The sequence below is a fragment of the Thermobia domestica genome, chromosome 8 (assembly GCF_964235325.1).
Source record: "Thermobia domestica chromosome 8, izTheDome1.hap1.1, whole genome shotgun sequence".
NCBI classification, from domain to species: domain Eukaryota; kingdom Metazoa; phylum Arthropoda; class Insecta; order Zygentoma; family Lepismatidae; genus Thermobia; species Thermobia domestica.
Window position 1 is genome coordinate 162152892 of NC_137461.1, and position 288358 is coordinate 162441249.

Genomic DNA, 288358 nt, shown 5'->3' on the forward strand with positions numbered 1-288358 from the left:
AGTTATTTACAGAAGTCATAGTATAGAATTCATTCAGAATCTGTAGGTTATTTACAGAATTAGAACACACACAATACAATTAAATATAATATCTAAAAACACCAAAACAGTTGATTAAAAAAACAGCTGATACAAAAGAGGTACCGGTATATGAATTGCAAATGTCAATATACATAAATCAACAAATACAGGTGCGTAAAAGAAAAAAAACTACATTCCAAATCATCAGTCGTGGTTGTTAAGCAATGCACGATGAACACAATATACTTCCACATGAGCTGAAACAATGCTTATCAGTGTCATACGTTCTGCAAAGCAATCTTTGAAACTCGCCAGATGTAGGATCAACAAGCATTAACAGAAGTCAAAATCAAAGAACATCAAAACAAACGCATTGCCAGTTTTACACCCAGAATTGTTTCCTGGGAGAGGTCCAAAGTATTTGAGGGGGTCAATACGTCTATGTAATATCGAACCTGTCTTATTCTGTACCCGAAAAGACGATAAGTAATTCTTAATTACTTTCACCTATATTTTAGGTAAAAATAATAGAACGATTATTTTTATAAGAAAAGAAATATTACATGATGAGGCGTGAAATAAAATATTTAGCCTACATCAATAATTTCTCTGTTAAACAAGTATAGTTCGTTAGGAAAGTCTACAAATGTTAGTCGAGTTTCGAAATTTTTGGGAGGTCCGGAGCCAATAGTGTAAACATTCTCGATCTGGAACATAGTAGACCATACTAGGCCAATCCAGGTCCCGCCTGACAGCAAATACTCAATATTCCACTCTCGCATGACACGTGATGCCACACGTATCGTACAGCTATTGAAAATCGAACACCCCGAAAACTCGTTCTCTTTTACAACCCCTTTTTTAGGGTGCATTCATTCCCTTTTATGACCCCTATTTTAACATAGCAGACTACATAACATAGCAGAGCTAATAAAAGACAATAAACAGGTTTTCCAACCCCTACGAACACACAATTATGTAACATAGCAGAAATTACATAAGACTATGTAACATAGCAGAGCTAATAAAAGAGTATGACTTATTTTCCAACCCTTATATAACATAACAGAATACATAAGACTATGAACACGTAGCAGAGAATAATGCGGGTGTATTCGTTCCCTTTTGTGAGCACTTTTATCAACCCTTATATAACATAACAGAGATTACACGAGAAACGCTACAAGCATTTTTCACATAGCAGAGCTAATAAAAGAGCTTGACTTATTTTCCTACCCCTATATAACATAGCAGAAAATACATAAGACTATAAACACATAGAGAGAATAATGGGGGTGTATTCGTTCTCTTTTGTAATCACTATTTTAACATAGCAGAGCTAATAAAAGACTATGAACGTATTTACAAGCCCCTATGTAACATAGCAGAAATTACATAACACTACGAGCACGTAGCAGAGCTAATAAAAGAGTTTGTCTCATTTTCCACCACTATTTTAACGTAGCAAAAATTACGTAAGACAATGAACACACAGACTTCGAACGCATGTTTTAACAGCACAACTATAGAACATAGCAAAGACTATAAACACATTTATGTCATACTGCAATCCTTATATAACATAGTAGATATAACACAAAAAAGACTGCATAGCATTAGACTATGAGCACATTTTCCAACCCTATTTAACATAGCAGAGATTTGACCAGGTATAGTAAACTGTTTTTATGACAAATTTTTAGGGTCGTTCTCTTTTATGACCACTTTTTGAACCCCTATTTTAACTTAGCAGAAATTACTTAACACAATGAACATATTTTTTTTACAACCCCTATGTAAAACAGCAGAGATTATACAAGAAAGGCTACAACTATTTTTAACATAGCAGAGCTGATAAAAGAGTACGGCCTATTTTTAAACACTATTTAACATAGTACAGATTACATAAGGCTAAGAACATATTACACACCCCTATTTAATACAGCAGAGAATATGTGTATTCGTTCCCTTTTATCAACTCCTAACATAGCAAAAATTACACAAGCATTCATCAACTACTACATGTCCGGAAAGTACTAACCATCAAGATCAAAGGTCAAATATTTAAACCTGAATAACTCTTAAACGAAGCCACATATTGAGGTGCTCTTTCCACATTTAGTAACAGGTCAACTACTACACGTTCAAAAAAGTACTGACCATCGAGGTCAAAGGTCAAATATTTAAACCAGAATAACTCGAAAACGGAGCCATATATTGACGTGCTGTTTCCACACTTAAAGATAGGTCATCAACTACTACATGTTCCAAAATACTGACCATCGAGGTCAAAGTTTAAATATTTAAACCCGAATAACTCTTTAGCGGAGCAACGTATTGAGGCGCTGTTTCCACACTTAACAATAGGTCATCAAATGCTACATGTTCCAAAAGTACTGCCCATCGAGGTCAAAGGTCAAATATTTAAACCCGAATAACTAGTAAACGTAACCACATATTGAGGTGCTAGGATTTAGGATTTAGATTTCTGCGCTTTCAGCATCTAAGATCATTTAGCCCGTCACGATTGGAGGGGTGACGTCCCTCGGCGAGCACACAATCCGGGAAAGGGAAGGAAGAGGCCTAGAACCTAAAAATTAGGTACCACCCCGGCATTTGCCTGGTGTGAATGAGGAAAACCCAGAAAAAGCCTCAGGGTGGCTGGCCTGAAAAAGTTTTTTACACTTTTTCGACCAAGTGACCCCACCGGGAATGGAACCCGGCACCGCTCGCACCGAAGGCGAGAGCGTTAGCGACTACGATACACGGGGCTACATATTGAGGTGCTGTTTCCACATTTACCAATAGGCCATATATTACTACATGTCCCAAAAGTACTGACCATCGAGGTCAAAAATCAAATATTTAAGCCTTAATAACTTTTAAACAGAGCGTCGGATAAATTTGTGTGACCTATTCAATTTTGTATCAAGCAGAAAAAACGGAGAATTAATAAATTTGAGTGGCTTATTTACTTTTGTATTAACCAGAAAAAGCAAAGATATACCATTTTAAGTAGCTGAGAATTTTATATCATTTTGTACTGTTTAAGCAAATGAAGGGATATATTTGAGTGACCTATTCAATTTTGTACCAACGAGAAATGCCATTTTAACTAACTCAGAATTTATATAATTTTGTACTACCCAAATAAACGAAGGAATAAATTTGTACTAACCAGAAACAGCGAAGAAGTTCCTTTTAATAACCCAGAATTTTATATCATTTTCTACTACTCAAATAAAGGAAAGAATAAATTTATACTAACCGGAAAAAGCGAAGAAGGACTATTTTAACTAACTCAACGTTTTATACCATTTTGTACTACTACAATAAACGAAGGAATAAATTTGAATGAAGTATTAGGTTTGTACCAACCAGGAAAAAAAGATCGAAGAAGGACCATTTTAACTAGCTGAGTATTTTATACCATTCTGCACTATTTAAATAAACAAAGGAATAAATTTGTACCACCGAGAAAAAGTAAAGACATACAATTTTAACTAAGAATTTTGTACCTTTTTATGCCATTCAAATAAACGAAGGAATAAATTTGGATAGAGTATTTACTTTTGCACCAACCAGAAAAACGAAGTGAAGAATGAATAAAATTTGGGTGTACTATTTTCTTTTGTACCAACTGGAAAAAGTGAAGAAGAGACACTTTAACTAGCTTAGAATTTTATATTATTACGTACTGTTTAAACAAACAAAAAAGGGCCATTTTGACTAGCTCAGAATTTATGTATCTTTTGTACTACTCAAATAAACAAAAGAACAAATTTGAATGTTCTGTTTTTTGTATCAACCAGAAAAAACTGAAGAAGGACCATTTTAAATAGTTCAGTATTTCTGTACCTTTTCGTGCTATTCAAATGAACGAAAGAAATAATTTGGATGTTCTACTTTTTATACCAACGAGAAAAAATAAACGCCTAATTTAACTAGCTGAGAATTTTATATCATCTTGTACTATTTAAAGATGCGAAGGAATAAATTTGAGTGACCTATTCAATTTTGTACCAACGAGAAATGCAATTTTTAACTGGCTCAGAATTTTATACCTTTTGTACTATTTAAAGAAACGAAGGGATAAATTTGAGTTCTGGTTGGTACAAATCTAAATACTCCAACCAATTTTATTTCTTCGTTTGTTTGAATGGCACAAAAAGATACAGAAATTCTGAATTAGTTAAAATGACATTTCTCGTTGGTACAAAAAGAAGGACACCTAAACAAAATGTATATAAATTCTGAGCTAGTTAAATGGTCCTTTTTCGCTTTCTCTGATTTGTACAAATTTATTTCTTTGTTTATTTAAATAGTACAAAATGGTATAAAATACTCAGCTAGCTAAAATGGTCCTTCTTCGGTTTTTTCGTTTATTTGAATACTACAAAATGGTTTAGAAATACTGAGCTAGTTAAAATGGACGTTCATTTTTCTCGTTATACAAAAGTAAATAAGCCACTCAAATTTATTACTTCGTTTATTTAAATAGTACGAGATGATGTAAAATTCTCAGCTAGTTAAAAAGGTCATTTTTGCTTTTTCTGGTTAGTACAAAAGTAGACCACTCAAATCTATCCTTTTGTTTGTTTAAATAGTACAAAAGGTATAAAATACTCAGCTAGTTAAAATGATCCTTCTTTGGGTTTTCTCTGGTTGTTACAAAATTAAATAGCTCACTCAAATTTATTCCTTCGTTTACTTGACTAGTTGAAAATGATATAAAATTCTGAGCCAGTTAAAATGGTTCTTATGCTTTTTCTGATTAGTACAAATTTATTCCTTTGTTTATTTAAATAGTACAAAATGGTATAAAATACTCAGCTAGTTCAGATGATCCTTTTTCGGTTTTTTCTCTGGTTGCTAAAAAATAAATAGCTCATTGAAATGTATTCCTTCGTTTATTTGGGTAGTTCAAAATGATATAAAATTCTGAGTAAGTTAAAAATATTCTTTTTATGTTTGACACAAAAAATAGGCCAGTCAAATTTATTCCTTCGTTTATTTGAATACCCTAAAATGGTACAATATTCTTAGTTTGTTAAAATGGTTTTTCTTTGCTTTTTCTCGGTGGTACAAAACTAAATATTCCATCCAAATTTATTCTTTCGCTTAGTTGTGTAGTAGAAAATGATATAAAATACTCAGCTAGTTAAAATAGTCCTTTTTCGCCTTTTTAAGGTTAATACAAAATTAAATATTCCTTCGTTTATTGAAGTAGTACAAAATGGTATAAAAGTTTGAGTTAGTTAAATGGTGCTTCGCCTTTTCTGGTTGGTACAAAATTATTCCTTTGTTTATTTGAGTAGTACAAAATGATACAAAATTCTGAGTTAGTTAAAATGCCATTTCTGATTGGTACAAAAGTGAATAGCTCATTCAAATTTATCTCTTCATTTGTTCAAACAGTACAAGATGATATAAAATTCTCAGCTAGTTAAAATAGCATATCTTTACTTTTTTCTGCTTGGTACAAAACTTAATAGGTCACACAAATTTATCCAACGCTCTGTTTAAAAGTTAAGGCTTAAATATTTGGTTTTTTACCTCGATGGTAAGTACTTTTGGGACATGTAGTAATTGATTACCTATTGCTAAATGTGGGAACAGCACATTATGTAGCTATGTTTACAAGCTATTCGAGTTTAAATATTTGACCTTTGACCTCGATGATCAATACATTTGGAACATATTGTAGTTGATGACCTATTGTTAAGTGTGGAAACAGCATCTCAATATGTGTCTCCGTTTACGAGTCATTCGGTTTTAAATATTTGAACTTTGACCTCGATGGTCAGTACTTTCGAGTAGCTATATGTCCTAACGTCACGAAAACAAGATGGCGGACGTTTAATTAAACTGATATCACGCTGTATTACGGGGTTTTAGCGACGCGGTGTTGCCAAATTAGGCTCTAAAAGGGTTGAAATTCCCTATATTTTGCATATTTATAGTGTAAATCAGGCAACATTGTAAGATATAATTTAATTAAATTTTGATATCAATTTAATTAACCCTTTAATCAAACTCCTATCAAAATGATTAACCCTTTAATCAAACTCCTATCAAAATGATTACCCCTTTAATCAAATTGCTATTAATTTATTCAATTAAAGATGATTTCGTAGAATTAATGTAATCGCGTATGATGATATACGTACCGTTATTACCTTATAGTACTATTTAATTATATCAAATTAACCCTTTAATTATTTTTATTGACTGAAATAAATAATATAATATTTACTTACCGCTGACGTCACTATATCCATTGGAGATTTGCGATTACAGCGCCATGAAATTAGTAGCGGGAAAATTGGGCAGCATTTCCTGCATGCTGTTTTGAAAATGAAGGAATGAATGACGGGCATTCCTGGATTTTTTTTTTTTTTTTTTTTGAGGGAGACAGGATTGATTGAAATCTTTATTGTCGCATAACATTTGGAAATATGATAAACTGCCACTAGAGGGTTTCGCCCTCTCTCTTGGCCTGGGATGTGAAAGCATCAATTAACTTTTATTACATTTGTTGCTGGGCAATGTGCTGTTAAAGAAACTATTGGTAACTAACAATTACTAAAACGCAAGATTTGCAAACACATATATGCATATCAATAAAAAAAAAACTTGAAACAAAAACAAAATGTAAACATTAACAGTAACTAATAGGATAATAGAATAATAAGTGCATTTAGATAAATAATAGTAAAGAGGTGCAGTGAAAGCATCAAATAAATGAATATTCAATACATGAAAAACGTGCTAGCGAAATATAGGCATATTGTAATGGACGACATTCATGCTCATGATAATGAATGCAGTGCACATCACATCACAACACAATGAAACATGTTAGTGAGACGAATGCTGGTTAGTCTTCTGTCTTGGGGCGGCTCAAGACTGATGAAAAACGTTGGGAAGCCCTTATTAGTGTTGTGGGATACAGTGCTATGATGGTAAAAGATGAGGAATATCATGATGAATGAGCTGTCGTCGGAAAAATCTTGCATGATGATGATCGTCTGGATGTGATCGAGCATAAATGGAAATGAGGATGCTGAGTGGTGTATAGTAGTAGCGGAACTGGGAGTCTTGTTCCAAGTCTATGAATATGGTCTCGAGAAATATATCTTTATATGAATGGAGACAGTTAGCTATATATTTTTTCCGTAAGAGAGCAATATGTTCGACAAGTGGAGGAAAATCGATCTTATTATAAAGATCATCATTGGGGTATGGTAGTCTTATGCGAAATGCGAGTCTGATAGCATGACGTTCGAGAATTTCTAATCTATTGTAAAATTTCTGCGGAGCAGAGCACCAGGCTATATGACCGAAAGTGAGGACACTACGCATAAAGGCTTTATAAGTATTTAATAATAACTTAGAGTTTAACCCCCAATTTTGACCCACGAGTCGGCGTAAAAGCTGTAATCGATTTTTTGCTTTCCCAACAAGTTTCTGGAGTTGGGCTGCCCACCGCAATTTATCATCGAAAACAATACCTAAATAGGTAACAGTTTTAGTCGGCTGTAGAAGATGATCACCAACACGTATGCGTAGCAAATTTGGATTACGGTGAACCTTACTGCGGCGGTTGGGCGGTAAAATTACTAGCGTCTGTGTCTTATCTTCGTTAACGGTGAGTCTCCATTTATCACACCATTGAAGAAATGCAGTAATCGTAGCCTGTAAGTGGACATTAATTTGCTGAATTGTTTTACCTAGCGTGAGGAAAGCAGTATCATCCGCATATTGGAATAAATATGTATTAGGTGCTGGAGATGGTAAATCCGATGCATAGAGGATGTAAAGAAGTGGCGATAAGCTTGAACCCTGCGGTACGCCGGTCAGTGGGAATATCGGATGTGATAATGTGCCATTGATATTCACATAGGCAATACGATTCAGTATAAACGAATATATAACTCGAAGGTACGTAAGAGGAATTCCGAGTTTATTCCTGGATCTTTTTTTTTTTTTTTTTTTTTTTTTGCTAGTCGTGGACGACTAGCTCCCGCCCAAAGGGTACCGCCCTTTATATCGGGAAGTGGAGTAAAGGAATGATGGGATTAGGGAATTGTGGATGGGTACTAGTAGATTTATTAAACTTTATTTCAACATTTTATTTTACATCATCATATATATATTAATGCATTTACTGATCAACACAGTAATATATCATATATTATCAGAAGGGTTGGACATTATGGCCGTTAACCATAATCATATTGGAAGGGGGATGGGAATGAATGGTAATGAGGTGCACAAGACGTCACAGCAACGGGTTTTGTTAGCAAGACAGATGTGTGTTATCTTCTGATCCGGGGGCAACTCCGGATCTGATGGAGACAGGGGAAGCCCAGTTAGACAAGAGGACTACTGTGCATAAGATGGAATAATGCAAGGTGATGCCGTGTCAGTGATGTAGTCTGTAATGAAAAGATGGTCAGGACTGTCAGGTGGTAAGGAGAAGTGGTACAGGGTAAAGAGGAGTGAAAGAGGGGTATGACGGAGAAGGACATCGGTCGGGTGTAAAGCAAAGTGATGCATCGTGTCTAGAAGTAAGGGGTGATGAGTTTGAAAGCGAGTTGAAATGTAGCGGAGGCGTAAGGTTTCAAGGTGATAGAGTATGTGGGGAAATGGGGTACGATCGTAGAGTTCATGCGTTGGGCTGGGAAGGCGGATACGGAAAGCTAAACGGAGTGCGTGCCGTTCAAGAATTTGAAGTCTGGTATAAAAGGAGGGAGCTGCGGCAATCCAGGCGGTAAACCCGAAAGTGAGAACTGGACGGAGAAAAACTTTGTAGGTGGTTAAGAGAGTGTGGGTGTTCAATCCCCAGGTAGTACCAGTGATACGGCGGAGAAGGTTGAGACGATTGTAGGTTTTGCTGCAGATAGACTTGAGATGGGCAGTCCATTTAAGATGTCTGTCAAAAACTATCCCTAAATAAGTGACGGTGTTTTGAGGCTGAAGAGGAACGTTGTCAACATGAACATGGAAATTAGCAGGGTTGCGATACACGCGAGAGCGTTTGTTCGGAGGAAGAAAGATGATGGTTTGCGTTTTAGCAGCATTTAAGGTCAGTCTCCAGTGTGTGCACCAGGCGAGAAATGTGTCAATAGCAAGCTGTAGAGTTCGGTTTATCTCTTGGATAGTGTTGGCTATGGCGAGAAAGGCTGTGTCATCTGCAAATTGATATAAACTGATATTTCCAGGCAAAGGAGGAAAGTCGGCCACATATAACAGATATAATAACGGAGATAGTGAGGACCCTTGAGGGACACCAGAATGAAGAAATATAGGGTGTGAGAGGTGGTTGTTGATAGTTATATAACTAATTCGACAAGAAAGAAAGTGGAAGATAAAACGAATGTAACACAGGGGAAGGCGGTAAGAGAAGAGTTTGTAAACAAGACCAAGGTGCCACACCTTATCAAAAGCTTTTTCTAAATCGAATAAGACCAGGCAGGAAGGTTTGGATGTGTTGAACTGCATTGTGATATTGGTGGTAAGGCGCATAAGCTGATCATTGATACTATAAGAGGGTCGAAAGCCTGCTTGCGGAAGAGGAAGGAGATTATGATCGGAAAGATGACGATGTAGACGTGTGACGAGGATGCGTTCCAGAATTTTGCTGAATACAAGAGTCAGCTGAATAGGCCGATAAGAGGAGACAGCATGTGAAGGTTTGTTTGGTTTGGGAAACATTAGAGTGATCGATGATTTCCAGTGAGTCGGGATGAAGGATGTGCGCAAAATGAATGTGTAAATAGCTGCAAGTAAATGGAGAAGAACGTAGGGAGCCTCTTTGATATGTCGGTAAGAAATACGATCGGCGCCTGGAGCTGACTGACGTTTTCGCGCGACTGTACTGTGGATATCTTCGACCGTAATAGGAGCAGTGAGATAACTATTTGCAGGTAGGTGGTGGTTGGAGTTGGGTTGAAGATCGGGTGAAGAAAGATTGATATTTTCTGCTGGATGACGGCGTATGGATGGATCAGATGCAAGAGGAGTGAAAATACCTTGAAGATAATCAGCAAAGGCGTTCGCTTTAGCAGTATCGTCAGCGAGAGGGTCGTCTCCGTCTAAGAGAGGGTACGGTGTACGAGAGGATCGTCCAGTGAGTTGGTGGAATCGTTTCCAGTATCTGGTAGGATGGGTGATGGTGGAAAGATCATTGCAAGTAGTGATCCAACGACGACGTTTATAAGCAACAAGGTAGTTGTGAACAGTGCGTTGATACTGGCGGTGGAGACGGAGAGACTCAAGGTTACCAGTGTGAGTGAAGTCTCGATAATGTGCCCGGGAACGTTTGATAAGTGTAAGATACTGAGGAGGAAGAGCTGGTTTGTAAGCATGAGTGGTGCGAAGCGGAATATTTTGGGCAGAGGCAGTGTGGATGGAAGCTGTGATAGTATCTAATGCGACATAAAGGTCATCTTCTGTTTGTGGTTCCGGGACATTTTCTAAGTGATGTTGGAGAAATGTGCGGTAACCGTTCCAGTTGGCTTTGTCGAACATAGGAAAAGAGCATGGTGGTGAAGGAGTAGTGCGAGAAGCAGAACTTGGGGTTGTAATGGTCAGAAGAATTGGCACATGATCACTGCCGAGAGGATCCAGGACATCTAGCTTGCACCGAGTCTGTAGGTTGAGAGAAGTGATAACAATATCTGGTGTTGTATTACTACAAGGTCTTGTAGGCTTAGGTAACGGATGAAAGTGACCGGAAGTATGCGTTATAAGGTAGTTACGGAAATTCTGTTGCTGTCGAGGCGTACGACTGTGGAAATTCAGATCCGCTAGAATGATGTAAGTACGATAGGTATCTGAAATGTACTGAATAAACGAATATGGAAGAGGATGTCCAGGACGGATGTAGATGGTCGCAACAGTGATGTTGAGCTGTTTGAAATATAAAGTAGTAACTAGATGTTCGGGCAGTGGATGTATGGGAAGAGTAGTGCGACGAAAAGGAAGAGATGGTGAAAATCCTATGGCGACACCGCCATTTGCCCTCCTCGCTGGTATCGGGTTATCGTGCCGAAGCATAGTATAATTTGGTAGGTGTACGTGGGTGCGGGCCTTAAGATGTGTCTCGTTCAAAACAAAACACGCAATATGTTTTTCAAAAAGGAGCTGTTCAAATAAGGGTTTATGTTGAGGTAAGGAACGAATGTTCAGAAAGAGAAAAGTAATGTCCATAATGATGGTAAGAAACAAGATGTTGTCGAGGAGAGTCTTAAACGTCGGTTTGCAGCGGATCGGAATGAAAATAAACAGTTTGGCCGGAGTAGGTAGCTGTGAAGTTGATGTTAAGTATGGCTTTGGCAGTTTGTTGAACCTGACAAAGAATATGGTTGCGCAGGAGCGGATGAATATTTTGGAGAGTAACAGTAAGAAAGGACAAGAATTGGGTGATTGTGATGGGCTGACAGATATCCTGAGGAATAGAAGCTGTTTGAGTGATATGCGGTTTTAATGGTACTGTTAATTCAGGCTTAAATGGATCTGCAGTAGGTTTAGCCTTGCATTTATAACTGTAAGTAGGATGTCCAGTTTCATTACAGGTCGAACATTTAGGAGTGTCCTTCAGGTTAGAACAATTGCGGGTGCTATGAGGGCCAGTGCAGAACCCACATTTAAGTTGGTTTGGGCATGCGATGGTGGGATGATCATTATATACCTGGCACTTTTCACATCGCATTGGAAGTGGAGCAGGAGAACGAGAAGGCTCGACTCGATGGCGTTTACGATAGATGAAGGCTCCATTTGAGAGAAGAGAGTCTATGGTGTCATGTGAATTGGTTAAAACACGAACCATATAGGTGTTTCCTTGTGTGTTTTTGATACGGATACATTTGATGATAGCATGTCCCTCAAGCTGGAGTTCCTGACTGATCTCTTCGTCCGTAAAGGACGGGTCAACACCGCGGATGACAACTGACAAAGCAGGTTGTTTGCGTGGTGGCGGTGGTTGCTTGGCCGATGGAGTGTTGAGTTTAGTGATAGAAGCGTTTTTACCAAAGATTTCGAAGGAATAAGTATTGCGAAGTGTGGATGCAAATTTATCGTCTGGCGTTTTAATAATGATGCCTTTCTGGGTGTAGATGATTTGGGTGATACTCGTCCGTGGGATGTATTTGGTGATGCGATGATACAGTTTCTTGAGATCGAGATATTGAGGGTCATAATTCGTGAGTAGAAATGAATGAACAGGTGGTTTTAAAGATGTGAATGAAGAAGTTTCAGCGTCCATGCGATGGGATGAGTCTGATGCAGTAGAAGATTCGCTGAGAGTATGATGACGCTTTGGGTGAGGTGACTGAGGCTGATTCTGATTAACTTCGTTAGATGAGGTGCGTTTAGAGCTCTCCCTTCGCTTGTCGGCAGATGCTGACGGAGCGGAGGGGCCCAAGGAAATATTAGTAGAAGCGTGCGTAGCCATGATAAGCAGTACAAATAAACAAATAACAGCTAATTAGGTATGGTGAACAGGTTGAAGCCACCCATTCGGATAGTGGCTTAGGTAAGGAAATGCCCCAGTCTATACGTGTCGCAACAAGCTACCCTTGGCTGAGATAAGTCTGATAGCTGTTGCTCAGCGAATATCTGACGAGCAAGTCCCAGGATAGTGGACAGGATTTCAAAAAGCAGCCGTGCTGACGTCTGGTACGTCCCAGCTGGTGTGGTCGATATCACTATCGACCTGAGAGATGATGACCTTCCTGGATCCTTGAAGCTTCTATTACTAGGCTATTGCCAAATATAAAAACTTTGAGAAATTGATTTTAGTGTTTGTTTTTGTGTAAAGTATGTATGCTTTATATATACCCTTTGACGCTTGTGATTGTATTATTATTATATGCTTATGGATAACAGAAAATTATATAGAATTGATAAAGAACTTGAATTATTCTGTGCAGAATATAAGTGATTGGTGCTGCCATCTGTTGTACATTTTTACATTTTGAGGAGGATAAGAGAAATTTGTGTATGAAGCGGGTGAGATTTGATATGATTGGAATGAAATGCGCTAAGAAAGAAAATGAAGAGACATATTTACAGTTATGTTAAATCTTATTGATTCAAAATTGTGCAGGAGATATAATATCCATTTTTATCTTTGGTTGTTGAATTATATAGAAAGGCATGTGTGACTGTGCTATTGCACATTTTGGCATTTTAAATTTTGATATTATTTAATACTGGTCCAAGGAGATTGATATTTGCGATTTAATGAGTAGAAGTATTTACATATTATTTAGATATAGACATACCGGTAACTTTTTACTTTTTGTTTTAACTTGTTGGATTGTAAGAGGAATACACAGCGCGGATTATCTTACTTACGAGACTTAATGTTGACGGTATTGGCATTATTGTGAAGACAAGAAATGATTGAGGAAATATATATTTGGGAGTAAGCTAGTTGTTATTTTGTTTTATTGTGAAATATCATGGAAAACCTACCTTATGTGCACACAAATTTTTACAAAGTTGGATTTAGCTTTTTCGGTGATACATACTGTTAACGCATACCGGAAATGGAATACGGATTAAGATTGATTTTAAGATAGAGTGTGCTGATGACAGAATTGTTTGCAGAATGAACATTTTATGCTTGGAACAGAATGTGCTGTACGTTATATATTTGATTAAACTTAGTATTTTAGGAATAATATTACCTTTAGGAATACGTTACTAACCATATTTAAGAAAAGTGCCATGATACATTATTGATCTTGTGAATTAGCTTTCACTTTGTATGATGCATTGAGTTACTGAACGCTAGGCATTTGATTTAGTTTTTTGTTGATGCTGTTGGCATTGAATAATACTATAGGAATATCATTTTTTGACTCGCTTTGCTATGTTATTTTAATATGCATGTATAATTGTTTATTTTTATAACTACATCTTAGAAATTTTGTTGTACTTATGTAAGAAAATTGCGTTGTATTTTTATGTACGAGGTTTACATTTAGTTACACGAATAAAATAGATGATACGATTAATAATTTAAAATGATTTGTTTGAAATACTATTTGGGTTTGGACATTTATGCCCATGTTATTTTGTGACGTATGAGGGATGACCCCCCTTCCCTTTTGCTGAATAGATTATTTGATGAAAGAAGGGGAAAGGATAGGAGATGGAAGGAACTAGCTTGGAATTTGTATATTAGGTATTATTTTGGCATTTACGTGGTATGAATGAGGAAACTCCAGGAAAAATTACACAGGCAGGTTGTTCGATTTTTTTGAGAGGCAATGAACATGGGACCATTTGTATTGAAGTCGAGAGCGCTTGTGACATTGCTATGTGTGGACACAATTTTTTTATTTGTGAACGTATTTTTATAACTTATATGCATTTGTTTGGATAGCTTGTATTGTATGAGATGACGCTCCTGGTGAGCAGAATATTTGATGAAAGGGAAGGGAAAAGAAAAGGATAGGAGAACGAAGGAAGTGGCTTGAAATTTGTATATTAGGTATTATTTTGGCATTTACTCAGTGTGAATGAGGAAACTCCAGGGAAAAATTACTTAGGCAGGGTGTTAGACTTTTGAGCGGCAACGAACATGGGACCATTTGTACTGAAGGTGAGAGCGCTTGCGAGAATGATTTTGGGGACACATTTTTTATTTGTGAAGCTATGTGTTTATGATTTTATGTATTTGTTTGAATAGTTTGTAGTGTATGAAGGATGACGACCCTTGCCGAGCAGATTATTTGATGAAAGGAAGGAAAAGGATAGGAGAAGGAAGGAAGTAACGCGGAACTTGTATACTATATATTATTTAGGCATTTATCCGGTATGAATGAGGAAACCGCAGGAAAAAATTACTTAGGATGGCTGTTTGACTTTTGAGCGGCAACGAACACGGGACTACTTGCACTGAAGGCGAGAGCGTTTGCGACAATGCTACACGAGGAACAAAATTGATTTGTGAACGTACGTGATTATAATTTTATGTATTTGTTTAGAATGTGAGGAGAGGAACTTTTATTTTCTACTATTAATATATAAGATTTGTAGAAATTATGGATGAAGGATGTAGTGTGTATTGTGAAATATTTGAAACTATTGAAGGGAATGTTAGGGGGATATGAAAAGTCGATATAGTGACTTTAATATTTTGACTATAATTATTTAGGAATATATGTAGGAAGATGAAATATTTTAGTTTTATATTTGGAGGTGAGCAGAACAGAGACCAGAGCATAGCGTTTGGTGCCGTGATTTTTTACTGAATTAACTATTTGTCAGTTTAGTGCCATTGATTTTGTTTGTTATGCTTTGTCTTGGCTTTGTAATGAATTTGTGGTAGGAGTAGATATAACTGGTTGCAGAGCGACGATACAGAAAACATATAGAAATGAAATTATGTGCGTATATTTGTAGGATTTGATTTTGGCATATAGCAGGCATAAAACTTAGCCGTTTAAAATTTACAGTTGTAAGGATCTTTTTATTCACTTTATGAGCTACAGCATAAACAGTATTATTGCTTGAAATAAAGACAGTTACACTGACATTTGATGGTAGAAAAACATAATACATGATATAAAAATGTAGAAATACTTATTTGATATTATTATTATTTTCATGTAAAATAAGGCTATGCGTTTTGGAGAACAAGGAACAAATTTGATTATGAAATTATATTTTAATTAATGAACGTGCACACGAACTATAGGCATTGGAAAACATAATTTAACCTATTTAAATAAAGCGAGATTTGTTGTGGAAAGAACACTTTGTAACCAAACTTGTATAATATTTATAATTTTGTTTACTGTATATGGTTTGTCATGGAAATATATTTATGTAGACTTTGTATGATAGGTTTAATTATTGTGGATGCGGGAGGAAACGGAAGAATTCCTTGAAATTTATATGTCTATTGTTATATATCGTAAGTTTAAAGCTTCCCTGAACTAAGTCAGTTTGCTTTAGAATTGAGGCATAGAGAATGATTTGATTGATAAATATTGGTAGATACGTAACGACTAGCTTTTAGTGTCACGCCTGGACGTGATTTTTTTTAGTTTAGCTTTTATTATTTATATCTTTAAGTATTGAACAGCAGTATTTTATATTATTTATTATATTTAAAGAAGGAAACATGAGCAGAAGAATGAAAAAGTTATGAATATATGGATTAACGATGTTATTAAATGACGAAAGTTGATTGTATACTTGGTGAAACGCACATTGGATACTATTCAATGAAGATTAAGTTAGGACTGTAATATCCATGATTTACTAGTTTTTATTTTAGGTATTATTTTATGCAGTTCTGAAAGAAATTTACTATAAATCTGACTTGCTTTATGTTTGAGAATGGAATTTTGATCAGAGAAATAATATAGATATCTATATAAACTCTAGGGATTTGATTTTCCGGTGGGAACTCATGTGGTTTGAATTTCACGTTAATTAGTAGGTCCACGTTTCGTATAGCCTTGCTGCTGAACGGGACGCTACCCCAAAATCAACTCAACTTAACCTTTGGATTTGACCAGTTAAAATTTGGAATATTACAACCTATATATATTTTAATATAGTGTTTCTCAACATGTGGCATGAATATTTTTGGTGTTAGAGGTGATTTTTTTTGTGATAATACGCTTGACTTATGTTGATACTAGTAATTATTATGTTGATGTTATGTTGTGGAAGGATTGAGAAGTTACGACTTGCCATATATGGAAACGACTTGCTCTATTAAAATTTTGAATTACAGAAGTATTGAACGTGAGCTATTTTCAATTTGTTCTTTGCAGTTTTAGGGATATACTTGAAAGGATTTATTTACGTCATATGGTTGTTGGAGAATATTTGTACAATACTCTGATTTGTGCTTAGCATACTGTTGAACCTTTATTGATGAGTGAAACAATCTTTACTAATAGAACTATCGTACAGATTGTTTATTATAACTTTGGAAATTTTTACTAATTAACTAGCGTGAGGTCATTTGGATTCCAAGGGTTCACAAATATTTTCTAATGACTTTGGTTTGCAGCTAGCAGTTGTATTTGATTATTTTACTTTGTATTTTTTATTTGTAGGAGAATTATTTTAACATTGTTCAATGAATTACTTATAGGTCTTTCTAGTGGTTGATTTTCGATTTGATTTTTTCAGTTAGGGCTTTGAAAATCGTTTTACTTATTGCCATTTTTGGATACATGAGTTGATTACCTTACCTCCGTACATACGATGGCTTTATTAATGTTTTGGTTAACGTAATACATTATTTATGTGATTGCTGTCATTTTTATTACCGTTTTAGAGTTTGAATGTATGGCTTTGATTTTCGTTAAAATATCTTTACTGTATTTTTGAAAGTAACCGAGTACGTTTTTTTTTTTCATTCATACATTACAGAAACCATAAGTATTGTTTATATTTAAGCTCTTGCGTTCTTTGATAAAATTTGTGCCGCCAAAATATTTTATTGCGTTTCAATAACCATTTATTTGGTATGATTTGATATTATTGATTCTAGATATTTGGAAGTATTTACTTTAACGAAATTATTACTGCATATTTTCGTGTATTGATATTTTGCAGTACTACGAATGCAACATACTTTTATGTATTTAGTTTTCTTGGCATATACGTCAAAACTCATATTACTGTAAGCGTACAGTAAGACTTTTGTATTTCTTTCTATTATTTTTCTATTAGATTTATGTCATTAGCATATGCCATAACATGTTGAATATCATATAGCTCTAGATTTTGTCTTTGATTTCCTTATAGATTACTGTAGATCAAACTTGAATAATATTTTGAAAATGCATTTTTATGTTTTAGGTCATTTTGGGCACGAAAGTTTGTGAACAAGACTTTTTTAAAAAATTGAACTTTATCACGGAACTCACTTTAAAATATTTTAAACAATTTAACTAGTTTTGGTATTCAAACTTGTAAGAATATTATATAATATGTTTTTCTGTTTGAAAAACTTTAAAGCTTCTATGTTTAACGTCCTACAGCTAGACATCGAGGGTAGGAAAGACGACTATTGTTACGAAATAGTTGATAATTATGGATTAAAGAAAGTGGGAGGAAATGGAAGAATTCTGAGAAAACCTGGTAATTGAGATGTTTCTAAATTAAGATATATTTGACGCATTAGAATTTTGCATTTTTATTTTTTTTTTGGATATTTGTGGTATAGTAAAATTTTACACGATTTTACATAAACTTTATTGATATTCCCGTTAAAATTTGGAGTGCAGGATTATTTTTAATATCCCAATGGGTGAGAGGACTTATAAAATACTGACAGAAGAGAAATACAGACTTAACTATTGCTACTGCTTTCTTGTTTATCAACAGAAAGAACGAGGTTTTGATTTTGTACTACCACTTTTTTGTTAGAAATAATGAAACTGATTTTATGTATTTTGTTTACATTTTATTCCAAATAGCATTAAGTCAGTTATAAAATACATTTATGTTTGAAAGCAACTGTTTCTTTAACTTTTTTATACTGGCCTTTTTAAAATAAATAATTAGCCTATGACTGATATCATTTAAATTTATTGGCGATTTTATACACATGATAAAGGATTTTCCTTAGTATTATCCGCAACTTTATTAACTTTTGATATCAAAATTGTATTTTTGCTCTAAATATTGAAAGTTAAATGTTTGATAACAAGGAATTTTATGTAGATATTCCATGTTTATGTATAACTTAAGACTTTTTCGTTTGTATGTGCCAAGAGTTGTTGGTATGAATGTTTGCATATTTATTTTGCTTGTTACTGTCTAAATTTTAACTTTATTATTTGTATTATTAACTAACGAAAGTTATAGTGCGCTATATAATGTTACTCACAGACTGTGATGTTTAGTATAGGAAATTTTGATTTGGCTTAGCTGCGGTATTTAAGTAAATAGTCTTATTGATTATAAGCGACAACTAGAGACCAATTTCTGGACAATTTTACTAAGTACAAGAATTGTAAGAAATACAATACCTGATATACCAAATGAATTAGAATATGACATATCATTTTCGTAAGCAGGATATATAATAGAGTCAACTTAATTATTTACTGAATACTTGAAACTGCTAAATTTATAACCGTATAGAGGGTAATAATCAGATTTAAACGCTGTTGAATTATCAGAATTGTAACACATATGACCTTATGTTATATACTTTAGGAGGGGGTTGCAGCTATTTTTTAGTTTTGATTGACTTGTCACTTTTGTTTGATATTATCCTTTTAGTATTATGAAATTTAACGATAGACTAATGATACAACACATGCTTTTGCGTAACTGGGGGACAGAAAACTTACTGTATGGTCAAATAAGTTTGTGAAGAACGACGTTGTTGGTTCTTACATTTTTTTTTATCATCTTACGGATTTATTTTACCTATGATGTTCCTTAAGAGTAATACAATGAACATAATATAATCGGGAATTGTTAAATGCAAATGATTTCAAAAGACTTTGCAACAAGCCAGCATAGATAAAAGCTTAATATAGGTTCAATGGTTAAATCTATTCCGATGATACATAAGTTTGATTAGATAATTTTGTGAATGAGTAAGAACGTTTTACTTTACATATTCCTTTGTATTACTTTTATTATTTTAAAAGCTTGATTATTAAAATATAATCAAAATTTCGTGAGCATTCGAGTTGAGCGGAATCGTGTGCACATTGATTGGTTTTCCTGGACTACTATATTTGAAGATAGTTTAGAAATACCCAGGTAAAGTTTTATAGTTAGAAGCTCTACAATTATGTGAGTTGTGGAAGGCAGAGAGGATATATTGACATTACTATTATGATTATAAATGTTAATTATTAATAATGTATATTATATATATGAAATATCTTTTCTACTTAGCATATGTTATTATTAGAAAATAGAGCTGTTAGAATTATTTCTTTTGGTGTGTGTCTGAACTGAGGAGACAAGGCTGCAATTTAGGAACATTTTTACGGGGGGTTGTTTAGGAATGGAATTGTAGGTAGCTCATACAGCTTTTATAAAAGATGTTTTGGAGTAATTTTATAAGACAGACACAACGCATTATCATTTAATTAGCTTACAACCTAACTTAGCACATATATATTATGATCTCTTTAATTTCAGTTACTATTTTTTGGAAATATTAACTATAACAGTGTGATATTGTATTTGGACCTGTGTACTGGATAGAGAGAATGTTTTTTTAGTGTTGTAGGTATATTATTTATTTATAACTTACTGATGAATTTAATTTAATGTAATATATTTATGACGCCTTGCAAATGTATGTGTAAATTAAGTTCTATCATATGTACATGATTGCCCACAGATTGAAGACCATTTATATTATATCGTATGAGGGAACCCCTCTTTTTGAAGTATATTATCCAAGAAACGGAAGGAACCAAACAACATGGAATCTATAAGTTTAGATATCGCATCATTTAAAACACAATGAATCATTGGTAGTGTACTTACTTATGGCCCGTGGGGCCGCTAGTTTGATTCCACCTGTTGCCGTGCGATCACCATGATCATGGGTTTTGGGGGGTTTTCCCACATTTTTTTATTTTGCCATTTTATGCATTTTTATTACCGTTTCCTTTAGCTTAACCTCTATATTCGTAAAACGTAAAATTTAAGGTTTTGTTACATTTTTATTTTTTATTAATCCATTTGTTTAGTTAGTATGAGGAAAACTCATGAAATACGTATTTAGAATTATAGACCTGAAAGAATTATACTGTTAAGCAAATGTTCATTAGGAATTGAGCCTGGGCGTGCCTACATTGAAGGCGAGAACGTTAGTAGCTATGCTATGTGGGTGACATTTTATAATATAGAATTATTTTGTGGAACTCTAGACATGATTTAAACACTAATAGCGTTGATAATTTTATACTTTGCAGAACTTAAGTCATTACGAAAGATTTTCTTTTTAAGATTTAACTTTTATTGTATGTTTACATACTTCGCCATATTTTAAGTCATTCATGTAATACTGTTGGAAGATATTTGTTTTATATGAATTAATATCATTAGTTTGAGGAGGCAAATTTTGTAAAAAGCATCTTTTGCCTTTTAATCATGAAGCAAGTGAGTGGATAGATATATTTATGCACGTAGCGGAGACCATTAATTATTATTTAGATAAGATAGGTATTGTTGGTGTAGGATATTTAGATTTGATTTTCATTGGAGAGCACATTAGGTTTTGATTTTATGGAAAATTACTAGATTCACTACTCATAAACCTGATGATGAATGGAACATTAAACTTAAAATCAACACAATTCATGCAACGATGAATGAAGGTAGCGGTATTAATCTTCATTTTATGGAAAATATTTACATCGGTAAATTTGAGGTATGATTTTATCATATTTGTAGAATGGAATGTAGGAGTTATATTTATTTGTTTCAAAGCATTATGGAATTTTAATCTAAAGGCGTATTATTATGAATATGTATATGATAAATTGAACAGTTTGATACTGTTTATACGGCGTTGAAAAACATTTATTACCTTTTCGTGTTCATTACTTTGTCAGGATTGCTTGATCTACATATTTTTAAACAATTTGTGTGTTGATGGTCTTGATAGATCGCTAATAAATACACATATCGATGAAGATTGAAGGTTACGCATAGTGTGTTATTTAGTTTTCTTGTGATTTTTTTTAATACAGGAAAGACATTACAAAACCATTTTGAATATTTTTTGTGTATTATCACTACTTTGTACAATATAATATTTGTGCGGTATATATAGGATTATACAATGCAATGTGTCTGTAAATCAGCATTTTAAATATAAATATCTTATTATGGTAGACTGAAAATTGTTGACACTAGAGCTCATGGCTTTGATTCTGAAAGATGCACGATTTGTCAGATATATTATCACCTAGTTTCATTTTATGTCGACCCAAAAAATTCTAATCTAACTTTTAAGACTTTTAACAATGTTTGTGCAGTTCATTTTATTTATGACGCAATGAGGATTGCATATCTTTTAGGGGTATCAGCCTTTTGTTTTCTCATTTACACCAACTAGTACTACGACTATTAAATCATGATCGAAATACTATACAGAGTTAGCAACGCTTTGATGAAATAGAAGATCTTCAATCAAACATAAGACAAAATACTTGAAAATCGTGTATTTGATACACTTTTTCGCTAGAAATTTGAAGAACGAATTATACTGTTTTTAGTTTTGGCAAGACACCTGAACCAAAGTATTTCATATTCACAACTTAGGTGATTTCGAGAAATGAAGATTGTTATTCTTTTAAAAAATTTTAGCAATAACTTTGAAATTTTATGGAATCTGAACCTGAGTTTTTTTTTTTGGAAGGGTCATAGTTGTCCAAGGATACAAGATACCTGTGGTATAAATATCACATCAATACATGTAGGAACACTTTTCAATGGGGCCTACCACGTATTGATGTGATATTTATACCACAGGTATCTTGTATCCTTGGACAACTATGACCCTTCCAAAAAAAAAAAAACTCAGGTTCAGATTCCATCAAATTTCAAAGTTATTGCTAAAATTTTTTAAAAGAATAACAATCTTCATTTCTCGAAATCACCTAAGTTGTGAATATGAAATACTTTGGTTCAGGTGTCTTGCCAAAACTAAAAACAGTATAATTCGTTCTTCAAATTTCTAGCGAAAAAGTGTATCAAATACACGATTTTCAAGTATTTTGTCTTATGTTTGATTGAAGATCTTCTATTTCATCAAAGCGTTGCTAACTCTGTATAGTATTTCGATCATGATTTAATAGTCGTAGTACTAGTTGGTGTAAATGAGAAAACAAAAGGCTGATACCCCTAAAAGATATGCAATCCTCATTGCGTCATAAATAAAATGAACTGCACAAACATTGTTAAAAGTCTTAAAAGTTAGATTAGAATTTTTTGGGTCGACATAAAATGAAACTAGGTGATAATATATCTGACAAATCGTGCATCTTTCAGAATCAAAGCCATGAGCTCTAGTGTCAACAATTTTCAGTCTACCATAATAAGATATTTATATTTAAAATGCTGATTTACAGACACATTGCATTGTATAATCCTATATATACCGCACAAATATTATATTGTACAAAGTAGTGATAATACATAAAAAATATTCAAAATGGTTTTGTAATGTCTTTCCTGTATTAAAAAAAAATCACAAGAAAACTAAATAACACACTATGCGTAACCTTCAATCTTCATCGATATGTGTATTTATTAGCGATCTATCAAGACCATCAACACACAAATTGTTTAAAAATATGTAGATCAAGCAATCCTGACAAAGTAATGAACACGAAAAGGTAATAAATGTTTTTCAACGCCGTATAAACAGTATCAAACTGTTCAATTTATCATATACATATTCATAATAATACGCCTTTAGATTAAAATTCCATAATGCTTTGAAACAAATAAATATAACACCTACATTCCATTCTACAAATATGATAAAATCACCTCAAATTTACCGATGTAAATATTTTCCATAAAATGAAGATTAATACCGCTACCTTCATTCATCGTTGCATGAATTGTGTTGATTTTAAGTTTAATGTTCCATTCATCATCAGGTTTATGAGTAGTGAATCTAGTAATTTTCCATAAAATCAAAACCTAATGTGCTCTCCAATGAAAATCAAATCTAAATATCCTACACCAACAATACCTATCTTATCTAAATAATAATTAATGGTCTCCGCTACGTGCATAAATATATCTATCCACTCACTTGCTTCATGATTAAAAGGCAAAAGATGCTTTTTACAAAATTTGCCTCCTCAAACTAATGATATTAATTCATATAAAACAAATATCTTCCAACAGTATTACATGAATGACTTAAAATATGGCGAAGTATGTAAACATACAATAAAAGTTAAATCTTAAAAAGAAAATCTTTCGTAATGACTTAAGTTCTGCAAAGTATAAAATTATCAACGCTATTAGTGTTTAAATCATGTCTAGAGTTCCACAAAATAATTCTATATTATAAAATGTCACCCACATAGCATAGCTACTAACGTTCTCGCCTTCAATGTAGGCACGCCCAGGCTCAATTCCTAATGAACATTTGCTTAACAGTATAATTCTTTCAGGTCTATAATTCTAAATACGTATTTCATGAGTTTTCCTCATACTAACTAAACAAATGGATTAATAAAAAATAAAAATGTAACAAAACCTTAAATTTTACGTTTTACGAATATAGAGGTTAAGCTAAAGGAAACGGTAATAAAAATGCATAAAATGGCAAAATAAAAAAATGTGGGAAAACCCCCCAAAACCCATGATCATGGTGATCGCACGGAAACAGGTGGAATCAAACTAGCGGCCCCACGGGCCATAAGTAAGTACACTACCAATGATTCATTGTGTTTTAAATGATGCGATATCTAAACTTATAGATTCCATGTTGTTTGGTTCCTTCCGTTTCTTGGATAATATACTTCAAAAAGAGGGGTTCCCTCATACGATATAATATAAATGGTCTTCAATCTGTGGGCAATCATGTACATATGATAGAACTTAATTTACACATACATTTGCAAGGCGTCATAAATATATTACATTAAATTAAATTCATCAGTAAGTTATAAATAAATAATATACCTACAACACTAAAAAAACATTCTCTCTATCCAGTACACAGGTCCAAATACAATATCACACTGTTATAGTTAATATTTCCAAAAAATAGTAACTGAAATTAAAGAGATCATAATATATATGTGCTAAGTTAGGTTGTAAGCTAATTAAATGATAATGCGTTGTGTCTGTCTTATAAAATTACTCCAAAACATCTTTTATAAAAGCTGTATGAGCTACCTACAATTCCATTCCTAAACAACCCCCCGTAAAAATGTTCCTAAATTGCAGCCTTGTCTCCTCAGTTCAGACACACACCAAAAGAAATAATTCTAACAGCTCTATTTTCTAATAATAACATATGCTAAGTAGAAAAGATATTTCATATATATAATATACATTATTAATAATTAACATTTATAATCATAATAGTAATGTCAATATATCCTCTCTGCCTTCCACAACTCACATAATTGTAGAGCTTCTAACTATAAAACTTTACCTGGGTATTTCTAAACTATCTTCAAATATAGTAGTCCAGGAAAACCAATCAATGTGCACACGATTCCGCTCAACTCGAATGCTCACGAAATTTTGATTATATTTTAATAATCAAGCTTTTAAAATAATAAAAGTAATACAAAGGAATATGTAAAGTAAAACGTTCTTACTCATTCACAAAATTATCTAATCAAACTTATGTATCATCGGAATAGATTTAACCATTGAACCTATATTAAGCTTTTATCTATGCTGGCTTGTTGCAAAGTCTTTTGAAATCATTTGCATTTAACAATTCCCGATTATATTATGTTCATTGTATTACTCTTAAGGAACATCATAGGTAAAATAAATCCGTAAGATGATAAAAAAAAAATGTAAGAACCAACAACGTCGTTCTTCACAAACTTATTTGACCATACAGTAAGTTTTCTGTCCCCCAGTTACGCAAAAGCATGTGTTGTATCATTAGTCTATCGTTAAATTTCATAATACTAAAAGGATAATATCAAACAAAAGTGACAAGTCAATCAAAACTAAAAAATAGCTGCAACCCCCTCCTAAAGTATATAACATAAGGTCATATGTGTTACAATTCTGATAATTCAACAGCGTTTAAATCTGATTATTACCCTCTATACGGTTATAAATTTAGCAGTTTCAAGTATTCAGTAAATAATTAAGTTGACTCTATTATATATCCTGCTTACGAAAATGATATGTCATATTCTAATTCATTTGGTATATCAGGTATTGTATTTCTTACAATTCTTGTACTTAGTAAAATTGTCCAAAAATTGGTCTCTAGTTGTCGCTTATAATCAATAAGACTATTTACTTAAATACCGCAGCTAAGCCAAATCAAAATTTCCTATACTAAACATCACAGTCTGTGAGTAACATTATATAGCGCACTATAACTTTCGTTAGTTAATAATACAAATAATAAAGTTAAAATTTAGACAGTAACAAGCAAAATAAATATGCAAACATTCATACCAACAACTCTTGGCACATACAAACGAAAAAGTCTTAAGTTATACATAAACATGGAATATCTACATAAAATTCCTTGTTATCAAACATTTAACTTTCAATATTTAGAGCAAAAATACAATTTTGATATCAAAAGTTAATAAAGTTGCGGATAATACTAAGGAAAATCCTTTATCATGTGTATAAAATCGCCAATAAATTTAAATGATATCAGTCATAGGCTAATTATTTATTTTAAAAAGGCCAGTATAAAAAAGTTAAAGAAACAGTTGCTTTCAAACATAAATGTATTTTATAACTGACTTAATGCTATTTGGAATAAAATGTAAACAAAATACATAAAATCAGTTTCATTATTTCTAACAAAAAAGTGGTAGTACAAAATCAAAACCTCGTTCTTTCTGTTGATAAACAAGAAAGCAGTAGCAATAGTTAAGTCTGTATTTCTCTTCTGTCAGTATTTTATAAGTCCTCTCACCCATTGGGATATTAAAAATAATCCTGCACTCCAAATTTTAACGGGAATATCAATAAAGTTTATGTAAAATCGTGTAAAATTTTACTATACCACAAATATCCAAAAAAAAAATAAAAATGCAAAATTCTAATGCGTCAAATATATCTTAATTTAGAAACATCTCAATTACCAGGTTTTCTCAGAATTCTTCCATTTCCTCCCACTTTCTTTAATCCATAATTATCAACTATTTCGTAACAATAGTCGTCTTTCCTACCCTCGATGTCTAGCTGTAGGACGTTAAACATAGAAGCTTTAAAGTTTTTCAAACAGAAAAACATATTATATAATATTCTTACAAGTTTGAATACCAAAACTAGTTAAATTGTTTAAAATATTTTAAAGTGAGTTCCGTGATAAAGTTCAATTTTTTAAAAAAGTCTTGTTCACAAACTTTCGTGCCCAAAATGACCTAAAACATAAAAATGCATTTTCAAAATATTATTCAAGTTTGATCTACAGTAATCTATAAGGAAATCAAAGACAAAATCTAGAGCTATATGATATTCAACATGTTATGGCATATGCTAATGACATAAATCTAATAGAAAAATAATAGAAAGAAATACAAAAGTCTTACTGTACGCTTACAGTAATATGAGTTTTGACGTATATGCCAAGAAAACTAAATACATAAAAGTATGTTGCATTCGTAGTACTGCAAAATATCAATACACGAAAATATGCAGTAATAATTTCGTTAAAGTAAATACTTCCAAATATCTAGAATCAATAATATCAAATCATACCAAATAAATGGTTATTGAAACGCAATAAAATATTTTGGCGGCACAAATTTTATCAAAGAACGCAAGAGCTTAAATATAAACAATACTTATGGTTTCTGTAATGTATGAATGAAAAAAAAAACGTACTCGGTTACTTTCAAAAATACAGTAAAGATATTTTAACGAAAATCAAAGCCATACATTCAAACTCTAAAACGGTAATAAAAATGACAGCAATCACATAAATAATGTATTACGTTAACCAAAACATTAATAAAGCCATCGTATGTACGGAGGTAAGGTAATCAACTCATGTATCCAAAAATGGCAATAAGTAAAACGATTTTCAAAGCCCTAACTGAAAAAATCAAATCGAAAATCAACCACTAGAAAGACCTATAAGTAATTCATTGAACAATGTTAAAATAATTCTCCTACAAATAAAAAATACAAAGTAAAATAATCAAATACAACTGCTAGCTGCAAACCAAAGTCATTAGAAAATATTTGTGAACCCTTGGAATCCAAATGACCTCACGCTAGTTAATTAGTAAAAATTTCCAAAGTTATAATAAACAATCTGTACGATAGTTCTATTAGTAAAGATTGTTTCACTCATCAATAAAGGTTCAACAGTATGCTAAGCACAAATCAGAGTATTGTACAAATATTCTCCAACAACCATATGACGTAAATAAATCCTTTCAAGTATATCCCTAAAACTGCAAAGAACAAATTGAAAATAGCTCACGTTCAATACTTCTGTAATTCAAAATTTTAATAGAGCAAGTCGTTTCCATATATGGCAAGTCGTAACTTCTCAATCCTTCCACAACATAACATCAACATAATAATTACTAGTATCAACATAAGTCAAGCGTATTATCACAAAAAAAAATCACCTCTAACACCAAAAATATTCATGCCACATGTTGAGAAACACTATATTAAAATATATATAGGTTGTAATATTCCAAATTTTAACTGGTCAAATCCAAAGGTTAAGTTGAGTTGATTTTGGGGTAGCGTCCCGTTCAGCAGCAAGGCTATACGAAACGTGGACCTACTAATTAACGTGAAATTCAAACCACATGAGTTCCCACCGGAAAATCAAATCCCTAGAGTTTATATAGATATCTATATTATTTCTCTGATCAAAATTCCATTCTCAAACATAAAGCAAGTCAGATTTATAGTAAATTTCTTTCAGAACTGCATAAAATAATACCTAAAATAAAAACTAGTAAATCATGGATATTACAGTCCTAACTTAATCTTCATTGAATAGTATCCAATGTGCGTTTCACCAAGTATACAATCAACTTTCGTCATTTAATAACATCGTTAATCCATATATTCATAACTTTTTCATTCTTCTGCTCATGTTTCCTTCTTTAAATATAATAAATAATATAAAATACTGCTGTTCAATACTTAAAGATATAAATAATAAAAGCTAAACTAAAAAAAATCACGTCCAGGCGTGACACTAAAAGCTAGTCGTTACGTATCTACCAATATTTATCAATCAAATCATTCTCTATGCCTCAATTCTAAAGCAAACTGACTTAGTTCAGGGAAGCTTTAAACTTACGATATATAACAATAGACATATAAATTTCAAGGAATTCTTCCGTTTCCTCCCGCATCCACAATAATTAAACCTATCATACAAAGTCTACATAAATATATTTCCATGACAAACCATATACAGTAAACAAAATTATAAATATTATACAAGTTTGGTTACAAAGTGTTCTTTCCACAACAAATCTCGCTTTATTTAAATAGGTTAAATTATGTTTTCCAATGCCTATAGTTCGTGTGCACGTTCATTAATTAAAATATAATTTCATAATCAAATTTGTTCCTTGTTCTCCAAAACGCATAGCCTTATTTTACATGAAAATAATAATAATATCAAATAAGTATTTCTACATTTTTATATCATGTATTATGTTTTTCTACCATCAAATGTCAGTGTAACTGTCTTTATTTCAAGCAATAATACTGTTTATGCTGTAGCTCATAAAGTGAATAAAAAGATCCTTACAACTGTAAATTTTAAACGGCTAAGTTTTATGCCTGCTATATGCCAAAATCAAATCCTACAAATATACGCACATAATTTCATTTCTATATGTTTTCTGTATCGTCGCTCTGCAACCAGTTATATCTACTCCTACCACAAATTCATTACAAAGCCAAGACAAAGCATAACAAACAAAATCAATGGCACTAAACTGACAAATAGTTAATTCAGTAAAAAATCACGGCACCAAACGCTATGCTCTGGTCTCTGTTCTGCTCACCTCCAAATATAAAACTAAAATATTTCATCTTCCTACATATATTCCTAAATAATTATAGTCAAAATATTAAAGTCACTATATCGACTTTTCATATCCCCCTAACATTCCCTTCAATAGTTTCAAATATTTCACAATACACACTACATCCTTCATCCATAATTTCTACAAATCTTATATATTAATAGTAGAAAATAAAAGTTCCTCTCCTCACATTCTAAACAAATACATAAAATTATAATCACGTACGTTCACAAATCAATTTTGTTCCTCGTGTAGCATTGTCGCAAACGCTCTCGCCTTCAGTGCAAGTAGTCCCGTGTTCGTTGCCGCTCAAAAGTCAAACAGCCATCCTAAGTAATTTTTTCCTGCGGTTTCCTCATTCATACCGGATAAATGCCTAAATAATATATAGTATACAAGTTCCGCGTTACTTCCTTCCTTCTCCTATCCTTTTCCTTCCTTTCATCAAATAATCTGCTCGGCAAGGGTCGTCATCCTTCATACACTACAAACTATTCAAACAAATACATAAAATCATAAACACATAGCTTCACAAATAAAAAATGTGTCCCCAAAATCATTCTCGCAAGCGCTCTCACCTTCAGTACAAATGGTCCCATGTTCGTTGCCGCTCAAAAGTCTAACAACCTGCCTAAGTAATTTTTCCCTGGAGTTTCCTCATTCACACTGAGTAAATGCCAAAATAATACCTAATATACAAATTTCAAGCCACTTCCTTCGTTCTCCTATCCTTTTCTTTTCCCTTCCCTTTCATCAAATATTCTGCTCACCAGGAGCGTCATCTCATACAATACAAGCTATCCAAACAAATGCATATAAGTTATAAAAATACGTTCACAAATAAAAAAATTGTGTCCACACATAGCAATGTCACAAGCGCTCTCGACTTCAATACAAATGGTCCCATGTTCATTGCCTCTCAAAAAAATCGAACAACCTGCCTGTGTAATTTTTCCTGGAGTTTCCTCATTCATACCACGTAAATGCCAAAATAATACCTAATATACAAATTCCAAGCTAGTTCCTTCCATCTCCTATCCTTTCCCCTTCTTTCATCAAATAATCTATTCAGCAAAAGGGAAGGGGGGTCATCCCTCATACGTCACAAAATAACATGGGCATAAATGTCCAAACCCAAATAGTATTTCAAACAAATCATTTTAAATTATTAATCGTATCATCTATTTTATTCGTGTAACTAAATGTAAACCTCGTACATAAAAATACAACGCAATTTTCTTACATAAGTACAACAAAATTTCTAAGATGTAGTTATAAAAATAAACAATTATACATGCATATTAAAATAACATAGCAAAGCGAGTCAAAAAATGATATTCCTATAGTATTATTCAATGCCAACAGCATCAACAAAAAACTAAATCAAATGCCTAGCGTTCAGTAACTCAATGCATCATACAAAGTGAAAGCTAATTCACAAGATCAATAATGTATCATGGCACTTTTCTTAAATATGGTTAGTAACGTATTCCTAAAGGTAATATTATTCCTAAAATACTAAGTTTAATCAAATATATAACGTACAGCACATTCTGTTCCAAGCATAAAATGTTCATTCTGCAAACAATTCTGTCATCAGCACACTCTATCTTAAAATCAATCTTAATCCGTATTCCATTTCCGGTATGCGTTAACAGTATGTATCACCGAAAAAGCTAAATCCAACTTTGTAAAAATTTGTGTGCACATAAGGTAGGTTTTCCATGATATTTCACAATAAAACAAAATAACAACTAGCTTACTCCCAAATATATATTTCCTCAATCATTTCTTGTCTTCACAATAATGCCAATACCGTCAACATTAAGTCTCGTAAGTAAGATAATCCGCGCTGTGTATTCCTCTTACAATCCAACAAGTTAAAACAAAAAGTAAAAAGTTACCGGTATGTCTATATCTAAATAATATGTAAATACTTCTACTCATTAAATCGCAAATATCAATCTCCTTGGACCAGTATTAAATAATATCAAAATTTAAAATGCCAAAATGTGCAATAGCACAGTCACACATGCCTTTCTATATAATTCAACAATCAAAGATAAAAATGGATATTATATCTCCTGCACAATTTTGAATCAATAAGATTTAACATAACTGTAAATATGTCTCTTCATTTTCTTTCTTAGCGCATTTCATTCCAATCATATCAAATCTCACCCGCTTCATACACAAATTTCTCTTATCCTCCTCAAAATGTAAAAATGTACAACAGATGGCAGCACCAATCACTTATATTCTGCACAGAATAATTCAAGTTCTTTATCAATTCTATATAATTTTCTGTTATCCATAAGCATATAATAATAATACAATCACAAGCGTCAAAGGGTATATATAAAGCATACATACTTTACACAAAAACAAACACTAAAATCAATTTCTCAAAGTTTTTATATTTGGCAATAGCCTAGTAATAGAAGCTTCAAGGATCCAGGAATGCCCGTCATTCATTCCTTCATTTTCAAAACAGCATGCAGGAAATGCTGCCCAATTTTCCCGCTACTAATTTCATGGCGCTGTAATCGCAAATCTCCAATGGATATAGTGACGTCAGCGGTAAGTAAATATTATATTATTTATTTCAGTCAATAAAAATAATTAAAGGGTTAATTTGATATAATTAAATAGTACTATAAGGTAATAACGGTACGTATATCATCATACGCGATTACATTAATTCTACGAAATCATCTTTAATTGAATAAATTAATAGCAATTTGATTAAAGGGGTAATCATTTTGATAGGAGTTTGATTAAAGGGTTAATCATTTTGATAGGAGTTTGATTAAAGGGTTAATTAAATTGATATCAAAATTTAATTAAATTATATCTTACAATGTTGCCTGATTTACACTATAAATATGCAAAATATAGGGAATTTCAACCCTTTTAGAGCCTAATTTGGCAACACCGCGTCGCTAAAACCCCGTAATACAGCGTGATATCAGTTTAATTAAACGTCCGCCATCTTGTTTTCGTGACGTTAGGACATATAGCTACTCTTTCGGAACATGTAGTTGATGACCTATTGTTAAGTGTGGAAACAGCATCTCAATATGTGGCTCCGTTTACGAGTTATTCTGGATTAAATATTTGACCTTAGACCTCGATGGTCAGTACTTTTGAACATGTAGTAGTTGATGAAATACTGTTAGATGTGGAAACAGCACCTCAATATGTGGCTCCGTTTAAGAGTTATTCGGGTTTAAGTATTTGACTTTTGACCTCGATGTTCGCTACTTTTGGGACATGTAGTACTAGATGAATGCTTGTGTAATTTTCGCTATGGTCCATAGGGGTTAAAGAATATGTTATACTCTTTTATACATAGGAGCTGCTAAAATAGATGTTAGTAGTCTTCTATGTAATATAGGGGTTGAAAAATAAGCTAAACTCTTTTATTAGCTCTGCTATGTTATGTAGTCTGCTTGTTAAAAATACTTCTAACCTTTCGGGTATGTTATGTAATTTTTGCTATGTTAAAAAAGTGCTCATAAAAGAGAACGAATACACCCCCAAAAGTGCTCATAAGAGGTAACGAATACACCCTTAAAAAGACGTCGTAAAAGAGAACGAGTTTTGGCGTTTTCGATTTTCCATGATTGGATGGTACATGGCATATCGTGCGACACTGGAATATTGAGTACTTGCTATCAGACGGGACCTGGATTGGCCTAACATGGTCCCTAATATGTTCCAGATCGGGAATTTTTACAATACTGGAGCCTGTGGACCGCTCGTGGCTGCGCCCCTGAGCATTTTCAAATTCAATGTGGTGTTTCCCATCAAACAGTTTTATGTGGAAAGTTATCAAGATTAGTAGATAATACACTTAATTTATAAAAGAAATAAGTATGTACTAAAATACTATCCACAGAGGGGGTATTCTATATATTGACTTATTAATTTTTGGTTCACAAATTACTGTACAAGAAGCCTTCATTATCTATATAACCTAAGAATTAACTTGTAAATGCGGATCTACTCTCATTTATTTGCTGCTCTATTACGTATTTTCATTCTTATTTTGTAATTCTGCAATCATTTTTTTTAATATTCATGATAGTAGTTTCCTTCAGTATAGTCCCGTAATTTGAAAATATGAATGCGTAAAAACAAATTCCATTTGTTAATTGGTAGTGAAACAAAATTCACAAATCATATTTAGCGCGAAAAATTTTCTCGTTCACTGGAAACCATACTGTGTTGCAGAAGCACTGCAACGACCAAAGCCTCTAGCTTCTGAGATAGAGGAAAGGAGACTTTACATTCGCTACGGAGGGTTACAGAAGTAAAAAATATGTTAATTAAGGTATATATGGGAGTATTATAAAGTATTCCCTGTTCTTTACTACTACTGCTAATAATATTTTTTTCTTCAAATATTTTGGTCGTTGCGCAACGCTGTAACACTAACATTAGTCGCCACTGCTTTAATGTCTGTTTACCATCCAATACACAACACATTCATTCACTCTGTTTATTTCATTAGTCCAGTAACAGTAGCCTTCTTACTAGCTTAAAATTATTTCATAGTGACAACTTCGATTTATAATGTGGTCAAAGTGTACAAAAGTGTAGTGCTCTCTTTATCCATAGCAGCATCGGCGCAAATCTGTCTTCAACATTGGGGGGGGGGGGGATGGGCAAGACCGTTCCCATGTTATATATATACGCGATGTTCAAAATATTTATGAAGTTGAAAAACAATGCTGTAAAGAATCAGGGAAGCAGAATTGTCTCCAGTGGTGTATTTAGGAGGCTATCGGGCTCAAGCCTCTCCCCTTCCGAAATAAATTTGTTAGTTTTTCGCATTCCACGTACAATTGTGGAACAAGATACACAAACTCATTCTCCTTATCTGGAACAAGGAAGAATTGCGACAAGAGTGGAAAGAATCAATCATTGTTTCAATCCACAAGAAAGGCTACAAAACTGACTGTAATAATTATCGAGGCATCCCTCTTCTGTCAACATCCTATAAAATCCTTTCAAATATTCTATTAGGAAGATTGACCCCATACGCAGATGAAATTATTGGAGATTATCAGTCTGGATTTAGAAGAAATCGATCAACTATCGACCAAATATTTACCATTCGCCAAATACTCGAAAAGAAGTGGGAATACAGTAGCCCGGTACATCAACTATTTATTGATTTTAGAAAGGCTTGCGAATCGTGTAGGAGAGAAACATTGTACAACGTTCTTACAGAATTAGGAATACCGAAAAAGCTAATTAGATCAATTAAGGCATGTTTAAATGAATCCCAAATAAAGTCCGGGTAGGAAAATTTTCGTCCACGAGCTTTCACGTCGAGAATGACCTGAAACAAGGAGATGCGTTGTCGCCATTATTATTTAACTTTGTGCTGGAACACGCTATAAGGAAAATCAAATATAGTAACCAGGGTCTAGAGTTGAATGGTATTTACCAGATTATGGGATATGCTGATGATGTAAATTTAATAGGGGATGATAGGAGAACAAAAGGTCTTATTAAACGCTTGCAGGGACAAGGGTTTAGAAGTAAATGTAGAGAAAACTAAATATATGGAAGTGCGTCGGGACCGTAATACGGCAAATTATGAATGCGTTAAAATATTAAATAATAATTTTGATGAAGTGGATACTTTAAAATATCTAGGATCAATATTATCAAATGAAAATCATATTCACGAAGAAATTAAATGTCAACTAAAAACAGGGAATTCGTGTTATTATTCATTCACTTCAAAATCTCTTGTCGTCGCGAATTCTGTCGAGGAATTTGAAGCTTAAAATATATAAAACGATAATCATACCTGTTGTTCTACATGGTTTCGAAACATGGTCGCTTACTCTGAGGGAAGAACATAGACTGAAAGTATTTGAGAACAAGATGCTCAGACAAATATTCGGACCCAAGAGGAACGGGAATGAGGAATGGCGGAAACTTCATAACGAGGAACTACGTAAATTATACGGCTTATCAAACATTGTTAGGGTCATCAAGTCTAGGAGGCTTAGGTGGGCAGGACATATAGCCAGGATGGAAGAAAGTAGGAACGCTTTCAAAGTGTTGGCGGTAAGACCAATCGGAAAATGGCCATTAGGAAGACCTAGGCGCAGATGGGAAGACAATATTAAGATGGATCTCGCAAAAATAGGAATACAAAGTAGAAACTGGATCCATTTGGCTGGAGAGCTCTTGTGAACGTGGCACTGAACCTCCGGGTTTCATTGGCTATAGAGTTAGTTAGCTTACGAAGCATGAGTAGATGCCTAGGTTGGTAATGCAAATAGATTAAATGCTCATTTACTGAAAAGGTGGGTTCTACTGACATTGGATAGTCTCTATATTCTTCGTGTGCTAGGGCCTAGGGAAGAGGAGGAGATAAGATTTCATATCAGGTTACATCATGCACAGTCGCACGCCTTCACTTTCATTAAAAATGCAAAACCCAAGAGAAACAAATTTCATCTCACTTTCTTTGTGGCAGTCGGACACAAATCATCACACTTATCGGCAAAAAGCACTTTTCAAATCGGATTATTGGGAGAGCCTCCAGTTCCAATGTTGGGGGGGACATGCCTCCCCATTTCCCCGGAATTTTTGCCCGTACCTACAGCTGAGACAACTTTCCAGCATGAGGAGAGAGACATATCCTCCTCCGGCATTTATTGCAATTTGTGCCCAAGTAGCGGAAGTGGAATTAATACATATTGATGAGACTACTAAACGCACTACAGCACGAAGTTCAGTTTGAAATACTACAGAATACGATCCTTTTTTAAAAATGGAAAAGCGAAGAGAAATCAATTTCATCTTACATTCCTTTGTGGCAGTCGGACACAAATCATCACATTTATCCCAAAAAGCACTTTTTAAGTCAGATTATTGGGGGAGACAGTCCCCCCAGGTCAAAGATTGGGGTACATGTCCCCCCGGGATTTGCGCTAGTGCATAGCAGCATGTGGTATATAGTGTATCTGTCATAGTTAGTCCACCTGAAGTGATTGGTTGTATTGTGCGTTCTCATTTCGTACTCTGAATAATCCTTGACGATACTTCTTGAAATATATAGATCCTCATTTTTCCTATCATATTGCTCAGTAGATATCTGCTTGGAGCATCAACACATTGAGAAAACTTGAGATGGAGATTGGATCGCAAGACGAAGAAGAAGAAGCCAAAGATGGCTGGTGCGGTAGTAAGGTGGTATCCTTTATTAAGAGGTCAATTTGGTAAGTTTATTTGCACCTGTATTTTGCTTTTGTTACTAACTAAAAGTTTTTTGGAACGCAGAACATATAAATTACAAAATATAATGCAGAGTATGAAGAGAGTTGGTAATATATATAATGCTTGTAAATGCACCGACTTTCATTAAAATAAAATCTTGATCTTTCTAGTCTTTAATATATTGAAGAGTCCGATTTTTGCTATCAACACCTGCACACAGAAGGTATTATGATTTCAGTAATGGTAATTACATGTGATGCCATTAGATAATGACTATAAATGCAGTTTATCTAAACCCATTGAAGTATGGGATACGGAACAAGCTTATGCATACGAAGAGTCCGGAGTTTGAATGTCAAATCAGTGGGGTGGGGTGGGGAGACGGGGATACAGTACTACATTCATAGTACAGTTCATCTACGAAAATCAGTTTTGGAGTGCACATTGTGTGCAGTATTACTCACGAAGGTTTACGTTGTAATGTTTACGTTTTTGTATATCATATCTACGTTATTTCTTAGCCTTCTCTCTAGTGGTTAACGCATGTCTCTTTAGTACACTGGTTCCGGATACGATTCCGAGTGGGAAAGCACAGATAACCTAATTTCATAATAAATTCATTTCGGGAAGGTTTTCTTCAGTTATTTCACTCAATGAATCGTTTAATGAACCGATTCGTAAGGAACTAGTTCCTCGGAACAGTTTGTTAAGTATCCTCAGGAACCAGTTCCTCACGAGTCGAGTCAGTTAGAAAACATAGTGGTTCCGACTGTAATGATTCTATAATTTTAGAAGATTGCATCGGTTAAAAGCGAGTTAGCGTGGCCCCTTATTTTTCAACTTTTTGGGGTTTAGGCATTAGTGCTGTATCACCAGACAAATTTCAAAATCGAAAAAAGGTACCAAAATGTACTGCATTCGGTTATATTTGGCTGCATTACGTTAGATTACGTTACATTAGGCGTACAGTTTTACTATACGGATCCATAGTATAAGTAGGAGTAATAACAGTAGTAAGAACGGGTTACAAGCCCCGCAGGGTTTGGGTGGGTTCTGTTCTCGACATGAAATGGGCAGATTAAAGACGCCCAAATTTTTGTGTACATTTTACAATATGTGGCACAGCCTTGACATACACGAGCCATTTCGACACTGTCTTTCGCGCCACTGTATCATAACAAGTGTACCTCTTCGCGAAATAGTCCATCCGCCTCCACATAAAGTGCTGCTTACATCATCAAAAACAACCACTTTCTTAACTTTTACTATTTTCCTTACCTGACTTTTACTCATTCTTCGTCACAGACTTAAATAAATTTACTCGGTAAATTTCCTAAAATTAGTCCGGCGATACAGCACTTAACCCGAGGTTTAAAATGCAGATTTCTATGAGCCATGTTCAATGGCACCACTTTTGATTTCTGGAACCGACTGCTTCAAGGCCAAATTAGGGGTCAAAAAATAAGTGGTTTCATTTGTGTAATGTGGACCAGTAACCGACTGCGTCGGAATGGGTGTCATTCAATTCGTATTTACACGTATATGAATAAATAATATGCTATTTTCCCGAAAATTAACGAAAATCCGGAATTTTGAGCAATGCAGGCCAGTGACCAACTGGGACGAAATTACTGTCATTCGATTCGCATCCACATGTATTTTTACATGAATAATTGATATGCCATTTACCCGCAAATTCTATTTTGACCCCGAAAATTAAAGGAAATCCTGGATTTTGAGCAATGCGAACCAGTGACCGATTGGAATAAAATGGGTGTCATTCGGTTCTTATTCACACGTACATGAATAATTGATATGCCTTTTTCCCGAGCATTGTGGACCAGTGACCGACGGGGACGAAATGGGTGTCATTAGATTCGTATCCACGCGTACATGAATAATTCATATGCCAAATGGCATATCAATTATTCATGTATGTGTAAATACGAATCGAATTACACTCATTTCATCCCAGTCGATCACTGGTCCGCAGTGTCAAACGGTCCCACTTTTTACTATTTGACCCTTAATTTGACTTTGAAGCGGTGTGTTCTAGAAATCAGAAGTGGTGCCATTGGACACAGCTCATCGAAATCTACATTTTAAACCCAAAAAAGTTGAAAAATACAGTTGTAACTCCCTTTTAACCCATTGCATCTTTCAGATGTTGATAGATTTAGAATAAGGCCAACTTCCTATCATAACAGTTCTATAAAAACTTGAAATATATTACGTAGGCTATGAAATAACATATAAAACTACAGCAAGAACCACCATATTTTTAGACTGCTGCAAAGTAAACCAAACTATATATGCATGAGGGGACAAGGCCCCTAACCCCCTGTTACAGTAAAAAAGCTGAAAACTAGTGCAAACTACACACAACTGTATATTTAAAAGGAGACAAGCCTCCGAACCAAACCAATTATTTATATATATCGTACAACTACGGAAAAAATAATTAGAAATAAATACATCAGCTTTTAATTTGGTGAATGTGATAAAATGTATTTTCTTCGATGCTATAACCAGAACAAAATTTCCTATTCCATAAATAATAGCCGAATTGCAGCATAATTCCTTCTGAGCCATGTGTACAGATCCAAATGGCCAAACGTTCTCAATATCTATGTATATGACCCATTAACAGGATCGAAGAAAATAGAGGAGTGGTTCACAGTTAAATGCTTACATTGAGCAGTATCTAAGGGCGAGTAACCTTTCCAACAATCCTTAATAATGGCTGAGTCTTATTAACATGTTTCGAAATTATGTCTTAAGTTTTTTGCATTTCTCAGATTACCTGGACACTCACGAATATATAAACCGACACTAAAACAGAACCAGAATCTGTAAGTATTTACATCACTGTCACATATTAATGTTGATAAGTGATATAAATTTAAATTTTTTATTTGTTCATAATAAAAAAGAAACATCCACCCCATTACACGTGTGCCCCCATAACACGGTAGAAATCAACACGCGAGCATTGCACCCATGAACAAACCACACGAAGAATTGGACACCATGACGTCATATTTTCATACTTCCCCGCTCAAAGAAAAAAGCCTCAACTGGAGGACACTACGTCCCATATGACTCGATACCAGTAATGAACATAGTGGAACAAAACCGAACTCAGAAGAGCAAATCACTGAGTCGAAGAATCTCATAAAATGAATAAATGACCAAAATAAAAACTTGCCTTCATTTTCATTAGTCATCCCTCTCCTTTAGCCTAAAGGGATAATAGTTGGATGTTAAGGTTAAAAAAAATAATTTTATTTTTACATTGTCGCTTAAAAATGTGTTGTTATTTGTATTACTTCTATTACTATTACAGGGTGTCTAGCAGTCGGGAAAATCGGGAAAGTCGGGAATTTGTCTTAAATTTAAAAAATGGTCGGGAATTCGGGGATTTGTCTGGAATTTGCGAAAAAAAGTCGGGAAAAATGGAATTAAATTCCACATGTTGGAAATGATGCTGACGCTTGTCGGAGCGACTCCGATAAACCTCGCGTTCCTAAATGCATCGCGATGTAGTACGTTTACATCGTATTTTTTTTTTAAAGTGTTCCTAAATACATCGCGATCCATCTCAACCGTTTTTCTATTTTCTACGTAGAAGCGGTCACGTGGTACGCGTTGCATCTCGTACACCATCAAAACCTTGCAGCGACTCGACAGAAGACTTTCGCAATGACATATCATTTCCCAACAAAGCCTAAAGAAATTTAAGATGTTCCTGCGTCTTCATTAAATGTAGATCAACCTGGCACCAGCACTAGCCCTGTTCCATGCTCATCCAGCGAAACATACTCTCCCACTCGTAGGTCTACTTCGACCCTGGACAAATATAAACTAAAACTAGAGTCACACAGGCGGAGATTTTGTGGTGTATAAACGAGGTGATGAATCACAACTCTTTACGCAGTGCTGAAAGTAGTGTTCTTTTCACTAGGATGTTTCCAGACAGTGCAATTGCTAGCGAGATGAAATTGCACAAGGATAAAGTGTGACTTGATGACTTCTGGATGAATGTGTTACCACCAAATGATGTATATCTGTGCAAAATAGTAAAGATATGTCTAAGTCTTTCCCACGGTAATGCAGCATTGGAAAGGGGTTTTTCGGTAAACAGAGAAATAGTAGTTGAAAATTTGTCAGAGGATTGTTTAGTGGCGCAGCGTGTAGTGTATGATGCTGTCAATGAGGCTGGTGGCATACAAGCCCTTCCTATCCCAAAGCAGATGATTCTATCAATGAGAAACGCATACGCGAGATTCAAGGAAGCCGAAGAACACCGCAGAAAAGTGATGTCGGAAAAAGATCGCAGGGCCGCTGAAAAAAGAGCAGAACAGAGACGAAAGGAACCTGAAGCAAAGAAACAGAAAATCGTAAATCAGTTGCTACTATAGAAGAGGAGATAAAAAATTGCATGATTAGATTATTTCATTGCATATATTAAGAAGGAGACATTCTATGATCGGGTAAGAACTTGTACACTTTTTCATTACATTCAACCTTTCCTAATTTTACGAAAACATTTTTTTTTTTTTTAGAATGAGTCGGGAAAAATTTGGAAATGGTCGGGAAAAGTCTGGAAAAAGTCGGGAAATTGCTGAGAGAAATTTGCTAGACACCATGTATTAGTTTTGAGATTTCTCCGTCCTCCAACGTATCGATATCAATATCCATATTAATATGCATATATGCATATCCATATCAATATCCATATTAATAGACTTTTGTTAATAATATCCATAGTTTATAGAAAATTATGTTTAGGTTGACAGTGCTCCCGGATGCAAAAGTCTGCATAAACAGCTTTGAGCGGCTTCCTATTCTTATTAAGTAGCCTATAATTGCACCAGATGATCTATTTAGTAACCTACTGAGGAGTGTAATACCTTGAGCGAGCAAAAGCATTTGAATAATAGGGGTTGTTTGAAGTTATTGGAACGTAGAATACCTTGAGAAATTGCGTATAAGATGTTAAAATGTGCAGTGCTTCCTTTATGAATGATTCCATTTCTGTCCTAATTAGGCTACTTTGTGTTATTTTTAACCGGTTATAGGGAACAAAGGTCTCCATAAGTAAAATAATGACCAGGGTTGGCTGATTTAAACCAAGGTGGTTTAAAACAGCTGTTTTTTTTTTTTTTTTTTTTAAAAAAGTTTAAACCAAACAAAAAAAGAACGAAAAATGCTTTAAATCGTGTGAACTTCATGGTGACGTCTCCACATATGAAACCATCTGCATTACCTTTATGTACTTTTCATCTTTTAATCAAGGGGTTCCGTATTCAATTCTCGGTCGAACCACAACCCATCTTTCAAGTGTAAACCAAGTAGCGATTCGAGGTGTCCCTTTAAGCGAAACTCTTCTCCGTGGTAACCTTGGTATTTCATAAGGATGTTAAGCGTAAACATACGAAACGAAACCAAATTATATATTTCTACTTGCCTGAATGCCTGTTGTTTTATAAAGAAGCCAACGTTGCTTAAATATATTTACAGAGATTGGCAAAATTTATCAACTGCCTACGCAGCTTCCAACAGCAGCTTGGATTTGACTGTTTTAATTTTATTGCATGATACCAAATTTGTAATTTAATACCTCAGTTTTAGCGTAGTGATTATGATACGTTGACCTTAAAATTTTATATGCAAATACATTTAAAGTAATAACAGCATTTTCCCAATGGCTAAGGCGGGAGTTTCCCGATTTATATATAATTGTATAATCTTTTTGCTTGTGTAACTGCTTATCTTTTTGTCCTTCTGAAATGACTCTTGACAATTATATTAACAACTAGATCTATGTAAAGATCAGTACAACGTATTTTTATCAGGAGTCCTTCGCGAGTGGGTCAGCAATCGCATTTGTGACCAATTAGTCCCGGTTTCGTGTCGAAATGGACAATTTTCTTGGATGAAGCCGAGAAACGATTTGGATTCCGCTTTAAGCTTATGTCACCCCTTCCAGCATAACCTTGTTGTTGCATAATAACACAAGGCGAAACATTTTCGTTATCTGAAACAAGGAAGAATTGCCACAAGAGTGGAAAGAATCAATCGTTGTTCCAATTCACAAGAAGGCGACAAAACTGACTGTAATAATTATCGAGGCATTTCTCTTCTGTCAACATCCTATAAAATCCTTTCAAATATTCTATTAGCAAGATTGACCCCATACGCAGATGAAATTATTGGAGATTATCAGTGCGGATTTAGACGAAATCGATCAACTATCGACCAAATATTTACCATTCGCCAAATACTTGAAAAAAAAGTGGGAGTACAATACCCCGGTACATCAACTATTTATTGATTTTAGAAAGGGTACGACTCGGTTAGGAGAGAAACATTATACAACGTTCTTACAGAACGTGGAATACCGAAAAGGCTAATTAGATTAATTAAGATATGTTTAAATGAATCCGAAAGTAAAGTCCGGGTAGCAAAATTTTTGTCCACAAGCTTTCACGTCGAAAATTTCCTGAAACAAGATGCGTTGTCGCCATTATTATTTAACTTTGTGCTGGAACACGCTATAAGGAAAATCAAATATAATAACCAGGGTCTAGAGTTGAATGGTATTTACCAGATTATGGGATATGCTGATGATGTAAATTTAATAGGAGATGATAGGAGAACAATAGAAAAAAAATCCAGAGATCTTATTAAACGGTTGCAGAGACATGGGTTTAGAAGTAAATGCAGAGAAAACTAAATACATGGAAATGCGTCGGGACCGTAATACGACAAATTATGGATGCTTTAAAATATTAAATAATACTTTTGATAAAGTGGATACTTTCAAATATCTAGGATCAATATTAACAAATGAAAATCATATTCACGAAGAAATTAAATGTCAACTAAAAACAGGGAATGCGTGTTACTATTCGGTTCAAAATCTCTTGTCGTCAAGGAATTTGAAGCTTAAAATATATAAAATGATAATCATGCCTGTTGTTCTGTATGGTTGCGAAACATGGTCGCTTACTCTGAGGGAAGAATATAGATTGAAAGTATTTGAGAACAAGATCCTGAGACGAATATTCAAACCCAAGAGGAACGGGAATGGGAATGACAGAAACTTCATAACGAGGAACTACATAATTTATACGGTTTACCGAACATTGTTAGGGTCAAGTCTAGGAGGCTTAGGTGGGCAGGTCATGTAGCTAGAATGGAAGAAAGTAAAAACTCTTTCAAAGTCTTGAGTGGAAGACCAATCGGAAAACGACCATTAGGAAGACCTAGGCGTAGATGGGAAGACAATATTAAGATGGATCTCGCAGAGATAAGAATAGAAAGTAGAAACTGGATCCAGTTGGCTAAGGATAAAAGTCAGTGGAGAGCTTTTGTGAACGCAGCATTGAACCTTTGGGTTTCATAGGCCATAGAGTTAGTTAGTTATTTGTGTTATTTCTATCGTACTATTGAAGTTACATATGTACCTCCTGCATAAAGAACGACAAGTCTTAAGGCTATTTATTTAATAAATCAAGTCCTTAGAAATCACATCGGTTAAAAATTATGGTTGTCCTTGTTATGATTATTTTCATCATTAATATGGTAAGATTTTGATGCTTATCTGATACACAGATATGTTGGCTATATAAATATGGAAAATTGTAGTACTTTACTATATGCTTATTGGAATTCTTTTTATGCCGATAATTTCAATGTCTTGTGCTTATCTGCTGGCATTTTTTTTTCTATGTCCACAGTACCGTAAGTTGCCTAACCGAATTGCTTCATTTCACATATTTTATCTTCTACTTTCTTCCAAATGTTTATAAACTTGACGATGTTTCTTCTGTATCGCTGGACCATTCGAAAATCGAAAACAAGTACCAAAATGTAGTAAATTAGATTAGATTAGGTGAGGTCGCTCGTTAATTCGACAAAACTAAACATGATGTATTACAAATACGCGCCATTTCCACACTACCTTTTCCGCCACTAAATCATAACAAGTATACCTCTTCACCAAATAGCTCGTTCCGTCTCCACATACAGTGCCGCTTAGAACATCAAAAACAACCAACAAAACAATCATCATCTTAACTATTTACCTGACCTGACTTTCACTCACTCTCCATTACAAACCAAAATAAATTCTCCAATTCACCGTGGAAATATCCTAAAATTGATCCAGTGATACAGCAGTTAACTCACTTAACTTCTTCCAAAAACACTCAACTTTCAAATTTGTCCAATCACTAAAATTCACTGCTTAAAATTTATGAAAAATTGCATAACAATACAGAAACAGGTTTATAATAATAACAGTCCTTTATAAGTTTCACAGGTGTATGATTTTCGTAAATCTTTAAATAGTGAAATTTAGTGATTGTACAGATTTGGCAGAAGTTAAGTTTATGAGCTTTAGATATCAAGTAGTTTTACTTCAGTGCGGCTGAATAAAAGAATATTTCATTCAGTTAAACTGTACGGCTTGCCTGACTTCAAATTTTGAGAATTCATTCCTTTAGCTCGTATTAAGATTTTTTCACTCCGTGCTTGAGTTCCATAGATGTGGTGCAGCCTATCTGATTCAAGGCATAAGAAACTGCCGTCAAGAGTGACAATGTCTGGCTGGTTGGTTGGTAAGCCGGAGATTCAGGTTCGTCCGCGGCGAAGTCGCGTACTGCGATGCTCCTTTAGTGTTATTTTTTGTTTTAACAACCAACCTATAGGAAAGACGGGCATGATATACTTGTTTCATGTAGGAGGAAAGTAGTTTGCTTGTTCAATATGTCAAAATAACTAAAAAAACATACTGGTTTTCAGGGTATCTGAGTCCTCAAGCTGTAGGAGCAATTCAGTTGCGGCATAATACTACAGAAGCTCCAACAAAGGTATGATAATAGTTAAGTTTCTTTTTTTGTTAGCGAAGTCGTTGTAATAAACTAAAGTATTAACACAAACAGTGTGTATAATGAGATGACTAAATGGTAATGGAAACAAATGCAGGAAGTGGATTTCTTTGACTCCAAACATTCGTTTGAGTCCAAACATTCATAATCTGAATTTAATTTTGAAGTTTTTTTCATTCATAGAAATTAACTGGAAATTACTTATCTTTTTTAAGAATGTTTTCTTGAATCAGACTTTCGTAAGATTTTTGTTATTTTATTTTGTTATTTATATTATTAGTATTTGACAGATGTCAGATCGCACTTTCTAAAGCCTAAGGTCGTTTGTGCGAACAGTTGCATTAATGGGGATATTCGAGAACAAGAGTAGTAGAAGCATGTTTGAATTGTGTCAATGGGTCGGCAGAACTGTAGAAGACGGCGCGAGGTTAAATGTTGCGGTGATCGTCGCATTCAGCGACTGGTATGGGAACGATAGAACATCTGACTACACACTATAACCATAGTTAATTCTAAGACATATCCAGTATTAGCACGATGAACGCTTGCATGTGTGAGCTACACCACAACACACTTTAGGAACCTTACCGTATGAAATACTTGAGTAATCGCGTATGATGTTAATGGTGCAGTCTGGTGACGGCGGGTGTTTGGTTTCTGGTATGTTTGAGTGGCAAAAATGAGATTCCGTGGCAGTCGTATACGAACGCAGAACTACTGTTCAGTATCGCAATCTCCTGGCAGGCTGCGAATATCCTGCCGTATTAGTTTTTGTGTGTTTTGTTGCTATGGTATCTTCCAAGACGATAACATACGTAGTCTGCGTACCTCCCATGTAGAAATAGTTCAGAAACCACAGTTGAACTTCCTGTATCTTGTACATTTCCCAAACTACCTAATCTATATCCCAGTGAGCAGCTGTGGGACACTTGACACGACGTATTTTGTCCCTTGAGACCCCTACTTTTCTTTTGTTTTGAAGGCTGCATTAAACGCATGCATTAAGATCACGTGCGAGATGTCAATTAATCAAATGATGCCACAGTTACGAAGAGTTATCCACTTCCTATATGCCACTAGGAAGCGCAAGAAACCAAATCTGCTCTTCCTTTGAATATAAAACGACCCATAGCTGTTGACATTCAAGAAGAAAAGTTTATTTTGTTTGGGTGCAGACTATTTATAACGAATTGCTTACCACAATCTAATGAAACATTGACACACAACACTTAAGAAAATCCTTTTCAGACTAGGCAAATTGCGGGATCGTATCTAACATAACCGTTCCAGGACACTTTTTTCCTTTCCTTCCTCGTACAGTGTGGTCGCCGAGGTACGTTATTCCTCGTACTTGATGGGCTTAAAAAATGCTGAATGTCCAGAAGTATAATTCCTAATCCTAATCAGCTGTAAGCCCTTTCACTAATGCTTTATCAGAAAGAAAAGCGAAGAATTAAGAAGAAAAGGAAAAATTAAAGTAGGGTGACATGGGGCAGTTATGGCAAAGGCCTATAAAGCATTAGTGAAAAAAATTCTATGTATTTCAGTTTTATAGCCAAATTCAGTATAGTATGTGTCATAACACCTACACAAGGCAAGCATAGTTATTTAACAAACAAACAAACAAACAAACAAAAAAAAAAAACTGTAGTAGCTGATTTAAACAATAATAAAGAGACGGCTTCAATCTGCCGCACGGAGATTTCATAACACTTTGCCTAACGTTAGTTCTTGAGCTAGCATTTTTTCAAACTTCTAAATTGTCCTGTGCTTAAGTGTCAAAAGTTTTATAGAACGGCTATGTCTGTCTGTCGAGAGCTGTCATAACAAAAGCGATAAGAGATATCGAGAAGCAGCTTTTGCAGTCGATTCATCGTTCAAAGAATAGGTTTCTCATCCGTTGACTCTGTATTCGAACCAGAATTTGTAGAAATTATCAATTTCCTGTTTCAACATTTACCGCCATAGAACAAAAACGATTACAGATATCGACAAGCGGTTCTTTTTGCGATCGATTCAGTGTCTCAAGAGAACATGTCACTACCACCCACAACACGATATTAAAATGGGAACTGGAGGCCAAGTGTAAAACTGAAAAAAAAGGGGGAGGGGCCGTTGCCATAGAAACAAACGTTTCCATAACAACGAATCCTGTCACTGCTTGTCAATCTAAAACTGTTTGAAGAAAAGAATAAGTCGTAAGTGGGAACCCTTCACCCCTGGTGGGGGTGTTCATGAAGCTATCAGCTCATGTCTAATTACGTTGGAATATATTAGCCGTTTCTTAATTTTGAACATACTAGATTCGATCGAAACGAGAAAACTTTTTATCGGACTTCTAAAGAAAATAAAATCAAATAAATACATGACCGTGTTTATTACATATAGAATTCCCAGTCACGACCCCCCTTTTCAGTTTTATTAAAAAATAAAAATATAGAAGAAGAAGATGAAAAAAAAAAGGAAAAGGAAAATAGAAGAGGAAAGAGGTAAAGTAAGAAGGTAATAAAAAGGAAACTGTTACTGCATATTTTGAAAAATATGGTAAAGAAAGTGAATAATTATCGAATTCCAATAGCTATTGGGTTAATATTTGGTATTCAGGTGATTAAGGGTAGACACATGTTAACCCATACATCCCCGATCTAGATCCATTTAACCCCAACTACCAAATTATCCCGATCTAGATCTGAGATAGACGAGAAAGTTTAAGTTTACAGTTTATTCAATATTTCCAGAAGTTCTAGACTAATATCCAATACTTGAAAAATAGAGGACGAAGTTGATGGCATGTTAGAAACGACCACAGAAAGAAAAAAAAAAAAATCAGAGTATCACATATGTGTCGAAGATTTTGACTTTCACAGTTCTCTCATGATGATCATTCGTTCAGGCTACTTCAGTCCTTTTTACTTCCTTCATAGAGCCAACTTAAGTTAGTATTAACATTCAATGAGTTCAATTGATAACTACCAATAATTATAATAAATTACACATGTATGACAAGATAATTGGTGCACTTAATACTAAACCTACATTTCACTCACACACGCATTCATATAGGACAATGTATACTTTGGGTTGTATTTAGTTAAATTAAACTAACCTAACTACATTACTATATACATTTATTACATTTCAATAAAAGAAAAATTAGTTGGACATAACATGGAAAAATTTAATACATGGAAAGAATGTTTCATTAACATGCATAGAAATTCGCTAATTTTATCAAGACCAAATAACACATTTATCTTCCTATATATATATATATATTAAAAGTTGCATTACATAAAAGAGAATTTGACAAAAAAAAATGAAAAAAAAAAAACAAAAATAAGGAGATTCACAGATCAATACATTTAGGATTCATTGTAATGAATATATATATATCATTGCGGAAAACGAAAGAAAAAAAAAATAAATTAAAAAAAAATATATATATATATAATTGGTTAATCATTCTAAAAAAAAAATACTTTAATAGCATTTTATTAGGTCTCTGTCCCAAGAGGAGACATTTCGACGATTTTATGAGTCTTTGTTCTCACATCGATAATAGCTCCTTTTTCCAACTCTCTTTTGCACTGTGGTTTGTGTCCATGAGAGTGTTTAATTGTTTTTGTTTTAGCTATAGACAAATAGTCGCTTCATATCACATATATATTTATATTTCTCATTTTGTCACTCGACGCACTCAATATAAAATTTCAAAGTTTATCAAGGTTAAAAAATTTTGAATCCAGTCACAGACATTGAGAACATATTTCCATATTCCGGTATTCATATTAACTTATTAAACAGATTTCAGTTCGTTGAATTTAAGATCACTAATTTTTTCCTAGTATAGATCTTGTAGTCAAAAAATTCTAGATACTGAATAGTTTGGTTTCCGATCGTAGGGGAAGGATTTGTTTCATGGTTTACTGATGGAAAAAGTCGTTGGAGGGGCGCACTGTTTCGTAGGTTGCTAATTTCACTCGCAAAGTAAATTTGGGTAAGGATTAGGGTTATTCTTATTTATCTTACGACCCGCTACTTGTTTTATTCACATGCAGTATTTAACATTATATTCCACTTTAATAGTTACAGAAATTAATAACAACTCAACAAAAAGTAATTTATGACAATTTACGCGGTAATACTATATATCACAAATAGTTGGTTAATACCGGGTGTCAAAAATCTATGGCAACCTAACAAGACCAGGGTAAATATCGAGCCCATTACATACATACTCGCATATATATATATATATATGTATTCATATTAATCAATACAATAAATTTCACTTTAATATCCATCGTAGTATTTCGTCGACGTTTAAATTCTACATAACCGTTCATATTCGACAAGTATTCATATTTTATAAATATTTATATTTTATTGGCTCAAAGACAAAAACAAAAACCCCGACTATCAAAAATTCACTTTTTTTCCTCATAAGGTTGCAACATTGTAATTTATATGTATAAACCCGGTAATCAATAATCATTTTCAACTTACTAAAGATCCGCGTAGATATATAAAAAATAGTTGGTGTTATTTAATGACATAAGAGGTGGAAATGCAACAAAATGAGCAGGCACGTAACTTTTAAAACTATGTAAGCACATATATAGATGTATATAAAAAAATCAATGTTATTGGAAACTAGTGGGCCCAGACTACTAATACATACACACTATATGACCAATCAATAGAAATAAAAACCAGTAATCAGTAATCAATTGATATAAGTTGTATGATCAATGAATAACGAAGGTTTCTAGGAATCTGAAAGCATAGTGTACCTTCCCGTCAATTTCTCCCGTGGTGGATTGAATATCGCGAAAATGGTCCCGAGATGGGCTGCAATACCTCCACGAATTGCATCCCTCGATGTCTCAGTTAGTACATACGATCGAAATAGGTGATATGAAATATTGTACGTTTTCATGAGTTTCAGAAACCGGGGGGGGGGGGGGCAAGGTTGAAAAATTTGAAAAAAAAATCTCTAAGTAATGAAGACAGAGAGAGATAGAGAAGAAGGAAGACGAAGAAATAGTGGCGCCAAAGACTTAAGTGGGAAATAACTAACGCTACAAAGACAGAAATCGAATTTCGCTCTCAACAAAATCCATAGCCAAAATATTCTTAACATGCCAAAAGGGTGGTCTACTCAAATACGTAGACTCAAGGAACGCCCTGCTGCCAAGGATGCAAGTTCTGTGTCCATCAGATCCCAATCCCACAAGTATTTGGTTGTAAGATTGAAATCCGATCCCCGTATCCGGCCCAAACCAGCAGGTTCCCGGAAATCGTCCGGAAGGTTAGAGAAGGCGCTAATTTAGAATTTCAAGAAAAAAAAAATCATCCGACCTCTTGGAAACTAGAAGATTCCAGAATAGGGATGAAATTAGAGTAATAGCTAAGATATCCCTAATGAGAATTTGCCAAAATAAAAAAAATTAAATAAATAAACTGAATTTTGGATCGGTGATTTCAATTACCGAAACATCACCGATGGCTACCCAGCGCAGACATGCCACCGTCTGGGACGTCGTTAATTTCCCTCATCTAATTAAACTAAGAAAAGACATGAAAAATACTTAAGGGGACTAGGGGTCGACGTCCGGGTACGCTATCCATGAATATTAATTTAGTAGCAGTTAATTTAATCGGATAGTCCGAACTGAGTTATATGAACACTGCACAATAAATAAATAAGGTAAGCAACAAAAAAAAAAAAAAATCTCGGAGAGGCAATGAATGCTAAAGGTACAAACGACCGAAACCTGTACTTTTCGATGATCACAGGATATAGCAGTTGGTTTTCTTAATTATCATTTCTGTCAACCTTTAGAAGTAATTCCCACATGATGCTACTCTATCTATTGAAAGGCTTAAGATCTGGGGCTGTTGTTAGGAGGTACATAAATGCAAAGTAACACACAATTCCCAACTATAATTTACTATCCAAGTAGCAAACTCGGTTGGATGAATGCACTGGTGTGGAAGTCAAAACGCGAGAGATTTTTTTTTTTCTTTCTTTCTTCGTAAACATATTCATATTTTCACTATATAAAATTCACTAGGCCTATCCATTTAAATATAGGGGTCATCATTTCATTCATATTATATATCATATTATTAACATATCATTACATTCATTCATTATCTACTAATTTTCGCACGAAGTAATATTTTATAAACACCCTATTTCGTACATTTTACACGCAGGCCATACACATATTTACATTACGCAGTAATAAATATATATATATATAACTATCACAATCTATCACGCTCAAACCACCACACGATCACATTCATCGAACCACGTACTCTTTATTTCGAAGCACCCAAATTGTATTTACCTTGCAGGTTTAAAAAAAAAATCATACATGGATTTACGGAAAGTTAAATTGTCAACGATTAATCTATTTCTGATTTGTTGATAAAACTGAAGCAACAATGGAATTTTCTACAGCCACGGGAAAAGAGAATTTAATATTACATTTTTAAACGAACAGTAACAGCATATGGACTTTACTCCTATTAAGAAAATAGGTGTTCTTTATTTCAGCGGATTATTCATTAACTACTGGACCTAGCAAGCTGAAATTTTCAGTACAGTAAGATCTCATGCTATTTTATACGAAGGTATACTCATCCGAACCGAAAACCATGTCCACGGGAAGTAATTTGAGAATAACTGTCCAAAATCAAACAATCTAAATCACTAAGTCATGCGATGTCGTACTGTCAACAAACAATTGACTACCGAAAACTGACGCTATAGCGCTGTAGTGGAGGCATAATTTACCGTGTACTGAAATGTATACTTGTACTCATTAATCAGAAATTTAATATTTACTCTGGTTTATTTATGTTAGCAAAATGGTACTAAATTAAAGCATATTTATACACTGTCCAAATCGAAAATTCACACACTCACACAAAACTACTAACTACATACACCACTGTTAGTACTATACATAAAGACAACTAACTAAAATAAACATGCACCATTTAGTTACATGCATGTTGACGAAAATAACCTAACACATTAGATTTAAAATACATTACTCCCTCGTCGATATATACAGTCGGCTCTATTTAATTTAAAGGGGGTCAAAAATGAGAAAGGTAACACTAGGTCTAATTGACCTGACCAATTGTTTACATAATGATTGCCAAAAATTGATGCCCTGGGGGCACCTTAACGAGGTTTATGGAGGGACCCTTCCCCTGAAAGGGGAAAAGGCCCTAAAACGAACAATAACTAACCCATTCCCCCGCTAGAACTGGTTCAATTTGGAAAAGGGGATAGGAGCCCTTTTGAACTAACTTAAGCTGCCATTATGATTACTTACAGTACTATCAAACCTACTACATACATGCAATTACGAAATAAATAATGATAAATCACATTTACTGTATACACGACCAACATGCACTAATCAGGTCGTAATGTCCCTAATCCCTACTTGAGTTTGAAATAAAAAAAAAGTAAAGTCACTCTTTCACTGTTGTCTATTCTCGATAGGCAGCAAACATGGCTTCCTAGTAAACAGAACTGGAATTTGTTATTTCACTGAATTGTTTCTTTACGGAAAATGTAGCTTTTTTCACTGTTTTGGGGGCTCCTACACAGCCTTCAGTGTTCAATTATGAAATTAAATCATATTTTTACCTGAATTCTATTAAAATCCTAGTTCTTTTAACGCAGATAGGTAGGCGAAAATATAAGCTGCGTCTCGTAAGGTGTCTTCTATTATTCTAATAACATTGCGCCGAAAAAGCCAGAGGTAGGAGAATTCCTCCAATCAGAAAGAAAATTTTAGCCGCGGAAATTACAAAGCGAATGGAAATTTGGTAAATCCAGATATAACCGGATCTGAAAGTGACTATGGACTACTGAGAGGGGGTGAGGGAAAAATTAGGTACCTGACTAAATTCTACATTGGTCTGAAATTAAGAAAATTTATATCCAATGACAGAACTATGTTTCGGTATGACGTCAGAATGGTAAACCTGGAAACTTTTCAACTTATATATCCGGAAATGGGATTTACACTTAATCAAAATATAAATAAATATATTATACAGTGGGAATATGGTTACTAACGAAACCTTTGGGTTCATTATATTTAATTCGAAGTAGAGAGAGTAAATAAATTGTGTAACTAAACCGAAATTGAATTAAAAAAAAAATTACTAGGTACAGGGTGCGTAAAAAAAATTGCCATTACTTTCAACTGTAATGGTATATTACAAGTGGCTCAGTGATAGAGCTCTTACCTCTGGTGCGTCGGGTCCCTAGTTCGATCCCCTATCAAGTAAGTTCTGGTGGACAACACTGTGTCCATGGGTTTTTTTTACGGGTTACTTTCATTTAATCCCACATTCTCATTCCAACAATTCCATCATTCACTTGCCTAATCATCCGTCTCCCTTAGTCTAACGAGGATGATCGTAGGACGTTAAACAAATATTTCACTTCGTTTTCAAAATGAAAAGTGGTTCAAATTTACTAGTATTTCCGGTTTCAATACTAATTTACATAGAGTAAAAACGACAAAAAATATCGAGAAGCGTTTTTTTTTTTTTTTTTTGCAATGGATTTAGCTTTCCAAGAATAGGTTCATCTCATTCGTTAACTCTAAACCGAAAGTTGTAGAAGTTAAAAATTCCCGGTTTCAACGTTTGTCACCATAGAATAAAAGCAGTAACAAATAGCGGCAAGCGATGTTTTGCAATCGATTCATCGTATAAAGAAAAATTACTTTCTACACCCACATTTTCCACTAAAACCTGAGGTAGTAGAAATTTACTATTTCCGGTTTCAATACTTCTTTCCATAGAAGAGATAATGATAATGACAAACACTAAGAGATAATGATAAGCAGTATCTTACAATCGATTCAGCGTCTCAATGTAGCACCACTCACGACACACTTCTAAAACCGGGGTGCTTGAAATTTACTACTACTTCTGGTTTCAGTACTGATTTCTATATAGGAAAAACAGTAGATATCGAAAAACGGTTTGACTCAGATTTAGCGTCCCAAGAATTAAATTTTTCTCGCATTTTAGCTATCTGTTCCAACTGGAAGTGGTGAGAGTGTACGATTTTCAATTCACAGCACTGATCGCATAATGGATAAAACGAAAACAGATAGCAACAAGCAGTTTTTTGATATGAATTCATTATCATAATAATATGTTTCATCTCTGTGTTTAATCCTCTATTGCAAGCGGAAGTGATAGATACATCAATTAGTACGTCAGGTTTCAGTATTAATCTTTATGGAGCAAAAGCCGTAAGAGATAACGAATAGTCTCTCTTTTATATATATGGATATGGATTCAGTGTTCGAGAAACAGATTCTATATTTTATTTTAGTCCCCTATTTCAACCGGAAGTTATGAATGTACTATTCAAGTTTGAGTATTGAATTCGTGTAATTTGAAAATCTACTGTAAGTTTCATACTGTGACTAAACTTGTTTTCTAAATGTTTTTAATAATTAGGTGGTTTTGTCATGTTCCAAAGCATTATACAAAATAGTCATATTAGTTATTTAAATAAATGATATGTTTAATTTGAGATATTGCAATTGTCCCATTTTGTAATGTTATGGGGTAACTAAAGGAGCATTTTCTTTTAGCAAGAATATAAGATTTTAAGATTAAAATATATCAGAACAGTGCTTATTGGTACTCTGTTTAAAGGCTGCTGAATATGAATGACTTTGTAACCACCTGTGGCTCTGTGACCAGTACTAACATCACAACTGAAGAAATTATTCTTTGATGTAGTGAAATGGATTTTTTTTTTTGGCCCTCTTATTATAAATGAACACGAACCATTTATAGTAGAAGACAGTGAAATAGCAGGAAAAATGTAGAATATTTTTATGATTTAATAGGTATAAAGATGAATTTTTCACAATAGATCTGGACTCAGATTTTGACTGAGAAATTGGTAGTTATGGTGTGTATTTGGCAAATCTCTTAATGTAACTGACAATATAGGCTATTTACATTTTCCAAAATGTGTAGGAATGTGTAAACGTTTTAAATTAATTGTAGCCTAAGAGTTTTAAAGTCTATTTATAAGTTTTCATAGTTAAATTGTTCATGTTTGTTTCTGTAGAATCTAATCTTCTAATATAAATAAAATAAAGAATTTGTGTGTTTGTCTGTCTGTCTGTGTGCGGCGTGGGGACCAGACGAGTGGACCGAGAGTTACCAAATTTGGTCACGGGTACCTTGGTCCAGGCTCCAAATCAAGACGAAGCGATTTTTTCAAATTTCGAACCAGGGGGGTCTCAAAAAGGAGGAGGGCGTTTACCGGGACCGACCTGGAAATTAGACAAGTTGACCGAGAGTTACCAAATTTTGGTCACGGATACCTTGGTCCAGGCCCCAGACCAAGGCAAAGTGCTTTTCTCAAAATTCGAACCAGGGGGGCGTTTACCGGGACATGTACAAGTAGTAGAAAATAACCGATATTAGTGTCGAATTCATAGTTTTCGCGGTCGCTGAGATCAATGGTGAAACTCGGATCGCATTAACTTTCAAATTCACCCTATTCGGTCGAGGTACCCAGTGGGAGGGGGGGGGGACTGAGATATGTAAAAGTAATCCAAAATGACCGGTATTAGTGTCAAATTCATAGTTTCGCGGTCGCTGAGATCAATGGTGACACTTCCATCAGCGATGACCTTCAAATTCAGCTACCATTGTATGCGGGCCGGGAGTCAGCGAGGAGGGGGGGGGGGGGGACAGAGACATGTAAAACTAGCCCAAAATGACCGATATTAGTATCAAATCCATAGTTTTCACGGTCGCTGAAATGAATGATGATACTCCCACAGGCGTTGACTTCCAAATACAGCCCCCATGCGAAGAATTGGTATGTTCAGCTAGTAGATAATATATATGTGTAACAGTCGTTTGTACAGTCTGGTGTTTTTATTCATAACTTTCTTAGAGATAGAAAATATTTACTGACACCATTTGAAATTGTCAGTGGTAGAGCGTTCACCTCTGGTGCTTGGGGTCCCGGGTTCGATCCCAGCACCCGCCAAGTGAACTTTGTGGTGGAGAAACCGTGTGCGTGGGTTTTCTCGGGGTTCTCCCGTTTCCTCCCACTTTCTTCATTCCACCATTTCATTCATTATTCATCATCACCGTTTCCTTTAGCCTAACCGGCATAATCGTGGAACGTAAAACTCAAAGTTTTCATTTTTTTACCATTTGAAATTGCCAAAACAGGCCCATGACTTGGTAACTCAAAAGTCAATGTAATGTAAATACAATAGAAACAAGGAAACTTTGGCATAATTTCCTCAGGGTTTGGGCAGTTGTGACAATTGAGAGTTCAAAAAACAAGTCTGAAATATATCTTACCTGGGTTTGAGATTTTTCGTAATTCGTGCAAATAATATAGAATTATTATGGTATTTGTCAAAATTTAAAATGGCAATATTTATTTTGAGATACGTACAATTAAGGTTTACATTTACAGCCCATAATTGCCCCACGCCACCATATAGAATTATGACTGTGTAGCGTCTATGTAAGTCATAGTACTAAAAAAGTGAAATATAATAGAAAATTGAACGAAAACCTTCAGAAACGCTTACTTATATATATATATATATATATATATATATATATATATATATATATATATATATATATATATTTATTTATTTATTTATTGTAGACAAAATTTGGGCCTCTGAAAGATGAAGATCGCATCTTCACGAATCTTTACGGGCGACATGACTGGAGATTGAAGGGTGCGCTAAAGAGAGGTGACTGGTACAAGACAAAAGAAATCATTTTAAAAGGACCGGAATGGATTATCAGTAAGTCCATGTTTTTTATTAATTAATTAGTTAATTTGTGAGAAACTTGAAGAAAATAATGAAGTAAAAGGAACTCAATAGTAAAATGAATAACATGATTATTTAAAAAGGATAAAAAAGAATAGATTAGCAATATTACACAAAATTAAGTGAAAGAAAGGATTGAATTTCAAGTCTTTATATTTTTATTATTGTTATTCCTATCAGAATTTCTGTAGGATCTATTCGTGTACATTGTATACATTGGATATATTGTATACATTGTATACATTGGGTATGTAGTGTACATTGTGTATATATATATATATATATATATATATATGAGTTGGAAGAGAGAAAATAAAAAAAAAAAAAAAAAAGAGCAAGAATTAGCTGCTCGCGCAGTGTGGTGGGCCCGCGGAGCGAGGCGTCTTATCCTCACTGGGGGTGTCACGGGAGGTCCACAATAGATCATCTCTCGATATTGCAATTTATTCACTCTTTCTTTCTTTTGTTGTATGCAGAGAGAGAAGTACATGGGAGAGATATGAAAAGGAGGGAAGGATTGGAATATTTGTCGGCTAAGTGAAAAAAAAAAGAAGAGACATTCGAAGAAGAGGAAGAGAAATTACAATTGATGTATCAGAACCTTTTTTTTTTTCAAAAGTTTCTTCTAGTTGCCATCCCGTTCCAAAATGCCCTTTCTTTAATAAGGACAAATAGAAGTGATCCTCATCCTCAAAATGTAGCCTACTTCGCTCTCTCCCTCTCTTACTTGAGAATTCTGTTGGGAGCATGTCTAAGAATGTCTGTGTAAGGAATCCCTTGCATACACATTACGCATTTTTGGATGACATATGTGTGACTTAATTCACTGATATGGACCATCACGCCACAGTTTCTCGTGTTCGTAATATCACGTGTTACAATGTAGCTTTTCCGCATTTTTGCACAGCCCTACTTGTGAAACTTAGCACCTTTCTTCATAAGTCCATGTAATTTTTTTTTATTACCTTGGTGATTGAAATCACTTCACAAACGTCGGTTTTGTTTTAAAATACCTTATATATACAGAGTAACTTAATGTAACAAACGTCGGGAGGCATCGAGACAAGCAAACAAGGTCCTATGAACATGTAGCATAGTGGCAAAGTTAGCGATGGACTAAAGCATGGGAACAGGAAGTTCGAAGCGGTAGATATTGAAAACCAATAAACTTACAGATGGCGCTGTAAGTCTAGATCAGAAAGTCTAGATTTGGCGCTGCTGTTCAATACGTAATTGCTCGATTCACACACACAGGAAGCGTTTGTGTTCATGACGCTGCAGTACAGGAGTGCGATCATTGTTCTGCGAGTGTTGAATAGGGTAAGTGGCAGTGCTTGACTAAAACATAGTGCATTATTCAAACTGCGAACAGGCCGACATGCTATTTATTTACGGTCATACAGATGACAATGGACGTGAAGCAACACGATTTTATCAGGAGCGTTTTCCTAACAGACACCAACATTGTGTTTGCAGCAATTTATCTGCACGTGTGTGAAACAGGGACTGTAATACCTGCCCATGTGGATGCAGATCGATTTCGTCGTGTACGAACACCTGTTATGGATGAACGTGTGTTAGACGCTGTAGACAATGAGCCAGGTATGAGTACGAGGGAACTTAGCCGTGAAATGCATATTAATTACATGACTGCGTTGCGTGCGTTACATAAAAATGCCTTGTACCTATACCACCTGCAAAGGGTACAAAGACTGACAGAAGCGGGTTTCCAACCACGTTTGGAGGAGATGGTGTCGGGGCTCATAGCGAATCACTTTTTTAACTAAAAGTTACTTTTTTGGGAGGTAAAGTGACTTTTTCGTGTGATTTATGTTCTGCATTGGCAGTTTTCTAAGAAAAATATAAAAATAAATGGAAAAGGCAGAAACTTGTTACTCATTACTCTTCCGAAAGCTTCAGTACTTGCTGCCACATGTGACAATCAGCTTTATTCTCACTTCAGCTTTTATTCTTTCTAAAGCACAGTGGATGGTTGGTGGATGCTTAAGCTCTCAAGGTGAGGTTAAGAACCTTTCTGTGTCTGTTCTTTCTTCTATCATAATAGTCTTTTAGTTTTCTCTTGAATTGTTAACGCTCCGCTCGTTGTGTGTGTTTTTGTGTGGTTCATTATGTCCGTCTTGTGTTATGCTTCTTGTATGTTCTTCTTAAGAGTAGGTGATGAATTGGAATATTTCATGGCTTTGAGAACTCTCAACTACGTTAAATATAATGTCTGGGATGAAGAAATTCGGAAATAGGCCAGAATTGGTTCCACTTACTCAGAAGCTTCTTACATCTGCTAAGTCTGCTTAACGTAACTACAAAGCATACTTAGAAAACCTAAGAAAGGAGGAAGCTCAAACAGAGAGGTGATAGAGAAATTGACAAAGGAAAAAAGGGGCATGATGAGGTTTTGGTCACGTTTTGATAACTTTTTCGTGTGCTTTTGGTCACTTTTCAACTATTTATTTGAGACCAGACCACTATGAGCCCTGATAACATATACACGTGGGCAGGTGCACATCCCCATGGTACGGTTGTTACTCATGATTAATATCAATTTGACTCAATGTGTGATGTGATATTGTCCATAATCAACTAATCAGCCTATACATGCTACCCCGAAGACTGAATGAAGCACTGTATTTGACCTTCCTCCAGGATACACTGCCCCAATTACTGGAACAGATTTCCCTAACGATTCGCCACAGCATATACATGCGCACTTTAGTATGAATGTCCGCCGGCGGTTGAACAAGAGGTTGGATCGAGCGTGTCTGGTCTTTGAACCTGACTGAATCAATTGGATTTTTGTCTGTGGGGACACATTAAAAGTGTGGTGTATGGTACTCCTGCCAGCGACTTTGAACAGCGTATCCATAACGCCTGTGCAGCTGTTCGCCATGACCCAGATATTTTCGAACGCGTTCGCAAATCCGTGATCCGACGTTGTCATGCATGCATTGCTGTCCGTTGTGGACACTTTGAGCATCTCATGTGATGTGCCCGATGAACGTACATTTGTGTCCTTTTGCAGTAGATATCTGTTGTTTCGAACTTACTGTTCCCACGCTTTCGGCCTCAATAACTGCCAATATGCACAATATGATACGATAGAACTTTTTTTTTCTTATCCCGGTGTCAGAATTCACCTCCCGACGTTTGTTACATTAATTAAATTACACCCTGTATATTTTACTGCTCATGGAACTGATGGCAAGAATAGTAATATGTTATGGTGGAGTATTTCTTTGCTATATATGCTTTGTCTTGCTCATTCATTATGACATGGCTTAACCTAAATTTTCATTCTCGGTATACAGATGAAATAAAAACTTCAGGCCTTCGTGGAAGAGGAGGAGCAGGCTTTCCGTCTGGTTTAAAATGGAGTTTCATGAATAAGCCTTCAGATGGAAGGTAAGGATTTTTGATATATAAAGTTAAAAGTAAACAAATAAAATAAATTATCTTTTCCTATAAAAATAATATTCTTATTGAATCTCAAGAATTACTATGTTCTTGACACATGACTAAATGTGATAAAAAATATTTAAGTTCATATGTAAACAAAGGGATTTGACCATGGATATAAACTTATTTGCTGTTAAAAGCGATTGAAGGTGATCATGCCCGTATTCATGTATTTTGTGCCTCCTTTCTCTTGTTATTTGTTCGTATTCGTCCGTCTCCCTTAGCCGAAACTGCATAAACGTGGGACGTTAAACTGAAAGATTTCATTTCATTTCAGTTTTGTTTGTATTCAGTGTAAATCTAAACAATACGGGCGTGTCCGTTTACGTTGAACCATCAGCAACGGGACGGAGTGCAGAACAAAATGCCCGAATTACGTTTGCAGCCAATTTGCAATAGCGCAGTCACAACTCTTGAGGGAAGTCACATCAGTAAAAATTTAAATGTTGCCGCTACAAGCTGAGTCAGGAAAGCTTATCTAATGTACTAATTCTAGAATAGAACTATTTGAAACTTATCAAGCTTTCTGCTCTTAGGTTGTAGCGATGAAATTTCAATTTTTACCGTGTGACTTCCCTCAAAAGTTGCCACTGCAAAACCTCAATTTCTTCTATCGTCAGTAGCGTCGTAATGAGAAAACTCAGTCGCGCTGTGGTACCAGTATTGTTCGTAAACATAGGCCTGGAGGTGATAATGTCAGTTCGTTTGTTAATAATATGTCGTGGAACAATTTCGAACATTATAGATGCGTATCTGTGGGTACACAGCATATCCACAGTTCTTATATAATTTTAATAAAGTTCACTACTGTAAAATAATTGCTAATATCATACACAACAATTTGAAAAAACTCAGGTTATTTCTCTGTTATATACAGAATGATGTATATTTTGAGTCTGAAGGTGTTCCGGGAACTTTCTTTTTTTTCCGTGTTTGATAGTGTTTCGTATATTCCTGGCAATTAATTGTAATTCAAAATAATGATGTAAATCTCATTAAAAGAAAATTTAGTACGAATACAGTAGAGATAGTCAATCGGAAACTTCAAGATAAGTAAAAAGACTGAAATATTTTTCTTTTCTGCTAGGAAGAAGGGTGAGGGAGAGACTGTCATAGGAAGAGTTTCACAGATAATTTCATAATATCGACAGCCTAGCAAATTATTGCAGAAATGATGTTCTAGTTTCTAATTGTAAGTGAGAACAGATATGCTTGCCTTAAAAAAAAAAAAAAAAAAGTTTCATCTTAAGCACTTTGATAGCCGGGATCGATGGCATGCTCCTGCAATTCAGCTTTCTCGGAGGCGAGATAGTTTTGTGGGAAACCGCCTATGCTATGAGCGTTTATCTTACATGATGGTTTGCGCGCTCGCACTGCACCTGATTTAATCTCTGGTCAGGGCAAAACCCCAAACAGTTTGAGTTACTCAGTACAGGGTTTGAAAAGATCCATTTTAAAAAGTTACGATTTTCGGGTTTCGTTGTTTTTGGATTATTTTAAGTTTCTGGGGGGAAAAAGTTTTTAATTTGATTTATATATATATGAAGATAGCATCACTGGCATGATTTACAGCAATTTTCTGTTCAATAATACTTGAAGACTTCTTGACGATTTTCCATTTAATTTTTTTTTAAAAATATTATTCTAGTGGTTGATTTCCTTGCTTCTCTGGTGTTCCTGTAGCATAAGGCGGAATCCATCGCAATGCGTTCTAATTTCAGTGTGCTCCCACCGGGACTCGAACTAGGGACCACGTACATTAAAGGCGCGCGCCAGCCACTTCTTCAGAGGGGGAGGGAGGCTATACTGTACATGGGGAAATCCTATATTGGTTTGTAAATATATATATATATATATATATATATATATATATATATATATATATATATAATAAATTTAGTCCGTAGCTTGTTACCTGCGTCAAACTCCGTACACTTAATCTTTCCACGGCTGAAAAGCAAACTGTTCAAGAATACTAAAGTAAAGTTGTATTCGTTTGATAATATAATGAAACCCATCTATGTTGGTAACCATGTTAACCATCGGTTCCACTGAAAAATGGCCTATTTACAGAAAATAAGAATTTTTTAAAAAATTAACAATTATAGATCATAACATATGCATGTCTAATATAATAACAACTTTTACTACTATCGGATCAGTTTGTATTTTATAAATAATAAATACGAGAGCTTACTTGTGGCTATATGCAACATCGGCGTGGGAGACCCGAGTTCAGTTTCCGGTGAAAACTCATGTGATTTGATTGGACATTATGTTGTGACTGCACGTTTCATACAGCCTAGGTGCAGAAAGGAATATTAAGCTCCGAACAAATAAAACAACATATGGTAAAAATTAGTTCTGCAATATAAAAACTATATGTACCAACATCTTAGTTTGCTATTCGTGCTTCATAATTTAAATCTTGTAATTTCAATCTGCTAATTAATTTTATTAAAAATGAAACACTTTTTTCTAACTTCCGAGCTCCCTCATGGCTAAGCGGTTAGCGTACGCGCCTTTGGCGTGGGAGACCCTGGTTCGGTTCCCGGCGGGAACTCATATAGTTCGAATCCCATGTTAAGCTGTAGGTTCATGTTTCATATAGGTTCGGTGCTGAAAAAGACGCTGAAATCAAAATCAAGTCTTTTCTATCTTCCACCTATGAGAATAGATGTATATAAACTCGTCAGTTGCAGAAAAACAAGAACATCCATACTGTTTCACGTCTACAGGTTATTACGGTAGTTCTGGATTTATAAACATATTTATCTTGCTACTAAGCTTTGACCACCAGGGAGGGGGTCAAAGTGTAGGTTTTTTTTTTTCCTTTCTTTCTTTTTTACGCTTTGTAGCACGAATTCAGTCGTCATTTGTCATAAATTTCTTAAACGTTTCTCAGAAGGAAGGCTTCGAACAAGTGACTAAATGAAAACAAGTAACAAACCAGTTTTATGTGATGATGCTGAATTTGAATTTCTTTCAACCCTTTTGACTCCTACGCTAACATGAACATACAGTATATGCCCATGAACTTTAAGGTGAAAGGTCTACTTTTATACATACTAAAAATTCAAAATCGACTGAACAGTGTTTGCATGATACTGTTGAATTTGAATCTTAAGCTTGATAGCTCGTGTTACTCTTTGTTTCCCGCGCCAAAATAAATACTTATATCATCATTTGAATTTTGCTACACATACACTACCCTTCGTGATCTCTCTTCCACGCCAAAATAAATATAAGCCCATGTAAAATTTCCAAGATCGAAGAACTAACTTTGTGACAAAAATGCCTCAAAGTCGTCAGTTCCTTTTTTGGATGATGCTACCTATAAGTTTAAATTTCAGATCCCTTTGGTTACTTATCGCCATTTGTTCACCACGCTAAACATACATACATAAAAGAAACCTCCCCTTGCCTATCCATATGCCATAGTTGGCCCAAATCGATAATTCCTACCTTTTAGGCCCCTGTATTCTCGAAATTGTATTATTTATTGCCTTATCCTTTTACAGATTTTTAAAAAATGTAAAATTGCGTGTGTTATGTTTACTTCCTTATATATAAAATAATGTATATGTCTGTGCGTGTGTATGTCTGTGGACTGAATTTCACCTAGAAAGTAGCCACTTGGAGCCGCCAAATTTGGTACACAGATATATCTTTACCAGATCTAATTGTGTAGGAAGCCGCCTTTTCGATTTTTGCCTCGAGGGAAGGGGTCGGAAGGTCAAAATCTATTAATGTTTCTTATCTGGTTATTTCTGAGAACGGTGGTCCCGCATAGCGTAGTCGGTAACATTCCCTCGCCTTTGGTACGAGCAGTCTCAGGTTTGATTCCAGGTGGGGACACTGAGCCAGATAGGTATAAAAGCCTTTTCAAGTCTGCCATCCTGAATGAGGTTTCTCCTGGGGTATCTCTTAGTGCGCACTAGACAAATAGCGGGATGGTACGTAACAGAAGGGTCCCAGGTATCTTCCTTCCACACCTCCCTGGATAGTGGAATCGCCGAGGGACGTCACCTCTCAGTGTGTATTATGATCATAGATACCAAAAACCGAGAAATATAATACCTAATCCTAATTGCTAAGGACGCCTTAGCTATATACAGCCCATATTACGTCATTATTCTGGTAACTTAACATTAACAGAATAAGTATCCGAGCAATGGAATAAAGACATTCGTCTTCTTTCCTTTTTATCCAGGTTCTAAATTAAGATTGGGTAACAATGGGAATTTACTCTTTTTGCAGGTGGGTCTAACCCCTCCCAATTATTATTTTTTTTACGTCCTCCAAAAATAGATTGTTTAGCGTTCCTTTAAGTATTTGGGAGGCCATGGTAGTACTGATTGCACTGATGGCCCCTGTCTTGTAAGATAGATTCGAACCACCCTTAAGTCTAGGTGTTTTCCAAGGTTGCAGGGCACATCTGCTATAGGAATCCTCTTGTATCCCATTTTATACATCACTGAAGGAACACTGACACGTCACGACCCACGTGAGCAGCACAACCTTCCAATCTCTTGCAGCCCACTATACGGCCACACTTAAAGTCACATAATTCCACAATATGCGTTCACTTTTGTCACTGGCATTGCAGAGACTATGATCACCTGCAATATTCACACACGAAATTATTATTCATTCCATCTAACGTGATAAGCAGTCAAAATGAACTTGCCAATAACAAATATAACCAATGATAAAGTTGAGAATTGAAAGGGTCCTTAGTGTGTTCATGCGATAGTTTCATTTTAATATCAATCGAAAAGCAAATAAAATAGTGTATGGGTAGAGCATCAGAATGTTAACATGATAACGACGGAACTTCAAATGATTAGAAAAACAACATGCCTCGTCCAGGTCTGTAATTTACTGGTATTCTGATATTAAACTTTTAAAAAGGAAGTATACTGGTACATAATAGTAATAATGTTTGAGAAGTAGAGGGAAGTTCATTATTGTTCATAACTACAAGATGTTATCTAAATTGGGAGCTCATTTCGAAAAAAGAGCTTGTACACCTTGATCGAATTCCTGATTTCGAGAACGTCGTACTTTCCTAGGAAGAAAGTCAAGTATGAGCCTCTTTAATAGATTTTTTGTAAATTCGCCCTTTCACCTAATTCTATAAACAGTTCCTTTCCTGTGGCAGTTTGTTTCCCCATTTCTTTGTCAGTCAGCTCTTTAAGGTGTTGTTCACTCAAAGAATTGAAAACATTCAAACTGCAATGCTTCTCACTACTAGGCAAAACTTATTCGGGCATATGTTTTATTACAAAACTGCTAGGTTTTATGAATTCTCGCGTCAGTAAGCACTAAATATGCAATATGCTACAAATGAATATATAGTACAATTTGATGAAATATCATCATAGGTATTCTGCCTTTATTGGCAGGTCACTTGCCGCAGCTGAGAAGCTTCCATGCTCCACGGTCCTCCGCTAACTTCTTCGTCTTCGCGTATGATCTTTCTATTTTTATATCATCCATTAATTGTAGTCTCCTTCGCCCCCTCCCTCTCTTTCCCGCCACCATACCCTCTAGACGTCCCTCATGATACAATCTCTTCTTAGGCAATGTCCCAACCAGTTTCTCTTCCTCTTCCTAATAATATCTAAAAGTGTTCTTTTCTCACCCACCATTTCTAACACACTCTCATTCGTTTTCCGCTCGACCCAACTAATTCTTTACATTCTTCTCCACACATCAAATATATATACACAGAATATTATACATAAGTTCATATACTTATTACTACACAGTATAATTTGTATGTACGATATTTTGTACACGTAATTTCTTCGTGCACTCGGTTAGCCAATCGTATAGAATACTACCTTCTTTGAAATTTGAAATAAAGATGGAATTTCGACAGGATTGGGTTGCCTCAAGCTCATCCATCTCTTAAATATAAGAATAATTGAGATTTATTAACGAATGCGATCTTATTTGTAGTAATTCAATTTAATAATTGCCATTGAAATGAAGCTTTTAAAACAAATAAACGTGTAATAATTTATATTAACATAATAAAATGGAAGCTTACCAGGAAAGCGTTTTGATTTATTAATATCAAAATAGTTTCAGTGAATATCATCACCTTCCTATATTGGATCTTAGTAAGTGAAGACGCTGTTTTGATAGGTTTCCATTTTTAAAATAATTTATTTTAACATGCATCAAATACATTCTCCGACTTAGTTTGTTAGTAGCGGGAATTTATAATGGCTAAAAGAAACAGCCTTCTAAACGACAAATGTTAGCGAATTGGGGTGGAAATTTAATTTTACATTACACTGTATCTTAAAAAAGGAAGTTTCTCTCCTTGACTTCCTTTCCCTTTTTAGAATGACAGAGAGAGAAGGGAAATTAGTTTTGATTGCGTATCAGCGTGGATGGCTACTAGCAATATGCCTGCTACCGACATTACGATAATCTGTCTTCGATAATGGCTGATGTGCTGGGATCTTCAAAACTAAAATTAGCATACCGTAGACAGACAGACATATATTCTGTGGTTCAAATTCGATTCGAATCGGACAACGTGTACCGAGTGATCTTAATTGTATTTCTATCAGGTTAGAGCTCCTTCGATGCTATGCGGATAGCGTACGTGCCTTTTGCGTGGAAGACCTGGGTTGGATTCTCGGCGAGAGCTCATGTTCGGATCTCACGTTAAGCTCCTGCTGAAAGAGACGTTAAACTTAACCTAAATCCAATCATACGGTATATGATTGTTGTTTTGACTTGAAATAGCTAACTTAAATAAGGAATTAGATGTATAATGTTCCAATTACAGTTATCAATTATCAATAATTACAATTTTTGTATTTTACACGTTGGTACTAAATACTTTAACACTAATACTAAGGAAGTTCTTGTTTTATCGCATTTAACCAAAATATTATTAGTAATTTTTCTGTTTATAACGCAGACCGAAGTATTTGTGTGTAAATGCTGACGAAGGTGAGCCTGGTACGTGCAAAGACAGAGAAATAATGAGACACGATCCTCATAAGTTAGTAGAAGGATGTCTAATAGCAGGACGCGCCATGGGTGCTAGAGCAGCTTATATTTATATTCGAGGAGAATTTTACAATGAATGCTCAAACATGCAAGTTGCTATTAGTGAGGTAAGTTATTATTTCTTGTGTTGTTAATTCTCTTAAATTCAGAATGTTTGAAACCAATCGAGTACAGGTTTGAGTCTTTAAAAGATTGAAAATGAAATATCAATTAATTAACTAAATAAGTATCAAATAAATGTATATTTAATAAAATTGAATATTAAAATTCGTTGAGATACGAACAATATCCTACATAATAGTATATAAAAATTCGGATCTCAAGTAAGTTGTAGGTCCAGTTTTCATTTAGTATTAGTGCAGAACAGAACGTTGAACTCAACCAATCACCAATCTGCATTTGATAACTTTTTTAGTTAAATACTGGCTACTGGATATCAAAGCGTAATCCTGTTTTTACACTAACATCGTATATGATCGCGTAATGTCCGCACTTTTTTTTTTTACAAACATTGCGACGCCAAAAAACAGGCGCAAACTTACGCGGGTTGTTCAGAAACCGCACATTTTTCAGTCATTAATTTTAGATTTTAATTTGGATTTTAAACTATCTTTGTAATACCGGCAAGTAATTGAATGAAATGATAAATTAGTAAAACCAAATTTCTGGTACTTTAAAATCAATCTGTAAAACAATTTGTAAAATCTTGCTTTTATTATCTGCGTGCAAACTAATTCCAGTCGCTTCAACACACACTGTAAACTCACACACAAACACAACACACATTAAAGATTAAAATTCAAACTGTAAACTGTTATTTTTTCTCTGAATGGTAGGTTTCTTTTCTTTTTTACGCATATAAAACCATCCTTCATCAAGAGCATCCTAAAGAGGAACAGAAGTGGTGTTATATAACAAGAATAAAAGTATTTATTTATTTATTTTTTAAGAAAGTTTGCCTCTAAAATCCAGGTGTGGACAGTACGTGAGTGCGGACATTAAGTGAGCATATACAGTATGTTATTATAATTTTAAAAATCATCTTGTGTAATTTGTGTAAGAAATATTAAGTAGATCGTACATACATTTTTTTTCTGTATTGTTACAGGCGTATCAAGCTGGACTTATTGGAAAGAATGCCTGTGGATCAGGCTATGATTTTGATGTATTTATGCATCGAGGGGCCGGAGCATACATTTGTGGTGAGGAAACCGCCTTGATTGAGTCTCTTGAAGGAAAACAAGGGAAGCCTCGTCTGAAGCCACCATTTCCAGCGGACGTTGGAGTCTTTGGTTGTCCAACTACTGTCACGAATGTTGAAACAGTAGCTGTATCTCCAGTGAGTTTCTTTCCATTTTTCTTTATCTGTAATATTACTTGCACAAATTATACGACATAGTAGAAAAGTATGAAGATGATACGAAATGAACAACCAGTTAATAGGGGATAAATACTTTTACTTTAATTCGCTAGAGCGGTATGTAATTAACTATAGCTTGGCTCACGAATCTCTGCCGCGGTTGACGGCAAAAAAGAGTTGAAATCGCGGCAGAAATTCGTGAGCTAAGCTCTTTTAGAAAAGTTTTTCTTACCACTGCAAAGTTTTATGGTTCCAAATTTCGAACTTTGGCGGTGTCCTTTATTGAACTTTACAAGAGAGAATAATTGAAAGGATGCAACGACAAAAGATATGCAGATATTATGTGAAGTTATCTATTAAAAGGTCAGGGTGTGTCTAACATTGAGATGATTATTAAAACTTTCGATTATGTAGAAGGCTGATGGGAATACAAGCGAACAATTTTCGCATACTGAAATTGCGCATGTGTGAGCTGCAGTTCGGCGCATTAGTCTAGCAAATTCCAAAATGATGTTCATGCAACAGTGAAATGATGCTTAACTGATATTAGGAAGGTTAACTGTTACCATGCATGAAAGCTAGAAAGTCGGCTATCAAAGGACTGTAAAACAGTTTCGGGACGACGGGTTCATTGTTGGAAAGACGTGTATGCATGCCATTGTAACCTGTTATACACCAAAGGTCAGTATGTAAATATTCTTACAGAAGAACGTGGGATGTCATCAAAATGACAAATTTATCCTGCTTGTTGGATGGCTGACCATGGAAACTCATCAAGGAGGGTCGATCTGGATGTCATTCGTGAATGATTTTCAAGGATGAGCATCGCCTGGTGGCTGACAAGTGCAGTTTGTGGTAATATTGGATGAGGCATACATTCGGTTATCAAACTATTGCAAAGCATTTCATTGTTGTATATCAATGCTGTAATAAATTATGTTTAAAAAAGAAGTGTCAATAATCTCAATTACGATGAATTGATAGGTTATAAAGTTTAGCATGTGACAGTAATCCTTGTTATATCGTTTCAAACGTACCGGTGAATAACCCTGAATCTAATCGAATAGATTTTTATTCTTTGGACTCTTGTTAAACAACGCCTGAAACATTGCCGCGTGTGAACTGTACGGTCGCTGGTAAGGTTGCATAGAGAAATGGGAGATAATTCCCATTTCCAACGTCTCTTATGATGGTAAATGCGCTTAACAATACTAGTCCAGTATTAGAACACGATGTTGAATCATGGTATTTCTTAAAGTGGGTGCTATTTCATCTTCTTTGCCTATGCATCATTCTATTAATTATCAGTGCTTAGGTATTATTGATATCTTAGCATTATGAGGCTCATTAATGTGTTGATTTTTCTTTTTCTGTGTAGACTATTTGTCGTCGTGGTGGTGCTTGGTTTGCAGGTTTTGGACGTCCTCGAAATTCAGGCACAAAACTTTTCAATATCTCAGGACATGTGAATAAGCCGTGTACGGTGGAAGAAGAAATGTCTATCCCATTGAAAGAGCTAATCGAACGTCATGCTGGTGGTGTTATAGGAGGCTGGGATAATTTATTAGCAGTTATTCCTGGAGGATCTTCAACTCCTTTACTCCCCAAAAAGTAAGTTTTCAGTTTTAGTTATAGTTGTGTAGCAATTATAGCATGTGACCTTTAGTTGCAGTTGGTGCAAAATATATGAATGGAAGCATATATGTATTTCGTCTCTCTTCCCCCTTTTCCTTTGCAATTTTGTACAACTGTTCTCCTTGGACCCTAGGCGTAGGATAAGACTATGTTTTACGAAATACAGCACTTAGAAAGGCTTGAATGTTAGTTCTCGACATTCGATAGATCTCCGAAATTCTTGGTCGTCCGCACTTAAAATTCTGTACAAATGTTCTTTATTTCTAGGCTGAGGGCATTAAACCTCTATCAGCATAAAAGGGAGTTTTGAAGCTTTCTTATCAGTGTTTGCCAGATCTTTGACTCTGTTGGGCATTGGCTCCCGCCAAGTGAACTTTGTGGTGGACAAACACCGTGTGCGTGGGTTTTCTCGCGGTTCTCCCGTTTCCTCCCACTTTCTTCATTCCACCATTTCATTCATTACTCATCATCACCGTCTCCTTTAGCCTAGCCGGCATAACCGTGGGACGTAAAACTCAAAAATTTCATTTCATTTCATTTTTCTGTTGGGCATTGAAACATGAAATTTTGTTTAAGTGTGCTGATTAAACCCTAGGTTAGGAATAAGGCGAAGTTTCCTAGGGGATGGAGGGAAATTATTTTTCCCATTCGAAACTGTTAGAGGAAGCAAGTTTAAATTTTGTATAGTATTTTCTTCAACTTTAGGGTGAGTATAAGACGGAGTATTACAAAATATAATCCCTAAGGGATCAAGAAGACTTGAATTTTTTTTTTATCGCTCTTGAAATCTCCAAAACCATTTTGCGTAGAAAATTGATTTTTGTATAAATGTTCTTTCCAAACTCTAATGCTGCAAGTGAAACGGAATTAATTATTTTTACTAAGAGGATGGAAAGAAGGATTTTTTGGTCTAGAAAATTGATATACTTGTGACCACAAAATCCGAGATTGCCTTCCCGAGTCTAAGTCCAAAAAGCTGCACCTACGTCCTCACATCCCTTGGATGTGCTTACAAGAGAGGTCTATTTTCCCTCCATTTTGTTAGAGAGCGAGATGCGTTTGCCTTCAAGTAAATATTCAAGTGGTATGTAGAAAAGATACATGAAATATGAAAAAAAAAAAAAAAAAAAAAAGAAAGAAAAAGAAAGAAAGAAAGAAAAGTAAAACACTGGCATACGACATGTTACCAGATTCAAGTCTGTGGACAGTGCACCATCAACAGAGCAGTAGGAAAAACAAACGAAGGAGGCTATTAGCCATGCCTTCTTGGTTTAATGTATAACTTAACAATTTCACATATCAGTATTCATTTAACATCGGTTCGAATCGTATCCACATAGTTTTTTTTTTAAATTAATAATCTGCGTTTTACGATCATGTTCGAATGTAAGAAATTTATAAATACATCATAGTTATGCGATATGGTACATTAGAACATGACAGATAAACAAACTCACAGCTTCTTCTCTTGGCTCTAAGGTTTTCTCCGGCACGGTAGATCCATGTTCGATTTCCGGCGGGATCTCATGTAACTCGGTGTTGAAAAGCGCACTAAACTCAGTACAGTACAGTCTAGTGTTTACTCCTAAACGAAAAGTAATATGGAAAGATGTTTATCCTAGAAACTAATTCTTTAGTATTTCGCACGCGGAAGGAAGGGATTATGTAAGAAACACAAATGGTCGGTAAATAATATCAATATTAACTAAATTGTCCACCCTGCATACGGGAGGAATAAAGTGTAACAAATATAAAACTGAAAATTTGATTATTGTAGAAAGTGTTCTTTTTCCCATTCAGAGTTGGAATTTTTGAAAATGCTAACCTAATTCTAATATTGGGTACTTTCTGAATAAAGAAAGAAAGAATTGAATATTTTAGATATTACCCCTTTTCTTCCTTAGTAGTGGAGTTTCCAAAAACTGAAACATTTATTCCCTTACTTTTAAATGAGAGTTTGTGTACTGAATTTCATACTTTCAACTTTAGCATCCATATATTGTTAATTTTTTGAATCAAGAAAGGAAATTTGGATATTATAAAAATGATCTTTCCATCTTTAGGGACGAAATTTTTAGAAACCCTCATACAAGTATTTCTTTATTTTTAATTAAGAGTTTATTTACCGAATTTCACACCTCCACCTCTTAAACGAATTCTTATATTCGGCATTTTCAAAATAAAGAAAGAAAAAAAAAGGGAAATTTGATATAAAAATGGCCTCTTAGGAGGTTTTTTTGAAACGCTGAAACATATTTCCTTACTTTCAATAAAGAGCCTACATGCCGATTTACACACCTCTAACTTAAGCGAATCTTTACATTGGACACTTTCTGAATAAAGAAAGGGGAATTTGAGTGTATAGAAACGACACCTTTCCCCCTTTGGAGCGAATTTTCACAAATACTGAAACAGATATTTCCTTGTTTTTAATGAAAAGTCTATATGCTGAGTACATATCTCAAATGCAGGGATTCATGAGACATTCAATTCTTGACAGAAAATTTACCCCCGCCTTTAAGCCCACGTAGAAAGATGTTTTCATAAAATCTTTCTTATGATAGCTCTTGATTCTGTCCAAATTTCAGCCCACACAACACGAAACTCAGTGGCAGTCATCCAATGGATGTTTCCCCAGCACGCTGTATGAAGACGGTGAATAACTTTCATGCTCGCCTGATTTATTACCATGCATTTTTTTTTTCTGTGGAGGTATTTGAAGAATATGATCTACACCCACCGACCTCATACTATAACGAAATGGCGGCGTTTTTAAGGTCATTTGTTAAAGTTTCCTGCAAAGTTCACTTCGCCTATTCAAATCATCGCAGCAAGGAAGGCGTTGTTGCTCTATTTGAATTTTAAAGTGATGGAACTTTAAATCCTTATATAAGATGCGTTAAAAAGTTCTAGGGGTTACTTGTAAGGCGGTTGAATGGCTACGAGCAGAATGATGAAGACGATGCTAGAAGTCTTGTAGCACTCTGCGTATACATCGAACTGGGATTTTTATCATCTCACTTTAATTAAAATGCGTATCTTTAGGGGGAAGAAAGGGGTTCAAAATATATGTCAAAATAGATGATCTCATTAGCTCTCATGTCAGAGAGTTGAAACTCAAAATAGAAACTCGGTATTGGAAGTGAGGGGACGTGCCCAGCGTTTCCGAAAACTCCACATCTACGGGGGAGGAGAGAAAGGGGCAATTCCTATATTTTTCTCCATATATAAAAATATCTACGTTGTCTCTCTCATTGTTGCTGAAAACGTTTGAACTATTTCAGATGGATTTTGGAAAGTATAATAGTTAACATTAGGTCGAGCTGGGTTTTTGTAATTTCATTCAATTCAAATACGCTCCTAAGGGGAAGAAAAGGGTTCAGTTATACTCTTCAAATATTTTGCATAAATCTATTAGTCTTTTTATATTGCTTTCTGGTCAAGGGCATACTTTAGAGAGAGTTTCAATTTTGTTCAGAATATATGTATGCTCAAAAGTACTACATTTCATAGTCGTGATGTGTTTTATAATTTATATTAACTTTTGTTGCATTACGAAGAATTTCCTAGATAAAACAATCTTTCAGGCGACTGACAAATATATCAGTGAAAAAATAGATATTTATATCTAAGTATCAGGTAACCAAGAAAGTTCGTGCGGTTTTTGAAAACAGTTACATTTGTCACGTTAGTGTGGTCAAATTGAGTCTGATGACGTCATATGTTCACATTCCTTTACACCTATTCAGTAGAGAATTGTTCAGTGCATCGTATGTTTCGCTGTCTGTTTTGTAGGAAGCGCAGTCTTCGAAAGAACATAGACCTATTTTGCTTTACGAGTACAAATTGGGAAACAAAGCTGCAGAGGCCGCTAGAGGAATATACTTCGCGTTTGGAGAGATGCCAGTGAGTGAACGAACTGCTCAAAAGTGGTTTAGCTGCTTTTCTTCCGAAGACGAGAGCCTTGAAAACAAGCCTCATGTTGGTTGTCCACCTACCCTCGACCGACTCCAGTTGGAGAAGGAAATCAAGCAGAATCCTCATCAAACCTGCCAGGAGCTTGTTCACAGGTTTGGAGTATTTGACGAAACCATCGACCACCTCGTCATATCCTTATTGTGACATGGAAGCTAAGCAAATGAGTTCATGTCCTGTCCCAGGGAAACTAGCTCTAACGATTGAACATCTGTTTGTTGTTGCTGCCGTGCCATGATAAAGCCTCATTCCTGGACCAAATCTTGATATAACGAAAAATGGATCATGTATGATAACCGGAAGAGGTAACATTGATAGACTTCTGGTTCGGTCTCATTAGCCGCTAAACCGTACGTTTACCAAATGAATGTAATGCTGTGTGTTTGGTGGATCAGCGCTGGGATAATCCACTATGAATATTGGAAAAAATGTTTCAGGCGAAGTCTACTCTTCACAATTACAAAGAGTTTCAGCTGCACGGTTCCAGAAGCAGCCAGCACTGGTCACCAGAAGAGGAGCTTTCCTCCTCCGCCATCTTACCAGACCTCATACGACAAAAGCGACCAAAGTAGTGATCAAAACATTGGGCTGGGAAGTTCTGCCTCATGTACCCTGTTCCCCGGACGTCGACCCATCGAACTGTTACCTGGTTTTGGCTATGGATAACCACCTACGAGAACAGCATTTCCAAAAGCGCAAAGATGTCACAAAGGCTGTATCAATTTTTAAACTCCAGAAAACAAAAAGGGCATTTATAAGCTTGTGTCTCGTTGGGAACATGTCAGTGAAGCCAATGGTGATTATTTCGAAGAATAAAATGGGTATTTAAGAGTTTTGTGGGCCGTGTTGGATGAGAGCCGAAAACCGCACGAACTTTCTTGGTTACCTGATAGCTTCTTTGTTGCAGTGATAACAAAGTGAACATTTTTCTGGCAATTTAGCGTTTATTTATTTCATTATTTTGTAAATTTATTATGCGTTTGCTTCACATTTTTTATAGTCTTTTACAATTTGCGTTTATTATTTCTTTTTTACTGTTTTTCGTTATTTATTTTGTTGATGATAATGAATTTCAATCTCCTCTCTAAACATAGCCAGGTGATTAATCTTTTTGCTCGTTAGAATTTTGTCAGTGCAAATATACCACACAAAATTATAAATAAATGAAGTATTTTGAAAAAAGGTTACTCGTTAGTGGAAATAAAAAATGCACTCCACCAGGTAATGCTGTAGCACGAGGAAGACTGAGCTATTCGACAGATTTGTACCACCATATTCAATAATAGCAGTGGATTGGTCACCAATCGAATGACTGCGATGCCCTATGGTTTATGAATGCATGGCCTGTAGACTATGCGAATAGGCATTCGTGGCGAATCGTTGTTAACAGTTTCCCCTCGTGGCATATACGTGTAATACCTATGCTACTGGGATAAAGAAAAAGTGGAAATATAAAACACATTTTAAAAGCGCTAAAAAGAAAAAAATATTTTAAAAGTGCCAGAAAGAAGAGAATAATTTTAAAAGACGCTAAAACATTATTATTAATACAAACATTTTAAATCTGTGCAAGGCAAACAAATTAATCCTTAATAAAATTACTGTCCAAAGTATAATTTTATATTAGGCATTAATTTGTTTGTCTTGGCGCATCGCCTTTTAAAATTATTTCTCTTTCTAGCGTTTTTAATATTATTTTCTGTTTTATTAGCACTTTTTGAAATCTGTTAATATTTTTTATAAAAAGATTTTATTGCAGATGAAAACTTGATTATAATTTAAATGTAGTACGTATTTAGTTCGAGAAAGAAAAAAATGAAACGAAATCTTTTAGTTTAACGTTCCATGATTATACCCTTTAGCTAAGGGAAACGGATGATTAAGAAAGCTGAATGATCATGGAAAAATTGGTAGTGAGATTGTGGGAGGGAACGGAAGAACCCCGAGAAACCTCACGGACACGATGTTGTCCACCACAAACTTACTTAGGCGGGATTGAATTAACCCATGTACCAGAGGAAAGCGCTCTACCACTCATCCACCGTGCCTCATCGAGTATTAAACACAATGGAAACTAAACTGTCCACATAACAAATAACTTAACTCTAATAAACAAACATCAAATAACTAAATTGGGTTGATCATAGTTGTTTGTGAACTGTAACGGTAGAGAACTTCATTTATTCTTCATTTTTTATTTTTATTTTATTTTTTATTTTTATTTATTTATTTATTTAATATAATTATTTACTCAAACACAATTTATATTTAATACAAACTATATAACTGTGAAATAAAATGTTTATCAACGTAAATTTCTCTTTTGTGTATGCGTCCCTTTACCCATTAACTGAAGGACTTTTGCCCCCTATATGGGGTAAAAGTCACACACTGAGTTTGTTACTTTATCACCGTCTAGAACACACATTATGAAATCCAGTTGTCATCTACCCAGTCCAGTTGTTTTATCGGCAAAAGAATAAGGTTTGTTAACTGGTATGGATCATCTCAATATTGTTTTTGGTACAGCAGCAATAGCATGCTGAACATTAAGTGCAGCCCTTTGCCCCGCTTTACTCTACTAGAGAAGAAATGTCTCCTCCAGTTCCCTTCCAGGCGGCAACGTACCAAGAACTGACGAAACGTTGCCACGTTAGACCGCAATGGATATACGTTGTATTAAGAAGGATGCTGAACGAACATCTCCAGAAACGATAGATATGCGTCTGCCTACCTCTCTGATAAAATCAAGGCTTCTAGAACTCCATGCCCCACTGGTCTCGATGGCTATTGGAGCAAAAATAAATTTGTCGAGGAGATTGTTGTATTTCCCTTTCTTTTCTGCCTCTCTACGTCTAGCAACTTCTCCAGCATTCATAAGTCAATGGGAGGCTTGAATGGGTAAATGTGTCTGAACATGTAAAATCCCATACTAGTGATTTGCCTCTCACCCAAGATATTAATGTCATGCCTTCAGGTCGTTTACCATCAAAACGACAACAGCCTGACGGTTCACGAATGAAAGGAATTCCTGCCGTTGTGAGGGCTCGCAAAATGATGTTATTAAAAGATGAATGTCTGATGTTCCTGCCAATGCTCTTCATGCATGAGAGGCCATGCAGGCCGCGTTGGGTAACTTGATCACCACAAGCTGGACAACGATGTGGCTCACAAACATCTGAACCTAGTCTTAAGGCTACTGCGATTCGAAAGGTTTCATTAGACGTGAAGACCTAATTAGGGGGAAGGTAACGCATTTAATAATGCCCCAGCATGGAGGATGACGCAGCAAGAAGTCTAGCTTTATCCTTTGGAACAGCAATGGATTGTAAAAGAACTTGATGAAAATGTGCTACTCTTGGTGTGTACCAAGATGCCTAAAAACCTCTTTTGCTGCTTTCTGGAAAGTCCGTATCTGTTATACTTATCCATTTACTTGAGCCTTCTTGAACTATTTCATCTGGGTCCAGGTGATAACCTTGTGGAAGGGGAGCCTCGATTAAACGAAGAGACCCATGGTAGGACGCTAAAAAGGTAGGAATCGCCATATCAACGGTTCGTCGAATACCAAGACGACCTAATCCAATAGGTAAGGATGCTTGTCTCCAAGAGTCGTCACTCAAGGAGCAATTTAAGGATAAGATCATATTTTTCCAGTAGTGGAGTCTCATTCCAAGATGGAAAGCATCTTAAGAAGTAGTTTAAACGAGGGATCGACAAAGAGGCACGTAGAAGAAAGAAAGCTGCATGGACAGAAATCGAGGCGAGACGAGACAAAAAATATTCTAACTTCGATATTTTGCTTAACAGGACATTGGTAAATGCTTCCTTTGTGAGAGCGGCGCCTAGAAGACAAGCATTATGGTTAGTTAGAAGACGTATTCCTGGGGCAGCTTCGTCAATTTTTTTAAATAATAGGTCGAACTTGGCTTCATCTGACCCAAGAAATCCAATTTTACACTTTGAAAAATTCAAATGTAGACCAAGTGCAGACGCCTTCTCATTTATTTGTGCTAGAGTTGAAAGAACTACATCAGGTTCATCAGCGATAGTCCCATCATCCAAGTACCAAATGTTTAATTCAGTGTTGATTGATTTCATTAAGGAATGAATGGTTATAGCAAAGAATGCTGGGCCCAGGGGATCGCCTTGTTGTACTCCTCTCTGGGATGAAATAGTGTGTTCACCTAAGAATAGATCACTGGGTTGAGCGTAACATTGGTAAACATATGCAGGGTGTCTACTGACCTGGAAAACCTTGAAAACCTGGAATTAGCCTGGAATTTACTTTTGGACCTGGAAAACCTGGAAATAACCTGAAATTGGACGAAGAACCTGGAAGTTTTAAAATTGTTTTTAAAATATTGTTTTTGGGATTGGTATGGAATAAGTATATTTTTGTAAAATGCAAGAAAGTTATATACTACAGCTTAAGTTAAAAGGCAATAATATCTTATTCAGTGGAGACGTAGTTGAGAAAGACAGACAGACGTGAGAGGAGTGCAGGCGGTGAATGTTTTTGGAAAGTATGTTGTGGGTACAAGAAGAGACTGAATAAGATTTTATTTGTTTAGCATGGTCGTTGTGAATAACAGTGACTACAAAAAGAGCTAAATTAGTCCCCGATGATGAGACTAACTGTAAGGTAATTGAAAAAGTTAAATTTCATGATCTATTAAGTTTGTGTCTTACACTGAGGGGATACAGGCATACAAGCCAGAAGCTTTCTCTGTAGTTGCTGCTTATTTGCATAGTATGAATCAAGCTTATTTGCTGCTTTGTGAAGACATTGGTTTACATGTTTCTGTAGCAAGAGTAGTAGACAGGTCTGGAACAACATTCCGCTTATACTCTTGTGCCGAAGCTTTTTAACAGGAGTCCAAGCCCGCGGATGTCGCAGTGAACACCATTCCCGGTGGCCGAAAGGTGTATTACCGGAAAAAAGTAAAATTGCCCACATCTTAACGGAATTACTTTTTGTATTTAGGTTAACATTTTACTAGTCTTGCAATAAATCCTGTTACACAGAAACAATTAACATTTTATTTCTCAGCCATTAAAATGGGGAAAAATAAAACTAAATTCCAGGACTCGTGGAAAGAAAAGTGGAAATGGGTTATTAGGTCCAACGATCCATTTAAAGCAGGCTGTAAACTCTGCAGAACTGATTTTGACATTTCAAATATGGGAGCTGGATCATTGAAATCTCATGAAAAAGGAAAGAAATATCAAATAGCTGTTAAAGCTCTTAATGCACAATGTTCGATCGTAAAGTTCTCAAGCAATGTTAACAAGGAGCCTTCCTGTTCAAAAAATTCTACAGCGTCTTCCAGTTCAGTGACTGGCACATCATCTACTCCAGTTGTTCAGGAGAAAAATGAAAACCCAGCAAAAACTAGTAGTGTAATAAAGAGTTATCTTATCAAAGATCAAGTGACGAAAGCAGAAATAATCTGGACATTACACAAAATTACAAGTTATGCATCGGCTAGAAGCCAAGCGAGTGCAACGGATTTGTTTCCTTTAATGTTTTCTGAGTGTGACGTCTCTAAAAATATGCAGTTACACAAAGACAAAAATAGGTTATGTCATCACTTTTGGATTGGGTTCATATTTCCAACAGAAGTTACTTCGTGAACTACAAAATTGTGAAATTTTTTGCAGTATAGTTCGACGAGAGCATAAACACTATCTCACAGAAAAATCAAATGGACTTAGTAGTTCGTTTCTGGCACAGTGACGAAAATAAAGTTTTAACACGTTATTTAACATCAGTATTCCTCGGACATGCTACTGCGCAGGATTTAAGTGCATTTATAAATACTTTCAAGGACAAGGGTCTCGATTTTTGTAAGTTACTTCAGGTTTCTCTTGATGGCCCCAACGTTAATTTGAAATTTCTGAGTGATTTGAAGGCCTATCTGAGTGAAGAAAATGGTGAAGGTCCACAGCTTTTGGAGACAGGAACGTGCTCTTTACATATTGTTAATGGGGCTTTTAAGACTGCGATACCAAAGCTGGTTGGATACCAAAGCTGGTTTGAGAGCGTTGTACTATTTATTCAAGGACTTCCCTTCAAGAAGAGCAGATTTCACAGCAGCATCTGGAACAGCAGTTTTCCCTCTCAAATTTTGTTCTATTAGGTGGGTGGAGAATTCTAAAGTTATCAACCATGCCATAACTGTGATTCCTGCCCTAAAAGTGTATGTTGATGTAGTGAAAACAAAACCTCCTGAAACATCAAACTTCTCTAAAGTAAAAGCCCATATCTCTGATGTAGTGTTGCCTGCTAGATTAGGGTTCCTTCAGTCCGTATCTGTAGAACTAGAAGAATTCCTCACTAAGTACCAGACAGACAGTCCATTACTACCGTTTCTATGGGATGACCTAAACACGTTGATTTGTAGTTTAAGCCGCTTCGTGAAAGATGTCGTCTTAAAAGTAGCTTAAAAAAAAAAAAAAAAAAAAAAAAAAAAAAAAAAAAAAAAAAAAAAAAAAAACCCTCAATAGATGTTTTTGATAAGGACATCTTAAAACCACTTAATCTAGTTGATGTTGGATTTTCTGTGGTTACATCGCTTAAAGGAGTGAAGGATGTTGATATATTGAACTTTAAGAAAGAATGCAGAAGATTCTTGCAAAAACTGTGTACAAAAACTTATTCTAAAATGTCCTTTAAAATACAGTGTAACAAGAGCCGCAAATTGCTTGTCTCCAGAAACTATGACCATTGAAACCCTTCGTGAATCACGTATCACACTCGCCCTGGAGACATTTGTCGAGAAGGAACAAATAACACCAGTAAATGCTGATATGGTGAAACGGGAATATTTAAAATTTTGTTCGGTCCAAGACACAGCACGAAAACTGTCAAATTTCAGATCTAAAAATGACAGATTAGACGTTTTTCTCCATAATCTGTTAAGTAAAGAAGGTGTCTCCAATGCGTTTAAAACATTCATGCATAAGATATGTGTACTTTTCCATAGCAACGCATCAGTGGAAAGGAGTTTCTCCATTAACAAAGAGTGCATTGTTGAAAATCTCCAAGAGGAGTGCTTGATTGCCCAGAGAAGTGTGTTGGATACTGTGCGTGTTGCTGGTGACATACATAATATGAATATCACAAAGAGTATGATCCAGTATGTGAGGAATGCATCCAGCAGAATAAATGAATATCTAAAAGACCGCGGTGAAAAAGAAGACAGAGCAGCTCGAGAAAAGAAAATAAAAGAGTTGGAATTAAAGAAGAAAAGAATACTAACTGACGCCGAAGCAGAAGTAGATGCGTTGGAAGAACAGGCGAAAAGGTTAAAAGGGATGTTGAACTCTAGAAGTTAAATGTCAAAAACTGTTCACTGTGAAAGTTGTTTTGTATGTTCATATAATGTGCGTGGTTCTATAACATTTTCAGTTTTTTAAACTCATGTTACAATACATTTTTAAATAAAATAAAACTGATGGACAGTCCCCATCCAAGAAGAATGTGCAGTAACGTTTTATAATATGGACTACTTTGCGTTAAGAATTTGTATTATATATGATAATTTTCGTTTTACTTTTGAACTAATACTAGTTTGACAAAAATGACGGGAAAATAGCTTACTCACCGCTAAGTCCTATTAGTACTTAGCATAAAATACCACAAGAGTACTTTAAAGGGGAGTGCTTGTAGTAAAAAAAAAACTCTTGTGATATTTTATCCCATAACTTAGAGCGATGAGTAAGCTATTTTCCCGCCATTTTTGTCATTGTTCATCAACACTCACGTGCTACTACTATAATATGAGTTTATTTGAAGTAATGTTTTTGACGGAAATTTAGTATTATACAGGGTGAACTTTAACTAAACCGATAAACTTCGGGAGGTGATTCCCGAGCCCGAAACAAGAAAAAAAATTCCTCTTAACTTTTCTCCACGGTACATAGTTTTGGAGCTACAAGGTGCCGAAAGTGTGGAAAAATGAACTTCCGAGGCCTATATTTCCAAACCTATCCAACGTAGAGAGTGCAGCTTAATATCTCTTTAAGGAAGTCTTATCTGTTCTGAACATATGATTTCCTTTGTGAGATTTTAAGCAGCACTCTCTACTTTGGATAATTTTGGAAATATAGGCGTCGGAAGTTCATTTGTCCACACTCTGGGCACCTTTTAGCTCGGAAACTATGCGCCCTGGAGAAGAGTTAGATGATTTTTTTTTTTCTTCTTGTTTGGGTGCCGAGAATCATTTCCCAAAGTTTGTCGGTTTAATTAAGGTTCACCCCTGTATAGTATTCCTACATTAGGATATTTAAAGCTACTGCACATTTTTCTCAACCGGGCTTCTGGTAGGGGATATTTTAATTAAACATTTTCTTGTGTAAAATGTTTTGAGAACCTACATTTCAGTCAGTTTTTTCTTTTCATCTTGTCACTTAAAGAAACTATCACTTGCCATATGCATTCTCTAATTATAACCAGTTTTTGTTAAGAACTATATAAAATTGCATTAACTTATACGTGCTACAATAAATTTCACTGTACTGAATAGACCTGTAAAAAAAAGGGAAAATAAACCTTGAAAATCTTGATAAAACCTGGAATTTGAAAATGAACATTTAGTAGACACCCTGATATGGATAGATTGAAGGAAATTCATTCAACACTGTAGTGAGCATGGAGTCCCAGCGAAGCTCGTTAAATGCGTTGCGAAAATCCAGCTTCAAGATAGCTTTAGGAGCATTGTGAATGGAGGAAAAATAAACTCGGGTTGCATGTACAGCTGCTTCGGCTCCGTTGGGAATACAAACACCAAGTTGGTGGGGAGACAAAAAGTTCTTAAAATATTCCCGTGTTCTGAAGCATATCATTTTGGCTGATGTTCTGCGCCAGACATTACCAACTGCGATAGGTCTAATTCCACCACATTTCTTTTTAAGAGCAGTAAGTTTGGCTCCGAAAAACAATGGCTGAACTTCCAAGGGGACTTTTCCTGAAATAATTAAATTGAACAGATCGCATAATGATTTTACGAGCTTTTCCTTCGATTCAAGTACTTGATAGGATAGGAGATCTTTGAGAATCGAAGGGCGAAGACCATCGAGACCTCCCGCGCTACCAGATGGACCTTAACTTCATTAATCGAAATTCCTTGACATCTCTTTGGGTCATCAGAAGATTCGGTAAAATAAATTCACCAGGGTGGCCTGGATGCTTCTCCAATAGCGTCTTAAACAGATATGTCGGGGGTTGCAACAGTATCATCTGACATTAGTAGACGGACTGCTCCACGGATGTCACCACCTGCAAGTTTGTTTTTCTACAATCTTAAGATTGGAAGCATTCTGTTTTGGAAGAGATTTCCTGATCTTTGTTGGATGCCAGGTTAAGGCGTCAATACCTACATCACACCAAAGACGAACTCTTTGTTTTACCCAGGAGGTAAGATTTTTTACATTTTCTGATTTTTTGGGAGCAGTTAGTGCAACTAATGGAAATAGAAACAAGTTGATCCAATCTTTTTCGTCGTTTGAAATAGTCGCTTGAAGTAACACATCGGCAAGTGCATCAGCAACTGCAGTTCGAGCACCTCGAGGGACACGCCTTAAAATATGTGTTGAGGACTTTAACGATATTAACATTTTGCCCAGGATAGACAACGTCAATTTCTGTGTGCGTTTATTGCGGTTAGAGATGTTAGTACTTGTAGTTTTATAATCAGGATAGCTATTATTATCGATATGACAACAGTCTTCGTCCCCATTTATAACCTGATGCTTTTTACCTATGTGTATAGCTAATCCTCTGGAATTCGCATAATGTTTTCCACAGTGAGGACATGGTAACACATTCGTAGATTTAGTAGTAGTAGATGAATGGCCATTACTAGGCCAGCTAATGTTGGTAACTGAATCATTCCTAGTGGTATTAGATTTATCTGATTCGGTTGATTCAAACAATGAAACACTTGAACCGTCACTTGATGATTCCATTAGTTCGTATTGTATTTTTATATTCAATTTAGGTGTGTATTAGAAATAAAGTTAATTTTAAATTTTAAATAACAATGAATGGATGACATCTTTGCCATTGTTGATGTCAACCGAAATACCGAAATTGATGGTCAGTTATTAAAATTAATGCAATCAAGAATATTATTGATAGTCTCTCGACTGCGGAATTCAAAATGCTGTCATCAACATCTTAGAACAAGATCAAAAAGTCACTCACAAATAAAAATAAAAAGAGAAATGTAACACAATGAGATCCTTTCACTTCAGTCAGCATCAAGGATGATCATCTTGGCCAATTATATACGTTTATTTAAATATTGAACTATTGCTCATTGTTTGAAGATTTCGAACTTACAATCTACACCAACCGTCATTTCTGTTTTTCACTTGTAATACTGTTATCACAGAACCGATTTAAAAACGGTTTTCACTAAAATCGTCTTCAAAACATTGTGAACAGTTTTGTATCAAATCCACTCTCCAAGAGGAAACACTCTACCCGAAAAGATAACTCTCACAGGAAATAACATTTTCATGTATCGATATTTGACAACAATCTATTTATTTTATTTATTTATTTATTTTTTTGTTTTGGATCGGGTATACTGGAAATGTTTGAATCTTAAAAGAAGCTGGGTTGGAATGGAAGGATTGAAGGCTCATAATAATAATAATAATAATAATAATAATAATAATAAACTGACTAGATGAAATGACAAAGGGATGTGCAGTTAGAAGGGGAGTTCCACAGGGATGTTGTCTCTTGCCAACGTTATTTAATATCGAGGTGAAAAAAAGGCCTGCATAATGAAAATTGTACTTCGATAAGAAGTAGAATGATTGTATACCGAAAAGAACAGTAATAAAGTGTTAGAAAACTTAAAGAAAAGGTGCGAAAATTATAGGATGAAAAAGATAAGAAAGACAAAAACAATGGTGATCGGATTGAAGCGATAGGTATCAAATATAGAAGTGGACACCAAATAGAGCAAGTGACTAGTTTTCGGCACCTCGATAGTATTTTCTGTGAAGACATTAAGTGCGAACGTGATTTGATATGAAGTCATATTCAAAGCAAAGTCATTTTGAAGATAATGAAAATAATGATGTATAGTTTAAGGTGTTCCCGAAGAAAGCTGGAGTTCATGAAACCTTTTGCTGAACATTAAAGTTAAAATATTGTCCAGAAAACAGAAGCGAGTACGAGAGCTACTCCATGTTTTGCTATACGAAAAAGTTTGCTTTCTCGTTTTTTCTCCTTATAAAACTGCAGACAAGAAAAATCCAGCCATAATGCCATTAATTGTAGACAAGTTAGTCATCTGTGATGCAAAGTGCAGATAGTTTCTGTATTAGAATGGGATTGTGACGAGAATCATTTCCATACGAAGTTTTCGACGAATCCTTATTGGTTCGAGTGTCAAAAACTGCCATGAGCGGTTGAAGTTAGTATTGGGATGACTATGTCGTATTCGACAATTTTAAGATGACAGAAGAAATTTCATGAGAATTTAACAGCATAGAAGAGGTTACTGTTGAGAAAAAACATGCTTTGCCACAATACCGGCCGTGTGTCTACTGTGCAAGACATTGTTTCGAAAGGTCCAAGATGTACCTAGACAATGATAGAAAAAGCCTTATATATTGGATCATAAATGTCACAATTTACACGAAGAACTAAAATTGAACAAGGTTTTTTCGACGGGTACCCTATCAGTTATACCGTATGTAGGGGTATACCACATAATTACATAAGATAAGTAATTATTCGACAAATAGATATTCACTTTCATACGCCAATTAATATTCCAAAAATCAGTATCAAAATTGCTCGTGAAATTTAAGTATGCTGAGCAGATGAACATAAGGTTATTTCGAAGATGATTACTGGTGATGAGACCTATAAATCATTATGATCACCTAGTTCTTCAGCAAAGCCATGTAAGTGCAGCTGTGTAAAGAGCAGCAAGCAATGAAGAAAGTCATGCAAGCCATGATCTTCCTCAGCTGCTAGGCTACAAGAGCACAAAACTGTTACAGCCAACTGGTGCTCAACAGTATGTTTATCAAAAGTTCTTGGTTTTGTGAAAATTTTAAATTTATTCTCCCATCACGATAATAACTTCTCACACCATGGCAAACAGCAGAGTTTGTACAAGCGTCAAAACAGTTGATTATTACCCAATACTCACCTGACTGGCTATGTGTGTCCTTTGATTGTCTTTTTAACTACGTATAAAACAACGTATGAAATACGATACGATATTGAAACTGCAATAATATATTTTTCTACTATATTTCCAGACAAAAGTGATGCCGGTCTTTTGATTTGTTGAAAAAAGCTATTTGAGAGCATTGTTGCTGAAGGCAGTAAGTAACTGCGGACATTTATACGAGAAGCTTCCCCGAAGGACTCAGTTTGTTGAATTTCAAAACTTTTGGAGAATGACCTTCGTATTGAATGTTCTCTGTTTATCAAATTTTGAAAGCATAATTGCATCTATAGTGTTGAGCCGAATCATATAAGGGGAAAAGGTGTTTATTATTTGTCAGTAATAGTACCCAGCACAATCTCTTAACAACAATTAAATACAAATACACCTTTAGCTATTCAACGTTGAAACATATAGATTGTCCTGTCTTGTATGGTTATTCTACCTGAATAAGGGTTCTATTTCACTTATCTAGGTTAGCTACTAAGTGAATAGAGCAATGATAGAATGACCAATTTCTTTCCTCTGTGGTTCAACAAGATGTACGGTAAACCGCGAGTTAAGAAAGTAGAGTGGAGGAATATATTGAAAATTAGGGTTAGTGATATACCCAAGATAATGTACACAATAATTGATTAATTAGAAAGATGCACATATATCCATTTGCATACGTATTTACCACCTGGCACGAGAGCTGCTGGAAAAGTTTCTGCAAAGTGCTACTTACAATGCTGTTCGAGTTCCGATATAAAATCGGAAGAATAGATATTTCTGTATTTCAATTATCCTTGATTGTTTGTTTAAGCCAGTTCGTTCATTTTTAACAGCAGTTTGAAGTAGTTTTATGTGAGAAATGGAAATTTCTCGTGAACATTTTCAGGCAATGATATTTATGATTATAAATGTAGTTTAACACCGAAACACCGCATCGTGTGACTTCATTTCCCTTTTGGGGATGGAGCATCATCTAATGGAACTTATATAATTGGTTTTCCATTTTGTTGTACATTTCTCAGTGATGAATTTAGTGAAGTTCGTCCATCCGTGTCTGTTGTTCCCAGTAATGATGATGCTGCGCGTGGAATGATTGAGAGATCGCCCGCCATGTGACATACCTTGAGATTCGACATCCTTGCACATTGACATGAAAGCAATACATCAATTGTGCATTGTCACCTGTACGTACGGACACTTTCAAGCCGTTGGATCTCGCTCAACTTAACCGAAGTGAGTCACATTTGGTGTACTACATTGTTACAAGGAACGAAACTTGGATCTGTTTATACGAACGCGAAACTAAACAGCAGTCTGATTGAGTGTTTCAGAGTGAGCCGAAATAACAGAAGTTGTTTGTTCGAGGAGAGCTACCAAGCAAGCTTGTTTCCTCCATTACACGACATGTGACAATCATAGCTTTCGAAGATCGAAGAACTGTAAGTGCTGAGTGATAAACACTGTTTGCCTGAGGTCGTTAATGAATTGCATAAAACAAACCCAAATCGTCATATTATTCTTTACAATCACAACACCAGTTTCATTCAGTACACCAAACCGTTGATTTTCTTTCTAGTAAAAATGTCAAATTAATGACTCATTGTCTGTACTTAGTGATTTAACATCTAATGACTTTTTTTTTTTTTTTCATTCATACATGAAAGATAAAATGCATGGTGAGTAATTTCTTCGTCTGAAGTAGCTGTTGACATTCTGAACAACAGTTTTTGAGATACTTCTTCAAACTGTTGTGAAAAATGAATTATTAGGCCTAAACAAGCAATCGAAGGTAATTCAAACAGAAAGTTCTTTTTTTCTTTCTTCGGATTTCGTAATATCGGAACACTAACTTCATTGTAAGTAGTAGTTTGCAGAAGTTTTTCCAGCATTCCTCATAATGTTAAGAAGCCAGATCAAAATGTAGATAAAAACGGCAATAAAAATAGTTTTAAAAGTTTAATGTGATTGATGAATACTAAAATAAAATTGCATTTGCAGAGTCTGTGATGATGTAATGATGGATTTCGATGCGTTGGTGGCTGCACAGAGCGCTCTCGGAACCGCTGCAGTTATAGTAATGAACACACAAACTGATATAGTCCGAGCAATTGCCAGATTGATGCAATTCTACAAACATGAAACGTGTGGACAATGTACTCCATGCCGAGAAGGGGTTCCATGGATGAGTAAAATAATTCATCGATTTAGTAAGTATATAATAAGGTAAAAGTGGCTTAGTATTTCTAATATTGAAAAAGTTCTAGTTTATCATATAGTGTATTTCGTTTATAGATATGCCAGAAGCGATCGCAGTAACTTAGTTGTAAACCAATAGAATGTGTGTGGATTTTCATCGGGTACTTATTTTCTCTATTTTCATTGTCTCTCATCATTGCCTCATATAGTTTCCGGAGTAGCGTAGAACAATATACAATTTTCAGTAATTTATTCAAGAACAATAAATTCTCAACGAACGTATATGACTTCTTTAAAACATAAACAACTATAGCAACAATAACAAGGTTCCCACAGGCCTGGAAAATCTGGAATTTGATTTTTGTCAGGGAAAATGAGAGTGAGTATTGAAAAAGTTCTTTAATGTTAGGGAAATTATTGAAAAGTTCTTTAATGTCAGAGAAATTATTGAAAAAGTTCTTTAATGTCAGCGAAATTATAGAAAAGTTCTTTAATATCAAAGGAGCAAAGTAGTCGTTCTCGATACTGAAGGTAATTTTAAAGTAACAAGGTTGTTTGGGATTTATAGATCAGTCAATACAACAACATACGTGTAAAGTAATAGGTTACAGATTCATTAAGTTATATCGAGGTGTGTTGCGTGTGATTTGTAATTAGGTTCTTAACCCTGAAATCTGTAGAGCTACATCATCTTGAATCCTTTAATATGGCGTCTCTAATCGTCTCAAATATATGCAGCGATTTTATTTTTTTCTTTGGATTCACCGGGAAAGTATTCTTTTCCGGTGATTCCACCTAAATTTTATAAGGATTTTAACAATAATCTTCGGATCTAGACCATGAAACTTTTCAATGGCTCAATGTTCGTACCGTAATTGTGTGTATGACCACGCAAAATTTCGACATAAGTGCACCAATTTTGTTTGAAAAAGTATGCTCTGGCGGTGCTCATATAAATTTCATTACGATCGGATGATAATCATCGGAGCTAGACCATGAAGTTTCTCAACATTTGATAGTGTTAATATCGTAATTAAACCGACTTCACTGTGTGCATGCTCACGCATAACTTCAACACAGATGTACCAATTTTGAATATTCTGTTTTAATTTCGAAGAGTATACTTTCTTGCAGGTTCCATATAAATTTTATCAGAATTCAATGATAGTCTTTGGAGTTGGACCGTGAAACTCCTCAACAGCTGATAGTTCTAATAACATTCATGTATATATTCACATATAATTCTGTAACGTGTAGACTGATTAATATATATATATAAATAATATGTTCCACATGTTTCCTAGGCTGACGCATTTTATAGGAACTTAGTGTTCTACCTTAAGTTAGGTATCTAACTAAACTAATAGGATTACGAAAAAGTTGAAAAATTAAAGAAACTTTTGTCAGAGAAATAGATAAACCTTTGTCAGAGAAAATGAGGGAAAGTCAGGTAAAACAGTTTACAAAAATCTGTGGAAACCTTGAATAGGTTCAGTACTATGAGAGCTTGCGTTCACAAAACCTAGGGTTGGTTCTTGATGGTAAACATTCTGAAAGATTTTTCCATTTATAGTAGAGATAGTATTTTTACTGAGTTATTCATATACCAGGGAAAATTAACTATAGGTTGGAATGAACCAAAGTCAATGAAGGTATACGACCATAAAAACGTTAACAAGTTATAATTTCTTTGGTGGTACAGATTTCGCTAACACGAAATTTTTGTCATCGAGAAATCATATTGTACTCTAGATTTCCAAATATTTTTGTACTCGGAAAAGGTTGTGAACCCAACTCCTATGTATGCACCGCAAGCCAAGGCTGCGACGAATGATGTGACAGACAATGAACTGCGTCAGATTTAATCTTTATGCCATTTCACTTAGAATGGTGGCTTCTTCTATCATGATACATTTACTGATAATTTCGAACAGGTCCATTTTGTTGGCGAATGTTTAGCATGGGCACCATATGTAGTTGCCTGGCCATAGTATTTTTAGTTGTGATCACTCCGACGATTACACCATTTTTCTGACTCTGTTTAATTATTCAGTTGTACTACAGTATATACATTTGTGGTACTTTGCCCACTAATACACGCAGTGCCACGCGATGATTATTGCATTTTGTAATATTTACATTTACAGTGAACTCCTTTACATGACCGTCTACGTTGCTTCCCTTGTAAATGCATCATACCCAATGTCAGTGATTGTCTGCATTTATTCTTTCTGCTTTCATACTGCAGAATGTTGTCCACCTGTACAATATGATATTGAGAGCAGCTGTGCAAGAACTTATAATTAAATGGGCCATTTTAAACGCTTCCCACACAAATAGCTATCTTGTAGAAACGTTGTTTTTCCATGATATTTTCAATGACGAATCAGATGACGTACCTTGCCAATTAACACTCGAGTGCTTAAGATTTTCAACAAGCGTAGATACGAGTAGACTGTTTGTCCTCAGTAACTTTTCATATTCTTATCGTTACGTAAAACATTGAGGATAGGTCATAATTGATATTTGTGATGCCTATTTTCTCACTCTCTCAACATGCTGGCGAAGCGGTGTTGTAAATTTAGGGGGCTCGGAGCCTCACAGTAAGAGGATTTTGTATATTCCTGTATTTATTTAACTAAATTTCGATAAGTGTTACGTGAGTTTTTCTTTCATTCCAAATTTGCAAACCAAATTACTATACGAATAGCAAGATTTTTCTTTATAATCGTTTTGGCATCTCTTACAATTTGCGCTTTCAAGCTTACTGCCCTGTGGTAGTATGTGGTATGCGTTCTTCATGTAATCAACATGGAGGTCCTCTGTCAGTTTCTCAATAAACGTTTTTCCTCTGTTCAACCCTATTACAGATGCTAGAAGATACTTGTATTGCCACCATCGACTATTGTCTGTTTTTGAGACAATGAATCAGGAAAATGGTCAGAGGGTTTTATTCGGAAAGTGCTGTTCATCAATGATTATGAACTGTCCTAGTTTGAAAACTGTTTGACAGATTTCAGTGTAATTATCATAAATCTCTGTAAATAACACGAACCTGTCATTCTGTAGATGTTGGTTGCAGGTCGTTTGTACATCAAATTTGAGAACTATTATCTCGATAAAACAGTTACAAGCCATTGTTGTGTTACAGAATTGTATACCCCAAATTTCAGATAATCTATGAATATCCGTATTTTTACAGTAAAACACACCATGTACATACCGTATTGTAATAAACGTTTTGACTTCACTTATTACGATTGACCACTCTTAGTTCTTTAGTATACGAAGAGCCAGTTTCTTTTCACTATTTTGTACACATTACATTGTTATCAATCAATAACAGTTCTCATACAGTTACAATACTCTTGACTGTGATACAGTATTACGCTCTGCTTGCAGGGTTGGGCTCATTTTCTCTTTTAGAAAAATGGAAAATTCCATTTAATATGTATATTCATTATATAGATACTTCACCCTATTCTATTTATTATTTCACATCATCATCATCATTTTTCAAACGGCATGTTTTAATATACTAAGCGATTCCGTATTCAGAACCAGACACTAACAGTAGTTCTTTTATCCTTTCGCAAATCGAAATGGCCTTTCATGTCTGACGCCAGTTTTCACATTCTTGTCATCTACGCATGAATTGCTTGTACTTTTCACTTAAATTCTCGATGTAGTAATTTGCTTTAATAAGATGTCTTTGTTTTCTGAGTCTCCGAAATTCAGTTTCTCGCATCAGACTCTTTGCCTCATAATTTGAAGTTGTGCCAGCATCTCATGGTGTAAACAGACCTTGTGGTTAAAAAGAAACGGTGTAAACAACGAACAAGAATACTATGCTCTTCACGAACATAGGGTAGTGCTACGTTGGTGGTATCTACAATGAACAGAACTATGGGAATGGAAGGAACTATTAGAGATACCTTCGGAATTGTCAACTTTAATATGAATAGTATCGATATGTTGCTTATTTATCCATAAATTTTATAGATATAATCGTATAATAGTTCGTGGTAAGTAATAAGGTTTCATTACTTGTGTGAATGTATTTTTGTTATTATGAAAGTATATATCATTATTGGATTACAATAAACGACCAACATATAATAAAAATTAGAGTAGAAATTACTTATTACAGCATTTAGTCAGAACTTCTTTATGGTTGGTGAACAGATTGTCCAGTGTTGGGCATGTGAGGTAAATTGTTGTAATTCTAGAAAGTATAGAGGAATACTAATATAGTTTTGTGAAACTATTTTTTAGTTCAAATAATAAAAAGTCGCGAAAGGAATGCAAACCTAAAATCAAAATTAACGGTCTGGTGAAAAAGAAATTAAGAGAACAAGTTGTCCGTTGGGCGTTCTAGTTAAACATTGGATGAACTCTGACATTTTCTTATCGCACTTTTTGTTTAATCCTTTTATCTCCATCTTTTGTTTCATCTTTTATCAGTCGTTTGTGATCTTTAATAAGCACTGGACGTTTTATTTGAGACAACTTGTGAACATTTTATTTTAGTCTCATTCGTGTGGTGCAAATAATAGAAGCACTTTTCTTGTAGCTTCTTGTGCAATCCTAGAACAAGCAGGATTCTTGCTGTAAGCAAAGCAGTGTGGAGAACTTGACGTTTGTGAGGATAAAATTTCGTTTAATATTTTATTAGATTACAAACACGTGTTTGGTTATGGACCGCGGTGGCGTAGTGGTAAAGCGCTCACCTCTGGTGCGTTGGGTACTTGGTTCAGTCCCAGCTTGCACCAAGCGAGCTTTGTGGTAGACAGACAGTGTGTGTATGAGATTTCTCGGGGTTCTCCAATTTCCTTAATTCTTCCATTTCGTTCAGTATCATTATCACAGTCTATCTTAGCCTCGAAACATAATCGTGGGACGTTAATAACTATATATATATATATATATATATATATATATATATATATATATATATATATATTTCAGTGTATATTAATTGAATGATATTTCATATATTAAACGTTGTAGAACTGTATCCACTAGAAGAATGTTCAGTATACTTGATTATTCTGCTGTAACATCAGTTTTACGCACAGCATTATTTGTTCGTTTACTGTTTTCACTTGAGTCGTTGACAAAGTGTATTATTCCATTGTAGAATTTTGAAAATAATAACTTCTAGTATAAAAGATATTTTCTTATAAAAGTTCAAACTTTTCTTTCAGTTGAAGGAAATGGAACTCCTGATGAAATTGATATGCTGTGGGAATTGAGTAAGCAGATAGAAGGTCATACTATCTGTGCTTTGGCTGATGGTGCTGCATGGCCTATACAGGTAATCTCACTTCAATATATTCTTTATAGTAGGTATGAATCATTAAGTGGCAGTTACAGTGAATGTAAAAGTTTAGCCACCCCTTCAGATTCATTCTTTGGGTCATATACACTAACAATAGAAGGGGGGCCGAACTGGAGTTCCAGTATGTCGAGAGTTATGACGTCATCAATATAGCCACCCGTGAAATTTCCAATAGAATTTTTAAACGCGTATAATTTCCCTCAGAATAGAGCTAAAACCGTCGTTTTTGTCCCAAACTGAAGCAAATTGACTGCAAATTATACACAACTAGTTGAAGTATCTGTATATAGTGCCATGTTTGAGATTTATTGAAGCACATTTGAAAAAAAAAGCAGTTTTTTGACACTCGATTTTAATTTTAGATCTGAATAACTCCGTAATTATCAAGAATTCTAAAAATATTGTAGAAACAAACAATGTAGATCTTATTATGATCTGTAAAACAGTACCAATACAGGGGGTAGACAAAAAAATTCAAAAACACTTCATACAGGACACATAAGTTTGGCCCTCCACTGTACAACACGTGTTGCGGTTGTCGATCGTTTTTTGTTTCAGTGTGTCATGTGGACCTTCCTTTTCCGTCAGCAGTAACTAGTTCACTTGTGAGTGTCGTGGTGTGAAAGTGGTGCGGTAAAATGGGCGACTTGACAGACTTCCAAAGAGGCATGCTCGTTGGTGCTCGTCTGGTTGGAGCTTCAGTGGCAACAGTGGCGAATATTGTGGGGGTATCGAAAGGCACTGTGTCCAATGTCACGAGGGCATACACAATTCATGGGCAAACGACGTCTGCAAAGCACAACAGTGGTCGAAAGACAATCCTGTCAGTTAGGAACCGCAGGACATTAAAACGGATTGTAGCAGCTAAAAAGAAGACCACTGCAATGAAAATTACGTCTGAACTCAGTTCCGACATACAGAACCCGGTTTCATCGAAAACAGTGCGACGGGAACTTCATAAAATGAAAATTCATGGTAGGGCCGCTATCGCCAAACCCCTGGTCACAGCAGTAAATGCGAAGAGACATATCCAGTGGTGCAAGAACCACAAGGAGTGGACTCATGAGCAGTGGAAACACGTAATGTGGTCCGATGAATCGACCTTCACCTTGTTTCCAACAAGCGGTCGTGTTTACGTATAGAGAATACCGTCGTAGGCCTATGATACAGACTGTCTGCTTCCAACTGTAAAGCATGGGGATGGTTCTGTTACAGTATGGGCAGTGATATCGTGGTTTTCTCCAAGTCCCATCATAGCCCTGCATGGAATGATGAATGCTAAGGCGTATGAGGCCATTTTGAGGGACCAGATTCTACCCATGGCCCAAATATTGTTCCCTGATGGTGATGCCATCTACCAAGATGATTTGGTACTCTGTCACACTGCAAAAACGGTGAAATCATGGTTTGAGGAGCATGACCAGGAACTATCACACCTCCTCTGGTTCCCACAATCACCAGATCTGAACATCATTGAGCCATTGTGATTTGAGTTAGAAAGGTGTGTTCGGTATCATTACCCTCCACCAACATCCCTTAAGGAACTGGAGCATGTTTTGGAGGAACAATGGTACAAAATTCCACACACCACGATTCAGGAGCTGTATAGTCCATTCCACGTCGGATCCAAGCTGTTTTGCACGCAAAAGGAGGCCCCACACCATGCTAGGTATGATTTCCCCACTTTCGCAAACGTTTTAGATTTTTTTGTCCAGCCCCTGTATATTTTCTGTATCATTTCACATAAGGTAGTTATGTGATTTTATAGAAGACATAGTGTGGTGACTTCGTAGCTGTAATTTATAGGTATGTTATACTTGTATGATTAAATAAGAGTTACAGATGCTCCATCACTGCATATTTAGTGTTTAGATCACCTAGTTAATAACATAGAGTGGCAGAAGTGACATTCTAATACACCGAAACTTATGACGTCATCAATATGACCGCCCGTAAATATTCTAGTAAAATATTTAAAACGGTATAACTTTCCACAGAAAGAAGATAGAATCGTATTCTTTGCCTCAAAGTAAAGCAAGTTAATTGCATTTATACAAGATGAATTTGTAATGTCCAGAATCCCGTTATATACTGTTATCTGTAAATTTTGGATACAATTTTCAGAGTTAAAAATTATATAAGAAATGCGAGTGTTGTTAACATTTTATTTTTACAGAATGAAGTTTCATAATATTTGAGTTAGCAATACTGTTTTGCATTGTAATCATTTGTATCTAAAATTTCTGACAAACTATGGAAACATTATTTTTCATTTTGGGAGGTGCTAAGTTTAGTTTTACGTTCCCGTTACAACGTTAACAAACTACCATAATAGTAATATAAGTAATAACTGTTACATTTTATAAGGCCAATCATTTATATTCATATAAACACTTGCAAAGCGTAGTACAATTTAATAATTTCTTCGTGTAGCTGCATGATTTTGAACACTTCTTGCATCCACGCTTGACCATCTTCTGACAGGTATTAGCAGCAATTGAGGCTGTGTTGAACCATATTGGTAGGAGTCTACTTTTTTCTTCCATATTTGCAAGGATCTGGAAGTGTAATTTCGGCCATGTTTGCAGAAGCCCAAATACTTGCTTGGTAAATAGAAAGCCTGCAATGATACAGAAGAGCATTCTGTGTAAGAAGCTTTTTTTCTGGATTTTCAGGGAAAATATTGTTTTCCTTAAATCGTTGATGTCTGTTTCTTGACTTCCATATAGATTAATAATAAAAAAAAAAAAAAAAGCAGTTCAATAGATTTGATTTCGGATGCATCAAAATCCAGGACAGTGAAATGATTATCCATCATGTTTACCAGTGCTTCAGTTAGTGACTTAGGACTCCTCTTCCGTGCTGTAAATGCCATACTTTTCGACTTTCCTCTTAGTGAAGAAGTTGAGTCATATCCAGTAAGAGCATACCATAGTGGCAGAGCACTACTCCTTAGTAGTCCGAGGGTGCTGTGATCTCTACGTCAATTATTCTTGTCTTATTTCCTGTTCCGAAATGTATCAACAGTTGACAGTCTTCTGCACCCATTAAAATGACAACAATATTGGAATTCAAGGTTCGTTGTAGTATTGCCCTTGCTCCTTCTTTTAATGAGTGCAACACATGTAATACAAATCTGATGTCAGCTTCATAGTTGCATCTTTTAGTCATGTTGTTTCCAGGCCCAACATGGCAAACGATATTGTCTGCAGTTATGTAGAAATCACTTCGTACATCTTTAAGATTTGAAACGGATTCGTCACTTAGATATTTAAATAATTACTGTTTCTTTTGCGAGTGACGCAAAAACATTGACCAATCTTTGGGTATCCTCACATTTGGGCCTACCTTCTGTCTCATTCCATGTCCTCGATCTTCACGCGTCTCGCTTTTTATGAAAGTTTCAATATAAGTGTCCTAGACAACATGTACTGCTAATGTTTTCGTCATTTCAATTTTAATCTGCCTCAAGAAACGCATATAAAAGCAGTCTTCAAATGTTATAGAACCGACCTTAAAAGTAAGAAAATGAACGAAGGGTCCACCATGTCAAATAATAGCATGATAATTTAAAGGCTCGGCTGAAATGACATCGGTTGCTTCATTGGCCTGAACCTCATTCTGGAGGCATACAATGGTACATTTTTTCAACTACTTGCAATTGAAGGAAGGCAGGGTTAGCACAAACCATGGTTTTTATTGAAAAAAACAGGTTTTTTGGTTTAAACCAGGTTTTTTTTTTTGTTTAAACCATGTTTTTTTTTTTTTTGGTTTAAACCAGTTTTTTTTTTTGGTTTAAATAATTTACTCTATGTATTTATATTAAATATGGACAGAAATTAGTTTGTTTCCCCTTGGTGTTATTATGCAACAACAAGGTTGTGCTGGAAAGGGTCACATAAGCTTAAAGCGGAATCCAAACCGCGTCTCGGCTTACATCCAAGAGAAATTGTCCATTTGGACACGAAACCGGGACTAATTGATCACAAATGCGATTGCCGACTCACTCACGAAGGACTTCTGATAAAAATACGTTGTACTGATCTTTACATAGGCCTACTTGTTAATATAATTATCAAGAGTTATTTCAGAAGGACAAAATGATAAACAGTTACACAAGTAAAAACATTATACAGAATTATATATGAATCGGGAAACTCCCGCCTTAACCATTGGGAAATTCCTGTTATTACTTTAAATGCATTTGTATGTAAAATTTTAAGGTCAACGTACCATAATCACTACGCTAAAGCTGAGGTATTAAATTACAAATTTGGTATGTAGATATCATTCAATAAAATTAAAACCAAGTCAAATCCAAGCTGATGTTGGAAGCTACGTAGGCAGTTGATAAATTTGGCAATTTATATCAATATATTTAAGCAACCTTGGCTTCTTTATAAAACAACAGGCATTCACTCAAGTAGAAATATATAATTTGGTTTCAATTCGTATGTTTAGGCTTAACATCCTTATGAAATACCAAGGTTATCACGGAGAAGACTTTAGCTTAGAGGGACACCTCGAATCGCTACTTGGTTTACACTTCAAAGATGGGTTGTGGTTCGACCGAGAATTAAACACGGGACCCCTTGATTAAAAGGTGAAAAGTAGATAAATGCAATGCGGATGGTTTGATATGTGGAAACGTCACCATGAAGTTCACACGATTTAAAGGGTTTTTTTTTTTTTTTTTTTTTTTTTTTTTTTTTTTTTTTTTATTTACCAGCTGGTTTAATCCACCTTGGTTTAAACCAGCCAACCCTGAAGGAGGGTATTTTTAAAATTCATGAGCAAAGATTTCGTTCATATTACCTTTTCTTGATTGTGTAGCTATGCACATTTGGCCCAGAAAAGAAACACTTCTCTCAAGATGAAAAATAATGTTCTCCTAATTAGTTTGTCAGAAATTTTAGATACAAATGATTACAATGCAAAACAGTATTGCTAACTCAAATATTATGAAACTTCATTATATTAAAATTAAAATGTTGTCAACACTCGCATTTCTTATATAATTTTTAACTCTGAAAATGGTATCCAAAATTTATAGATAACAGTATATAACGGGATTCTGGACATTACAAATTCATCTCGTATAAATGCAATTAACTTGCTTTACTTTGAGGCAAAGAATACGATTCTATCTTCTTTCTGTGGGAAGTTATACCGTTTTAAATATTTTACTAGAATATTTACGGGCGGTCATATTGATGACGTCATAAGTTTCGGTGTATTAGAATGTCACTTCTGCCACTCTATGTTATTAACTAGGTGATCTAAACACTAAATATGCAGTGATGGAGCATCTGTAACTCTTATTTAATCATACAAGTATAACATACCTATAAATTACAGCTACGAAGCCACCACACTATGTCTTCTATAAAATCACATAACTACCTTATGTGAAATGATACAGAAAATATATTGGTACCGTTTTATAGATCATAATAAGATCTACATTGTTTGTTACTACAATATTTTTAGAATTTTTGATAATTACGGAGTTATTCAGATCTAAAATTAAAATCGAGTGTCAAAAAAATACTTTTTTTCAAGTTTGCTTTAATAAATCTCAAACATGACACCATATACAGATACTACAACTAGTTGTGTATAATTTGCTTCAGTTTGGGACAAAAACGACGGTTTTAGCTCTATTCTGAGGGAAATTATACGCGTTTAAAAATTTCATTGGAAATTTCACGGGCGGCCATATTGATGACGTCATAACTCAACATATTGGAACTCCAGTTCGGCCCCCCTTCTATTGTTAGTGTATATGACCCAAAGAATGAATCTGTAGGGGTGGCCAAACTTCTACATTCACCGTAACTCCCAGTTCAATTTAGTATAGGGATTCATACCTACTATCAGGTACTTTTTAGGAAGTTTCCGTGTTTTGTGTATTTAACATTTGCAAGGGAAGTTACATGGTAGCTTTTGAATAACAATGTTCAACACACATATACAAAATTGAATTGTTCTGTTACAGTAAATGTAGGTGTGCAGACTCTGATCTTTTCCTTTAGGTAAGAATTAATACCTTTCAAACAAATAAGCCAATAGGAAAACAGTTTTCAATAATATACAGAAAATCATGTTTTTTCTACTTAAAAATAAAACTGACTGGCTTACTCGTTCTGAAGTTACCGACAGAGTATATAGGGTATGTATACGCATTTTGTTTAGCCGTTTTGGTTGTTCATAATATGAAAGTATATCAAAATGTTTCAAGACAGGATCTGTGGACTAGAATTCACGTAATTACTTTTAAGTTAGAGCTATATGTAAGTAATGGTATAGCTGTATTGTGCAGCGATATATGGGAACTCCCAATTTTGCGTCCCACTGCTGAAACGCGTATTGGAAGTCATGTTGTCAAAGCAGTAACCCAAGCTACAGTTACATCTTCGAGGAGAGAATAAAGTCATAAAAGACCAAATGTAGTGGATACGTGAGTAGGACGGATGCGGAAGTGTGAAAATGCTATTGTGGGCAAGATCTACAGGTTACAACAAGAGTCCGTAAGAGACTACATTGTCATCATGGAGCACCCAGTTGCCTGTGCGCCATAGGTCAGATTGTTTTTGCTGAATGTAGTTTTTCTACCCAAAGACTACCGATTTCTCTGGATTGTACCCGTAGATTCAACTCCCTGTTGATGCCCCTTGACATCCAGGCCACGCTGACAAGTCTTTTGATAGACTGGAGCACAGTGCAGCTCCTGTTCAAGAGTCATAGGCGTGGGCATAGCAGCAAGGCGGTGCATGCTCAAATCAAACGCGATGGAGCCTTCGCTGTTCCTTTTGAAATATTGACGGTTGCAGCTATGCCTTTAATAGTTCTCTGACGATCCTCATGCACCAGCCACCGCATCGTTTTCTTATTTTCAGATGGTGAGCACTGGAAGATTGCCCTGACTTCGCCCTTAATTGATGGTCTATCTATCTGGAAGCGCTCTGCCACTTTTGAAACACCTCGGGCGACGTATAACCTTGTTTCCATATGCACGTCGTACTGTCAAAAATCGCCCTTCAGATTTGCCAAGATACACGGAAAATTTGGTGTTTGCTCTTTGTTAATGTTTGTCCGTGCTGAAATCGCAAATAGAAAAGCGCACGTGGCTACGAACAACTACTATTAGTCAATATAATATGCAATTATATACTATTTGGTCTAGGAATTAATTCGTGCGGGTGGACAAGAGATGGCGCAACGAACGGAGCGTCCCACAGTTCCGTGTATCCACACATGTGTTGCAAACCCCTGTCATCGCGTATCGTTCGTAGTATAGGGCAGTGGATTAAAGCGTCAACAACACTAGTTTGTAGTTAAGTGAACATGGCGCAATTTGTGCCTGATAAAGTGTTTTTGCGGGGTGTCCTGCTGCATTACTTTAACATGCAGAAAAGTGCGACTGAAAGTCATCGTATTTTGGTGGAAGTGTATGGTGACCATGCTCTAGCTGAGCGAACGTGTCAGAAGTGGTTTGCACGGTTTAGAAGTGGTGATTTCGGCTTGGCAGACCAAGAGCGAGCTGGACAGCCAAAAAAAATTCAAGACGAAGAATTGACAGCATTGCTCGAGCAGGATTCGTGTCAAACGCAGGAACAACTTGCAGCAGCATTAGGCGTTGATCAAACAACAGTCTCCAAACGCTTGAAAGCCATGGGAATGATTCAAAAGATGTCACATTGGGTTCCACATGAATTGAAAGACAGAGACGTTGAAAGACGAAAAACCATTTGCGAATTGCTGCTTCAACGACAGAGCAGAAAGGGGTTTCTGCATCGAATTATTACGGGTGATGAGAAGTGGATCCATTACGAGAACCCTAAACGAAAAAAGGCCTGGGTGAAACCAGGTGAACCAGGTCCATCACAACCAAAACGAGATATTCACTGTGCAAAGGTTATGCTGTGCATATGGTGGGATATGAAAGGTGTGGTGTACTATGAGCTGCTGCAACCGGGTGAAACTATGAATGGAGAACGTTATCGACGACAATTAATGCGTTTGAAGCAAGCTCTGGCCAGAACACGACCAGAATGGGAGAACAGAGATGATAAACTTATTGTTCAACATGATAACGCTCGCCCACATGTCGCAAAACCGGTCAAAACCTATTTAGAAAATGTCGGATGGGAAGTTTTACCCCACCCGCCGTATTCACCAGACGTTGCTCCTTCGGACTACTACTTGTTCGATTGCATGAACAGAGATTTGATTGGACAGCGGTTTACTTCTTCAGAAGATATCGAAACATGGGTCTCTGACTGGATCGCTTCCAAGGATGAGGACTTCTTTCGCCACGGAATCCGTACATTGCCTGACAGATGAGCGAAAGTGGTGGCTAGCGATGGACAATATTTTTCTTAAGGTATTTATGTATTTTGTGTTTGTACTACAGCTTCAATGTGTGCGTACCAACCGCACGAATTAATTCCTAGACCAAATATAATATGCAATACTACTATAACTACTATAATATGCAATTAACATGAAAATTATGTAGCCAATCATCTCCTTGAAGTGAAACATTAAGCATATAAGTGAAATTTTAACAGGTGTTTCCTTATTGTATTATAAATCCCAAAACAACGCTAGATATTTGTTAACGATAAATACTTTACATCAAAATGTGGCTGAACTCAGAAAATGGCTAGAAATTGCTAAAAGCAAAAAGCACAGCTAGAAAAGCTACTAGTGGGTTTTTTGAAAATTTGTGGCTAGGCAGGTTCTCAAAATGGCCAGATCTATCCACAAAGTGGTTGAATTGGCAACCCTATGCAGTGTTAACAAAATATACACTTTTAACCATGATTGGTCACCATAAACCAGATTGTTGTCGGATTTACACTCACAGACACAAAAGCACATTATACCTTATTTTGTTTTAGGTGTCACACAAAACACACCTCCTTTCAAGCCAAACAAATAAGTACAAAGTTTAAACATTGGCCTCAACAGAGTTTCCAAAACACTAGATCAAAAAAGCCAATTCCCACTTTGGTCGCGTCAAAATAGTAACAATATTGAATCAAAAAAGGTCAGTGTTCACTCTGGCCCTAATACACATTCTTTTTAGTAGATTGAAGAAAGGCCAATATATACTTTGGCATTTTTTAAACATAGAATTACTTCATCCTCGGCAAGGGCCTATAACATTACTTGGAAAATTATTCTAAAACTATTCCATGTTGAAACTTGCCCTTCTTACACAAGAAAATACACATTTACAGACATTCAAATTGCTGAAAATCTCATTTTCGCCAAAAAGTGACGTTGGCCCTTTTAGACCCAAGCCATAGATATATACATAATTATATCTCTAATGTCTTTTTAAAATCTTTAAATATACCGAATTTTATGAAAATATGCCATGAGCTTTCTTTGAAGCTTCCCAATGAGTCATTATAGTTGGCATTGAAATATTGAAGTCAGGAGCAATAGGCTGAATTCACTTCCACCAAAGGAATAAAATTCCTAAATCTAGCTGATTTTCATGAAATATAGGTATACTTTCTTTGAGGTTTCTGAACGGGACCTATTACTTAAAGCCAAAGTAAAAAGTGCTTTCACCCTTAACTTTGTAATAAACTGTTTAATGGTAAATTTCATCTTTAAAAAATCGTCATGAAAACAAGATGTATTTTCTGTGATGGCTTATGAATTACTCCTATTTTTGGGGTTGGAATTGGGATAGACTCCAGTAAGAAGGTCAGTGCGGCAAAGGTAGGAAGTGGGATATGAGGTACTCAAACTATGAGACCGATCTATGTCTGGACATGCTTAAGTAACAGGTATTCCTGTGACTGCTAAACCTCAGAGGTGATTTCCCAGCTTTCTAACCCTAACAGAACGGCGTGCTCCCTATTTCGCTTTGTATCATACGTTGGTTGGACGAGTTATTCTTGGTTCCGTTGATCCGTGGATAGGTCTCACAGTTTTGAAGTAAGGCATTTTAAAAATTGAATCTGCGTCTACCTGAAAGCCATGGTTTATCAGAATAAAACCACTATTATACAATATCTCCAAAAACGGATCATGCAAGCATATCCGTCTGTGGACTCGGCGGTGTTGCATGTCTTACGGATTGACAGAAACTTTTTGCGTTACGTGATGTTTAATGCCGGTCAACATACAGAGCACATCCGTAGGATGCCATATGTGAATTTAGCTAAAGGTGAAACTAACTTCAAAAAGATAGCTAATTTTTCTTTCATTGGAGCTTCACTTCAGTAATAGTCGTTAGCAAAAACAAAAACATTTTTAAAAATAAATCCACATTCTTTTCTTACTCAAAAATGAATTTAAATTATTGGAGTTATTCGTTAGATATGGATAGTCTTACGATAACGAAAATAATATTTCAGGAATAAATATGGCACTAAGGAAGCACATGTAACAACTTGTCTTGTTAATCTCTGTTCATGATTTGATTAGAAAAAGTTATTTTATATGTATTTACTAAAATTGTATACAATAAGATTGTCGTATAAATTCTTATATTATTCTTAAATTCTTTCCAGGGCCTAATCCGCCACTTTAGACCGGAGATAGAAAACAGAATGAAGAAGTTTAATGCAATCCAAGCCAAAGGACAGTCATGTTAAAAATTGACATTGGTATTTGTATAGTGTATAGTCTATCTAAGTATTGTTGTTTTGGTATTAAAATCACAACCGATTGTTTCGTTCTAGGAATGAAAAAAGAAAACTGTACATAAGAATCAATAAAGAAACTGTCTATGTATGTATGTATGATGTCTTGTTTATTTATTAAATAACAAAAGTGACGACACGATTGTAATATTAACCGTGAAGAAAACGTGAAGACCACGGTAGTATTGAAAGTTAAACCTTACCGAAAAGGAAAATTCCTGAAACCAAATGTGTAGGTAGGGCTATTTCTCAACTCGTTCCCATTTAGCTATGAACAGTTTCCCCAGCGCTTATACACTGGTCTGATCCGGATCTCTGAAACTTTTCAAGATTGTCAAAGAAGTCATCCACAGTACTAATGTAATAATCACAGGCGAAACCTCTGCAGTCAATAGGGGTACGTACGAGACAAGAGTTGATATTTCGTCTTGTGCGCAACTCCACCAGCTAACAAGATATTCTGTGATAGCACAGTTTGCTGCTCCCTTCTTAGTAACAATACTCAGAGAACAAGCAGCAGACAGGAAACCTTGTGTTGAGAAAGAACAATGGTGACAATCAAGATGCAGTGTCTATTAGTATGGAAAATCTTAAAAAAAAGAATTTTTCCTATATTCTGGAAATTTAAATGTGAGATTAAATATATATATATATATATATATATATATATATATATATATATATATGGGTGATTCCACGAAAAGGGGAAATTTTCACTTGGAAAATTTTTGTTCCGTTGATGGTCGCCTATTTCGATAAAAATATCACATGCACTTACTACTACTAAGTACATGTTAATTAGGTGTTCAGCAGTGCTGAATCGTTATTGGTGTAGTAAATAAAAAATAATAAACTTTTCAGCACCCACGGAGTTGAGACCATAGGTCACGGAGTTGAGATTAGTTAACACGGAGTTGAAAATTACTGTGGAGTTGAGGAACGTGATACATCTGGGTGATAAGTTTTGGTTTATAAGTGATTAAGCTTATAATTTACATAAAAATTGAAATAATTTTCCAATAGTTTTTGTAAGTTAGAATTATTCTCCTTATGTTGAATAAAATTCTAACAAATTAGATGACACGTAATTTGTTATACAAAAATACTCCAGAAAATACTGCAAACATATGAAAATATATCTAATGAAGGTTCCAACATTGAGTACATATTTTATATATATATATATATATATATATATATATATATATATATATATATATATATATAATATGAATATGTGACGTAAATAAGAAAAAAAGAAATACACATGCACTTATCGAATATTGAAAAATTATTGCGCTTTCAATATGTTGACTATCATATGGAGAGGACAAACTTTTCACATAAGCTTACGAAACAGACGAAGTAGTCACTAAACCTGTCTATTGTCTACTTCATTTGTTTTCTGAGCTTATGTAAACCGTCTGTCTTCTCTGTGTGATCAAGTCAACACGTCGAAAGTGCAATACTTTTTCAACATTTGGTAAGTGTATTTGTATATTTGGTATATATACAAACAGGTGTTTCAAAACAATACACACATTGTTTGGGAGCTGATTCCTGACACCAAAATAAGACGAAAAGTATAGACAACTGTGTGCACAAATGCTTCCTTTCGGAGTTATAGGCTGCCGAAAACATGAAAAAAATGAACTTTAAAGGTCCATAAGCTCCAAAACTATGAGACCTACCGTAGTCGGGTCACGACTTCACTTAGGAACTCATATGTGCACTATCCAAAAATATGTTTCAGAATCCTGAGGTACTCACGAAGCAATTTTTATAGAGGGAGTTTGGCTACGGGCGTATAATCTGAAGTACTCACCAACTACTTCTATAAAAGTTGTTGTGGAAGTACCGCAAGATTCTGAAACATGGATATTTGGATAGCGCACATACTAATTCCAAGTGAAGTCTGACCCGACTACGGTAGGTCCCATAGTTTTATGCTATGGACCTTTAAAGTTCATTTTTTTTCATGTTTTCGGCAGCCTATAACTGCGAAAGGAAGCATTTGTGTACCCAGATTGGTCTATATTTTTTATCTTATCTTGGTGTTAGGAATGACCTCCCAAACGTTGTCGGTATTGTTTTGAAACGTGCACACTAAATGACAGTGTAAGTCACTCATCTTTTTTTTTTTTTTTTTTTTTTTTTTTTTGATAATTCGATGTTCTGTTAAGTAGCCCTCATTTTCCACTCCAATGAAGGAAATGTCTTGAGGAAACAGGGAAGGGTTGTTCTAGTCTACACAGAATGAGAACTGCCAACGCTTTTTAAACGTCAGGTTTAGTAGGCCAGGAGAAATTCCTCCCGATCCGCGTCATAAAATTGACTGTCCGTATATTGCCCTCCGACTCTTCGACAATCCCTGAAAAGAAAACAATTAGTTGATCATAAGATTGAGCCTTCAATAGGTTAAAAACAGATCTTGACTTGACTGAAGTTTTACCTCCGGCTACCTGACAGCCCCAAATCTGAACTTCCGCAAAACACTCCTTAAATGGGCTAGAACCAACCAGCCGGCCTTTGAGCGTGAATGACATGTGGTCAGCGTGTCGGCTCCTACGACCGTTGCGATGGTCTGCGCGATCAGGTTTCAGTACATGTCTACTCAAATGAGTTTTTCAATTGCCTCACTGTGCAAAGTAAACACCATTAATTTTTGAGCTTCCACCGGGAAACATACCCAGAACTATGCACGAAAGGCGAGCATACTAGTCACTAGACCATAAACAAGCTTTATTTCTATCAATATATTGATAGAACATATATTTGGAAGAGCATGAGCATAACAAACACTGTAGAATTATCAACTCCGTGAACTTGTCTCAACACCGTGGATTCCTTAGTTTTCAGATGGACATGGAGTTGAGAAAATCGAATATAATTTATCTTTACCGGCCCACTTTTTAACCAGTACATGTGAGTAATTGTGTACGAATTTTCTACGTTAAGGCGTAGGTTCCTCAAGGGAAAGAAGGTATATACCATACAAATACATTCAGTAATAAATACCATGGTGTTGAGTATCAATTAATATACGCACCTGCTTTCCACACACAAAAATATTTTTCCTATAGCTTTTAACACATGCACACAACTTTTTCTGTTCTTCAGTCAAACATGTCTGCCTTGTCTTCTTGTGGGTGTTGCCAATGTGGACGACCATGCTATCTGTTGAGAGCAATGATAATTTTTTCTATTGCCATGGAGTTGAGACGAAATAGAGGTGACAGAAACGAAGCATAGTCAAGCTTTCGAAAATAATCGTTATAAAGGTTTACTTTCCACAAAATCGAAACACTGAAGTGTTCTCTTCCATTTAATTACCATTAAATGATGTTTGATTTGCGACTTCACTTGTAATTTATTGATTAAAATCAGTCAACTGTAGTCTGTGACAGCCCACGGTGTTGAGAAATTGGGTAATAATTATTTTTTTACGTATGTTTCGTGTTATATTTGCAAACTGTTATACATGGCATACCTACTTTGTGACGGTTACTACCAAACAAAATAAAAATGAGGTGATTCTTTCTAGTAGTAGTTTGAAGAAATGCCCGTGACAGAAAATTTCCCTTTTTCGTGGAATCACCCATATATATATATATATATATATATATATATATATATTGCAAAATACTAAGAACAAAAGCAGTTCTTGGAGCGATCGCCGTACTTTTCAGTCTCATTTTGCTAAAGGAATTTGTCTTGTTTTCAGCGTAAGTCTATAAACCATCTTTATTTTTTTTTTAAGGAAGAGTTTTTAAGGTGTCAGTCTCTAATTTCAAGTAAACAATTATCTTGGAATAAAAGTGCGCAGAACGAATTTTATAAAGAACGTGTTCGTTTTTAAATGCGCTCGAAAACCTAGATTTACTATAAAGAAAAACTCATTTCGCATGTGGCGGATGATTCTGAAACATGGACAGAAATTATGCCAGTTTTGATAATTTCACGTTGATACATGTCAATAGTTTTCAGGTAAGGCGAGGGCGTTTTAAAAACTGATTTTTCGCATTTTCTAAAGAATGTAATTGTAACTACGTATGGTTGGATAAAGAAATTCATCCTGAGTGGTCAAAGGACTCCGAGAAGTGTCAGACAACAAATTTTCAGCTTAAGATGACTAAAGTCTCGACTGTTGCCAGTAGATGGCAGCATGTTATCCCTATCTGTCCAGCGTATTTTGTATAGAGCGACATTGTTGAAATTAATCAAGTTCGAAAGACCAACATTCAAACTGCCCAAAGTCAAATGGAATCATTATTCACAGGATAATTCGTGCATGTTTTATTCATTGTAGAGTGCCTTTAATTTCCCTCTCCAGAAAAATGCTCACAACAGTGTCTCTCTCTCAACAAACAACATAAAGTATCAAAAACCTTTACAGATTATTCCCCAAGTAATGATTCATTGCATTTTGGGGCGAAGTTTGAGTATTGGTTTCTTGCATTTGAACTATTTTGAATATTATCGCTCGAAACAAAATATATTAAGACAGAGAAAACATGCTGCCGCTTATTAGTTATTAGCGCTCCTTTAAACTCGCTTTAACTGCGTTTAGTGAAAACAAAAGTTTTCTTTAAGTAATGAAGGAAAAGAAAATTTTCTCTCATAGGAATAAAACTATCTGATACAGAAAAGAAAAGAAATACAAGGTTTGTCCGTAAAGTAATGAGACGGGCCGCCGCGCAGTGCTCCCTGGTGGGAGGAAGCTAAGCAACGCACCGGGCGGCAGTCGCGTCCGAGCTCTGAGCAGTGAGGATCACGTGTGGCGCAAAAGCTGTTTTTGAATTTTTGTCACGGCAGATTTTCAGAAATAATTTTGTGAACTATTGTTTTGCACATGTTGAGATCTTCGGCGATTAATCTTACACTCAAACGACGATCGAATTCCAGATTTTTTTTTACTTTGGACACATTTTTGTCCAAACAACTCGTTGAAGGGCGTTGAGATCGCTCCATGTCTTCAACGGTCTCCCGTCTGTTCTTGCAATTACTGAAACACTGTAAAACCTGGCCCCTTGAAAGGGCGTCGTCTTTGTAAGTCTCCTCGACCAAGACAAGCATCTCGAAACCGATTTTGCTCAGGTGAAAGCAAAATTTAATGCAAAAGCTCCATTTGTCATCAACTCGGACGCAACTGTCGCCTGGTGCGTTGCTTAGCTTAGACCCCGCTAGGAGCTAATCTAATTACGGACAAACCCTGTATTTCGGTTTCAATAGACGGATAAAGATGTTCGGAAATCAGAAAGAATTTGGACTTAGAGATTTACAGATACTGCTTCTCAGAAGACTTCTACAGAAAAAATCACCAGAGTGATAATAGGATTAAACTATGCACAAATGTATTTGCGAAGACCTGGTTACACATGCGGAAATTTTGTGGTTGCATTTAGTATAATCCACCCGTGCTTAATTATAATACAACATGTAAATTATTCATTGTAGCTTTGGAAAATTCAAGATTACTAATAAAACTCCAACTGACCAAAGCAGTATATATATATATATATATACTGCTTTGGTCAGTTGGAGTTTTTTTTAGTAATAATACAGTACTAGATAAGCAGCTATGCTACAGGTAAGTGCCAAAACTCAAGGAATAATGGTAGGGAACTAATTGACGTCGCAGGAACAACAGAAAATTGATCGAACAGCGCGAAGAATTTCAGTGCTGTCAGATGAACTTTACAGTGAAACGTCAAGTACTGTGGTGAGGCAAGCTGATGGGAATTATTACTATTCGAGCGCGGGATGGTAGATGCTATGAGACAAATGAGGCATTCAATTTCGGAAGTTGTCCGGACATTGAACTTTTCTTTATAGTGTCAAGGGTGCCGAGAGTACTGCATTGGGAGCATTACGACCTATCAAGGACAACGCAGTGGCTGTCCACTTGTGATGAATGACCGCAACAGACGATGTCTCAGCAGACTCGTCAAGGCAGATAAGCAACAGTGCATGAACTGAAAGTGAGAATCAATGCAGGATGTTCCAGCAAGGCTTCTCAGGTCAGTGCAGCGCTATTTGGTCTCCATTGGGCATCGCTGCCGCAAACTGACATGAGTGCTGCTCATAACCGCTGACCATCGCATGGCTCGGTCTCTCATGGGTTTGGAAAAACGTGGATTGGGTCTTAAACATCTAGCAACATGTAACACCGTCAGATAAGTTGGTACATGGATGGTAGGGTCCGTGTGTGGCGCAGAGCCAATGGACCCAGCTTGTGAACAAGGTACTCTTGAAGCAGGTGGTGGCTCCGTAATGGTTTTGGGCATGTTTACAGAGCATGGTTTGGATTCTCTGGTCCGCATGAACCGGACATTTATCCATCATCGCTATGTTCAGCTGTTTGGTAACCATCTTCCGGTTTTTATGGACTTCGTGTACTCTACCAAAAATGGAATCTTCAACGATGACAATTTACCTTATCACGGCGCCGCAGTGGTGCGCGACTAGTTTGAGGAATATTCTGGCCACCATGCATGACTTGGGCCTCCTAGATTTCCAGATATAAATTTTATCGAGCACATGTGGGATATTTTCGATCGAGCCATTCGTGCCAAGGATCCTCCACCTGCGTCAACCGATGAATTGTGAATGGCACATCGCGCTACATTGCTGCACATCCCTCCACCAGACTATCAGTGACTTGAGTTGCTGGACTTCTTCATGCTCAAGCTAGTCCTACACGTTATTAGGAAGGTATCCCAAAATCGACCTATATATATATATATATATATATATATATATATATATATATATATATATATATATATATATATATGGTATGTGTATATATGTATATATTTGTATGTATTAACGCAAAACATGTGTTAAAAATTGTTAATGGTGTCTATGAAAAAACTGCAAAGGATAATTAATTCCAAAACAATATTTGCGTCATTGACGTGATACCGCTAAATCAGTATGTGATATCGAATATCGTAAACTCAAGTTTTGCGTTGCATTGATGCAAACCGATAGGAAATGAGGCCTGAATCCATAATTCTCGGGGTCACTGAGATAAACAGTAACACTTCCGAAACCATTAAAATCCAATTCCGCCCCGCAACTTGGGGGAGGGGGCGCTACATAAAAATGATCGTAAATGGCCGATTTTACTGTCGAATTCATATTTTTCGGGGTCGCTAAAACGAACAGTGACATTACCGATGCGGATTAAATCCGAATTCACCATCCATTACCCTTTATGTTCAAAATGAAACGCATTCTCCCCGTGCGAAGAGCGGGCAATTTGCTTATACTAAATACAAGTAATAAATGGACATCTTAATTTGGTCTTGGGACACAAACGAAAATAAACTGGTCACCAGTTTTCCAAAGACATACAACAGCTGACGACTTGCTCATACCATTTGAAGGAAATGCGAAGAGCATAAAATAAATCAGGGTGTGTATCGGTCACGAAAGTCGCGAAAGTGTCACGAAATCACAAAACGTTCATTAAAGTCAAGAAAAAGTCACGAAGTTTAGCCCTTAGGTCACGATTTTTTTTTCATTTGTACAAATATAAGCAGAGACTGGAAAATTATGTTTTGTAAAACGCCAAAATTCACCGCCAAAAAATGGTAGCCTTAGATGCTACCAAATCGCTACAAAGCACACTTCTATTCCATACATGGAAATTCGGCCTAATTCGCACCCAAACTGAAACGAGCGATCGAGATGCCTTTTGTGAAGAAATATGTCAATCAAGTATCTTCAGAACCTCCGGACACGCAAAATTTCCACGTTCCACAGATTTTTTTTTTTTTTTTTTTTTTAGCGGACGACGTGCTACAAGCGAAACTTCCATTCCTGCAATCAGTAGCATTGGAACTAGTACACTATCTGACAGATTTTCAATCTGATAAGCCTCTTTTACCAGTCATGTTTGACGAACTGTATTCTGTGGTCCGCAGTATTGATAATCGCTTCTAGAAAAGAGTGTAATGTCTTTTGTTAAAACAGCAAGCAACTGATAGCGATGGATGTGACAAACACAGAGACTCTTCTGGATGTTAGATCAGTAGATATTGGGTTTGGTTCAACAGCAGATGCAAAGGAACACAAGAACTTGGAATTCTCTCTTTTAGTAAAGATTACAAAAATTTTCTCGTTCCTTTGTTTACATCATTAGTTAATCAGAAATCACCATTGCGCAAGGTACGGTGAGATCATCATAGCTTTCTCCGTATGTGATGACAAACAGTTCTTCGAGAAAATCTGTATTAGTAATGCTTTACTGGATCTGACCTCGAAAAGCCACATTACGTCGAAGTAGATGAAATTAAGAAAAGTTATTTATCGCTGTGTAAAAAACATACTCAAGAAATATGTAAATCATTTAATTGGAATAAAGACAGGTTAGCTATATTTCTTATGAAAATTTTCACTGAAAATGATGAAAAACTTGTAGGATTTTCTAAAAGTATACTTACAATGTTTCATGGAAATAGTACTGTAGAAAGAGGATTTTCTATTAAAACCTGTTTAGTGAAGAACCTCTCTGAACACTGTTTGATTTCCCAACGTTCCGTGTATTGTGTCGTACTATCCATTGGAGGTTAACATAAGATATCAGTAATAAAGTCTATGATCCTGGCTGTGAGAAATGCCTCGTTGAAACGAATGGAAACTCTAAAACAAAAACGAGATGAGGAACACGGAAGTCACAACAAAATCAAGATGGAACAGAATACCTTAAAGAGTTGAAGGAGAAGAAAAGGAGATTGTTACAACAGACTGAAGAAGTTGCTTCAGAAGGAGATCGACAAAGCTCAAAAAAGGGTAAAACAATATTAGCCAACTTAAAAAAGAGAGAGAGAGAGAGAGAGAATCCATCAGCACAACTGTTTACAATCAGTGTGATACTTTTGAAAGACTGCTAAGGATTTGTCAATATATGTATACCATGTGTATTTAGATACGTAATTTTAAGATTAGTGGATTTGTGAGTGTTTGCTGTTGGTTAGTTACCGAACAAAACTGATTATACAATATACAGTGAATATAATGAAGGTGGTGTCAGAAAACATCAAGTTTTTATTACTCCAGGGAACAGCCTTTGGAGGTAGAGATGTGTGCTACAGAATATAGGTACTACTGTTAGTTTTTGAATGTTACGAAATTTTGTGGTTTGGTAAAGAAAAGGTCACGAGAAAGTAACGAAATTTCATTTTGAAATTTTAGTCGACATCCTGTAAATAATAAAAATCATTCAGATATCCAGGGACGGAAAGAATTGGAATTCTTTAATAAATAAAAGGATATTCATTAAGCTATGATTCGGGGGTTATGCATACCTAGTTATATCATAAATACTGTCACAAAGTTTGGAGTGGCGCTGTAGGCATCCGGAGTGGCACAGTGCTGCCATCTGTGTATAAAGCGGAAGATGCATGTAGTGTGTGTGTGACTGTTCATGACATACGTTGACACTGTACTGAGTTCTGATGGAGTGGGGCAATTACGAAAATCGTGTAGCAGTAATTGCACTACACAAGGTCGGGAAGACAGCAGGTGAGATTTTCAACCTCCTGAAACCCCTACAAATCAGCAAGAGATTCGTGTATCGCGCCATACAGCGATACACCGAGACTGGAACGGCAGCTGACCGCGCAAGGAGTGGCAGACCACGAATGGTACGAACCCCGCAACTCCAGAAAGCAGTCACAGCAAGAATTCGAAGAAATCCTGTTCGAACACAAAGTGTGATGGCTGCTGAGATGAACATCAGCAGAAATTCCATGTGTCATGTGCTCAGGAGTGACCTACATCTACGGGAGTATAAGAGGCGGACTGGTCAATTTCTGACCCAAACATTAATGTCGCAGAGGGTCTTTAAATCAAAGAGACTATTGCGGCGTCACGCCAACAATCTGCACAGAAAGATTCTGTTCACTGACGAAAGGGTGTTCACAATTGAGCAGGCCTACAACGCCCAAAATGACCGTGTGTATGCCACGTCATCTACTGCAAGGCTGCTCCAAGGGTTCATAGGGCACATCATCCTGCCTCAGTGATCGTTTGAATGGGAGTGAGCTACTCAGACACAACCCAGCTGCATTTTTGCGAACAAGGTGTTGAAACATCTGCCAAGGTGTGCCAGGACACAGTGCTAACACCTATAGTGAAACCACTGTCTGTTACCATGTTCCCTGGAGAAAGGTGGACCTTCCAGCAGGATTCCGCTCCAGGCCACAAAGCGAAAACAACCCAGGACTGGCTGGCACGGAACGTCTCCGACTTCATTTCTATCGCTGATTGGCCTTCTAGCAGCCCGTTGGACTACAAACTTTGGGCAGTCCTTCAGGCAAAGGTCTGCCATAAACGGCATCCATCTGTCGACAGTCTGAAACAATCCTTGACCCGAGCACTGATCTATTTTCCCATGGACGTGGTGCGTAATACCACTGACCAGTGGCCGGACAGACTTCGTGCCTGCATCAAGGCCAAGGGGGAACATTTCGAAAAATGATACGTGCGTCAGGTGTACAACATATCGATGTAAAACATGACCCAAATAAATTGCCTTGGTGTTAATACTCTCTGTGTTATTCACATTCAAACTTGTGACAGTATTTATGATATAATTAGGTACAACAACCGGAAAAGAAAACTTATGTATACAATAACCTTAAAGAGGAATTTTCGCAAATCTGGTGATCTGTTACAGACCCATGCAAACCCATTTCACGAAGACAAAACCGAAAATATAAAAACTACCAAATTTCCAGAAAATAAGTACATACGTATTTCAATAACTCATATGATTATTTGGTTGACTGGGAATAGTTGACACAAAATACAGCGAGGAAACGAAAACAAGTTTAGTGACCTGAATCAGACGCATTGATGCTATAGTCATTAATATGCAAGTAAGAGTCATCAATATATTTTTATAAAAATACACAGTTCAACACTTTTGAGACAAAACCACCCTTTTCTTCTGCAAATTTATTTTTATACGGAAGTTTCACATTGTTTCCACAATAGTTATTTGCGGTTCCTAACAAAATTCATTATCTTTTAATTATTGTTTACACAAAGTTGTGCTATATTTAGAGAATAGGAAACAAGCATTCATTTATTTTTTAATGTTCAATTCCTTGTTGAGCGGTCATTTTGTATTGACGCATAAGCTAATTTTGCACTTCAGAAAAGTTTGCGGTAAACGCTGTAACTCAGTTATTTCTAAAGATATTGATTTCAAAGAAAAGTCAATTGAAAGAGAATGTACAACCTTATATATGCAGTGCATAGTTAAGCCTACTACACTATAGATATCTGAAAAAAACTTGTAGTCCGTTTACAAAACATAAATTGTCACTTTAGAGATCATTAAAAAAAAAAAAAAAATACTATTATTATTTTTTTCTAGATACAGACTTCGTGGTATACTACTTTCTAGAGAAGTTTTATACATAAGAGTCTCATCTTTTCTCTGTTATGTGTCTTCAAACAAATTGCAATTTTTTGAAAATCAAACTGCAATTTTTTGAAAGTCAAAAACAAACTGCAATTTTTTGAAAATCAGTTATACTCAACCTGAAATAATGATAAAAGGGACAAATGGAAAAAATCTCAATCTTCAGAACACAATCGTTATTTGCGTAGTAACAAGCAGTTAAAATATTACTGACACTTGACTAGTTGCGCAAATATGATAAAAACTGTTTCAAATCGCAATAATATTGTATCTAACTCTATCCTAGTATACTTGCTTTATTTATAGTTCATACTTTAAGCAAAGAAAGAAACAACTGTTAATCTTTCTCTTTTTATTTTCTTAAAATGTCTGTGAAAAACTGTTCACTGATTTCTGTTCATGTTTTTTCGCTGATATTGAAAGCTTCAACTTGTAGCAGTTGTAAACTTAATTGATAAGAATTTCGTTAGGAACTTACTAATTGAAACCCGCACTTTGCGATCTTTAGAGATATTGAAAGAAGTTCTGGTGCCATGTGGGTGAAAAAATGAATAAAAATATGGTTATTTTCCTCACTTGTTTCTTTAATTTTCCCGATCCACCAGTTCTTGTCGTAAATACAAACTACAGTATCTTATATTTTCAATGATAACACACTTTTTCGTGGAACTGCTGTTGTTACAATCAGTAAATTCTTTCATATGCGAGTATGGATAACATCTGGTGTTTGTTTGATATAGAGATACAAACCTATGAAATGGCATGTCTGTGGAATTTACTTACAAGAGTAAATCTCCTCTGTAATGGATTGCACTCCATGTGATGGTACATAAATAAAAAGAATGATGGAGAGTCCTTTCATGAATTGCATAAGCAGGGCTGGCCTTAAGCTGATTGCTCCCAATCGGGCCCCGCGCTAGTGCCGTCTACTTTACTCTCCAGTGCCGTTTCATCAGCATATTAGACCTCAGAGCAAACAAGTGTGTTGTAGTCCCTATTACTAAATTTTGCTTCTAATACATGCCATTTTGCTCGCGGGGTCCCCCGACCAAGTGGCTATGGAACCGTTAATATGGCTATGCTATTCTTGGTTGTCAAGTACACACAACATATTGCAATATAGATACATCCATGGACTCCACAAGGGAGGGTATGGCCTCTACCTAAAAAATAAACGAATAGTTTGTATTAAGTTTCCGGGCTTAAGTAAATATTTTCTGAATTTAATGCTGAAGTAATTTCTTTGTTTTGATACGTTTACAACTTCTGTTGTAAAAATAGATATGTCCAGGTCTGCACACCCCCCACAACCCCAATACTCCCCAAATTTCCTTACACACACCCCTGGGCATAAAAATATTGTATTTGTGTAAAGATGTATATCATTATTCTGTGTTGCACATCCTCTTTTATTTTGAACACCGCACTAAGTAACGTTCCTGGCGTTCTTACTGATTATGTCACGTGATATTACCGTGAATACCGAGATGATATCAAATAAATCAGCCCCAGTGCGACTTCTTTTCATATCCTTTCTCTTATTATAGATATATTAAAAACACAAAACCTGCTGAGGACAAACTTTGCCCTCTCCTGCCAAAAATCCCCTGGATATATAAAGGTAACCTAGAAAGTTATGTCGCTTTTTGTGGAGGTCTGTGTTCAATTGGCTCTCACATCGTAAGTTGAATGCGAATGGAAAAAAGGCGAGGGTCAGTTGTTGGTGTAGGTATATCCAACATACTACCTGGTTGTGGCAGTTCAGTTACACCGTGAACTTGCGTAAGGACAGTGAACATGGAACCTCCGCAGATAGTCTTAAGGGTGTGTATGCTGTTCGAGTTCAAACTGGGGTCAAACGCTGCTGCAGCGGAACAGAAGAAATGTCAGGCCTTTGGTGAGGGTGTCATGACTACGCGGACAGTGCAGCGGTGGTTTAACAAGTTTAAAGACGGTGATGAACCGGAAGGCCAACCGGAAAACGACCATTAGGAAGACCTAGGCGCAGTAGAGAGGACAATATTAAGATGGATCTCGCAGAAATAGGAATACAAAGTAGAAACTGGATCCAGCTGGCTAAGGATAGAAGTCAGTGGAGAGCTTTTGTGAACGCGGCGTTGAACCTCCGGGTTCCATAGGCCATCGAGTTAGTTAGTTAGTTAAGAACGGTGACGAAATACTCGAAGACGCACCACGTCCCGGAAGACCAACACATGTACAAAATGAAGATCTTGAGGCAGCAATTGAGACAAACAGTGGTCAGACATGTGAGTGGAAAAACCATTCAGCAGCACCTCCATTAACTTGGATTGATGGGTCTCACATGATTTGACTCCGGGCCAGAAGGTAACGCGAGCAGACACCTGTGTTTCTTTGCTGTCTCGTCTGAGGAAGGAGCTAATTCTGGACATGATGTTGACATGTAATGAGAAATGGGTCCTGTACAAGCTCCACGGCGCCGTCATCATAGGTTAGCATCCCACGAACCGGTACCAAAACAGCCGAAACCAGCATTGCACCAGCAGAACGTCCTCCTGGAATGTTCGCTGCATCGTGTATCGGGAACTGCTACCAGCTGATCAGAGCATCAATGCAACTTTGTACTGTAAGCAGTTGAGCCGTGTTCAAAAAAAGTCAAAACTCTGGAGCCAGCATATCTGAATCGCAAAGGAGTCTTCCTGTTACAGGATAACGCTGCTAAGCCCCACGTGGCTAGGATGACCCGGGACATCATTCTGCGCCTTGAATGGGAAATACTATTGCATCTGCCATCCGGACATTGCACCGTCCGATTATCACCTGTTCCATTACTAGGACAATCACCTTAGAGGACGCCAGTTTAAATCCCTAGTACAGGTGCAAAATGCACTTGACGCTTCACGGCCTACCAAGTTCTACCGCAATGGAGTCCATGATCTTCCAGAACGTTGGCAGAAGGTCGTCGATACTGATGGGGACTATTTTTGATCTTCCAGATACGTCTTAGGTGACATATCGATATCCGAAGGTGGTGGGTGAAAAAACGACAGAACTTTCTGGTTACATTTATATATATGAAAAAAATCATGTCAGAAAAACGGGATGTATATGTGTCATCCATTTTCCTTAAGGTTTGTGATCGTCTCATCATCATTTCATTTTGTCTGCAGTCGCTAACGATTTCCAGCTGATTACACCTTTCATAAGTAGCTATCTACGATGTTCTCAGTAGTGTACATTAGGTTTTCCTGACGAATTCTTTTCAAAAAGATAGAGCTGTTAAGAAATCTTTGAACCAACGAATTCATATCAATGTGCATTTCATTATAACTTGCAAATATAAACTTATGGAAACATGGACTTCACAACTGTATTTCTCGTAAAATTCTAACCGAATTTGATTATGTTACATGGCCCTTTCCTATTTAAAAATGTCAAGTGAGATTCAAGATGGCCGACTTCAAGATGGCGGCATGATAAGCATACCCTCAAAGAGATGTCTACTTCCTCCCAATGTTGGCTAATGTGTTTTTGTTTTTCATTCCTTTACCCGTTTTACAAATAAAATGAAATTTTCAAACTTGAAACACATTATTATGGCTTATTCTGATCAATCAGGCTTTTGGCCACTGCGGCTATCTTTATAGACGGAAGCATTTTAAATTTTACTTACATTCGTTTCTTGATATTTCACACTTCTCTGCTAACTTTGGTCAAGAAACTAGAGACTAGAACTTTTGATATCGATGGGTTTACTTGTAAGAGAAGAAAACTATGAAATACTGGTACTGAACCTTCTTGAAAAATTGCGAGGCACAGGGGTAAAATATGTATTTTAAAATCATTCACCATCTTGATTTCCATTTGAGTTATTTCTCTGAAAAATTAGCTGCTATGAGCAATGAACAGGGTGAGTCTATTCACTAGAACATTTTGCAGATGGAAAAACGTTATAAAAGGAAATGGGTATAACGATAGACCAGGAGGGAGAGGGCAATATATATATATATATATATATATTCTACAGACCTTGGTGTAAAATAGTTGTAAAACCTGAAACCCCGCACCACCTAAGGCCGGCCCTGTGCATAAGCTCTAAACTAAGTAAGAAGCGTTAATATTTTAGAATAATTATTTCCTTCAAAATATGATTAAAATTAGTTTGTCCAGCAAAATAAACCGAATTTATTCGCAACATTAAAAAAATCGCTATTCATAAATTAGTCAGGTCTTAGTGACCGAATTTTAACTACGTGTTACAACGCAAATAGCGAAAGTTTTGTGAAAATTTGAAAATTTTCCAGTGTATTCTTTTTATATATATATTTCAAGCTGAACATAGTCCATTTTCCAAAATTCACTAACAAAGGGTAGACGCTCAAGTATAAAATTTTTTTTGAAGGAAGTAGTACATCACGAAGCCTATATGTAGTAAATAAATAAATAAATAAAAAAAAAGAGTATTATTTTTTACTTTAAAATTTTTAACTTCAAAACGAGAATTTGCGTTTTTCAAACTAACATTCAGCGAGCTTTTTTTTTTTTCAGTAGTCTCAAATATATATTGGATATAAAATGTACATTTTAATTTTCTCTCAAATAGTTTGTCAGCAATCAATATCTTCAAAAATAACGGAGATACAGTGTTAACAGTATATATTTGAGAAGTCCAAAATTGGCTTACGCGTCAATACAAAATCGGCAGCTCAAAAAAGAACTGAGCATCTAAAAAAATGAATGATTGCTTGTTTTCTGTTCTCTAAATATAGTACAAAAATTAAAAAAATAAATTTTGTCAGCGACCACCACTGGTTGATTTCAATATGAAATGAAATGAAATGAAATTTCTGAGTTTTACGTCCGACAATTATGCCGGTTAGGCTAAAGGAGACGGTGATGATGAGATGAATTAAATGGTGGAATGAAGGAAGTGGGAGGAAACAGGAGAACCCCGAGAAAACCCACGCACTTGATTTCAATATGGATTTACCCCAATACAATAAGGAGTGAATATCAAGTTCTGTGCGCGCTCAAGAAAAACTTAAACTGAAACATGTGAGATGCCGAAAAACGTTTATGGAGTCAACTGCTTTTCTTGTTGCAGTGTTTTAAAATGGCACAAGAGATTCAGTGTTGATAAGGTATCCATGGAAAAAGATGAGCAGCCAGGTCCAAGCAGGAGTAACTGAAATGATTGACAACGTTCGGGATATCATTTTGAATGACCAAAGTGTAAACCTCTGGGTAATAGCGACCCTAGTGGGGAGTGAATTACCAGACTGCTCGCCAAATAACGGAGGATTTAACGAAACGGAAGTTGTGTGCACAGTTTGTGTCTCCGTCCTTAACAGAGAAGTAGAAACTGGAAAAGTGCATCATTACCAAAAACTCATGACTTACTGGATCACGCAAAGCTGTTTGTGGACAAAGGAGATTCTTACTTTGAATAAACCGAAGTAAGTTAACTCTACTTATTATCGCCAGATTCAGTTTTATTGCGTAATTGTCGCATTGTACATTATAGTATTGTTTCAACAACCAAAAGCTCATATTTACAACAGTCTTATACGAGTTTCATAGCACGATCTTTCTATTAAAGAAGGTTCTTAGCGGCCATTTCTTTAAACAATTTTTATCAAGGGATTGGAAATCACAACGTTCACATTAATCTTCAATTCAAATTAACGGTTAACACAATTAGGATCACAATCCTAATGTAAGGGTACCTAACCATGTTTGTTTGACTGTTGCAGATACATCAAAGTTTCAGAATAGAGTTGCCTACAATTTGTAAAATTTTGTGAACGAATTCGACGTAGGCAGCGAACAGTATATAAGTATATTTGTTGGTTTGAAACTCAAGAATCAGTCAGGTATTTAATCAGAAAAAAAGTAAACAAAATGAAATACGTAAATAAGTAAACAAATAAATCGAATACGGATAATCAGAAAAAAGGATTACAGGAGTAAAGGCATTACATACTAGTGGATTATAATAGTTAAATTTGAAAAACTCATATATAAAAATATTTTCATCTATTCTGTAATTGGTTACCACCAATTCTAGTCATATACAAGAAACATTGATCATAATTCATCATTACACTAACACTCACTGCAAACACGTTTCATTAAGTTATATATATTACATCTATTGCTTTTTACATTCAATAAAAAATGTGGAGACTTAAACATTGTCGTTTCAGCATCACTTTTTCTCCAGTATCTCATTTGTATGATTCTTTGTTTCTTTAAATTATTAAAAATGTCATTTCCTTCTTCATTACAATTCATCTTCGTGGCACTTTCTCCGGTGGTGGCATCAAATCACGATCTACCTGCGTCTTTTGGTATCGATGGTGATCAATGAAGTCCAATAATCTTTCTGCCGTAACCGGATCACGAATACTGTTGCACACAGCTGTAAAGAAAAGGATAATACAATGATTATAACTTGCCAACGAAAAATTATATATCATTGGACTCTTGTTTGCTTTTAAATTCCTATGTAATTATGACGGGTGTTTTCCGGTAGTGGTTCAAACTTCACTCCAAGCAGTAGCTCTGTTTCCTACAGCCTAGATGCTGATAATGGACATTAAATTGCAATCAATCAATTAATCAAGCTCTGACCCATTTTGGTTATGCCTCGCCACACTTTTTCCTACTATTGTCACATACGTTTCTCAACTTCTTTAGCTCATAAAGCATAACCTTATGGGTGTGAAACTCAGTAAAGCGAACAATAAAGATAATGGACAATCACATTATTTCATTTCAGACAAGTCTTTTATAAGGTCTGAAGTTTGGCTATGAGTATTATGCCTTCTCTCCTTTTCATAAGTAGATAGCTTATGACGTTCCCATTCGTCAAAGCCCATATTTCTTTTCCTTCTCTGCCTACAAATGGACAATATCTGTTTAAAGGTGCATTTAATGGCCGAGCATGCGCAGGGAAAGGAGAATATAAGGTATAACTCGACTATGGAAACTGAAACGTTTTCTCTGACTTTTCCTCCATTAGCTAACGTTGTTTCGTATTTGCTATTGTTCAAGTATATTTTCCACCGAGCGGGAACTGGCAACAGTGAAAGGACGTAAAAAGAAGAAAAAGAAAAAAGTGAAATAGATGGTGACAAGTAAAGTAGAAGTAGTGACCGCTTGCAAAAGTATTTATAAATTATATATAGAATAGACTTTTAGTATTCTACTAAAGAATAAATTCATCTTTACAAAAATTCAAACGAAAGTTCCATAAGAAGGTCAATAAGGCCTACTTATTGAAAACAAACGGAAAAAAGTGTTATTTGTGGTTTATTGAGAAGAAAAGTCTTAGTGTGTGAAATTTCATATAATATTTAGTCCTATTACTCATCAGTATATATATATTTCATTATTAGTTTGTTGAAATCTTGCATGACGTTCAATTATTAAGCAAAATTGAAAGAAGTGATTACTAAACGTATCAGTGCAAATATCTGAATATTCTCATAACATTATAGTAAAGGGTACGCCTGTGAGATACATATTATATTGATAGTACCAAAGTATAAGTTTATGCATACCAATCATTTGATATTTTTCAGTGAAAAAAAAAAAAAAAAAAAGGTTTACTCAATATCCTGTAATGTATGGAATTCTTCGCGGTATATAAAGAATAATCTGATTGCCATTGAATATTTAATTTATCAATTCCTCATATTTTGACAGACATATTAAGCCTTAGAGAGCAAAAGGCACGAGTGCTGTTCATATGCTATTATTAGTTATACAAAAGAGTGTTGTTCTATATATGTATTAATACGTTATCTTCAGAAGTAGTCAACGAGGTTGTCCGGAAGTAATATTCTATTGAGAGGGAATTATAGTACATTTGACGGTTTTTACTTCAGGATAAGTTCGAAATACTTCTAAGCAAAATTCAGGTAACTGAAATTTTTCAGATCATTTCAAGGTATACAGGGTTCAATGTCAGATATTAATCAAATACTTTATTGAACCCTTCTGGCTGCTATAAATACACAGGAATATAATACGTTTATAGACTTAATTGTTTTCTAGCAGCTACAGAATGGCTTTCCCTCAAGGGACCACACTACGACCGTTACATAAAGTATCGTGCTCAGTGTGCCGTTAGAAAGTATTATTCAGATATATAAACAAAGTATACCCCTGTGTTCGGTATTAAGTAGTACTATGTGCACAGTAGTAAACAACTAGTATTGAAGAAAAGTATATTAACAGTGTTCTTACTTGTATACTTCTAGTAGTCAAAATGAGTGAACTTAAGGAAATGTCTTTGGAGATACTGATGCGAGCTATTGAAAATTTAGGTAACAAAGTAGAAAGTAACAATAAAAAATTTCAAACCCAAGTAGTAACGTTAGATAATACCTTTGAAAAAACGTTAATGCAACACAGTGAAAAATTGTCTGAAGAAATCGGAGATAGAGTGAATAAATCTTATGAAAAAATTAAGCAAGAGGTGAAAGCAGTTAAGTTAGCTTGTGAAAAGAAATATGAGGAAATGACATCACAATTTCAATCGCATATAGACGACCACGAAAAGAAATTGGTACAGGTTAACCAAACAGTAAATCAACTACAATCAGACACGCTTTCCTTAAATAGTAATTACGACCATGTTTTAGGGAAGTTAGGTGAAGTTATCCAAACTCAAAAAAGTTTGCAGGATACATTAGATCAGGTTACGCCTAAACTAGAAATACTGGAAAATGATCTGTTACCAGTACAAAAGCAATGTGCTTTACAAGAAAAGCAATTTTGTCAGTTGGAGGGTAAAATCACAGAAATTCAAAAAATGAGGAGAACTGCTCGTGAAAACGCCTTTCAAGCACAGAAGTCAGTAGAGCTTCTGTAAGCAGCTCAGCATGTAAGCAGTCATGACATCGCTAATGACCTAACATTCATTACCAAAAATGGTTAAACCATCTGGAAAAAGCTGGCTACAAAGAACTCAATGTTTGGGTGTACATGATCTGACTCAAAAATATATACTTCAAAACAACGCCAGACCACATATATTTTTAACTACCAGTCAGAAATTGAGAGAATTAGAATGGGAGGTTTTAACGCAACAACCGTATAGCCCAGTCCTGGCAGTCACACTATAATTTGTTTCGGTCTCTGAAGAATTCTCTGAATGGTGTATTCAGTTAGTTTCAAACGAGCCGTGAAAATTGTGCGTCCCAATTCTATGACTAGAAACAACATAAGTTTTACAGCGACAGTGTTATAGTGTTGCCGGAAAAATGATAGATCATCGAACAAAATGGTGCATATGTGCTTCATAATGTTATTTTCAAATCACAATAAATGTATTTTCAATTTTGATCTAAAACAGCTCAATACTTTTAGACAACCTGATATGTTTTTATCGCCCATTTGGGACTTTACAGAATGCGTTTCCATACCACGAAATATTATGCCGATCAAATGAAGCACGATCAGAAGAATGATAGTACAATATTTCTTGCTTTCTTGATATAGTTCGTTATTACTAAGATTTACAGAATCCAAATATTATTACGAAAAATGCAATATTCAATATAACAAATACGAAATTTCATACGAAAGAAGAGAATTTACACGAATCAGAAAAAGGACAAATCTGTATGGCTCTGTATGCCATCCTAAAATAGGCCCACGCGCGCGGAGCAGCGACCCCCTCTCTACCCTCAACTCTCGAGAACTGAGTTGCCACCACCTGTCTCCTGGGTTTTGTTATCCCAGGATCCAGGTGGCGCGCCCCGATTGGTTGAGGGCAGTAAGAGGATCGCGCCCACGGCGCGTGAGGCTTCATCAGCTTTATTATTTTCAGAATTTACAAATGTAAGTACATAGTTATGTAAATTATAAACAATATGTGCTACAGGAAGAAGATACCACACTCTTTGCGAAAAACTGTTTGCCATCACAGGGTGGCCACTCATTTGGAATTTCAAAATTCCCTGACTTTTCCCTGACTTTCCCAGAAATTTTCCCGGTTTTCCAGAAAATTTCTAGAGATATCTAAAATTGGTATATATAGGAACCTTGGGCAACTCAGGGACACGAACCCCTAAATTCCAGTAAAATTATTGCTTTTAATTATTCTTTTGTGATTCCAGGCCCCCGGGCATTTGTCCCCTATTCCCCCTCCCCTGTCGCCGGCCCTGCAAACCCGTAAACCATTATTAAACACAAATCATGTGAGTTATACGGCAAAGAAGTCCATGTATTAAGAAAAAGAATTACTCGAAAACATGGTATTTTGATCCAGGCCCATAACTAGGAAATGGCCAATGGAGGTGGAGCCCGCACCCTGCGACAATCCTCAACTCCCTTGACTGAAATTTTCATTTCTTTTTTAAACAAATATATGTTTAAAAAATAAGTAGTCAATAATTCTTAAATTTATTTCCTTGGAAAAACACCATTACAGAATTTACATAAAATCGGTTTAAAATTGCAAAATTCAAATCAAGAAACTGTTCTACTCATTATCTACTTATTATTCGTTAATTTGCAATCAAATATTTCTCCGGATTTAACAACAAATATACAATACCTTCACCAGGTATGCTTATTAGCAACCACTGTCATATTGCAGTACAAGGTTATGCTATCGTTCTTTGACGTCACAAATGAATGGAGAGGACAATTATGGAGCTACCTGTATTAAGAAGTAGCGGACTTCGGTCTAGAAAGCCGGCAATAACAACTTTAGGTAGGCCCGGGTCCCAAAGGTTTTGTCGTGCCAGCAGTGGCGTGCGGTGGTTATGCAACCGGGGAACAAGTCAACATAGATGGGAAATATTGTGTAACAAAACAACGGAACTGAAGTAAATGAGCACTATTAAAATGTGCTTTTAAGAAATCAGAAAAATTTGTTTGAAGCTGATTTTTTTTTTTAGAACAATAGTACATGCAGTAGCGGAATTGGGTGTAAAAACTAGGGGGAGGGGAATGCCATTACTTCAAATTGGTGGTCAAAAGGTCAAATATCTGTAAAAAAGCATAGCCAATTAATCGTGTGGCGCAAAAAGTACTGCCGCCACTGAGTACAAATGCATGTGGAATCCACACAGTTTTTGATTCCACATAGAAATACACGCATTAACCAAAATTCCACACATTTTGTGGAATTCGACACACATTCGGAACTCTTCCGGCAGAAATACTCAACTATCGTTCAGCCTTTATATTAATCACGTGACCACCAAAACGGGATGCAAAGGCGCAGCCCCGAGCGAATTCTGGAAATCAAGCAGCCATCGATCTAAACAAGTGTGTTAATTACAAAATGGTCCCGATTTCGCTCCAGCTCAATTCATGGGCAGCACTAAATGACAAAAGAATATGAAGAAAGTATGCGCAGCCCAAACCAGCAGAGCAAGATAAACGAAACCTGGAAGGAAGGAGAAATCTGGGGGCGAAGCCCCCAGCGACCAAAGCTATTTTGTATATAAATAAACCGGCTAAATGGCTAGGAATACAGCAGAACGTAAATTTTCTCCCGAGTAAAAATTCCATGTTCTTCATTAAAATTCCCTGACTTTTCCAGAATTAAAAAATTCCCTGACTTTTCCCGGTTTTCCAGGTTTTCCAGGTGAGTGGCCACCCTGCATCAGTATTACATATTATCGAATTTTCTACACTTTATAAATTTACAAATAAATTAAAAATAAATGGACTATGAAATTAATCTAGAAAAGTACAAATGTATAACCTTCACTTTGAAAGACATAAATTAAACATAAGCATAACTTCTTCGCTCCTCTCCGACTTTTGATTGAAAGTATAAGAACACAGTTAAGGGACAATACCTTCAAAATATAGGTGGGTGGCCATGATTATTGGATATAACTGTACAATTTAAAATTTTGAAAAGTTCTTCCAACTCTTTATTTAACTTACTTTTATAACTCTCTATTCAACTTGTAAATAATTTTTAAATCAACTTACCTTGTGCTGTGGATAAACTATTTGGGAATGATTTGTCTGTACGTTCTCTCATGAACACCCACTGATTATCCTCAAATTTACATTCGATGATTTTATTGTTCAAATCTTTAATGGCTTTTGTTACTTTCATTTGAGCAAAGGGATGTTCGTAACCACCAACAAATAGCTGCCCAATTTTTCTAGGAACAATTCTGAAAATATATACATTTAATTAGGCTAAAGCTACTGCACATTTTTCTATACAGGTCTTGGAATAAAATATTATCAAATTATTTATAACATTTTTGTATATATGACTTCACTACAGTGTTTTGTCCTGAATTGTCATACCTTGTATATAAGCTAGCTGCTTCTATTTTTTCCTTTAGTAAAAGGGCTTTCTATTTGTCACTGATGCTTTTCTTTCTGTATTTTTTATACCATTAATAGAAAATTTACTTGATTATATATTGGTTCAATATTACGTGTTATCAGGTACAGTGTTCGAAGTGGAAAAAAAGCAGAGGTGGTATGTTTTATTACGATTTTGACTCGACATACTGGCTATTTAAATGTTGAAATAAATGAGGGTATGTTGCCTAAAAGATTGCATTTCTATTTACACAATGACTGCAAACCGCTGAAGAGATCCTGTTAGTTACAGAGGGGCAAGGAGAGACTTTGATCCCTCTCCAACAACTTTGAAAAAAAAAAAAAAAATCCTCTTATGTTGTATTATGGAGAATTAGATACGAAAATGCTCAAAAATCGAGTTTTTATATTAACAATTTCCTACGGAAAAACTCCCGGACTCCTCACTTGACTGAGAGGTATTCCAAACTCCTGGAAGAATCGCTTACACATCGGATGACCCCTAAATCTGCTCATGCTTAAAACACAATATTTACATGAAGACACTCACACATATCCATACGAAATAAACAATTCAATACGGCACATCAAAATAGAAACTAAATGAACTTCTTTAAAGACACCTCATTTTAAAAGAAAAGATAGGAAAAAGATAACAAAAATGTCATTGTTGTCAACTTAGAAATTATTTCTACATAAGAAATAAAATCTTTTTACGTGAAAAGCTATTCGTCAATTACTACTGTGTATAAAAATGGATTTATTAAAGGTATTTAGCATCTACTCTCTTGTGACTGTATATCTTGATCACTTAGAAACCAGACGCGGTATGCCTTCATCACTGAAAAAACAGAGGCGGTATGGCATACCAATGCATACCGTCTCACTTCGATCACTGATCAGGTATGTTAATAGACTACATGTGAATGAGTACGAGATTCTTTTTTAAATGAAATCTTTCAGTTTAACGTCTCACGATTATGCCCTTTATGCTAAGGGAGATAAATGATTAAGGCAAGTGAATGATTATGAAACAATTGGTGGAATGAGAATGTGATAGAAGGGAGCACCCGGGAAAATCCACGGACACGATTGTCCACAACAAACTTGCAGGGGATCGAATTGAGTTAAGTTGAGTTGATTTTTAGTTTAGCGTCCCTTTTAGCAGCGAGGCTATGAGACGTGGACCTACTGATTAACGTGGAATCCGAACCACATGAGCTCCCGCCGGGAATCGAACCCGGGTCTCCCACGCCAAAGGCGCGTGCGCTAACCGCTTAGCCACGAAGGAGCTCAGTTGCAGGGGATCGAATCATGGACCCCACGAACCAGAGGTAAGCGCTCTACTACTGAGTCACCCCCTTTTTTTTAAATCTACAGAAGGTTGGTCCACATTTATGGAAATGATTTTGTCCCCCCTACGCTAGGGCGTAAAGCCATATTTCCACCAGTGGTTGTGCTCGATATGATGACCCTGACTATAAACTATATCCCGACACCGAAGTTTCCACTGGTGTAGGCTTCTGTTAAGAGAAATCTGATCAAGTTTGGACCACTCCTCCTTGCAAACTTTCCACAAGCCAGCCAATGTGAGTGGGCGACGTAAGGAAATCGCTCGCTTCAAACACCCGAAAGCACAAAAGTCCATTGGTGCAGCGTCGGGAAACTTGAGAGGGATGTCTGAATATGAAATAGCATGGATTCAAGTTTCACGCGCTTTGCGGGTCATATATGCCACAGTTGTTCGAGCCATATGGCTGGCTGCTTTGTCTTGATGAATGAAGACTTTCGACACCTCAGCACCGTACAACGATGGAATATGTTGCCGATATAATGGCTCCAGAACGCGTTGTTTATAGTATGCAACCACCATTAAACTACGGGGAAAACTTTCGCTGCACGTGCGGACCCAATTGGCATGGTCCTTGGCATCCTTTGGATGATAGTAAATGGCTCGAACCCACTTGGAGTTTGATAAATAGATCCAGGCCTCGTCTAACGCGACCACATATTTCCATTTGTCACCCGCTAAATACCGTTCATAGGGCCGTTTGCAATGGACCCTGCGTTTCCGGATGTGTTTGGCTATGAGTATGTGAACACGTGGCTTATGCTTCACTTGTAGGCGTAAATCCTGGCTGATTATCCTCTGCACAGTTGATTTGGATCTAACACTCCTGGCAATGTCTCTTTGTGGCGGCGGATTCTCCTGGATCAACCAACTTATGCACTTGTCGAACTACATCCACTGTAGTTTAGGACGGGGGTGTTGTTTTCGTGCCACTGTGCGCACACCTGCCTCCTCTGGCTGTGCATTTTTGTTGCGTTTGAGTTTGGTAATATCCTTCTTGGAAATGTTGAAACCCTTGGACGAACAATGTTTCACAATTGCACTGTAGCTAGCTGTATCCGATGTCGGAAAGAGCGGTGATGTATCCCTCCCACTTTGGGGTCACTTTTGGAGGCATTTTACACTCGGAATACTTCACTTCCGGCTACCGAATTCTCCACACAACTGGTTTCTGATTGCTCTGCTGTGCTTACTGTCTGTCCGATTCTAGCGCCCCTGGCGGACGTTTCACTTTGTTTCCATAAATGTGGACTGACCTTCTGTAGAAATTAATATTTTTGTTTCAAGAAGTTGTGTCTGATAGCGGAATATATAAATGAACCATTGTTTTCAGCCTACATCTTTTTTTCCATTCCAATGCTTTGGTTGTAATGAAGTTTATAAGGTTACTATAATTACAAAATTATCTGTACAGATAATTCGGCTTCTTCGGACTGAAAACAAATAATACCACACAATTTTATTTAGAATCCACCTAAATTCGATTTTATTTATAATCCATCTTATTGATATCTGTATCAGTGATCTCAAGCTTGCATTTTTCTGCATTGTGTCGTTTGTAAGCCAAACAATACGAAATCTCAACAAACATGCTTTCTTGATATCTTGTTTCGCCTTGTTTGCATACTGTTTGTAAACACTATCTTCTCATTTTCTTTCCATAATATGCAACACCTTGCAGCACTACACTGCTTCCACTTTTAGAATTGACGTTCTCAATACTAAGAATCTAGCGGAATCATAAAATTAACGACAATGGTCTCTTACATAATTTTCAATTTCATTCAGTCACCACAACCGGTGTTGATATATTTGTTCAACTATAGTGCTTTGTTCAGTTTCCTTTACCTGAATAAACACTCACATAATGCTAAAATATGATTTTTCAACAATAATCAGACGAGTTCGGGTATTTTGAATTACATGTACCCATAATAAGAGACAGTTCACACATATAAAATTTCAGAGACAACACTAGATATATAAGTTTTTGTCTAGGTATTTGCGCTTAAGCATTGTTGTAGTAAGAGTGAAAACAACTGAATTAAGAAACCGAAGGGATTTCGACAGGATTTGCATTTTGTGCTTTCCGCATATCTAAATAACAAGTAAACTATGATTTTATACGACAGATTTAGATTATATAAAACATATACACACCCTTCACCTTCCTCTGTTACAATCTTTAGCTTAAAATCTACGGAATTGAGACTCAGCGGTTTCCATTTCAATACTTCAAAACAACGGCCTGGTTTATATGGCTGGAAAGAAAGAAAACATATCCTAGATAATAAATGAATTTTATTTTTCTTTCACATCATAGAGCTCAATGAATATCGTTGCATGAGAACCAGAGGAACGTAACTCCATTTTTATAGGTTTACAGGCGAGAGGACAAAAATATTATTTTCTTAGAAAAATGTGTTTGTAATAAGATGGTAATTGAGCTACATTACAAGAAATGATCGACAAGGAGAACAGATGGCGTTACGTTCCATTTACACCAAGCGGAGTTTTCAAAATTGTGACCAAACACGAAGAAAACGAAAACAGCATTTTTGGAGTTACGTTCTCATGTGACGATATAATAACGGCATTTGTTCATGGTACTGTATCATTTTATCTATTCCCTACATTATCAAAACAACGTGAATTTATCAGGCTTTTACAATTTGAGACTCAATAATTATCAATTCTAGAAACCTTGATTTATAGTACCTTAATTATGATTTGACTTACTTGAAATTTATAATTGTGTTTATTTTTCAGGCTGCAAATATATTTTAAAATTAAACAGAGAAGATTACAACGAGAATGGTTCTATTTCCCACAATATTTCTTAGTTTTATATGTTTAATGAGTACCTAAAAAAGAATTATAGAATTTTCTCATTACACTAAACAAGTAACAGCGGTTTCATAAAAATCAGTACTGTTATTTAAGTACCTAAAATGAAAACTTCAGTAAATGAATACTCATAGTATGAACACCAACCATACTTAAAATACAAGGCGACATCCTTTGAATTTATAAAGTCCCTTATAAATATCAATATTTTACTTCAATGTCCGACCGCTTCGTGAACAGCAGTTTCTAATTAAATCTTAAACGGAATTTTTATTTCGGTACAACTGTCAAGCCATCAACACAAGTAAACATTTTAGCGAGACTTCACGATCATTTGAATCCATCTAAATATATAGAGAAAACAGCACGTAATAAAATTCATCCCAATTTTTCATTTTACTCAAAGAGATTTGTATTTGAGAGTGAGAAGTTTTTAACGGGAATTGAGGCACAAAGATGTGAAACTCTTTCATATGATATATTTTTGGGAAATAAAAATGTTAAATCCATTGAAAATGTATTAATTCCTATTTGGAAATGACAAGTCTTTGATATGACGATAAATTCCATCATAATATTTTTATTTAAAATATTAATAATATAAGTGACTTTAGAGAGGAGGATTATGATGTAGAACAAGTAATTAGTAACGAAATACCAGCGCAAATAGTTCAGGCAAATAATCATTCAGGATCGCGGATAAAGTATTAGAAGAATTCAAAATGACTTTAAATACAATCTGCCAGGAAGAAATAGATAACGGTAACATACAAATAATATTACTTACAGTTGAGTTCATAACAGAATAAATAGATGAGAAAAAAGCAGCGAAAGATAAATTAAAAAGATTAAAACACAATAGTAGACAATACATAATAAAGTTTCAAAAAAAATTATATATCGAGTACTCTGAAATCCTTATGCAAGTAGCAAGTAAACTGTATGAAAATGCTTATGAATATGCTACAGAAAGATGAAAAGAACCATAGCGACTAACAGAAGAACAGGCTAAAGCTAAATATGCAATAGAGATATGCTAAATTAAGCATATTTCTAAATATGCATTTTGAGTTATCGTATCATCAAATATTCATTTTCAATATATTAGAGTCTCAACACTTTTTAGAGACATTTACTTCCCTAAAGAGTTAATACATATTACATGATGATTACGTCTGGATTATTCTGCCCCTTCCCTCCCATAGTGTTCAGTGCAATGTATATTGTGCAAGTTAATGTCAATGATATATGTGTGTGAGAAAACAGAAAGAAGTAAATAAAAAAAAAAAAAAAAAATGTGTGTGAGACAACAGAAAGAAGTAAATCAAAAAACAAAGTGTTTTATCAAAATATTGGTGTTTGATCTGAAGAGTTCAGTTTTATTCTTATTTTTATTTTTTTATTTAGTTTTCTGCTAATTGAAATGTTTTGTGTGTTCATGTATATGTATTTGAATGCGTGTGAGGTGCAATAAATAGATAAAAACAGGTAACTTTTTTAAATTTATTTTTTATACAGTTCCTTGCATGTAATTAGCAATGTGTGAGATCTGCTAGCTGTGGATATGGATGGTTTCACTGATCTAACATTTTACCGAGAAATAATCATAATTTCATAGCCTTTCAATAGTACTGTATAACGCCAATCATAATAAGTTTTCACAACCTAAATTCCATCGAAACCACTCGTTCAATTCATATATATTAAAGTAAAGAAGCAAGAGACCATGGATCAATATCTAGCCAATTACAAAATAATAGCATCTTCATAAAGATTTAAACCAATAATGCTTAAAATGTCTAGCAGCTTATCCAAAACTCCAACTTAGTATCAGGTATTGGTTACAATTTTTTAAATGGAAATGTCAAGGACATTTGTTTTTGATTTTCTTTTCCGTATTCTATTGCGACGATCTTTACACGAACCTTAATATTTTCAACTTTTTTGAGTAATGTTTCGTATTATGTATGATTTCTGCTTTCGGTTTTTCTAAAGAAAAAATCTGTTATAGTTCTCTCGTTATTCGTAACATGCTTATCGTAATATGGAAAATCGTAATACGTGTTGATTTTCAATGAATGCGACTGGTTTTACGATTAAAATTTTGTAAACGAGAAGAAACAAAAACAAGATGATAATGACGTCAATGAACATATACTGTAATTATTCGTCTGAGTTATAACTTAACTTTATCACAACAAACTTAAAATTCACCAAACCCTAATCCATTCCTAGCTATAAACAAGGAAGATGGTGGCAACAAGAGGCAATCGATTTTTTAAAAATAAGCGTAGAATATGTATATTATGGTTTATTTATGAATGCTTGGATGACCCGTAAGGACGAAAGAAACTGTGGTGCAGTCCATGTGGTCTGAGCAGAAGTGGAGTTTGGGGGTGGCCAATGAGGCAACCGCCCCAGGTCCAGCGCTTAGAGGGGAAGGGGGGGTTAAGCATGTTTTGTCCAAGAAGTAGATACAAAAGCACTTTTCCATCTAGTCGGCACTCGGCGATTTTTACCAGTACTCTGGCCCAGCGCGCACCCAACGCCTCTCTGGGTCTGTGCTGAGTACCACCTTCAAGAATGACAGTGTGTGGCTATTCAGGAAGCGGATAGGATAGCATGATGGTCAACGCAGTGCCACGGTAAGGTCGAATCTCGGTTCAGTTGTGCACTTTTTTCACTCTTTTTACATGTTTAGTTAGCACCTATAGAACAGTCGGTGTTGTATATAATTGTGATAATTTCTCCATTTATTATCCATAAGTTAATTCAGAAAATGTTCAACTTTACAAAGAGAACTAAAACTGCCTCTATGAACTTCATTTTAAAACAAAAAATTCGTTTTCTGGAGCATTCGCTTATTAGTACACATAATTATATTACAAAATTATAAAAAGTAATGACTCACATCAATAGCTGGTTGAAATATTAGCCCATCTGGTTCATGCGACAACATTTTGCTGAATTTATCTCCTAACAAACTCCTTGCTTGTGTCACATCCCAAAACTGTTTCAAACGAACACTAAAGGGTTCTGCAGTTTTCTCAATTCTTCCATCCTTCATTGCTTGATGCCTTGAAGTTACAATTTCTTTCTACAACATAAATATAATTAATATACAAACTGAGCCCAATATGTGTATGCTTTTACAAGTACATGTGATTTAGATCATCATATCTTTTGCTCGTATAAGCACAGTTGGAAATTTATTTTCCTATATAATATAAAAACACTCCCAGAAAACTTCCAACGATCAATAAAGGATAATACTAAAATTACAACATGCTAAATAATTACGATTTTCAAACTTAAAAAAGAATGGCACCAAAACATTTGCCATCTGCATTCGTATCTGAAAACTAGTAGGACTTACGGTGAATAAGATCAGTGTTTGAAGAAGGTTGAATTAAAGAATACACTACATGTTTGTAGTACACGAAATTCCGTAAAATCAGTCACAACTAGCTCTGCTATCAGATAAGCTCTTAAAAATATCACAGAATCTGACCAGCAGCGAACTGTTTGCACAGTAGCCTAGAATAGGATATACATTAGATAGTTGTTTTGGCATTTAAAAACCTTAGGTAGGCGAAAACAGTTTAACGCTGATGTTGCGTAAATTGAACCTAGCCAAAAAGAATTGTGGAAATCTCTCATTCTCAGTGAGGAAAACGAAGAGTTTGTGCATCGATTTGTTGTGCGTGATTGAAAATAAATAGATCATCACACGATTGGATCTTGATAGAAGAAGAACTTCTGTACATTTATCTATCTATCTATCTATTTGTCCATTTATCTACCACGCATTGCAATTTGTGTGGTAATTCATGGTTGAGCAATTCATTATATCTTCAACTGGTGCGGATTGTGATAATTACTGAGAATCGTTCTTGCACTAAACAAGAGAAATAAACCAGTGGTTAGAATCGACCATTAATCATTAAATATAACCACGATAGCGTTAATCCGAAATCAGGAAAATGTGTACTCTTACTTAAATCCAATATGAAATTATTCTACAGTCTCCTTATTTTCCACTGATTTCTTTTCCACTATCTGAATTACTTTCTAACGCTAAAGAAATTCAGCTGATGACAAAGAGATCCAATTCATCTATTGGCTTCTTCTCATTACAGCAAACTGAATTTTGTGGCCACGAAAGGCAGGCCATCAGTGTAAAGACAAGTGTGGATATGTAGTATGTACTACTACTAAAACAAGAACTTTATACGTAAGGCTTTTCATTTGGACGTTTTCGTTTTCATTTTCATTAAAGCGTTTTCGTCTCAAATTACATTTAATAGCTTGTGCAACTAAATTTCTGTACAGCTTAGTACTGAAGTAATGTAGTTATGATTACTTCGTAAGTAGCTCATAACCTATGCAAATTATTTCGTAAGTTTTTCTTTTTTTTTCTGTATTAGAATATTTATTCCATGCAAACCGTAACCGCATAGATCAACTAAATTTACAGCATGAATCTCCTGTTAGCAGTAAAACTAGTTATCTATATAAATAAAAGAAAATTACTCTTGTATTAACAATGTTTTTGTGATATGCATTTATTTGTAAAAAATGCATATCACATTCACCATTTTTACAAATAAATGCATAAAAATGCATTTATTTGTAAAAATGGTGAAGAAATCTTTCATATCTAATTCGATCTTATTTATTCAAAGAACATACTGGGTCTGGCAGAAGAACTTAATTGAGGAAGATACAGAAGAACTTTCGTATGTTGTACATTGTGCTAGTCAATATACGCAATGTATATACATGTAGTAGATACTTCCACTAGGTAAGTACTAAGTCATTCTGTTTCAATTCAACCAATCACGAAAAATTCTAGTTAATTAGTAATTTATTACGCAATTAGCTTCAAGGTCACGATCCCAAAACAGCTGATTTTGGGTTTTATTGCTTATTTCAATAACTATAAGAGCTATGAAGCTAAAAATTTGCATCCTTGAAGCTGATTGCGTAATTAATTACTAATTAACTATGCGGGCTGGAAAATTTTTAATTTGGGAAACAAGTATTTGTAAACATGTCTTTCAACGTACAAAAAATTGCCAAAATCTGAGGCCATGATTTTTAAAAATCCTTTTACTTTGGTCTATTTGAGATACAATGGTCCTACTATTTCCATTTTCTCAGCAGAAAAAAACTCGATCATAAGACCTTGCAACGAATGAATTTATAAAATATTAACTTGATTTACTTCGTACTTAGTAATTTCCATTTTCTCAGCAGAAAAAAAAACTCATTTATAAGACTCTGTAACGAATGAATTTAATAATTTCGCACTTCTCCAAAACATATTCGCGTGCGTGAATTTTTCTAAATTCCTTAAAATCGAGTTTGGCAACAACGCATTAGGAGTAATAGGAGGGGAAGTAATGAAGAAGAAGCCAAAACTTACGAACACACCTCACAGTTTGCTGTTTGAAATTCTCAATTCTTCTTTTGTTACTTCATATAATGATACTTTTAGAACAAAACAGTACCTTAGCAAATGTAGAAATCTTTATTAAAGAAAAAACATACTCTTCTCGACCGTGATAGTGAAAAAAAAAGTTAAAAAATGGTTGTTAATAAGTTCGTTACCTATCAATACAACAGAAGTAGCGTTCAGCAATTGTTACGATAGACATGCGTGATAAGTAGTCTTCTTTTGTGGAGATGCAATAGTTTTGAACCTGGTTTGAATCCCACTAGCTGCTTTTATTTATTTATTTATTTATTTTTTAACTTTTCTGCTATTCTTGTCGTAAGTTTTGTTCTATGTTTTGTATGTTTTATACGGGAGTGATTGACAACTTTCTACCTTAGCCAAGTCGTACAAACGTGAAGCCTTATCTATATTTTCCAATGAAAAAAAAAAAAAAAAAAAAAAAAAAAAAAAAAAAAAAAAAAAAACCACTACAAGAAGTCACTTTTTACAGCGTTCCATAAGATTTTCGTAAACCTGAAAAAAAAAAAAAATGGAGTTTTGTTTCTAGTGTTCATGAAAATTATTATTATCAGCCATAATGTCTTCATCAATACTATCATCAATACTTTATTATTGTCAAAATATAACATCCTCACTTTCATTCCTCTACTCAAACTTAACGGGTAAAACATTGGTTTTTCTACACTGATTGCCATGAAGAAACACGACGATAGATAGCTAAAAACTTCTTGGATGAAAAATTGCAATATATAGAGAGAATGCTGTCATGTGGATTCAGCATCTGAAGGACAAATTCCACCTTCGACCTTATCCCTCTATTGCAGCCGGAAGTTACAGATCTATTGCTTTCGGTTTTAATACCAAAACCCATAATCTGAAAATCTACTGCTGTTTCACAATACGGAACACAGATCATTTGTTCATTGAAGGAGTAAAGGTTGAACTAAATAATAGTTTAAGTTCTCAGTTAATAACACTGATAGGATTAGAAAATATTAAACTCTGTAACGGATTTCTAAGAAATCGACTAACTATTACCATCACCACTACTACTGTTTCTATTCTTGCCTTATACTGTCTATTTAACCCGTAGTTGTCGTCGTCTTCTTTTTAATAAATCCTACATCAATTCATATTTATAAGTCTCTTTGTTATTTCATTTGGAAAAAAATTAGTCATCCTATTTAAGTGTTTTTTTCGTGGATGCTCGTAGATATTATTATTATTATTATTATACACGTCTTTGACGTGGGAGACCCCGGTTCAATTCACGGCGGGAGCTTATGTGGTTCGGAGCCCAGGTTAAGCTGTAGGTCCACGTCTTATATAGCCTCGCTGCTGAAAGGAACGCTAAACTTTAAATCAAATCAAATCAAATTATTACTATTAAGTAGGAACAGTAAAAATGATCTGAGGGTACTAAAATTGGGGAGACATTTTATTTCTTCGCAATTCGTTGTTACACCTATGAACTTTATGCTGCCTCGGTACATCAGAATAATTTTAAACTGGTTTTTGCGGCGATTTCACATTTTTTTTTTTTTTTTCATTTAAACGCCTTAATAGTTCTTAAAAGTATGCTCCAGTCACGTATCACCCTTTGATAGAAAGTCTATCTTAAGAATGCCCTCAGAGTTCAATAAAGCCCTGGCCACCACCTTACCCTGAACAATCACATATGACTATTTTGGGAGCGGAGATTAGGTATGTTTTCTACTGCCTTGAAACCTCTTTTGTTTCAGGTTCAAAGTGGTGAATGTAAGTAATATTTTTAATTACGAATTTTACTAAAACCTGCTTGTATCCTCTTTATGAAGATCGATTATGTGATTGCAAGCGAGCACTCGCTTACATTTTCCTATGGAAAAGTTTGTCCGGGTAGAAATAAAAATGAGTCGGGCCATATTTTGACACTATTTGATATACCTTAGCTCCTGCTTAGGGTGATGTTTCGACTCTGAGGGGAGATGGGAAGAGTTGAGTTGATTTTGAGTTTAACATCCTTTTAGCAGCGAGGCTATATGAGACGGGACTTACTGATTAACGTGGAATCCGAACCACATGTGCTCCCGCCGGGAATCGAACCCGGGTCTTCCACGCCAAAGGCGCGCACGCTAACCGCTTAGCCACGGAGGGACTTTGGGAGATGGGAAGAAGTATATTTGGAAAGAACACTGAACTCGCTGCAGATTGTGTTCAGCATTTAGATTTTTGAACCTGTCTTGTCAATATTTTCCTCTGCTCTGCTCAATTTGTATCTTCAACACTTCATCAGAGGGTGTTGTAATCTCTTTTGCGAAGTGCCTATAAGTTCTATAACACACCATATGTTTGATTCTGCAGTACTATGTTATGGATGGCGCCAGTGTTTTTGGGGTCAGTAGTGTTGAAGGTGCTGTGTTCGTCATCAACGAGCGTCTGATACTTTTGGAAATCTGCAACTCAATTCATCACAGTAGCAGTAGAAGTTACACAGTTCCTCAACGATTGACATACGTATACCAAGATGGATTTTTGGGGTCATATCCTAATACAGGTACTCAGTAACAGCTCGGTTTTTTGTCCCCTGTTCCTTAGGCATGTCTATTTACAGGGTCATTCTATCAATTTACGGGGCTTGAAGCAAACGTAAATTGTAGGGCCAATGATGTAAGTGAGAATTCTGCATCCATCATGTATATTTGTTTTTGTGCTAGCTTGAACTATTACAAGTATTTCGCTAAATATTTAACTAAAACGGACAGTATAATAACTCAAACGCCCACTTAATAACATATTTTGCTACCTTTTATATGGCATCAGATCAATTTCTAATTATAACAAAATTGATATAGGGACTCAGTATGGTAGGAATACGTCCTATTTCCGTCTTTATAGGAAAACTGGAAGTTTTATAAAGCTATATGACTTCCGATTTCACTTTTGTTCCTCTTGGATCATAAACTGTAATAGACTGAGAAGATTCTTCCGGGTGGATTCAAAGTGTGAAGAATAGGTTCAACCTTCGACCTTATCTCTCTATTGCAAATGCTACCACTTCCGTTTCTAATATTAAAAGTAAAACCCACAGCTTTCAAATCTATTGTTATTTCCCAATATGCAACGCAATCCACTTGTTCCTTTAAAAAATGAACAGAACAATAATTGAAGTTGTCAGTTAATAGTACTAGTAGGACTTGAGAATATTTAATTTTACACGTATAACTGATTTCTAAAGAAAATCATTTAATTATTTTCATTATCTCTAGTACTGCTTTTATAATCAACTGAATTGTTTATTTGCCCCAAGAGAGCCTAACCTTAAAATAAAGGAATTTCTCGCCATAGTTGTCGTAGTCTTATTTTTAAATAAATGGTACACTAATTCATATTTGTGGATTTCTTTGTTATTTCACTTGAGTTAATTCAAGCGTTGTTGCTTTTTGTATGTTGTTAGGTATTTATAATAAGTATTATTTGTTTTAAAAACTGCGTCCCCCAGACGTAGCAGTGATATAGATGGTGAGGAGAATGCGATAGTTACATGATATTAAGATCTGTACCCAGTATGGGTGCCGGAAGAAAATTTTCTAGGGAGGTCCATCTCCATGTTTGTTATATTACGTCTGGTGTTCAATATACGTGGTTTGCTATATCACGTGTACATTTTCGTGAGCTAGGGGTACTCATGGTAATCAGTATTGTAGCATTTGGTTCGACAATGATTGGAGCAGTAGCTCCAGTCTTAGCTTAACATAATAAGTTATCGGTGAAGTCATTTGTGGAACCTTTGATATATGCAATGTTTTGTTTTATTGAATATAGGACACCTAGATTTACAGCTCAATAGTCTAGAAAATCTCACATGAAGTTTCTACGGCGGGAGCTCATGTGTTTTGGATTCCACGTTAATCAGTAGGTCCACGTCTCATATGGCCTCGCTGCTGAACGGGCCGTTAAACTCAAAATCAACTCACTCATGAAGTTTCTAACAAATTTTTGCAATGTTAAAGTTTAAATTTGAAATGCATCACAATTGTCTTTAACGTAGCCTATGCTAACTTTATGAGCCCGTTTCGCAACATTAATGGTAAAACTTCAAAAAGTGCCGGCGTCGGACGAATATAGAGCGGAATCTGGGGTAAATGCTTCCCTTGGTCCACCCACGAGACAGCTCTGTCTAGTCAAATTAGTCTTTCAGAACCTGATAAACACTATCCACAGATGCAACTTATTTAATACTTGACACCAGAGATCGGAAAAAAAATCCGTGAAGGATTGCAAACGATTTCGTTTGCTGGCAACCTAGAAATAAAATAGGTTCTTTTTTAGTATATTAGATATTTCTGCAGAATCCTTGGTTAGCGTATCAAAACGTTAACATACGCGTCCTTGGCAAATACGCTAAGATTCTACCACTGCGCGAAAGTCAGAACATAGGTCTACTGAGTATACAGTATGGATTGGTTTGGTTTTCATTTTAAAAATAAGGGAACAGTAGCTATAATTAACAACTTCTTTGTGTCAAAAATATTATTAGTTTATAATTACTTAATTAAATTATTCGCGGAAACTTATTGGCACGTATTACCAGGGAATACAGGTACAAAGTTCATGATCTACTGATTTAAACTGTATCAGAGCAACAGCAATGATTGTGGGACTGAAACGTGAAAACGAACGGAGAAAGATTAAGAACTAACTGGAAGTTCAACTGTTTGGCATAATTTTGGAGTACTTATAAACGAAGGAGAATCAGTGTGGGGATTGAATATTTTCCCCAGGGAGGATGATTTCATCCATATACGCCCAGTCATAAAATATGCTTTTACAAACCACCCCTTCTCGTGGTGTACACGTGTAACTACTACTTTATAACGTATGGTTGTACTGAGTTTGACGGGCAAGCATACACCTATGTATAGTGACACGTGTAACCATATGAAGAAGTGGTTTGTGCGTCTTGATATTTTCTCAATTAATATTGAAACCAAACGTGGTAGTAGATTTCTACCACTCCAATTGTAGTAAAGAGATTAGACTGAAGATGGAACATATTCTTGGGACGCTTCACTGATTGCAGAAAATAACTTCTTGGTATCTATGACTGCTTTTACTCTATATAGCGATGACTCTTAAAACTGAAAGTGGACAATTTTCTGCCACAGGAAACCGCATTTTGCTATCTATTACGGGTTTTAATTCTATAGCGAACAACATTGAATCCAAAAGTGATTTATATCTGAAACTTCCGATTTCAATGAGGTTAAGACAGAAGATATTTCCTGTGCTTAGAACGCTAGCTCAATTTCTAAATAAAACGCTTGTCGCTATCTTATCATTTTTGGTCTGTGTAGATCAATACTGAAACAGGAAGTTGTAGTGGACTTTTACTGCTTCCGGTTTTAGTACAGAGCAAAGAATATAGATGAAATATACTCTTGGGATGGTTAATCGATAGCAGCAAACCGCTTCTCCATACGCATATGTTACCGCTTTTGGCCTATAGTGATCAACGTAAGAACCGGTAATTATTCATTTTTATTACCGGTTTGATTATTGCCTAACTAATCGAACTCGATTCCTACCTTTTCACTTACTACTTACTAAACAAATTTGGTGGTAATGTATCAAGTAATACTTAAGATGGTTTCATCTTGTGGACAGACGGAGATACGGACTATGTAAATAGGCCTATGTTACGAAGTTTTGATAAACCAATCTTCTGAACAGGATTGTTCTTAATTCTAATACTTTCGCCTACAAAATAAAAGTTGGTTGTTCCTTGTTTCTCTCCTCCTGAAGATTCAAAAGCATTCTAGGAGGTGGAAAGTTATCCGTGCCAGGGATGAAAAGTTTCTTCTTCAATTGAGCAGACATTTTTGTCAGTGTGAAATCTACCATCCTTCGTCAATACGCATATTTGTAAAAATAAACGCTTCAATACTTTAGTAACAATTTAGTAGCATCTATGAAATTTAGAAAAGAAGAAAAAATGCTCAGATTATTCATTTCCTTGGTGTTTAGGAAATCCTCGGATACAAACGGTAATCAGTTGGCGAGTTTCTAAAGTACGACTTCTGAAGAAATTAGAAGGAAATTAATACTAAAATCACAAACTGTATTTGGTCTAGGAATTAATTCGTGCGGTTGGTACGCACACATTGAAGCTGTAGTACAAACAAAAAATACATAAATACCTTAAGAAAAATATTGTCCATCGCTAGCCACCACTTTCGCCCATCTGTCAGGCAATGTACGGATTCCGTGGCAAAAGAAGTCCTCATCCTTGGAAGCGATCCAGTCAGAGACCCATGTTTCGATATCTTCTGAAGAAGTAAACCGCTGTCCAATCAAATCGTTGTTCATGCAATCGAACAAGTAGTAGTCCGAAGGAGCAACGTCTGGTGAATACGGCGGGTGGGGTAAAACTTCCCATCCGACATTTTCTAAATAGGTTTTGACCGGTTTTGCGACATGTGGGCGAGCGTTATCATGTTGAACAATAAGTTTATCATGTCTGTTCTCCCATTCTGGTCGTGTTCTGGCCAGAGCTTGCTTCAAACGCATTAATTGTCGTCGATAACGTTCTCCATTCATAGTTTCACCCGGTTGCAGCAGCTCATAGTACACCACACCTTTCATATCCCACCATATGCACAGCATAACCTTTGCACAGTGAATATCTCGTTTTGGTTGTGATGGACCTGGTTCACCTGGTTTCACCCAGGCCTTTTTTCGTTTAGGGTTCTCGTAATGGATCCACTTCTCATCACCCGTAATAATTCGATGCAGAAACCCCTTTCTGCTCTGTCGTTGAAGCAGCAATTCGCAAATGGTTTTTCGTCTTTCAACGTCTCTGTCTTTCAATTCATGTGGAACCCAATGTGACATCTTTTGAATCATTCCCATGGCTTTCAAGCGTTTGGAGACTGTTGTTTGATCAACGCCTAATGCTGCTGCAAGTTGTTCCTGCGTTTGACACGAATCCTGCTCGAGCAATGCTGTCAATTCTTCGTCTTGAATTTTTTTTGGCTGTCCAGCTCGCTCTTGGTCTGCCAAGCCGAAATCACCACTTCTAAACCGTGCAAACCACTTCTGACACGTTCGCTCAGCTAGAGCATGGTCACCATACACTTCCACCAAAATACGATGACTTTCAGTCGCACTTTTCTGCATGTTAAAGTAATGCAGCAGGACACCCCGCAAAAACACTTTATCAGGCACAAATTGCGCCATGTTCACTTAACTACAAACTGGTGTTGTTGACGCTTTAATCCACTGCCCTATACTACGAACGATACGCGATGACAGGGGTTTGCAACACATGTGTGGATACACGGAACTGTGGGACGCTCCGTTCGTTGCGCCATCTCTTGTCCACCCGCACGAATTAATTCCTAGACCAAATAAATTAAGAAGGGAAAAAAAGTATAAACAAATCGAACCAGGTTCAATAGTTTTGAGTTCTGATAGAAAGAAATAACTAAACACGCATGACTACCGAAACACACACTAAAAATATCGTTCCGTTGTATTGATAGACATGAAACTCCTTAAAATATTATTTGTTTCTTCACGATTTTCTTTTGGTCAAAAGCTTGGTTTGACACAATGGCGTTTTCTGCATTTGCCAAGGTATAATTTTGTTCTGAAACTTACTTAACATCAAGTAATGAAAAAGAATCTCAACATTTCAAACTGCAAACAAGAAGGTGTGTTGGGAAGGCTTCGCTACTCTTTCTTTCTTGTTACTTCCCCTCCTACAACTTCCAGTGCGCTGTTGCCCAACTCACAATTTTAAGCGACTTAGAAAAATTCACGCACGCAAATATACATTGGAGAAGTGTACATACAATTGTAAATATTAATTATAAAATATTAACTTGTTTTACTTGGTATTTAGTAATTTGAAATACTAATATTGCAAATAGCTTACACAGTCAGCAGGAAAAATGGCTCTTCATGTTCTTTTGTCAAAAACTTTCGAAGTTTTATCGTACTAAAGAACTAACGAAAGCTACCGATTATTATATTAATAAACTGAAACTTGTCCAGATTAGCCAGAAAATATTGTCATAGTGTCTGATGAAACCAATTGGTTAGTTGGCGAAGTGTCACAACTAACTGTTTTATAATATTGAGTTGGTTTGCTTTGATCAGCGATTAGTTTATTTTTAATTATAGTATATAATAGTCAAAGCTAGTATAATTAAGAATATTAACTTACCTCAATACACGTCAGTCTTGTTGTAAATGGTGTTTTACCAACATCTATGTTTTCGAATCTCACTATATCATAAGCCAGATAACGAGGAATAGCTTTACCATCGACTCGGTCGATCACCATTTCCTAAATGAATGAATAAACATATGTTATTAGCATAAAAAGCAAAGTGTCTCATTGCTGACGCTCCATTAAATCAGTCAATCAAGCTACATTAAAAAAAGAAATTGTACCGGCAAAGTATTAATAACTCACTGATTACTTTTAACACTTCATCATTATTTGCTACATAGATCTTTTTATTTCAATTGGTTCAAATCTTAAATCAATGAACGGAAATTTATACATTAACTGCTTTAGGGTATCAGTTAGTCGAAACATCAAGATTATTCATGTTTTCTTATCTAAAAATGAAAGCTATATTTGTCAAGAATGTCAGAATTTTTGGCTGTTTGGGTTAATGACTGATTTGATGATAAGTGCTTGAATATTTGAACATACACTCAAAAGAAGAAATAGACGACAATTTGTACACATATTATTGTTGATTCTGTTCCATTGCGTTTGGCACTGCACTAGTTTGGTTAAGTTTCAAATACATTTATGTTTGTATGTAATTGGTCACAGACTCAATCATGAATTTCATTAGTTATGCTTCATAGCCTAATAGCAGGGTTGAAAAAATCACGATTTAAAAAAAAAATGTTGATTTTTTAATTTTAAATCGATTTTTTAATTTAAATCACTAGTAGTTGATTTTTAAAAAAAAAAAAAAAAAAACAAATATAATTGTTCATTTTTGTTATTTTGTTTTTGATAAGTTACGGAGGTTTCCCAGTTTCTTTTAGTTAGACTGAAAAGCAAAATTGGGGGTTTCACGATATTTGGGTGTGTTTTCCGAAAGGTGTTTCTCATATGTGACAATTAGTCAGGAGCAGTGGATCACTGTTCTCTTAACCTGTAATAGTGGGTGGTCACGTTGATCTCGTGAGTTCAAATCTGAATGATTGAACGAAAGAAAGACAACGTATAGGTTTTCTTTTCTTTTCTTTTTTTTCTTAAATCCGAATTCTAACTGCAAACGAGAAAGGATTTCATGCAAAATGGTATGTGGCTCAGAAATGCAAGATCTTGTTATCCAGCTGAAGAAACATTTAGAAATGTGCAAAGCAGAAAAACTAGTGGAAGATTCTGGGGGTGACGAGAGTGACATTAAAAATTGGCCAGTTTTGTTTAATGTATGTGAAGAATCGATCAAAAATAGATAAAACGATACAACAGAAAGCGAAAAATATAAATATTAAAAGAAATGTAGGACACGTGGTCCAAACTATCAAACCGATCTCTGTTGCATTGGACAGAATTCAAAGAAATAAAACAATAATATCTGACGCTGTAGGAATATGGAAGTGTCTAAAAGACGCACTCCAAAACGAGGAAATAGAAAATAAATATGAAAATAGGTATACGGAAGCATTAACGCCTCCCTATTTCTTGGCCTATCTTCTCGATCCGAAACAGCAAAAATTCAAATTAACTGCCGAAGGAAACGATTTAGCTTTGAAATTTGCAGAAGAAGCTTATGGTGGTACTTCTCTACTAGCCATGGTAATTCAATTTCAAGCGAAGTCTCATTTCTCTAGCGTGATTTTCACCGACTAAGTTCTACAAGGTGTAGCAGCCATTGAATGGTGGAAATCAAAAGCAATTATGCTTGACTTGGAAATATGAAGCCAATTATGGATGTGTTTACAGCTTCCGTTTCATCTGCAGGGGTTGAAAGGGTGTCCACTAAAATTTCAAAATGAAATTTCGTGACTTTTTTCTTTACCAAACCATAAAATTTCGTAACATTCTCAAGAGCGAATTAGGCCGAATTTTCATGCAAGTCATAGAAGCGTGCTTTGCTTGGGATTTGGTAGCGTCTAAGGCCGACCATAGACATTTTTGGTTGTGAATTTTGACGTTTTATTAAAAAAAAAAAAAAAAAAAAAAAAAATTCAGTCTGTACTTATATTTGACCCAAAAGCACGATTTCTTGACTTTCGTGACCGTTTTCTGATTTCGTTATCGATAGACACAATATGAAAGAATTTTTCTTCTTTTGATTTTGTACAATCTAAAATACGAAATCGTTTAGGCACTGATAAAGCCTCTAAGTTAGTTTTCTTTTTAAGCAACTTAATCAGAAAAGAATTTAAATATGCTCATGTAGAAAAATTTGCATTGCACTGCAGAGTGAGTACAGTGCTGGAAATTGGTATAAAGGCAGAGGGACATTTGATAATAGAAGGAGGCAAGAATGCCGAGGATGGATAAAGATGATATATTTACAAAGTAACATTGTAGACTCTACAAAATCAAAAGCATATCGTTTGCTAATATGTCACTGACATGCATAGTTTACACAAAAAGCGAAATGAGACGATTGTCGGGTGAAAATTGGTATAAAAGCACCCACGGTTACTTGTTGTTTGGCGCCCTCTACACGTTCCGCATTATTCCTGATGCCACTTTGAGAATCAGCTGACATAGTGCAATAAGAGAAGTGCGGGTGCGAACGTCTTTGAGCTGTTGTGTGGGCCATGCCTCGTGGAAAATTGTTGTCGAGTGAGGAACAAGTATGTGTCTGTGCGTACGAGGACATGGGCCTGTCAAATCGGCAAATTGCAAAACAGCTAAATCGTTTAAGTTGTGTAATTGATAATTACGTTCGATTGGGCTCACAATACGGAAAGAACGGGAAGTATGGTAGAAGAAGAAAACTTTCGGAGGCTGCGAAACGATTAATTGTGCGCAAGGCAAGGGCCGGAAATATGTCATCTTCCCAAATTGTTGCTGCTTGCAATTTACCTATCACATCCAGAAGAGTGCGTCAAATTTTGAATCAAGATCCACATCTTATATTCAAGAAACGGAAATGTAAACCCTCCCCCCCCCCTCCTTAGTGCGACGCACAAGCAGGCGCGACTCCAGTTTGCGGAAACACATATGTCGTGGACATCCGAATGGAATCGCGTTGTGTTTAGTGATAAGAAGTTCAATTTAGATGGTCCGGATGATTTTCAATACTATTGGCATGACCTTAGGAAAGAGGAGCAAGTGCAAACGAGCAGAAATTTTTGCGGAGGAAGTGTTATGATTTGGGTAGCGTTTTGTCTTAAAGGTACATCCAACACTGCATGGCTCAACACCAAAATGAATTCATCTACGTACATAGAGATGTTAGAAATAGAATTGGTGAGGATGTATGATGAGACAGACGATCAGAACCTGATTTTCCAGCAAGACAACGCTGCTATTCACAGGGCAGCAGCAACCAGACTGTGGTTTGAAGGTACGGGCATCAAGGTTATGGAGTGGCCAGCGAGAAGCCCGGATCTTAATCCGATAGAAAACCTCTGGGAAATCCTTGCGCGCAATGTTTATCGCAATGGTCGGCAATTTGGGACGGTTGCTGAGTTGAAAAACGAGATACAAGAAGAGTGGTCAGCTATTCCACTGCAACAACTAACATATCTCATAAACACAATGCCGAAGCGTATATTCCAACTCATTCAGAAGAAAGGAGGGTCAATCAAGTACTGAACATCTATTTTCCTTTCTGTACCGTACACTGTATTTTTATTTTTTGCCCAAGACAATGGGTGCCTTTATACTAATTTCCACCCGAAAATGGTCTAATTTATATTTTTGTATAAACTACGCGTGCCAGTGACGTATTAGCAAACGATATGCCTTTGATTTTGTGCAGTCTACAATGTTAGTTTGTAAATATATCATCTTTATCCATCCTCGGCATTCTTGCCTTCTTCTATTTTCAAATATCCCTCTGCCTTTATACCAATTTCCAGCACTGTATATAGCCTATTTTATATTTTTGTTTATAAAATGAATAATTTTATACACTCTTCTATTTTTACTATATCGTAATATCAGTATCTTTTTATATATTGTTAATCAGTGTTGTTTTATATAATGCCATGTGTTCATATTTCTTGTACGCACTTACATTTACCTATGGAAGAGGAATAATCACTAGATGTATTGCATAGGCAAATATTTAATTTTATTTTGTTACACATCACTATCTTTCGCTTAAAAACTGTAAATGTATTCAAGGTAAACTTGTATATCAAGTTATCTACACTGAGTATGACCAACATAATACAACATTATGTAAGATGGTTTAGTAGTTAGTAGAAAGTAGTTTAGCACAGGACGTAGACACTGCCATAAACGAACAGCTTGTAGTTTCTAATCAAAAATGCCATTTCTTAAAAATATATTTTTCAATGTTCTTATTAATAATTTTGCAGTTATGGTAAAAAAAGTGATATATATATATATATATATATATATATATATATATATATATATATATATATATATATATATATTAGCAAACATTGTATGTAAAATTCTGAACTGAAAATTGTGAATATTGAATTCTAAATTATTCATTGTCATTGACAATGAATTCTACATTGTCAAAATTCTTGGCTCAAGAATTTTAATCTAAAAAAGTATTTTGTTTAAACTGCATCCTACTTGATCTGATCTTAAAATATACGAGCTACGAACTAATAAACGGAACAGCAATGACGAGGTTGGCTAATTTTAGATTCCTTATATGGTATCGTCTGACAACTATCTACTAATAAGGAAACAAACAAACACGTTTAGTGATTATAATTCGTCACATTATTTAATGATCAATAATATGCCATTCCAAGAAGTACGGAAATATGATCTTAATAGCTCAGTATGTATCATCCTAAATCATAAACTAACTTCCATCACTATATATAAACCAAGTAATCTATTAAGAACATTCCTTCTGATTATCCTATTAACTGGCTTCACTGCCGCTACACAGTACGGATTAAGATACGAATTTTAGATTTAAATTGGATTAGAGTTTCAGAATGCTCAAAAGTACTGCATTTTGTTTCAGTTAAGGAAAAATAAATTTGATTTAAATCTGATTTTTTTTTCTTTCAAAAATCATTTTAAATCGCGATTTAAATCAAACAACCCTGCCTAATAGTATCATGAGTTTTCAACTTGTGACAATTGGCGATGAAAATTACAGACTTAGTAACAAGACTGACACTTTAATATCTCTGGTTTTGAAGATACACTTGGTATCGATCGGAACTAGAAATGAGAGATGCGAGGATTCGGACGTTAGAAATGGTTCGAATGTAATGTGCTAAAAAATCATACTATTTGGCGAATAAATGAAAAATGAAGAAAACTGCAGTTTCACAAGTAGTTAAGACTCAATAACCAATCAACATGTTATTTCAGCCTCTCAAGCTTCAAATCAGTCACTGCATTTGGATGTGTCAAACAGCACGAATATTTCTGTTTTTTGATTGAAATAAATTACAATTTGTAATGTCGGATGGTAATTAGAGTATTCCAGAAAGTTACAGAAAAAGAAAATGTGGTACTACTCGAGAACCACGAGACAAGGATGAATCGAAATTGGTAATGAATCTACAATAGTGCTGTAGAAGCAAGATACTTGATAGCTGAAACCATTGGGAAAACTTAGCAACAGAGAGATACGTATTTTGGGAGAAGAAAATAAAGCGGTAGTAATACTGGTTAGAACGAAGAATTTGTATAATATACGATTTATTTATTTGAGCACAGGTCCAAAGTTAAGATCTTGATTCAGCCTTGCTGCTAGAAACAAACAAAAAACAGAACAATTAACCTACATTCGCTTGCTAGAATTATGGAGAAAGCCCTAAGAATGGTCGATATCCCATTCCAACATTTTTCTATAATTTATATATAGAAAAAAAATCAACAACATACTTGCATATTATATTAGAATAGTAATATAAATTAATACATATTTCAAAGCTAAATGAAAAGCTGTACGTACTCCATCGAGAAGTGTATCACTTAAATGTTTGTTGGGATCCTTCCTGTGAGGAAACTTCATACCAGATACTTGAAACACAGAATTATCTCTATCAATGAAATAAACTTCATTTTCCTTATGAATAAGCATCATGTACCTACAAACAGAAATGTAAAGGTTTTAGTTACGTTTATTAAATAGAACAATTGTATATACATATATATATATGTGATTACAGAACTGACTTAGGAAATCAAATTACACCTCACTTTGTGAATTTGATTGAACTGAAAATCAATCTTGGGCAAATTTCAATTGAATTAACAATTAATCTGTAAATTTAATTGTTAATTGCAATTAACAATTGAAGTAAGTAATGGTCAATTTTTAATTGCAGTTGGCCATTAATAAAGGAGGAATCAATTGCAATTAATCAATCGATTGAAAGTAATTGCAACTGAATTCAGTCATTTAATTGCAATTGAAATTAATTGGCAATTAATTCAATTGCAATTGATTTCCACAGCAATTACTTTCAATTGATTGATCAATTGCAATTGATTTTCACTGATTAATTTTCAACACTGTAGTTCAGAGAGGGCGTGGGGCAATGAAAACTTTAGCCACGACCAACTGACTTAACACCCATCATGACCCACTCTGACCCACCACTCACCATGAACCACTCACCCACCAAACCCATTATCATCAACTCTGACCCATGATTCACGCCCTCTTCTCTACTGACTAAAGAAGTTTAAACTTGTAATAAAACAAGGTTATGAAACTATCCCTCATTGGAGTTCGAATTTCTACGATCAATCGCTCAAGCACCGCTCTATTACAATAACGGTGGATCTGGCCATTCTAATATAAATAAAATAGAGTTTGTTTGTGTTTCTGTCTGTGTGCGGCCTGTGGATCAGACGAGTGGACGGAAAAATTTCAAAATTTTGTCACGGATAGCTTGGTTTAGGCCTCAGATCAAGACGAGGAGTTTTTTCAAATTTCGAACTAGGGGGGCCTCAAGGGAACGTTTACCGGGACCGGCCTGGGGACCAGACAAGTTGACCGAGAGTAACCAAATTTTGGTCACGGATACCTTGGTCCAGGCCCCAGACCAAGGCGAAGCGTTTTTGACAAAATTCGAACCAGGGGGTCTCAGGGAGTTTACCGGGACATGTAAAAGTAGTAGAAAATGACCGATATTAGTGTCGATTTCATAGTTTTCGCGGTCACTGAGATCAATGGTGAAACTCCGATCGCATTAACTTCCAAATTCACCCTATTCGGCTGCGGGCCGGGGTTCATCGGGGGGAGGGATACCGAAACGTAAAAGTAATCCAAAATGACCGACATTAATGTCAAATCCATAGTTTTTGGGATCGCTGAACTCAATGGTGAAACAAGACCGCGTTTACTTTCACATTTAGCCCCCATCAGCTAAAGAACGGGGGCATTATAAAGGATATCACGAGACATGTACAAATAATTCACAATGATCGATATTAGTGTCAAATCCATAGTTTTCGCGGTCGCTGAGGTCAATGGGGATACTTTCATTAGCAATGATTTTCAAATTCAGCCACCATTGTATGCGGGACGGGAATCACCGGCGGTGGAGAATTGCGAGACATGTGAAAATAATGGAAAATGACCGATATTAGTGTCAAATCCATAGGTTTCGCTGTCGGTAAGATGGATGGTAATACTCCCACAGACGTTGACTTCCAAATACAACCCCCATCGGCTGGGGGCCTGAATCGTTGTTTTATCAAAGTTGGAACCAGAGGATCACAGGGGCGTTTACCGGGATATGTAAAAGTAGTAGAAAATGACAGATGTTAGTGTTTCATTCATAGTTTTCGCGGTGTCGGCTGAGGGCCAGAGGCGATTTTTTCACAATTCTAACCAAGGAGGTCTCAGGGGGCGTTTACTGAGACATGTAAAAGTAGTAGAATATTACCAATATTGTGTCGAATCCATATTGATCGGGTTGCTCAAATGTATAGTGACACTCCTGATAGTGTTTACGTTCAAATTCAGCCAACATCGGCCTTTTCAATGAAATCACATGTACGTTGTTGGATATATATTCACACAAAATATATATATCTAATTTTAGAAATGTTTTTTAATTGTTTTTCCGTTGTTCAGTTTGTTTACATTAATATTTTATCTGATTCGTGCGAAGAACGGGCATAATACCTAGTACGAAATGGTAAAAGTGTTTGTCATGGACCAAATTACAATGAATTCAATTATATGGATAATTATTATAATTATCATTGATAATTACACTAGTCGACAAAAAATACTTTTTCTCTGGCACACAAAAGAAAATACCTGATTCTAATAGGACTTTTCACGTAGAATTCGAATCTGCAATCAGTTTTTCTCTATCACCCTCTGTTTTCCCGTGACAGAGGGATTTTCGGGAAATTTCCCCTCAAATTTCCATTTTTTTAAACCATTTTCATACCTGCAGCTCGGGTACCCTTAGATATATAAACACACAAATTATATTGTATGTTAGCTTGATTTATACTTAATAAGCCCTCTAAGTTTCATAAGAATCGCATTATTCTTTCTACAGAAATAAACATATTTATATAAAAATATGCTATGTGTACTGTTCATTTTACCATATTCATTAGTGCAGATGAAATCACATGTAACTTCCACGAAAATTACAATATAAGCACGGTTTATACCTCATTGGATTTGAAATAAAACATATTTTCAATGATGTATACACCGTGTCACCATTTTTTGTATGAAGGAATTTCTAGAGGGATTTTGTGGGAAATTCCCTCCAAAAAGTAGTTTATAAGATTTTTTTCTTAACTTCTATTTGTATATAGTGATACAGAAACAGGAACTGAACTAAAACATAATTTTATGTCTACTTAATAAATAATACAAAAGAAGTGAGTGATATCTTCTTAATAAATAAACACTTACTTATCTTAAAATGTTTTGGTTGTCGACTTTCTTCTGTGTTTGGCTTCTGGAACATCTCTTTTGAGTGTCCAACAGTAATCAGCTAGCATTTGTGAACTCCACTGTCCCTGGTATCTCTTCTCCATAGAGGAAATGTCCTGATGAAAACGTTCCTCATGCTCATCACTAACAGCTCCCAGATTTTCAGGAAAGAAATCCAGGTGGGAGTCTAGAAAGTGAACTTTAAGGGACATGTTGCAACCCATTTCTTTGAATGATTACAGGAAATCACTCACAATTTCACGGTAATTTGGGACTTTCTGGTTTCCTAAAAAGAATTCTCTGTTACACATTTAAATGCACACCAAGTTGCTTTCTCAACCGGAGTTAAAGGGATCATCAAATTTTTGGTCACGAATCAATCATCTTATTTGGGGGGTTCTACAAAAATCCCCTCCTTGATTTTAGCGTCACTAACCCGAGGAAATTTTTCCTTGAGATAACAAAATCCTGCATTAGTTTTGTACATTGCCTTAACCAAGTTTTTGAAGAGCCTCAACTTTATGTGAAGAGGAGGTAGAATTATCTAATCAGAGCTCACCAGTGAGGAATAAACAACATTCTTCTGCCCAGGAGTTAATACACGCTTTGGCCATTCCTTTTTGATGTAATGTTCCGCTTTGTTTCTTCTGTCCCATTCGCAGAGGAAACAACAATATTTCGTATAACCAAGCTGCAAACCCATTAACAAAGATATACCTTTTAAATCACAGCAAACGGTCCACTTGTATTTCTCATACTGAATTCTTTCTAACATTATTTTGATGTTTTCATAAGTTTCCTTCATATTAGTTGCATAAGCCAAAGGTACTGAAGGAAATTTGTTGCCATTGCGCAAAAGGACAGCCTTTGGAAGAGTCAATAAACAATTTCTACTCTGTACTTATATGTGCATGTTCGAGTGTATCCATCACAACATAGACATTATTACAATACACCAAATCATTTTCTTGAGAATAGTAGTTTTGAAACTCTGTATGACGGTTTCGAAAAATACACACTTTAGTGTCACGATGGAACAGATTCCAGCCTTTAAGTCTAGAAGTAAGAAGTTCTGCCTGTATCTTGGAGAGTTTTAAATCACGTACGAGGTCATTTAGTTCACCCTGATTTATCAGATGGGGATCCAATGTAGATGTGCTTCCTACATAAGTAGGATCATCATCTTCATTTGGAACTTCAGTAGTTGCCTCTAGTACGTAATCCTCACTTACCGTAAGATGAGCAGGAGGTACTGGTACAGGTAAAATTGCACTGTGTGGAACTGGCCTAATTGCTGGTGGCAAATTAGGGTACTGTACTGTGTGCTTAGATTTACCGGTTATTTCCTTTTATCTGTGTCATACAAAAGTAGCAGTCTGAAGAATGATCTTTTAGTTCCCTCCAGATCATCGGTACTGCGAAGTGCATGTTTCGTTCACCATTTGCCCACCCAGTCAGACGTTTCACGCAAGTACAACAGATGTAGTGAGGAGCCCAATTTTTATCTTGGTCTCCTACACAGCAACCAAAATATAACTGATAACACCTCCTCACAAGTGGAATAAAACATCGATGTTGCAATTTAAATGTCAGCTCCCCACATACATAACAGAAATTGTCCAGATGATTTACACACTTCCTCGGCCTGTAAGGTATCACACACATACATACACACACGAATCTACACTCCATCAATCATGAAGCAGCACAAACGTAATCTAACTCAGTGCATCACCACACAACACAATCTATTCGAACTCCACAATGCACAAACACTTCAACACGCGGTCACATCTAAAATAGTCCAGCTTGGACCGTCACTCAACGCTACTAACAGTCATCAGGCGACGTGAGTCATCAATTTTTTTATGCATTGTTGACAGATCAAAATATTAAAAAGTGACTCCACAGAAAGCATGCGTGTATTTGCGCTTGTATATATACCGACAATAATACGTCAACGTTAGGTTTTTGTGTTTAGTAAAAGTCTTGCATAGTATATTCTTTATTAGCTATAAATAGACACAATAGTTTATACCTCTTGACAGAATAATGTGATTCACATGAAATTAACATTCTTTATTAAGTAGACATAAAACTATGTTTTAGTGCAGTTCCTGTTTCTGTATCACTATATACAAATAGCAAGTTGAGACAAAAAAATCTTATAACTACTTTTTGGAGGGAGTTTCCCACAAAATCCCTCTAGAAATTCCCTCATACAAAAATGGCGACATGGTGTACCCATCATTGAAAATATGTTTTATTTCAAATCCAATGAGGTATAAACCGTGCTTATATTGTAATTTTCGTGGAAGTTATATGTGATTTTATCTGCATTAATGAATATGGTAAAATGAACAGTACACATAGCATATGTTTATATAAATATGTTTATTTCTGTAGAAAGAATAATGCGATTCTTATGAAACTTAGAGGGCTTACTAAGTATAAATCAAGCTAACATACAATACAATTTGTGTGTTTATATACCTAAGGGTACCCGAGCTACAGGTACAAAAATTGTAAAAAAAACCGAAAATCCCTCTGTCACGGGGAAACTAAGGGTGATAGAGAAAAACTGATTGTTGCAGATTCGAATTCTACGTGAAAAGTTCTATTAGAATCAGGTATTTTTATATCAGTGCCAAAATCTTGTTGAGTAGTGTTATTTCCTTGTTGAATTATAAATACGTTTCAGTGGAAAAAAGAATAAAATTTGGAAATTCCAAATCAAAGTAAAGTAGACCAACTTAAAGGGAATAAAGTATAAAATTTTCCATATAATTAAGCGTACCGTACAAACTTAAAATTTCCATGTAATTAAGCTTACAGTACAAATTTTATGTCCCTTTTTCTCAACTTGATTTCCTTGTGCTCTGAACGCTAAACACAAGCTTCAGCAATTTTTATAATTGAAAGCAGTGGATATATAATGCGAAGCACTGTATTTTTTGTTTCTCAGTTTGTTTCTCAACTAATATAGATCGTTTCCGATTATTTTTTTACAAATCAACTCACTACCAATTTCCCATACGTAAAGTCCCTCCCTCCCCATACAAGAGATTTTTTTTTAAAAAAAAGCTAGAACACGTTCTGTTTATTTTTCGCTTCATAAATTAATGTCGAGTTTCGTGTCGAGCCGAGTTTCACAAATAGCTCCCTCGTTCAGCTCGTTTTGAAATCATGATCTGATTATACTGGAAAGCAAAAGCCATGAGAAGTGTAAGCAATAATGTGGAATACTTTTAGTGGTGCTCACGACAGGGTTGCATTTTGTCTCGTACTTTTAGTGCATCTCGAGGGGTACTTTTAGTGCATTTCGTCTTGTCTCGATAGCGAAACGACGATAGATTTTTATAACGAGACAGCGTAAAATGCCCTGAGCACCGGCGTCATTAACTTGTTCCGCCAAAAACGAATTCCGGGGTCGTTTCTTTCCCATCGTTTCGTGCCTGTTTAGTACGTTTTGTGCGTCCCCCCAAGTGGGTCAAAATGGGCCTACAAATATGGCGGAACAAGTTAATGCTATTCCGCCATCAACGAATTTCGAGGTCATTTCCTTCAAATCGTTTAGTGCGTGTTTTGTGCCGTCTTATGCGCCTCTTACACATTTTGTGCGTCGTCTTCAAGGTGGGACGAAAATGGTCCACTGTTCTTCCACCAACGAATTTCAAGGTCGCATCTTTCGCATCCTTTAGTGCCAGTTTCTTGCCGTTTTGAGCGCCTATTCCGACGTTTTGTGCGTCACCGGAAATGAGTTAAAAAGGACCTACAAATGTTTCAGAGCAAGTTAATGCTGTTCCGCCACCAACGAATTTGGAGGTTGATTCCTTCAAATCGCCAAGAGCCTGTTTTGTGCGGCTTTGTGGGCATATTTCCACGTTTTGTGCATCACCGGAAGTGGGTCAAAATGGGCTTCTAAGATGGGACGAAAATGACCAAGAGTTCCGCCACTATCGAATTTTGAGGTCGTTAATTTCACATCCTTTAATGCTTGTTTTGTGCCGTGCGCCTACTTCGACGTTTTGTGAGTCACTGGAAGAGGGTCAAATGGGTCTCCAAGGTGGAAAGAAAAATGACCCACTGTTGCGCCACTCTCGAATTTCGAGGTCGTTTCTTTCGCAACGTTTAGTGCCATTTTTGTGTTGTTTTGTGTGTCACCTGAAATGGGTCAATGTTATCCTACAAATGTGGCGGAACAAGATAATGCTGTTCCGTCAGGAACGATGGCGAGGTCGTTTCCTTCACATCGTCTTGTGTATGTTTTCTACCGTTTAGTAAGCTTATTTCCAAATTTTGTGAATCAATGGTACTGGGTCAAAATGGGCATTCAATGTTAGAAGAAAAGTGACCCCCTGTTCCAGCAGTATCGAATTTCGAGGTCGCTTCTTTCGCATTGTTTATTGTCTGTTTTGTACAGTTTCTGCGCATATCTCACATTTTGTGCGCCACCGAAAGTGGGTCAATATTCATCCCACTTTTAAGGCCCATTTTGACCCACTTCGACTGACGTACAAAGCGACACAAATCACGCACAAAAAAAGTGAAGGAAACGACCTCGACATTCGATGGTGACGGAACAGCATTAACTTATTCCGCTATACTTGTACGCCATTTTGACCCATTTTCGTTGTCACACTAATGTGGAAATAGGCGCACAAAACGGTACAAAACAGGCACTATACGATGCGAAAGGAACGACCTCCAAATTTGATAGTGGCGGAACAATGGCTCTTTTTCCTCACACTTTGATGGACCATTTTGACGCATTTCTGGTGATGCTCAAAACGTGGAAGTAGGAGAACAAAACGGTACAAAACACGCACTAAACGATGTGAAGGAAACATCCTCCAAATTCGTTGGTGGCGGAACAGCATTAACTTGTTTCTTTATATTCGTAGGTCCCTTTTGGCCCACTTCCGATGACGCACAAAACGTGCAAAACAAGCAATAAACGATGCGAAAGAAATGACCTCGGAATTCGAGAGTGGCGGAACAGTGAGTCATTTAACTCACACTTTGAAGGCCCGTTTAACTCACTTCTGGTGACACAAGACTAGGAAGTAGGCGCAAAAAACTTTTTAAAAAAATGGGCAGTAAACGATCTGAAAGAAATGGCCTAGAAATTCGATAGTGGCGCACCAGTAGGTCATTTTCGTCACACCTTGAAAGCCCTTTTTGACACTTCTGGTGACGCGCAAAACGTGGAAACAGGGGCACAAACGGCACTAGTCGATGCGAAAGGAACGACCTCGAAATTCGGTAGCGGCGGAGCAGTGGGTTATTTTCGTCCCACTTTTGAGGCCCATTTTGACCCTCTTTCAGTGACACACAAAACGTCGAAATAGGCGCACAAAAGGGTACGCGATGTGAAATTAACTACCTTTAACTTCATTGGTGGCGGAACAGCATTAACTTGTTTCGGTATATTCGTAGGTCCATTTTGACCCACTTTCTGTGACGCACAATACGTACAAAACAGACACTAAACAATGCGAAAGAAACGACCTCGAAATTCGATAGCAGCGAAACAGTGAGTCATCATTTAACTCCCACTTTCGAAGGTCCGTTTAACTCACTTTCGGTAACGCACAAGAGGAAGTAGGTGTAGAAAACTTTTTTTTTTCTTTTTTAAATAGGCACTAAACAATCCGAAAGAAACGACCTAGAAATTCGATAGTGGCGGAAGAGTGGGTCACTTTCATCACACCTTGGAGGTCCTTTTTGACACACTTCTGGTGACGCGCAAAACGTGGAAACAGGGGCATAAAACGACACAAAACCGGCACTAGTCGATGCGAAAGTAATGACCTCGAAATTCGGTAGTGGCGGAGCAGTGAGTCATTTAATTCCCACTTTAAAGGCCCGTTTAACTCACTTTTGTTGACGCACAAGATGGGGAAGTAGGCACAGAAAACTTTTCTTTAAAAAAATAGGCACTAAACGATGAGAAGGAAATGACCTAGAAATTCGATAGTGGCGGAACAGTGGGTCACTTTCGTCACACTTCGGAGGCCCATTTTGACATACTTCTGGTGACGCACAAAACGTAGAAATAGGGGCACAAAACGGCACAAAACAGGCAATAGTCGATGCGAAAGGAACGACCTCGAAATTCGGTAGTGGCGGAGCAGTGGGTCATTTTCGTCACACCTTCGAGGCATATTTTGACCCCCTTCCACTGACGCACAAAACGTCGAAATAGGTGCACAAAAGAGTACGCAATGTGAAATTAACAACCTCGAAATTCGATAGTGGCGGAACTCTTGGTCATTTTCGTCCCATCTTGGAAGCCCATTTTGACCCACTTCCGGTGATGCACAAAACGTAAAAATACGCGCTCAAAACGGCAAGAAACTGGCACTAAACGATGAAAAAGAAGCGACCTCGAAATTCGTTGGTGGCGGAACAGTGAGTGATTTTCGTCCCACCTTGGAGACCCATTTTAACCCACTTCTCATGACGCACAAAACGATGTGAAGGAAACGACCTCGAAATTCGTTGGTGGCGGAATATCATCAACTTGTTCCGCCATATTTGTAGGCCCATTTTGTCCCACTTCCGATGACGCACAAAAAGTGGGAATATGCGCACAAAGCGACACAAAACACGCACAAAAGATGCAAAACAAAGCACCTTGAAATTCGTTTTTGGCGGAAGAAGTTAATGACGCCATGAGCACCAATATAAGTATATACTGTAGTTCTTACCATCAAGACTGAGAACTACACGGTCCAATTTTTTAGCCAAAGTAGGGCCCCAACCGGGATAGTGATATCAACCGACTCGGCTCGGTTCAACTGAGCGAACAGCTTGAGCTGGCTTGGTTGGGATGACCCATCGACTGAGCTCAATTGAGCTGATGGCTTGAGCCGGCTCGGTAGGGACGAGTCATCGACTCGGCTCGATTGGAGCCAATGGCTCGAACCAGCTCCGCTGAAACGAGTCTATCGACTGGGCTCGAGTCAGCTCAACTGAGCCGATGGCTCGAACCGGCTCAGTTGGGGTGAGCAATCAGCTCGGTTCGGTTCGGTTCGGTTCGGCTCGGGTGAGCCATCGGCTCAAGCTGGCTCGGTTGGGTGATCTGTTGGTTCGGCTCGATAGTGAATGAGCTGTGAGTGAGCCGCTTGAGTCGTTGACAACCCTAAACCCAGGTCGAGAATTTTTGAACATGTTTGGCTGGAGTCCTGTAACTTTTAACAATTTTTGGCTCGAGCCCAAATACTTGCTCCTCCTGAACTCAAACCTAGAACCTCGTGACCGATGTCCTTGACTCCTAAAGATTTCTTGACCGAGATCGAGTCAACTAATTTTTAGAATTCAGATACAAACCGCCTATATTTCATGTTTATACACGGTGTTATAATAATAATTAGTTAATGTAGTAGTAGTAGTATCATTGATAATTATATTGTCTATGTAGGATACTTGAAGAGAGTAGTACTTGGAACTACACAAAGGATTTAGCTAGACTTGACTCGAAACTCGATCCGAATTCGAGTCGAGTTGGGGGAAATTTTTCGAGCCGAGTTCTCGAGTCGAGCTCAAAGATGTCTGTTTCGAGTCGAGTCGAGTTTTAAAGAAAACTCGCTCGTGCCCATCCCTAAATGGGAAGTAGTTGACCGGAATAAACCCTTTCCGGTACCGACCGCTTTCGTTCGTCAAGACGAGTGGACATATATATATATATATATATATATATATATATATATATATATATACTGTATGTGTGCAAACGCTTGAGAGACCCTACCTCTGAAACCTGTATTAGGTAGCATGTACCGGAACAGGCTAACCGGAATTGACCAATTTCAATACTGACCTTTTTCTTTCGTCAAGGCAAAGTGATTGATATATATGTTGCATGTGTGCAATCGTTTGAAATACCTCACCCCCGGAAAATGTATTAGGTACTATGTACCGGAAGTGAGTAATACAGGTACTGACCGCTGGTGTTCAACACGAGCTGATTCACATATACGTTCTATGTGTACAAAAGCTAGAAATACCAAAATCCTGGAAACTGTATTAGGTACCATGTACCGGAGGTGGCCGACCAGTACTAACCAATTTCGATACAGATCGCTTTCTTTCGTCAAGGTAAATTGATTAATAATTAGTTGCACGTGTTCATTCGTTGAAAATAACCAACTCCAGAAAATGTGTTAGGTACTGTGTACCGGAAGTGAGCAGCTCAGGTACCGACCGCTTTTCTTCGTCAGTACGGGTTAATTGATATAAACATATACGTTGCGCGTGTACGAATGCTAGAAACACCCCAATCTTTGGAAACTGCATTAGATAATGTGTACCGGAAGTGGTTGACCGGAAGTGACCAATTCCGGTACCGATCGCTTTCTTTCTTCAAGCCAAGTTGATTGATATATATGATTCATGTTTGTAATGATTGGAAATACTCCATCCCCCGGAAACTGTATTATTCCCAATTACCCCCTAATTTTTAGACTTTTCTAATGATAGGATCTGGTTTCCTAATCGCTGATTTTGTCCGCAGTCACTGTTTTTCTCGGCCGTTGTTTTAGCAGTGAATGTTTTGTCCATAAATTGTATGTATGATGGGCATATAGAGTTCTTTCGAGGGGGATAGAACCATAAACATAATATATTTAAAAAATACTGAGTTTCACGGCTTTCTTCCCAGGGGGGCGAAGGGATGGTAGTTATCCAGCATTTCTTGTAAGTACCTTATTTGAAATATGTAAAACAGTAACAAATGGACAACACAATATACACACATCTTTTTATCTTCAGTTTTAATTGCTAATTTCAATTGCAATTAACAATTACAATTAATTACAAGTTTCAATTGTCAATTGCATTTAAAAGTTAAATGTTTCAATTAACAATTAACAATTGACGAAAATTTAATTGCAAATTTTATGATTGAATTCAATTGTAATTGAAATTAATTGTCAATTACAAATTGAAATCAACTGCAATTAATTTTCAGACCAATTACTTTCAATTGATTGATCAACTGCAATTGATTTCAATAGATTTTGCCCAATACTGCTGAGAATTGATTGGATTTCGACATGCGAATCACTGCCGTGAGATTGCAAACAGATTCTGTTTAAGTAATCTTTCAGATGAAAAAAAAATGTTTAATAGATGACAAGCTATACGAAATATACGAATAATAATAATAATAATAAAACGTAAATTTTTTACAATAAAATAGAAATGCATTTTTAAAACTGAATTATACATTTTCGAGTATTACTTCACCTATCTGAGAGATTGCAGGTATGAACTCCGTCCATACTGAATGGCAACTTTCCCAAAATGGCACCTCGGCTCGAGACGTTCAAACCGTTCTGTGGAATGTAATCAGAAGCACAGAAACTACAATCTGTCGTGAGTTCCGTGTAGCGAAGTTCAAAGCGTGGTTGTGTCCGATGAAACGTTCCGGTGGTCGCCCACATCCCGCATACAGGCGAATGTTTACGTCTTCAATGAAATTATTCAAAGGGAACAGAGGGCAACAATCCAAATAATGGCGGATGAAGTGGCAATGCATTTATAGGACAGTACATACAGCACCATCCATAGGGCAGTACATACAGCAGCCTGGGTATTACAAAGTGTCAGCGAGACGGGTCCCCAGATAGTTTGCATCACTATACATACTGTCTTGAGCATTTGCTTGGTACGAGAGGGATAGAAACGCATTCATCGACTGCATTACCGATGACGAATTGTGGGTGTTTCATTACACGCCAGTGCGAAAACCCCAGAGTATAGAGTGAAAATACACGAACTAACTCCGTCCAAAATACTTAAGAAAATCTCGTACGCACAAAAAGTTTTGCTCACTATCTCTTGAGACAAATGGAGTGTAATTCTTACTGAATTCTAGAAGGACAAGTCGTCAATGTTGCTTCGTATTGTACAACACTGGATCGTTTACGGGCGGCTTTACACCGAAAACGTCCTACAAAGTCTTTGAAGGAAATTATCATTCTACATGACAATGCGCGCCCTCCTGCCATAGTGTAACAGTGTTGTAAAACTTTTTTTTTTTTTTTGGTGGAATTGGCAAAAATCTGATGCATCTTGCATACAGGCCGAACCTGGTGACGTCAGACTTTCACCTTCTCGGACAACTAAAAGAGAACACTTTGCCGGTCAACGTTTCCGTAGCGACAGTAAAGCCATCATAGCGTCGATGGTTAGAGAGGTAAGAGTTGAAAACAACCTGTTAGAAAGAGTATTATTCATAAAATATGATCATTCAATCAAATTTCATTTCCGATGGGGGCACTCGGTTGAAAAAGTGTAAAAAGCTTTTTTCAGGTTAGGCATCCTGAATCCTAGGTTTTCCTCATCACACCAGGCAAATGTCGGGATGGTACCTAACATATAGGTCCCATGTCGCTTTCTTCCTTTTCTTTCCCCGGATAGTGTGCTCGCCGAGGGACGTGATCCCTCAAACGTGACGGGCCAACCTGGCCATAGATGCCGAAGGCCCAGAAATCTAAGTCCCAAATCTTAAATCAATCAAATTTCGAAATTTTCTCTCTTGTTTTTCGTGCTTTGATTTCGCAAACAAAGAGATCTGGTCTTAAAATCTACTAATTCAACATAACATACCTTGTACCATCAGCTTTCCATGAAACTTTATACGGTTTCTCCGAAAGCAGTCTTATATTCGCTGTATCCATAGATACGGGCTGACATCCAGGAAATCCAGAACTGAAATGTATTGGTTAGAAACAAGCATTAATAATTACATCTTAGTATTACTAGCATGAAATATTATTATATATAATTGATCATCCAGTTCTTTTTATCTATTTACAAAAAAATCACTATTTTTATCTGATCAGTTAATGATGTCGTCGGTAGCACCAAGATAAATTACGTTAAAAACGAAAAGTTGTATTTGCGTTGTACCTATTTCTAATAAACTATAGGAATACTTTTTTTCGGGGTACTTCCGTAGGTTTTCTTGGGGGTACTTTCGTTTCTTCCCACTTTCTCATTCCGCCAATTCTTTCATCATCATTCACTTGCTTTAATCATCGTCTCCCTTAGCCTAAAGGGCATAATTGTGGGACGCTAAGGTGAAAGATTTCATTTTCATCACTGACATCTGGCAAAAATTCCTGAAAATGAATGGCACGAATTAATGAATCAACCCAATACTTACGAAATTAATATCAGCCAAAATTTTCAATCTTACTTTTGGTTGTCTCTCTTGTTTTCAGTTCTTGCGCTACCTTAAAAAGTTAATGGTTAATTCCACGGAATGTGCTCGTTCCTTTATGAAACTGACATTATATATATATATATATATATATATATATATTCCATACAATTCTAAAATAATTATATTCTTAATTTTCTTTTTTAGTTTTTGTTTTCAATCTCTAATTGTATGAAGTCGGCTTCTCGTCTTACTCGTTTTATTTTCTCAGGTAGTTGTTTTAACTCAGTTTCCAATTTCCCCGTTCCATATCATTAGTTTCTTCTTCCCACTGAGAGCTCCCCTCGTGAGGGCTCCCATTGACAGCATACCCGCCTTTAGCGTGGGAGACTACGATTCGATTCCCGGCGGAAGCCCATGTGGTTGGATTCCACGTTAAGCTATAGGTCCACGTATCATACAGCCTCGCTGCTAAACGGGACGTTAAACTCAAATCTAACTAACTGACTGACTACTTCTTGTTACAATTTATAATTAATCTCCTTGATGAGTAGGGGTAATTACTTGACGGGAGAGGAAAATCTCCCTCATCCTTTTCCTCTGTGGATCGAACTCTGATTACCATACGATAAACTAAAGCACATTTTTCATTATTTCATTATCACTTAGTGCAGAAAGGAAAGTTGCATGTTGTCTCGAAACCATTTGAAATTTATCTTCCAATTCACTTTTATTTCCAGTACAATATTGCTTCTTTTTCTTTCCACACGGGAGGAGGAAATCAGAAAGCGCAAATGGGAGACAATGATATAATTCTCTGAAATGTTCTGCAGATGAGTTTGCAACGTCAGTCCAAGACAAGACAAACAAACAAACAAAAATAGATGGTATGTCCTTTCCTGCAGTCCTGCCTTTACTTTTGGCCCCCATGTATTTTATCTATTATGCTTCTTGTTTCAAATTTGATGACTAATTAGAGAATGCGTTACTGGTATTTGAAAATAACTCTATGAATATTGCGGTATCTAGAGCCTCACTCAAAAAGTAGTGCGGTATCTAGAGAGCCTTACATAGCGGAAGGAGCTTGATCAACTAAAGCTTAAATATGTTTAAAAAAAAAGACATTTTATATACACAAACCTGACTTTTCCCAGAGTGTCTAAATATTTTCTAAACTCTCCATTACAAAACTTGAAAATCACTCGCAGGGTCCAATTCAAAATTTGCAAATGGAACCGGGGGCCAAGTAGCATATTGTATGAAAGCTATTGTTAAATAAAAGAAGATAGAACAAATCTCAACTCTCTACGATAACCCTATGCAAACGGGCAACTGGTCAAAATGTCAATACAACCTACATCAGAAAATCTATGGCCACGCTTTTAAATCTGTTAAGTTGCGACAATAACAAAACAGAAAAACACGTTTAAAAGTGCAAGGTATTGAAGTAAAGCAAATTGCTGCAGTCTCTCACAGAGTCGCACAACGGACCTTATCCAAGTATAAGTGTGACTTCGAATGACCAATGGACCATAGAATAACCATAACCACTGGATTTGGTGTCCTAGAAGAGAAAGGATACATTGCCAATCGCAATCGTCGTGGAGGGTCAAAAGGCAACGGTATATGCTTCGCGCATCGGGACCCCAAATTCACAGATTGCACTGTAAAATTTCTACCGGGGGATTTGCTCAACGAAAAACATGATGGCAAAGACGAAAAGGAGTAATCTTGAAACTCTGAGGCAACTTGGAGAGGAGTGGGGTTGGAGAAAACAGGAATAATGGTGCAGAAATAAAATATATCGGAGGGTGCTTTTGAGAGGGAGACTTTGCAGCAATTTGCTTTACTTTAATACCTTACACTTTTAAACGTATTTTTCTGTTTTGTTATTGTCGCAACTTAACGGATTTAGAAGCGTGGCCATAGATTTTCTGATGTAGGTTGTATTGACATTTTGACCAGTTGCCCGTTTGCACAGGGTTATCGTAGAGAGTTGAGATTTGTTCTATCTTCTTTTATTTATCAATAGCTTTCATACAATATGCTACTTGACCCCCGGTTCCATTTGCAAATTCTGAGTTAGTCCCCTCCTGGGACCCTGCGAGTGCCCCGGGGACACAAATTTTTCATTCAAAAGGTGTTGTACTCCTCACGCTAATTTGATATGTATTCGCTGAGTTTCTTTACTCGACCGTTTCTGAAAAATCTGACCCAGAATCTGACTTTGTAATGTATAGTATGGAGCTCAATTTCTAACTTTTCACGCTTATATCTCCGCAACGGTTGCGATCGAGGATGTATCCCTTTTCGTGTTATGTTCTTTTGGGAGAAGGTATCCAACGGCCATAGTCTCAACTCGAAGTCAGAGTTACACTTGGATATGTTCCCTCGTAAGTATATCTTCCCGCCAAGTACGTTGTCAATCTCTGGTGATTTCAGGAATAATGCATTTCCTTATTTCTTTTAGGCCGAAACGGCCGGACGAAAGGGCCGTCCTTTCGCGCATGCTCAGAATGACATCACAACCAAGCAGACGAAGATAGAATACACGAAGGCTCTGCAATTCCCTGACACACTACTAAGGCAGCTACTGAGCACCGTTAAGAAAGCAAATTAATACAGGTTCTCACGCAAAAACTAAGATAACTGAACAGAAGTTCATGTTCACACAGAAAGAAGTTAGCACCCTTCTTAAAATTGCGGCGCACTTCCAAATTCTCTGCATAAGCATAGCATGCTAAAATAAAGTTTACTACGTGTGAAGCTTTAGAAAAAATAATGGCCATTAATTTTTCTTTGAAAACTCTTTTATTTTTGGTAACATGGAAAGAACTGTATTGTACAAAAATAAATCTTCCTTACTTCTTTCAGATCATTTCAATCTGACTGTTTAAATATACTCCATCTAATAATGACGTTTCTAAGGGAAGTTAATGACTCAACTTTGATTTAAACATGACTGTACTTTTAAACATGAAATTTTTACTACGTCAAAATATAATCAATTTCTATTCATTACTTTATTTTACACAAAATTACGCATGTTTTGGTACTTACTCTTTCCATCCACAGAGATCCTGAACCCTCCTTTGAACTGTGCCTAGTTTCGGCTGTGTGGTAACAGGGGTAATTCCAGATACTCCTTCCATGAATACTGGATTCTTGTGTTGGATCTCCCTTCTTCGCCGCCGACCACCACTCAAACAGTTAAGATTATGTTAAAACGCGGTACAATATTAAAAATTTTGTTTTAATACTAGCAAAAAGCAAATAAATTAGAATAGTTTAAGTGTCTGGAGTTTACCACTTACATCACCTTACCCATTAACTACTTCAAATTTACGTTCTAAGAAGCTGGTCACATTGTCTCTTTGATCTTTGTATCCTTAATAATTTGAAAAGCAAGAGGTAGGACGACAGAAACAAGTGTTTATACTTCATATTATATATACACACACCCACATTGATTAACCTGCCCTCAATTTTATCTTCCTTCACTAATCTTTCTCTAATTTCAACCTCGCACCATGATCACACGAGTGAATGCCAATGTGGTGCACTTCTGTATGTTTCTTACCTATTGTTTCTGTTTATTTTCCTCTTATTTCTCCTTTTTATGTACTAAAGCATTCAGCAAAAGATCGGGGTTTCCTCTCTCTTAGTGCGATTTTGTGACAATATTCGAATATTCTCTAGTAAATTATACACATTGATGTTTAAAATAAAAGGAAGAAATCAAAATCAGGGTATTTTCTTTGCAATATCGCACGCTAATAGCACAAAACGAAGTAAGATGGCACCGGCAAAACACGTGAAGATATAAGTAAGACAAAGAAATGAAACGAAAGTGAATTTTAGTTTAATGTCCCACGGTGTAGGCTAAAGGAGACGGATGATTAATGAATGAATGTGAATTCGATTTTTTGTGCTCTCCCACCAGAATCAAACCAAAGGCCACTAGAAAGGCGCCGGTTCTAAGCAAAACAAAGAACCAAAAGGAAACTGTACTTTCATAACAAAATGTGAGTGCAAAATCCACAAAAATAAATTCAAAACTGCCGCATATACTGGTCCAGAAACTCATCTCTGTCTGTGAGCGGTTAAGAACCGCCTCAACGATGTGAAGATCGGTGTAGGCATCACTCATGTGGGGATGGATTTGCCATCCCCACATCAGCAAATCCATCACCACCATAGTAATCTGTTTCTCTGGTATTCGACAGATGGCAAATCTTATCCGCTCTCGACTATACTAGGATCAATGAAAAACAGATTGCAGGTATCCCTGTGAATAGATATCTTTCGTGAAGCGTTCAAAACACTATAATCTTTACAACGATAATGTATATAGTATTAGCAATCTGTACCAGCTTATAAAAAGGATCAGAGGCGAATTATTTGAACAGTAAAATATATAAAGAAAAGAAAGATACACAGAGATATCGACGAGGATAGTTGCTATGGAAACATAATAAATAAAAAAAATGTATGTATGTGGACATCTTGTTAAGTATGTAAAAAGTGGATCATTTACGCTCCTCATGATTGTATATTAAAATCAGTAAAGAAATGGTAAAACATGTGAATTATTTGAAGATTAGTTAATTAAGAACCAGGGTACAATCTGAATGAACGTAGTATTTTCACATAGTTCACACTATAGTAGGACGCTCATATTTCTAAATCGGGATACCCATTGAAAATTTACAGTATATTCATAGTAATGCACTTGCTTTTTGCTGGGATATCAGAATTAATTATATAGTCAACAATCATCAAAACTGAATGACAGGGAGTAAATTATTACTATCAGTTCAATATCGCTAAATAAGACAAGTGGGATTTTTTTAAACACCATACGAAAGATAATATGTTTTGGAGAGAAACCTGCACATTTTGAATTTCGAACAATTTCTGGGGAGACAGATGAAGCATATCCTGGGCTGTCCAGGCTAAACCAGGAGGTGTGGGAGCCCTAAATTATAGTCGCTGCGAGTTCCCAACTGGTATGTGAATACGGTCACGTGATGTCTGGCAGTTAGATATAGATAGTAGTCATCTAATGGATTTGTGGTCCTTGCATAGCATTTGCCAGGTCTTCGTGACATTATCTCTCCTCTCGAACTGATTCCATAAACGTAACGTGATCTTCACTATATTACATCCCTGTCTCCATTTAACAAATCACTGTCCACTTCAAAAGAAGGTTTAAATATTGTGTTTTGAGCCATGACAACCTCAAGACACGTCTACCAACATGGAATAATTAGATTTAATTATTCTCTTAAACAAATCACATCTCTTAAACATCTCACTTGAATTGGTGCACTACATATCATGCAGAAAAAGTACTCAGGCCACATTTTGTCACCATTGTGGATCTGCCCATTCTGCACCAATGTTTGTGTGATCTTTTTTCTAATCGTCTTTAGCTATACCATTTCTACACCCTTAGAGTCTGTCACAAAACATACATAAAAATTCCTTGTTTAATTTTGCACACTTTTCCGATTTTCAAAGAAGGTAAACTGTGGCAGACAGTTATTGGAGGAAGTCAACTTCCAGTGTGTATCGGGAGCAACATTGTTCAAGATTGTGGATGCGTGTAGAACTCGTGGCGAAACATTATTAGAGAAGAGGAACAAGTGAATGGAAACCAAACACAGGTTAGATGAATCGCAGAATATTGAAGATCGTTACAAGAAGGTAGAGCTAATGCAGCACAACTAGATCTGCATCTGCAGAGTGGGACATTATAAATGATTAAAACTCTGGGTGCGATTCGGCTAGGATATTAATGTAACTGTCTTCCTATTTCTTTCTAAAAAGACATGGACGAAGCTGGAGAGTGGATTTTCAGATTCTTACCCAGAATAGGTTGAATGTACTGCTGTGAAGGACTGTGTGTTCTTAAACAGGTAAATGAGAAAACAGCGTTTCATGAATATCGGTGTTTGCTCATGCGGATCGAAAGAGAAGTCAATTTCACAAACATAGAAGATTTGACTATGTGCATTTAAGGAGGTAGATGAGATTGGAAAAGTCTCAGTGACTGAAATAGCGGAATGTGTCACCTTTACGGTGAGATGATGGAAATCTGGTAAGCTGATTGGTGTTTATCGTTGCTTTCCAGGACCGTAGTTGAATGAGATGAGATCTACAGTTTTAAGTAAATCCGAAATACTCGGGCTTTTTTCGAGGTCAGTACTTCCACAAGGCAAAACTACGAACACGCACAAAGAAAACTGGCGTGTTAGCTACTTGCCCACGAGTGGGCTCTTGAGACGATGGGAAGTCAGATTGCTGTCGAATACAGAACGCTTTAAAACTGGGTTAGTGAGTGTTCGGAGTGAATCAATATTTTTAAGGTGGACGAGTGGATTGTATCGAGGAACCATTTTTCTCGTACTGAAGGTGTGAAGGGTTTATTTGCAGAAAAGATAAATTTGGGCAACTTTTCATCATTTTTCATCTTTGGACAATGCTTAATATAAATATTTATATATAATAATACTTACATAAAACACTGAAAACTCACGAAAAATTTCAGTGAGAAGGATGAAAGGAATCGAAACCTACAGATAGTCAAAGTGTTAAAAATATTTATACCTGCTTTTACCGGTTCGAGTACAAAACCTCGCCTGGCCAATATCTCGCCTAATATATCGCCGCGGAAAACCCCGCGTCCCAAAATCTCGCCTGGCCAAAACCTTGCTGTCTTAAATCTCGCGGCACAAGGAAGTTAGTGGAATTGGTAATAGGGTGACTACACTTAATAAAACAAGATACATACTTCACATTCGTGTTCAGGATCTCAAAACAAGAAAAAACTGTATCTGCGACTTTAATCGGAAACGCTTGATTAAGGACATAGGGCTAATTAAAGGTAATTAGAGGAACAGCCATTTTTACTAATTACCTTTAATTAATCATATCTCCGTAATTAAGCGTTTTTGACCAAAGTGAAAGATAAACGTTTTTCTTGTATTCAGGTCCTAAACCAGTATGTGAAGTTTAACGGTTTTTTTATTCGGTGTAGGCTCCCTATGATCAACTCAACTAATTACCGTTAATTAGCCCTATCGCCATGATTGAGCGTTTCCGACCAAAGTCGCAGTTTTTATTTTTATTTTATTTACTTTTGGTATTGAGGTCCTGAACACGTATGTAATATTTGTAGGTGTTCTATTCAGTGTAGTCACCCAAAGATTCTTCTTCTTCTTATATTATTATTATTATTATTATTATTATTATTATTATTATTATTATTATTATTATTATTATTATTATTATTATTATTTGTAATCTGGAATTGCATATTAAGAAACTCATTGGGTAAATTTTTTATGGAAATGTTTCATTTTCAGGGCTTTGGCCAAGCGAGATTTTGGACCACGAATTTTTGAATGGCAAGGTTTTGACCAGGCGAGATTTTGATCCACGTGATTTTGGGTGGCGAGATTTTGGCCCGCGGTGTTATGGGCACGCGATGTTTTAGTCAGGCGAGATATTGACCCGGCGAGTTTTTGGCCCGCGAGGTTTTGGCCAGCGATGTTTCGGCTGCGAGATTTTGCTCGTATCCCTATTATTACTATTGTCATCGTAGATATTACTGCTATCTCTACAGCTTATGAGTCTAATTTTAACCGATTATGGTGCTATAAATGCTCTGTATTTGCATTTGTATAGAGTAACAGTTGAAGCTGCAGTTGTCAGATACTGTTATCCCCTTTTCTTTAATGCACTTCATTCACATTGTTACTATGATTTCTCGATCACAGCCTTCCATTGGTCTTGAAACTTGCAACAGTACCACGTCTTCATTTCATGCAAAACATTAATTCTGCTTCTGTAACAAGTGAATGCACAAGTTTCTACTATAATTGACCTTCAATCATTTTTAGTTACATCAGTAGTTTTGCTTCAATTATTTAACTCTTCAAACACACAAAAGTTATAAGCACTAAGAACATCTACAGCTCACAGATGACGAGAAGAACCCTAGCAGAACTAGTGTGACGTAGGTATGGGCTCGCCCACTTTTCGCACGGGGGTTTCAAATGACCACGGAATAGCACACAAATAACTTTTCCCAGAGTAGCAGACCACATCTAAGTATAGACCACACCTCAAAAACCGAAAATAAACTTGATCGTGTCCTTGACCTTTCCCCGCTTCCCCTGTTTTAGGGTTCTTCTCGTCATCTGTGAGCTGTACTTACTAAATTCTCTAATTTAATTAGCTTTCGGGTATAAAATTGTAAATACGAGTATTGCTACTCCTATTAGCTTTAATATTTACCTACTGTGCGAAGTACTATCATCTTTCCCATTACTTATAGAATTGCCATCATCATCTAAGTTACTGTCATCATATTCTGTAATGAAAGAGGGAGTTACATCAAAAAATTATATATTTTAGTGAGATTTACTTGGTAAACATCTTAATTGAAGACAATTTTCAACGGAAGAGAAATACTAAAACTAATAATTTATACTGTATGGTAACGAGAAAGTGTAAAATTGCTCTCTCACATTTCACAAGCCACAATAGACATATCTTGCATCAAAAGTAATTAGACGTACAAGATTATGGTCAAATTGAAAAGGGTATGAACAACATAAAAAAAAAAAAAATAAATAATAATAATAAAAAAAAAAACTGAACATATTATTATTTGTCTTCTAAAAGTATCATGTTCTACATAACCTTCAGTTAGGGAACACATGGAGCATATTGTAGTAATAACGAATTTACTCACCTTCTTGTATTCTTATGCAAATTTTTAATTTAATATTCCGAATGCTTCACTTAGGCATTCATTCTCGGAGACAACCACCGGCTTAAATCAGTTTTCAATAAGCTCTTCACACGTTTAGTTCAACACAGTGGAAATTTTAAGAGACATACAACAAATTATATGAATATGTAGTACATATTACTATTATCTATGTAGTAGTAAATTACAACCACAAGTAAACTTCAAGGCAACTACTATTTTCCTCCAATATTCAACAAAAAATATGAACTATGTACACGTTTAGTGAACTAAACAACTAACAAATACCCTGTTTGATTTTCCTTATATTACATATTTTATCAGTGACTGGCTTCTTCTAGGGTGTCTCACCTAACTTTGCGACCTCAAATATCTCGAAATAACAAAAAATGTAACAAATCTAGTTACGTAAGAATGTACATATGTCAAAGGCCTATAAAATTCTGTAAACAGCAAATGCCCCCAGAGGTCCTATCATAGGGCCCCAGGGGCCAACTCGAAAATTTCAAATGGAAACCCCCTATTTTTATTGCAGATTTTGATTTTACGATCAAAACTAAGCAACTTTTACTTAAAGCACTTTTTCGTTATAATAGATGGCGCTGTAATCGTAAAAAAATTGAATATCATCGTACGTACGTCCCTTAACTTTGCGACCTCAAATATTTCTGAAATAACAAAAATGTAACAAATCTATTTAGGTAAGAATGTACACATGTCAGGGGTCTATAAAACTGTTTAAACTACAAGTGCCCTTAGGAGTCCCACCATAGGACCCCAGGGGCTAACTCGAAAATTTCAAATGGAAACCCCCTATTTTTATTGCAGATTTTGATTCTACGATCAAAACTAAGCAACTTTTACTTGAAGCACATTTTCGTTATTCTAATAGATGGCGCTGTAATCGCAACAAAAAAAAAAAAAATCATCGTACGTACGTCCCCTAACTTTGCGCCCTCAATTATTACCGAAATAACAAAAAATGTAACAAATCTAGTTACCTACGAATGTCAGGGGCCTATGAAATTCTGTGAACAACAAGTGCCTCCAGGGTCCCATCATAGAGCCCCGGAAGCCAACTTGAAAGTTTTAAATGGAAACCCCTATTTTTATTGCAGATTCTGATTCTGCGATCGAAAATAAAGAACTTTTAGTTGAAGCACATTTGCGTTATTCTACTAGCAGCTATTCTACTAGGAGCTGTAGCAAAAATAATTGAATATCATCGTACGCTTGTACGTCACCCAAGGCTAGTGATAATCTAAATCCCTCGAGAAATACACTTGCAATTTAAGTACGTGTCCAATCATTTTAAAAGATCTATTCAAGTAACATAAAATGAAGTTATCTTCATCTTCCCAAAATTCCAAATAGAAATACTCTCCATTAACGCAGATTCGGATACTGCGACCGAAAATACGCAACTTTTCGTTTATGTATATTTTCGTTGACCTCCTAGATAACACAAATCGCAAAGATAATAATATCGTTGTACCTGAGGTTGATAAATGAAAAGCTGGTTTAAGAACTGTACATGCTGTGTGATGTTGTTGCTAAGATTTGCAAACAAAGTTAGAACACAAGTTTGTGATAATAATATTCTTCAAGAACTGATATTTTTTCTGTGAGCTTGTGGACACTATGAAAGTTGATTTACTTTAGCTCTCCGTTGGGTCATGAAGTTTAAATTAATAATCGGGCATAGTGTCAAAAGAGAATTAAGTTATTCGTTTTTGTCATGTTTATGTAGATATGTATAATGCGATTTGATTTGAATATAGACCATGTGATTTTACCTGAGAGAGAAAATTGAAAGTGAAGACGTAAGGTTGATCGGTAGATCTATTAAAGTTTAAAAGGACATCATTATTTTGTTGTTATGGTTATGTAGATGTGCATAATTACGATTTGATTTGAAACTGCATATAATTCCATTTGAGAAGTGGAAGTAAATATGAACATGTAAAGTTGATCGGTAGATCTAAGAGAGCAAATGGGCTCTTATAAATTTAGTGGAACAAATAACATTTGACCTGAAGACACATATGTGTCACCCCTATGTCATGTTCTGTAAATAGTTATGGTTGATTGTAAATTACGGTCCAGCAACGTAGAAGTCATGATTAGATATTGGTAGCAGTAGGCATTATTACAGAGAACCTCTCAACACTCAAGCTGTATTTCAACTGCTCTCAAAGTAAAGTTATAACGCTCTTGATGATACGAGGATGAGCAATAACCGAAGGTCATGTGCTGAAGTAAGGGTAATATTTAACGAAAAAAATCGCGTTCCATACAATCCCATTTCGAGACCTACTGTTCAGTGTATCGTAAGACGCGTCGAGAAAACGGTAACTATAAAGGATTGTAACATTCCTGGTCGACCGAAATCGGCGACAAACAGCTTGATGTTGCAGTCATTTGTTGAAAATACTCAACTTAGCATTCATAAAGCTGCGGAACAATATGACATTAGTCCATGTCTGCGAGAAGAATGTTTACAGAATTTTATAGGTCCTTGACATGTGTACATTCTTACGTAACTAGATTTTGTTACATTTTTTGTTATTTCTGGATGCTGGTTGACATCGAAGGGAATTTCGTGGGATAAGAACATGTTAAAGTTCGAACTTTATGAAATTGTGCAACAGCATCGAACAAACTATGAAAATATTTATAAATTAGATGAACTAATTAAATCTGCCGGTCATGAAGTGTTGCGATCGCCTCCATATCATTGTGAATTAAACCCAATCGAATTGATTTGGATAAAGTAAAAAATCACATTGCGAGTGAAAATAAAACTTTTAATCTGAAAGATGTGCGTGTGCTAATGGAGGAAGGTACTGTGTTAGTGACTCAGGAAGACTGGAAGAATTGTATAAGTCATGTGCAGGAAGTAGAGAGCAATATGTGGGACGTTGATGGTCTAATGGAAGAAATGCATGGCCCGTTAATTATTAATCTTAATAGTGACTCTGACAGTGAGAAAAATAAAGAATATGATGATTTAGAAGTGGAACCATTGGAATCATTTTAAGGTAAGTGCTGGTTTAGAATATCTTTTTCACTTGTTATATAATCATCATTTTTCTAATACAGATTTTAATATTTTAAGTTCAAATAACTAAACCAGTGATGAAAGAATTGGTAGAGGGAAGCAAGTGGATGAAAACGAGAGAATCCCAAGGAAAGCCACGATTTCTATCAGTAGCAGTGCTCCCCTTTTAAGTATACTTTCAGGGAGGCTCTGCCCCTCACTTCATCCCTGGAGCTGACCAACCTCCCACACAGAGTTAAGGAAAACTAAATTGCAATTGCCAATATATCAAAGTATTCAAGTACACTACATTCAGGAAGCCTGATCAATATCTTAGTGGTAACCATGTTTGAGAAGGGAGCCTGAAAAGAAAACCACCCTTACATCTATTAAAATTTAGTTTAATAACTACAAAATAATTTTTTTTTTTTTATTTCTATCCTTTTTTTCCTGTGTGCGAAGTTATAGAAGAACCATTCCTTTCAAACACAAAAAGAAACTTCGGGACTAATGTAGCTGAATTGTCATTTAATATTTATTCTTCCTTAATACGTAATGGTATGCATTAAATTCTGTTTTATAATGATAAAAATCGTGTAACTGGACATAGACCGGAGAAATGTATGAACAGAAAGTGCCGCCCGCAATACAATAAAATGTAACTATAATCAAAATATAGCAAAATACATCTTGTGTAGTATTTTTCTTTTCTATTACATAAATTGCTTTAAGTTGCATGGCGATTAGCATGATATTGACATCTTTGTCATTTTAACATGGGTTAATATTAAGCGACACAAGTGAAGCAGGCTCCAGGATACGTTTGAATGCGTGGGAGTGAGATCCGACAACGCCGCCGGAAGAGTGAAGTTCCTTGTAGGAAGGGAAACAATGACGAATCTCGTCAATTGCCTGGTTTCATACGTTGCAACTTACTTTAGTTGATGTATTCAGTTGTTATTATATATAATTATATTTTGTTAAATAAATAATGTAGTAACATTTTTTATGCTTATAATTGCTGTTTACCATTTTTTTGAATGAAATTATTATGATATCTCATTCCCTATCTATATTTTCTTTTTCAATGTCTTCGGTTTATCGTTCTAATGCAATCTACCTTAAACACATTTCTTTCAATTGAAGAAGGTGCATGGATCTTGTACTGTATATTTGCCCGATTAAAGCTGTTTAGATAACACAAAAATGGATTCTTTGTCCTTCCGGGACTCCCTTGAGTCTTACCTGATGCTAATCCTTTTTGTCATTTCTACATACGTATTATCACATGCACAAGAAATATGAGAAATGTCGCTTAATGTAATTTTACCTACAAAGTAACTCTTGTTCTGACTAAAGGACCTTTGCAGATTTCTAGGAGGTTTAAGGCTTACTTGTAAGTTGTGTTAGCATATAAAATTGGCTTACTAACCTTAGCGATAAATTCAACAATCTAGAAATATATGAACTGACGAAAATTCTTGAAATATGCTTGCACAATAATTTTACTATTATTGGTAATAATGATAAACCATATGAAACTTGTATTTCCAGTAGAACTGAATTCAAATATATTATATACTTGCTATGCAGAGATTTGTTGACAGTTTACAAAAATGATGATCAAGTGTTTTTTTCTGAACCAATTAGAATGAATCGATTCAAAATGCATTCCCTTTAGAAAAGAATAACTCCATCTATTTCTTGGACCTCACTTTCTACAGATGCTTCATAAGTTCCAATCACAGCTTTAGAGCAAACCTACTGCCAATGATTACTTTGTTCACAAAAAAATCTGGACATCCATGACACGTTAAAGCAAAAATCTGGGCCAACATGTTCATTAGAGCCTACAGATTTCAGCAAACTTAAACGAATTATTATATATAGGTCATGCTAATAGTTATAGTTTGATGACTGGAAACTTGAAAAACACACGCCTACAATATTTTTAGAAGTACGAATATTGGGGATACTAGAAAATTAAAATCCAAAAAGATAAAGACTTATGAGTGGTTTCTTTCCCGTTATTTCTATGTTTATCGTTGTAAGACCGCAAAACAGTAAAGAAACAAAAGTAAGTCTTAAACTTCCTAGAAATTTGGAAAGATCAGTCAGTACAAGAGTTACTTTGTGGAGAAAAATACAGTAAGTGACATTTATCATATTTTTTGCACATGTGAATATACGTATATAGGAATGACAAAGCCATTTCTGGGTTATCTACCCATCTTCAATCGACCAAATATACAGTACAAGGTGTTCGTTCTTTGCACCGTGGATCTTCTTCAATCGAAAGAAATGGTTTCAGACATATTACATTAGGACAAAGAATGGCATTATTCTGCTATAACGGCAGATCGGCATTATCAAAGAACTTTTCAATAATTTTCATGGCAAAAATTAAATTCCCTGACTTTCTCAGATTTTTCAGATCTGTGGAAACCCTGAATATATGATATAATAACTTTCATCAGAAGTTAAATAGCTTTACTGAACAATCATTTAATCCCTTCATATATTAAGAACAACAGTACCTTTACACCAATCTGGTAGTTCCGGTGGGGAAGGAGTGTCTTTGATATCGTCGTATCTTTTAAAGAGTTCTTGCAAGTAATCACCTTTGTAAATGCCAGGCGATCTAAAAATAAAATGAAAGTGATACAATAAATTAACATCTTCCTTTTATAAGAAAAAGAAACATTCAATTAAACTTCACTGAGAAAGTTGTACACCAATAACAGTGCCTTATTACAGTAGTTTATAAACATCATTGTTACGAATGTTGCTAAGATTCCCATTTTCTACAATATTCGGATTATTCTAGATCAACTCACTTAAAGAAAAGGAACACACAACGTCGATTTATATATACAAACAATAAGAAGATAAATAAAAAAGTAGGAACAGAATATGAAGCAGAGTTTGAAACCATTTATTACAACTACAAGGTTTCTACTGATAACTTAATTTCCTTGACTTCAATATAAATTTTCGCTGACTTTTTGACGGTCTCCTTCTTCCCTTATAGCCGACCACTTCTCGCCTTTATGTTCAATCGTTTAAGGTTGTTTTTAACGTTACAATTTAATGTTTAGAGTTGGGAGCAACTCGGGTGACGGATCTTCTGCTAGCACTGAGCAGCGTGCCAGAGAGATTGATTCAACGTTGCCAGAATGCGAATCAAATCAACTTACAGAACAAGAATTTGCATTTAATAAATGATCTTTTACAGCATCTTTAAAAACATGTGTTTATTATTACGAATTTTTACTTTTTCAAATATCTTAATTTGGTCCAATATTTTAAGTGTTAACATGAAATATGAAATAAGAAAAATTTCGAATTTTCAAGCATCTGTAGGCTATTTTCAGTTTCTTTATTTGATAGATGCATAGTTGGTAAAGTTCCCTGACTTTCTCCGACCTTTCAAGTCTGTAGAAACCCTGAACTATGTCGTGTAAGTTGTCTTATGTTCCAGCGATTTATGCACAAAGATAAGTCACATGTGTTGCAATATTTCTGCAGCCCACACAGAGGCGCCGCCATGATCGATCGTAAGTATGTCAAACTGACCGAAGAGGTAATGTGGCATCCGTCAGCATCTTCAGTTAGTTTTGAGTGCTCAACAAAGTCTGATACGTGAACTGTTAAGATACGAGTTTGAACTCGGGGATAACGCTGCGGCAGCAACCCAAAACATTTGTCATACGAAAAGGGAAGGTGCAATGAATCATAACACAGTAATTTGCTGATTCCAGAAATTTTGTGTAGGTTCTAAAAATGAAAATCAAACAAGGTCCAGCCGCCTCAGAATAAGAGATTTTAAGGTCATACGACATGACATTGACGAATGTCCATCCACCTGCACATGACAATTATCAAAACAATACGATATATCATCGTCCACTGTGGTGCGTCACCTTCACGAACTCAGAAAAATCCATCAGGAGCTGCCACATTGTGCCACATGAGTTAACCCAAGCTCAGGCCCAGACGAGGGTGCATGTGTACAGACAATTGCTGGACAATTTGAGTGATGTGCGTTCCCTGAAATGGATTGTCCAATGTGACGAGAAGTGGGTGTTTTTCTGAAATCCGACTGGTTGAGCAAGGGTCAACTGCAAGAACCGGAACAGGTCTTAAACACGACTGTTTCGAGCACAAAGTTCTACTTTGTGTGTGGTGGGACTACGAGAGAGTAATTCACTTCGAGTTCATTCCTAATGATCGTACCATTAATGATGACCTTCCGAATAGGGGGAGCGGATGTATGTTGCACTACCCAAAAATACCCTGCATTGGTGACCCGAAAGCACGCCTGCTGCAACAAGATAACGCAAAAGCACACTCGTCTTGTAAACTGCAACAAAAAATGACTGACTTCTTTGGCTCTAACGGCAAGAGGTGTCGATGTCAAACGAAGAAATGGCAGCAAGGTGACTGAACACAGTCCAATACGACAGACTTTGAATGTTAACCTCCTTTCATTGTACCGTATTGTTTAATTAATTTTTCAGTATTTTGTTTGGGTATAATTACAACTTTTTTAGTATCAATTTTTACAAAATACGAATACAATAGCAAAATTTTTTGTAGACGTCAGAGGTTTACATCAGCCTTAGACTAGGAAGTAAACAAATTTTAGTGAAAGAAAAGGTGTTATGCCAGTCAGGTATATAAAGCCACAATTTTCAATAACAAAGCATGATTCCATTTATCTTTATAATTTTTAGTCTTTTCTGCGTTTTCTTTAAAAAAAGCCTTTGAAGATGACTGAACACACTCCAGGTCAGTGAGCATCCTGTAACTTTCCTACTTACTCCTCACCTGTTATAATGACAATTGCTATGTCTGATTGTGATTGGTCTCCTGATAGATAAAATGTTTGCACAATTGTCATTTGCATAATTTTGTAGATACTCCCCTTATACAACCAGGTTACTCAGTAATTCTTAAATCGTTGTTTTACATGGTCCCTGTTAATAAATTGTTAGATGTACTCATATTGCAATTGCTGTTGTTTAAAGTTAATGTGTAAAAAAGTCAAACAAATTACTGCTGAAATACTCAAAAAGTACGTATCTCTATTAGAAATAAATATTCCCCATTGTGCTTATGTAAGAGCTAAAGGTCAGAATTTGTCTAATTGAATTAATATGTCGTTATTCATAATTAAATAATAAAATGTTAGCTAACAGAATTCACTCCTTTCATTTACATATTTATATCTATATTCAATCTCTATATTCAAACATATTCCTTCTTTATTTCCTCATTAACCGAACCAGTACTGTAATAAATACAGATATGTTGTGTACCAGAATATTGCAAGACTTAGTCTTGTATTTCTCATCCTATTCAATGGACACTGATGATCAAATCAAAATGTTTCATTTGCTTTTGACGTATAATATGCGAAACAAAGTTAGCATAGCAACTTCAGCAGTGAACGAAAATACTTATTCTACTAAATTCATGAAATATAACTTCAACCAATTTTATATAGTTACAATTCAATTTCATATTAATTTAACGTGGGATCCGAAACCTATGGCGCAGTTGCTCGTGAATGTGTTTATGTAGTCCTCTATTTTAACTTTGCATTTGTTATGCCATCAAGAAACAAAGCATAGAAATTACGTGGTACACAAAGAAAACCTTGTTTTTATTTTATTTTATTTTTTAAATAGCAGAAACCACAATAACTTAATCTCACACAGTGTAAATTTTCTTAATCACACTGAAGTTTGTTTCTAAATTTTTTCACCACACAAAATTCAACAAGACAGGACAACGTAACTAAAGGAAGATTTCTATTAATAGGCCCATACTGTTACATAACTACCTGTAGTGTTCATGAACCAATCACTAGCTTGAAACAGTTAAGTAGAAAGGGAATAAATATATCGTTCTTTTTCCTAGCGATCTAGTTTACAAGAAAGATAGCTGAGTTCTTTCATCTCGGAATAAGTATACTAAGCCTCTTTCTTTTCAAATGGACAGTTTCCTGTGATATGCTGTAGATGCATTGGATTGGTAATGTGTTACTAAAAGATACTTTTTAAAGGAACAACATCATTGGATTTTACGCAGAATTTTAAAGTATGTGCGAGATTAGATACAAAACCGTTCTTATAAGAGGGAATGCTAAATCGTTCGTTTTGGTAATATCATATAATCATGGATGCACAGCATTTTGCTCTTCAATATATTACAGCCATTGTCAAAAGTCAGCACACTATTGATTTTTCAGAACTTTCCAAGTAAAAGAAACTATGTCCATACAAAATTATGTTTATTGGACTCGTTTTCGAACATAAACAACGTTGTTCACATAAGGATATAAATAATTCATGGTCTTGTTGAGGACGAGACAAATTTATTAAGGAAAGCCGCTTGGCAATAAACAGATAACTAATGAACAGACCACTAAAGTCACGCTTTGTTGGACGACGCATCGTTTCAACGACATCTAATGCTGTATATGAATCCTTGACAGTAGCTGTCTCTTTACTTCAACGAACAGTTGTGTATGCACTATTCAATCGTGTCATAATATAAGCAAAACTGGATACAAATCTGTGGCATGCTATCTTACTGTTTCCATCTGCGCGAACCAGTTGAATAGTGTGATGCCCATACAAATATTACAAAATGCAGAAGAGAAACTGTTAAGTAAGAACTGAAGCACGTGTTCAAATGATTAGTTCCAGAAAAGAGTCATTCTCTGCAAAAACTTGCTCAGTGATCGGGCGAAGCAGTGCGTCGGACTCCTGAAAGATATAGTGGTGTAAATATTACATGGAAACGCACTGATCATCCAAAAATAACAACTTCCCCTAAGGACAAGTTTACTGGAAAAACAAGCAAATGGAGTAGACGTTAACCGCTCAGGAACCAACAGAACTGTGGAAAAGCTATTTCCAATCGATATCAAACAGGACGGTGGGCCAGCGCCTTCAAATCTATGGACTTGATTGCGGTAAAGAAACAATTGCTTCAAGCAGAAACATTACAAAAGGATACTCCTGGACCAAGAAAATAAAACAAAGACTGGAATGATGAACAATGGAAGAGGGCATCCTGAACCGACGAATCTAAATTCCAACTTTTCGCCTTCCAATGCCTGAAGTTTCTGCATCGTCGTCCCGAAAAGCGCTTTAATCCTGACCGTGTAATACCTACAGTAAGACACGGAGAAGGTAGCGTCACTGTTTGGGGATGCTTTACGGAATACCAAGTTGATAATTTAGTTCGAATTAATGAAATAATGGGCAAAAACGTGTTTCATAAAGTGAGGCATGGAATTCCATCAGGAACGTGGATTTGGAGCAGAAACTTTGCACTGCAATAGGACTACCATCCCAAGCATTCTTCCAAGTTATGTAGTAATTATTTGAGAGCAAAGAAGCTTACATCACCAACAAATGGAATAATTGCCACAGTCACCGTATTTGTTATCCATCGAACTCTTGTAAAATGAACTTAACTGGACAGTCCATAAATAGATGTCAACGAATACTGAAGATCTTTGGAAGGTTCTTCAGAGTTACTGCGATCACATAGTTTCGCAAAAGTTGGATCAATTAATAAAACAGATGCCTGGAGTTTGTAAAGCAGTTATCAAGGCTAAGGGTCGGCATTTCATTGAACGCAAATATACTCAATAAATTTATCTCAGTGGAAACAGGACCATATGTTTCAATCTCTTTATATAAGCAGCGGTGCTTATTTTATAGAATCAGTCCAATACACTGGGTTTTATATGGATAAGATTCCTTTTTTTAAAAATAAAAATCTGGAAAAATCAGAAGTGTTCGTAGACTTGACAATGACTAATTATACATATATATATAGTAACTTTTCTAACTATGCAAAAACCTTTAAAATTCATTTTCGTTTGTCTTTGGGTTGAGAATCAAACCAAAAGGAAAAAACATTACGATGATCATCTATTGTATAACAAGAAGAAAGAAGTCCCATACCCGCCAACATATCATTTTCACTTTCACACACTAAATTTTTAAAGAAATAATAATATTAAAATGTTAATGAAAAATATTCCTTGTTATTTACCTGGCTTTAGCAAATTCGATAATTGCAGAATCCACACTCCAATCCATATTCTCCACAAGATACGCCACAATTAGAAATCCGGTTCGGTTAAAACCATGCGTACAATGTACACCTAATGAAGGAGAAAATACAGAATACGGAATATTTGTAAGACGTTAATACCAAGTGATTAAAGAATATACTCCCTCTGTTTCAATATAAACAAAAACTATTTTAAAATAACAAAAATGGAAAAAGATGCTCTCTACAACTACTGCATAGTCATCAATGATGAAGACCACGATCGATGGGTTGAATTTTGCAACGGTACTAATGAAAAATAATAATACGTGCCGCCACACTAAACTTTCTCGCTCCTGTTTCTCATTTAAATCGTATCATACTGTTTCCGGAAAACTATGCTAAGAAAACTTAACCTCAAGAGCAAACTATCCTTTGAGGGTTTTTACATGAGAAAATATTTCTACATATGCGTTGTTACAGAAATATTTATTAATGGAATATGACTAAAATGAACTAAAGAGGTTTTGATTAGTGTCTGCAAAAGGACTCAACCCCCTCCCATCCAGAATTAACTATCCCTTGTAATTTTTTTAAATAAAAAATAACTTACACCACATTACATAGTTGTAGTAGTATTTACTTATGAAATATGTATAAAATCACCTGTTATATTTGAGGAAATTGTTCGAGAAAACTCATCCAAGAGAATAAACCACTTCTTGTTAATTTTTTCATGAGAAATTACTTAAGCCACATTATACGAGTTCCAATGAGGTGTGTATTATTTATGAAATATGAACAAAACCCTCCGAGTCATTTTTGAGAGAATCGTCCGAAAGAAACTCATTCCACAAGTAAATAACTCCTTTTCAATTCACTCGTGGAGAATGATTTACGCGATATTATAGGATAATTAATAAAATATATTTATGAAACAAAATCGCTTCAGCAGTTTGGAAAAAAATAGGGAACTTACTTACTTACAGAATAAACTATTCCTTGTTGATCTTTTCAGAAGAAATTAGAAATGCTACATAAGATTTTTAATAAAATATTTAATTAATGGAATAAGAACAAAATCACCTGCGTCTTAGTTTAGAAAACTGTCCGGAAGTTTCTCACTCTTAAGAGAAAGCTACTCTTTGTGGACGTTTTCATGAGAATAACTTGCATCATATTGTAGTGCCATTAATTAAATGTGTATTTATGAAATATGAATAAAAGCGCACGAGCATTTTTGGAGAAAATTAAAAAAACCTCTGCCCCAACGGAAACTACTCCGTGCAGATCTTTAGAGAAGTAACTTACTTCATATTATAGAGTTATTAATGAAATGTTTATGAAATATAAACAAAATCGCCTGAAATTTAGAAAAATTTCCAGAACTAAACCCTCCTAAGAGTAAACTAACTTATTATAGAGTTGTTAATGATTGTTCCAACACGGTTCCTATTACAGGGTTGTTAATGGAATATGAAATATGAACAAAATCGTTGGAGAAAACAGATGATTTTCATTTTTACTCTTCAGTGATTTGCCTTTATTTTTGGGATAGAATGAAAATTTGTCCGTCTCTGAAGAACCTTACAAAAACTTTCTATGTTTAAAATTTGGTCTCAGTACGCTGGCAGGTATGTCTTCTAGCCAAGCGTACATTCCAAAGTGAATGAATGAAGAAATGGACAGACATCTAAGAATTTCTTTTCTGGCAAATAGGGACCATAAAATGTGTAAATCCGTTGAAATCTCGAATCACATACTTTTATGATATATAAACAAGCAACAAAAATAAATAATGATTACGTTTATTAATTATTATTATTCCCCTTGAGATCCTTCCGTGCAACACAAAACTAAAAGAGACTGTTAGAAGTACAACATTCGCAGTAGTTTTCTAGTATCTATCTGATGTAATAATTTGATCCAGTATTGATCTATCAGTCTCGATTAACACGAAAATGAAAAAAAATGTAGTGTGAGTTTTACGTCCCACGTTTATGCTGGTTCGGCTAAAGGATACGGTGATGATGAGAAATGAATGAAAAATGGTGGAATGAAGAAAGTGGGAGAACCCCGAGAAAACTCACGCATAGGGTGTTTGTCCACCACAAAACCCATTTGGTGCTTTGGTACAAAAACTAGACTTGATAAACACAATACTTAAAACACTTTTTATTCCTCAATTCCAAACATTGGAAAGGAAGAAGAAAGAAAAATATCTCTGGTTCATATCATTGATGGCTTAATGGTCTAAGAAAGACGTGACTTAGGGTTTTGTTATCGAAGCATGATGCAATGACCTCTTTTGATACAAAAACAACGCAGATATCTACAATCAAACAAGTTAAAAAACTACATTATAGTTGTGACAATTATGATCAATAACCATCACATTTTGATGCATTCTAGCTTACGTTTTCTTTTCCTCCTCCTTTTATTATTATTATTATTATTATTATTTGTTAACCTGTTTTGTGTTTTCAGAATAAACATACTGATCGTAAACGGTGGCAATTTGCCTCTTACTTGTCTGTTTTAATTTCCAAGTCGATGCTTTCTGATGTCAAGGTCGCTTCTAACATTCGCAGTAAATCCAACAAGCAATACATGAAACCTGATATTGTCCAAGCAGCAGTGGTAGGCAAACAAGGATTGCGATGATACTAATCGGCGAATTCAGAAGTACTGATACACTGTCAACACTCCTACAAACCTACCCCTCTCCCTCCTGTCCTCGCTTCTGATGTCATACATCGGTCAGTTGGAAATAACTATTCTAGTCAAAGGAAAAAATAAAGGAATGGAGAACAGACATTACAGCCACCTTTGTGGTAACGACGAACGAGCTCACGAAAGCAAGCGAAGAAATGAACACGCATACACACTTAGGCGATTATATATAAAAAGTAGACTTTTGATAATCCGATCTAGTTAGAAAATCTCCGTAATAAAATGAGGATTTTTTTTTTTTTTTTTTTTTGAACAATCCACTCGTCTTTCAACGTCTCCATGACTTTGCCAGGGAGATGCAGTCATCCATAAAAGACTGCTTCTTAAATCGAAGCTATAATTTTTGACTCTCATATCTTAGTCTTACCTCATGGAGATTTTCTTTGTGGTCTATTATTTTCCAAGTCCGGGAATCAAACCCGGGATCATTAGAACGCAATTGCAACGATACAGCTGTTTCATGAATACATATGCATTCACATAAGGTACAACACAAAAACGCTGTTGTAGCAAGCACTCAATGTGAAGGGATTAAAGAAATACCGTAGTTGACCTTTGATCCCACCATAAAGAATACCAATAAAACATTACTTTGGAAGAATAGTCAATGTAAAAATATGTAACTCAGCTATACGAATGATAACATGGAAATTCTGAACATGCATGTAGCGTTGACATGAGAAAATTGTATTTCAGTTCAAATCTTTCAGTTTTACATCCCATGGTTATGCCGGCTAGGCTAAAGGAGACGGTGATGATGAGAAATGAATGAATTGGTGGAATGAATAAAGTGGGAGACAGGAAAACACCGAGAAAACCCACGCACACGGTATTTGTCTACCACAAAATCCACTTTGCGCGAGCTGGGATCGAACCAGGGCCCCCATGCACCAGAAGTGAATGCTCTACCACTGAGCCATCACGTCCCCATGGGAAAATTGTATATGTAAATCAAAATCCAGATGATTTATCCTTAACATAAATCATTTAACTCAACACACATACTTGAGCCCCTCCGTGGCTAAGCGGTTAGCGTACGCGCCTTTGGCGTGGGAGACCCGGGTTCGATTCCCGGCGGGAGCTCATGTGGTTCGGATTCCACGTTAATCAGTAGGTCCACGTCTCATATAGCCTCGCTGCTGAACGGGACGTTAAACTGAGAATCAACTCAACTCAACACACATACTTATATATTGGTAGGTAAAGAACACCGAATTAGTTACAAGGTGAACGGCACACTTTACAATATTATACACAACATTTTATCTAATTGCTAAGTGCAGAGTAAGCATTGACAATACACGATATATCTTAATTCACAGTCAACTACAGAACGGCTTTCAGTCTTTCCACTCTATCTTGCACGCATCATCTGGTCTCAAACTCAAGGCAATTTCCTGTAAAAAAAACACTCTCGAAACCACCCTCAAATTTTACCTAGGTATAATTTTTCACTCGAGTCATCTGCTGGAGAGCTTCCATTGGCTAGTACAGTGTTATTGCCAACTGAAAGAATTGTTAATAAGGCCATTCCACGGCTTGACAAGCAACAGTGAACAATGAGTTATTATATTTTATGAATAAATGAATACATTTTTCATTCTACAGCCAACTAGTCTAATAATTTCACTTTGTAGATACAAACATAATGTTCAAATTAACGAAAAATAAAGACTATTACAACTTTTTCGTATCTGTGTAATCATTTATTAATGAACAGTAACATGATTTTAAATCATTCTTCTATGACTTAGCCCTACGTTTCAGTTAATGTTTAATTTTAAAGTTGTATGTATTCATACTGTACACTGTACATCAGTTTATATTTCCTACAATTAACTCAGACATTATAAAATGTATCTTACAACGTGTACAATATTTTAATACTTAGATTTCCTTTTTTCTGTAATAGTTTTAAAACGTACAGTACAGTACATAAACATTTATAAAATAGTGGCCTGTACGAAGAGGTAAGAAAATACGAATAAGAGTGGGTTTCAGTATAAAAAGTGCGCTTTTAATGCTAGGGGTGCGGCAGAGAGTAATATAGGACTCCGGCCTATTCGGCTTTTTCGTTATCTAGGCTGCCCTTCTGGCACATCAGCAACATTCCGGAATTAATAGTTCATCAGAGAGCAACTGCTACACAAGAACAAATAACAGACTACGAAAAGTGAAAAACAGAATGATTGATGAACTTACCGATTATCTCAAGTGGATGATAACTAATGAATTTTGTGCAGACTTCTATGAATGTTTTTGTTTGTTCTTCAGATGGAGTCTCCCCATGACCTCTGCACTGCAACTTCAAGTATTTGCAGTCCTCCTCTTCTATCTCCTTCCGATCATAGAATCGTGTTGTATTTGTTAAATCAATCCATAAACCAATTTTCACCTGTATCAGAAATTTCAAATACAATTACCAATGACACTAAATAACGTTGAAAAGATGTCCTCTCAATTTCAGAACTCTTGGGAATAAAGACGTTCTCATCAACAATTTACACAGGTAAATATGAATGTGAACAGCAATTACTGTACGAATAAACGTTGTTAATTTTAATTTATAATACTATGTTTTACACTGCACTTTGGAATCTTCCTCCTTTTCCTTGATGAAGAAAAGCAACATATATTTTTTTTCTCGAATGGAAAAAACATGGATTTTATTTCATATGAAATTATACACAAGATCATCTAATTAAAATTGTCCTAACGAAACTGCCTCACAAAGCCAAAATGGTAAATTAAGCAAGTAAAAACAGAACTAGTGGTTCCACTACCAACGGCTGACAATTCCTCAAGCCTACAAATTCAGTTTAAGTTCCAGTTACATGAAAAAGCATGTATCACTTAATAACTATGAGGATACAAAACAGTTGTTATAAATTGGCCGATCTCAAAAAGTAATATATATATATATAAAAAAAAGTACAATCACAAACGCAGATACTGCCTCCTCTACTATCAGTTGCTTTCTTAATATTTTAGTATTACACTCTATTGGTAGTAGCCATGACCGAGCCAAAAGATTTACATATCCCAATAACGGCTACACAAACTATACATTCTACACGCACAGTTCTAAATTAGAATGTGCAAATCTTCAAGGTTTAGGTCTCACGGTTATGTCAGCTAGGCTAAAGGAGACGGTGATGATGAGAAATGAATGAAATGGTGGAATGAAAAAGTGAGAGGAAACGGAAGAACCCAGAGAAAACCCATGCACACGGTGTTTGTCCACCACAATCACTTGGCGTGAGCTAGGGTCGAATCAGGGACCCCATACACCAGAGGTGAACGCTCTACCACTGAGCCCTCAACGTGAAAATCGGATAGATTATAAAACAAATATCATCATTTGTAGTTTGAAAGATGTATAATAACCGACAATAATTCATTAAAAAAATACTCACCATCTGTACGGAAGTCATTCAATACACCTCTAAAGCTACCATCAATTTCTATCACGATTACCACCACAATCTGTCATTCATTACACTGGCTCGAATATTTATAGTATCTTCGCACACGTGATCTGCCTATTCATCTTTTACATCGCCGCATCTCCGTATGGTTGAAAGTTACGTAACGCTTATAAAACAAGGACGTTCAACGAAATATTGGAAGAAATTTAATCAACTCATTGGCAAAAGCAAAAAAATTCACTATCCAATCACAAATTATAACTTGCACCTACTTCAGGTATACAAGAGGCAAATATTTTTGATAAGGTCTTTAAACAGATGTTTACTCAATATAGTTATTCGTATACAAGTTCAGAGTGCAGTAACCAATGTCACCCAGAATCTCGGTTTTTATATTTGTATATTATACAGCTCTTCCCGCCAGTGATGTAGCAATATAAACAATCAATACGAGCCTACACTGTACAATCGTACAACGACACAAGCTCTTAGTTTTTCATTTCATATCACCCTCCACCTCTTTCAGTAACTTCATCGAATAATCTCTAAATTCGTTTCCCTAGCCAGATTTCGAATCTTGGATCGTGCAATATTTATTAGTATGGTAACGATGCAGTTCCGTGCCCGAAAAAGAACGTTCAGAGGCAATTCCACCTTCCTTAATGGGCCATAGGCATCTACCGCTAAACAACGCTTTGAACTCATTTATGAGTGAGTAATAAACGTTGCTTGAATTACTATCTTGTGTTGTTCTTATTACTGCATGAGTAAATATTATTTAATCGATTCATGATGCCAAGAACGTTGCACTTTGAACCGGAATATTGAAGAATCAACTTGCAGTGAGAAAGTGTTTTTCAAGAAACTCCAAATCAGCTTTTTTTTTTTTTTTTTTTTTTTTTTAATAATGATTTACGTGATTTGCAAAGAATATTGCAGCTATCCTTACAGAAATCATTCTTTCGTCGCCAATAACATGGAGCTGGCGTCAAGAAAAATGAAATATCTGGTGATTTCTGCGTGTTTTTGAATTTGTGTTAATTGATTGCTCATAAACCTACTCACAATAACACATCATGACACTTGTAGGAAATCCTGAAAAAGCCGCCAATAGAGTAACATGAGTAGTATTAACCCCCGTTCGCCCAAATGAGCCCTAAGCCAATTAGAGAAGATTTGTCACGTGGTATATCACAGGTCATTGAACTTTATTTTCGGACGGGTACGTACCCTTATTCCTTAAATTTGAAATTTGGGAGATGTTTATGAACATCTGAAAATTTGGGGGTCCTAGCACGTCCCTTTGGATGAGTAAAGAACTGCCAAAAACTGGAACATTTTGGAGCTTCTGACGTTATTTTTCTTCCATGATGAGTGTTTTTGGTCCTATAGAAGGACATTTCACTCCCTTTCATTGTTTCCAGGATCAGATACATATCCCTGTGGTCCACATTTTTCCTTTGATGCATGTGGATGGGCTATTCCGCACCACTTATGCTCTAAGATGGGGCTTATCGTCTAATAGAGGGGTACCTAACTTCCCTTAATATATTTAGAACCAGTTACCTGTGGTTCTATTGAATGGGTGTGATTCGTTCCCTTTGACGGGTAAAAATTGCCAAAAAATTCAAAATTTCAATATTTTGACGTTATTTGTCCTCTAAGGTGGGTATTTATGGCCTTATGGATGAGCACCTTTTCTCTTTGGTGGGTAGCCAGGATCAGATATGTACCCCTGCGGTTCCTTTGGATAAGTGTACAAACGGGATAACGCAGCACTCATGTCTTCTAGGAGAGCATCTTGCTCTCTTTTATGAGTATTTACGATCAATCCCTATGTAGGAGTATACACATACAGGAAAACGGCTCGGATAGGTTGTTTGAAATCACATAACTCTGGTCACTGAATACGCACATAAAGGTAAATTGTTCTGATTGGCTGTTGCGAATCACATGATCTATAGCGGTTCACTGTAAGAGTGATCCTAATGTAAAGAAGAGTGCAATCATATGCCTCCACCCTGATCCAGCAACTGAAGCAGCGTTACCAGGTCGGAAAAGCCAAAATATCTGTAAAAATCCATATTTTCATTAAAATATCTGGATAATTATGTTCTAAGGACATGTGAGCGAAAATACCAAGAAAGATCTACGAACCGGTGAAGGAAGATGACAAATGTAGAATAAGATACAATGACGAACTCGATATATTGATTGAGAAAGAAGACATACGATGATTCATTAAAGCACAGAGAATAGTGACTAGGTCATGTGTAAAGGGCAGACATAGCAATGACCAAGAAAGTATACAAAGGAAGACTTATATGAGAAGAAGAAGAGGACGGCTCAAATTGAGATGGGTGGATAACATAATGGAAACTTTAAAGACTATGTAAGTGAAAGGATGGCGAGGAAAAATGAGAAACATAAAGGAATGTAGGCAAATTTTTCAGGCCAAAGCCCACCGAGGGTTGTAGTACAGAGAAACAGAATAATATGCTTTTTTCGCATTTCGTCCTATGTCGACTGTCAGTTAGCTGATTTCTTTCCTACTATATTCAGTGGACAGTAATACAATCATTATTTTCATCCATTTTTAATGGACGCTGTTAATATAGTAGCCGTTAATTTTGTAAAATAAATCACGTGGAGATTAAGAATATATGGCCCACTCCATAGAATTCTTTTAACTTTTCTTGCTTTAAATAATACCCCAATACATTCTTCAGTGTTATTTTTTTTTTTTTTTTTTTTTTTTGACGAGTGTTCAAATAACTGCGTACAGATTGTTAATCTGCCAGCAAACGGACCATGACACATAAATGATTGTTGGGAAAAACACACCAACCTGTGCTACAGCTTCATTTTATTTATTTATTTATTGCTTAAAATGATTCTACACTTAGTTTCTTGGCACATTCGCACATGATTAGGTACAGATTGATAATATGAATGTAAAGTAACATGCCATGAAAACGATAATTCATGCAAATAAATAAATAAATAAATAAATAAAATAAAACAAAAACAATTAACATGTGCTATAGTACAGTAGAGTAGCTTACGTTAAGTTAGTGCTTATATGTTGCTCTTTCATTAATATGGCGTACCTTAATGTGGGTTTCGCACTGAGATGAACTCCTACAACACTTGTAATGGTTACATACTAGTAACGCTACACTAGTAAACATAAAATATACAGCTTTTGTACACTGTGCAGAAATACTCTACCGGCAGAAAATTATGACCCTTTTATAGCACTTGTAATGGTTTAAGACTAGGGTGCGAAATCCTGGGGGATGAGGGGAATTCTCCCTCTTAATATTTTTGAAAGAAAATTCTCCACTAAAAACTTACTGGATGAATAAAGTGAAACTATGGTGAAAAAGTGAAAACTACAGTGATTCATACATTATTAACATCTATTTCACATGTAATTAATAGATCTTGTGGTTAATGGTATCCCTAATTTTACATAGTTTACAATTATGGATGTTCAAATGTGTAAACTTTGTATGCTAAAACATTCCAGTGCAAAGAGGTGTTCTTTTTTTTTCACACTCCTGTCTCCCCACATTTTGACTGTTATGAGTGCGTACCCTGTTTCACACTAGTAACCCTATACTTGTAAACATACAATAAAGCGGTGCTACCACTGTGAAGAAAAATTCCGCCGCCGGAACTTAGTATCTAACGCAGTCCTCTTCATATGCAACCTTGTTTTAACCGTAAAATCGCCAAAAACTGGCCCCTATGTTCTTACTCTGCACCATAAATATACTAAACTCTGTAATTTGGCAAATTAATTGAGATCTGTTTAGACACACAGGAGAAATATAATAGGACCTCAAAGTCCTAATAGTGGGGCGCGGTGGCTCAGTGGTAGAGCGTTTACCTCCGGTGCTTGGGGTCTCTGGTTCGATCCCAGCTCGCGCCGTGTGGACTTTGTGGTGGACAAACACCGTGCTCGTGGGTTTTCTCGGGGTTCTCCCGTTTCCTCCCACTTTCTTCATTCCACCATTTCACTCATCTCTCATCATCACCGTCTCCTTTAGCCTAACCGGCATAATCGTGGGACGTAAAACTTAAAGATTTCATTTCATTTCATTCAAAGTCCTAATACACGAGAAATATAATTCATACGGCTATTTGTTATAGACAATAATACAAAAACAACTGAATTCGTTTCACAGTGTGAAATTATAGTAGACTTTCAAACTATGCAAAGTCAATATTGAAAGAGATGTATAACTTCAGGCTGCAATAGAGGGATAATGTAAGAGACGAACTTGTTCATCTGATATTGAATCCAAATTAAAGACAGTTTCTTGCCATCTCTTACAATTACTATACAGAAATCAATATTGAGCCAAAATTTCTACTATTTTTTACTAGTTTCAGTAGAAGAGTAACGCTCTGATGAGATCTATTCTCAGGATACTGAACCCATATTTTGGAAAGAAAAAAAAATTTGTTGCCTATTGTTATCTTTTTCGCTCTATGGAAAACAATATTAAACCGAGATTAACAACAGATTTCTAATATTTCCGGTTGCATTAGAGGAGTAAACTCTGAGGTGGAAACTAGTTTTGCGGTACTGAATTCACATCAAAAACCTGCTTCTCACTATCTATTATTGTTTTTCACTATGTTGATCAGCGTTCGAATAAGAAATCATTGTTTTCCACACTTTCAGTTTCAATACAATCGACAAAGGTGGAATACAACTTATTATAGAGCGTTGATCCATATCAGAAAGGCATTACTCACTATATTTGCTCTATGGTGTTGAATACTGCAACTAGAATTAGTAGTAAATTTCTACCACTTCCGGTTGCAATAGAGGAATAAAGTCGTAGAACCTATTCTTACGGTACTAATTCCATATTAGACAACTAGTTCTATTAATTACCGTTTTGCGCCATAGTAATCAGTGTTGAGACCGGAACCGTTTTTGCTCTATAGAGATTAATATTTAAACCAGAAATAGTAGTAAATTTCCATCACTTCTCGCCATAGTACAGGAACAAGAGAAGATGGAATATAAATTCTAGATATCTGTTCCCGCTTTTGTTTTATACAGACTGAAACCAAAAATGGATAATTTTTAACATCCGGTGTAAACAGAGGGTTGTCGAAGGAGATGGAATGCATTCTTTTGGACGAAGAAACTACTGCAAAAACCCGCATCTCGATATCTATTACCATACTTATGCGCAGCAATTTTTTTTAAAGAATTTTTGTTTAATTTCTGTTGTATTATATTCTAATCTAAGGTAACTTTACTATGGTATAAAGGTTGCAATACTGACATTGCAAGTAAATGTGATTTAACTTAGATTCTTGAAATTTCCAAACCTTTTAGAAACAAAGACAAGTTTCCTCTCAACCTTCTATGTCAAAGAATGATTGGATGGATCACATGTTACATCAGAAAACAGCAGAATGTTTTCAAATATTCTTAGTTCTACCCTCCTAATATTAATTTATTATTATTATTATTATTATTATTATCATCATTACTATTATATTTTTTATAAATTTCTTCATAGTTTGGGTTTCAAGGAAGGTAGTCCGACAAAAACATGTTTTGGGAACACTCGAATCGGCCGTTAAAAACAATTAACAAATCGCGTAAAGCACATGGTTAGTCTTGTAGTCTATGTGTAGATTATATGTATTTCTCCTGCTTCTATAGTTTTTTTAAATCGTTCTAAATTAAAAATATAAAAAATACATCAAATTCGGGACTTAAAATTACCATAATTTCCTGTACTGTAGATACTTTGTTTACCTACAACGAAATTTTTATAAACATGTTGCAACATTACTGTTCAATTTCCACACCAGACTGTGGCAAAAATGGAGAGAAAATTAAGGGAATTCGTAACGACCTAGGGTAATTATTTAGTCTCTGGAAGGCAATCTAGGTATTTGTGAAGAGAAGTATACCAAAATATCGGCCTAATATACAATACAACACAACACACAGTAAATTTCAATTTTATTCTACATTAATGATCCAGAGTTTAAAATCGATCAATTTGTCCAAATTACAACGAGATCTAAACACCGAGAAGTTCCTTTGGACTTGAAACTGCTTTCTTTAAGGGTTTAATTAACATGTTCAGTGCCAATAAAACTGCATATTCACTGCATGTAAGTTCTCTTGTCAATAACTTCGGAAAGAATTATTTAACAAATGTTCTTGTTTAACGTTGAAAACACTAATTCTCTGAATCATATGGTAAACTTCCTTAAAGAAAATGCACATTTTGTAACGAAAATTATCATGCAACATATTTTTGAAATTGAAAAGGCGGAGAGATGAATTCACGCTTCTACTCTTCACAGATTTTAACCCTAAGCTGTGGAGATATTCCCAATATCATAAAGAAAATATACATTAACTTTTCATAATCGAATTTTTTTTACGTGATTATATTGGAAAATTGTCATGTATATACACGTTTAAACAAGTTATACAGGGTGGATTTTACCCCTTCCCCTTATACCTGATGAATTGCAGCCCCAAACAATAGATTTCTGCAACTGGAAGGAAAACTCTCCCCAAGTTTCATCAAAATTGGATAAATTTTACGAGAGTTGCCTGGAACACGGACACACATACAAATGCAAATCGAGTAGTAGAAGCTTTGGTAACGTTTCCTTCAATTATCTTATTTCAGTGAAACTAATGGAATTATCTGACTTCTTTCAAAGTAAAACACTCCAATTCGCCCATTTGTTTCGGCGGAGTTCTGGAAAGGAACAAGATGTGACAGGTATGTTCTTTTGTTGGCAACTGCATATTACCTTCACTTTTATATATATATATATATATATATATATATATATATATATATATATATATATATATATTATGTTAAGACGATATTTATCCACATTTTCATGTTTTTAACGTCTTGTCTGAAACGCGAGTGGCAAAGTCGAACTTTGTCTCTTGGAGTTTCCGCTGAAAGCCTAGGGAATGAGATGAAATCTGCACCTTTGCTATTCTGGGTAGGCTTTGCCTACGAGAGCATACGACTATCATAGTGGTAATTTTGAATCCAACATTTTATTTTTTTAAATGGGAAAGTGGTCTCGTGATATATCGTTTGAAACTAGAATTTAGCTGTATCTGGTGATTGTTAAATAAATAAATTCACCAAAAACAAATTCAATATTGATTTTAAAATAACTTTCTCCCTCTAAGAGTGATTCGTGTGGTTAAGAAAAAAGGTAGACCATTTAAGAAAGAACAGTAAATTCCTTTCTTTTTTTCTTCATATTATACGAACTAAAACAACTGGTAGCAACTATTCAATAAATAACTCACTGTTGTTTTATACATAGGATATGCTGTGAACATTTTACGTTTATTACTAATGAGTGAAAGAGTCACTTCACTACTCCAACTTACTGCTGTTCTGTTATCTCAGTCATCTACATGGGCGACATATGTACGTTACAGCTCACGTCCTTTCCTAATTCTACCACTTATTATTTTTAAAATTAAAATATTGAAGTTTTACTTCAATATTATTTATAATTTATTGTAACGGTTTTCTGGTTTATTTTACTTACTTTATAACTCTTCATTGAATTGAAAAGCATCTTTGGAGGAAACCGACATTCTTCTGGAATTTGATCATCAAACTTGCTATCCAAAGGTGTCTTAAAAGCAAGAAACTTATTCGCTACCAAAGTTGCTGCCTTTCTTGGGCAGTGTAGCCATCGAGGAGGAATAGGGCCAGGACCTTTTCCATCCTGGCGGCTTCCCATGGTATCTGCAATACAGGAGGAACATATAAAACGAATTACTTAACACAATTTTAAGTATATTTCCTAGCGTGCAGTATAAATAAATAACTCATACAATGACATAAAACACAAGAAACTCTACCAGTTATTCTTAGAAACCTTTTATTGCTGCTTTGAATAACATATATTGATTATATCTATGTTACAAACGTTCTCATAACAACAAAAACTATTCTAGCACACCCCAAATATTATTATTACAATTAGTTTGATTATATTATGGTAACATAAAATTTATTTTCTTCTTCGAGTAGTGCTAAAAATGCACAGTACTCACTAGAGGCGCACCAACGGAGGATCCACCGGGACCGGATCCCCCTTCTCCCCCCCTTAAAGAAAAACTTCCTAACTCAACGAACATTTGTACAATTTCTCAATAAAACTATAATTGTTTAACTGGAATATGTAGCATGAAAATTTGATCTTACACTTCACCTGTACTCTTTCTCTTATAAAAATATTAATAGTTCTATCATTTTTTCTGAAAATATAAGTGAAGGTATTTTACAATTACTTATCGTCTTTTCGGGTGCAGAATAATACCCGTTTAATACTATATATATGTAGTTGCTTGTAGTATTGGACCCCCCCACACAAAAAATTTTATGGGCACGCGCCTGTTACTCACAGCCAAGCAAAATCTAAGATTGTACTTTTTAATGCTAATTCCTTAAGTTCGTACGAGGAGCACGGTGGCTCACAGGTAGTGTTCACTTCGTGTTAGAAGTCTCGTTTGGATCCATTGCCATATGAGTTCATGATGGATATCATCAAGTTCGGAGGTTTTCTCGGGGTCCTCCAGTTTCCTTCCACATTCTCATTCCACCTATTTTTTTCACAAGCATTCACTTTCGTTAACCCATTAGTCTCCTTAAGTCTACAGGATGTAATCGTGAGACGTAAAACTAGATTTTTGGGCGGCAAAGAAGTCAATTTTTGATCAGTTTCTTTCAACTTTTAGGATTCCGATTTGAATAGTTTTGAGCAAATGGATGCCATCTTTTCAATGTATTATCTGTCAGGAAAGTAAATGTACACCTATTTTTCGAGTCTGGCATTCCTGCTCTCCATCCGTGGAGAGTATGAGAATTAAATCAATCAAATGTTTACTGAGGGGCAAAAAGAAAAGTTTAATCTGAATAAGACATTGTAGAGGGACACAAGCTGTGAATACGAACAGTGCATAGTGTAAATAAAGGACGACACCAAAAGAGAAAGCCAGAAACAGCTGTTCAACTTAGAAAAAAAGAGTAAAAATTGTTGAAGTGGGAACATAAAACACAAATACAACAAGTACACCGACAACTAAACGATCAACATGCCATGATCTTGGTGTAGTGGTTAAGGTGCTGGCTTACAAATGCAAAGGTCGCCAGTTCGAATCTTCGGTGAGGACTTTTTTAAAAATTTTTGTTAATAATACATGCAGCTCATGAGAGATGGTAAAAGAGGTCGTATTTAGTCTTTCGTAGCAATTATTATTGGTAATGTTTAGTACTGATAATACTTTTTGTCTTTGCGTATTGCTTTTATTCTTTTCTTCATTTCAAAAGAGAAGAATATCCGAACAAATGCTACCAAAATTCCTCATATTTTGAATGTAAACGCCATTTGCAAATAGTAAAGAATACAAATTGAACGTTCCGATGTAGCTGCAAAAAGTAAAAAGAAAAACATGGAAGTAGACCATACTCATGGTAATTAAAAATACAATTTCTACATGCCTTACACCTCCCGACCACGTTTCTACGTTAGCAAGTAGGAGGTTTGTGTTTAGGTTAGGCTGGTCAATACGTTTTGCAAAGGGGCCCGGGTTAGCTCTGACGCACCACAGGAGCGAGAAGAGAGCAAAACATTTTCTCTCTCCTTCTGTGTCTCTATTTATCTATCTATCTGTATATATATATATATAACGCTATTTCTGAATGCCATAACCACCCTAATTTTCAGCGGATTGAGACGAAACTTGGCACAAACATTAATTGTTGAAATATCTTGAGGAGTTCGTTAACCAGAATAATCAGATGAAAATGTTCAAAATGGCGGCCCTTCAAACTCTCCAAAATTTCCAAGGGAACCAAATTTCGACCATAAATAGGTATTTAGAAAGTTTGAATAACTTTTCCTCTTTTACTGAAATATTTGTGTGCAGAGACTTATTGAAATATTGGACCCGATTAATCGCATAAAGAAGGTTCACGCCCTTTCGCTGCGGTCAGGCTTTTTTTTTTCTTTTTTGCAGGAGGGGGTTATTTTCGTATCGGAACAAGATGATTGTTAGTGATGATATGAAATTACACATTGAAAGTGAAGTAACTTGTGAAACGTGTTATTTGAAAGAATAATATAATAAATGTGCTTTCGCCTAACACAGAGAACTGTAAATCACGTATTTCGAGTTCGGGGCGTAAATGGCGAGGAATGTTATTTGATTTGCTTTTTAGTAACACATTGCATTGCAAATAAAGGTAGACAACATTAGTGGTAAGTAAAATAATAATAATAATAATAATAATAATAATAATAATAATAATAATAATAATAATAATAGGTGTTGTTTGTGGCAAAGCAATATCTTCCTCAATTTTTCTTCAAACGTAATAATTCTAACGCCATATCTCCCTTACAAACAAAATATTAGCAATTTATATCGAGAGAACGGGAAATTGTAGAGTGATGGGAGCGACGTTGGACAGTATGCACTCATAGTAATCAGAAAAGTAAGCTATTTCAATGCAAAATGAAGGAAGAGTCATTGTCATGGGTAGTCATGGAGCCACGGCAGAGCCCTCTTTAGGCAAAATGTCGATAACTTATATCGAGAGAACAGGAGGTGATAGTGAGATGGGACCAACGTTGGACACCGTGGACCCATAAGGCGCATCGAAAAAATTAGGGGGGGGGCGCCAGCCAGCCTTACTTATTTCCACATAATAATATAAAATTATATTGTCGAAATACACACACGAGTTAGCTAGTAATATTTCATATTATTATTATTATTATTATTATTATTATTATTATTATTATTATTATTATTATTATTATTATCATCGACAGCGTCTTTTCATCACGTGTGCATGTTTGACATGAAGCCAAAGAGAAGATCCCTCATTCGTAGAAAGAATAAGAATAGCCAGTTACTTTAATTGTGAACGACAGCGAAAAATACAAAAAGAATGACAACCTTGGCGAAAAGAAACAATACTTTCTCTCAAATGGATAAAAAATCAAGCCGAGATTGATTAGAACTCGCATGGACGGCGCGAACAGCCAGTTCATTGTCCGCTTTTTTTTTAACTGACTCACCGAACGTGTTTTAGTAACTTACTTATTGCTAATTTTACTTGCTTCACTCGTTTAACTTGCTTTTTCTAATAACTTATAACGACAGGGACACGAACACAGAAACATCGAGGACAGTTAAAAATCATAGATACTCTCCCGCCGGGAATCGAACCCGGGACACCATACACCAAAGGCGAACTTGCTAGTCACTAGACCACCGATGAGGGCACTGCTCACTTTCTGTGACGTTAGGGATAACGACCACTGTATTGCCAGCTATCACTTCTGTGGGTTGTATACTATGATCACATGTTTCTTCTTTGCTGGAAGAGTTAAACCTACATTCTATGTAATACATGAGGTATTTAGACCTACATGCTCTTCATATAATGTAATAATAGGGTCATGCTGGGAATAAGAAAAAGAACATTCCTTGGACAACACGGAAACTATTGGCATCAGAAATATTTATCTACGAGGCATGCGCAGTAGTATATTTCAGAATAGTTACTGTTTAGTTCAGTAAACGAAGAAAGGGGTATAAAAAAGCAAATATGTCGCGTCAACGAGATCGGCCAGAGTTGACAGAGGCGGAAGCAGATGTGTAGTAATACAACAACTTGGTTAAATTGATAATTGGTTCTTTATTCTGTAGTAGATCGTATCACAACTTTACGGGAGAGCAGAGAAACACTTACTAACGCTGTCATATAGTAAGCTTTAGTAACACGATCATACAGACACAAATGGATGTAACTGTGAGTACTACAACTTGGATTTAACGAAAGCCGTTTAGATATTCAGTGGTTTGCAGGGTTGTATAAGACAGAAAAAATTAAGACACAATACAATTCTTCATACCTCAGCTTCCAGTAACTAGATACATGCAATTTCTGGATAGATACTGAAACTGCTGTCGGATTTTAATACATGACGTATTGCAGGATACAAAATGCTTTGCATTACTTGTTTGTTTGTAGACAGCTACTAGCTTAGTGTTCTGAAAGGTTGTGTATAAACTAGAGATAGCCAATTTCGGAATTATTACTTTTCGGACTCCCGAAAGTAAAATCGGACAAATTCCGGAATTCGGGAAATTCCAATTTTGGAATAATTTCGGAATTCGGGAAATTCCAATTTTGGAATAATTCCGGAATTCGGAAAAATCTCGAATTTAGAAATTTCTGATTTCGTTAACATTCCGGAATTTGGAACAATCCGGATTTTTTCGAAATCCAGAGTTTTTCTCAATTCCGGAATTTTCTAGATTCCGGATTCTTCCCGAGTTTCGGAATTCTTCTTAATTATGGAGTTTAACTGAATTCCATAATTTTTCGAAATCCGGAAAGTGAAAGTTCCGCTTCCAAAAAATGAATTTATTTTTGTTAATATGAATCGTGGTGGAAATAAGTCTTTCACCAGGTAATGGCCACTGCTTTGAAGGAAATAGAGAGTATGAGAATTCAATCTGTCATATTTGTAGTTTCGTGTGGAGAAAAACAAACTTGTGAACCAATGGTTTAAGAAAAAACTCAAGTTATTAATGTAAACTTTTCCGACATCATAAAAGAAATACGAAAGACATTTTGAATCGAAGAAATACAACATACAAGTTTGCAAGCGGAGACAAAGAAACCTAACGTAACCAGACTAAAGACGAATCGTTTACCGCGTAGCGATCAAGATCAAGCTGTTTTCCAGGGCGGGTTTCGAGTTGAGTCGAGTTTGATAATGGTTTGCTCGCTCATTCAGCTCGTTTTAACTCTTTTTTAAATAATGGCCTGATTAGACTGGAAAGCGAAAGCCATGAGGAATGTAAGCACTAATGTGGAATACTTTTTAGTGTTGCTCACGACAGGGGTGCGTCTCGTCTCGTAATTTTAGTGCATCTCATGGGGCAATTTTTGTGTATCTCGTCTCGTCTAGATAACGAGAAGACAAGGTTTTTTTATTATTACGAGACAGCCTCAAATGTCGTAATCACCAATATAAGTATATACTGTTGTTCTTAAAATCAAGGCTGAGACCTTCACTGTCGAATTTTTGAGCCCAAGCAGAAGACCAACTCGGGTAGCGATATCAACCGGCTCGGCTCGTATCAACTGAGCGAACAGCTCGAGTCGGCTCGGTTGGGATGAGCCGATGACCCGAGCCGGCTCAGTTGGAACGAGCCATCGACTCAGCTCAATTGAGCCGATGGCTCGAGCTTTCTCGGTTGGGATGGGTCCCCTACTCGGCTCATGTGAACTTGTTCAAGCCAGCTAAGTTGAAATTAGTCCATCGGCACGTTTCGATTCAGCTCAACTAAGCCGATGGCTCAAATAGGCTCGGTTGGTTGAGCTGTTGGCTCGGCTCACTTCTTGGTTCGGTTCGATAGTGAATGAGCTGTAAGCCGAGCCGCTCGAGCCCGTTGATAAGCCTAAACCCGGTCCCAGCTGTTTTGAACATGTTTGGCTGAAGCCTATAACTTTTAATAATTTTTGGTTCGAGCCCGAAAACTTGCCCCTTCGGAACTCAAACCCAGAACGTGACCGATGTCCTTCCCTCCTGAAGACTTCTCGACTACCGAGATCGACAGTCAATTAGCTTTTACTATTCAGATACAAACCGTATATCTTTTAAAGATTATACACGGTGTTGATATAATAATAATAATAATAATAATAATAATAATAATAATAATAATAATAATAATAATAATAATAATAATAATAATAATAATAATAATAAAAGTTTTAAGCTTGCCGTTGAAATTTGGCAAAACTTACTTAAAAGTAGAGATTTCGGGGAAAGGGTTCCGTACCTTCAAGACAGTGGCGTAGGGAAGGGGGGCCCGGAGGTGCCGGGCCCCCCCAAAGAGGTCCGACAATGTACTTTGGTACTTTGACGTTTGTAATTTTTTATATATTTTTATGTTTATATATTTTTTGTTTGTAATTTTTCTATATGTGCCTATAACAGCACTTGCCCCCCCCCCCCCCAAACACACATCCTGGCTACGCTACTGATTCAAGACACACCTCTGCAACTACCAACATTTTAAACTACAACGTTGCATTGAAGTTTCATGTAGAAAGTATTCTACTGTATGTTTTAAGGAAAATAACTGTAATAAATATAACTGAATATCACGCAACAGTAAGGCATATAATAAACTAATTTTTAGGATATGCAGAGGTAAATATAAAAGCTTTGCTACAAAATACCTACACAGAGCATATTTCAATGAGCTCTGAAATATAATGTAACGAAATAGGCTATGAGATTCAGTCTACAGAGCAATTGTTATTTAAAGAATGGACATACACTATTTCGAGAATCGAGGCAAGACGGGAAATGATTACCATATTTTCGCCTCGTCTCGATTCTCATCTCCAAAGAGAGACGAAAATTTTGAGTTAGCCTTGACCCGTCTCGAATGTAAAATGTTAATTCTCATGTTATTTTATTTGTTTTAGAAACGAGATGAGAAACTCCTCTTCTCGTGAGCAACATTAAACCAAACCGAAATATTCTTTCCAAATGTCACGTTTCTGCTTGTAATGGTATGACCTGAGCGATAATTAGCTCCTAGCTTTTAATCTTCTAAGAGATAATAATTATTATTATTAGTTTATTATTATTATTATTATTATTATTATTGAAATATTATTATTATTATTATTATTATTATTATTATTATTATTATTCCTGAAGATTTGATAGTTCAAATATTGAAACATCCGAGTATTCAAATATCTGAATATAATAAAACATAAGTTATCGCTGATCAATCGCCATCAAAAATCCTAAAGTATAAAAAAAATTACAATGTGCATTCGCACAAGCACCTTGACCACTGAACCGCGATCGCTACGCGGTAAAAGATTCGTTTTTAGTATGGTTACGTTAGGTTTCTTTGTCTCCGCTTGCTAACTTGTATGTTATATTTCTTCGATTCAAAATGCCTTTCATATTTCTTTTATGAAGTCGGAAAAGTTTACATTAATAACTTGAGTTGTTCTTAAACCGCTGGTTCACAAGTTTGTTTTTTCTCCACACGAAACTACAAATATGACAGATTGAATTCTCATACACCCCATTTCCTTCAAAGAAGTCGCCATTACCTGGTCAAAGACTTATTTCCGCCACGATTCATATTAACCAAAATAAATTCATTTTTCGGAAGCGGAACTTTCACTTTCCGGATTTCGGAAAATTATGAAATTCAGTTAAACTCCGGAATTCAGAATAATTTCGAAACTCGGAAACAATTCGGAATTTAGAAAATTCCGGAATTGAGAAAAACTCCGGATTTCGAATTCCGGAATGATTCCAAAATCGGAATTTTCCGAATTCCGGAATTTGTCCGGTTTTACTTTCGGGAGTCCGAAAAGTAATAATTCCGGAATTGGCTATCCCTAGTTTATACACAACATTTCAGAACACTAAGCTAGTAGCTGTCTACAAACAAACAAGTAATGCAAAGCATTTTGTATCCTGCAATACGTCATGTATTAAAATCCGACAGCAGTTTCAGTATCTATCCAGAAATTGCATGTATCTAGTTACTGGAAGCTGAGGTATGAAGAATTGTATTGTGTCTTAATTTTTTCTGTCTTATACAACCTTGCAAACCACTGAATATCTAAACGGCTTTCGTTAAATCCAAGTTGTAGTACTCACAGTTACATCCATTTGTGTCTGTATGATCGTGTTACTAAAGCTTACTATATGACAGCGTTAGTAAGTGTTTCTCTGCTCTCCCGTAAAGTTGTGATACGATCTACTACAGAATAAAGAACCAATTATCAATTTAACCAAGTTGTTGTATTACTACACATCTGCTTCCGCCTCTGTCAACTCTGGCCGATCTCGTTGACGCGACATATTTGCTTTTTTATACCCCTTTCTTCGTTTACTGAACTAAACAGTAACTATTCTGAAATATACTACTGCGCATGCCTCGTAGATAAATATTTCTGATGCCAATAGTTTCCGTTTTGTCCAAGGAATGTTCTTTTTCTTATTCCCAGCATGACCCTATTATTACATTATATGAAGAGCATGTAGGTCTAAATACCTCATGTATTACATAGAATGTAGGTTTAACTCTTCCAGCAAAGAAGAAACATGTGATCATAGTATACAACCCACAGAAGTGATAGCTGGCAATACAGTGGTCGTTATCCCTAACGTCACAGAAAGTGAGCAGTGCCCTCACCGGTGGTCTAGTGACTAGCAAGTGCGCCTTTGGTGTATGGTGTCCCGGGTTCGATTCCCGGCGGGAGAGCATCTATGATTTTTAACTGTCCTCGATGTTTCTGTGTTCGTGTCCCTGTCGTTATAAGTTATTAGAAAAAGCAAGTTAAACGAGTGAAGCAAGTAAAATTAGCAATAAGTAAGTTACTAAAACACGTTCGGTGAGTCAGTTAAAAAAAAAGCGGACAATGAACTGGCTGTTCGCGCCGTCCATGCGAGTTCTAATCAATCTCGGCTTGATTTTTTATCCATTTGAGAGAAAGTATTGTTTCTTTTCGCCAAGGTTGTCATTCTTTTTGTATTTTTCGCTGTCGTTCACAATTAAAGTAACTGGCTATTCTTATTCTTTCTACGAATGATGGATCTTCTCTTTGGCTTCATGTCAAACATGCACACGTGATGAAAAGACGCTGTCGATGATAATAATAATAATAATAATAATAATAATAATAATAATAATAATAATAATAATAATAATATGAAATATTACTAGCTAACTCGTGTGTATATTTCGACAATATTATTTTATATTATTATGTGGAAATAAGTAAGGCTGGCTGGCGCCCCCCCCCCCCTAATTTTTTTCGATGCGCCTTATGGGTCCACGGTGTCCAACGTTGGTCCCATCTCACTGTCACCTCCTGTTCTCTCGATATAAGTTATCGACATTTTGCCTAAAGAGCGCTCTGCCGTGGCTCCATGACTACCCATGAGAATGACTCTTCGTTCATTTTGCATTGAAATCGCTTATTTTTCTGATTACTATGAGTGCATACTGTCCAACGTTGCTCCCATCACTCTACAATTTCCCGTTCTCTCGATATAAATTGCTAATATTTTGTTTGTAAGGGAGATATGGCGTTACAATTATTACGTTTGAAGAAGAATTGAGGAAGATATTGCCTTGCCACAAACAACACCTATTATTATTATTATTATTATTATTATTATTATTATTATTATTATTATTATTATTATTATTATTATTATTATTATTATTATTATTATTTTCTTACCACTAGCGATGTGAGGTGGAAAATTTTCCGGTATAATTTTCCGGAAAATTTTCCGTTCTAAAAAAAATATCAGTAATCAAGTAACAATTCCTCAGCAATTATGAAATTGATTGAATTCATGTATAGAAATGTTAAAAAGTGAAAGATCGTTTAAAGAATCTTAAAATTTTCATGGCTCAGAAAATTTTCAGTACTATGTAGGAACAAGTTAAACAATTTTTCATGAATCCAAATATTTTCTGCCTTATATGGAAAAATAGAAGAACTTTTATGGGTCGGAAAATTTTCATCATTTTGAAGCAAGAAGTAAAACAACTTTTTTGTGAATCGGAAAGTTTTATTGCTCTGTAGAAACAATTGAGAGGAATTTTCATAGACCAGAAAATTTTCATCACGTTGTAGAAACAAGTGGAAAACACTTTTCATAGGCCTGACAATTTTGAATATTATGTATAGTGATGTTAGGTGGAAAATTTTCCACTATATTTAACTGCAAATAGAGCTACAAAATTGAATTTCAGTAGAGGAAAGTTAGTCAGCAACAAATTATAATTTTCCAATTACCTTTTAGGAACCGGAAAATTGTCTATTTCAAGTTGGGAAATAAAATTTTACAGTGTTTCTCTCTCTCTCTCTTGCTCTGCGAGCTCCTTCGTTGCTAAGCGGTTAGCATACGCGCCTTTGGCATGGAAAACCTGGCTTTGATTCCCAGCGGGAGCTCATGAAGTTCGGATTCCACGTTAATCAGTTGGCACCGTTTTATATAGTCTCGCTGTTGAAAGGGACGTTAAACTCAAAATCAACTCAATTCAACTACTCTCTCTCTCTCTCTCTCTCTGTGTGTGTGTGTGTGTGTGTGTATGCAAAGTGCAAAGAACATACCTCGAGTTCGTAGAGTACAAATATTCCATTCTATTATCTAAAATTTCAATTCATTAAAAGTTACGAATATTTTCCGATTCATAAAAACATACTCCACTTATTCATTCGATTCATAAAAAATTGTTCCACTTCTTCCTACATAGTATTGAAAATTGTTTAAGCCATGAAAATTTTCAGATTCTTTAAACGATCTTTCACTTTTTAACATTTCTATATATGAATTCAATTGATTTTATGAAAACTGACGAATGGTTACTTGATCATTGATATTTGTTAAGAACAGAAAATTTTCCGGAAAAATATAGAAGAAAATTTTCCACCTCAAATCACGGCTAAACAACGATGTAGGAATAAGTGGAGTATGTTTTTATGAATCGGAAAATTTTCCGGAAATTTTCAACACTGTACAGGACAGACAATTTCTCGATTCACGAAAAATTGTTCCACTTGTTCCTACATAGTACTGAAAATTGTTTAAGCCATGAAAATTTTCAGATTCTTTAAACGATCTTTCACTTTCTAACATTTCTACATATGAATTCAATCAATTTTATGAATAGTGACGAATTGTTACTTAATCACTGATATTCGTTAAGAACGGAAAATTTTCCGGAAAAATATAGAAGTAAATTTTCCACCTCACATCTCAACTAAACAACGCTGTAGGAACAAGAGGAGTATGTTTTTGTGAATCGTGATAGTGAACAGTGATAACGTTTCTAAATATGAATTCAATCAATTTTATGAATACTGACGAATTTTTACTTAATCACTGATATTCGTTAAGAACGGAAAATTTTCCGGAAAAATATAGAAGAAAATTTTCCACCTCACATCTTGACTAAACTACGATGTAGGAATAAGTGGAGTATGTTTTTGTGAATCGGAAAATTTTCCGGAAAATTTTCATTGTACAGGACACAATTTTTCGATTTATGAAAAATTGTTCCACTAGTTCCTACATCATATTGAAAATTGTCTGGGCCATGAAAATTTTCAGATTCTTTAAACGATCGTTCACTTTTTAACGTTTCTATATATAAATTAAATCAATTTTATGAATACTGACGAATTGTTACTTAATCAATGATATTCGTTAAGAACGGAAAATTTTCCGGAAAAATATAGAAGAAAATTTTCCACCTCACATCTTGACTAAACAACGATGTAAGAATAAGTGGAATATGTTTTTGTGAATTCGGAAAATTTTCATCACTGCTTACCACTAATGTTGTCTACCTTTATTTGCAATGCAATGTGTTACTAAAAAGCAAATCAAATAACATTCCTCGCCATTTACGCCCCGAACTCGAAATACGTGATTTACAGTTCTCTGTGTTAGGCGAAAGCACATTTATTATATTATTCTTTCAAATAACACGTTTCACAAGTTACTTCACTTTCAATGTGTAATTTCATATCATCACTAACAATCATCTTGTTCCGATACGAAAATAACCCCCTCCTGCAAAAAAAAAAAAAAAAAAAAAAAAAAGCCTGACCGCAGCGAAAGGGCATGAACCTTCTTTATGCGATTAATCGGGTCCAATATTTCAATAAGTCTCTGCACACAAATATTTCAGTAAAAGAGGAAAAGTTATTCAAACTTTCTAAATACCTATTTATGGTCGAAATTTGGTTCTCTTGGAAATTTTGGAGAGTTTGAAGGGCCGCCATTTTGAACATTTTCATCTGATTATTCTGGTTAACGAAATCCTCAAGATATTTCAACATTTAATGTTTGTGCCAAGTTTCGTCTCAATCCGCTGAAAATTAGGGTGGTTATGGCATTCAGAAATAGCGTTATATATATATATATACAGATAGATAGATAAATAGAGACACAGAAGGAGAGAGAAGTGTTTTGCTCTCTTCTCGCTCCTGTGGTGCGTCAGAGCTAACCCGGGCCCCTTTGCAAAACGTATTGACCAGCCTAACCTAAACACAAACCTCCTACTTGCTAACGTAGAAACGTGGTCGGGAGGTGTAAGGCATGTAGAAATTGTATTTTTAATTACCATGAGTATGGTCTACTTCCATGTTTTTCTTTTTTACTTTTTGCAGCTACATCGGAACGTTCAATTTTTATTCTTTACTATTTGCAAATGGCGTTTACATTCAAAATATGAGGAATTTTGGTGGCATTTGTTCGGATATTCTTCTCTTTTGAAATAAAGAAAAGAATAAAAGCAATACGCAAAGACAAAAAGTATTATCAGTACTAAACATTACCAATAATAATTGCTACGAAAGACTAAATACGACCTCTTTTACCATCTCTCATGAGCTGCATGTATTATTAACAAAAATTTTTAAAAAAGTCCTCACCGAAGATTCGAACTGGCGACCTTTGCATTTGTAAGCCAGCACCTTAACCACTACACCAAGATCATGGCATGTTGATCGTTTAGTTGTCGGTGTATTTGTTGTATTTGTGTTTTATGTTCCCACTTCAACAATTTTTACTCTTTTTTTCTAAGTTTAACAGCTGTTTCTGGCTTTCTCTTTTGGTGTCGTCCTTTATTTACATTATGCACTGTTCGTATTCACAGCTTGTGTCCCTCTACAATGTCTTATTCAGATTAAACTTTTCTTTTTGCCCCTCAGTAAACATTTGATTGATTTAATTCTCATACTCTCCACGGATGGAGAGCAGGAATGCCAGACTCGAAAAATAGGTGTACATTTACTTTCCTGACAGATAATACATTCATTACACCTAATTCACCTGATCCAATATGCACATTGAATCAGTTTCCTTATTGAAATGAAATGAAATCTTTCAGTTTTACGTTCCACGGTTATGCCGGTTAGGCTAAAGGGGGCGGTGATTATGAGAAATGAATGGAATGGTGGAATGAAGAAACTGGGAGGAAACGGGAGAACCCCGAGACAGCCCACGAGCACGATATTTGTCCACCACAAAGTCCACACGGCGCGATCTGGGATCGAACCAGGGACTCAAAGCACAGAAGGTGAACGCTCTACCGCTGAGCCCCCCCCCCCCCCCCCGAGTTTCCTAATTGAAGTCTTTATCTCAGAATGTCTATCTAGAACTGAAATAAACGAAGTGTTCAAAATACTTTGGGCTAGTTTTTCTTTTAAAGAACAAGAAGTTAAGCGTTAACAAGACGCAACAAAAGTTATATTCTGGCTAATATACAGCATACTACGAGATCACGGCCACAGAATTTGCCCAAATTTTTGTGTGTAATTAAATTCTAAACAATGAAGACTGTTCCGGATGCAATTACGTGTTTAGTCTTATAAATACATTTACTCAAACATTAGATTTTATTAACGCTGAGTAAGCTAATCTTTATGTATGTATACGTGCTATGTATACGTACATGACTGATTTCTAGTAAATATTTCACATGAATTTATTGTTGATTTAATGGAAAGCAAATCCAATAATTTAACGAATATTTGTTCTCTACTTCTACAGGGAATCATATTTTTACAATTAATTTTATCATCTCTAAAAGAAGAAATTACAACTGCTCTTCACTTCTGTAAATAATTCCATGTGCATGGTTAATGTGTTTCATGAATTTCTGTTTTTATTTTATTTTATTTTTGTTTCAAATTAGGCTACAGTTTGCCCGTAACTAGTCCTTGTCGCACATAAATTTCATTCTCGAACTTAAATTAATTCCATTCTAAAGAAACATCTAGGTTGTTTAGTAATTTATTAGAAAGGCAATAAGGCGAGTATTAAAACATACGAAACCGAACTATTATAATCAAGTAAAAACAGATGAGGACATTTTTTCGAGTTACCCGATGTTTGAAAGAGCAATTAAACGAATTTTGGCGAAATACTATTACTTTTACACTCTTTGCTGACACTGTTTTTTTCTTTTGTTAACATTTCCCTGTGTAAAATGGCAAAGTCATGCTGTACTTGAGAATTTGTTCAATAAATAAATAAATAATATCGAAACACGAATACTCTTCTTTTAAAATTAACTTCTATAGTTTTACAATTTGCAATTAAATTTAGTAAAAAAAAAATAATAATAATAATAAAATCAACTGCAGTTTATTTTAAAACATTACTTCCCAAGAGTGGCTATTTTTTTTATCTATAGCACGTAAGATGTGAGAAATTTACAACCAAGTATTTCCTTTGTTTTTGACAGAACTATTCGATCGAATCGCTATATCTAAAATAAATAGAAATGAAGATATTCACCTTAAACTGAGAAGTATGAACTGCTGGATTTATTCACTTCTGCAACTTCTATGCACAGATGAATTCAAGTATAGAAAATCCAGTAAAATCTTGTACAATGTTACTCACGAAGAGTATATATCTTCTGATTCATGTTCATGCCCAAAACAATTGGTACAGCTAAGGCTAAAATGAAAATAACAAACAACGATAATTTAATATTCTAAGAATAGCATACACTGCTAATCACAAATTAACATGGTTACTTGTAAATACAGTAAATATGAAGATATTCACTTTTGCTTCTCCAAATTTTTATGGATCGTTCAATTTATATATCTTTAAACGTGGAATTTTCGTTTCAAGACTTAAATAAGGGGACAGTATTTTGGTAGAGAAAGGGAGTATAAAAATTAAATTGTCACGCTCATGAATTCTATCATTCTACTTACAGATTTGTGATTCCTGAATATTACTTGTAATTCCGAACTTCTAATTCTCTGTCGATGTCTTGGTCACAGAGAATAAAAACGGAAAGAAAAATCAAAACACCAAAGAATAAAATGGAACGGACTTACCAAGGGAAGAGCCGTGTTTGAATACACGTTCTCAAGTTCAATATTCACACGTCAAATGGTGGTGATGCAAGTTGCAATATGGTGAGGTCGATTTGTGCACTTTTTCTTCTCTAGCGAAAGATTGCAAGCTCGTGATGGTATTTTTATTGCTATGCCAATGCTGCTCGAATTTAGTAATTACTGCTTCCCATTCATCATTTCATCATCCCTTGTCTAAATTTAATTTTGGTTTTCTTAAATGAATACATTTTCAAACACGAGTCTCTCTACTTCATTTCTGGCCCTCAATAAAATTTTTTAATCTTCTATCTTCTGTTGAGTTTCTTTTATATGTTTCGATAGACTTGACACCAGGCTTCTAGCTTTTGACTCCCTGATATCCTCCTTGACACGGACCTTCAGATTTCTTTTGGTTTTATATGTAACTCTGAAGGTAACAGCATTTTATTTCACAGATACCCAATTTTTCACTGAAATCCGTGTAGTAACTCTTCTTAAATTGGGTAATGTTCTTTCCTAAGGTTTTGGGAGGTTTCAAAGCTGTACGTAAACCGTATTGAGTATAGATCTTATTCAATCCTGTTGTTTAATGTGGGACAAATAGTCAATTCTACTCATTTTATGTTTTTCGTATTGGTTTCAGATCTATCAAAACGTAAATCCCTTTTAACCTGGCTATACCAATTAATTAATAAGGGGATTGGATACCCATTCATTCAATAAATGGTCAATCAATATCTGTAAGTCTGTTTCCAGAGAGGTAAGTCGAATGGTACACAAAAAGAAAGTTCTTCTAAATATCTGCTTTGGTACTTCCAGAATGAGTAATTTAAAATGTATGATGTGCTGTGTGCCGGCTGTAGGCTTGTGGTGGACACTACTAATGAACTTATGAACTTCTTATACTAAAATCTAAATAGGTAAGACTAGTTTGCTTTTCTTTCTCAACTGTGCATCTCAAATTACTATGGATGGCATTCAATTTATTTAGTACAAAATCAAGCTGTGAATTATCCTAGTAGAAGGAAAGTACGTCGTCTACATGTCTATAATAGCGTACCGTGCTGTTCTTTCAGAATATTAACTTATTCAAAAACTAATTGCAAAGGAAAGGATGGGTATATGTTGACTATGTCTCCTGACACCATTTTAATGTTATTGGTACTAACTAAATTGCATATCTATTGTTTTACTTCAAAGTTGTTTTCCACACAATATGTAAGGGAAATATTCAAATCTTTCAAATAATTGACAAATTATTTAGACAACTTGTACGTAGGATGATGATGTTCTGAGATAATAGATCTAACAGGGACGTTTACAGTATGTATCTTTGACAGGCCATAAATTATGGGTAATCCAGGATTGTTTGGATTATACTAGTGGAATCGACTAAATACGTGATTCGACAATGTTTTATTAATATTACACAACCTTTTGCAAAGGGTTGGATTCTGACCTAATATATGAGCTCCATTGCACATTATTCCTTCCTTGGTATGATGACATATTTTGTTCCATTTGTCATATTGGTTTATAAAGGTTGACAAAGGGAACAAATAAGTCATAAGTGGCTAGTCATGTGTATGAAATTTCATAAGCACTTCTGGCCTCAAACGGATTGATGAAGAAATGTTTTGCTCGTGTCTACCATACCACTAGGTTAACAGAGTTGCCAACCTAATGTAAAGATATGTTATTTTAAAAAGGCACTACGTCAGATTATTAACATTTCAAATCTACATGTCAAACGAAGACTTATATCGCATTTAGTATTCAGTGCTGCAAACTAAGAACGCTTAGTATCACAAAAATCCAAACTTATGTGACCTCTACAGCAATAATAACGCAAATGAAATCGGTAGCTCAATATATATTTCAAGAACTTTAATATTTAATTCTATTCTCAAGATACAATGGATCTTGAATGAATAGGAGCTCCTTCGTGGCTAAACGGTTAGCGTGCACGCCTTTGGCATGGGAGACCCGGGTTCGATTCCAGCGGGAGCTCATGTGGTTCAGATTCCACGTTAATAAGTAGATCTCGTCTCATATAACCTCGCTGTTGAAAGGGACGTTAAACTCAAAATTAACTTAACTCGAATGAATAGGAACAAAGTTACAAAGAATTGAAGATTTAACTTTTTTCAAAAGCCTTTATTTCGAAAATCTACTTTGATAAGTACCCAGGGTTTGCCCAAGTGGGCCCAGCCCGAAAAAACCCAGCGGGTTTTTTCGGATTGAACCCGCCTGAAAAAAACCACCTGGGTTTTTGATCTTTCTGTTAGTATATTATTGGTACAACTAAGGTGAATACATTGAAAGTTATTTTTATCAGATTTTGAACTTTCTTTGGGCGAATTATATGCTTTCATGTTAAGGTAGTCAACAACATTCAACATAAGACCTTTATAAAGTTCTGAATGCACTGAATGAATGAATTTAAAAAACTCAGCTTGAAATAATTATAGAACAAATTAATGTGTGGATTATGCTTATAGTCTATTTGAAGTAAAATAAACAATTTTGTAATTTAGAAAATACTTCCCGTGAATAGTGTGCTTCCTGACTCGGCGCCGCCGAGGGACGTTATCCCCCATACGTTGACAGGTTTAAGATCATAGGTGCCGGTATTAACAGTAAATATGTAAGTACATTAGTAAAACTATTAGTATTATTTCTTACCTTTCACGGTAATAACAGTATTCAGTAAAATTTGGTTTTCCAACAACAGTTCAGTTCAGTCATTTGTTGCTACCCTTCAAATAAGCATTATGTAGAATCAACACTAGCAATAGCGTTAAAATTCGTGTCAAAATTAAGAAGCTTGATGCTCGGAGCTCCCAAGACTACGTAACGCTTACTATTTTAACTGCTGAATTCAAACTTCAGTATTAATGGAAGTTTTGATGTACAGCAAAGCAAGCTGCATTTTCAAGGAAAACCCGTCGTGAAAGAAGTGTTCGGTAATTTCCCGCAATTGAACCCACAAGGCATCGGAAGTGAATACTTCAACAATAAAACTATTTATTTTACGCTGGAAGAAATTTAATTTCATTTATGACATTTTGAAACATTCACTTTAATAAAATATGAATTATAGGCCTATCTTTATTAATTGTTTAAAATTAACCGCTTAACTTACAACCATGAATTATTACGGTTTTTTTTTTCTTTTTTTCGTCCTAAAATTATGATCACGAATATATTCGTGCAAAGAAAAAAGATCTGAATATAAATTTAAACGGCGATTCCTTGTGTTCGCCGTACGCGGCTGAGTATATGGGTGTTCGCTATGTGGGTAAGATCAAGGGCGCCGATTTCTCTGTAAATTGGAAGGGGGGGGGGGGAGCTCAGACGCAGAAGGTGTATGTATGAGAATGTTAAGACAAATTGCATTAAATTATGCCAAATATTGTATATTAATAAATACACTAGGGGGCTCACATGAGCTTGGGAGGGCAGGGCCGGCGCCCTTGGTTAAGATTCATTTACCTATTTTTGGCTAATATTTTGCTTTGGAGGCCAATGCTTATTGACGAAATGACGGAACTGAAATACCATATCTACATTGTACCGAGAAATCATTTGTCTATTATTTCTCTGATTTTTTTTTTTTTTTTTTCAAAAATAATATAAAAATTCGTAGTGGATTGAATGGAATATCTACTTATACTGTACTTATTTTTCCCACTGTTTCCTTTTCTCAAGATTCCAGTGTAATTTGGTAATGTTTATTGTGGAACGCACATATTCGGGATTTTAATATTTCTTGCGGGAAAATTTAAATCTCAATTTTGATTAGCTTGTAGTTCAAATAAATTGAACGAACTGAATAAAATATTTTAAAAGATTCGTTGTCGCTTCGTGTACACAAAAAGTGTTCGAAAAGTAAGATTAAGAATAAGATACATCTGCTTTTATTACGAACGAATATACTCGTGGTTTTAAAATCGGTGATTTTTAAGTGCCTAATTCGGGCCTAAATTTTATACAGTTTTAATAATGTTTGCTTCCACGTACCTCTACCTTCAACGTACAAAAAACTTTTGCGAAGAAAATTACAGGTTAAGCGGTTAATTTTCAGGAAAGAACCGCCTTGCAACAAGTGTTCGGGAAATTCCCGTAATTGAACGCACAAAGCACCGGAACTGAACTTCAACAATAAAACCATTCATTTTACGTTGAAAAATATTTATTTCATATAATACATTTTGATGAATTATCTCTTAAATTAATATAGCTATTTGGTATTCATATTTGGCGAACGTCACAGGTTCCTGGGATGACTCGATCTACATTTGTTCGTTTGTGTGCCTGTACCACACAGTGTTCAACTTTTGGTCTTGTAAATTTCAGGATATAAGCTGGAGACACTCAATTTTCTGTATAGATTTTTTTCGGCATACCAACGTAAAATTACAAAATGGCGCCCTTTCTTTCTTTTCTTTTTTTTTCAAAATAGTGGATGTCCACGCTACAAAGAGCAGTTTTCGGTCTTTCAAGTTAAAATTTTCAAAGTAGAAGCACGAGAGATTAAATTAGCTGTATATATTTTGGAGGCATAAAATTTTAAAATGGCGGCCATTATTCAAAATAGCAGGTATCCATGCTACAGGGTGCAATTTTCGGACTTCTTAAGTTGAAATTTTGATGGTAGAAGCACAAGACATTCTAAATTTGCTGTATAGATTTTTTCGGATATCCAATAATAAATTTCAAAATTGCGGGCTTTTTCTTTCAAAACAGCAGTGAATAGAAAATTGTTACAAGTTGAGACAATGACAGTCTTGAAATGTAAATAATATTTTAACATTTTTACCCCAAACACATAGAAATATTTCGAAAAAAAAAAAAAAAAAAACAAATTAAACCCGAAAATACCCACATGGGCCCATGTGGGTTGGGTTTTTTCAAACTGTGTAAGTACCCCATCTAAACACAGAGATTGTTTCAATACATGCAAGGATCATAATGCAGTTGCCAGCAATTTGATATTTCAAACCGTTCTAGATATACGGTAAACACTGGTAAAGTTTGCAACACTGTACAAAATTATGTAATTCCGAGGACTTGTCGTAATTACACTTGTTAAAAACTATTGTTGCGATGTTACTGAAGCAAAAGAAAGCAACAACTGTTTTAAGAAATTCCCAAAAATACGCCATTTTAAGCAATATAGCAAATTTTATCATTTTTCTCATATCTCCGTAACGGTTTGAAATATCGAAATGCTATAAACACCACCACGGTCATCATGTTTATTAATAGATGTATTTAGTTGAGAACCTTTTCGAAACAAAGTCCTCTGAAAAAAGTTAAATTTTTAATTCTTTATAGCTTTGTTTCTACTTGTTCCAAATACGTCATATGATGATCGTAGTATTAGACGCTTAAGGCACTTTGGATATGCGTTGCGCCATCCGTCGCACTTGCGTTGTTAGTGTAAAAGCCTCCATATTTTGGTTGTTTTTTAACGTCTGTGATACTTTAATGCTCACAGTTTGTAACATTGCATAAAAGTATTATCGTTTCATATGTAGATTTAAAATATGTAATAACCTGACATAATGCATTTAAAAAAATACATGATGTTGGGTTGGCAATACTGTTAATTTCGTTGTATTGTAGTCTATATCAAACTATGTCACCCTATTGGTCTTTTCATGGTACGAAATTTCAGTGTGTTCCATTTATTAGTTGAAAAGTTACAAGGACATATCAAAATACATGATTCACGCTATCTATCTATCTATCTATCTATCTATCTATCTATCTATATATATATATATATATATATATATATATATATATAAAACAGGTGAGATTTAAGTCGCTATTCAGAATTGTTTATAGCATTTTCAATACTTAACCACTGTTCATGAAACAAAAAGAATTTTGTTCCTTTCCGATAATTTACTAGACAATATTTCATTTTTGTCATTGCAGGTATAGGGCAGACCATGACTCAACGTCTAACCTTGACTGAGCAGGCTCAGTTGGCATCCTGGTACAAACTACGGGGTACAAGTGTAGAGATGCTGGCGAAATGTGAAAGGACCTCGTGCCTCGGCAGATTCAAAGACTATAAGAAATTGCCATTCGAAGCTAATGAATGCAGGTTCTGTAGCTTAGGAGACGTGTTCGCCCCCTCAACATCCAATACGGACAAAAATGTGCAAATGATTCAAAATCCTCAGACATCACAAAGCAGGGTTTGCCCAAGTGGGCCTAGCCCAAAAAAAAAAAAAAATGTTGGGCACTCTCGGGTTGGACCCATTTGAGAAAAACCACATTAAAACCCACTTTTTTTTTTTTTTTTTTTTTTTTTTTTTTTTTTTTTTTTTTTTTTTTTTTTTTTTTTTTTACTATATTATTGGTACAACTAAAATGATCACATTGAAAGTGATTTTTATTAGATTTTGGACTTTTCTTGGGCGACGTACATTCTTTCATGTTAAGGTATACAACATTCAACGTAAGACCTTTATAAAGTTCTGAATGCACTAAATAAATAAATAAATAAATAAATAAACTTACCTTAGCTTGAGCTAATTATAGAACAAATTAATGTATGGATTGTGCTTATAGCCTATTTGAAGTAAAACATTCAATTTTATATCTTAGAAAATACTCTCCGTGAATAGTGTGCTCGCCGACTCGGCGACGCTGAGAGACGTTATCCCTCATACGACTGACGGGTTTAAGGCCATAGGTACTGGTACTACCAGTAAATATGTAAATACATCAGTAAAACTAATATTATTTCTTACTTTTGATGGTAACATATTCTTCAGTAAAATCTCGTTTTCCAACAACAACAGTTTAGTTCAGTCATTTGTTGCTACTCTTCAAATAGAAATGAAATGAAATCTTTAAATTTTACGTCCCACGGTTATGCCGGTTAGGCTAAAGGAGACGGTGATGATGAGTAATGAATGAAATGGTGGAATGAAGAAAGTGGGAGGAAACGGGAGAACCCCGAGAAAACCCACGCACACGGTGTTTGTCCACCACAAAGTTCACTTGGCGGGGGCTGGGATCGAACCCGGGACTCTTCAAATAGAATCAACCACTATTAGCGTAAAAGTTCTTGACAAATTTAAGAAGCTTAATCCCCGGAATTCCGAAGATTTAGGATTTAGATGTCTGGGCTTCCAGCAATGATGGCCATTTAGCCCGTCATGTATGAGGGATGACGTCCCTCGGCGAGCACTTTCCTGGGAAAGGAAAGGAAGGAAGTGGCCTGGGACATATAAGTTTGATACCACCCCGGCACTTGCCTGGTGTGAATGAGGAAAACCCAGGAAAACCTCATTCAGGATATCTGGCCTGAAAAAGCGTTTTACTCTTTTCTCGACCGAGTGGCGCCACTGGGAATCGAATACGAGACTGCTCAAACCGAAGGTTGGCGACTATGCTACGCGGAGTAACAGAGTTACGAAGACGCTTACTATTAAATGCTGAATTCAAACTTTAGTGGAAGTTTCGATGTACAGAAGGCTGCATTTTCGGGAAAAACCCGTCGTGAAAGGTGATCGGGAAATTCCCGCAACTGAACGCACAACGCATCGGAAGGTGCCTTTCATCTCAATTTAGGCAGAGCATGTACCATCAGCATCTCAGATATTGTGGAAACTTTTTTTTATAGCAACTAGACATGTTTTTAAGAGACCCATATTCTTTTGTTTTGTCGAAAAAAAATTTCCCGCCAAGTAATGGGCCATCAAAGACGGGGAGTATAATTTATGAAGTGTAGAAGACATGGAAAATGGTCAACTTCGGAGCCCCATTATTCAGCTATGGAGACAGGTAGAGTTATAATTCTTGTTGTGGTATATACATAAGGATATAAATAAACTATATTTTATTATAGTTTGGTTTGCGCATGCGTATCTTCTTGTACATAAATTAACAAATGAACGTCAGTTTATCTGAAAAGTCGAAGTTTGCGAATTTTTTTCGGGCACTTCCAGTTCGAATTTTAAAATTCTGTTTTCAAGGTTGGTAAGACCTAGTTACCTGCTTTCCACAAAAAAAAAAAAAAAAAAAAAAAAGTATCGCTTCTGTTAGCAACATTGGAAACAATAAAAGTGCAATGATTTGATGATGGTTGTGGTTCACATTAATTAAATGAAGAATAAAAGGTTTTCCTGACTGGTTTTTTATTATTTTGATCAAAAAAGCTCTCTGGAATACTAAAATGAGCCTCCCCCTACTCCTCCATTTTCTCAAACCAAAGAAATCTGAGATGGAAATTACGATTACGAAACACACAAATTTTAAGTTTACTTAAAATGGCCATCCAATAAATTCTGATGATCTATAAAAATTCTGAACTATTACCTCAGTGATGATTTAGAATGCTCCAGGCAAAGTCTCAATTAAGTGCGATCTCATTACAGTGATCAAAAAAGGACAAAAAGTTAAAGAAAAAAATTGAAACATTTTCTTACGCGTTCCATCAAAGAAATTTACCGACTTTTTAAACAGAACAATCCAAACATAAGAATGGGTCACTCGGAATTTTATAGTATTCGACTAAATAGTTGTCCGCAACCTGCGAGGGAAGTTTGTGTGTGTGTGTGGATTGTGCAAATTTTAAGTTAGCTGGTAATGCGTTGCAACAAATCTAAGGTGCAACTTCTATTAAAGCTGTCATGAGTGACCTATTTCCTTTAGTAGTATGATCCGTAGAAAATGACAGCTGTCTTCTTCAAGTGTAACGATATTGTCGTATCAACTTTTAAATCAACCCTCGTATTTTCCAACGTCAGTTCTTGAAAGCAATGCGTAGCCAGCCAGAATTCGCAGAAGACCGTAACATCGGAATTTTTTACTCAAAAGGTGCCTCATTCTTCAAGACAGCTCTGCATCTCCGGTCAGGCCTAATTTGGTAAGGAATTTGTTTGTCTCCTCACTGACACCCACGCAGAATAGACTCCACGCAACTGCTCTGAATTGTACGTGATAATGTGATTTTTGTCCATAATTATCAACTTTTTACATTAATGGGTGCATCAATATTTCCAATGTATTTTCAATTGGAAGATAATTAATTCATTATTCCTTATTATTGGAACAGTGAAGTGAAAATTAAACATTTTATATGAACTGTACTTTGTTCTTGTAGTATATTCCTGCGCTGTATAACAGGCAAGAAAGTGACGCTAACAACAGGCGCGGGGGAGTGCTCTCCAAAACCTCACGGCAACAAAATCTAACGCAACCGCACTCCCAAAGGATTCTAGCAACTCGCACAAATGAAACCTAAAAGGAAGAAATATTTTTATAAAAGATACTTTAACGAAAACTCTAGTGTTGGAAAATATTAAGCAAACATGGCAGGGTTGGCTGGTTTAAACCTTGGTTTTAACCAGCTCGTTTTTTCACAGAAAACTGGTTTAAACCAAAAAAAGAAAGAAGCTTTAAATCGTGTGAGATTCATGGTGACGTTTCCATATCAAACCATCCGCATTACGTTTATCTACTTTTCACATTTTAATCAAGGGGTCCCGTGTTCAATTCTCGATCGAACCACAACCCATCTTTCAAGTGTAAACCAAGTAGCGATTCGAGGTGTCCCTTTAAGCTAAAGTCTTCTCCGTAGTAACCTTGGTATTTCATAAGGATGTTAAGCCTAAACATACGAAGTGAAACCAAATTAAATATTTCTATTGAATCACTGCCTGTTGTTTTATAAAGAAGTAAGGTTGTTTAAATATATTGATAGAAATTGGCAAAATTTATGAATTGCCTATGTAGCTTCCAACATCAACTTGGATTTGACTTTAATTTTATTGAATGATATCTACATGCCAAATTTGTAATTTAATACCTCAGTTCTGGCGTAGTGATTATGATACGTTGACCTTAAAATTTTGCATACAAATACATTTAAAGTAATAACAGGATTTTCCCAATGGCTAAGGCGGGAGTTTCTCGATTTATATATAATTATGGTATAATGTTTTTACTTGTGTAACTGTTTATCTTTTTGTCCTTCTGAAATGACTCGACAATTATGTTAACAAGTAGGCCTATGTAAAGATCACTACAACGTATTTTTATCAGGAGTCCTTCGTGAGTGAGTCGGCAATCGCATTTGTGACCAGTTAGTCCCGGTTCTGGAGAGGCGGTTTGGATTCCGCTTTAAGCTTATGTGACCCCTTCCAGCATAACCTTGTTGTTGCATAATAGCACCAAAGCGAAACAAACTCATTTCTGTTCATATCTAATATAAATACATAGAGTAAATTATAAACCGGGTTTAAAGCAAAAAAAACCTGGTTTTTTGGTTTTTTAAATAAAAACCACGGTTTTTGCCAACCCTGAAACATGGTATCAGTGATACGATAGAAAAGGAGAGTGCTTCTAAAAATCTCGTCGCGTCAACATGTGAGGACTACGCACTCTCAACAAACTTTATCATCCAACCTAACTGAAGTTTAAAATCACAAAAGTATAATTAAAATTTATGCTACTAGGATCCTGATGCTGGAAGATACTAAGAATCAGGGTTGGCTGGTTTACACCTTGGTTTAAACCAGCTGGTTTTTTCAAAAAAAACCAACTGGTTTAAAACCAACAAACGAAAAATGTTGGTAAAATTGTAACTATTCGTAAAATCTTGATGAACACACATTTGTGGGTCATTACGTTTCACTCCCATATATTATTCGTAATATATTCAGACCTAAATTCCCCATTCTTTACTCAAAGAGATTATATTACTAAAGCAACATTTTTTTATGTAACTTTATAGATGTTTCTTTTGTGATCTTTTTTATAGTTTATTATTATTGTTATGCAACCAAAGGAAAATTATAAACATTGCTTCGTTTTAATAATGTTTTAGTTTTAATACTGATAAAATACTGTACATCGAAATGCCGTACTTTTTGGGGGAGGGGGTCATACAAACCCCACGAGAGGCATTTATTGAAATAACATGAATCTTTGGTAACTATTTATGTATAAATGAGTCAGAGCCAAAATGGCTCTGACCCATTTAAATAATTCGTATCTTTATTCATTCTCAAATAATTCGTATCTTTATTCTCTTTTCTTATGATATGCAAAGTATGTCGTTATATTTCTTTAACTTGGACTAATACAAGTCGTAGTAAACTGACTTGGACTAAATTAGTTCTTCTGTACTCTGTAGTACTTTGAAATTGTCCATATGTAATTAATTCTGTATAATGGATCCACTTGTGCAATTGTTTATCTTTTTGTCCTTTTGTACTAATGACTCTTGACGCTTATATTAACAAATATGTAAAGATCAGTCAACGTATTTTTACCAGGAGTCCTTCGTGAGTGAGTCGGCAGACGTATCGCATTTGTGGCCAATTAGTCCCGGTTTCGAGTTCAAATGGAGGACAATTTCTCTTGGATGTAAGTCGAGAAGCGGTTTGGATTCCGATTTAAGCTTATGTGACCCCTTTCAGTATAACCCTGTTGTTCCATACTAACACTAAGGCGAAACTAGCTTACTTCTGTCCATATGTGATATAAATACATAGAACAAATTATTTAAACCAAAAAAAGTTTTTTTTTTTTTTTTGTTTTCTCAATAAAAACCATGGTTTTTGCCAACCCTGCTAAGAATAATCGTATTTGTGTCACGATGGAAATGAAGTGTTTCTGAAATGAACTCCACAATCATCATGAAACTTACCACAATCGTACGATCGTGAAATTCGTATATTTTATCGGTATCGTTCCATGTTCGTCCGAAAGAATTTCATTGGGCCACTCTCGTTACATTTGATATGTTGGTTACAATTCTTAAGTGCTATTGTGGTGTTATACATGCATGTATGTTTTATTTTCGTGAAAGTTAAATTAAATATAAAATATTTTGTACATAATCCTTTACTAATTTTGAAGTAATCTCCAAAAAATATCACAATGTGCGATAATTAGTTGTGTGTCTGTTTTTAGCCGGTGAAAGAAAAGCATCATTTCAAATATGTGTATAGTTTAAACCAGGATTAGATTCCAGTTAAAGTGTGCAGTGCAAATATTTTTTCTCTCGATAACCATCTGGCGTTAACTATGCGCATCGTTACCGCCCCGAGCTTTCTTTTGCAGGTGTTGGTAAGTTTGCATTATGCATGACTCAAAAGTGACGGTGGGTATACAGCGTATATTCTCAATCTCTCAAAACGCCCGAACCTAAAGACCGTAGGAGTGGATTTCTTTCGTCATTACTGGTATTTCAGTTCATTAGCCTTCAGTAATTAATTTTATAAGCTCTTCGAAAAACAAAAATAGTTGAACAAGTGAAACCATTATACAGATTTACATATGGACAATTTCAAAATACTGCAGAGTACAGAAGGTGCACGGAAGGTGAGAAGTTGCTGTTCTTAACTATTACTATTAGGGAAGCCCATATCTCCCAAATGGGTTAATGTTTTATCTGAGGGCATAAATTCTCCAAGCTCAACACGGCAATGCTTTATGTTGTATACGATATTATATATTTCAATACTTACAATCAAACGTATGATATTATACAATTTATATTAAGAATTACATGATTTAAAAGTAAAACCATTATAAACACTCATTTAGTTAGACACTGAAGAGATTATGCTATTAGGCAGATTTGTTGGCAGTTATGTCATTATTGAAGAGTTCGATATGGTAGACTGCTTTGGTTTTATTCTCCTTTCAAAATAATTTACTTATTATGCTTCTGCAGAGCTCTGCTGAAGAGATACTTACATACTAAACAATATCCTCTCTCAAATAATTTTCAATATTTTCTACGCCATCACAAACCGTGGACCCCGACATAAAATTCGTACAGCTTGCGCTAAGTTGGATCCTGTTTTGGCCTGTTTAGCCACTGCAGCAAATTACACAATATTCTATCTCCTTCCTTGCGGATAATGAAGTCCAATTCAGGAAGGGGATCATTCCGTTGATATTTGCTCAACGTAACGCAAATTTAACGATTATGTGGTAGTGGGCCAACAGGGGAAGGTTCTAGAACACAGGACCCCCGCTATAGGTTAGTAGCAAGGTTGGTTCCTTTCTGTACCAAAGTTTATAATTCATTTGTATAGTATTGGCTAACGAGTGTCAACGAGTGAAGGCGGATTAGAGCCCCGCAGGACTCGTTGTTTTCTGTCTTTATTACAGCTAAATGGGAAGGGGGACCTATGTTCTAGAACCTTGCCGGCTAACAGTTTTAATTGCATTATTTCCGCCACGTCCCCGTCTGCAAATTTTTCGAAAACTGTTGCGGAATGTGCACCCTCATCTGTAGAATTTTGAAATTAAAATCCATTCGTTTTCAATCTGTTAATCATTATATTCATAAAATACGGCTGAAATGCTCATTTTACGCAAGGATGTGAAGAAATTTAGGTGATCATATTACAGGATGATTTTTTTTAAACACGGATTTCATTTGGTTCTAGAATTTCTAACTGAAGCCCGATTTTCATGTGGTTTGTGGCAAATGATCAAGGAAGGATAGGAGTTCTATGGAACTAAGTTTACTGGTTTAAATTCATCCGGGGTAATATCGGCCACGCCTCAAGGAAAGCAGCAAATATTCGCCCGTGTACCTTACAATTGGAATGAGGTACGATGCGGTAAGGAGATTTGAGTTATCTTCGTTAGATGGCAACATCGCTAAATAGACGCAGGAAACTGACTCGTTATATCGGGATTGTGCTGTACAGTAATGCCATATCTAGCGCCTTAGTGCTAGATCTAGCATAATTCACACGCATTTAGCATCTAGCATCTTGACTTTAGCATCTTGGCCAAATCTAGCTTAATTTCATTCTTCCCTCTGGAGAACAGAAAAAGAACGAAAATTTGGATGGTTCAACGACCGGGAATTATATCTTTTAGTTGAAGCGATGGTTGGAGCAATAAAACCAGTTAGTTAGTTTTATTATTGTCAACTGACACCTGAGTGTGTGGTTATCTGGGATGTCTCCGTCCCTTCTCACTTTACAATTTGAGAGAGGAGGGGGTATAAGTATCAGGGGACCACTAGTAATACACCGTTAAAAGAAATGCTTCAGTGCTTGTCGGAAGAGACATGTTTTGTATATGTTCCTCAAAATGTTATCCATTCATAAAATATAAATTCCTCCTTCCTCCCCTGATTCTCTTTCCAATATAGAGAACTGATTGTTTAAATGAAGAAAGAACCCTGAACATTCCCCGAAAATGCTAAAAGAAATTATGCGTGCGACAAATGGATGAATCAAATAATGCAGATACATAGGAAGATGACGAAGTTTGTGTGAAGATAACAGTGCTTGATGCAGCGCAGTCCACCATATGTGAATACATTTGATGTCAAGGGCGGATCCAGGGGAGGAGATCGGGGCGATCGCCCTCTCCTCCAGAAGAGGAGAACCTTTTTATTTTATATATAAATAAAACCCATCCCCGAGTTTGACGCTCTTAAAGTAGCTCTAAGTACCTGTATTACAACCCACCGTCCCCCCCAGAAGTTCGTCCTGGATCCGCCCCTGTTTGAAGTATTCGTATTTATGCAGGCCTATGTGGATGTATGTATGTGCTTGTTTCTGAATATTTATATAAAAGTGTGTCTTCTAATTGTTATATAAATATTCACTGGACTAAGTGAAAACATGAAATGGATTTGATGGCTGCCAAATTCATGCCATCTTGGTAAGTCATTATTTTTTAATATTTAGTAATATTAAATTAGATTATACTTTAGCGTCGCTTTCAGAAGCAAAGCTCTACAAGACGTGAACCTACAGATTAACGTCGGATTTGAAACACACGAGCTTCTACCGGGAATCAAAACCCGTTTACGAAAGACGCATACGCTAAGCACATAGCAACGAGGAGCTCAACATTTAGTAGTCTGTATATTAATTAAATTGTAAAATTACATTTGTATAGTGTAACTTGTACTAGTATAATCTTAATCATGTAAAGCCTTCGCTAGGTACGTTATTTTGTTTTAAAAAAGAAAGCTTATCTCTTGTATTTCCGTCTCCGGTTGGACTGCGGGATTATAGAAATCGAATGAGGTGTTCTTATATATATTTCATAATATGCGTGTTTGGTAAGAATGCCCCCCCCCCTGGCTCACGAAAATGTATACGTAATATAGCAATCACGTATATTAAAAACCAGACGTACTATAGCAACCATTGAGATGCCCCCTAGAAAATTTTGTTCGGGCGACCATGTCTTGAGGTAAACTAACTCTCAATTTAGTGGTAACGATGTGAATGTATTCTAAGTCTACTGATTTTCCCAAGAAATTTAAATTTTGTAAAAATATTATTGTGAATAGTGAGGATAGCATTTTTTAAATTCCATCGATAAAAGAGATTTATTATTATTATTATTATTATTATTATTATTATTATTATTATTATTATTATTATTATTATTATTATTATTATTATTATTATTATTATTATTTTCACCAGGTCTGTAATCTTCCGGCACGAAAACTCTGAAGTTTCCACAAATGTTTTGCCAGACTGTTACAAGGCAATCTTTTTGAGAAAGGAGATCTTCAAGAGTGTTATTTAGGGGTAATTCCTGTAGGGGCGGATGTCTAAAATTAGTTCGGAAAGACAATTTGAAAATCTGGCATAATTTGCAAAAATCTAGCATAATTCAGGAACGTGTTTGGCATCATCATGAGTCGCGAGTGTGGAAACGCTGGTGCCGTACAGTTCTGTGCTACTGTGTGAACGTGAACATGATCTTGACACAGTGAGAATGGTGTACTCTTTGAAGCAACATAAGTTTATCGTTAAAAGTTTTTGGAGAACAGAATCTGTTGTAACTACCAAAGGACATTTAGAAACAAATTTGCCTCACGTTCTGCTTCAGACAGTAGTCGAAATATTGGAATAAACAGGATCGCTTCTGAGTAAGACAAGGAAGTATCGGACCCCGCAGGCGGGTATAGTGGAAGATGTCAGTTATCGACTCCTTAGATCACCCAAGTAATCTCTCCGTCGTTTATCGCAAAAAAAAAAAAAAAGTTCACCCAAGTAATCTCTCCGTCGTTTATCGCAAAAAAAAAAAAGTTATAGCTATTCAACATGATTTATGGGTTTTACCACTAACACTTAATTTGTATTCTCGCTAACATTTCATTTGTATTCTGTAATTTCGGTACAAAAATCCAAAACCTCATTTCAACTGAAGGGTACACTGGCGAATATTTACTGTTTTTCTTGAGGCGTGGTCGATACTACCTAGGTACTCCGGGTGAATTTAAACCAGTAAACATAGTCCCATAAATCTCCTATCCTTCCTTGATTATTTGCCACATACCACATGAAAATCGCGCTTCAGTTAGAAATTCTAGAACCAAATGAAATCCGTGTGTTTAAAAAAAATCACCCTGCATATTCAAAGAATAATGAGTAATTATGAAACCTTTGAATTGACAAAGTTGTTGTGGACAATTTTAACTTGCTTTTGTAAGAGTTACTGACGGCTCTTTTGGAAGTTCTGAGACTTACTTAATGTTGGCCATATGCTACTACTGTATGTCTTTGTACAAAATTACGTACTAGCATGTAGGAACATATAAAAAAATTGCAACGAAGATGATTAAATTTTGTCGTTCAAATTCTTCCAAAGGTTTATTTAACTTAGCAACAAAATCCCCAATGTAACAATTTTAAGTACCTGAATATAAGCCACCCATGGCAAGGTTCTAAAACATGGGTCCCTTTTCCCATTTAGCAGTAATAAAGACAGAAAACATCGTGCCCCGCAGTGCTCTAACCCGCTTTCACTTGCTAACACTCGATCGGCAATACTATGTGAATTAAATATTAAATTTTGGCACAGAAAGGAACCAACCTAGCTACTAATCTATATAGGGGACATGTGTTCTAGAACCTTCCCGCCATCCATTCTTCTTTTTTTAAGTTAATACGAAAATAAATCATAGTCCTTCCAGCTGGTTTATTGGTTAGCGTGTGCATCTTTATTGCACATCAGTGTTCGTAGTTTCATGGAAATTTCCCTAATCTACGGATATTTGGTAGGTAAATATAGCAAAAACGGGAAAGGGAATCTTTCCTATAAAACGTGAAAATCCAGGGAAATTCTTGGACTGATTGACCAATATAAATGCATATATGTTCTTCAGAAATAATCCAATCCAATAACAATACGTTGTGTGTGAGTTCAAAATATCATAATTTGCACCCATTGTTGACTAGATGAATGTGTGTGTCTCTTTTTGTTTAAAAAACAGTAAAGGAAGAGATAAACAAAACGGAAGCAAAAAGCAATTGAATAAAACAAATGCGGTTGGCACTTCCATTAATACAGCTAAATTAATATCATCACATAACTTTTACCATACGAATTGGACACTCAATAGTTCACGGAAAATTTGATAAGAAAAGAGAAGATTTTGACAATCGAATAAAATTTTCTTAACCTACGAACACTGGTGCACATGGTCATGATTCGATTTTCAGTGGAAGAGCATTCGACATTTAGAAGTATCACGGTAGTTCGAGTTCCACTTTAAACTGTAGATCCACTTTTATATAGCCTCGATGCTGCAAAAGGACATTTAGCAACGACAACTACTCGGATTTATTCACTTCCTTCTAATACTGGAAGTTTCTGAAACAAGCGCAAATCTGAAACTTCGTATTTGTTGTATACACGACTCCAAAAGTGCATTACCACCTGCAATTCTCCTTTTCCTGCAATAGCAGGCACCCCAAAAAGCTCGGCGTTTCGGTTGGTTGCGAATTCGAAAGACGTTGGACCAAACCTCAATTTTGTAACAAATATATCAGTGTGGCAAACTGCAAATAAGAGAATAAAACAAATTGTTAAGAATGACAATTTTATTATCGTGACGGAGTTGGATGACATCAAAAGTTACAAAATGATCTTACTTAAGAAGTTCGAACAAGATGAATGGCAAGAAACAGATATCAGAGGAAACCATTTCTCTCCTTCCATCCCGGAAGAAGAATTTCATAAAAAAAGAAAAAATACATAATGTAAAGGTTTAATATTAAAGCCAATCCCAAAATTTTCAAAGCTGACACCCGAAAGGCAAGAATAACTGAACCAAAGTGAATGAAACTGTGCAGATATATTGCAGACGTAAAATGAGGGAATCCGGGTTTAGTATTTTAATAAAAAACGGTTCGGTGGGGCATGGGGCCCTCCAAACATTTGATCACGAAACATCAAAAGTGTTGGTAACAGTATGTCAGATGTGTGTAAAGAACATGAAGAATTGCAGCGAAAATTTACGTATGGACAATACGAAAAAACAAACGAATACGTTTTTTATTTTCTGCGGAAAAACGGTTTTAGGGGGCAAAAGCCCCAACCCAAAATTTTGAAAGTTGACTCCCAAAAGGCAAAAAGAAATGAACCGAAGTAAACGATATTGTGAACAGATATTGTAGACGTAAAATGACAAAAAAAAAAAAAAAGGTTTCGTATTTTACTTGAAAAAACGGTTGGGTGAGGCACAAACCCCTCCAAACTTTGATCACGAAATATCAAAAGTGCTAGTAACAGTATGTCAGATGTTTGTAAAGGACATGGAGAATTGCAACATAATTTTGTGTATGGACAATACGCAAAAACAAACGAACACGGGTTATTTATGTTCTGCGGAAAAAAAACATTTTAGGGGGCAAAATCCCCAACAGAAAACTTTGAAAATTGACACGCGAAAGACAAAAACAAGTGAACCAAAGCGTATTAAGTTGTGCACAGATATTGTAGATGTAAAATGACAAAAAACGGGTTCCGTATACTCCTGCAAAAAAGGGTTCGGTAGGGCAAAGACCCCTCCAAACCTTTGATCACGAAATGGCGAAAGCGCTAGTAACAGTATGTCAGATGTGTGTAAAGCACATGAAGACTTACAACGAAACTTTGTGTATGGACAATACGCAAAAAAATAAACATATACTGTTTTACTTTCTGAAAAAAAAAAGCGGTTTTTGGGGGCAAAAGCCCCTACCCAAAATTTTGAGTGTTGACGCCCAAAAGGCAGGAAGAAAAGAACCAAAGTGAAGAAGTTGTGCTCAGATATTATAGACATAAAATGAGGGAATACGGGTTTAGTATATTCCTGGAAAAAAAGGATTGTTTGAAGCACCGACTCCTCCAAACCTTTGATCACGAAATATCGAAAGTACTAGTAACAGCATGTCAGATGCGTGTGTAAAGGACATGAAGAATTGCAGCATAACTTTGTGTATGGACAAATCGCCAAATATAAACGCATACAGTTATTTTATTTTCTGCGGGGAAACGGTTTTTAGGTTCCAAAAAACTCACCAGAAAATTTTGAAAGTTGATGCTGAATGCTAAGAGGAAGTGAACCAAAGTGAATATAATTTTGCACATACATTGTAGACGTAAAATGATTATACGGGTTTCGTATTTTCCTTCAGAAAACGGTTGAGTGGGGCACCGAACCGTCCAAACCTTTGATCACGAAAAATCAAAAGTGCCAGTAACAGTATTTCAGATGTGTGTTAAGGACATGAAGAATTTCAACATAACTTTGTGTATGGACAATACGCAAAAAAATAAACATATACTGTTTATTATTTTCTGCGGAAAATCGGTTTTAGGGGGCAAAGTCCCCCACCAAAAATTTTGAAAGTTGACACCCGAAAGGCAAAAAGAATGAACCAAAGTGAATGAAGTTGTGCACAGATTTTGTAGACAAAATGAGGGAATACGGGTTAAGTATATTCCTGGGAAAATAGGTTGTTTGGGGCACCGAACCTTTGATCACGAAATATCGAATGTGCTAGTAACAGTATGTCAGATGTGTGTAAAGGACATGAAGAATTGCAACATAACTTTGTGTATGGACAATACGCTAAAAACAAACGAATACTGTTGTTTTTATTTTCTGCGGAAAAACGGGTTTAGGGGGCTAAAGAGCCCACCCCAAAATTTTTAAAGTTGACTCCCGAAAGGTAAGAAGAAGTGAATCTAAGTGAATGAAATTTTGCACAGATATTGAGATATAAACTGAGGGAATACGAGCTTCATATCTTCCTGTAAGAAACGGTTAGGTGGGGCACGGACTCCTCGAAATCTTTGATCACGAAATATCAAAAGTGCTAGTAACAGTATGTCAGATGTTTGTAAAGGACATGAAAAATTTGAACGAAACTTTTTGTATGAACAATAGGCAAAAACAAACGAATACGCGTTTTTTAAAATTTTCTGTGGATAAATGGTTTTAGGGGGCAAAAGCTCCCACTCAAAATTTTGAAAGTTGACGCAAGAAAGACAAGAAGAAATGGACCGAAATGAATGAAATGTGTACAAGTATTGCAGAGGTAAGATGAGGGAATATGTGTTTCGTATTCTTCCTGAAACAAAAAACTGTTGAGTGGACCGAGGCTTTGAGGGGCGAGAGGGGTGAACCAAAGCGAATGAAATTGTATGTAGATATTGGATGTGTAAACTATGGCCCTTCGTGTTTCACATGTGTCGTCTCTCCATCCGATTTCTTTAAATTTTTCAGATCAACTACAAGCACAAACAGTATAGCGTTTTTTATAGTATTTCAGGAGGCACTTTTAACCCTTATAATGTTTTTGCGCATAAACAAAAATACGTGTCGATTTATTTCCAGTTTGCTCTTGATCTGCCAAATTTGAAGCAAAACGGATAGGGAAACTTGAGAAACACGAAAGGGCTTATTTCACATAGGATGTATATAAAATCTACACACAATTTCATTTGCTTCGGTCCACTCCTTCCTGCGCTATTACGGAAATGTTTACTTTTTTCGGATGGGGCCGCAAAAATTTAAAAACGGTTCATTTTTTGTTTTGGAATATACGAAGTTTCGTTGCAATTCGGAATATTCTTTAGGAACGTCCGACATATGCTTATTTGCAATTTTGATATTTAGTAATCAACGGTTTGTAAGGTCCGTGCCTCACTCAACCGCTTTTTTCCAGGATAATACGAAACCCAATCATCTCATCTTACGTCTACAATATCTGTGCACAATGTAATTCAATTCGGTACAGATCTTCTTGCCTTTTGGGCCTCAAATTTAAAAATTTTGGGTGTGGCTTTTGCTTCTGAAAACCATTTTTCCGCAGAATAAGAAACCGTATTCGTTTTTTTTTTTTTTTTTTTTTTTTTGCGTATTGTTCCTACTCAATGTGTTATTCCAATTCTTCATGTCCTTCAAGCACTTGTGACATACTCTTATTAGCACTTTTGATATTTTACGGTGAAAGTTTTGGAGGGGTCTGTGTATCATCTCAACTGGTTTCTTTTTTTTTTCAGGACAATAAGAAACATGTATTTCCTAATTTCATGTCTACAGTATCTATGCACAATTTCATTCACTTCACTTCACATCCTCTGGCCATTCGGCCTCAATTTTCAAAATTTTGGGTGGGACCTTTTGCCCCTAAAACCTTTTCTCCGCAGAAAATAGAAAACCCGTATTCGTATACTTTTTCCATACTGTTCCTACACAATGTGTTGTTCCAATTTTTCATGTCCTTCAAGCACTTCTGACATACTGTTATTACCACTTTTGATATTTCACGATCAAAGTTTTGGAAGGGTCTGTGTCCCACTTAAACGGTTTTCTTTTATTTCAAGAAAATAAAGAACCCGTATTCCCTCATTTTATTTCTACAATATCTGTGCACAATTTCATTGACTTCGCTTAACTTCCTCTGGCCTTTCGGGCCTCAATTTAAAAAACATTGGGTGGGGCTTTTGCCTCCTAAAACCGTTTTTCCGCAGAATATAAAAAAAACGTATTCCTTTATTTTTTTGCGTATTGTTCTTACACAAAGTTTCGTTGCAATTCTTCATGTCCTTTACACACATCTGACAAACTGTTATACCCTTTGTGGATTGAGTCGTGAGAAATTGTTTATTCTGTATTGCAGGGTTATTAATGAAACATTTTTTAAAATGAAGTAGGGGAAGATGGAGCTAGTTGCAACACTTTTCAGGTCTGATAGTTTTACTCGGAAACTATTATAGATTCAAAAACTATATTGAGTGAACTAAAAGGTACATGTCTTAGCTACATACCAAAAGAAATATAAGCGCGAAATATCGAACGGTACATTTGATAGCACCAACTTTTTGAACTAAGTCCGACTGTTGACACTTGCCCCATCCATGGGGTAAATTGCAACACCATCTGGGTAAGTTGCAACAACCGAACTTGGTTCAAAAATTTTATGCTATCAAACCTACAGTTTCAACATCGCTTCCTCACTTTCACTGTGGCAGTCAATGTCTTTACAATCTATACAGATATAGTACAGATTTCTCTCGGCACATGACCAATGAGACCACTTTTCAACGGTTCTTCACAAACCAAACAGGTACAATCTCCTGTAGAAGGACTTGAATATAAATTCTTCTTAGCTACTGATTTCACATTTCCGCCTTTTTTGACACTTCTTTTCTATTTCGATAGTACTTTTGTCTGGAGTGTCTGTGGGAATAGCACATCTTTCTTTTTCGAGCTGTCAGTTTTAGTGGTCCCGCTTTTGGACAGGGCCTTACATGTTAAGGAAAGAAGTCACGTTTGTCTGGAAGACCACTTGGTCCTAACCATTGTTATTTACTTTTGTCTTCTTTTTCATATACCTGGATAATATTCAATAATGCACTTTAAAATCCACAGCCATCCACCTTAAACTTGTCTTTTTCTCCTTTATGTTCTAAAACAACGCCCGGTTGCATAGTTCTTATGTCGTCTTCCTCTTATAGGACCTCAAATTTAGCTGAAATGATAAAACCAAGAAACCAATCACTGTCTAATCGTTTAAGATATCATTTACTTATATATAATGATTGAAGACATCATTTACAATATTGGTAGAAATTCACTATTTCCATGTGGATGAGAAATTTATGATCAAATAAGCCTAATGACAAGTTATGAATTGTAGCCTACTTTCAGTCATAAAACAGAAATTCCGCAACTGACCTATCCTCTCAATAATGGTGGCCCTTGTCACCGACCTCAGCCTAGTTTTATCAAATTTAAAAGAAATTGGAAAAGACATTGCTAATTTTGAACTTTATTAACAGAGCCTCTTATATGAAGGAATAATCTCGAAGCTTCTTTCATCAGTTTGGTATGTTTTTGTATATGTGTTAGTAAGCCTAGCTTCGACTCTACGGCTGTATATGGTTAAACGGCAGAGGAACCGATCACGTGATCGCAGCATTTCTGATGACTGTTTCTTTGTGTCTGATTTTCGGAACTCTCACCCGTCACCCACGCACAGTTGTAGCTGAGAGTTGATTGGGCAATGATCTTCTCTATATTTGATTTTCGGGACTCTCACCTTCCACCAATGCTAAACTGTATGTAAAAAGCCATAGTTAGCTAAGGGAATCTCCAGTGGTGTTTCTTCTCGCGTTGACGCACGATCCGTGTTGATCGTTGCTCTGTAGGCCGCCCCTAAACGTAAGTCGGGTGTGCCGTGTTGTTTTACGCCTCTGCGTTGCTTAACGCCGGATTATTGACGTCCATGCGTTTGAAAAGTGCTTTATTTTTAAGAAGTGTATCAAGCGGGCTCGCCAGACGGGTCGAGCATCAAAATTAACTTAACAATTAAAAATTAAGTTACGACTCCTATATATAAAGGGAACTCGAAATTAAAGAGAGTATTTTTTTTGTTGTTGTTGGCAGTGTTATGATTAGCAATATTGTACGTTATGTGACGCCTGTTTCGTGCGCTTGGCGAGTCATCTATACCTCTCTGTGTTAATTCGTTTTGTGGTATTTGGATTTCCTACGATTGGAACTCTAGAATAGTCACGGTGTGACTGTAAGCAAATCAGCACGAACCAGCTCGAATTACCATTTGGAGAACCTTTCCTGAGCCTTGGTATCCAGCCGAGACTCGACGCCAGGACGGCGATTACATTGGATTAATTGACCGGTCGAAGACCACTGTGAGTAGAACTTGGTTCGAATTAATTATTGTTACAAAACTACCACGAACTTTTGAAATTAAAATTAAATACGGCCGTAAACGCCATAAGGTAGAAAATAGCTTGTTTGACATTTTATTTTTACTTTAAATGTAATATATGTATTATTGCTAAATGTCAGTACATGTCATTAAATGTCATTGATTCGGCCTCGAAATATTGTAAATTAAACATAATTTAGTATAATATTGAAAATAATTGACAATGTTGAATTTGATAAATCTGTTTGTGAATTTGTTCATGTATGGTGTTTACTATGAAAAGTCAACATGTATTCGTTACGATTCTAATGAGATTTGAAATTTAGTCGAGTTCAGAGACAACGATATTATAAGTCAAGAAGAGTTAAAAGTAAAATATAATTCATCTCCTAGGAACATCACTACTTTCTTTACTAAATTAAAGTGATGAAACCAGTGTGGCGTCTGATTGGGTTCCAGCAAATGTGTAGAATTTGGCAATTGCCTACACATTTCAAAATTTTATTTAGATATCTAGTAGTTGGCATATTTAAAGAAAAGTATAGTAATAAAATTGATGTTTAGATTTTAGATTTTAATGTAATATTATTTTAATACTTGTTTGGTTTGAGAGAAGATAGAAAAAACATTACTTCCTCTTGATTTTGAAAATAACTGTTCTTTTCTTGTGCCGGGATTATAAATTGGTCTCGAAAAAAAGGACACCTATTGATAATCCCACGGTACCCCATTACTACGATAAACACCGGATATAATTATGTGTCGGTAGTATTGAGTGCCTATGTCCATCGGCGCAAATCTGTCTTCAATATATATGTGTAAGCGATGTTCAAAATATGTATGAAGTTGAAAAACAATGCTGTGAAGAATCAGGGGACAGAATTGTCTTCAATGGCGTATTTAGGAGGTTATCGGGCTCAAGCTCCCCCTGAAATAAATTTGTTAGTTTTTCGCATTCCACGTACAACAATAATTCTTCTAACCATTTCTAAGAATGTCATTGACTTTCCATTTTCTTATGCTATTTGTTCAGAAATAATACTGTATTTGCCAAATTTCATTCCATGTAAGAACTGCGTCCTTTTGTTCTTTCTTTCGTCCTTTCTACTTTTCTGTTTCTTTTTCTTGACGTTACTTTCTTTCATTTTGTCTATCATACCTTATCGACCATTGTCAGTTCTGATTCAAGTCGGCCGTCATCAGTAACACTAGGCAGTGTATTATATTGGCCAGTGCTTTGTATAATTAAAATTATGTTGTGAAAACATATATTAGGTGTATTACGTAAAAGAAAGCCATGAATATCATTAATATTTAATAAATAGTTTAAGGTGGTTATTCGTACCCTGATTATGCCAAATATTCCGGATGACTTTGTACCGATAATAATAATTGCATTTGCTAGTTAAGCCGCACATAAATATTTGGCCAGTGCTCTTTAAAGGTTATTTTTGTAAACTCACTAATTTTGTAGGTATGAGGAGGCCTGGAGTGATGTTAATGGTTAAATTATTGATGAAAACTCAGACGCAGGGCTGTAGCATTGAATTACTTCCCAGGGTATATTTCTTAATGTCCTCTTCATTGTATTTATTTTCTTAAAATGCCTCCGAAAGGCCTGAATGTTGATAGCCCAATTGGGTTGGCAAATTTACTCAGATGTGTCATAACTGAAATGTGTAAAGCATTCAGTTTGGGTGGTATATATAAGGTTTTTAGTGTAGAACTGATTCATTGGAATCGTCAAGGAATTTAGCAAGCTTGCACGCTTCAGCTGTAGGAGATTGTAAGTCTGCGTCCGTTGGTTTTCGGAACCAATTCATTAACCTACATTTTTTAAATGAATGACTTACAAGCTGTGCTGTCAACTAGTGACGCACAAAATGGCGCTTCGTAAGGTTTAACCGCAGTTTAACTCATTTATATGTATTAAAATGTTTAAAGGTTTATTAGTTATGTTATATACTGCGAGTATACATATAAATATTTAAACAATTTGTGCGTAATGAAATGATACGTAGGAATGCTTACCAATTTCATAATAAATTTTGCATATTTAGTAGTGAAAATATGATTAGGATCTAAGTTTTGTTCGTATGTTATATATATATATATATATATATATATATATATATATATATATATATATATATATATATATATACATATATTTACATATTATATTAGTACATTTTAATTATTTTTCTGAAAATGTATATCTAAAATGAGAAGTAATTGTAGTGCTGAAAGACATTAAAAAAGAGGAGTTTCGTTTTCATAATTTTTCATCTATCTATTGCTCAACGACTCGCATAAAGGAGAGAAAACCTAATCTTTGTTTTGTTTTGCTTCAAATATTCATGCAGGTGAAAAATTCGATCGCTAAATTCTAGTAAAGTTTTTATTTACTTCAATACGAGAGAAGTACTACTTGAAACTTTCGCTACATGATTCACATGAATAAAATAGTCGCAGCTAACAAATTATTTTGTTGTTTATTTGACTGTTTTCATGTTTATTAGTTTAAAGGGAGAGAAAATATATTCTAAAAAAGCACTTGTCAATAAACTCACACAATAGTAATACTATGTAACAAAATTTAAATTGAATTCGGAAATTTTTACATTCAAAGGGAAAGATACAAGAAATGATTCTTTCATCCATTAAAGAGATGTAACCAAATCAGGCATACACTCACTAGGCACGTAGATATTGATAGTGTCCATCGAGCGAACAAAATGATTGTATGTAAAGTGTGTTAGTCTGTGTGCGTTTGAGTTCAACCGAGCGGCAATAGAGCATTATTAGTGTTTTAGGGCTATTTTTAGGCATTAAAGGTTTGTTGTAGAACGGTATCTTTATGCAAATTTATTGTTATAACATAGGTGTATATTAACGTGATGCCGAAGGCCACTAGAGGGCGGCTCACGTTTGGAGATAGTTACTCCTTGTTACTTTTCGAAGGCCTAGCTCGTGAATGCTAGATGAGTAGAGAGTTTTTGTTGTAAGTGTTTAAATACTTTTTGAAGGTTGATAGTATATCCCTCTTGTAATGTTCGTCTGTGATGAATGCCCGTAATTACTCTAGCGAAGTTTTACTTTGCCGTTGCCATTGAGGTGTCTCGTTTAGGACAAGGTTAAGCAAGGATTCTGCCAGCCAATGATTGTGCGTTCGCTAATGTTGTAAAAGTCAGTTCATTAGTACTAATGCCCATGTCTATGTTTCCATTGACATTGATGATTTGGCAGAAATCTAAATTCATGTTTGTTGTGGCAACTAATAATAAAAAAGGAGTTTCTGATATATTGATTTTACTTTGTAAAGTTGGCATGTGATTCCAAACTTATTTGAAGTATTTCAATGAATCCTCCATTTTGTCGTTTGAGCAATGATAATTAAGATTTGAGATTTTGAATGATCATAGCATTCTTTTAGTCTTTTTAATATTTAGTAAGTCACATTATAGTATTTTAAATAATAAATATGTAACCAACACAATAATTATTTGATATTGCAATATTGCAATTAGGTATTTGCATTTAGTAGTAATTTATTAGTTACATAAGGTCAATTTGAATAAGAGAGTTTGTTCATTGATTAAGTTTTGTTGTAAAAAGGTGCATACACACACATTACACTCCATCATATATACATACTAGGAATTTCGGCCTTACCATTTACACCATTGTCAGGCAACACTTCTGAAATCGATATACACACCTTCTATTATGTTTGGTAATGAAATGTTTCTGTGTTAATGTTTATCTGTATATCCATTTGGCTTAATGTGTTTACCCTGATTTCAAAAATGTTATATTGTATACTCAGTGAAAAAGGTTGAAAGCTCAATTGAAACACGCATTTATGGTGAAAAACCCATAATTGAAAAAAAAGAAGAAAAATAAGTAAGTGAATGAAAGAAAAGGCATAAACTACAAATATAAATAAATGAAATAATGATGAACATTTTGTTAATGGTGGCTTATTGTCATACAGGTTGAACTACCTTATAGCTAACAAGTGGAGTGTGATCTACCACATACAGTGACGTCCCAATATACTAATTCCCATAGTGAACTTCTAGTGACTTGAACTCATGTACAGGGTGTCCACAATATAGTGATTTCCCCAGTGACATTTCAATATAGATCATTAACCCTTTGACGACCAGGGTTTTCTTCGCGAATTGGATCAATTTGCTCGGTCGATTGTTCGGGTTCTAATAAGATGTCACTGACCCCAAGCTCATTTTATCAAATTTAAAAAAGATTGGAAAAGACATTGTTAATTTTGAACTTTATTAACAGAGCCTCTTATATGAAGGAATAATTTCTAAGCTTTTTCCATCAGTTTGGTATGTTTTTGTGTATGTGTTAGTAAGCCTAGCTTCGACTCTACGGCCGTATATGGTTAAACGGCAGAGGAACCGATCACGTGATCGCAGCATTTCCGGTGACTGTTTCTTTGTGTCTGATTTTCGGGACTCTCACCCGTCACCCACGCACAGTTGTAGCTGAGAGTTGATTGGGCAATGATCCTCACTATATTTGATTTTCGGTACTCTCACCTTCCGCCAACGCTAAACTGTATGTAAAAAGCCATACAGTGCCCGAGAATTAACCTGGCAGTGACGTAGACTTCGCTCTTGCTCAAATGCAATCCCACTAATTAAAGCAGACGCTTCGTTCAATTCAACGTCCAATCATAGGAAAGAGAAAATGCGCGAACACAAATACCAACTCAAAAGCACACTCCCTTCTCTACAACAGGAAAGCGAAAGGAAATGAACCGAAATGGGAGATTCATTTTTGATAAATATACTTCTCATCTTTGTATAACGATAACTGGAGTTCGAGGAGACAAATGCTACATTTTTTGCTATTATATTTATGTAACTTTCATGAAGAACATGGCTATTTTATATTTGAATTTTATATTATAAGTATGTGGAAAATAATTTTAAATGATAGTCATTTATGTTTATTATGTTCTAACAACGCTCAGATTTCAACATGCTACAAACTTTCGTTCTATTGAAGATAGACACAAACATACTGTGGACGAAATGGGAAGGGAAGTCCAAAGTTTATTTTAAAGAAACTCCCATGTCTTTACATATCTCGGTTCTTGAGTTAGAGGATGATATGTGAACGTGTTTCCTGGTCGCGGAAACAGAACGTTGGGGTTAGTGAGTGTAGCTTCGAAAAGTATAACATTTACCAATAGGACATAAGAACAGCACTTCCAGGAAAAACACACAAACAAATTAAAAAACAAAAGCGAAATGAAATGAACTGAAAAGCGCGTGTTTTCTTTGTGTAGGGCTGTACAGTCTGTGCTGACTGGTGAAAGTTGTCAATCCTTTGTTTTATTCTCGTTCTCGAAATTTTGTGTATAAGAATGGGTGATAGCACCTTAAAGAAATGCAAGCCGTTGCATTGTGATGCAGGAGACATTGTTTTTAATGTTTACAACTCTTCTTGAAGCAAACAATAATAAATCTGACAGTGTTCATGAAACCTCCCGAGCAACATGTGTCAGTGAGAAATCCGTGTGGCGAATTGTGAAAGAGAAGGAGTAAAGTATGGACAACCCGTCGTAACACCCTGTAAAGCAAGGCCAAATACACAGAAAAGATAAATAAATTTAGATTCTTTCGATGAAGTAGTAGTTCGTAGAACAATTAACAATCTCTATGCTGAAGGCATTGTCGCCACCTTAAATAAATTATTGTGCGAACTTAAGAAAAGCATTGACTTCAAAGGTTTTGAGTGGGCATTACAACAAATACTGTGCATGTTGGGATTTAGGTTTAAAAAAAAATTCTATTGGAAATAGAAAACTGCTTTTTGAAAGGAAAGATATTGTTGTTTGACGACATAAATATAGGGTCTAATCTTATTTTTTCTTTCTTTGTCGTAACAATGCACATATATATGCTAGTATTATTCAAATACATTGTTATCTAAATTCTCTCTACTTCGCTACCAGCATTATTTTAAACTGTAGTTACGACGTGACGTGCGAAGCGTTCAGTGTACCATCTAAGCACTATTTGTGAATAGCGTAAGTTGGTAGCCTTGCAACTGAGAGCGTTGACGTCACTGCCAAGATAGTTCTCGCCGACTGTAGTTATTCTAGCTAAGGGAATCTCCAGTGGTGTTTCTTCTCGCGTTGACGCACGATCCGTGTTGATCATTGCTCTGTAGGCCGCCCCTGAACGTAAGTCGGGTGTGCCGTGTTAAGTTGTTTCGCGCCTCTGCGTTGCTTAACGTCGCATTATTGACGTACATGCGCTTGAAAAGTGCTTTATTTTTAAGAAGTGTATCAAGCGGGCTCCCCAGACGGGTCGAGCGGAAACTCGAAATTAAAGTGAGCATATTTGTTTTTTGTTGACAGTGTTATGATTAGCAATATTGTACGTTATGTGACGCCTGTTTCTTGGGCTTGGCGAGTCATCTATACCTCTCTGTGTTAATTCGTTTTGTGGTACGAGTATTTGGATTTCCCACGACTGGAACTCTAGAATAGTCACGGTGTGACTGTAAGCAGATCAGCACGAACCAGCTCGAATTACCATTTGAGGAACCTTTCCTGACTCTTGCTATCCAGCCGGGACGGTGATTACATTGGATTAATTGACCGGTCGAAGACCACTGTGAGTAGAACTTGGTTCGAATTAATTATTGTTACAAAGCCACCACGAACTTTTCCAATTAAAATTAAAAACGTCCGTGAACGCATAAAGTAGAAAATAGTTTGTTTGACATTTTATTATTACTTTAAATGTAATATATGTATTATTGCTAAGTGTCACTACATGTGTAATACACTTTAAATTAGGTTTTGTCATTTGCACATGAAATTGATCTTTAACTTGTTGTGCATGTCTATGTTTAATTACAAGTACACGCTTTTATTTTTATTTTAGGTACTTATGTCCCCGACCACCGCTTCCGATCCCCGAGTTTGGCGAGGGTATAGATATGGGTGAATTCGTGGTTTGTCTAGGTGCGGCTGGGACAAAAACGAAAGAAAGAGAGCGGAAAATAAATTAGGTAGAGAGAGAGTCAGATAAAGAGAGTGTGGCATATACCTCACAGTCAATTCTAACCACGACGAAAAGCACGATATCACCCTAATCCTGCCCTGCTTCTCAGGGATCCTACCCTGTATATATGGTATCGAGACGAGACTAAGCCCCTTCTCGGTCTCTTCTCGACTTAGAAAAATCCCGTCTCGATCTCAAATTCAAAATGTGACCTAGTCTCTGTCTCGGTATCACCCTGAGAATTTTTGTGAATTAGATTCTTAAGAACGTGTTTTAATGCTACTCTTACAGAATGAAATAGAATCCCCTCAATTTTTTTTTATTCCTTTCCAACATTTTTGTAAATGGTACAAGTTGCGCAGTAGGCCTGCAAACAAGTATAAATAAAAGACGTATGTATTGTAGGGAGCTAGCTTGTTTACCAACGGGGGCTGAGGTAAAGGGGGGAAAATTTCAACAATCTTTCTGCCTGACTCTTGCAATGCTCCTTTACCCTCCTTCTATATGTCAGCGTTGTCAGAGTTAAAAATTTGTCACATGAATGTCATTCTGAAGAGTTAGTGTGAGTTGGTTATTTGTTGTGTGCTGTTGTGGTTGCGGTTTTGTTGCTTATTATTCATTTGACAATGGCTTCACAGCGTAAGAGAGGGCAAACTATACACAGCGAAGCTAGACAAGTAATAAGGAAGGCCATAGTGCAGTGCGACGAAGAAGCGAGGGAGAAAAAACTGAAGCATTTGTTATCACAACCTAATTTGTGTGTGTCCACGTATACAGACATCTTCGATAGGGATTGCATAATTGCATAAACTCTTTGAATTAAGTGAGTATTAGCTGAATTTTTTCACAACGCACTGGCAACTCTGCCCAGGACCGTCGAGTGACCGTTTCTTGGCGACGGGGTGGGGAACCTGCCAATCAACTCTGAATTCCTCAGCCTCGCATTAAAGCTAGCTCCCTATAATACATATACAGTTTTACTTTTCATTGATGTGCAATTAGCTATTAAACCATAAGTTAATTTTCATTATTTAAATAGTTAGGCCTACTTGTAGCATTTAATAATAATAATACCAACAACTATTGTGCATATAACAATGCTTAACCGGCATAAATATGTTTGTTTTCAATGCCATGCAAGTTACCCCATCGACATGTTTGTATATAAAAGCTTTCTTCGCCACCAAATAGAAGGTAAGGCGGGAACAGAAATATAATGTAATTATACTTCAATTGTGATACTATTTGGATACTATATTTTGCTTACGGTTATTAGATATGTGTAAGGTATAGTAAAGAAAGATAAAAGTTTAAAAAAATTACTTACCTCTACAAAAAACAAACTTTTGCCCGCTACGTCTACAACATCTTTTGACCTTCGTTGATCAACTTATCACAAGGGTCCTCTTCCATTTAGTATTCAAACACGCCACAATGCAACACATTGGAGCCAACCCAAAAACAGAAAAGCGCTATTGCAACGTGCCACCTGTTGCAACGTGCCTCACCTTCCCCTACCAATAAAATCACCCTAGACGTTTCTTAGAAAATCATCCGAAAAACTCCCGCTAGAGTACACAATATCTTGTGGATTTTCAGCACAAACCAGTTATGTCATATTGTCAGGTTATTAATAAAATACTTATTTATGACATATGGACAAAACCGTCCGAGTTATTTTTTGAGAGAACCGCCTGAAAAGAACATCCCCAAGTGTAAATTAAATTTTGTGAATTTTTCAGAACAAATTATTTATTCCATATTATCCGCTTAGTAACGAAATATTTATTTATGAAGTAGGAACAAAATAGCCTGTCGTCTTTGAGAAAGTCTCACCCCTTAAGAATAAAATACCCTTTTCGAATTTTTCCCAGAGTAATGAGTTACACCGCAGTATAGGCTTGTTAATGAAATATTGATGTATTGAATTTAAACAAAATCGTTAGAGCTGTTTTCGAAAAATTCTCCATTTTCCATTGTCACCCTTTAGTAAACTGCTAGAGATCTTATAAAAATCTTTTAAGTTCAAAATTTGTTGGATACATTGAATGGTACTGCCTTTAGGCGTACTTACATGAGACAAACGAACGGATGAATAGACGGATAGACAGTCAAAGTATTTTTTTTTTTCGGCATAGAGGACTTATGAAAGATGTAAATCCGTTGAAATCTCGAATTCTATTTTCTTCAAGATCCCCACATTTTCTTCTCTCTTACCGTCGCTCGAAAGTAGAAATTTAAAATGTCAACAATTAGACCTAATGCGGCATAATCTTAACCTATAGTGTACAGTGGACAAAGACGGGAATGCGGCGTAGGATCGACACTGCGTAGCATCGAAACTGCGTACGATCGAAAAATTCAGCTCAAAACCTGTTTCGATCCTACGCAGTTTCGATCGTACGCAGTTTCGATGCTACGCAGTTTCGACCGTACGCAGTTTCGATCCTACGCAGTTGCCCTGAAATAATTTAAGTTTTAATCATGCGCTCAAAAAATATTTTTTTTCTCTCTCTCTCTTTAATTTGTTTAACCTGTGCAGCTATAAATTAGGGTTATATTCATGGACTCCACACGACCTAAACTGCGTAGGATCGAAACTGCGTACGGTCGAAACTGCGTAGGATCGAAACTGCGTACGGTCGAAACTGCGTAGCGTCGAAACTGCGTACGATCGAAACTGCGTAGCGTCGAAACTGCGTAGGATCGAAACTGCGTAGGATCCACATTGCAGGTAGGATGGACAAGTTACAGGCGTATGGATTGAGAATCAATTATGATTTGTAATGATGACTATGTCAGAAGTGTAATACTAACTTTGAAACAGCTTCGACGGAATATAATGTAAAATAGTTATGTAATATGAAGAATTTAAAGTAATGAAGAATATGATGTATAATGAATATTGAAGGATAATAATAATAATAATGTTTAACGAATATTTCGATTGTAAAGATATTATTTCTAAAGGCTATCAGAAAGTCAGATAAAGATTCATATGCTGTTCTGTGTGTACTTGTCTGTGTAATATGAATGAAAATTTATATGATTTTATGTACAGCTTAACGACCTAATCACCAGTTATTCATATGTATGTCAACAACGTTACAATATTGTACTTCGCTTTGGGAGTTTCTCATTTGTACGCTGAACCTCAAATCGATTTATAATTGGAACACGTACCCGTAGGGGTAGGAGCATTTCAATGTATTCCGTTACATTTCACAAAAATATTTTTAACCGTAAAAGATTCGAAATTAAACTACTATTCAAATAGAGAATAAAATTACGAAAGTTTACAACTATTACTGGAAATCAATGCTGTCATCCATTTTGAACATTTTAAAAGAACATAGTTTCTAATGTATTGAAATTTCATTTCTTATAAATAGTTTGAAACGTTGTAAATAGTTGTAAAGAACCTGCAGAAAATTCGTCAAAATCCTCCTACAATGGGGAAGCCGTGTTAGACATGGAGTTAGTGGATGCAGATGGTGGCATTGGAAAAGTCCGGGTCTCCCGAGCACAGTGGTGATATCAGAAACTGGGCCCCAGCCATGAGGCTCCAGAAAAATGGGGTCCCGAAGTTTTGGGCGCGGGTTCTTTCTATACGCCTATTAAACATGGAATTGTATGTGGGTGGGTGGTGAAGTTTTTAAATGTTCGGGTCGTCTGAGCACAGTGTTAACGTCAGAAATTGGGCCCTTGTCTCAAAGGTCCAAAAATGGTGTCCCGAAATTTTGAGCTTGGCTTCATTATATTTTTCTTTTAAGCATGGAGTTATTGGATACATATTGTGGCGTTGGAAAGCTCCGGGACCTGAGACTCCAGAAATGAGATCCCAAAAGTTTGGGTTCAGGTCTCTTTTATTTGCCTATTTAACATGGTGTTGTACTATAGTGTTAGCGTTTGAAAGGTCGGGGTCGATTAACGAAAGCGGTAATGTCAGAAATTGGGCCCTGGCCTCGAAGCTCCAGAAAATGTGGTTCCGAAATGTTGGGCTTGAGTCCACTCTATTTCTCGTTTCAGCATGGAGTTGTTGCATACAGATGGTGACGTTGGAAGGATCCGATTCCCCTCAGCACAGTGGTGGTCAGGAACCGGGCCCCCAACATGGGGCCCCAGAAATGGAGTCCCAATGTTTTGGGCATGAGCCCCTTCTATACGCCTATTAAACATGAATTGTTGTACGAAGGTGAAAACCTTGTATCTTCGTTAAAAAAAAAAAAAGAAAAACTTGTATCTTCCTTATAATTATTAGATAATAATCTCAGCTCCTAAACACGTATAAAAGATACCGAAGTTATATTTCAGCAAAAAACAATTACCATAAAACATCTCTTTGCATGTGTAATGACTGAAATGTATTATACTTTGCTTCCCTCCCAAATAAATAAATAAATAAATAAATAAACGATTACAGTCGATAAGCGTAAATCTGGCAGAACCTATTTTCCGAAATCTAAAACAAATCACGCAGATTATTTATTGCTTGTTCGAGATTGTCCACATTACATTTTCGGTCGCGATTGTCCACATCACATTTTCGGTTTTTCATTGTATGTAATTAACTATACCATAACAGAAATTCCCGCTACGAACAAATTACACGTTAGGTATACGCCTATGTGTCTCGTCTCGAGGACTTCCGGGCCGCAGTGGCTTAGTGGCAGAGGGTTCACACATGCTGCGGGGCCCTGGTTCTATACCAACTTGCGCAAAGTGGGGTTTGTGGTGAACAAACACCGTGTGTGAGGGTTTTCTCGGAGTTTCCCTTTCCCACAACTCTTTCATTTCACCATTCCATTTATTCTCATCATCTGCGTCTCCTTTAGTCTACCCAGGATGACAGTCGGACATAAAACTAAAAGATTGCATTTTCATTTTCACATTTGGAGACCCTGTATCTGTGTTCCTTGAGTGCCCCAAATGCTAAATAATAATGGGTTGGAAGGCCCATGAAGTTTAGTACCTGGTACACTCATTATCTCAACTTGTCCAAAAAGTTAAGGGCTCACGTTAAGTTAACGCCCCAAAACTTTGATTTTCACACCTTATTAACTATATTGGCCCAAAAGATGAAATTTGTTAGCCCATCGATCTTTATCTCGACTAGCCCAGAAAGTTGGGAGGCTCTGGTGAAGTTAGCCCCCAAATTTTCGGCGCCTATATCACATTAACTATGGGAGAACGAAAGCTGAAATTTGGTAGCCTATCCAGCCCGTAGACAGTACTATGTAGGCCATTCATTCTCTGGACCAGCCCAGAAACTTTGGGGGGGGGGGGGCTCACGTTAAATTAGAGCCCGAAATCTTTGGCGCGCATATCTTATTAACCCTTTCGGGACAAAATCGATTTTGGGGTTTTTGGTAGACTTTCAGTTAATGATTTATTGCCCAAACACTGTTATCCCGATTGATATCGTTTACGTCTTGTATTTTAGAAGAGGGACATGGCTATTTTTTGGTGTAAGTTAGATTGCAGTGTTGCTAACGGGAGGGATTATTGAAAAAATGTAGGAGTGAATTTTTTTAAAAAAAAAATCCCTAGCCGAATTTCATGATTTTTTCTAGCTGGGAACACCGAAGCCACAGGGGTTCAAGTCACCTAAAAAGAATTTTCTGGTATGTTAACAAGGTACAGTAAAAACCTGAAGTCGCTGGCTGCCATACAAAGAGAGAAAGAAAAAAACTCTCTCATAATACACATCAAATTTTGGCACTTCTTACGCGTCAGAAGCAAAAATCAGCATACATGGTGGTTCACCGTCTTCCCTAATTATCCAATCGTGCTCCTCTATGGTGCGTTTTGTAGGCCAAGAATGATTCCAGACAGTTGTACGTTGGTTTGAATATAGCCAAGGAAATAATAGGGGGGGAAAGGATAAACTTCCCAAATTTTTTACAAACAATTACAATTAACATTTTCTGTAGCTGGCAGCATTGCTACCACTCAGAAGCAAACAATTTTAAAGTAATCTTTGGCCCACCAATAATATATTCAGCTAGTATCATGGTGATATCTCTCAAATTAAGCATGTAATTTTAAAAAGTATATCATTTTTCCTAGAAAGTCACTATTATCCTTAAAATTATGTAATATGGTATACTGTAAGACCGGAATTGTAGTGTCCCCAATTATCCAAGTGAAACTTTTTATAGTGCGTTGTGTAAGTCAAGGATGAGGCTTCCAGAATCTGGTATGTTCGTTCCAATGTAGCCAATAGAAGAGAAGGAAATAAGAGGCAAATTTTAGAAGGGAAAAAAGGAAATTTTTACCAAAAAAAGTCTGGAAATAAATAGTTCTATGGCTGGAAATACTGCTAAGAGACAGATGCAACTATCTTCAAATAAACCTTAGCCCACCACTAATATATCCTGAAAGTATCATGTCGATATTGAATAAACGAAGCTAGTAATTAAAAATTAATAGATTATGGTAAATATAAAAGTGAGAAAAATCAAGGATTAGAACCTTAATACGAAAATGAAATGAAATGAAATCTCTTAGTTTCACGTCCTACGGTTATGCCGGTTAGGCTAAAGTAGACGCTGATGATGAGAAATGAATGAAATAGTGGAATGAAAAAAGTGGAAGGAAACGGGAGAACCCCGATAAAACCCACACACACGATGTTTAGAACCTAAATACGAATTTATGGTGCGCCTCCTAATTACGCAATTGCAACGATCTGTGCCCAAGTTTGTTCAGTAAGGACCGATGTTTGACTGACGTAGTTCACTTGCGCTCGGACGTATAGGTACGGAATTATAAACATAAACTTCGAAAATTGACAAATCTGAAAATACTTTATCTTCGCATTGAATTTGGACCCCTCCTCCAAAGTAAATTCATGCGTATGGTACGTACCACCATACTACGATTTTTAATTTCAGTAAAAATCCCTTTGTTTTCTTGCCCCCAGGATAACTATATACTCTGCCAGTTAATATGTTTAAAACATTTGGAGTGATGTATCGTCATGTGTATAGATTAACCTCTTGCACACAGAGAATGTTTCTTTTCCAAGATTTAAATAAAACTGAAATGTTTTCCATTTCCATACAGAATTCAATTCACCTAAGATGTCCAAAGTTTGTGCGCTCACCTGCTCAGACAATTCCTTCCTCCACCAACGGTTGTGCTCGATGTGGCGGCCACGAGCCTGGACTATCGCCCTGCAACGCAATTGCCACTGAAGCATTGCACGTAGAAGGTGTGTGAGGGGAATTGTAGACCACACCGCTTGACAAGCTTTCCAAAGCCCTCTATGGTAGTGGGACGCCTTTGTGTGAGTCCTTGTTTCAGAAGGCCAAATGAGCAGAAATCCATTGGCTACGCATCTGGTTACTCCACAAGTTTGAACGAGAAGGGTATAACAGACACATCAGTCTCCGTGGCCATACGCCAATAATACGCGACAGAACTGCGAACATTATGGCTGGATGCTTTGACCATGTGGATCCACACCTTCTGGGTGTCCCTGCCATACAACTGTGAGATGTGCGTTCTGTATAAGGGTTCCATGATGTTCGTTTGAAAGTAGTCTGCATTTACCTTGCCTTCGAAATTCACACGATGCATTGGCAACTTCCCACTGGCGCAGAAACCTGCCACCATCATGAAGCAATTCGAAAACTTCTCGCGACATTCACGGACGGACTCGCCGCGGCTCTTCGCATCATGTGGTGAATAAAAAATGGCCCTGGGCTTATTTGTGTCATCAAGGTAGATCCAGGCTTCATCCAGAGTGACAACCCACTACCATTTTTCATCTAAGAGGTACTGTTCATACAACTTTCTTGAATCTCTCTTGAATGTACCTTGGTGATAACTTATGGCCCATCGCCTTATGTCGTTTTTTTTATTTGCAAATTGTCCTTTGTGAATCAACACATTGTGCTCTGAGACTTCCTGCATGAGATGGCACGTTTGCTTTGGGTGGGTGGGTTCTTCTTCACAACTGCTGCCCTGATGTTTCTCACAACGCGTGGTTTCCTGGCTGGACTCCTTTCTTCACTCTCACGACTTGATCTTGACATTTAGGGCTGGTGCTTTTACAGCGCTATTACCCTTCCTACTGCACGCTTGATGATGATGTTGCTGCTTGCCGCACACATTTTCACAATCACTGACTCATTGCATTTTGCATCGGGAAGTGCACATATGTGACCTTCGCAATAAGGTGTCACTTTAACAGAAATACTAGCTGCTCACCACAACAACTTCCACAGCGGTGTACGTTACTCACTACTGGATTTACAGGCTACTGACTTCTGGTTCCTTCTTCTACGCTGTGCTCGTTATCAGCACTGTAAACCACCTTGGGTGAACTGACCTGTAGTATATGAAGGACTCAATGGGAGAGGTTACAATCCCCCCTCTTCGGTACGCCACTGCCTAGGTATATGACATATTTAAACGGGATGTGTTGAGTAATAGAAAAGATCTTTTCGCAAACTCTCTCTAGTGCATTTTCTATTTACAAATTGTGGTTAGGTCATTATTAGGTAAGTAAATGTAGGCTCAGAAATATGTCTCCATCATGAGACATAACAAAATGGAACGAAACTTTATTCGGCAGGCCTGTACACGGCATTGAACCAGAAAACAGAAAGTCAGCACCAATATCGAATGGTAATATTTAAACTAAACACATGTGAGCATTGACTTTCATTTATGAAATACTAGCTGAAATGCCCGGTGTGCACAGGGAAATATAGTTATAGGAAGGTCTCAAGGTATACTTGAACTTAATTTCTCCTTCCTGAAATATTTTATTTTTGACAAAGTTTAAACCACTCCCCATTGAACCCCACCCTAGGATTCGCACCCAATAAAATTAAATATAGGCCTACTACAGTCTTTTCCAGACTATTATGTCCTTGATGAATTTACCTAGAAGGAACTTATATATTAAGTTTAATCTTCCTAACATAAGTGTCTCGACAGATATTCTCCCGAATTCGATCTCCGGTGGGGTAGATCCACGTCTTACATAGAGTCGCTGCTGAAAGAGACAGTATTCTATACATCACCCCACCTCGTAAGATATTATAATTTTTCATTACTTCTTACCCCCTTTTCCGTTTTTAACCTTTTCCTTCCCCTCTTTCTCCCCTCCCCGCAAGATGCGCACCAAAAATTCTATATAGTCTACGTTTTCTTCTAGACTACGATATATTTAATAAAGTTAGTAGAAAGGAACTTATATATCAAGTTTCATCAACGCCTTAACCTTTGACCTTGAATATCTCAAAATATCCCCTCTTCAATTTATTTGAAAAAAAAAAAAATTATAAGTCCAATATAGTAGCACCGACATGACAAATATAAAGATGGCACACCAGGGGCATCGTACAAAAAATATTTATCCACATCGCTGCATCACCGAAAATCACGAAAAAAGCACTTTGATGCATCTTAAGTACCATTTACTCTTATAAGCTTGAAAATTAATTTTACTAACAAGGGATGTATCTGGACTCGGACGGAAGAATCTAAATGAATCCATGTAGGTTATATAAATTATTGGACACAAAAACCGTGGGGTCAGCCATTCCCATGTAAAAGTCTGTGTTTGTCGACAGGCGGCATCTTTGTGTTCGGATATGGGGTGAACTATTCATCTTGATACGCCTTTATAAATTTTAAGCGAATAGATATATAATGCTGGGATTTTGCACATACAAATATCAGCAGGGTGACATTTTCTGGCATACTCTTCAATACCATCAAATTAACAGTGTTGCCAACCCATCACAGTTATTTTTTTTAATGGCACTACGTCAGGTTATTATAAATTTCAAATCTACATTCAAAGCAAAAACAAACCAAACCAAACTTGTTGTTCATTGTTGCAAACCGAGGACGCTACAACATCACCAATATTCAGGAACGCGAAAATTTTGGAGGCCTCTACAATGCTAATAACTGAAGTAAGACGGACGGAACAGTTGCAAGGAATTGAAAATTGCATTTCCAAGGACTATTTCGAAAAAAAAAATAGTGCTTAGATACGTACCATGTCTAATTACGTAGATTCTTTTTAAAGGTTGTGAGGATCATAATACTGTTTACTGCAATTTGATAATCCAAACCGTTCTGGAGGTATAATTTTGGACATGAGTGTACATTGCGCAGTTTGGGTATTAATCGAGAGGCTACAAAGGCATTTGTCTTCAGGGCCTCTATACAATAATGTGAAACACTTAGAGAATGCTTTTGGTTTTGTGTTTTCTGTGTTTTTAAGATGTTCCAATGTCTTAGAATTTTTTCCGTAAAAAACAAGACAAACTTCGCATTTAACGTGAGATTCCCTATGATTTGATACTCCACATAATATTTTGTTATTTTTTCAAAATTTTGGCGTATTTTTTTCTAGACACCCTTAAATATGGGGCCCTGGAGCTATTGTGCTATCTTTAATATGATGCTGCTAGTAGCCGTTTGTAATGTAACCTTTATGGCATTATTCTAATTAACCAGCAGTAATGTTTTGAAAAACGGGGTATTCTGGGATGTCCACGGAGTTTCCCCCCAGGAGTGGTACCCTAAATCGTGCCATTTTATAAAGGTGTACATGTGACTATTTAACATTGTGTTACGTTTCATACTTTTATCTAGTCGGAAATATACCAAATGTTTATGTCAGTAAGTTGGTTAAATAATCCAAAAAAGGACAATCTTTGGGGGTTCATATATCAACCTCCCAATGGTCTTCCACACTGAAGATTTGGTACATTTGTACAACATGTCCCTATTAGTAACTGTGTAATTTGCTGTTGCTGGCATTATTAATTATACAGCAGTGATGTCTTGAAAAAAGGAGTAGTATTATGGGGTAATTTGCGTTTTTTCCCACCCTCAGAGGTGGTACCACAAACACAGGATTTTAACTGGAGGTATACATATTACCCCAATCATTGTACCAAATTTTTGTACTTCTAGCTAGTCGGGAACATACGAAACATTCATGGCTCTCATTTAGTTGAGTAATCCACAAAATTACAGTTTTTAAGGGGTTTTACATATAAACTCCTCATGGACACCCACATTTAAGAGTTGGCACGTTTGTATAATATGCCAGTTATCGTAACTGTATGCAATTTGATGTTGTTGACATAATTAGTTACCAGCAGTGAAATCTTGAAGAAAAGAGTAGTTTGTGGGTTATTCGCGATTTTTTTTCCATTGGTGGTACCCCAAAGGTTGGAATTTTCTGGAGAGCTACATGTTACTCCCAATCATTATGACAAATTTCGTACCTCTAGCTAGTCAGTAACATGCCAAGCCTTTATGTCACTCAGTGAGTTACTTACCAAAATAATAATAACAATAGTTTTGGGAGATACGGATCTCACCATGGTTCCCCATTCTAAAGATTTGAAAATTTTGTAGACCATGCCGTTACTGAGAACTGTGAGTAATTTGTCAATTATTTATTTTGTAATGTATGTCATATACATATTTTGTGTTATTTTTTTCCTTTCAATATCTTTCATGTGCAGTGGAAACGTTTGAGGTAGCCTAATAGTATAAAAGAGTGCTCTATAATATTATGAAATTGTAAATTGCCAATACGTCGTACAGGGTGATTCATGTTTTAGGGTTGCAGTCCAGGGTTCTTTGAAGTTAACATGTTCTAACTTGTGTAATAATTTCATACTTATAATTTTCATCACGTTTATCGTTCAATTGCATTTTTGTTCATGTTTATTTGTTATGTCTTCTCCGGAGTTAATGCTTGTCAACTATCGTCTGTGAATTTCATCGCTGCGCCTCGAAGAACTGCTGTGTGTTGAAACCACAACTTTTCAGGAGAAGCAAAAAACATTCCACTCATAAAATTTTGCCAAATATACACGGAAACACTTGAAAAATAGAAAATGGTTCTGCGTATATTACGCACTGGACATTGTTGTATATTTCTTCAGCAATATTATATTACTACTATTGTGTTTATGCAGTACATGTCTGTTTATCTTTTGCGCTTTTATAAGCACATAGAGGATCAATACGTACATGATTGTAACTTGAAGCCTTTAATTTCAATCTACAGCATTATTTTTTCATTGTTGTGGCGAAACAATTGAATATTCACTTATCACATTATAAGGGACGCTGCCTGGCAAGCTTTGAGGTTTATTTGCACGGCATAACTCATTTTCGACAAAAATGTCACATAGCGGTTCTGCGAGGCGCAGCGACGATTCGCAAAGTGTTTTCGAATTATTTAAATAAGTTTATTATATGCTGCTTCAAAAAACAAAGTCCATTTTAATTGTGGTGTAATGGAAAGACGTTTTACAATCTACAAAATATGTAATTTTGGCTAGTTATCCTGAAATATTCTTTTAAATTTAATCTTATGTTGGCTATGCAAAACACTTTTGGTTTACTTTTTTCTAAGTGTAATATTTTAGTTCATATTTTTTATGTGTATTTTTAACAATGCAAGGTGTCCATAAGGACCATTTGAATATAAATGTTTGTTTAGTTAAGAAAAATGTCTACGCTTTTGAAACTTAGAACAAATGTATATCATAAATAAATAATGTGTTAATTTGAAAGTATGATGTTTATGTTTTTCTATTAAGAAATGGTGTAACTATATACTGAGACACTTAAAGTCTTTTTATAAAATATATTTACTAGATTTTGATCACAAACTTTATCTGTTCTACACCATGCTCATTGCTGTTCACATATCCCAATTTTCAAATAATTTTCAAACTAAATTCTAAATCTGTAATTGTATGAACAATAACAATAAATATGAAGTGGACCTTTGGCAAAAATTTGACAATTTTGTTTTAATTAAGGTTTTATTCTGGTAGGCAAAAATCGTAGTTTTCTCATGTCATATTTTGCTGTCCCGTGCGTAACGGAAAACATGTATTTTTCATGTTTCCTTTGTAACTGTAGAAGATAAAGTATTGAAATTTTTGCTCCAAAGTAGAATTATTATTAGCCTGTTATTCGTACTTATTAAATTTGATTATTATCCTCCTTATTTATTTCATGAGGTATAGAAATGTTGTCTCGTGTGTAACGTTACGTCCCGTGAGTAACGGTGAGTCGGAAAAGAAAACTTAATATAAAGGTCATTAAATTCTATTTTCCAATTTAAAAATATAATGCACAGTAAGGAGAATGAATGTAGAACATAAGCGATGGCATATAAAATGCTGATGCTGCCAAAAATCGCAGAGAATGTCCAATGAAATTGAGGTTGTCAAATGAGCTTTTTGTCTGAGTCCCGTGCGTAACGCTTAATTTTGGCTTATAACTCAAATTTGCAATTGTTTAGTATGTTTTATTTTATTTAACTATGCAGTAATAATTTCCCCCCTAATTTTGACATACTTTTCATTTTAATTGAAAATAGATTTTTGTTAAAAAAGTAGTTTTTGTGTACAAATGTCCCGTGCGTAACGTTGAGAATCGTATATATATATATATATATATATATATATATATATATATATATATATATATATATATATATATAATGCCTGCCATACGTCCCGTAAAAAACGGGAGTCCCGATTTTGGACTCAAGTGTCCTGCATCCCCATCAATTTAGACGGGACAGGCAAGTGTCCCGTATTTTAGTTCCGTCCCATTTCAGCTCTCAATATAAGTTTATCTATATCAATATGAGCAAGATGCAACGTTCATTGTTTAAGAAAAGAAAATTATGTTTCGTATAATAAATGAATAACATTTCTTGTACTAATATTCTTTGTGAAAATCCATTAACAACTTTTTTTTTTGGTAAAAACAATTTTCTTGAGTCATCCTAGAATGGGTACTATTATGTCTATGTAGGACATTGTAGATTGATGATTTTTTCGTCTGCTAGATTCTTAAATAACATTATTTGGGTAGCATTTTCAAATAAAAATCTCATGTAAATGAAAAACACTCTACAGAAGCATAAAGTTTCCTGAGAACGCTTTAGATTGTTCGCTATTTCTTTGTATCCATTTCAAATATTGCAGTGAAAATGTTTCAAAAAAATGTATTGCGTTGTAAAGTTCTTTAAGTGGGGGAAGAGATCGAAGGTGTCCCGTATTATCATGGAAAAAATATGGCAGGCTTTATATATATATATTATAAAGTACTATATGAATGAAATTTTGTCGTATATTGTAATGTATGAATGAAAAAGGATATTAAAGTAATTTTTATATAGGGGAAAGTGGGACAGAAATGGGTAACTAAGGTTTGATGTGTTGTCAAAGTCAAGATTGGCAACAAAATGGAATGATGATCAGAACAACTTGACTTATAATTCGTGAATACTACAAAAATGTGATAGGTTCTGTCTATTGTTTCGCATATATGTTTTTCACAAAAAAGCAAATCACCCGGAAGTACCCTAATGGTGGGGTAAGACCTGCCTGTAGCTTCAGTTCATAAGCCTTTATAATTAGATACCCAACATATTTGGCAATCACGCAGAAAACAACACCGAAGATTCTACACTTGTGTTAACACACAGGCTGTGTGTCATTTCAACTAGCGGCATTTGACACACAACTTCAAATGGAGAGTGAGTTGTTCTAACCACTTGTTTGTGTTATATTTTAACACAATCGTGCTAACACATAGGCATGTCGTTGAAATAATACAACGATTTTTTACAGTATAGACACTTCCAGTAGAACTACAAGGATTAAATTTGGCAAAGTTTTTAGCCTCCTGGGACTATATAGAAAATTTCCAAAAGTGAATATTTTCCATTTTTATCAGCTTTAAAGAGACAAAAAACTGTGTAATTTAAATAGACTTTTTGGATGTACAAAATCTCATATTTTAGGTACCGTAATTGAAATCGGAATAAAAACTAGGAATTTTGGTATGTTAGTAGGTTTATGAGGCGCGAGGCCGTAGGATGAGAAATTTTGTATCTGGCGACAAATTCCCACCTACTTAAAACTAAACTGATTATATAAACATTCAATTTTGCCAATTGCCAAGTTCATAAAGAAATTGAAAATCACAGCAACTGGGTAAGTAAGAAAATGCTAATCCAAATGTCAATTGAAAGAAACGGAAGTCTTTTAAGTAAATATTGGCAGCAACGCATTCTAATTTTCCAACTTGGTCAAAAGTTAGCAGGGTTGGAAAAAATACAGTTTTTTTTTAAAAAGAACAAAACGCGTGTTTAAAACATGAAAAAAGTGTTTAAAATGTTTTAAAGATGTTTTAAAAAACACACAAAAAAGTACATGTTTTAAACATTTTGAACAGTTTAAAATATTATTTTAAACATATTTCAAAATCGTGTAATCACGTATTTATTAAGACTTTTTGCTCTTTCAACCGATCTTTTCATTTATTTTATTCTCTTTAAGACTACACAGTGTTGGGTACAGAACATTTCCGTATAGATTAGTAATTTTCAACTTATTTCATATAACGACCCCTTTTATTACACCCTCTTGCCAGTGACTCTCATACAGTAAGTATTTTCTTGGATATAGTAAGCTTTTAAGGTAGATTTTAAAATTTACCAACTATAGAGGTTTCACACAATCTATCAATATACATGGCAAAACAAAAGTCCTCACCATCCTTGTGCGTTGACAACGGGTTGAGGGAGAATGATGAATCTTGGAAGTGGTCTGACACATCAGATGGTGCTATCAAGCATCATGGCGAACATCTGTGCTTAGTATTCGAAATTTCAAATGCAAATGGTGTCATGTTACATGAGGGCTAGAATTTTACCAGAAATGCTGTTGTGCGGTTATTTTAACCATAAAGAAAATCATTTCGAGTTACCGCTTCTAAAAGTTTTGTAGTTATGCCTTTAGGGGCTAAGCTAGCGTTTCGTGGAGGCGGGTGAGATTTTTGTTGCAAAATTTGATTACTACTTCATAACACTGGTGCTAATAAAATTATTTTATAATAATAGGGCTACGTTTTCGAAAAGTAATGTTTGAAGCACACTTCATATTGTGCTAACTTTATATTTTCTGCAAGTCTATGTAATTGGTTGTTTTTTGAGTCAAAAATTTATTGACGAAAGGTAATACTTGGGGCGTTCAGAGCACAATAGATCCAAATCCATTTTCAATAAACTTCAGTTTTCCTCAGCAAATGAATTCTATTTCAAAAAATAATACTTCGCAGTCAAGAATCCAAAACAAATGTAACTAAAACCATGCGAAAAGGCGTGGGATAGTTTCATATGACAGCCGCTAGTAAGGGCGTCAGTGGAACAGGAGGGCAACCACCCTCATCCGCACCCTGCATTTCAGATTTTGGGGACGGTAAGACAGTTTTAGAAATCTTTTGATAAGCAAAGTCCAACAGAATAAGCCTGAGGTAATTACACCGAATAAATACGAAGAACATACAGATGATTAAAACTGGGAAGTTGCTTAGGTCCAATTTCCTGAATTTTAAGCAGGCCCGAAACTCGAAAGTAGAGCCACCTTTGAAATCCTTGGGTAAAAAAAAATATACAAGAAAGCAATATAGGCCTATAGCTCCTTACGGCCAATGATCAAAATCCGTATTTATTCGGTGCAAGGACTTCAATTTTTAAATGTTGGACTTTGCTAAGCAAAATGTTTCTAAATCTGCATTACTGCCCCAAAAATCTGAAATTCAGGGTAGAAGACGGATGATTTCTAGCGGCAATCATACAAAATTCTAGATTCCTTTTTTTCAGGTAGTTTTTCTTTCTTTCATCTCGGATTCGTGGTGGTGAAAATATGACATTTTACGTCGATGTATTCTTTTGGACACATTCTGCATTTATGTAACGTAATTATGCATCATTGACTATGACATTCGGAGCTTGACTTGTTAATCATTCCAACGCTGCAACATACACAATACAAGTATAATGTTAATATCTTAAATGTATGAGCAAGGAGGGGGAAGGGAAAATTAGCCCTCCTCCCCATTCCGTCAACGCCCTTGTCTAGCGGTTGTCCTATGAAACTCTGGTCCACACGCTTTCCCGTGTTTTTTGTTTCATTTATTTCATACCCTATGCTACGAAGATATTACGTTTGCTGAGCAAAAGTGAACCTTTCTGAAAATGAACTTGGATCCCTTGTGCTCTAAATGTTGAGTTGAAGCCAAATTTATCCTGCAACCCAAGTTTGTTCGAAACATATAAAATTAGTTTGTTTAGTTTGATTGATTACATCTTGCATCAGTAGCAAGGCTATATTAGACAGGGCTTTTTGTTTAAAGTGGGATCTGACCCACTAATTTTGAAATTTTACGTGGGATCGCAGTCAAAATCTATACAGCAAATTCCGACGCCTCGTGTCTCTATCCTCAAAAATTAATGTTAAAAGACTGAATATTGCACCCTGTAGCGTGGTACATACATACAAACAAACAGAGATCAAATTGTCCCAGACCTTGACGTTCAACACTAACGTTATAATAAGTATCACACTTGGTTAGTTACACGATCGACTGTCATACCTTGCGTTTCTCACCTGGTCTCTTCATACAAGCTATGCCAAGTTGTAAAGTTTCAAAGAAAATTTAGAACTGTGGTGGGGAAGAGGTACGAAATAAAATTTTCATAATATAATGAAAAAGATATTGTTGATGCAAAATTACTTGTTACCTGAAGTTTCCAGTTGCATCTCAGCCACACCACTGACGTTAGATTCATCAGAAGCAATTTTCGGATCAACATTTTTACCATTTGTTTGGGTTTCCATTTTTACCAAGCATTGCATTTTTCATAATGATTTTCGTTCTTGGAACTAAACCACCCATTTCTTTCTTACACGTTTTGCAACAAACTCGTTTGATCGTTTACTTACCTGATTGAGTTTGAGTTACTCTAATAAATTTGTATCAAATCATGTCCTTCTTTTCTTCACGCATAATCCATGTTAAACGATTCCATGTTGTACGGAGACAGAACTAACATGTACTGTACAAACGAATGCTTGCGATATTTTAATTTCAGAACCTCAACGTCGCAATGAATACAACACAACAGTTTGTTTCCGTGATAATTATTTTATTTATTTTTTAATATCAGTTCTATAAGTAGTCCAACCTTCGACTACGACACTTTCTCGCAAGTTAACTGAGAAGCATTTAAACAATACAATATACGTTAAAAATAAGGGGAAAAAGAGACAAAATAAATTGTAGATCACCACATTGACCTGCTGTAGCCACGAGAAATCAAACCATTCACATGGGAAGAAAATAGTCTTCTGATTGGGGAGCACTTTTGGACAGTTCTCTTGCTCTGGAAGATTTCTTTTTTTTTTACGAACATAAAATAAAATGCAAATAAACATATGTTTAAGACAAGTCTTCAAAATAAACGTGTTTAAAACAAAATGTTTAAAACATAAACAAAATTTGTTTTAAACAAAATTAATTGTTAAAAAAAAGTTTTAATCATTTGTTTTAAATATTTTGTTTTAAACAAAACAACCCTGGAAGTTAGTAAATTTGGGACGAAGCCCAAACTAGCAAAAACTTGAACTAATTACATGAACCTTCGATTGTGCCACCTGCAAAGTCTATAAAAGAAGTGACAATTCACAGCAACTAGGTAACTAAGAAAATGTTAAGCTAAGTCAATTGAACTTAACGGCAATCTTCTGAACAAGGAATTTGCCAACTTGATCAGAAGTAGTGGCTTTTGAGGGGAGGATTCTCCTTTCTCCCTGCTGAGACAAGACTTAGCTTTTTTGGTCCTCCTGAATAAGTCATAGTCCCCCAAGAAAAACTTCCTGGGTACACCCCTGTATGATTATTTAATTACATTTGTCACTATTTTATTTCTCAGTTTCGTATCTATGCACTTTCGATCGTACGCAGTTTCGACCGTACGCAGTTTCGATCGTACGCAGTTTCGATCGTACGCAGTTTCGATCCTACGCAGTTTCGACGCTACGCAGTTTCGACCGTACGCAGTTTCGATCGTACGCAGTTTCGACCGTACGCAGTTTCGATCCTACGCAGTTTCGACGCTACGCAGTTTCGGTCGTATACAGTTTTGATCCTACTCCGATTTTTCCCTATATAACTTCAAAAAAAATACTATTACTAAATATTCTGTGATTATAAAATAATTGTTTTTTTATTGTTCGATCATAAGACCTTATCTATTTTCGATCCTACGCCGGTTTTAGTTTCGATCGTACGCAGTTTCGGTCGTACGCAGTTTCGATCGTACGCAGTTTCGATGCTACGCAGTTTCGATCCTACGCGTGTAACCCGACGTGGGCGCAATAACTATAATTTTAACTACAGAAACAAATTTTAAAGAACAATCTATTTCACCTACAGCGAGTTATTGAAACGGACAACAGATGTCACCTAATGTTATGTTTAGCTCAGTTCACGGAATCAACCATTAGGACTGCATTTTCTCATTTCGGCGTTACGTACTGTTTCTTATATTGCTCATTATCTTCCCCGAGTGTCTGGCGGGTCTTCTTCCCCGAGATTGTGACGTAAAGGTCTCATGCGAGAATTATTCATTGGACCTATACTGCATATACTGTGTGAAGGAATTTGGGGCTGAGAACATTGTGATCTAACCAAACCTGAGTTTATTTTTAAAACATATTTATTAAAATATATTTTTAAAACACAATATATGGAAAATTTAATCACTTCATAGAAAAAAAATTACATTTTATCAGTTGAAAATAAATTTCATGCTTCAATGCTTCAACTTATCTCTCTGCTGACATCAGGTGTGCATCCAGATATTTTTTAAGGGTCCATAGGGCACTACGTATATGTAGTAGTTAAGGACTTGTTAAGTACTGCCACCTATATTCTCAGAAAAAAGGATCGAATTAGATTGTTTTTATAAGGTAGGAACAAATTAAGTACCGGTATAAGGTCAAAATCTTTATGCTACATTTATTATGTCTTTGCTAAACAAGTATATTTTAAACAGTACAATTATATGTAGACTTACCAGGTTTGGGAAGGGGGGGGGGAGGATCCTGTTCCGATGGACTCCGCACGTCCACCGGACTGACATCCACGTATCTTGATAACACTGACAGAAATCTACAAGCTACTGTTTCAGTATAGTCTGGTCGAGGTCATTAGACCAGTTAACTGACAAATAAAATTAAGATGTGATTCAGGAAGACGAAGATCACGAATATCTTGAAACCTTTCAGGATCTAAAACACCACAATCAATGTCTCCCTCTGGTGGTATTCCTGAGAAGAAAATGTTAACTCATAACATTAATTCCTCAAAATAACACAACACGCGGTTTAGCATCTTTTGTAAATTTTACTCATTTGGAAGATTCAAGGCGTATAAAAGGACTGCGACTTACGCCAAGTGTTCATAGTCTGCTTTGAGAACATTCTCCGAGTAGTCAGCTTCTACAATTCGCCTTTCTTTGCTTATACGGTTTTTTGGAGTGTATATTCGAAGATTAGAAAAGAATAGCGTGCCATTTTCTTCTTACAAATGTACCTCTTTCCGGGTAAATATTTAAAGCCCATGCTTTATATGCCTGGTGCTTGGTTCGATTTCCGGTGGATATATTTCCCTCAGATACAAATTCAACTAGAGGTTCGGATAAGACTTGAAACAGCAGGTCCCACTCCATGTAGGAGATGATGATGAAAAAGTACGTGAAACTCCAATTAATTAATGATTTTCTCATTAAATAACCACATTTGAATTAGAAATATTGATAGTACAATAATCAGACTATACAGATGATTATGTGGAAAGGCTCGGAACACACACATCTATGTTTAAGAATTTGGGTGCTAATTTAAGATATTTGGAAGGAATATATAGATGCGTAGTGTTTAATGAATATACAGAGGAAGAAATACATAGACAAATTTGATATTCATGTGCGTTCTGAGTTCACTAACATTAGTACTTAACACTGGAAGTTTAGACTTGAATAACCTCCATCGCGCTTCGATATGCCACAAGAGTAAAATAATACAGCTGAAATGCATTATAAGCATTAGCGTAACTAGAATATTTTCCTAGGGGGGCCATGGCCCCTTAGTTCTCAAAATTTGAAGAATCTTTTAGAAGACTTTCTTATAATTTTATATTTTTCCTTCTGAGTTCCCCTTACCCATCACCTCTTCAAGTTATTTAGTTCTTCTAACACGACAATGTCATGTAACAATTCAGTGAAAATTTGCTTAAAATTATATATTTCCTATATTCTGTTGCTACTAAATAACTACCAAAAATCTACTCTAATTGTGAAAATTCATAATTTTCTATTACTGTTTTCAGGCACGTAGCCAGGATTTCGTGAAGGGGGAGGGGGGTTCCGTGACATGAAATACTGTGATCATTACACCAGGGGCTCGACTGGAACATATATCGGTTTGTTTAGCCAGGATTTCGTAACGGGGAAGGGGGATGACATGAAATTCCGAATGCCCAGGAGCTCGATCAATCTAAACTACTTTACTATCAACATATATTGGTTTGTTTGGACAGCAAAGTGAGGATATATTGGTAAATACTTTAATAACAAACTACGAAGAAATCTCGAGTAAAATAAAAAAGCGTATTGAAAAAGATTATACAATATTTACGTCCTTCCTCTGTTTATTCAAATATAACGATTTTCCTTTCATTATGACCTCAACTATTATAAAAAGTACATACTGAATAATGTAAAATATTTTACAATATCTGCATTCCTTTCTACAATAAGAAACCATGGGTTACAGAGCAGATGTTACAGAAAATGAGGGAGAGGAAGATGTGGAAACAGGTTGATACAGAAGAGGGCAGAAAGATGTAGAGAAAGTTAAATAATGAATTACGAAGAGAAACAGACAGAGCGAGGGAAGAGTTTTACAAAAGAAAATGCAAGGACATAGAAGAATTAGAAAGAGTTGGGAAATATGAGGAAATGTACAAGGAGGTGAAATCTATGGAATTTCGGAGGAAACAAGGGGGTATTATGAGGCAAGTAGAAAATAAGAATGGGAAGGTAGTCAGCGAGAGAAATGAGGTCATAGGAAGGTGGAAAGAATACATTGAAGACTTATATGAGAGTAGGGATAGACCGTGTAGCCTAAATGTTGAAGTAGAAAATGAAGTAGGCGAGGATGATAAAGGATTTAGTATTCTTAGGGATGAGTTTGAAAAGGCTATATCCGAGATTAGGAATGGAAAGGCAACCGGAATAGATAACATACCAATCGAATTCATTAAAAATATAGGAGACAAGGGAAAGAAAGAATTGTTCCGACTATGCAATGAAATATATGAAACAGGAGAATGGCCAAAAGACTTTTTGAAAACGATCATGATACCGATGGCTAAGAAATCGAACCCAAAGAGATGTGAGGATTATAGAACTATTAGTCTCATATCTCATGCAGCTAAAATTCTGCTCCGAATACTGAACAGAAGGTTATATGAAAGAACAAATAAAGAAGTTGAGGAGGAGCAGTTCGGGTTCAGAAGAGGGAAGGGCACAAGAGATGCAATTGGATTATTAAGGGCGATCGGTGAAAGATTTATAGAAAAAGGGAAAGAGGTGTATGTTATATTTATTGATCTTGAAAAGGCTTTTGACCGCGTGAATTGGGAATTGTTGTTGGGAGTTCTAACGAAGATAGGGTTGGAATGGAAAGATAGAAGACTTATAAGAAACTTATACATGAACCAACAAGTAAGTGTTAGGATAGGGGAAGAACTGACGGAAGAGAGTGCAATTGGAAGGGGAGTTCGACAAGGATGCTGCCTCTCGCCAAAACTATTTAATGTCTATCTAGAAGAGATAGTGAAAAAGAGTTTACATGATGATGATGGTTTTCGGTAGGAGGTAGAATGATTAGATGCATAAGATTTGCAGATGATATGGCGCTTGTTGCAGAATCTGAAAAGAAAATCAATAAAATGTTAGAAAAAATAAGAAAGGGCCTTGAAAAATATGGGATGAAAATAAATGTTAGAAAGACAAAAGCTATGGTGATTGGAACGAAGGGGTCTGTGTCAAATATAAAAGTAGGAGAGGAGAAAATAGAACAAGTGAATAGTTTTCGATATCTGGGTAGTATTCTTACTAATAACATGAAGTGCGAACGTGAAATAAAAGCAAGGATAGGAATGGCGAAAGAAGCCTTTAGGAGGAAGAAAAGTCTGTTTTGTGGGACCTTGAATAAAGAGTTGAGAAAAAGACTCATAAAATGCTTCGTGTGGAGTGTTGTACTGTATGGGGCGGAAACGTGGACATTACATAAAGGTGATGAAAATCGACTGGAAGCCTTCGAAATGTGGGTGTGGAGAAGAATGGAAAGAATTAGTTGGGTCGAGCGGAAAACGAATGAGAGTGTTAGAAATGGTGGGTGAGAAAAGAACACTTTTAGATATTATTAGGAAGAGGAACTGGTTGGGACATTGCCTAAGAAGAGATTGTATCATGAGGGACGTCCTAGAGGGTATGGTGTCGGGAAAGAGAGGGTGTCGGCTTAATTTTTTGTTCTTATTATTCCGTTAACTACTGTATGTTTTAAATGACAGGTTAAAGGAGCAGTAGAAAATTGTTTTTGAAATAACATGTTTGATACTGCAAGAATGCGATGACGAAAAAATATGATAAAAAATGTCCACGTTGTTATACAACGGCACTATGCTTTCGGAAGCTTGAAATCTCCCTGACTAGTAGCAGAAATTCTGATAATTCCGTAACTTTTCTTTAAATTTCAAATTCCCTGACTCTTCCAGAATATTTCGCACACCTCGCCACCATGTATTGCAAGTAATACAAATCTCCTCATAAGAAAGATTAACCAAAAGCTTCCCGTAGTTTATTTTTAACGCTGATCCTTCTTTTTCTCATTTCATTTTGTTTCATCCTTCTTTATTTTTTAAAAAAAATCTGGTCTCGAAGGAGGGGGGTCCGGATCACCCCTTGGCTACGTGCCTGCTGTTTTACTCCTGCAATTCTGAGCGAAAGCACATTATTCGTAAACGTTAACTATCATGTCCTCAGTTTACTCTTCCATCTAATGGAAACACCAATAAATATAGAAGTACAGTAGGACGCCGATAAGCTGAACGCGGTCCCTAGAAGCATTGTTTTACATTTTGTCTTAGCGCTAGCGATAAACAAACAATAGGGTTGTCCGTCGGCGTTGTATGAAGTCAGTGTTTTTACAAAAGCTCATTCATATGTAATTGTTTGTCATACATATTTTTATTTTTATTTTCCCTTAAGCCTATACAATTTAAGTTTTAAGAGTGAGTTACAAGAACAGTGTAATTTAGTGTAGTACGAATAGGTTCTTCAGAAACATTAACATTAAATGTACGTAACCTTACGCACGATTATATATATATATATATATATATATATATATATATATATATATATATATATATATATATATAAGTAAATTAAAATAAAATAATGCGGAATGAATTGTTGTGTGATGATTTTCACTTTCCTTAGGACTATGGACTGTATAAATGTGTCACCAACTAGTGGTCGCGAACCTACTGGGCCCCGTGCAGGTATGCTACCAACAATCACTAACTCATTCACCAGAACAGTTGCCCCCGCAAAATGGAACTCAAATTTAGCCTGAAGAAGATAGTTCCAGAGTATCTTCCATCACAACTCGAAGTCCGGTATCCCGGCCTGCAGTCTGTTATCCACAACCCGTCGTGAGAAAGGTTGCGAACCACAAACTACCAACACAGGATGTCAAGCTCCCAGCTGAGTTGGCAATGATGACTACCGAAACTGAAAATTAGTGTGTGTAAAGGCCCTACCAGAAGAAAAAAAAATTCACAATAACTTCCAAAACAGAATTTTAACGCAACGGAAAATTAAAAAAAAAAAATCCAAACTGAAAATTTAGAGAGAAAGACTGAAAAAACTGACAGTACTCGGTCGTCTCTTACTTCGGTCGTACTAAGAAAACTTTTATACTTGAAACTTGTGAAATCTCACCTTCCACTGAAAGTTAAAATACCTCTGATACTGCTCATGCATTTTGCACCTTGACTACCTATCAAGATTTTATTGTATATGTTATTCTAGCTTAATACACATTTTAAATTCCCAATTCTAGTTTAAAAGAAAATTGTCAGATGACAACTTCTACATTTATGCGTTTACACAAATGCGACAGCTACATCTTGAACAGTATTGAAGAGAAAATGTTTTTTTAAAAAATCATTCATACTGATTTGTTCTACAAGTTGATATTTGATTTCGGATTTAACAGAAAAATCTGGCAACATGTATTTGATGTTTCCATTCTTCTAATGTAACCGAAATTTTAATTGAATCAAAACATTTTCGAGGAATAAAAATAATTAAAAAAATAGTTGACATTCGAAAATCAATATTACTCATAAGAAAACTGACATCCGTATACGTAAACATTTTCTTTATACAATTACTTATCAGGTGATTAGTGGGCTAGAACTTTTCAAGTTTACTGTATTTATATCTTACCTTTGTGTCTTTGTACAGTGATTCCGGCTGCAGGGTTTACACACAGTTTTCTCTACCTGCACTCTATGCACAGAGCATCTTTATTTTGTTATGTCTTTTACTTTTCACCACAGACATAGTTTGACACAGTAAAAGTAATATATATATATATATATATATAAACACATGGTAAAACTTAACCTACACCTAACCTAACCTAATCTAATCTAAACTAACTTAACCTAGTACAATGGAAAATTTATCACACGTTTAACATTTCTAGCCCCCACATCTATATATATAAAAGAGAACGTACAAATCCTTTGTTAGCTCATCACGCTAATACGGCTGAACCAATTTCTTTCATTTTTGGGGGGTTATTAAGATTTGGACCCTAGATGGTTTTTATCATATCACTTTAATTTTCAATTACCAGTGTCTTGAGATAATTGACCATTCAAGTGTCCATAACGTACAAATCCTTTGTTAGCTCATCATAGCTAAATCTAACCGTATTTATATGCAACCCACATGACCGTGTCACTCGGCGGGTTAACATAAATAACAGGCGATATAATGTTAACATTTACTCCAATCTTCTATGGTTTTTATCATATAACTTGAAAGCGAAAAAGTAAAAATTATTTAAGTAACAAAGTTTATTGCGTTCCGGGGTGACCCTAGCGAAGCAGGGTGAACGCTGCTAGTCACACCTAAGTTACAAAGACGTAGTGTCAATATTACTGATCAGTTCGAAGAAATAAAAAAAGACATATATATATATATATATATATATATATATATATATATATATATATATATATATATATATATATATATATATATATATATATATATATATATTTCAGACGAAATTAATAAATACATTATTAAATATTTTAGTTATATTCTTTTTAAACAAGATTGGATAATGTTCATGAGCTATCCAAAAGGAATTCTGTTGCCAGAAGATACCATCATGCACCCACAAAGTATATCTGCACCAAGTTTTCAAAGTAAATATGACACGTAATTGGGAATTTTAAATATTTTCATTCGGATTTACTGTTAACAAGTCAAAATAGGGTTTTAAATTTTTGTACGTTAGGAGCAGTATCTTTGTTATCCTTCTCAGACCTGAGGCTGTGATAGGAGGTAAATATTTACACCACTCTAATTAAATTGGTAATTCATGATCAAAAAGTAAGAACATGTGGTCAGTTGGTGTATCAACACTGTGGGTGCGTCACACAGTAAGGTATCATATTTGATACCTTAGGTCTTAACCTAGCAAATACATGAATTCCTTGCCTCCAAGTTAGATGAGCAGTTGTGCATGTAAATGGTGAAAATAGTAAGAAACAATGTTATGGTTACACGTCTATACAATATTTACATTTCGATTACATTCTAAATAAATAAAATAAACAAGTTAAATATTACAATATGCATTTATTGTAATAGTATTCCAATAATAAATCCAGAAAATTAAGCAGCTTTCTTATTTCTAAAACGTTACACTGAATACTTTAACTGTTGTCTTAGTTATAATTTCAAGTTTTCTTCGTATGTTGTTTTACATTTTTTGAAATACAACAAAGCAATTTCTTCCACTGTTAAAACATAGGTATATGTGACAAGATGAGCATCGTACAAATGTTAAGCCCTTGCAATTTTCCATCCTCATTTTGACCTACTAGCTTGTGTTTCGGGATTATATTCTGGCATATGTTCTGCATGGCGTATTCTTGCTTTCTGAGGAGGTACAGGAAAAATTTGCCTCTGTTTTCTTTCCCCTCTAACGTCTTTTTTACCACTGGAATCCTGTGTTGAATTTGCTTCAGCGGCAGAATCCATGTCAAATATCAGATCATGTGCAATTGATAACTTGAACTCATAGTAACCAAAAATGTATTTTCTTGACATTTGGTAACGTTTAGCCTCTTCACGGTACAATCCAAGCTGCTGCTGCCACAAAATCGAAGTGAAAATCCATCTTACAGTCCATTTTCTGTCCTGGGTTTGATGCGATACTTGGATATTACACGATCTAACATATCAACACTGTCCAAATAAAGATTGTACTTCCAAATAATTGTTGGTCTTGGGACCTGCGCATATTCTTTCTTCTTTTTACACCAACGGCGACATTCATTTACAGGATTCACTCCCAATATTCTAAGAAACAAAGAGCATAGATCAATTGTCGAACCAATTTACTATTACTACTTTATCATCGTTTCGAACCACCTGATCGTAGCTGCCTCTACCCCGGATTTTAGTTGCAAGTCAGTCTTCAAATGAACATATTTTGGAATGTTAAATTTCATTATTGTTCCTGTTGCCAGAATATTTCTGTTAGATAACATGTCCAATTAAGGGGTGGATGTAAAGTATCAGTCGGTGTATAATTCTGTGTTATCTGGTAAACTGTCTCACAATTTAAGAACAACACGTCCACCAACATCAAGTGTCTCTGGATTTTGTAAAATATTAGAAACAATATTGCTTTTTTTCTCATACAATACAGATCGAAGGGCAAACCATTCCGTGAATAGACGACAAATACCTTTAGTCCTACTGGATTTGGCTTTCCTCTTATGTATTTTTTCATAGCCTGTTCATGAAAAGGAATAATTTAATCGTCAATCGAAACCTGTTTAGATCTTGTGTTTTCTTTACATGCATTCGCAATTTGGGACACCATTGGCCGTATTTTCCATAACCTGTTCTGTTCACGTTAGTGAGGTGCAACTAAATCATCGTCCACAGCTTAGAGATTTATTTCTGAGCTGGAGCAAACTGTCTCTGCTAATATTGTCGGACACAAGCGGTATCTAAGTTCATCTGTTCCAGAACATTCTGATGCTTGGTAGTCCTAACAGGTTCATTGCAATAGAACAACCAATTAGAGTTTTGATATCTTGTAGCGTTATATTGAATTTTTTTTCCAAAATCCCGGACATCTCGCATGTCCAATACTTCGTTACATCTTCAAAAAAGTAATCCCTTAAGTGTCTACTGAAATACTCATTTGGATTATGTAACTACATTTGTAACTACAAAACATCCTCCTGTAACTACATTTGTATCGGTTGTGACCTAAGATATCATATTCTATACCTTCACTCTTCGTTACTATTATTGTAATGGAACATTACAATTTAATGTAATGATATTTTTGATGGGAGGGTCCCAGAAATTTTTGCACCGACTGTACTTCCTATTTAGCAAAAATTTCTTTCGATCCATATAAATTATTTATTTGTTTGTTACTTTATTCCAAATTAACATGGAAGACGGTAAAAAAATTGTTTAGGAATCATATTTTGGGGGATTCATATCTTTATTTATATATTAACTAATTATAAATCTTATATATGCATATTTTAAATGGACGATTACAAGTCTCACGGTGTCAGTGCTATTCGGAAATATAGTCCCACCATTGGATGGAAGTTTAGAATAATTAACCAATCTAAATTTTGGCACAATATTTTAGACTCTCCTCACCCCTCTTTTGGTACCAATGTTCATCTAAAGATCCGGTTCAATCCAGATTTTACCATTTTTTATTCGTTTTAAATACTCCACCGCCAAAAAAGCTTTACTTTGATTGGTGCAGTTACCCACGCTACATATTAAGGCGCGATCATCTTCACTCTACATCGTCGATTGGAAAAAGAAAGCTGCGTGTTTGATCGGTAGTACCGGCGGAAGGGCCGGGCAAGCCGGGCGACCGCCCGGGGCGCCAAATTTTAGGGGAGTTAGGGGGCGCCAAAATCCTTGCTAAATTTATATTATTGTAAACGGTGAACGAAAAATTAACTTTTTCATAAATTGTGTAGCAACATTGGTTACTACCTCATGCCATAGGCCTCACTCTCTATAACAACCCCGGTTTCTTCTTGAATCTCCTATAAAGGAAATCCCTTCACCTTATTTGTCTATAAAAAAGAATCTCCGCTGACAAAGCTAAAGTTCGTTTGTGTTGTGGTGTTTTGTTATGAAGTTCTTTCTTGTGTTAATGTGGTTAGCCATGTTTTCCAACAAGAATCAGTGGACATTCAGCAAGCAGTTGATCTGCTTAAGAAAACCAAGTGTCGCCTTGAGAACATGCGAAGTGATGAAGGTTTCCAGAATATTTTGGTTGATGCCAAAGTAATTGCTGAAGAGCTCGACATTCAACCACAATTTGAGAATGAACCAAAACTCCGACCTAGAAAAGTCAAACGACAATTTTCGTATGAATCTGAAGACGAACCGATTAATGATCCATACAGTGCGTTTAAATGTAAACTTCTATTTTTGCACATTAGACACAATTATCTGTTCCCTGAATGAAATATTTCAACAACTGAAGCAGCACAGCGAATTATTTGGGTTTTTGTATGACATCCATCCAATAGCGGACAAAGAGTATTTACTAAAGTGTTGCAAGGACTTACAACTATCTTTAACAGACAAAGATCACTGTGATATTGACGGATTTCAGTTATATCAAGAGCTCTTACTTTTACCTTCATTTCTCGGTTCTGGAAGTGGGAGCAAACCGTTGCAAGTACTTACATATATTTGCAAGAACTCCCTTATTGGGTTATTTCCAAATGCAACTATTGCTCTAAGAATCTTACTAACTATTATTTTAAGTGTAGCTTCAGCAGAAAGAAGCTTCTCCAAGTTGAAACTTATAAAGAACTGCCTACGATTAACGATGACGCAAGAGCGTCTTGTAGGCCTTTCTATGATGTCTATTGAATGTGATGTTCTGTGTGAGCTTGACACTGATACTTTAATTAAAGACTTTGCAGAGAAAAAGACACGAAAAGTTAACTTTACTTAGCATTGTAAACAAGTCAAAGGACAATTTGCATTAAAACTGTATAAAGATGTAAAATTATATTACTGGTTGTATTATTTGTATTACGAAATCTTTGTACAATGCTGTTACAAAATATATTTGTATGTTCTTTTGTTCATATATGTGTTCTCTTTCGCAGTTAACAAGGTTGTTTATGTATATATGTGTAAATAAATGCTGTATCGCATCATCAATCTTAATTTTATATAAATCGTTGTTCCTTGAATCGTTCTGTAAATTTCTAATCAGTGACGTAGAATATTTTGCATGCTCATGTGTAAATAATTGTTTCGTATATCGTTAACCTGTGTATTAAAACTTACTCTGTGTATTTAACTGACAAAAGTTAAGATCTTACTCAGTTTGATAATTGATTCTTATAGTTATAGTTATAGAGTTCAAGGAGTTATCCTTTAAAAGCAGCTATCTGTAAGGTAGCATAGCAAATTTAAACTCAATAATAACAATGGGTTGTAGGGGGCGCCATACGGATTCTTTGCCCGGGTGATATTTTCCCCTTCCGCCGGCCCTGTTGATCGGCTAGCAGATATGAAGGAATTTTGACAGCATAACCTAGTAAAACAGGTAAATTGTATATCCAGGTCAAAACTACTCTACCAGGAAGCACAGGAGCTAAAATTTAGACAATCTTAATAGTTAAAACAGACTAAAATCTCAGTGAAAAGTAGCCGGATACATAGGACGCCATGCCGGATGTAAATATTTAGTGTGGACAGGTTCGACATTACGTGCAGTTAATTTGGTGTGCTAAACTCTTCATTTGCTTCGATTCAGAAATTTCAGAACAGTGATTATCCTTTTCACCCCTCCCAATATCTTATACAGCTAAGACCTGTCCGAGTAGTAATTTATTAATATAGATAGTAAGCAGTGGCGTATTTAGGGGGGGGGGCTTCCGGGCTTAAGCCCCCCCGAAATCTTACTTACTATAGTAAAGTATATGAAATATCTTGCAGAATTTTCACATTTTCAGGCAAAGCCCTCCCCGAAAGTTAGCAAAGCCCCCCCCCGAAAGAAAATCGTAAATACGCCACTGATAGTAAGTGATTTTCTTACTAATCCACATGGCGGTATTCTGAGTTTCGTAATCTTTATAACATGAGAATGATCGCTTAGGTTAACTTTAAGGGCTCCTGTTTTAATCCCGAATTGGGATAGCTTCCAGTAGGGATGGGTTAAATATTTAAATTATCTAGGTTTCCTTCCCTTTTTGGGAGGGGAACCTCAAAATTAATAGCTTTAGTATGTTCCCCTTGAACACGTTTTGACCAGTATCTGATAAAATATCATGAGTTAATCAGGACTAATTGGTTCAGTTTTCACCGCCCATTTCCTTCCCCTATATCAGCTAGAGCCGATTTGAACAAAAAATGGTAAACTCTGATGAGTTCTATGTGTGTTAAATGGATAATAAGATTAATGGTAATGATGATTGGTGTGTATTGGCATGATGTGTCTTGTAGTTTAAGAGTCGGAAGGAGTCAAGTGACCTTGACAAATCGAAGATATCGCAGTGCAAAGTGTTTCCTTATTTTGGCAACAGATGGGGTTGTTGCTGAAATGCCGTCAAAGCAAATGGCACCCCTCCTTTTCCTTCGTTTTCCCCTGCATGTGGTCAAAGTTGGACAGCGCAGGAGGGGGATGGTTACGGATGTAAATGGGACAGAGGAGTGAAATTCCTTTCTTTTGGCCAAAAGAGAAACAGAACTGAAGAAAAAAATAAATACAGAGATATTGTAAGAGGGACCAACATGATATCAGCCGTCAGCCACTCAAATATCTACAACGGTCACAAACATACCATAGAGAACTAAAGCACTTGTCGCCTGTCTCTTTCTCAAAGGATTCTACCTATGGTAAATAACGCGGGAATAGTGCAGGAAGAGTCTGATATAAAATGAACCACCATGCAAATATTAAAAAAAAAAAAAACGGGAGAGTCGATATTCTAATTTATTTTGGGCCTTCGTGGTAAAAAAAAAAAAAAAAACTTGGAATTGAAAGGCAGAAAACCCAGACAAAGATCTGAAATGTATTGGCAATGTGACTCTTTTTTAGTGGAATCCATTTCTTTATTTTCTTTTCAAAATATGATCACCAGATTTACCCTCTGTCTCACCTTCACATTCGAATGGTCCTGGGATCGATACCAGTAGCTGACCATCCTGAATTTTTCCTATTACAACAGGAAAGGGACGCAATGTTACATTTAGCCTTGGGTACCGGCTTAGAAGGACAGGAGGGAGCATATGCTCTGCTTGGTATTGGTTTTTATTTGGGGAAATAGACCACTTAATTAACAATAGAATTAAAAGATGTGTCACCTTCTTCAGGAAGGTACACTCATGTCCAAAATTATTGTCGCATGTCTATAAATATGTTGTTGTAGGAATATAATTTGATAACGAATTCACCCGGTATTTCTTATAATGTTCTACAGGGGCGGATCCAGGACCGACTTCTGGGGGGGACGATAGGTTGTCATGATGCTACTTTTAAGTGCTCCAAACTCTGGGATGGATTTTATTTATATATATATAATAAGAAAGTTTCCTCTTCTGGGGGAGGGGGCGATCGCCCCGATCGCACCCCCCTGGATCCGCCCCTGAATGTTAGTATGTGTACAATCGGCAGACATGTATGCAAGTTTCATGTCAAAAGAGGAGTAAATAAGAACAATAAAACGAAAATAAAACTTTCGTGTCCATTTAGCAACATTATGATTTACTCATTCTAATTTTCGTATTTATAAATATTTTCCTATGAAATTTACCATATATACATTTCCCGATTATACACATAGTATCAGTATAAAAAGTACCCAGCAAATTCAGTATTACATTATATTCTTACATGAAGACAGTTATAGATATGCGACAATCATTTTGGAGATGAGTGTACAAGGACGTAACAGGTGTTTGTTTCAAACATTGAATAAGTGTTCGTATACATTGAACTTATTTCCTGACGTCATAGAACTAAGAACTGTCACAGAGCGACGTAAGTCCGGCGACAATACAATATTTCATTTTTACTTTCATACTTTGCAATATATCTATTTATTTTAAAAGCAAATTTTAATATGCTTTTATTTTCAACTATTTTATCCTAAAATAAATACTAGCCTTTAACCAGCCCTTATTTCCCTGGTTGCATATCACTTTAGGATTTGGAAAATGTGTCCAACGAATAAAAAAATGATAAAACACCTTTTAAAGACATTCTTTTGTTAATCAATTCGCACTAAAAAGTTAAAAATAATCTTATTTATGCCTAAATAAAAAGAATGGGGCGCGTCATTTTAAGAATTTATAAAGTAACTGTATGTAAGCCTATATTAGAGCGCATCCCATTTTTTTTTTTTTTTTTTTTTTTTTAGTCATGCATAACCAAAATTGTTTTCTACTTTTAAGTGCGACTTGATTAATGAAAGAATGTCTTTAAAATGTTTATTAGTATGTTTTTCTATTATTATTGTTAATGTTTGCATCCTTGGCATAGGATGTTTATTTTGGTAAGGTACCGTATGGTGCGTTTCTATACTACTAGGGTATATAAAAATTTAGTTTCCTATGCGATACATTAAACAGCACTTTTTTTTAAAAAAAAAAAAAATAAAAATTACTACCGAATATAGAGTATTTCTCCGCTAATAAGAGGGAGACAGATTGAGGATACCAAACATCCCTACCATTGATTGAGAAATATTTCGGTGTCGACACTGATGAACAACATTTACATTTGAATTTGAATGTTTTATGGGCTTTAAGCAATTGATTCAGACCGGGATACATGGGGGACAGAATGTTGGAAGCAAGTAGTCCAGTCCCTAGTTTGAATGCCTGGAATGAATAAGGACTCTTCCCTCCTTGGCAAAACCTGCCGGAATCTGAAGCAATATCAAAGAAACACTGCTTCGAAAAGAGAGGGAGCAAACATGCATAAATAGATAGTCAGAGTCGGATTTAGGTTTCGTGGGGCCCCAAGCTGTTTAAGGTAATGGGGTCCTTTATGTGTCCAGATGAACATAGGCACCCTACATACAGAAATGAACAAACTAGAGATAATTTAGGAAGCAGACTAGCAGAAGGAGCCCCATTAATTACATGAACGTAGGCTACACAGCAGGAAGCATTGTTGCTACGTATATATACATTTTATTTTATTTTTTAATTTTCTTATATTTTAGAAATGTATATCCAGTTTTTCTTTAGATTTTTCGGCCCCAAGAGAGCAGGGCCCTAAGCTATAGCTTGTTTAGCTTATACGTAAATCCGGCACTGTAAACAGTATACACATACAGGCGCGGATCCAAAGGTGGCTATAGAGGCTATAGCCCCCCCCCCCTTGACGTTCAGGTATACACTGGATAAAATGGGCTTCAATCCTGTTTACTCTGGATAAAGAGACAAACTATGGTTTAGCTCCTCCCTTGATCATATCCTGGATCCGCCACTATATATATATATATATATATATATATATATATATATAATGTTTGTGTTTAGTATGTTGTACGATGGAAGCTGATGAAAGAGCTTTATATTATTCTTGATTTTTTGACAGGTAAACAAAGAATATTTCGGGGATTAATCTACTCGATTATTATAATAAGATTATAATAATGTATTTTATTTTTTCTCTTGTATGTATATTCTCAGTCCTGCAGGAAGCTTTCATTTCTTTCTTGGAATAGATAAACGAAGACTTTGGTTCGGCTTCTCCTTCACAAATCTCTGTCGAAAGGTTGACTTTATCGCTACCAACACAAATTACTTCTTCTCATAGAAACCATCTACAAATACACTGTACTGCTGAAACAGAAACCATCAACTAAAGAGGTCATAAATTTTGCTATTCCTCGTGTTTGAAGTTCCCGTTCTTCACAACGACTTCCTTTCTCCCGCCCCTGTTAAGAAGTTCAAAATAGGTTTTCAAAAGGACTGGCTCCCGCTGAGAAGGAAAGTGGGATGAGGAATGACTATAGTGCCATCTAGCAGTTAGACGGCCAAGTACGTGAACACGAAAAAATCTGATTTCTGATTTCTGTAGATTCAATAATGAAGGATATAATTTCTCATCGATTGTGTAATGAATGTCATTGGAAACAGCGAAAAAATAGTACAGTAGCGCACAAATACAAAGGTAGTACTCCATTCTCAAAAAAGTCCGAAGTTTTTAGCTCTTTTCCTTACTGTAAAAAAACAGAAGACTTTTCCCTCTAATTTTGATCATTTTCTTATGGGAATTTGGATTATAATTATCTGTATTTATAAGAAGAAAATATCACGCACAGCGTTCAAATTCCACCTTTAAAATGAGATGCATCATATTGAGTGAGCTATTGAGACATTTTTGAGAAAGAACGAAATGAAACCATGATTTGCCTAAAAAATGGTTGAGATTCCATGTTAAATTGAACACCAATATTCCGGCCGCAGTGGCGCACTCCTTCTCCCTCTTAAGTAGTATGTGTATATTTGTAATGTAGTAAACATTTTCTAGTAGTAGTAATTGTGGTAGTCAAGTGATGAAAGAGTGCGTGAGATAATTAAATATGGACAGTGTAGTATTTACTATGCGATAATTTTTTTATTCCGTCATTAAATGAACTTATAAACAATATTTGAAAGTGAACGTAATATAGTACAATAATCCTGAGTACAAGGTCACATTTCGTGATTTACAGTTCGAACAAATAGTTACTAGCGCCCTTGTGTCGAAATTCCGTACTATCAGTCGTGCATATTTTACCATCAAACCCAGTTAGTGATTTAGGTTTTACAAAATTGACCTTTATTTTCGATTTAAAACCGAGTAAACACTATTTCCGGCCCATATGAACAGATAGTTGGATTTGACACTTTAATATTCTGAAAACTACAACATTCTGTGTAATCCAGTAATGAAAATATTTAAGTAAATAAACTATGCATAGATTCTTAACCGAAGTCAGCCAATGTGATGCTATTTCCGTTCTGAAATTGAGATATTGAATTCCAATTCTTTTCATGTAGTTGCAGAATAATTTTCATTGTTGCTGTCAGAATGCTATCACATTCAGCAATATTATCGCACATATTTTATTTTTTGTGAATATTTCTATATAGAGATTTGTTTTAAAACAGCTGCGAAGTAAGATATAGGATGGTTTGTGTGGCAAAGAAGTCTTGGGTTCGAGTAATGTTTCTTGCGTGTTGGTCGGGACGCGATTTATAGATTTTTTTAAGTATTATGATGAAATGTGTGTGTAGGATGGGCGTAGATAGAGGAGACAGGGTGTTTTTTTTAAATATAACGTCGTAGTAAATGGAAAAAAGATGATGATATGAATATATGAATATTTACTTGAATATGAATATGAATATTGTAGTAAAAGTGAATAGATGATAGGACACCCGTATAGTGTATACATGGGCCCGGTATATTTTAGCCATATGTTGATATATATATATATATATATATATATATATATATATATATATATATATATATATATATATATAGATGAAACGTAACTGTGTGCTGAGAATCGTTTCGAGTTCTGACCTCCACGCCGAGACATCACTCGACAAGGTAGGCGAGTTATATATCAGCATGTATTATTACTTCGCAGTTGAGTATGCCATAACAGTAGTATTTATTTATAACAATTTCGTATGACAGCAGGGTAGGGATAGCATCATGTAATGGCTAATTAAATGTAATTGTTCATCGATTATGAGACCAAATAGTTGGCGTTTTGGGCTGTTGTGAATTATATTTACAGTCGGTTATGAAAGAGAAGATCCTATGACTCTGAGATTATTTTTTTTCTCTCTCATATTACGCTACCATACAGTGTTTGTAGACTGAATAGGACAGACAGGATTACAGAATCGAAACAGTTAGTTATTGAAATTTATTTTACCGTACCCGGGCATCGACCCTCCCCCCTTGAATATTTTCGTTTTCTTTTCTTAGTTTCCAAACTAGATAGTGATGGAAATTAATCGATGCCTCAGAATTTAGCGCATTCTGCGAAGGGGAGCTATCAGTGAAGTTTGGCAATAGAAATCACCGATCCAAAATCCAGTTTATTTAATAATTTTTTTTTATTTTGGCAAATCGCTAATTAGGGGTATCTTAGCTATTACTCTAGTTTCATTACTATTCTGGAATCTTTTAGTTTCCGAGAGGTCGGATGATTTTTTTTCCTTTTGAAATTCTAAATTAGCGCCTTCTCCAACCTTCCGGAGGATTCCGGGATCTGCAAGGGTGTTGACCGGATACGGTGAGTGGTGGGATTTCCCTAAAGCCTTTGTCTTTCCGAAAATCCCATCGGGGACACAGACTTGTCTCATCTTCGCAGACATCTTTTTCGGCTATTTATTTGGTAAGCCGAACCCCTTTTGGCATAAAAGAGAATATTTGGTTATATTATGTTCTATACGTAAATTCGACCACTTATCTTTCGTAGTTGTAGTGTTCTGTCTCCTCTCTCTTTACCTATACTTCTTCTACTTCTCCTCTAGAGTTTTTTTTTTTTAATTTTCAACCTTCCCCCCCCCGATTTTGAAAGTATAATATATGAATGAATTAATGTATAATATATATATTTTTTAACCGAAATGACCAGCTGAGACATCTCGAGACACGATTCGTTTGATGAAATAGTTAGGGACTGGGTTTACATTATATTTGACCCATCGACGGGGTGAATAACGATTCGGTACACCGTAATTTTCCACTTTCATTCCTTCACCATTGTCCGTCTGGGATTATTTTTTTTATCCAGTGGTCACTTTCCATTTAGTTTATTTCCGTGAATGTTGTTGTAATATTGGGCCCAAAGTTAAGATAACAATTGTTTTGTTAATACATGTTCATGTATTTAAGAATGTTCTGTGTTACGTGCCTGCCTCACAAGTTTTTTTCCTCTTTGATCTACTCTCCAATTGAATATGTGAAATATTTAAAATTAATAGACGCGCGGTATAAATGAAAATAATATTTTATGATGATATGTCGGAAGTCTTGTTCCTTGGTGTAATGTTGCAACCTTCTTGGACAAATTAGTGTTGGGGTTATGTAATTAAATGTGTGCGCGTGTATTGAAAAAAAATATATATATAGAGAGAGAGACGTCGAAATGTAAATATATATGAAATATAGAATATTAAAGTGCAATGTAAAATGTTAAATTTATAATATGGATATATGTAAGAGCACCGCATCTGCCCCATACGTTTATTGGTTGCCATGGGTTTTTAAGTAATGTTTTCCGACGAATGGAATGATGTAGTCTAATTTTCTTTTTAAGGAATACCGCCGCGAACTTAAATAATTTTTTTTTGTTCTGCATAAATGTAATTAGTAATCAATAATGTAAACAGTTTCAATGGCATGCATTTCAAAATAACGGCAGGTCTAAAACGTAATCCAATCCCTCGACAAATATTATCCTTTAGTGATCAACCAGAAAGTTTTTTTTTGAAAGTGTACCTAGAATCCCCCCTGTTTTCCAATGTGTATCCTATGACTTAACCAGTGTTTTACCACGATATAAATCACCATAATCCTCCCAACTAGTGAAGATCTTCTCAAATATAAATACTATGAATAAAAGTTATAAGTAATTCACAAATAAAGTGTTATGATGCGTACAAGTGATGAATGACTAACTAGTGACCTGGAGTTACTAAATAATGAATCCAAAAATGGACTGAACTGAGAGGAAAATTCTCCTCTGACCAAATGTCGTCGTTGAAATCCCTAGATGGGTAGAACTTTCAATATGCAAATACAGCTACAAACTGGTAGTTCGTATATACTGGACAAATGGTTGTTATAAAGCAAAATATATGTGTATAAACATAAACTGAATTTAAATCGAGCGAAATGTGTTGGACACTACCTTAGTGCATTAATAGTGATCTCGAATGCTCGAGTTTGATATACGCTACAGGACGTACAAAGAATACTTTTTTTTATGTCTCGAGGTGAGGTAGAGACTCATAAGTTCTAGTACACCTAAAAGTTTTTTTTTCTTTTCTTTCCTCTTTGTCCATTTTTTTTAAAGTAAAATAAGTGTCTTCTTTGCGTATGTCGCAAATCATAATTTGCTTTAGCATGCCTAAGATATAATATACGTAATTATTTTTTTTTATTTGTCAAGATGATTGAATATATAAAAATTTACTAAAATATAACTCTATGTATTCTATTAATATATAACCAAGAACTTGTGCTTTTAAGATTTTCTTTGTAATTATTTTTCCTTTTCACTATGAATGTAATAAACTATTTGTACCCTTGTAGCTAGTTGGTTTCCTTTAAACATACATACACTGTCCTGAGTGAGTGAGCGAGTGAATGCATGATAGATTTAATTTAAGTTATTTTAGTAATGTCATTTGTCATATTAACATCTATAATATATGTGTCATGTTTTAATATATGTGTTAAGGTAAATAACCTAGGTCATGAAAGACCGCTACTAACAAATTTAAAGTCGGCTCTAGGAGTGAGACGAAAATAACAGGATGAGCCTAAATACGACATCTTTCTTCCAGGAAGTTGAAACTCTTATTGAGACGATACATAAATTTTATATTGAGTTTATAAGTTTATATTTTTTTTTCTTTTCTTGGCTAATTCATATGTGTGGTCGATCTCAGATCATGGAGTTCAGATATTGGATAGTTATCAATTATTGTTTGAGATTAAATTACAAAGAATTAAATTTCACTTTTCTCATTTCCAGGTCTAGGTGTGGGCAACCCCACGAACGTGGTGCCTGGAGCTAGGTCTGGGTGGTATGAGGGAACATGTGTCTATTACAAATCACTTCAAAATTGATTCTCCACTAATAGTATTTGTAACGATTTACCGGATAATAACCATTTGAATTCATTACTATATCTCCTAAATCATCCAGTAATCCATTCTCCTTTAAAATCCTCAATCTTTCCTTTTCCCTCTCCTTTTCTTTTTCTTTCCTTATTTCTTTCTACTTCTCTCCCCTCCTTTCCCTTCTCACTCTTTCTTTTCTTATTTCTAACAAAACTGAAAAACTAATTAGGTCGTGACTGGGAGTAGTTGCTATCAGCACGATCAATAAATTCGATTCGATAAGTTTCTTCGGAAGTCCGATTTGGGATAATTACCTCTAAAATGAACATATACAGAAACTAAGAATAATAATATAATTTATTCAAAATTTACCTTACTAGAAAATATTTATAGTTTCAATTAGTAGTAGATATTTCATTATCACTCTTTGCTAAGTTCAGGCGACTCCTCCTTCAACCACGGTGTTAGTTGTCACACGCCCTAAAATAAATTTACGTTTTCAGAAGTGGCGAACCGTGACAACAAGTTTAGTTAACGACCGAATTATATATATATTTCGTTTTTCATTATGATGTAATAACTTATATGACATTTCATAAAAACACATGACATTTCTTGCAAGACTATAGAACGTAAATATTATTCAGTAATATCAACTACAAATAATGAAATAAGTGAAATGTACAACGAGAACTTCTCACATGTGTTCATCCAGAGATTCCTGCCATTCTTATGCCTCTTGCAAGGTTCACAACCACACAAAACCAATAGA

General features: G+C 35.6%; 2 protein-coding genes across 2 annotated transcripts; one reads left to right on the plus strand and one right to left on the minus strand.

The window, feature by feature from the left end:
* Positions 1 to 36859: 36859 nt before the first annotated feature.
* ND-51 (NADH dehydrogenase (ubiquinone) 51 kDa subunit) lies at positions 36860 to 105769 on the plus strand. The gene is made up of 10 exons (XM_081769213.1): positions 36860 to 37003; positions 45813 to 45880; positions 57621 to 57765; positions 61116 to 61209; positions 68210 to 68408; positions 69410 to 69640; positions 71040 to 71272; positions 89470 to 89678; positions 94875 to 94984; positions 105547 to 105769. The coding sequence occupies exons 1-10, from the start codon at positions 36955 to 36957 to the stop codon at positions 105628 to 105630; spliced, it is 1422 nt and encodes a 473-aa protein (XP_081625339.1). The 5' UTR covers positions 36860 to 36954; the 3' UTR covers positions 105631 to 105769.
* Positions 105770 to 123119: 17350 nt separating this feature from the next.
* mRNA-cap (RNA guanylyltransferase and 5'-phosphatase mRNA capping enzyme) lies at positions 123120 to 229290 on the minus strand. The gene is made up of 15 exons (XM_081769214.1): positions 229132 to 229290; positions 215837 to 216001; positions 200975 to 201177; positions 192159 to 192351; positions 187224 to 187335; positions 181682 to 181785; positions 175627 to 175702; positions 170383 to 170523; positions 166767 to 166868; positions 153186 to 153321; positions 147287 to 147409; positions 136528 to 136713; positions 132930 to 133030; positions 129068 to 129258; positions 123120 to 123521 (listed from the first exon to the last, which is right to left on the minus strand). The coding sequence occupies exons 3-15, from the start codon at positions 201170 to 201172 to the stop codon at positions 123391 to 123393; spliced, it is 1794 nt and encodes a 597-aa protein (XP_081625340.1). The 5' UTR covers positions 201173 to 201177; positions 215837 to 216001; positions 229132 to 229290; the 3' UTR covers positions 123120 to 123390.
* Between the last annotated feature and the right edge of the window lie 59068 nt (positions 229291 to 288358).

What these genes read in the sequence shown, in the direction of transcription:
- mRNA-cap (XM_081769214.1), bottom strand. Translation starts at nt 201,172, where the DNA reads ATGGGAAGCCGCCAGGATGGAAAAGGTCCTGGCCCTATTCCTCCTCGA. An exon ending in TATTTCAACCAGCTATTGAT is followed by an intron (nt 133,031 to 136,527) that starts GTGAGTCATTAC and finishes CTTTCTTTCCAG; the next exon opens with CCATATAAACCAGGCCGTTG. An exon ending in GTAACAGAGGAAGGTGAAGG is followed by an intron (nt 129,259 to 132,929) that starts GTGTGTATATGT and finishes ATATATTTTCAG; the next exon opens with AATTGTTCCTAGAAAAATTG.
- ND-51 (XM_081769213.1), top strand. Translation starts at nt 36,955, where the DNA reads ATGGCTGGTGCGGTAGTAAGGTGGTATCCTTTATTAAGAGGTCAATTT. An exon ending in TTTATTAAGAGGTCAATTTG is followed by an intron (nt 37,004 to 45,812) that starts GTAAGTTTATTT and finishes ACTGGTTTTCAG; the next exon opens with GGTATCTGAGTCCTCAAGCT. An exon ending in GTGCTGCATGGCCTATACAG is followed by an intron (nt 94,985 to 105,546) that starts GTAATCTCACTT and finishes AATTCTTTCCAG; the next exon opens with GGCCTAATCCGCCACTTTAG.